This window comes from Aquila chrysaetos, chromosome 1 (assembly GCF_900496995.4).
Source record: "Aquila chrysaetos chrysaetos chromosome 1, bAquChr1.4, whole genome shotgun sequence".
Classification (NCBI taxonomy): Eukaryota; Metazoa; Chordata; class Aves; order Accipitriformes; family Accipitridae; genus Aquila; species Aquila chrysaetos.
In genome coordinates this window covers 73,981,041-74,269,398 of record NC_044004.1, presented here as the reverse complement: position 1 = coordinate 74,269,398, position 288,358 = coordinate 73,981,041, and the positions used below count along the sequence as shown (strand labels likewise).

At 39.0% G+C, this 288,358-nt stretch overlaps 2 protein-coding genes across 5 annotated transcripts; one reads left to right on the top strand and one right to left on the bottom strand.

Moving 5' to 3' along the window:
* Nucleotides 1-84,435: 84,435 nt before the first annotated feature.
* LOC115342807 lies at nucleotides 84,436-231,677 on the bottom strand. Of its 4 annotated transcripts, XM_030017835.2 has the most exons (8): nucleotides 231,489-231,677; nucleotides 219,173-219,311; nucleotides 180,648-180,762; nucleotides 174,849-174,963; nucleotides 173,662-173,713; nucleotides 106,426-106,787; nucleotides 97,808-97,890; nucleotides 94,521-95,310 (listed from the first exon to the last, which is right to left on the bottom strand). In XM_030017835.2, exons 3-7 carry the CDS (start codon nucleotides 180,678-180,680, stop codon nucleotides 97,844-97,846), a joined length of 609 nt encoding a protein of 202 aa, XP_029873695.1. In that variant the 5' UTR covers nucleotides 180,681-180,762; nucleotides 219,173-219,311; nucleotides 231,489-231,677; the 3' UTR covers nucleotides 94,521-95,310; nucleotides 97,808-97,843. The 4 variants fall into 4 exon arrangements, 1 of the variants encoding a protein (XP_029873695.1); XR_003923913.2 differs by lacking the exons at nucleotides 94,521-95,310; nucleotides 97,808-97,890; nucleotides 106,426-106,787; ... (3 more) ...; nucleotides 219,173-219,311; nucleotides 231,489-231,677 and adding exons at nucleotides 84,436-85,057; nucleotides 86,032-86,184; nucleotides 86,719-86,819; nucleotides 87,663-87,754; nucleotides 88,877-89,212; XR_003923914.2 differs by lacking the exons at nucleotides 94,521-95,310; nucleotides 97,808-97,890; nucleotides 106,426-106,787; ... (3 more) ...; nucleotides 219,173-219,311; nucleotides 231,489-231,677 and adding exons at nucleotides 84,436-85,032; nucleotides 86,032-86,184; nucleotides 86,719-86,819; nucleotides 87,663-87,754; nucleotides 88,877-89,212.
* A 1,929-nt stretch (nucleotides 231,678-233,606) lies between these two features.
* On the top strand, nucleotides 233,607-272,097 carry LOC115344010 (collagen alpha-1(I) chain-like). Its single transcript, XM_030020726.2, has 6 exons — nucleotides 233,607-233,829; nucleotides 235,415-238,168; nucleotides 239,872-239,930; nucleotides 240,506-240,612; nucleotides 249,109-249,414; nucleotides 267,111-272,097. Exons 1-3 carry the CDS (start codon nucleotides 233,607-233,609, stop codon nucleotides 239,889-239,891), a joined length of 2,997 nt encoding a protein of 998 aa, XP_029876586.1. The 3' UTR covers nucleotides 239,892-239,930; nucleotides 240,506-240,612; nucleotides 249,109-249,414; nucleotides 267,111-272,097.
* The last annotated feature ends 16,261 nt before the right edge of the window (nucleotides 272,098-288,358 follow it).

Sequence of the window (288,358 nt, the reverse complement as noted above, 5' to 3'; positions counted from 1 at the left end):
TACAGAGCCCAGACCCACAGAGCAGCCCTCACCAGGAGAGGTGCTCAGCTCTTGCAAGGCTTCTCCAAAAGTTAGGGGGAACGTGTGATAGAAAACCACCAGAGAGGAGCAACGTGTTCAAGTGTAAAGACTGCAATCTGAAACCTCATTTTGACCTGAAGCGGCCTTCCAATCTGGTAGGTACATTGCAATACAGCCCCAAATCACATGTGCCCCCTCTGATACATGTTATATTTTGCATAATGCAGAAATACCCTGTGAATCTGCTGAGTAATAGGAGGCTCAGTAGGAAAACTGTATTTATGAAACCACTGAAATGAACGTCTGTTTGTTCTTGTGTTACAAAGGGCTCATCTCCTTTTCAAATATTGCAGAGAGAAACGTCAAATTCCACAATGTAAAATCAGCAGTTTTGTATCACACGCAGCTGGATAACAAAGTTAAAATGAAACGAGTGGATTCTCACTTTGGATGCATATTTATTTTACTGTCTTTTCTCTCATTGTCTTTTACCTGTGTTCCATCAGGTCTTTTATACGACTCTGAAAAATCATCATCAAAAACACAGGTGGATATATACAAACAAAATTATGCTCAGGTATATTTTTCCTTTTTTATCTTTCTGCATAACTACTTCTTGAAACTTTCTATCTAACTATGAAAAAGATCATTTTTTCTCAATCTGTTGTATCTGCTTTTATTTGCTACCATTAAAGTTATTACATATCCATGTGTCATTTTACTCTGGGAAACACTATTGAAAAAAGCAAACTGTTCCATGTTCATGATTATCGGAGCAGACGGTATGTGTTGCAGTAGGTTAGTATTGAATGTAAAAATAGTAGCACCACCTATTGGCAAAATGCATAAACTGATCCATCAAATTTCATAGTAGCATTCCTGCTGCTACTAGATGTTAAGGTTGCAAGTTATTATTTGCAGTTTGATTTAGTTATTCAAAATGAACATGTTTGTTAATATGGCCTTTGTTATTTCTTTTAGAGTACATTTAAAACAGAATGGAAAGGGACCTGGTTTTAAACTGGGAAAGCAACCCAAACGTAATCCAGAAATTCTTAATGCCAGGATCAAATTTGTTTTGAATATATCTAAAAGGTCTGAAACCTTTCTAACATTGTGGATTTTGTATATTGACTAATGCCCTGATCCAGGAATTTTAAGGTCTCAAATTCCCCTGACAGAATCTTGACAAGTCCCTTTGATTTAAGTGGACTATAAATGGGAGCAAAAATTAGTGTGGAGGGGAAGTATTCTAGCATTGGGGTGAAAAGACAAGATTTTCAAATATTTGTCCATATCAACAGCTATATATATATATATAATGTGACCTATGAACTGCCCTTGGCTTAGTTACCAAGACGCTGCTTAATAGAAACAAAGACAAATTGCTGCAGGCAAGAGATATAAATAAAAAAAATCTTTAGTTTATCTGAACATGAGATGCTAGAAGTTGGGTGTGCAACTTCCATTTTTATCCAGATGGCATTTAAACAAACTGTTAAAGTTAATCCATAAATTCTTTCATCGTGCCTCTTTTTTGTTTTGGTTACTCAGGTTGGGTTGCTCAGAACAGTCCTAACTTAATTTAAACTTTTTAAGACAACTTATTTCTGAATATTTATTTTTTTATTTCTTCTGTAGGATTGATTCTTATGGAATCTCTATTATATTTCTTTTTGCAAAGTGATATTATTTTGCTTTTTAAACATCAATAATATTTATCAAGAAAATTGGTTTCATCCATGCATTGCCATTGACACTGCTATTTTCTTCAGCTTTCTCTTTCTCTGCTGCTCCTGTTCATTGCTCCATCACTTCTTCTGAGAAAGAAAATGATGCTAATCATGGCAGGTCAGATTCCCACAGGAAAAAAACTCTCTCTGCATGCTGAGTCTGACTATTCACCTTCAGTTCTGCATTCCTGGTGGTTTCACTGTTTTCTCCTACAGTGCTCAAAATTTTTTAAAAACTGCTGTTTTTTCCCTAAGAGAAAAGCTTCCATGTGCTCAGGAGTATATTAATTTTCATTTTGTTTCAAAGGAACCTGGTGATTTTGAAGTGTGCTAACCGTCGTTGTATCTGCATTCCATCACCAACAGGATGTGTTTTGTACAAAAAATCATGCCAAACCCTGTACCACCCATCAGAGCTCTGGGGTGATGGCCTCTGGCTGGAAAGGGGATACTTATTCTCCATGTTTGCAAGCTCCTGCATCCCAGGATTCATGCTTTCATGGTGTCCTGGTTTCAGCTGGGACAGTTAATTTTCTTCCTAGTAGCAGGTACAGTGCAGTGTTTTGGATTTAGTATGAGAACAATGTTGATAACACACTGATGGTTTAGTTGTTCCTAAGGAGTGCTTATCCTAAGCCAAGGATTTTTCAGTTTCCCATGGTCTACCAGTGAGGAGGTACACAAGAAGCTGGGAGGGAGAATGGCCAGGACAGCCGACCCGAACTAGCCAAAGGGATATTCCATACCATAGGATGGTGTGCTCAGGATATAAACTGGGGAGAGTTGGCCGGGGGGGGGCAATCACTGATCGGGGGCTGGCTGGGCATCAGTCAGCGGGTGAGGAGCAATTGCATTGTGCATCACTTGTCTTTTCTTGGGTTTTAATTCTCTCTCTTTTAGTTATTTTCCTTTTCGTTACAATAATTTTGTTTTGTTGTTTTTGGTTTTTTTTTTTTTTTTTTTATTTCAACTAAACTCTTCTTATCTCAATCTACAAGTTCTACTTTTTTTTCCCACTTCTCCCCATCCCACCAGGGAGGAGTGAGCGAGTGGCTGTGTGTTTAATTGCTGGCTGGGGTTAAACCATGACACAAGGCCTCATTTTGATGCAAAGTGGTTGCGTCTGCCACCAACACAAGCACCTCCAGTCTTTGCCTGTGATGATTTTACTAGAAACAATGCCAGCAAGAGCAATACCTTGTTGGTCTCCTCTGTGAAGTCTCTTGTCTAATCTGGACCGGACTTAGCACAGTGATTAAGGTTGCATTTACCACCTACTTATGTCTAAGGTTTAATTTTTTTTAGCAGCCCACATTTCTTCATAGTATTTTCTATATGAAAGACTGTTTTTATTCAGTGGAAGGAACAATCCAATTTATTTTTTAATCTACAAGAATGCGTTGGCCAAAGTAATTTACGTAAACTTCCTTGGCTTCATTACACTCTTTCAGTAATGCAAACAGAGTCAGCCACAACTGCAGCTGCAGGCTTGTAAATACTTGCCTAGCAAAACAGTCCTACTACAGCTAATGAATCTTGGTGAGGCTGACACCTCTTTCCTAGCCAGAGCTACAACTGTGCTACTTTCCTTAGATAAAATGAAAACCAGCCAAACAGACTGACAACGCTGCATCATTTTCTAGGGGCCCCTGAAGACATGTCACATGCTATATATCATCCTGGATCGAGTCAAAGTATTGTGTTGTTCTGTCATGTTATATATGTGTTTGATGGTATTTCACCACAGATAGCTCCATGCAACATGAAAACAGTATGTTGGAAATCTGTTAAGGATTTAGAGATTTCTGAGGGGCAGACATAACCCCGACGTCCTGTGGCACAGGGCTGCAGTTAGGTGGCTGCCACCACGTCGTGGGACAGAGGAGGATGGCCTCACCTGCAGGACTCCTCTCACCAGCACATCCAAACCTCCCAGCAGCTACCCTGCCGTGGGTGGAAGATATTGTGGCTGGATAAACAGAATAGAAAAAGAAAAGCGTCTTGCTCGAGTTCACAGAAATGACTTGGTGCTAGAGCCAAGAACAGAGTCAAGCAGTCTTGACTCCTCATCATTTGTTGTAATCACTAACCACAATATTTCATGTATGTGTGATTATTATGCCTGTATCCATAGCTCCTGAGCACTTGGTGTCTCTAAAATACATCACAGGCTTAATTCCTCCCACAATTACGTCAGTTTTAAATGTGTCACAACTGTCATCACTGGAATTACTCTTAACTTGCCCCTTTGTAACTAAGAAGAAAAACTAAGATTTATATCACTTCTAGGGAGCTATATATTTTTGGTACTACAAGTTTATTTAACTTCTGACTAATAAGCAAAAGCAGGTTGTGGATCCAAAAGAATTATAGCAGGAGACAAATGATTTATCAGTAGAGAGAAAATTTATCATGACATGGTGTCTCATATAGATTATTCCTGTGTGAGTTTCAGGTAGCCACACGTTTTTTAAATCATTACCAAGTCATTCAAAATAACTAAACCTAACATAAAAGTCATCACACTGCATTTCTATGGGGAACGGGGAAACTATTTGTAGGGTATGCCCTTGGTGTGCACTTCAAACCATGCACTGATATAGTAGATTATGTACATTTCTGGAACTCAAGTAGCGTATGACTTATTAGAATACATATTGTAGTGGATGAAATACTCCAAAATGTGAAAGCATCTGGGTACCAATAGATTACATCCTCTACGCTCACATTATTGAGTAATTATTGATTATTGAAAGCAATGGAAATCTTTCACTAAAAAAATTTGAAGCAGCCCTTCCTGAAATATGAAGGAGGAAGCCCTTGACCTGTGAATCTTAGGAGCCATACAGGTTTCATATTTAAATGATAGCTAGAGAGATAAATTACCATAATCATCCTACCTTTATCATTTCATTGTTTCACTTGGCAGCTTAAAGAACTGGCTGGATAATTTTTTTCCAATAATGGTTGCAGTGACTTTTACTCACATTTTTTCATTATTTTATCAGCGTTAAGGCTATGTAATTCTCTTCATTCTGCATAGTATTATTATTCACATACCTGTTTTCCCATTAAACAGTAGTAGTACCTACTTCAAAAACTCTTTCCAAGTAAACATAAACTACCCTTAACAAAGCATTTAGTGTGCACACAAAGAACAAAACGATGACTAATATATATAATATATATATAATTTTTTTTTTCCATGTGTAAACCATCACTGTGATTGAGAAAGAAATAAACCAGAAGATAACTTGCAACACATAAATCTAGCACATCTCTCCTTAGGACAAATAACGTTTGGAGCAAAGACAGCATTTTAAAACACTAGGAAGCTTGCTCTGTCTGAGGAAGACACTGATAACCTTGATAGCCACTTTTTACTCATTTGCATTCTTCAAGCCAAGCAGGGCATGGAACCAGAGCACAGAAATGGGCAAAAAGTGTAACTTAAGCAATTAAATAATAAGAATTTTTTAAACCACATTAAACTAAAGACCGCACCACTGCTCCTCTGCGCCCTGGTCCTGCCTCAGCTGCTAGCCTAAGGCACGGTCAGCTTGTGTGGCCTTTCTACCTCCAGGTCCCTCTCTAGGAGCTACTGAGGTGATGATTACGTCCAAGCTACCGTTTCCCACAGCCATTCGTGGGCTTCTCCTCCATAAACTTATCTCAAGGAAACCTTTCTGGCCTCCACGGCACCCAGAAGCAAGGGATCCCGCAATTTAAGCCCTGTGTTCTCTAAAGATCTCTAATTCCCCAATCAACGTCAACAGTTGAACGTCTAAGAGAGACAGGCCATCGGCTTTGTTCTGCCATCACGAATGCTGACAGCTCTCCCTGATGGTCACACCAGCCTTTTTCACAAATGACAAACAATCTTCACAGAATTGCAGGGACCCGGGTTAACTCTAAAATGAGACAGCCGGAGATCCAGACCTCCTACGGAGATGAATCTGCTGCCCAATGTGTCATGGATGCTTTGGAAAGTGCTTACGAATTGCAAACACTTACTTATTATAAATGCTGTGCCAGTTTCCTCTGCATCGTATTGATGCGTGCGATGAAGAAAATGAATATCATCCCAACGTTTTAATAGAAGACTGCTAAATTCCCTCTGATCGGCTGTAATGATTCTGCTCACTAGGCCATGGAATATCAAGTTAGATTTTTCTTCGTTTCAGATTATTAAACATGAAAAATAAAGATTTTAGAAATAAATTCCTGTAAGAAAATAGATTGGATGGCTGAGAGACCAGGATGCAGAGGTGAAAGATGATGTAAAATACAGGTTAGGAAGGGTTCTTTTTCTTCCTTGGAGCAAACTGTATTCAATTAAAATTAAAATAATCAAAGCCTTGTATCAAAATAACTTGACTTTTAGTCAAAGGAAGATTTTAGGAATGCCATTGTTTCTAATACAATTCTGTCCCAGTGCCTGTGCTCTCTGCTGAAAGCGGTTTGGATTTTTGAGCTCTGTTCCTTTGTGGCCAGAGTGGTGCTTTAGGTTTTTTCCGGACTTTCTCTCTCCCTTCATTTTCATCTCCCCCGTTCTGTCTCTTACATTTCATTGTAGGGGATGCCCTGTGTTCTACTCTCATTTCTCAGGAATTCTGCACAAATTGATACAACTGGCAGCCATTACACTTATATTCCCCTTAATTGACAATCATACAGAGCTCACAGGAAAGTAATAATATCCAGTTTTCTCTTGTCTAGTTAAGGTCTTTGCTTCCGAACTTGAAAAGCAGCTCCACAAGGCAGGTAAGGTCAAGAAGAAAACTGATATAATTGTCCCATAATTCTTCAAATACCAAGTACTATCAGGCTCTGTATATATAATATAGAACTGACCAAAAGACTTTAACAGTATGGGATCTTGTATGGTATATGACTTCAAGAGACTATGGTTGGCATTAATTTATTTAGGGCAAGGGAAAGAATCACAAAATATATCCAATGCTTTCTTATATAAGCTTCCATACTGTGAAAAATCTAGCACATAGGCCCTACTTCTCTTAGCTGTCTTTTAGCTCCCATTGCATTTATTTTAACTAGTCGGACAAACTTTCAGGCTGAAACTTTCTAGTAATTGAGGGTTTTTCGAGGTGAGGGTGGGGAGAAACAAGTTAAATTAAAGCAATGCAGGAAGCTCATTCTGAAAATGAGACTGGGGTGATCATACTGAAATCAGCACAGTATGGATAATACTAAGCAGGTTGATTTCATTTAGATATGTCACAAATTTAAGGTTTTAAAGAAAATTTGGATGATACATTCAGAGTGAGGGGATTTCACAGCGAGGAATGCCTTCTGCTGTTTCAAATATGGGCAAATCGTAAAATTTGCTTCTTAAAATCTCTGTTCAGCTACAACAAGCTGAAGTACAACAGCTAAATTCTCTGAAGTATCTGTCTACAAGGAACACGTACACAAGCTCCTCCACACAAACAGAGAAGGACTTCTACCACCACTGGGACACCACACACCGCTGTCCACTGGCAAAGAAACTTCCAGTTCTCTGAATTCGCCCCAAGTCTGAGGAGGGGAAGGAAAAGGGCTCCAGGAAAAAGGGCTATGAACAAGTAGGGAGAAGAGATGTGGGGTGGTAGATTAGGGCAGAGAGAAGAAAGGAAATCTATTCAAGATGGTAGAGAAGGGCAGGAGGTGCATGCTCCCTTGCAGGGCTCAGGCACTCACACAAGCCTCATGGATACCAGGATTGTTCATTACAGCCCTGAAATTAGTGACCCAAACTTTCCAAGCAAAGAGTCATTAACCCAGAAAAACTTTCCCAGTTAAAATGCACTACAGGCTACAGATCTTCAGGAGAGAAACCAGGGAAGGTTTTGAATAAGACAATTTTTTCTCAAGACACTTTTCTTTCCCTGGCTCTAAGGCTTATGGTGATCAGGGTCCACAGTTACTGCCTTTGGAAAAAAAAAATAAAATCTGACGCACTCCCTTCTTTAAAAATTGTTTCCGTTAAGTTGCTAGTTGCTCTCATGTTTCAGCTGAAGTGCACATTTAGGGAATTTTTTTCTAGCTGTGTTCCTTCAGCACCAACCCAAGAAACCATTCACATCAATGAACCTGCTAATACAAAAGAAGTAGCCCCGCAGGGGAGAGTGCCTTAACATTTATGGCTCTTCAGTACTTTATCTTGCATTCTCAGACATGTTTTTCACTAAGCATCAAGTCCCTGTTACTAAATAGAATATAATTTAATCTACAAAAGATATTATAATATGATATCAAGGCAACACTTAAACTCGAGGTGGGGATACAGAATAGACAACCCGAAACAAAACAGGATTCACCAGGCAGCATGGAGTTCACAATTTGTTCACAGCCATATCTTCAATCTGCCACTTCATGTATCACAACTCCCACCACGCTCTATTTTGAGAACTGAGGTGGGATTAAATGAACACACAGATCATGAATCAGTTCTTTGCATATGGGTGGATTTCACCTGCAGTGCCTCATATTTTGTTGTATATTTTCACATAAATAGACAGTGACCATGCTTCTTAATTCTTTTGCCTCCTTTCTCTATGTTGAAAGTTTAACGTAAATCTTAACATAAAAGAAATACAAATAACACAGCTACTTTAGAGAAAATGAAGATCAACTAGAAATAAAATATGTTGCCTGTATTGGAAGTTAGCAAGAATGTGTCAAAATTAAGTTTGACTGCAAAGATCCTGCATGTTTTAAACGATAATCTCTCTTTTCTATGGCTTAGACAATAGTAATGATAGCAATTTGTGTGAACGATATTTGTTTAGCTATGTAAAATGAAACCACGCTAATTAGGTATATTTGAAAGCATAGGACTGCACTATGAGAAAATTATCCATTGCTCTCCATTGCTTCAACTGCACATGAAACCAGTTCGGAGACTTAAAATGTATGAGAATAAAAAACCCCAAACACTTGCAGTGTGCTACATATCACACACTGTGACAGTGATAAATTCCCTCAGTGATTCTCAGGTGCCCTGTTGTTATCTTTAACTGCTTTCTACCTTGTCAATCTTCTGCTTCCAGATGGTATCGGTCATTCACACAGGCAAAACCTTGCTTAGAGGGACTTACACTTTGTGCTAGTAATAGGTGTTTTATCTTCCAGTGGATTATTTGCCCACTGTTCTCGTGGAATTTCACAAAAGAAGCATCTCTGATTATCTGACAATTTATCTTTTGTACGGATCTTGTTGGAGATTGAGTTACTAGAAGGAGGTGGTTCTTTCAAAATGGAATCTCTCCCTGAGGCTTTTAGTGCAGGATAATAAGACTTCAGCTTCTGCATCGCAGAAAGTAGGGGACAGAAAAATACCTACACCTCCAAAGCGTTTGATGAGGAACACCAATAATTCTGTGCACTGCACACCCTTTTGAGGTATCTAATACTGCAGGTGGCCCATACAGAAAAGACAAGCATATACTCAAAAATCTCTACTGAAGCTCAACTATATTATATATTACTATACAGTTATCATTTATTGTGTAGAACACTTGAGGTAGAATTTTTTTCTCTTTTACTGAAAATTAAAACCATACTAATTTATCCTTGACTAGCTGCTGCATTGTGCACCCGTTATTGAGAACCCATTACCATGCATAGAGGCACCACTAATTCCTCTTTATGCTGCTGACATGTGATTATCTCCCCGACTTGAAGCTATATCAGAGCTATGTATAGGTAGGAGCGTATTAATACATCAAAAACGGTAAGCATTCCATCACCTTCATTTTATTTGAGGGATTTCACAATATCCTGATGTTTTATCTGAAAATACTTTTGAAAACAATATATTAGAAAGGAAATGGACTTTTTTTTATCTAGAACATCAGATGTCAGATAAATTTTGCATAAATACTGTGCTGCATCATAACGTAACATACGGTCTTCCTTAATAAAGTTCAGTTTTCTGTAGAGAGGTTAAAGTATTTAATCAGTAGGAGACCTAATAGCTGACTCATTGAAAAGCAAATTACACATGCTTCACAGGCCATCGTGAGCCATGGAGAAGCACTAGCCATAGTCACTCTATAGTGAACGAAGAGACTTTTTTTTATTTTTAATAGTAGCTAAATAAAACATTTGCCAGAATTCCTAGACAAAAGTATGAAAGATGTGGTGGGTTGACCCTGGCTGGATGCCAGGTGCCCACCAAAGCTGCTCTGTCACTCCCCTCTTCAGCTAGACAGGGGAGAGAAAATATAATGAAGGCTCATGGGTCAAGATGAGGACAGGGAGGGATCACTTGCCAATTACCATCACAGGCAAAACAGATTCAACTTGGTGAAAATTAACTTAATTTATTGCCAATCAAACCAGACTAGGGTAATGAGAAATAAAACCAAATCTTAAAACATCTTCCCCCCACCCCTCCCTTTTTCCCGGGCACAGCTTCACTCCTGAATTCTCTACCTAACCCCCCTCGAGTGGCACGGGGGGATGGGGAATGGGGGTTGGGGTCAGTTCATCACACGCTGTCTCTGCCACTCCTTCCTCCTCAGGGGCAGGACTCCTCACTCGTCCCCTGCTCCAGCGTGGGGTCTCTCCCACAGGAGACAGTCCTCCACGAACTTCTCCAGTATGGGTCCTTCCCGCGGGCTGCAGTCCTTCAGGCACAGACTGCTCCAGCGTGGGTTCCCCGCAGGGTCACAAGACCTGCCAGAAAACCTGCTCCAGTGTGGGCTCCTCTCTCCATAGATCCGCAGGTCCTGCCAGGAGCCTGCTCCAGAGTGGGCTTCCCATGGGATCACAGCTTCCTTCAAGGGCATCCACCTGCTCCGGCGTGGGGTCCTCCCCAGGCTGCAGGTGGAGATCTGCTCCACTGAGGACCTCCATGGGCTGCAGGGGGACAGCCTGCCTCACCGTGGTCTTCATCAGGGGCTGCAGGGAAGTCTCTGATCTCGTGCCTGGAGCACCTCCTCCCCCTCCTTCTCCACTGACCTGGGGGTCTGCAGAGCTGTTGCTTTCATATATCCTCACTCCTCTCTCCAGCTGCAGTTTCTGTGCTCCAGCAACTTTTTTCCCCCCTTCTTAAATCTGTTATCCCAGAGGCACTACCACCATTGCTGAAGGGCTCAGCCTTGGCCAGCGGCGGGTCCGTCTTGGAGCTGGTGGCACTGGCTCCATCGGACATGGGGGAAGCTTCTCGCAGCTTCTCACAGAAGCCACCCCTGTAACCTCCCTGCTACCAAAACCTTGCTACGCAAACCCAATAAAAAGGAAAAAAAAAAATTTTCCTTGAGAAGGTTAGAACTGTAGTATTCTTTAATTCCTACAATGCATCCTATGACCTTTGGTTTCTTTGGATTGATTTGTTAATTTTTTTAGCGGCTTAAATCATCTAAAGCAGGGACAAATAGATCAATGGCATAAAAATGGAACAGGTTTGCAGCTGCTCATCTGAAGCCAGAGGGAGAAGAAGAGAAAGCTTTGTTTTAAGAAAAAAGAACAAAGGACAAAAACATTGATGCTGCTGAGGGTACAGTGCCAAAGAACTCTGAAATCCAGGTGACATATTTAAACTCAACCCATTTACAAGTCCTCTTTCTATAAGTGACTGATTTTTTTTTTTTTTTTTTGTGTAATGTGTGTTGCATAAGAGCTGTATCCCAAGGCCCTAATAAGATACTTTTCAATAAAGGTAGTAGTCAGCACCTGGACAACTCTTCTGAGAAATTATGTAGGATTTCAGAGCTTGGTAGAGTGAAAGAACAAACAGCATTTCCAGAAAAAAGCCACCACATTTCTTTTTTCTGCTGGCCAGAATCCGTTCTTTTACTAGAACTAAATGAATTGCAGGAATGTGATAGCTCTCACTAAACCAAGTATAATGCACGTCTCCTCTACTCAGCACTTTTCAGTATAGAATTAAAAGAAAAAAAAGAATTAAAAATGGGGATACAGTAAGTTCTAACTACAATAACTTCTAGAGGAGGCAAAACAAGTTGTCTAACATACATATGATTTAAGGTGGTCTTCTCAGGTCAAATCAGTAAAAAAGTCACAGTTGCTCTAGATCTCTGTCAACCCAAGGCTGACCTGAAGTGCTCACTGAGGGATATGGGGCAGTAGCCTAGCCACGATGTCTTTGAAACTTTCTAATTTTCAGTCTCATACATAACAAGAAAATCTATTTTCATTTTTCTCCTTTGTCTGAAGAAGTACACCTATCCCCCCAAATAGATATGTTCTCAGTAATAAGGTCCTGTTATCAGAATACTCATTTTTCTCTTTCTGCAAGGGGAAAACACGTATATACTGTTTTTGTAAGAAAAAAATATATAAAACCAGAAAGAAACAAGGAAGATATTGCTAAAAGTAATCAGTTACACTGGCAGCAATATTGGAAATTAGTACTAGAAGGTTACTTTCACTTCCCATCTTTTTTGTTTTATTCCAATAAAAACCGTATTATAAAAATTAGTTCTGAAGATAAGGTTGTACCCTTCCAACAGGGGGAATACATTATATTCACAATAAATAATGATATTACTTATGATCACTCAATCTGAAGATGTCAAAACATCTTGGAGATATTAATGAGTTTGTTAATTGAAACTCACAACTTCCTATGAGGTATACTAATATATTTGTTAAAAAAAAAATGAGACATTTGAGGTACACATAGTAGTGTACTTCAGCGGTCTCAGTGTCATCATTGCTCAAGATTAAAAAATAATAATTCAGATCAAGTTTTACGTGCCTGTAAACCCAGTGGTCACCTGGCCAAAACCCAACCAAAAACTAACATTCATCATCTGTAGTGTGACTACAAGGCTTTCAATTCAAAGAAAGAAGCTAAACTATCTGTTAGCTTGTTTTTCTTTCCTTTCTTGTTAGTAGAAATGTGAGTGTATGCTTTTACCTTATAGGATGTTTAATTTTAAGTTTTTTAAATTTTAAGCCTGATGTCTTACATGGGCTGAGAAATGGTGACCCTGGTGATCCAGCTTCCTGACTCCTCTTTGCTGATAACAATTTCATTATGCATATTGAACCCAATAGCTTGATGTTCAAAAGTGTAAATCTTTTTACCTAGACAGAGTTATTTTAAGTTTATTAAAACACTGCCAAGTGTAGAACACAACCTTTCCTGTTCCTACCCTTCTTGGCTGAGGAACCGGTCACTAAAGATTTTTTATTGAACAACCCTCCCACAGATCATCACTTAGAGACGTTTTTTCACTAGTTGATACCATCAGATATATAGCAGAAACAAGAAGAAAAGGAAAAAGAAACAAAAAAGGAAAAAACTGCAAAAAGTGTAAACAAAAACTACTAGAAAACCTGAACATACAGTCTAGAAAAAAAAAAATCCTCAGATGTCACACAAGATCCCTCTAACTTGCACAGTGAACAGAGATTGCTAGCTACTACTCTAAGAGGTTTGAATGACTCGAGATATATCTAAATAGTGGGTGAAAAAAAGCAATAATAAAGAACTGTAAGGCAGGATTCAGATTAACTTTTGAGTTACTTCTGTAAATACAACAAAAATACCATGTTTTATGAAAATAAAATGAACCTTTCTTCCATTAGCAAGGTTTCAACTAGAATAAGACTAAAATCAGATCATAAATATTGATCATTTCGAGCACAGCTATTGCACCATCTTTTGTAAACTTTTTTCTTTTTAAAATTTTCAATACTTTTTAAATCCCCAAACTCTCCAGTATAAGATGCCTGCCATTTTTTTCAGAATATGAATAAAGCCCAAGCAGAAACATGCTATAATTGATGCCAGCTTTCCTGAATGCTAAAATGCCTTTACCTGGCAGTCTTAAATTTGGCTAACCATTGATGTCAGGTTTTCTTACAAGCAGCAGCTGAAATGGAAAATCAGAACGGGTATGAGTGATTACAGGAATACTCATCAGTGTTGCAAAGGCGATAGAGAAAATGAAGAAAAAAAAAAAATTCTCTTTGAATGTCAGCACTTGCACCCTGTATATGTATTTGCATGATTTGGCTTCATCAGAGACACTTCTGGAGCCAAGCAGACAAAACTTTTCAGGTTTTGGGTTACGGCAAACCATGTGTGCATTTACACTAACATTAGGCTTTTTAAACTATTTTTTTTAGCAAGAAATACTCATACAGAAATACCTCTCTGTCATAGCTTAAAATATGATAATTTGTCACTCATTCTGTCATTATTCTAAAGTTTTGTGGTTGGGGTTTTTTCGCCTTGCTCTTTATCATTCCATGTATTTTACTAAAACTCTTAGGAGAGGTTGCAGAAGTAATTTGTAGCTGCATAACAGCTGGTTTAGATTTTGTCAGGATTTCTGTTGCATTTTAGTGTGCTTTTGGATTATGTTGTCTTGTGCTTAGCGTGTGTAATCCATGTCTGTATTAAAAGGATACTTGACCGCATTTGGTGTAAATAGTGGTGCCATCTAGTTGCATGAAGACAACCAGTAAATCAGCTTACAATTACTGTGCTTCATTTTATCCGAGAGACTAGTACTAATCCATAGTGCTAAGGATCATGATAGCAATGCCTTTAATTAAATATAACATCATGGTTATGCCAAATGTAGTCCTTGAATTCTGACACAGTTATTTAAATTGAAAAATGCATAATCCCAGCATTCTTTCAATTGGTATTGTTGTAACCAGTAATAGATTGGAAAAGCTTTTTTTTTTTTTTTTTTTTTTTTTTTTAAATATCTGAAGTGGTACATTTTAGGGGTTGGTACCTACAATGCAGCTTCCTTAATCCCTTCCAGATGGTTACCAATACATTAGCAGCTACTATGAGAAAAAAAATAAAAATAGAAATTCTTACAATTTTTGTCACTAGCAGGGCTTTCGTCAGAAAAGCAGCTACGAAACGATGCGTACTACACAGTCCCGTTTCTAAGTGTCTCCTGCCTCTTCCTGGCACAAAGAATAGGAAGGAGGGGGTGGACAAAGGTGACGTTAGTTACCTTGGCGTTTCCAGTACTCCCCAGAAATTTAGTCATCCACAGATTGGCCCTGATGCTGTTCTAAGCGCTGAAGGCACACAGCACACAACAGCTGAGATGAAATGCACTCAGCCAAACCGCCTCCCTCCCTCCCTGATGCGCTCTCCCCCCAGCTGTGATACGACTGCGTACTGGCGGATGCAAAAAGGCCGACACGCTACAGCCCTTCACCTCTTATGGGTATATATCGGGAATTTAAGACAAGACCCATGTACAAATACTCCTACCTTCTCTTCCCTATTGCTGGTTTACTAACGCTGTTTATTGACCATAGCCATTCAACAGCAATGTGAACCAAATGGTCGCTTTTCTATCTCACAGAGAATTTATTCTTTTAGTTTTCTTCAGAGAGCCTCTGTAAATCGTGGGCGCAGCAGTTCTCAGAGCACTCCTTCAGGAGCTCTGGGAATGCTCCACAGGAACGGTGCCATGGCTGAAGGGAAGTACATCGAGGTGTTTTGAATGAAATACGTCAAGCACGGTGACGTGGTATCTTCACACTAAATGCATTTTAGATAGCTTCTAACCATCTCTGCTCTGGGAAGCTGCCTTGCGCCATCATGTCAAATTATTTTGGCTATTCCTTCAAATTATTATCAAGTGAAGGATCATGAAGGAACTGCACAGACGTTGCTGTCACCAGCATTACACGGAAGGCGTGAGTTACCTCCAGCGAAAAATCAAGAGTTTTGCAAATGCGGTCAAGTTCTTAATTTTGATTTCCATTTTCCACAGCATGGAAGAGAGCGCTCTGTTTTCTCGGGTACTTGTGAGAAAGCACCAAGCGGAGAGGCCGGAGGACGCCCACCGCCTGGCCCTGGGCGTTCAGAGGAGCGCTCGGTGCTCGCCCACCCCTTCTGCCCGGAGCCGCGGAGCGCACAGGCACGTGCGCGCGTGGCTGCTCACGGCTCCCTCGGCCGCTGTAACCGCCCCAGACACCCGCTGACGTCACCCGCCGACGTCACCCGCCAGCACCGCACGCGTCAGAAGCGGCACTGAGAAACTCTGAGGTGAGCAGTTTTGGAGTGACCCGAGACAAGGGAAGTTCGGCGGCCCTGTTTGTGCCTGACGTGTGAGACTACCCCTAGGCTCTATATTGTGAAGTTGTAAAACCCGGAGTAATCGTATTACAAATCTGGAAACCTCATTTATCAAGAAAAGGTGATTATTACTGTTTTTATTATACTCTTCCAGTCCATAATATAAAATAATTTTCTTCTCGCTTTTTTCCTAGATAGGACTCATTATATTTAAATGACTACCCTCTAACTTGCCAAACTTTAACGACTGTGAAGATGAATACTATATTTTAGCTCGTGGTGAATAAGCTCCTTGTGTCATTTGCTACCAGTTATTAAAAGTTTAGCTTCTTTCCTAAAGTTTATTGTGATGATTGTAAAATTGGTTTTTCACCTAATAGTAAAATCACAGAGCAGTAAACAACTCTCGACTGTTACTTTACATAATGTCAAAAAAGCTACCATTAGGTGTCATTTATTTGTGCTTTGTTTCAGATGCTTGTGTTTGTAAATATGTTATTTACTACTTTTAATATGAATCCCTGACATTTCAGTAGAACATGCTGACAGACTAGTCATGTCTCTGGAAAATTAAACACTACACAAATCAAGTAAGTTTTACAGGAATATCATTTTATAAGTGTAAGCAATTTCTATAAATGTCAAAATAACTCATTTCATCATTCTGGGAACCAAATGTTTTCCATTTTAATTTTCTTTTTAAATTTATATTTTCAAGTTTTAAAGTATTATGTATGTTTTCCAGTAAAAGATGTTAAACTTTAAGAATTAAGATGTTTCAGTCAATAATAATCTATTATTTTGTCTTAGGTAGACTATATACTGTTAGTTTTTTGCTTCCTTTCAGAAAGAAACCAAACTCCCAGAGTTTGTCATGCTTTCACAGTCGCAATTATTGTATTTGCTTTAAAATTAGCCACAGTAATATGGGAGATATCTGAGGGGAAACAGGCTAGGAAGGAGTGGTTGAATGTTACAAACAGTCGGATAATCTTTAACACATGGCAGATTCTCATGCTGGCTTTACGCCTAATACTCCTGAGCATCTTACAGCTAAAATACAAAGTAGTCTGTGGTGTTGTTAGGCCTTAATACTTTTAAAGACACATTGAGTGTTAATGGGGTCCTCTGGATTTAAGGCTTTGTTGTTTATTATACCCAGACTGCCTGGGTTTTCTCTAATGACATTCTCCAGCAAGTCACCTAATTCCTGACCTGATGTTAAAGTCAGAAACCCCTGGATTATCTCCGTCCACCTCGCTGCCTGGAGCAGCCTCAGTTCAGCAGCGCAGCCTGATTCATTTCACCCCCAGACTAGTTCTCACCCTGTGCTTTTTCAATTTGCGGAACAACGTTTGGCATCCAAAAGTGCCATGTTTTGTTGGGTTTGGCTTTTTTTTTTTTTTTTGTAATACAAACAGTAATAACTTCTTACATATCTAGAGCTGACTAATCTCACAGGTATCAAAGGGAGTTCATCTCAGAGCTGCACAGGGACAACGAGAGGGAAGATCCTGGGGTTACAGCAGCAGCCCCAAGAGAAGTCAGTTTAATTTCCTGCTGTACAGATGACTTTCTGTATCGTGTTGATGGGAGTCATTTAGGCTCAGATCTTCAAAGGTACTTCAGTACCTAACTCTTATTGAAACAGTAGGATTCAGATGCCTAAATACCTTTGAGAAATTGGACTATACTCTCTCAGATTCCCATACGAATTAAGGTCTCTAACAAGGAGTTTGGGTAGAATTGGGGAAACTAACTGCAGGAGCCCAGTTCTCAAAACCTGCAAAAACTGTTTAAGTTGGTATCTATGGATGCCTATACTCTTTCACTTAAGAATTTTTTCTTGAGCAGCAAATGTTTGTTTCCATCTGTGTTGAGAATTGTCTCCCTGTATTTAACGAAGGAAAACACTTGTGCTTATTTTCCAAAATGAGAAACATTTCTGCCATCTCAAAGTTCCTTAACAGACAGGAGTGAATTACATCAGAAACAGCAGTCATGGGCTACTTACATTTAATAATATATGTGAAGGAGGAAGCTGTAGAAATGCCTTAGTTTTTAAATGGTAACTCAGGTGCCAAATCCCTATGCCAGCATGTTGAAGATATATTCAATGGCTTCTTCAGCCTGAAAGAGTTCAAATCTACATCTCAGGAGAATACTACAGCTCCCCTGCAGTATGTGAAAGACAGGGTGAAGGGTATTTCTTTAGTTTCTAAATTTTAATTAAAAAAAAAAAAATCACATATTTTGCCACAGAGACAGAGCAAGATTCTGTATTGCATTGACTAGGGCATGTGGCATAAGAGACCCTTTTGCATCTAATCTTGGCTGCAAAGACAACTTATATATTTTACATCCAATATTTATTTAATAAAATGTTTAAGTAGTCCTTCAAGGGTTTGTTTCTTGCAAAGGAGCAACTCCCAGCTTTTTTTTCCCACAAACAAATTTCTGAACTAATCATAGATGCTGATTAATGGAGCTTCCTCTCCCAGACACCTGCCATTCTTCTCCCTACTGGGGGTACGGCTTCTAATGAGTCAGGTTTATTTGTCCAGAAGATTAATATGCAGCTCTCTCTGATTAACACTCTTATAAAATTCTCCAGATATTCTTTCTGGAACCTAACTCCTGATATGCTAACAAGACATGACATATGCCCACACGTTACATGTGACACAGTGTATAGTGATATGTTTCTATCAGGTTCTTATTGTACTGATACTCCTAAAATCCTGCCCAGGTTAAAAGTAACTAGCACCTCAAGCAAACTGAAGAGCATTTTTTTGTTTGATTTGAACTTCTGATTTTTTTTTTTTAACCTATACCAAACATCTGTGGTATCAAAAGTTATTCTTATTTAGAACATTTCCTTTAAGTACAAAAAATGGGTATGTGATTCACTTAAATCCTTCAGCCAACTAAGAATTTCTCTCAAGAATTAATTACAACCAATAGAGATGGAAGATGTTCTTTACTCATTACTTATTTAATTTATTCAAGAATTTATATTGCAGTAGTTCCCATTTCCCTCTTTAGCCTGAATCATTTCACATTTTTCCTTAGTATTTCTATTTTAAGTACAGAAATGTCCCATTTCAAGTGAACGAACCTCGTTGGTCTGTAAGCTTTGATAAATGAGAACATTAGATACACCCAACAGCCTAATGAAATTCCACACCTTGGTTTGGATGCTATCAAATGTGCTGCAGATTGTTTATTTCCCAGAGTGTGATTACTTGGAGAAAAATCTCATCTTTGATAATGGTGCTAAACAATGTGTGGCTTCATTGATATTTAATAGATAACATACTTAAAACAACACTGTTGGAGTATATCTTTTGTACCCAACAGCTGTTCAGTTTAAAAAGACAGAAGTACAATACTGTATTGTATACTTGAATTACACATTTAGTTTAAGGGATAAGAATCCCAGTAGCAGATGGCATTCCAGGCTGTCTAACATAGCAGGGGAAAGAAAAAAAAAAAAACCACAGGCCAATAGTCTGCCTTGATATTATAAATCAACAGACTGGTTACTGCCGAACACATGAAGATTAATACATCAAAATCTGTGGGTTATTTCTGACAAATGAAAGTAGAAAACAATCTCACCGTGTGGACAATGTCATGACAAAACTGTGCTTGAGACTCTGAAATAAGTAAACAGAGAAGCCCTTGCTAATTGAAGATTCTCTAGTACTTCTTATTAAGTGCAATTAGTGATCTTGAACTGAATTCTGGGGGGAGAAACCGGGGGACAGATTCTCCGCTCCCAGGAAAGTCCAGGTGTTACAGTATGACAAGGTATGGGAATGATGATTCCCAGGCACATCATCCCACAGCTGAACTGAACTTCACAGCTCGACACGACACAGCTACAAAGGGGATCAGGGAACCATGAAAGTTGATATATCTAGTGTAATCGTATTTTATTCCAGAAGAGAGCCCCTCCCAGCCTGTGTTCAACCATACGACAGCCTCAGATTAGCTGAGGGATTTAAATCCCTAGTGGACAAATAAAGGCATATGGTATGAGAAATCTTCCTCAGAGCTGGAGGGATTAAACCAGTTTCCTCAGCTGAAACAAGTATACTCAAGAATTCAGGACTGGCAGTTACGCCTTTGTTTACTGTGAAAGAATTACTGTACTGCAAACTAGGACAGTGACTTCTAAACTGCTATACATAAGCCACTTGAAAAGCAAAGGTATCTCCAGCATACTAACCACCAATGTGACCGATAGTTTGCACACACAAAATAAGAATTCACGCAAGAAGGGTACAAATGCACAATGCACAAATTAAACAAATTATTTAGTGGAAAAGTCTGTCCAAAAGCTGAGCAAGTTACTCCATCCACAGCACTCCCTCAGTCCTCCCTAAGGAGGAAGTTCACGGGTAAGCTTTGCGGTTCCCTGTACATTATTTTTTCCCTATGCATGACTCTGCAGCCTTCATGCATGGGATTTTGATAAATAGGTCTCGATAAACCCTGCCTTAGCAACCAGGACATAGCTGTCAAGAATACAGCTCTCCAAGATTAAGAATTAGCCTTTCGTCATCAATTGTATAATAAGGCTGAAGAGTTCACAGTTAATTTGGACACGGCAACAGCAAACATTGCTATCAACATATCAGAATGTGTAATAATCTCTTAGAGAGAATAGGTGACCAAAAAAAGATAGTAGAAACCCACATAAGAATAGGCGGAAGAAACAAACATTCATAGATTGCCAGAATCCCAGCCTCGCGCCTCACACAGCAGTCTGTTATTTTAAAGAGCATCTGTTTAAGTATCTATTAGCTTTCAGGACCATCCCCAGTCACTTTTTTGGAGATTTTGTTTATTTCTATAGGCTGTTCAACACTGAAAAATTCCTTTGTTAGCTTGAAAATGCAGTGTATTACTACAGTTTCACTAGTGGCATAAAATTATCCTCTTTTCCTGTTTTGTTTGTTTTCAGTTGCATTTACTGAGTTGTCCTAAACCAATTCTTCACTGCCATTGCTGATTTCATTACAGTAATTGCAACATAATTACATCTATAATTCACAAGTTGTAATTACAATATCATGGTATAAAATGACTATAAAATATAAAGGAATTTATACACTTTTCAAATAAATAATAATAAAAAAAGTTTACCTACTGGTATAAAGAGATGTGAAAGCCTAACTCTTCTTATTGAAAGCCAATGTGATCAGTGGATGATTTTTAAGTACTCAGTATTTAGATTTCATACCATTTCTATCTGCCCTATGAAATATTTCTTGTCCTGGGTTTCTTTTTCCCTTTAAATAACCTTTTTTTTGAGGGGAAAAAAGTGAGAAAGTAAAGTGAAACAAAGGGTTTGTTTGATTTAACTATCAAGATGGGTTTTTCTTCTCGGTTTAAAAAAAAAAAAAAAAAAAAAAATCAGACGAATAGGGAACAGAAGGTAGAGTGTACTGTATAACACCCCTACTATATAACACACCTCTATCTCTTGGGCTGCCCTCCGGAAAACATCTGCTTTGAATTAATTTGTCAAGGGAATAATGATCCAGTGAGGATTTTCTTTTGGTTTCCAAACTACAGATCACCTACAATCAAAAGTTAAATGATATTTTAACATTTTCAGTTGTTTCATCATTGTGTCTTTGTTTAAGGAAAGCAAATTTATCCTACTTTCATCTTTTCCAGAATTTGGGGTCTGCGACTAGAAAATCTGTGGTGAGGAAAATAATTTTGACATTGAAAAGCGGGAAGTTTTCACAGATCATGAAAATTATGAGTTCATATAGCTATTAGGTCTCACCCAGCAAAACACTTGTGTGTGATTTTTGAGTGTGTGACCAAGCTCCCCCACCTTAGCAATGGGACAGTTTATGTAGTGCTATGCTGTTATTTCAGGAGGCTATTTCAGCTAATGCCTAACCTAAAATCAAAGCTTTGTTACTAAAGACTGCCAAAATATATGACATACAGTTACATTTGGTAGACACATGTTACATGCCAGTCAGGGTGACGCTGGAGCTGAGTGTCACGTGCTGACCAAACCCACCACACCGCGTAGGACATGGCAGTGCAGAGGGGTCCAGGGCAGAGACCACGTCCATTTAGATAGCAAGTGTAATCTCTTCCAAGCTGCAGGTGGGCCAAGAGTTTACCAGTTCCCTGCCCTGCAATGCACAGTATAGGACATCCAGCGTCCACTTTGCAAGACAAGGTGGAACTCGTACTACCAGAAGTGGTCCACACCATTTATCATAGCTATCAATATCATATCTATCAATATTTCTGCATAGATTTTTCAAGAAAATAATAAAAACAATATACAAAAGTGGCCTGGAAGAATTAAATAGACAGGATTTTCTTTTTGATTATATATATATATATGTATATGTTCGCCTGATTCAACTTTAAGCATACTGGGTTTTTATAATTTGATTTAGAAGCACTCCCATAGTGTTAAAGGCTCAAATAATTCACACAAGTGAAAATATATTTTTCATGAGTCTGTAGTGTATTTGCTGCCTAGGAAAACAGTTGTCCTTTTGTTTGGAGAAAGGCAGTTTTGATCAAGGAAATGATAGATAAATAACCTTCATGAATGTAGTAGAAGGGTGTGTTTTTAAAAGAGTAATTAATTTATTTAGAACCCTGGAGACTTTTGCATCATATGTAGGTCTTCCTACACATTTCTGAAATAATTTTAGTCAATTTGCTGTTCAAGGTTAAGCCGTGCAATGCTCACTTACAAAATTATTTACACAGTAAACTGCAGCCCTGACAGCATCTGTGATAACTCAGTGACATGTAAAAAACCTATTTCCCAGGGGAGAGTTAGACATACATTTATCCTCACTATTATTAATGTATATTATTTGTACCATTCACAGGTATTCAGCAGAGATCTGTTAACTACCTACGTTAATTTTCAATATTCTTAAACTGTACTGTTCAGTCCAGTATTATCGATGTCAGCATAACTTTCCATAATTTTTCAAGAGGATATCTCCTGTGAAATGTAGATTTAAACCTTTTTCGTTATCTTTATTATGATCTATCTAGCTGAATGGCTACCTATCCATTCTGTCATTCAGAAAAGAACAAAACCAGAATCAAATAAGATGGGAAGGTACAATAGGTTCTTAATTGGAAAAAAGAAAAACATATATGCTGTTCTCCAGTTTGTAATATCATAATTTTTAAAGGCCAGCTAAGCACTGGTCTGCTGCAGCTTTGGAACCTCACAGAATTTGATATTTTTCAATACCTTTTTCAGGTTTTTACGATAGCTGAAAGATTAACAGAAAAGGCTATCTCCACGCCTACTGATATATTGTATATATGCAATTTGTAGTGAAATACAGTTCAGAGCATCTAATATTTTTGTTTCTTCATTTCATAAGCACAAGCCAGAATATGTAAGAATTCCTTGCAACTACTGCATTCCTGTGACCATTATAACAACATGTGTGGTGCACAGATGTGGCTGATTCCTCAAATGCGTGTGAGCCGGGGCAGGTCCTTTGGGGAGATCACGTCTCACTCCACAATGGGGGTGAAATAAAAACTCTGCAGTTCGAGGAGTTGGTTGAACGAGGGATCCTCTGCTTTAACAGAGAAACAACTGCTGGAAAAGTAGGTAAGACTGTTCTTCATGGAGATAGAGAAATTACTCTGTCATTAGACATGAGCACACACAGAAGCTATTTTAAGAGGAATCAAGGTTGAAAGCTTCCATCTGGAGTTTAATGGTGTACACATATTAGTGTACAGGAACCTTGTGAACATCCACAATTCAAGTGTCCCCAAGCCCACAAAATTCAGAGATAGTGGTACATAAAAAATTAGAGTAAGAAGTACACAACTAAGACTTCTGAACTTCAGCTTTTGATAAATAATATCAAAAAGCATCGGAGTAAATACGTAACTGAAATTTATTGTACTGGGCTATGTAAATTTCCTTCTCTGTTTTTCTATATTATTTATAAGACATCATATTAAAGATAAGTCATATGAAGTAATCTTTTATCTTAAATAATTGCTCTAGACTATCAAAATATATTAACTATACACCTTAAAACCCCAATGCTTTGATTAACAGTTGGAGAATATTGGATAAGAGCATACATTGACAAAGCTCTTTTTTATCTTAATGATGTCATCATTATAATATCCAGTATTCATGTTTCAAAGTAATGTATACATTTTAAAGGACTGAAAAACTAACAGTTATGGTTTGTCTAGGAAATTTGTTTTACAGTGAGAAACTCAAGAAAAACTAATCTACTTCATTTATTAAAAAAGTGATTCTAAATATATATGAGAAAATATGTTTTTAATAAAGGAACTTCGATGCAGACACTGGTGCAATGTGACACTGCAGTGTCTAGCTACTGACAGTAGATATATTCAGACAAGAAATCAGGTGCAAATATTTAATAATAATGACACTGGAGCAACTTATCTATTGAAGCAGTCAATTCTCTGTTACATGAAGTCTTTAAAAAAAGATTAGATATCTTATTAAACAATATCCTCTAGCTCAACCAGAAGTTGTGGACTTAATTTGAAATCAGCTAATAAAGTTATATGTTTATCAGTTGTGCCGTGAGCCATGAAAATTATTGTATTGGTTTCTTTTGGTCTTAAAAGTTTAAGGAAAAAATCATGGATATGATACTGCTGAAACTTTTACAAAAAATAGGGAATTCATTTCCACTAGTCCCTGGCCACTTCTATTATGGCAGCTTTCAGTGTAAAAGTTTTACCTTTCCTCATGTTTGCTTTAGGAGGAGTCATCCTTTACAATAGTCATTGAGTGCACATACAGATTTCTGTTGATTTCAGGGAATTACGGGCTGAAATCTGCTACATTGTTCATCCTGAGTGCTGTCTAACTATGTAAATCATTACAGCTGATCAATGGGATGAATTTCAAGGTAAGATACCAATCAACAGGAGCTGGAGTGGAAGAATAAAACCCCCTATGATAGCTTTTCTCAGCTTTCCCTTCAATGACTTTATTCCTCCTAAATATGCAGGCATTTACTAAAAGTGAAAAAGAACATGCTTTGAAATTTAAATTTTTCTACCAGTATCAAAATGCCTACATCCTGAAGTTTGAGAGGCACATTAAAGTTTATATTTGCAATGTTGTTTGTAACCACTTTGTTACTAAAGAGACAATTTATTTGTATAATTAATCAGTTGAAATATCCCCAAGGATTTTTTTTTTTTTTTCCCCAGAAAGACACCTTTTGTTGTTTAGAAGTAATGAAAACATTTCATCAAGGCTTTCTGGTGTGATTGATAGTCTTTGCTGAATTTTGTTGAAGGCTTTTTGTCTGAGTGGTGCCTTGAGCTCTTTATTCACTTTCATGGGATCTGGAACATTGCTTTAATTCTCTACTAGTAACAGGTGTTTCCTCTATAGGAAACCATTAGCTCCACATTTTTAAACAATGCAAATCTGATTTTGATTTCAGGCTTGAAAGTTTTTGGTTTTCTTTTTTAAGATAGATCAAACCTTTAATAATTCACAAATAAACTTCATATCCTCAGACAGATGACTAATGGAACAGTGAAGGCTTCATTCACTAAACAGGCATCTAAGGATATTCCTAAACCAATGAGCTTTCTCAGAGTAATCTGCATATTTTTGATGGTTTAGCTGTTCTCTGAAAGTGCAGGTGGAAAGAGGTAATTTTTTTTCTTTTGTGCATTCATTCCAAAAGCAGCGCTAGAACTGAAGGGGAACACAGACGAGCAGCTACTCTGGTTTCAGTAATCAATCTGAAAACATGGGAAGGAACTGAATAAAATAAGTTGTTTTTTTTTTTTTTTACTACCTGGCTACCCTTTGAAGGTACTCACTTACAGGCTAATCTTAACCTAGAGGATACAGAACAAAAAAAAAAAAAAAAAAAAAAAAAAGAAGGAATTGCTATGACTATGTGATGTTAAATCCAGCGCTGACTAGTTAGCAGTGATTCTAATACCCCTCTGAAGGGGTAGCTTTACCCTTTTGATAACTCGAAGAACATGTGGCTAGCAATCAAATCTATGGAGAGGAGGATTTAGCAAAAAAGCCACTTTTTGAAGGCAAAAAACCACATTGAATAGGCATTAGCAAAACTCAGTAAGGAAAGACTAACTGAAACACATATGGGAGCAAGAAATTTATAATAGGCATATATTATATGTATGTATGTAAATACATGTGTGTATACACACATATATGTATAGGTTACTGAAAACTAACAGAAAAAAGACTAGGATTAGTTATGTGAAAGTATGATTATTGTCATAACTATTGCACATGCTACTATTGATTGCATTATGCAGAACACAGTTAATAAAGAAATTTGTTAGCTGTTGGTATTGCTAAGCATTTTGGATTAGCTTTGATTTTTTACAACATGCCGTCAAAGTACATCAAAGACTGATTTGGCCAGTGTAGCTTCCTCATTGACTCTGTGCTGGTGATGAGTATGCACTACCCAAATGCAGCTATTTAACTAATAGAGGAATTGAAATTCCCCATGGTAGTCATGGAGTCACGTGCAGATATTGCCATCAATTAGGACCAAAAGCTGGTTAAAAGGGACAAATACCATTTTAGATTGAAAATGCTTGCTGGATGAAGCACAAATAGCCATTTGAGCTGAGTATGTACAAATATATTTATTATAGAACTGACTGACTTGATTTCTTGAGACAAATGCTTTCTTTACTACATCAGAAGTAAGAAAATTTTGTAAAAAAATAAATAAATAGAGAGGAACAGGTCTTTAATCAATCTTTAATATCTATTGCTTTGTAAAGCAATGAAAAGAAGGACCAAAAAGGTAAGAACAGAATTCTGAACACTCAATTAATACAAATGACACTTTTAAATCTAAACAGGTTTAAACAAACTAATTATTCCCAGAAGAGTGGATACTCTCTCATGCAATGTTGATGTTAGATAAAAGCCTAATACCTTTCTTTCTACTTGTTAATTTGCCCATTTAAGACTGCTTGTTAAAATCATGTACTGTTTTCTGTATGATCTATGAACTTAATTATCAATTGTAACAGTAAGAATAGGTACCTACATGGAAAAGGATAGTTCTTATAGGCAAAGCTTCAGAGCATTGAAGTTTGGGTTTTGTAGAGTGATAATTGGTTCTGGCAGCAGTGGCATCATTAGCTGATTTTTTTCTTCAGGTTTCATCAAAGATGCAAAATATGGTCAAATAATTATTCAGTTGCTATATAAGTGATGTTTATCTGAGATCTTACTCATACAATTAGAAAGAATGTAAACAGGTTGTCACTAAAACTGCACTAGCAGGCAGCTGTGGGGAAAACAAATTATACCCATAACCAATTTACCAAGACTTTGTATACAAACAAGTGTTATCTAAGCCCTTTATTGATTACATTCTTTAACTAGAAATCATTTTATTTAGCTTTATACAAACTACTAATCTACTTTCTTGGTTAAAAAAAATTTTGTAAAAATGTGAATCATCTTGAAAATTCCAATCAACTTTGTTCCAGCTATTTTGGCAAATTTGGCAAAGACATTATATTGTGTATGTTTTTCTATGTAAGTAACTGCTTATCAAAACTTTTGCTCTGAAATTTGTTTTCACTTTCACCTCTCTTTCTGAAAAATTCTCTATCCCTTCTTGTTAAAAGGAACAGACATAGGGACAAGGAGAAGAGGGTTTGCTGAAGTAGGGAAAATGTCAATGATATCAAAGCAGGCATTTAAATCTACTTTCCCCTATTTTCTGTTTTTAGAGAGACTCATTCCTATCACTTTTAATAATGCATTTTTCTGTCAGATCTAAGAGTACAGCAGCTTTTAGAGTGACCCTTGGACCTGAAACAGAACATGGTATTTTGCTGAAACTTCTCCCTAAAATCAGGCATATTGGAAAAAGAACCAGGACTAGCTCCAGAGGTGGGTGTCTAAGTTCTCCAAGTTGCAGGCAGAAACCCTCTGCTGACACCTTCTTCACCTCGTAGCCATGGCTGGGGTCTCCTGGACCCCTGACTGACTCCTGCCATTGGACATAAGCAGAGACACATCATCCTTAGCAGGTCTAAGCCCAGCAGCTCAGTGCTTCTCCTATCGCGGCTGCAACACGCTTCCTGTCCTTCCCAAAAACATGCCACCCCAGGGGCAACCCCAGGACATACCTGGGCAGGGATGGCTTCTGCAGCCTTCCAAAACAGGAGGAAGCTCTCACGCCAGAACAAGGCCCACCTCCCTGCATGGCCCAGTGGGCTCCAGCCTGTGTCCCATTTTCCAGGAGGGTATCTTGCACACCACACTGGGTGTTAGGCACCTTCACGAAAAATAATTCATGTCTGAGCATGAGTAATGAAGTGCAAGCCTTGTGCCCACAGTTCTAAAATTTTTCCTTCGTCATTCTTCACCGGAAGCAGTCTAGAATCTAGGTGGCCCTTTCATAAGTGAGCATCATGACTGTATAATACAGAGATTTTATCTTTCTGTGAGCCAGATAATCCTGAGGCTGTATTTTAACCACTGAACAACTAGAGAAGAGGGGATCTTCTCCTCCCTTTCCCAGTACAGAAGCTGTATTTAGTTTCTTTTCAAATTTTGTGTGATAACCAACTCTGAAAACGGCTAATGACTGAATCAAGCCTTTTGGCAAGGCTGGTTTACTTTAACAAATCTTATCAGGCTTAACCATGAGCTGAGTGCCAAGATACTTATCCGTGTTAAGAAGGAGGCACTTTGTCATATATATCAACAGAAATGAAGAGAACTTGGGGGGAATCCCTTAAGATGTTTACAGGGTTATGACACCTACAAAGTCGCTAGGGGCTGAATCAAGATTTTCATGGTCACTGTTTTGGACACAAGTATTTACATTCTGACCTTTGCTTTCCACTAAGTCTCATCATTGTTGCAAATGAGGCTATGAAGCTCTTTGGATGACATGTTACCTGTGTGGACTTTCAGCAGTTGAAGGGTAGCTGTATCCAACCAACCCAACATCAGCTGGTTTTAATCTTCCTGTTTGCAGGGGGTTTAAGGATTTATTTTCTAAAGAACAAACACAGCAGGACTTCACTGATGAAAGGGGAGCTTAAGGGCGGTTAGGTATCACCAAGAACATTTGATACTATTATTGGAACTATTCCAAAATCCATGGGACCTTCATCTTTGAACGAAGATTGAGGAGACTTTCAGGCCACAGGAAGTGGCCACATGAAAGATCAACTCTTCAGTCAAACAAAGAAAACTTTATATAAAGAACTTTGTGGAAGACAAATTTAAACACACCTTTTAAATTATTTTCTCCATTATTTGAATTGTTTTTTCTCTATTTGCCTCTGCAATAGAAGATGCAAAGAAAATCTTACTTAAATTATTCTTGTTGTCAAGGAATAAAAATAACTGGGTAGCTTAAGAATGATTACCTACATGCCTGACCAAGCTATTCAGACTCTATTAATGTCTATGTTGCAAAGTAATGTAATTACCTCCTTTACCCTTGTTCTGCAACCCGTTATTTCAGCCAAGTCTATTTGATTGGTTCTTGTTGCTGTTAAGATGGATAGGTTTAAGGTAAGCCTACACTGGAAGCCAGAGCACACTTGTGGCGGCGTAGGTAGAGTTAAGTCTTGCTTTAACATAGATACCAATACCAGGAAAGTCAGGGTGTTGCAGTCTATCCCAATATTTAGATACCAGGAGATAAGACAGGTTTGTTTGTGATGCATGGCACAGTTCAGCGCCTTAACTGGCTGGTTTAAAAGCCAGGTGGTGGACAGACAGTCCTCTGTCCACATGAATTCCACATGAAAATCCACTAGCTTGCATTTTGTAAAATAAATCTCATTAACTATTTAAACTGTTTACACTATCAATTATTTTGGCTTGATTAGATTAAGGAGTGCTCTTCCATTGGCAGGGCTGTTTACAGAGTCTGTTCAAGGCTAACGGCTTCTGTTTGCAGTACAAACCCACCCTGCTAAAAAAAGCTTCTGGTCTCAACAAAACTTAAACCTTGAGTAAAAAAAAATTCATTTCCATGAGGGAATAATCTCAAAATACATCCTCATTTTCTATATATAAAACCGATCTTCTTAAACTTTAATGCTATGTCAACACACATACATCCCTCAGTATGCGGCACTAATATAATTTTAATAAAAGTAATTGTTCCCCACTGCAATCTCATGGAAGTCAATGGAGCTACATAAGGGACAGAATTGGCTTCTTACGTCTTATCAAGCCAATGAGCTAGGCAAATTCTGATATGGCTAAAGGAACTTAATGCCCAATTAAGGGCTCAGAAAAAATTAGAAGAGTGAGTCATAATATAGCAGGTCTCTTCTGGCTGGTAACGTCATCAGCCCTTTCACATCAGAGCTACCTGTGGGCAAATCTCATAAAGACATATGGTTGCATCGTATTCTCATTTTTCCATTCATATTATAGCCACTGCAAAACATGACCTTTGGACAATATTTAAATAGAGTTTCCTTCTGTCTCTCTCTTTCACCTATTTCCTCTCCCTTCCGAACCCAACGCATTTGAGGGTAGTTACATACACCAGCAGAAAAGTTAAATCTTATTACTCTTTCTGTGCATTTTATTTCTTTATAATAGTGGAAAGGTGACAACAACCTAAAATATTTCTCAGACTACTTTAAAGAGAGTGAAGACTTCCTGAAGAACATCTAGCAGCAATTATGCAAATTTGTGCATATTTTTATAGCATTCATTCAATACAGAGTCACAGGATACTCCTTTTAAAGAGAAACCATAACAAGCAAAAGAAGGAAAAATATTTAGAAGATGCATGATCATGAAAGTGAGAATGCTTCCGGGTGAAGGTTTCTACAGATGTACAAAAACTCCAATGGGAAAGGATTCATAAAAAGTCAAGGAGAAAGAAGCACAAGATCAAACTTTCATCAGAAACATAGTTATGAAGTAATGCCACAGACATCTTTGAAAACAAAGAGGGCAGCATTAAATTGGATTAAAAAAATGAGTAACAAGTTTTGGATTATTAAGATGACCAGACATGAGGTAGGTGACTGGCTAGCTGATATGTCTGGTGGAAGCACTGCAAACCACCAAAGCTCAGAGAGAAAACATTTGGTTAGATCATGAAAATGGGAATTATGTTAGTCAAGATGAAAAATTATTAATTCTTTAATAGATATTTTTAAAATAATCAGACTCTGGCAATGATAAGTGGCTGGCACATGATGACTATACCATGATTCATACCTCAAAATCTTAGTGAACTCTCAGGTAGACATTAAGTCTTTATAGTTCCAGCAGATTTAGCAAATTCCTAATCTATTAACACTGTATGTAGACCGCTGTCAGAATCGTTAGAAGTCATTTTATTTTTAAAAATAATTAAGCCTAATAACCATACTTCTGCTATAACGTACTTCTTCCATGCTTTCTAATACACATTTGCTAAAACTGACTGCTATATTTCATTCATAATGTTATATTTCAGATATTTTATCCAAGAATGCTATGCAATATAAAACATACATAATTTTAATACACCCTTTAAGTCACCATCATTTTAATTTACATTTTCTACATTTCAAAAGCTAAAGTTCTATTGCACTGCAAGTAGCTACCTGCTACTGAGTTGAATAATGTGAACAAGTGCTATTTCACCTTTGTTTCCATTTGCACTCTAAACAAGACTTTCATCTTCTAGGTGAGTTTAAAAATGATGACTAGTACTTACTAGGAAACAGGATTTCTTCAAAGTTTCAGTGCTGCTGAGCATTTCTTTTTGGTTTGACATGCTGCACTTCAAGTGATGCTCAATACAAAGTTCTGAATTAGTCCTTGATAAATCATATAAATCCGAAAGTAAACCAACAACTCATCCTAGGAAAACAACCCTACAGAATGTCAATTTGAAAAAAACAAAAGGTGGGGGGAAACACACTCACAGACTACCACACACACACACACACGCTTTTCTTCAATGTAGTAAAATGACCAAAAATGACCATGAACTGGGATCCACGTCTTTGCTTGAAGGCACCTAAGAATTAGTTAGTACTGCTAGTCATCTTCTATCTGTACCACCACAGGACAATCCATCTTACCAAAGACAGTTTCCTATCATTTAAGACAAGTGAAACAAAACACTCACTGAAAATATCAAAGGTACCTGTCTTTGTGAAGTTCAGCTTTCCACATAACGACCAAGGAAAAAAAAGAGAAAATGCTAATCAGCTAGCAAAGAAGAGTAAATACTCTTGAAATGAGACACACCCACCCCAAAAGACAGACCCCTGTTGGATTTTTATGTGTCTGTTGGAGGAGATTGTACCAGCAAATGCAGGTACTCTACTCCAGGAGCCAATTGCTAGGCATGGCATGCTGCAGTTTCTCCACCACAGCTTGGCAAAGGTAGGATTCATAACAACACCCCAAAATGAGTAGTCTTACATGGAATGATAAGTTCCCATGGAAAAAAATAATAAATAAAACAAGAAACAGATAATAATCACAAAGTAATGTTAAAGCTCAAGCTTTGAAAATCAGAGCTACCTGTCATCTTTGGAAAAATGTGGGTAATTAATTAGATAATATAACTTTTGGTCAATAATTTGGGGCCGCTACCTTGGCCATCTAACAGAGCTCAAAACACTTAAGCATGCTAGCACCGTCATTAACCAGCGATGTTAGATGGCTAAGCAGAACATGAGAGCACTCGCTACTACCATTATAAACAGCAATGTATAGTTAGGCTCTATTGGTTCTAACAACCTTGCTATATGTGGGGTTTGGGGGGCGGTGGTGATTGTTTGGGTGGTGGTTTTGTTTTAATTTTTTTCGAGAAAGCAAGCAGCAATGTAACAGTTGTTATTACTATGTAAGCCATTCTCCCAAATTGATTATAGCATTCCTGGGCAATGCTTTTAGTCCATCTGCTCACTTAAATACCATAGGCTACATTTTTAGAAAGTGTAAAAAAAAAAAAACCGTTTCAGAAAAGAAAATGCCCGCTTTTGTAATGCAGCCCTATCAACACATCATATGATTTACTCTGTTGTTGTTGGAGGGAGAGAGGAGACTATTCACTGTAAAATGTTTAAAAACAGTAGCTTGAAGAATTCAAGTGGTCTAAAGACACTTACTTGGGTACAGGGAGCCAAATTAAAACAGCATTGCAGATATTTGTCAAGATGCTTACTGAGGAGTTTAAAATACAATAGAGAAGAAAAGGAGGAGTAACATTTCAGTTTAGAGAATGAAACAACTACTCAAGACTGCTGCATGTGGAAATGGGAAATCAGAACAGTGACTCGGAAGATCTGTCTCCTTCAGCTTTTGATTTTCTTGTGCTAACTTCTTCTGACAGTGTTTTTAAATGGTTTTAAGTCTTTAATTTCCACAGACTTAGGAAGGATTGCTAAAGCAGCGACAATCTGAAGAAATTTAGAAGATGGAACAAAGTGAACTACTGTCTATGACATGGAACTACTATTATAATAAGAAAAACATATAGTATCAGTTTTAAGAATATCAGATCTTTACAATTGCTCACATATGCAAACTCTCAAATGAAAGTGAAAATGTATCCTCACAAAAACTTATGCCCACATGTATTGGGGAATTTTTTATAATAGTAAAAATAATTTTAAAATTAATAAATTGAAAATTACTAGAATTAGCACAAGTTGGAAGAGTGACGGTGATATTTTACACAAGCATAACTGTCTGACAAATAATTTTGTTACTATACGAGCACTTTGTTTACTCCCAGTTTTGCAGACATGCAAACAATAACAAGGTGAAAGGCAACATCAGAGAGAATTTCTGGACATTCTGGATATTAACAGAAGTATTCTAAATATTTTGACCACAGATCCTGTATTACATCTGTGTCACTACATTATTTAAAAGTCCTGCCTACACACACATACATACTTACATAAAAACATACACACACACACAAAGCTATGAATCAGAGGGACACCGACGTAACTGTAAACTGAAGTACTGAAGACTGGTTTTGGACCTAGTTTATTTGCAGGTCTGTCTCTGCTAGCTGTTTGAAAGTGTTTTTCTCGTATTTGTTTTGCTTTTATAAGTGCCTCAGTAAGAACAGCTTTAAAAAGTGCTTTTAAAGTATCAGAAAGTAAAATGACTCTCTTGACAGTATTGCCTCCCAGAACAGCATGATTTGTTGTTATATTTCACCATCAGTTTGGTAGGGAATAAGATTACTGTCTCTCCTCCCTTCAGAAATATGTTTCATATGAATTAGGGTTCCCCTTCACTTTTTAAAGGCAGAAAAATAATAATAATAAAGTAACAAAAACATAAAGGAAAATGTAGCTGTTGGTACTCTTAACAGCAACCAAAAAAAAAAAAAAAAAGAAAAAGGCTGTCAGTATTTCTTGATGTCATATATATTGTAAGAGCCCACTGGGCTAGAGCAAAAGCCTAATGCCATATCCACCGAGCACCACTCAGCTGCTCCTTTACGCCTTTGCCAAATAACCCTTCTCTGACCACCGAGGACATTCCGGGGCTTGGGCCCAGATGAATCAGCATTATTTATGTTAGCTGCAAATTTTCACATGTGCTCGGGTTTTTTCCTATAGTATGCAGCAGTCCTCAGAGATACTAATTTTCAAGTACAGAAGCATGCTGGACTTCAACCTAAGACAGCTCTGAACCTGCGTTTGGCGCGCCAGCCAAAGAGAATAGAGGTGTTTTGTTTACGCCTTTTGCACTGAGCAGGTAACTCAAACAGCACCCCAACGTTACTTGCCATGGAGCATGACTTGAAGCATTACTTGCTCACAATGTTCTCTGCTGTGGCAGAAAAGCTACTTTTTCATGACTCCTTGAGTTACTAAATACTGGAAATGCCAGGAAAACTAATTAATACGTTCTTACTGGAAACAAAAGAAAACATAAAATGTTTCTCAAAAAAGCAGAGCTTCTGTTTCATGAAACATGGTACAAACCTTGTTAACAAGTAAAACCAAGGAAAGTAAGATTTCTCAGTCTCAGTTCCTCTCTCTCCCTTTCTCTCTCTCTCTCTCACACATACTTTCTTTTATCATCACATCCACACATGCCCAAGTCTGATTTTAAGAAAATTCATTTTAGTGATAATATAAGCAACATCACTCATCCAACCCAAGACGACTGTGTTCCCCTCTAAAGTTCAACTTCAGCTGCAGTATTTGCACCTGCTGATTCACAAGAAATTATTCTGAGTTCCTTTTGTATGCAAAACTAATTAGCTCAATGTATTATTTTTGTAACAAGAAAGATATTTTGAGTGTTTACTAAATCTTCACACCAAATTCACTGTAAACATGCACCTATGTATGAGTTCACAAACTATATTTATTTCTAGAAGCAACCAAAGACCTACTGGAACTGTTTCACTGTGTGTTTCACTTCAGGTCTGTATATTAAAAAAAAACAAAAACAAAAACAACAAAAAAAACCCCTCACAAAACAAAAACAAACCACCAAAAAAAATCTATGATCATTATTTCATTAAAAATACTCACACAAAAAAAACCCAAACCACCAAAAACTTGCTGTGCATCTTATTGTAAACTTGACAACCAAACTAATCTATTCAGAATCCACGTTAGAAAGGAGGATTCTTCCATGATTTCCATAAGCCATACAAGCAGCATTTCCAGAGTAGTGTTTTACACTGCTCTATCATCTTACTTCCTGTACTATAATTCATAAAACAAAAGATGAAGCCTTTGAGTTGCAGAGAATATTAATGGCTTTTTTTCTTTGCATTATTGCTGACATCAAGCATATTAGTAGCAAGCAAATTGCAAAGAAAGAAAAAAAATCATTTTTTGAATGGAAACGACGAGAAGTACAGCTTCTTTTCCTGTTTGGAGCTCTAAAAATAACTTACAGTGGAGCAACAGGTCTTTGCATGTCAACAGTTCAGTTGACTGATAAACAATTTGGGGCAAAACCTATTTTTCAAAGCAGATTACAGATATGAGGAATAACTAGCCAGTAGAGATCCTGCGGCTGAGTGAGGAAATCATAAGTCTAGAAAGCTGCAAAAAACACTATTTCATTTTTCCTTACAATAGGACCGTATGATTTATAAGTTTCCACAAGTAAGATTTATAATGTCTTGGAAGTCAGGCCATAAATAACAAGAACGAACGGAGCTCGGCCAGGAGTAGCAGGCGTGAAGGAGAGCACAGAGGTGGGCCTGGCCACAGGGACTCTGCATGGATGGCTAACGGCGGCTTTATCGGAAGGGTTCAAGGGAACATGAAGGCTAGAAGAGGAAGGCAGATTGAAGTTGTGAAGAGCCTGGCAAAGGAACCGAATGAAAGGCTCAGAACAGATGGGGGACACCGTTACAACAAGGTAACTGAGGCATTTCAGTGGCACAGCAGCCCTCCATGCAGACAGACCTCCGCGGGGAACGTCCCATCTCCCCTCTCCTTGGAGGGCGAGGTTTCTGAGGGAAATAGGGACCCTTCTCGCAGGAGGGAAGGCATACTGGGTTCAGTTCTCCATGACAGAAACTAAGGAGTGGTGGGCGACGGCAACCCATGGTGCAAGTGATGGCTTTCAAGCAAGACAAACTTGCCCTGAGGAAGCAGTGGTCCCGACACCTATTCTGCCTAAGTCCTCTCCTTCAGTCAAAACCAGGCTCCCTTCTAGTACCCTCCGCTTCTGAGGAAATCTTCTAGTGCTCATCTACCCTACCACGAAGAAGATCTCCCATCTAGGAAATCTTAGCTCCTTCCATACAAAGTAAAGCAAAAAACCCAACCCCCCCCCAGACATCTGTTTCTTACAGAGGACACCTAATCGGAGAACAGAGCAATGCCCAGGGATGGGCACTCACCTGTGCCCTCACAGGAGAACCCAGCCCTTGCTGCTTTGCAATTATTTTGGTAGGAGAACACAATGCAACTACATTTTAAAGTGCAAGAAGTTGTTCCAGACTGCTTGAAAATGGGGCTTGCAGCATAAGTAGTGTATGTTTTAAATATAAGATCTCAGGACAAATTGCATAACCTGAAACTTACTGCTAATTAAATGAGCTGGGTTCTGCTGTAATTGCTGTAACTACTTTTGTCATAACAAATGGCTTATGTAGCTTCCAATACATATCTGTTTACTGAGTTAACAACTTAATATAGTTTTATAACAGGTTTTATCTTCCACTGATTCTGTACAAAAGCCTTGCTATACAGCAATAGTGACATGAAGTAAGAGTTATAATCCTCTCTACAATATGGTGACTTACATAGGCAAAAGAAGCCTTAAGCTGCTTACACAATACCAGTTATAAAGATCACAACAAAAGACTTGATCTCTAAGACTATCTGTGTCATTCAAACAAATGACGCAACTGCGTATTTTGCACACTAGCTTATCTTAAGGGCAGAGTTTAAGGGCAAGGAAATCTTTAGATAGGATGCCCATCTTTAAATATCAGTGTTTCATTGGCTCCCCCAAAGTGTCAACTACTCATGTCTGGGAAACTACCTATTACTCCTCAGCAAACAGACTGCTCACTCGAAAATATGGTATTCACCAATGGGACATAAACTGACAGCATTTTTTGTTAAGCTAAGAAGCTTGATTGTTCTAGTTCTCCTTACTCAATTCACCTAGTTCGATTCCATTTACTACTTCAGGAAATTAAAATATCCTCTAACACCAGTCTCTGAAGCTAGTGTTTCTTAATGGTCAGTTATCTGAATGCTTAAAATCAATAAGAAATACTTAGAGGAAGGATTTAGCTGGAATTAGCTCAGTGCAATTGAAGTTTGATTCATTTCTTCTGAATATCTTAAAATCATCCCAGATGTGAATCATCACTGCAGATTGAAATGACATCATTTAAGCATTATATAAATGTATATATTCAAGCTGGAATGAAAAGCTCATAAAATAAAACTGGAGCGGTCAACTTTTATTTCCTGATAGATAGTGAATATTACAGTGTTTTCCTTTGTCCTTAATGGATACTTCTGTCTATATGGTTACTAAGCTTGTCACTTCAGGTGTTTATACCCACAAGATGATCTGTAGGGCTTAAAGTATCTTTCTTTGAGTGGATGTTCACTGCACAGGGTGATGTTGTGTCACAACACAGAGAAGTGCTACTTCTCTTTCAACATTTTTGCCATGGAAACCCTTCCTACAAATACCTGCCCTTCCTCCATACCTATATCTGAACATTGATATTACAGATCTCTTCCACAATTTTCAGGATTTTGTCTTTGAATTTCAAGGCTCGGACATTTCACTTACTAACACATCACAGCAGTAAGTACAATAGTGTTTCCACAAATTACGTTCACAAGATGCTGCCGGTCTGCCGTGTAACCTGCGCTTAGCTGACTATTCAGTCCTCCCATCGGGTGCCTGTTTTCCAGCTACAGCAGCAAACGGTATTTGTGAACAGAGCTCCCTTCCATGTGCTGCGTGGACCGTGCTTACTGCTGCTAGGTATTTCACAGCGAAATCACAGATGAGATTATTCAGCTTTCTGTGCTCTCCCGGTCGGCACAGCTGATGTGTCACGTTAAGCCAGTTCTAACCTTTACAGCACCAGGTGACCTCCGTTTTCAGTTTCGCATGGCAGAGAAATGCTGAGGGAAAGTATAAGAAACTAGGAATTTATTCCATAAAAATGTGAGGTCTTAACTAAGTATTTTTAGGTCTCTGCTGCAGCAGCAAAGGAAACCAGCATTGCATAGGAGAAATGAAATCTTTCTTCTCTCCTACTTCAGCAGCTCTCCACTGACATATAGGATTTCATTTTCTGCCCTGTTTACCCAAAACGTTTAGTGGTTTTGGAGATGATATACAAATTAAATGTATCCCACTGCTAGGCCAAAAGAGAGAAACATAATATCATATGCAAATGAGAAACTGGACTCGCATCTGAAGCCTCAGTCCACAAGAGACAGGAAAATTATGAGCCCCTTATTTAACGCAACAAAAGCCTATCTCAACTTGCAATTATTCTTGATCCAGAATTATTCCTAGCTTGCCTATTCATACAATGCCTGTTCACAACATAGGATTGCACAGACAAAACAGTGACATATTTCCTGCACTGTTTTCTTCTCCTATGGCAAATAACTAATTCTCAGTGTTCAGGCTTGACATGTTTCAGACCAGTTACTCTAGAAAAAAATCATTTTAGGCCTGGATATACATGAAATATACTTAAACAATAAACTGAACTTAAACAACCACCTGAACTTAAATGTAAAAGGTGTATCTACCTCCTGTAGGAGCCATGAGGCTTAAACTATGCGCTATATTTGTGTTAAGGAAAAATCATTGTCAGATATAATAAAAATAAGCTGGACTACCAGGTCCCTTACAAATATATAATTAATTGGAGTCTTAAAAGGGACGAGGAGACCTGTTTAGTGAAATGAAGAGGTTATAAATTATTTGAAAGTTGGGAGGCAAAAGCAGGATGAGCCAACAGAGATTTGTAAAGAACAAACCATGTTAAAATTGGTTCATTTCCTTCAGCAACAGGGTAGCCAGCTATGCGGTTAGGGAGAAGCAGTAGGCATCATGTATCTTGTCTTTAAAACATGACATTATTTCACATTACAATCTTCTAAGCTAGGGAAACATGGTCTAGATTAAATTGCTATAAACTGGGTGCAATAGTGGTTGGATAGTACCTCCCAGAAGACTTGCCAACTGTTCTCTGTCAAAATGGAAGCAAATATCAAATGACTCCCCACAGGGCCTTGTCTTTCATACAGCTCCGTTCAATGTTTAATTAATGAAAGAAGAGAGAGTAGGCTTCTGTGTAAAATTAGGGAAAACACGAAGACAGGAAGGACTACGCTGGAAGTTGGAACTAGCAATCAAACGAAGTAGAGAAACGGTCCGGGAGCGATTCAGGCGGGAGAGGTACAAGTTGCTATACTTAGGAACAATCAGCTGCAGATGTACCGAGCAGGGAACAACCGAGCAGACAGCATTCCTTCAGGAAAGGGCCTGGAGGAGACGAGGTATTACATGCTCAAGCGGAATCGGCAATGTCATGCTTTTGCGAGACAGGCAGACGTCACCGTGGGATGTATAAATAGAAGTCCGTCCTGAAAAATAGATGAAGCAATCCTCCTGCTCCGCTAAGTGCTGGTGAGACCTCGGCAGGATGCTGTGCCTGGCCTCCCGCGCTTCGCTTCGGTAACGGGACGAGGCGCCGGAGCAAACGCCGAAGGAGAGCGCACGGGAGCATCAGGGGTGTCAAGAGGGAGACCTGCAAGGCACTTCTGAAACAACCAGGGTTTCTTCCTCTAGAGAAAGGTGGGAAGAAAGGAGTACCAGGGGAAACGATGCAATCTTCCACGGCAGGTGTGTGAGGTGCTCTACTGAAAGGCAAGGGAATAATCTGTGCCAGATATGGGAAAAATTAACAGGTCACCTCATTTGCTTATCTGCAGTCACTTTTTAAATGGTTAGGATAATAAGCAATCAGATTGGTCAAACTTCTGTTAAAAAATATAGCACTAATATAGTTGATCCCACTTTGAGGAAGAAAGACGGATTGACTTCTGGAGGTCCCTCTCAGCTAGATGTTTTTGTAACGATATATAGGCACGTACTGACTAAGGTTTGTCTGTATCAACATATATAATTCATTATTGAAGAATTCCTTTTCAAAGGATTGGAGGACACCAGCCAACACCTGCAGTCAGACAGAACTGATTCTTATATAAACATTCCTTATAACACAGATACTAAAGGATATGAAAAATCTCTATATTATGAGTAGGTATTTATGCAAAATTACATTCATTAGTCTTTTCATTTATTTGCTAATTGTTAAAATAGTCTAGTAAAAAGACACTAAGAGTAGGCATAAGTATTTAGCTGGGTATTTAACCTCAAAGTGATACTGTGTAAATAGGTGTATTGTAAATATTTAAAACTCTATGACTAAGCCTCACATTAATCCTTATTAACAGACTTTGAGTGTGCAGACAAGAATATTACCCATGCTCTTTCCCTAAGCAATGTCCTGTGAGAAATTATGTTGATAAGCCCAACCTCTCAAAAAACAAGTGTGTTATCTTTTTCTGTTTGCTTCCATGGTGTGGGTCACTGGGTTACATGCTTGAAGCTGAAGTGGAATTAGTTATTTTATTTATAAATACTATTTACATATAATTTCATAGCTATGGTAAAGTGAAATGTGCAAGGTATTAAAGAATATTGTGTGTTCCAGATTTACAGTAAGTATCTGAGGTGGCTGAGGGGGACATCCCATAGCAATCACCATAGAGGTGTACAGATCCAGTTTTCGCATGCTTTTTTTTTTTAAACAATATGCAAATGGCAACACTAATATTTTAAGTTTGTTCAACTTTCTTCTGCCTCAGCATGAGAGATTTAGCTGTTTGTAAAATTCTTACATTTTACAGGATTCACTTTCCTGAAGGAATTCTGAATTTTATAGCTTAATGCATGGATTTAGAGCTGCATTCTTTTATTTTGTCTCTAAATAAAGTGTCTACATTTAGTTTTCTGTGTAAACCTTTTTTTTTTGACAAAGACAAATGCGGTGGTTAGCTGAGGTTCTCTTAAGTAAATATGCCTCTAACATTCATATGAGCTTTTTCCAGATATTGAAAAACAGTGTAATGCTTCATGCTTATATTACTGTTGAGACATCAAAGTAGCTTTTCATCTTTTTTTCCCCCCTCTCCTAGTAAGTGCTAAAGGAAAACCCCATATAAAAACAGGCAAATAGATTAGCTTAAGGAATAACTCCTACAAAGGTGAGTCACAGCAACGGCACAGCATGAGCTGATAATGCACAATTCCCGTTTATAATGCATATAAACTCTATTTAGTCAGTTGACTTTTATTTAACATAATAGATACGCCATTAGTGAAAATTTTTAAAAGGTAGCTTTAAGAAACCAGAATACGGACAGGTAAATTATTTTTCAATACAATCTAACAGCTTGCAAGTGAGCAGGTGATCACGAACCCTCTGTTGTGATCTGCTTCTGATCTTGGATTAACAAAAGCACAGGTTATTTAGCAGGCTCAACTTCCCTGCCTCCTCCCGCGTAGCATTCAAACTCGTAATAAAGGCATCTGACAAGCACATGCCCTTTGTGCATCATGCATTATGCACAGTCCTCTTAAGTCTCCTTTACTGCATGGTTTTCTCTGAATTGCCTTTTGTCTCTCAAGTGCCTGCAGGACGGCCCCTCTTCTTTCCTGCTCATCGCTCCCAGTGACTGATGCCTCTGCCTGGGCAAACCCAAGAGTCATCCACTGAATAACACGCTAAGGGGGTCTCAACTACTGAAAGAAGGGAAAGTTGAGAGGTCTCTGCCAAAGAGGAAAGAATATATTTTACGGAGCAGCATTTCAATGCTGTAAAACTATTACCGTGCTTCTATTAGCAATATTTGCCACTGGATAACTATCTGATCCACACTGACAAAAAATGTGCCAAGGCCAGCAAGTAAAAAACTGTGAAGGTCAGTCATGTTAACTGTTCGACCCATTAGGTCAATCCATTACCATGCACAAGAGAAAGGTGATAGTATTTGTGGATAAAGTGAAAAATCCAGACAGTTTGCTGGGATATATGACAACAGAGATGCTCTGTTGTCATTTCACGGGCAAAATGACTGCTCAATATTTGCTCAAAAATATTTAATCAAAACAATCTGATGTATGAATCATGAGGGTTTCCAATAGGAAAAGGCCTGTAATACACTTAAAATCAGCATATTTAAAAACCAGCCTTTTCTGGAGTTTTAAAAAAATGGTATGCCTACAAATACATATTTTTTTGAGAGTTCAGTGCTTTCTAATTATAAAAGTGGGTTTTTTTCCAAAATTTATTAAGGCGTTTTTGCTGTATGAGTCCCAGTGTATGCCTGCCAAAAAAGACAGGTTGTCAATTATTTTTTTCATTTTCACGTTAGCATCTAAAATATGTTTTCATGAACTCTGTATGAAAGACAAGGCACTTTGTGCTCTCAGTCATGCTATGTATTTCCACCATTTCTTCGTGCAGCTTGGTTGACATCACATAAAATTCCTGATACCAAAATAACTCTTTCATTCAAATCACAGTGAAGGCATCAGGAGTCTTTCTGTTATCTTCAATGAACCTTGGATCTGGCAGGGTTGAGTCAACTGAGTGATATTAATTGATGCAAACAGGAAGAATGAAGGGAAGAACAAGTGCTGACTTGTGTACTATACATCATTTATGCTGAGAATAAGATTACTGAGGCAACAAGGGAAACAGAGAGAGGAAAAAAATATTAGAAATCTGGATATTAAAGTAAGTAGAATATACTCTGTACCAAGCCACAGTCCATATGAAAGAATGTCATAGCAAGTTATTTGTTACATTTTATGTCTCACAGAAAAGGAAAGCTTTATTATCAGGAGTGATTTCAGTATGACCTACTCATGACAGAGGCATCATTCTTCCAATAATAAAAAATAATCTGAGAGTTTCTAAAACAATTGTTAACTGTAGGTGACAACTTCCTAAAGTGAGTGATCCGGCGTGCTGGACTCTATGTCAGATCTCATCCTGGCAACAGAGAGAAATTGATATCACAACCTTAAAGCCTGCTTGCTCAAATCCCATCAGTGTAGCTCAAATGCATTTATATGCAAAAACTATAGGTTTAAGCTGTTAAATTAAAAATCTCATGGCTGAAGCCATTCTCACAAGGAGGTAATCATGATTGGATAAATCATGAGAGAAATAAGGCAAGTAGGAAAACATAGCCATGATATTCATGTGAACTTTTGGTCCCTGTCTTAAAATTCTGCTGAACAAAAGAGACCAGGCTAATACAAGTAAAATGAAATCCCGGCATTCTTAAATGAAAACAGGCATTAAAAAGGAAAGGGGAAAGCGGACAACAACAAAAATATATTAGAAACAAGGAATTTAGAAAAATACTAAGGGAAACAAAAAGAAGGAGAGATCTTATTGTCAGCAGAGCAAAAGACAATTCAAAACAGATTTTATAGTGTATGTTATGGTTAGAAAAGATTTTCATGTTTTACTCAATCCCTGGTACGTAGGGTTGCCTTTAGGACAGCTAATGAAATCATCAGCCAGACATGAATTTCTAGTGTCAGATTGTGGCACAAAGAGCAAATAAAGCGCTGCATATACAGGGGACACCAGGTAGGAATAACAAAAATGTTTTGCTTGCCATTGGAATAACAAATACTGACATAATCTGTCTAGGTCTGCTATATTTGATTTCAAAAGATTCTGTAAAATTGAAAAAGTAAAGAAACATGAGGATAAGATTAGAAGTCACATTTTGTTGTCAAAAACCTCTGGCAAATCAGAGTCTATTTATTCCATCTGTTCAAAGAGGAAGCTAAAAACTGACTTGATCTCTAAATAACTTGCCTGTGGAATATTAATTTGATAACAGAGGGTTGTACAGTCTCAGACAAAGATTCACATGCCGGAAATCAGTCATGACAAATTCAGAGGTGGTGGCAATTTGTTAGGCAAAATTTAATCTAGACAAATATAGTCAGTTCATAAAATGCAAATTTCTAAGTGAGGCTAATTAACAATAGAATCTGCACCTTGTGCAGTTTACGTGGGCTAGAAAAAAACTTCTTATATTTGCAGCCAAGAATTCATTGCTAGTTTGAACTCTTACATGTCTATTCAAAGACTTACTATCCCAGTTACAATACTAATGCTTATTGTCCAAATTATATTATTACAGAAAAAGCCTCATTAATAGCACATTTAAACTGTTATCCACACACCCTGAGTATCTACCCTGTTTCACTGGTGTTGTGCTCCCCCTTCCCCAGCTCCTCCAGATCCTAAAGTCAGCAGAGACAACTGCTCACAAGAGGAAAAGGTGGGGGAGCTGGGACAGAGGTCAGCGTCCTGCCTTCTTCACCACGAGTAGTATGATGCTGGTGGTGGGTTCCTTCTCTTCCCTGTTCTAAGGTCTGCATGAAATTGGTTCTGATCATTTTTAACACATGCTATACCTTAATCTTCATTAGTCTACAACTCCACGTTATATCCTCATATACTATGGTATACACAGTATGTATTCCATATTCTAGATATTTGCTGTTCCATTTGTTTTGCCCTGAAACTGGTTTTATCTGATTTCCAAGGCTACGTTCCTTGGCAACATTGGCAATTTGTTTATAGGACTGTTTATAGCCTCTGTTGTCATCCCCAGGCTGTGCGTTCAAGGCCTTTGCTACCATCCTTTGCCTGTTCTCCTCCACTCCATATTATTATTTTGGGGTCAGAGATAGTTCTCTCTACACAGAATAACAGATTATTATTACTATCTATTACTTACAGAGATGCAACAAAACTATTATAACACTGCACCACACGATTGCACAGAGCTAAGCTAAAACTAAACAAGTTCAGTAACATTCAACTGCTTGTTAGACAAACAAACAAGCTAAAACACATCTCCAGGCAAGCTCAAAGAAAGGCAGCCAAAGCCAGCCTGGCAGGGCTCAGCTCTGGGGCTTTGCAGGGCTAATATAATGTCCGTAGCTTCTTGCTAGCAATGGCAATACCGAATTTACTGCACCACAGACCTACAAATCAACTGACCGACAATAAAGTAATCCTTCAAAACTTAATTTTAGAGATCAAATTATATATAAACTTGTTTAAATGAGAATTAATTCAGGAAGATAAAAGCCATTGCTATATAGGTAGTAAGTGCAGATGACTGTTATGGTCCCTTTCTGGATTTACAATCTCCAGCTGAAAGATTAGAATGTTCTGTGTCTTGAAGGACTGACTAATTCCTCCTCAAGATTCATGTTTGCATGTAAAACACAGAGCTGGTAGAACAAAATAGACTTAATTGTTTCTTTTTCAATGTTTTGCCTTTGGATTGTAGGCACTGCTTGAGACACCCCAAGTTGGCAGCAGTATAATTCTCTCTCAGATGAACTTTGCATGCAAAGTTCTAGCTTTGTACAGGAAAAAAGAACAAAGGTTTTAAACATCATAACATAGCTGTCTTTGTAAGCAGAAAAGTAACTTTTTGTGTTTTCCTGTGGTCAGTGATCTTTAAAGACCTGGAACAAAAGATGATGGGATATTCAGATCATCTGATCACACCTGAAGTTCAAACTAAGACCAGCCAGATGGCAAAAGCAGGTTTTGGGTCACTAACTTTCAGCAGAAGGACAACTGTTCTTGCATGTATGGGTTCTTTTTACTACATTTTATTTCTCTACTTATTCTACACCTGTTCCCCTACATATAGGCTACTACTTTGCAGCCTGCCCTTTTAGCTGATAGGTGATATCTTCTGGGGTTTTATAAAGTAGTTCTGGACCAGGTGGCCTTGCAGAAGTAATTCCACACCAGGGACAGAGTCCCCTTCCTGGTGTGTTCATCTCGTATTTGCTGCTGGATGACCTGCCAACCTCTTCTAAACATAGGCATGCTATGCGCTACACTCGGCCTTTTCACCAGCCAGAAAAGTTTGGTTTTCCTTACTAACAGGAGAGTCAAGGCTGTGTTTAAAGTTAGCTTTATGCATTAGGTAAGCAAAGGTGTTCCCTTTTGGCACTGAACTTCAGGGAGGAGGCAGTGCAATATTTGGTTGGTTTGGAACATTAGGTCTATGCAAATAAGCGCGTTACAATGCTATTATATTTACAAGAGCTGAATTAATGTGTAATCATCTGGGTTTGTGTTTGAGCTTCTTAAAAGGGTGTATTCTTCTGATAAATATATCACTTCTTCACGATTGTCAAAAGGTAAGTAGCAAACACCTTAAGAACCAACTACGGAAATGGCTACTACAAAGTAGCTAGAGTTTTCAGTTAATGTGGACAACATTCTGCTTTCCTAGGCTCCGAGTCTCACCAGTTCACTGCTGAAGCAAAAATCCAGTGAAAGAAATTTATTCTAACACTGTTAAAGAGGGCTAGAACTTCAGTAGTGTGACCCTGTCCTGATGTACGCTAATTACCAGTACACCAGTGACTACTTATAGACCACGAAAGGCTTGAGACTTATTTCTTAAGAAACAACAAAGGTAAACTAATGAAATATTACTTTGTTAATGAACACTTTGTGCTATTCACACTGCTCCAAAAGCATCTTTAGCAACATTCCTTAATAATATTCCATCAATTATTAGAGCTACTGCTGCATCCCACGGGGGGACGAGTTTCCCCGATATCTTTATCTAATACAGTTTTCTGCATGGCAGCAGCTTTCCCACCAGGAGTCCTCTTTAGTATTTCTCTTGTCAGGGTTCTTTCTTTCCCTTTGATGAGATGTCCCAGCCATGTCACATACTGTTACTTCAGGGCCCTCCTAGCTCCAGAGTTACCAAGCACGGTGTCTTCACCCTATGACTACCAAAGTTACGCCAGCTCCTCAGTGTGTCAAACAAGTTTATTATTTTACCTATCAGTGACTTTTAGTTCCAGCGGAGTGCTTTCCTTGGTCTACCAACTGCTCCTGCTGTTATATATATTAGCCTTAATAAAATCCATTAGTTATGCACAGTGCTTTCTTCATTAATGAAATATAATAGTGTTGATGTTTCTGTTCTAATGTGTGGTTAAGCAATTGTCAGGATTCTATTCAGTTTGCTATAAAATTGAATGTACATAAAAGGAGTTAATTATTACTATCTAGAAATTGTGAAATTAAATTCAAAAAAGAATTGCATTCACAATCATTTTTAGCAGATTTAACCATTGATGTGATATGCCCTTCATGTTATTGCTCCTTAAAATACTGTGGAAAAAAATGTATTATAAGTTTTTGGCTTCTGTTATGTCAATGATTTAAGGTGAAATCTTTCTTAGCTTTGCTTGAACCAGATGCATTGAATACTGTAAACAAAAAAGTAAATATTGTGGCAGGTTGAAAAATAAACAAGTCTTAACTCTTCCTGTGCTTTGCCCTGGGGAAGCAATTTACACCAGAGCACAAAAGATTCAAAACATTGTTGCTAGAGTAACTGAGTGAAGAATTCTTATTCACTGGTGTTTTATTCCTGTGCACAGATATATATACACACACACACACATGCACAAAATTCTGGACACTAAAAAAGCAAACCAACAATGCTGTGAAGACAACATGCATTGCTGATGTGCTGGAATCCGGTAATCTCTCTTCTTCAAACCCCACCTAGCCATGAGCTCACACACACATTTAAAAGATTTCCCATGTCCAGAGTGGTTTATTCTAAGAAATCATAGAGGCAGAGGCTCGAAATCTTCAGTTACTCTCAGTAATTCCTCAGTAATCTCTCTTCCCTCCTCCAAGAGTCCTGACTTTTTCAAAAAGGCAGAGTACTGGAGTTTCATAGGAGAAATGGGCAACAGTTAGGAGCCAATTGCAAGAAGTTATGGTCATTGGTGAGGTGAAGGTGACCTTACCTTCCAAAGGACAGCGGATTACAAGAAGGAAAGAATAGATTTTATGTGGAAGGTTTACTGAATGCTTTGTAATAAGTATGATGCTATTTAAGACAAATTACTGAGAATGTACCTTTATGTTCTGCTAAAAGGATTGTTGGGGTCATCTCATTCACCCTCCATTTCACGGTAAAGAAAACTGTGGGGTCAAAGACTCAGCTGCATAAATTCATGAAGATATGTATCCTTTGGAGGCCATGTGGTCCATTTTCACATTTTGAAGACCCTTACTAAATAGCAGAGACAATACTGCTCAAAATCAGTCGCAGTGTGCTCAGCAATCATGTGAATATCCATTTACCCAACTTGCCTTCAATTTTTAGTTTTCACTATAAATTACTACATCAGCAATTATTGGTAGCATTCATGATTCCTTCCTTGTACCTCACATGGCATCCAAGTGTATACTTTCAAATACTGTTTTTCTTTGCAACATCCTCTGAAATCTATGTAAATGCTACCTAAAACCATTGCACAATATGAGCAGAAGTAGATAATGTGCTATTCTAAGTACATTTCTTTAACTGCCTTTGCAGCCTGTAGATGAAAGCTACTTTTCCCTTATCCACTTTAAAATATTTTGTGCTTTACCTTTCACCTCTCAGAATGATTCAATTTTTCCATTTAGTCTCATTTACAATACCAAACTCCAATCAAATATTAAGCTAAACATTGCCAGTGCTTTAGTTGGTGGGGACAGTCCTAACTCTGGTCTGCATAAAGTACTCCTGCATGTACCCTGACAGTATAAATCATGCAAATAAATACTAAGTTTGGAACTTCTGAGGGACAGAGCTTGTTGCCAAAGCTTTCATACCGATGTTACGAACTTCTTACTTCTAGCTGGTGCCAAAGATGAGACCAGACTTCCCTTTTCATACAAGATACCCTCACAGAAATGCCACACTCCTTATCAAAGTGACTCTTTAGTGCCACAGAACACTAACAATTCTACAGAAGTGATTACGGTTTTGGCTTAGTGGAAGCCTAGGTGCAATGCTGATTCCAGTTCCATTTAACAGTGTTTGACAGCAACTGAGCCCAAGGATGAATCAAAGTTGACATATTTAGAACAAAGTAGTGGAGCACTTGACTAAGCCAATAAATGGTTCCAGCTGGGACTTGTCCTGTGGTTGGTGATGAGGACATTGGGGGCAGTTTCTGTGGCAGATAACTCTAGCTAAGGATATTTGGCATTTACAAGAAAGAGAAAATACTTTTTATCAAATATTTTTTTAAATCCAGATTTTTTTCTTTTTTGCATCATTTTTATTTTATCTCATCCCTAACCCCCAACTGTGCATTAAGTAGGACCAGCTTGTATTTATTACTATGCTCAGCCCCAGCATGGATCTGATTGAGAGTTTCAATCATTAAATGCAAAATAAACTATGATACAAGGTTCAACTGAAAGAATTTGTATAATGTATTTGGGAGAGATGGATGGAGAAGACAGAACGTATTCGTCACTCTTTCAGTCTACACACAACATTGAGAGTAGTTCCCTAGACACTAGGAAAAAAATAACCAAGCATCCTACTGGAATTTTAAATAGTCTTTTAACACTTAACCACCTGCAGAATGGTAACTGACTTTTTGATATTAATATGAAAATTCTATGATAAGTATAACCTGTAAATATTTAATCAGAGTTCTAGCATATCCAGTTCTGCTTGTACTCTGTCTCCTCACCAGAACCTGACCACCTTTAATCACTAGCAGAGTATGACAGAATTAATATTTAGAACCCACATTCTGTTTTGAAAATTGGACATTAGCCCCTCTCCTGTATTATACACACAGAAGTATAATTTAAGGCCTTCTAATAATTTTTTTTTTTTTTTTTTACATATATGGTATAGAACAGACAGAATAGGAACACGTAGTTTCAACCAGTAGCCCAGACAGACTAGGGGGGTGGGGAAGTTAATCAAAATTTTCGACATGCCACAGTTATAACCATGGGCATCTCATCACTACCAAATGCCGATAAAATATCACTCCTCTGCCTTTGTTCTCTTTCTAGGTTTAGCAGTGTACCAGCTTTTGAAAAGCAGACATTTTAGGTGTTTTGGGCTTATTGGCTTGATTTTCTCATCTAGATCCTGTGCTGCATAATATGATGCATAAAATACAGTATAACTTTTGAAAACAATAACATTTTGTAAAACATAAAAATATCATTCTCCATTTTCAACGTCTTCTTGTGTTGATTATGAAATCTGTATTCAGACAGGCAGTGTTTTGCACAAACATTTTCTTTCACCTAATTCATACTAATCTGCATTCCACATGCAGTCTCACTACATATATCACCTAAATTCCCTATTTTTTCTCTGGCCCCACAAGAGATTATTATTACTTTTATTATTATTGCCATTGTTTTGTCCCTTCTCCCCAGGTTCCAAATGAAATATAGAGAGCAGAAAAATCATATTTTCTAGATTTTGGTCTGCAGTAAGGAATAATGCAGCTTATCAAACATCACGTAGTGCATATACCAACCAGTTTTCAGCCAGATTCTCCTCACTATTGTTTTGTCTTCCTCCACCTTCATACTTCCCTGTGTGTATCCCACCCTAAATTTATCAGCTTTCCAGCTTTGACTTAAACAATAGCACTAAACCAAGTATAACAGTCAAACAAGAAGTGCCTTTATTCCCCTTGAAATACCTATTAAGCTTTATCTCTTACATTTATAAAATTTGGTTACTTATATAGAAAGCCTTGTGTTCTTCAGATGTGGACCAAGAACAAACTGGTTTTCAATTTGCAGTTAGGTGGTAGGATTTCAGATGACAATATCGATGCGGTTACTAGCAGTGGGAAAAGAGAGGAGCTCACTGTCACACCAAAGTACTAATTGCTCAGCGAGGTGGAGGAGGATGAAGGCACCTGTTGATAGGCTCTGCCTCCCAGCCATCCTCAGTCTGAATCGTGGGATTTCGGAAGCGCTCCCTGCTGCCATAAAGCACAGCAGGGAGAAGAGGTACAAACCTACACCCGGAGAGGTACAAACCTATGTGGTACGTGCCCCATGCTGCTGCCGGTGCAACAGCAAGTGTTGAAGGCCACTGTCCTGCAGTTGTAGCTCTCCAAAAAATCTGCATAAGTGGCATTACAACACTGCATCACCCACTACAGGAGGACTGACTTGGTCCTATGTCTTCACTGCTCAGACTTTTCCAACAGTAAAATTGCAGAGCTGCTAGATGAAATATAACTGCAGACACCTCTCCACCCATTAGACTCCAGTCTAGCCAGGCCATTTAAGCTAGTACTGGGTCTTAGCAGTGAGACAATAAGCTCTGTTACTAACCATGCTTATGTGCCAGCCGTTGCAGAATGCAGACTGACCAAAAACACAGTTTACAGGAGCACTATATAAAGACATCTTGCTCTAAGCCTCTGTGCTCCATGAATTTATGACTATACGGACACCGAGAGAAAAGAGACTTAAGAGATCCTTCTACTACGTCACCAAAAGAGCCTTGAAAACTACTGAATTGGATCTCTCTAAAATACTAATTGCTATTGATTCAAATGAAAGGACTGAGTAGAAAGTACACATTAGGAAGGGCTCCTTCCTAACCCTATTTCTTGTTTCTTCTCTACTACTACATCTATAGTTACAACAGAGGCAGTATCTTGGTCACACTGTAACTACAAAATTTTCCAATTTGTGAACACCAGGAAGGATAACAGCAGAAATATCATATCATTTTCTACCAACAGGTGATTACTCCTGAGAGCATAGTCTTTGTTCAATCTAGCTGAATCTGTTACTACTTCAGGGAAGGAATGATAAAGCAAGGCTGCTGAAGGAAAAATAATTAGCCATCGTGTTTTACAGTTTTATGTTAAAAACTCTCTTTCAATTTGACAGGCTTCACGTAGGTTTATTCTTTAACCAGCCATTTCCTTACACTTGCTAAGCACACGCAATATGGCGCAGATCCCGAGGTTCCCACAGCTGTGGGGATTTCAGGCAGTAGAGAAGTCTGAAGAAAGTTGTCTTTCCAAGACCAGAGCCAAATAAACTTTGATGGTAATAGCTTTAGTAAGATTTTGTTTGGGCTTGACCTGTTAAGGACTTGATGGATTTTCTATAAGGCCCCATCTGACATATTTTCAATATACTTTTACCTACTCAGAAGCATGCATTGGTAATTATAAATCTGAAGACGTCTCAGATTCAAATGAATCCAACTTTCCCTACCAAGCTGAAATATTATCTCCATTAAACAAGTGTTCAGCATCACAATACAACGTTTCTCCAATTAAATTGAAATGTGTTATATAGTGCATAATAATTTGGGGGCTAAAAGTGTGAATACTTTTAAATGTGGCACATAATTTTCTAATGCAGGATACTTTTCAAATACGATCTCCTGCTGAAAGAGTTCATTGTATCTAAAAAGTAGAAATCTGTCAATAATACCCATGTGTCCTATAAAATGTTTTCATTTCTTTCATGGTATGTTATGCTTCATCAGTTTCCTTAATCCTAGCTGCAGTTCACGTTGCCATGCTGAAACAGCTCACTGAGCAGTAATTTATCTCTTGACTGTGGCATAACAACCACAAATACAGGTTATTCTGGGAGAGAGGATTTGCATTGCATAAACTGTATTTTTAAAATCATTTTCAAATGAGATTAATTCATGATAGGGAAATTATTCCTCTATTTTTGGATCTGGTTTCCAAGACACTTGAGGCTGAGTCTTGAGTGTTTTGTTGGGTATCGGGCAGAATCTTCATTTGAGGATTCGGGATTTCTGGAAAAACGAAATGATACCGCAAGAGAAATGAGAAGATGTTTCCCCCATTTACTTTAATACCTATTTAAAATTGGCATTGGAAAGATAATGACAGATTGCATTTTAGCTGAATTTTTCAGCTGTGCACTAGATGACTTGTATTTCTTTTCAATTAGGCTGACTGCTTTAGCGTGGTAGGAGATTACCTCTCCCGCATGCTGAAAAGATATTAACAATTAAAATGGAGGGGGGAGCAAGTAGCAGAGGATTATTGCAGTTTTCTTTGCCAAATGACAAGAGTTTCTCTTTGTAAGTATCTTGTTTTAATGTCTGCTATTAAGCGAGGATGGTATGCATTGAACAGATATAATTATTACGAGAAAGTATTTTTTTTTACAAATGTAAATATTTACATAACAGTGGTACTTAAATAGCTTGGCCTCATGCATCAGAAGGGAGTGAAGTTTTCTTCAGGCATAACACTGTGTGAAACGCGTTTCTCAAGCTTTCAAGGGCCAGATATAGTAAACAACACTTTTCCTCCTGCTTCTTTCCCCAAAGAAGGGAAGAAAACCGAGGGATGCGCGAGTGCCTCCCCTCCAGCGTGGGAGAGGCTGGGGGGTGCAGGTGCCCCTACAGCCTCGGCCGCCAGCCGGCAGCACCTTCCTCCTCCTCTCCTTGGGGCAAACCTCACCCAAGTTCCCTTTACCATGTTACCTCTCCGCTTTACTGAGGTACTCCTGATGGCTTTCTTACAAATTGTTATTGATTTTGTCAATGGGAATAAAACTCAGTAATAATAATAGCAAAACCCCACTTTAGGTACTATGCAATTAACAAAACTCTCTTCTCTACACTGCCCTCCTGAGAGAGAAGGCAGAGCTATTGCAGAGATCAGTGGGATCCTGTAACTTTTATATTCTCCCAAAACAACTCCCTGCTTTTTTTTTTTTTTTCTTTTGATAACTAAAGTGGTTTTGAATGTAGATTGCAGAGGTATTCTACATTGCCAATGCCTTTTAAGAATCTCTGTATATCTGTGAAACACTGGCTTACCTTGATCTACTCTGTTTCCATCCTGCTGATTTTTTCCATACAGGCTTATATTAATCCAAACCAACATTCATTTACCAAACATCTCAGCAACCAAATGAACATGTAGCAATCATAATTCCATTTCCATCACAACAGGTAGTGGCGCAGTTGGCTCCAAATGATGTCCCCTTTTATCCCAACTCCACACACCCAAATCCCATTGTTATGATTTATATCGATTCATGTCTAGATTATGTCTATATGAGTTTTTGTGGGTTAAAAAAAAAAAAAAAACCCAGAAAGAAAGAAAAAGGAAGAAATAGGAGTGTGTGGAGAGATGCCTACACACAGCATATAACTGTGTTAAGCCCATAAAATTCACTTTGGTTTTGTGTAAAATTACCAAGTCCCACATAAAACTATTTTTTTTTCAGCCTTATCAGAACCACTCAAAATCTTGGTGAAGTAAATCGACATGGTGGCATTTTCTTCCAGAGTTAGTCCAAGCCAGCACTATTAACTTGCTACGGCACAGTTATTTCCAGAGAATCTTCTGAAGTATTATCTAGTAACAACAGTCACAGCTTTTTTGATTAATGCATATTTGAAAACAATCTCTAGGATCCATTGCATAGTGCACAGTTGGTCTTAGATATACACCAATTAACGCTATTTGAAAATGTGATTCTAGACTGAATTAACTCTGGTAATAGCTCTGGCAAATTTTTCATTCGTGTGGTCTCAGGATAGGCAAGTATAACTAGATTCAAAGTCTAAGTGCTGAAGTCCAAATGACAGTGGAAGCAAAAAAGACGACTTGTGGCATTTCACCTTGTACACCTTCAAAAAATTCAGGAACGAACATTTTATGTTCTACACCTACTTTCTTTTTTGAGCAAGAAAGTCTACTAGTAGCAAAAAGAATTCTGAAATTAAAGATGTCTTGATATCTATGCATACACACGCACACACATATACACACATATAATTTCATATTTATATTAGTCATGTATCTGTAGCCTGATCTTCCCATATCCTTTTTAGACTAGTACAACTCTGCTAACTTCAGAGCAGCTATTCCTGATTTATATCAGAGCTAACATTAATCAGAATTATGCCTGTCCTCATCTTTCACATGGAAAGGTTCTGGATCAAAATCCTTATGCCAGGGAAAGATCTCAATCTTCTTTTACACTTGTCTTGGTCAATTTGAGGAGTCCCTATGTTATGTGGGCTTTTATTTCACAAAACACAACTGAATTTTTGGAAGTCAAAGAGAAGGGATACACAAAGTGCATAGGCAGAATGGATTTGAGACAAAACTACTCAATTCTCATTTGAAGCCAAAATGGACCAAATAAAATGTTCTCTGAAAGTACCTGGGAACAGTATTTATGAAATAGGCTTAGAAACAAACTGCCCTGGGTGGTGGTTATGACAGCAATTACTATTAACCATCTGAACAGACACATGTTGTGATAAAAGCTGCAGTTCAAAAAGCAAGGTGAGGGTCAGGACATGCGAATCACGTTTCTGTGTTAGGTTTGTCACTGAATTAGATGTTTTGAACCTGCTAATGGCAATTAATAGCTATTAATTATTGTCCATAACAGTCATGTGTCTATACACAGATACAACACGTGCTTTAACAATAATTCTCTTGGCCATGGAAAGAGTTTTGTCCTTCTCCCAGCTCTTCCTCAATGTGCGTGAATCCAGGACCTAAGGGATCAGCATCTTGGAGGAGTCCATTATTGACTTCTCTGCTGAGATGACCAGAGTTGCAAAGAAACATTGAACTAGGAGTGCCAGCTGCACTTATTTTTTTACATACCGCAACCGTGCAGAGATCTCTATGGATTTCTGCAAGAAGATTCCTGTGTATCCTTCTTGGACAAACTGTTTAATTCATTTTCTGATTCTTTTTAGTATCTTTTTAACAGGTAGGATTGCTTCTGTAATAATAAAGAATTCTGCATTTATGCCAATTAAATTGATTGAATATTATTTTTCTTTAAGACCTAGAAAAAAGAATAATCAGTTATTCATAATAAAGGTTATTCATAATAATGTGACCTTGCACTCAATTCTATTTAAAGAATAAAAGTTATAATGGTGTGAATTCAGGAACTATATTAGGATCTGAGACACTAACAAATAGACCATTGCTGTGCAGAAAGTCAGTAATCATCCACAGTAATCATCCTATTATCCAGTAATCGTAAGTAAATTACCAAGGACAGAAATTAATGGTGGACACATCTAAAGTGTGTTCGGGTTTAGTTACATTTAGTTACTCATTAACAGCTCTTTACCAGTCCTTAGTCCATCTTTCTTAGAAGTTTTTAATAAAAAGATTATTGTAAAGATATTTACAGTAAGGATCGATGCAGAAGGATTTTAAATGTCAAGTTCCCACTGACAGTCAATATTTTTGCTGTGTTATGGCACTGGGCTGTAACAACAGACACCTAGAAAAATGCAAGCCACTAACTTGGATGCTAAACTTGGAACCAATCTTAGGTCAGCCTTACAAATAATTCAATGTCTGCAATAAGGAAGAAAAGAAAAGGGGGGGGGGTTATATATATGTATATTTACTTATGTATATACGTGTGCATGCATTTTTTTCTTCAGATGAGAACAGATTTGAGATTGTTCTGGTCCTGGATGGGTTTTTATTTTCTAGGAAAAATAAAAATACATTTGGACCATAATTACAAGCAACATCTATGTGCAACCCTTCCATTTATACACAGGACCTCATGGAGAGAATGTGTTTGTCCCCTTGCTCTACTGCTAGAAAGAGGACATTTTATTCAGGTCACCCCTTAGTTTGCATTTACATTGCTTGCTATATGGTCATGACAAAATATTTTCCAGTTTACTCTTGAATGAGAGTTGAGAAAGAATAAGTATACTTTGTTAGAGAAGAAAATCACATGCAGGCTTATTTTAGTTAATGTAGAGTGAATGTACATTTTTACATTTTCAGTAAACTGGCAGAGTCACTATCAGATAAGTATAGGAGGTATCCACAGAACTACCAGAGATGTAAGACACTACAAAAATATCTGGACTAAATAGTTGTCTGTGCACCTAAACAAGTTGAATGTATGTACACACACACACACACAGAGATAATAACTGAGGTTGGGAGGAACCCCTGGAGGTCACCTGGCCCAATGCACTGCTCAGATCTCCCAACTGACCAGCACCTGAACTGACTGTGAAACAAAGCAAGAGGAACGACAGAAGGATCTTCTGTGTGGAAAGTCTCTAGGATTGTATGAAAGAAAAAAGAAAAAATTCTCCCAGATGGGGATAGCAGCACTGCTGCTCTCCATTTGTTGGCGTGGCCTTTCAAAATCATTCAGGGAAAGCACATGGTAGAAGTTCGTTCTTGGAGAGTTTCCAGGAGAGGCCTCTCAGTATTACAGTGACATACCCTCTTTCTTTCTTCGGAAGTTCCACTATTGAGTTCTTGCAGAGTTATACATCTGCAGTGGTCACTGAAAATTCTAAATAAGCATTTCTGCAGACAAAATAACTTTATAGATATTGCCTAAAAGCTGGGAGGAAAGAATCATTTAGCTCCATGACCAAGCAATTTATTTATTGAATACTGAGAAATTATGTAAATTACAAGACATCAGAGGAAAAGAGAAGCATTACTCACCCACTTTTAGGACATGGAAATAAATTTAAAAACAAAAAAACCCAACACTTTTTTTGCCTTTATAGGATTTCTTTGGTTTTGGATTGATCTTACTTTGGGCATCAGCTATTCAGTGGTGAAAAATGTCCAACTGTTATCACCTACTTATCATCCAGCAACAGTAAGCGGTAGGATTCTGGTAACAACCTATGTATGCAGTTTACGTTACACAGCTCTCTAACTGGGAACCTGATGCACCATAAATGCACATTTATGCTTAAATAGACAAATACAGAAATAAAAGGAAGAGAGGTAACATTATATTGAGGAAAATGTGAATTAACGAACCACCAAGCAATACTCCCTCCAACAGTACTTTCTAGACCTCATAAATGTCTTTTTAATTCCTTATATTTCCAACCTTTAAGGCTTTACAAAATGGCTTAACATTTTAAATAGTATATATTACAGCTCGTACTGCTTCACTTTTCCATGCTTAATGTTTGTAATGACACTCACTTTCAGTGAAAAAGTAATACTCAAAAGTAGAAAATCACAAGAAAAGGACAAGAACGTCTTCTAAAAAAAAGAGTTCCGGTAATAAGAAATTCCAGATGTAGTTTTAAGTTCTTCACCTACAGATCTAATAGCACCATCTTGGCCAGTACTAAATGCTGTTTGTTCCAAACTAAAAATACTGCTGCAGGTGACAAACACCTGGTCTCCTCTCCTCTGCCAAAGTCAACACTGCTGTGGCTCTGAAAATAAAGCTCTGTATATTACTTTACAGGTAGACCAAAATGTTCTGATATCTTATTGGGGAAAAAAAAAACAAACACACAGAGGCATTTGATAAACCTTTGCATATCATCACTCTACACTATCCTGAGCACTTCAGAATTAGAATATATGCATATCTATATGATTTTTATATAGGTATACACACACTCACACACATATATATATACACACACGCAAACAGGCACACACACACTTTTCAAAAAAGTGAGACAAAATAAATTCCAAAGCATAATAGTCACCCCTAAAGATGGGTCTATTGCAACACCCAAGAAAAAGAAATTACAAGACCATTGCAAACCTGCTCAAGATATTCGGTTTTACTCTGCAAGAAATTTCAACAGAATATGCATTTTACAAAACATGCTCTCTAAGCTGCCCCCAAAAACTAGTGTTGCAGTTTTCCTGAGTACAGCTAAATTGAAAAGCACATTATGTAATTTTTACTGCAGAAACCCAGTGATACCGTTTGATCACTCAGTTTCTGTAGACCACACAGTTTCTACTACATACAGATCAGAGAAGAAGCAATGGGGGATCCTGTCAGCTGCTTCTGAAGTGCTGCGGGCTCATGCTGAAGTCCTTGCAACTTCATTTTATTGAGGTGCCTTAATTGCACCGAGTCCTACCAGTGACAAACATGTAGGCCTGAGGCCACGCGCAGCTCATGCATTCATTTTCTGGGTGAAGCCTTCAAGATTAGGCCCTTATTCAGAATAAGCTGCATGTCAAATCAGATAGGAGCAAAATTTTGTTGAGAATAAAACCAAGGCAGTCTTGCAAAACTCTTATCTTGATCCAATCTTATTTTCCATTTATGCTAACAATATAGAACAGGTAGCTTGGAGCTCTTTATCTTTTCAGTGATTATACCATTCTGTATTCTGTAAGTACGTACTTCATTGTCCTCGGTTATAAATGAGCTATAACAGAATTTTAATAAAATTCAGGAAACATTTTCTGATTCATGTTTGCTATTAAACACAAGTAAAATGAAATTTATTATTTCAGTTGGGATAATACATTTAATGCTGATAATGATAGATTGCCTAAGATATTAACTTCTAATCAGATGTTACTGAAATATGTTTCAGCTTATAAACACTTAAGTATTTTGTTAGGCTGTGCTCTGTTTCTTTACTGTTCAACAGAAAACATAATTGAATAACTAAATTTTCTGTACTGTAACATGTTTTGTTAAATTCATTCAACCAAGCAGTTGCAAGTTCAAAAAATTAGTTATTTCCTATCAGAGAGTACATCAGTGTACTACGTTGAGTAGCTTCTGCATGACACTGAAGAAAACAGAGATTTCACTTTTGCAAGCTGTATTTGTTGCAAGAACTTCCTTCTGTTTTCTTTGTATCTTACACAGGCTACTGAATCAGACTGCCTTGGACAGAAGATACCTGGAAATATTGGGCACATGCTCATTTACAGAGCATTACTTGTATGAAATATATAGACATATTACATGCATATATAACTTGTTCTGGTTTGATAATTACATAATACAGACTGCATTTAATTAATCCTGATCTGGTAGTCCAGGTAGATAATTAATAAAATCATTAATTAAATTTTTATTAGTCAAGTTTCAATCCCATAAACCTTTATTTTAATCCTTTTCTCTGAATTTTGGCCACAGTGCTGCAACTTTACTCTTGATTTATGAACATACTGTCATTGTCTACCTTGTCCCTTGGGGGGATAATGTGCAGATCAGTTATTTGACAAGTACTGGGAGAAAGCCACTTACTCTCTCTTCGCCCAGCTGTTCCTGGCAGTGAGAATAGAGGGACACTATAAACCATTTTACCTTCCTTAAAATCCACAGAGAACAATAGATACTGCTCCTTTGTGCAAACCTCAATTCCTCAGTCCCATATCTAGGTGGTAGTTTTACACTAAAGTTCAAAGGTTTCAAACAGAACTTAAAAATATCATGGCTTTTTCAGCACCAAAACTTAGCCACCTTCTTGTTTCCCTAAGACTATATGTAAAAAGAGAAGACCAATATCCAGAGCTTGAACCAAATTCAGTGTGGGTAAAGTTGCCAGGGAAAATGGACACATTCAGAAATCTGCTTTACAGCAAACAGAAAGAAGTTTTTCTTAGTGACTATCCATAAAGCTCAGCTGGGGACAATAAGATGCAATATTTTAGATTTGCTCTTGAGAATCCTGAGAATTTGCTAAGTCTCTGTGTTCAAATGTTTTCCTCTTTGTAAATGTCATAGCTGACTTATTAAATGTTTATCTATTGTAAAGTTACACTGAAACAAAAACCATATTTAAAAATTTGTCCTTTTATTTGTGGAGGAGAATCTGGCGCAACCACCCAGCACAGAAGCTGGAGCCTTTTCTCAACACTTGTCCTTGCTAAATACTGACTTTATGCTACTATTATTGCTAAGGGTGAAAGATGCATGCTAGCAACATCATGCAAGCTATTCAAGCGTTGAGGTGGTTTTCTTTTTTTGCCAGAGTTTTAAGATAAAGAAAAAAGAAAGTTAACATTGATCAGAATGAGATGGACAGCCTATCATGTAAAGCCTGAACCAGGACAATGGGTAATTTGCTTCAAGCCAGTTATAACCCTTGAAACAAGCTAGCTGGAAGAAAATGCTAGCATTTTAAACATAACTGTCTCTCTAAGCACTTCAGTTTCACACTGTTCTACAATAGGAAGTGATCCCTTCACATATGGTCAGAGTCCATTTAAAGTCACTTAAAGAATTTTAAAATATATCTCTATCTGATGTGATGAAAAGCCTGGAAACTTCTGCAATAGGCTTAGATAGAATGCAATGCTTCCAATACTATCTCCTCTGTAAGGTAGCGGGAACTCTGGGCACTGAAAATCAAAGAGCAAGTCACAACATCAGTTCTTTGGCCCACATTATCCCTGTGTGTTTCCAGTGCACCGCTTTACTGATCCAATGCTTTCATCACCAATGAGTATTACCAAAGTATTTGCTGGGCTGGAACTATAAAAACCCAAATGTGTTAAAGAACAGTGATTCTTAAATTAGGTCAATGGTAATATTTAATCTTTAAGAGGAGAACTGATCCTTCCCAGACTGTAACCAGTCCATTCCCAAGTTAACAAGCAGAGAATATAGGACGTGTCTTTTCCCATTTAAACTGCATGGTGACTATCACCGTACCATCTCATGGAACTCAAAGGTAAATAAGTATTTCAAGCTGTCACCTTGTACAGCCCTAGGAGAGACTCACAGGTTTATTTGGTTGCACGGGGAATACTGGAGAAATAAAGCATCCACTTAGTTTCATTTAGATTTAAATCCTGGGCAACTGAGTTTTAAGGGAAAAAAAACCAGACAACTTGCTTTTACAGGCCACTACCTCTTGCAAAAACAGTGGGGATGGCAGGACTGGGCAACTGCATTGTTAGCAGTTCCCAGTCCTGTGACAGGACAAGGCTTGACCACGAAAATAAAGGTTCTTTGTCTCGGTGACCGAAGTCCTTTCTTTGCAGAGGCAGCGTCTAAGGACCCAAAAATCTCAAACCTCTGACCTTCCAGGACTCATTACGATATGCTCCTTTTTATATTTCCCCCTCCTCAGTACCAAACCCCCTACTCAACTAACAGACAGCCCCTCTGCCAGCAAGGGATCGGTGAGGAAGACCCAGGCGTGACCACCGGGCAGCAAACTCGGGCGCTACGATGAAGAGGAGGATGGGAACATCCTTACGGAGCAGGGATTACGGGGAAGCAGCGTGGGGCCATGCCTACAGGGTTCCCCTTGTCCACGGTGGAGCAGCTGGGGGTGTAAGCCACAAAACTGCTTTGGGGAGGGTTTCTCTGAGAAAGCAATGCTGTGGATTAACCCACCTTCTCCCAAGAGAACGCACCTTTTTCCAGCCAAAATCTTTCTTGAGGGGTCACTGAAGAACTGGGGATATTACCTAATGGAGTTATTTTCACTGTTGTTGACCTTTAGTATGTGAATTTGTATAAATATAAGCCCTGTCTGGCTGAAAGGGCAATAGTAATGAAGTCTCCTAACCCAAGAGTAGAGAAGGAAGATTGCAGCAGAAAGGTTCAATATACCTTAGTTCGAGAATGCTTTTATCTACCTGAAAGTGAGCATGTTTTAACATGACCGCCTTCAAAACTAACTGGTATTACACTTATCTCCCCACCTTTTCTGTTGAAAATGAGAAATCGCTATACAGTTAGTCAACAAGAAGTACCTTAAAAGGGTTTTCTGTATGAAGTTGATTGTGTCTAGAATGCTTAGCTAAAATTGTTCATGTAAATTATGAACTAGTCGTTTCAAACAGGCTTTGTTTAATGTGTTTTAATAGAAAATAATCAGTGCAGTATATACAGTACTTTTCCATTAAAGAGTGCTGCAGCATAAAAATATTTTATAGTACATCGTAAACAGTTTGTGTTTACAATACATTTCCATTAAAGAGATCTGTGTTATAGAAGCTGTTTTTAAAATCAAACAGTAAACAGTTTTCAGTATAGAATGTGTTTCCATTAACAGTCTCTGCATAAAGAAAGCATACTTAGGAAAAAAAATAATCTAGTGATGGTGGGTTTTCGGAGGCGATATGCTTTATTTAAGATCATATCCACATCCTTACCACAACAGGGAAGAGAAACCAGATCTCCACAGTTCCAATGAAGGTCCAGTAGAGCCCCACAGGATATTTGGCATATAAGGTTTTGACTGAGGGACTAATTTCTTTTTTCTGCATGAGATGACAACTGCCTTATTCTCTGCTTGGTTTGTTTTTCGCCATTACTGGCAATAGCCATATCATACTCTTCTGCCCTTCTAGGGATCTGAGCACAAAGATTATAGAGTCACACCCAGCCAACAGGGAATGCCTTCAAATGGACTTTAAGTTCGTTTATGCTTATACAGATCACTCAAATGCAATAATTTTTGTAAATATCTAATTGTGTTAGAACTGCACTTATTTTTCCACCATATAAACAAAGGTTAGGGTTTGCGGCTTTTTTATTCTAGCTCACAAGACCACAACAATCTTTTCTGAAATATTCATGATTTCAAATCAAATACATTGCCAGAGGTAGCTATTTTGTGGGTGGCTTTATAAGGGTTCCCTCACCCCACTTGAAAAAGGCATAGGACAGAGACGTACTGTAACACTACAAGATCCAGGAATTGATTCAGAGCTCATTTAGACTTTTATAAATCAAAGAATTTCTTTCAAGTCATCTTGCTATAATGATTATAAGCCATCAGGAATTAATGCAAAAAGCTAATACTTGTACCAAGAATGTGAAAAATATTTTCCAATTTCCATTTTGTTACTGCATTATGATATTTACGTGCTAAGGAGTGTATATTGTATATAGTATTAATACCTTTAAATCAATTTAATATTCAGTGTAACTACATTAATGTAATATTATGGTTAAGAATTTAAATACATAGATGCCAAAAAATTCTAAAGCTGTTTCCCATAGCAGACATAACTCAGTCACATATAAATCTTAATGTAACTGGAGTATTAAAAATATGAAAATTAATTCATTAAAATAGGCTTTTTGGAAGATACAGCATCTCTTCACTGATTGTTCCAATGACTTATAAGCATTTTGCTGTTCAGTAGCCACTCAGAGCCAAGCAATCTCAAACGAGTCCTCCTTCATCCAGGACTTCTACAACTCCTACAGCAGCACAACTTCACCTGCTCAGAATGCCTTCTGACTGTTCATTTGTGAGCAAAAGCAAAGTTATTCTGGGTAATGCAAAGGAGGAGTATACAAGTGGTTTCAATTAATACGTAATCCTCACAAAAGGCCAGGCTGGATGAGGCTTTGAGCAACCTGGTCTAGTGGAAGGTGTCCCTGCCCATGGCAGGGGAGGTTGGAACTAGATGATCCTTAAGGTTCCTTCCAACCCAAACCATCCTATGATTCCTTTTGTTTAATTTTCTTGTTCTCCTCCTCAATCATTCCCTACCCCTGCCCAGAGGAATAAATTTCTGCAATCAAGGGAATTGTTGAGCTATTTCAGCAGCCGGCGACTGGATGGTATCAGCAGTTCTGCTGCTCCCACCACCACTGTTAGAGCTGATCAGTTTGGGGTGACAAAGTCATAACTGCTCTCAGAAGCAGACATGGGACAAATAGTAATGCTGAAGACTACAGATTATTCAACCACTTCCTTTGGCTGTCACTACTTTTCATTAAGATTTGCCTGCCGATTACTTTTGCCCAGTATTTGTTTTAGCTAGGGCAGGCATAAATTATTCTGTGGTGTCCTTTATTTCTATTCAGCTTGCAGGATGAAAGAGCTTCTTCCCGCCAAGCAAAACAAGCCATGATTAGTAATGTGAAAGTGAAACCTGCCAACCCTAAAGGTCCATTCATACTCCAAAATGTTTTATCCTCCTTCAGTTCTTCATTTATAGATGATGCTGAAAGTCAGACCAAAGAGAATGTCACACAGAGAAAGATAATTTTACTAAGGGGTCATGGATGCCTGTCGATGTTCATATATACGTGTATATATTCACATATCAAAAATATGTATTCATTCTGTAAGCTTTAACATTCACACTTGTCAGATCAAAATGTGGTCACTATCCCAAATAATTAATAAGGTAATAAATAATAATGAAGCACATGCTCCATGTTTTGTCCTTATTTCTGGGTAAGTACATGATCTAAAAAATGATCAGTGGCCACCCCTCATCCTTTGCAGTGAAGTAGCATGTAGTAGCTTTTTATTGATCAATTGCCCTCCCAGGAATAATGATATCAAAAGAGTTGTGAGAAAAAGAGGACTTTACAAGACCTATAAATATAACATATGTGGAAGTACACACTACACCTATTAAATTCTGTTTTGCTGTTGCTCTTGAGCGCTCATGGGAAACATTTAGAGTAGGTTACGAGGGCATTCGTACTTCTGCACTGGTAAGGAAAACGATCTCCAGTTATTAAAGACTCCTTCCAGCTTTAACTATGAATCTGACAGCTGTGTCAAGAGGAAGCAGAACAGTAAGAACCTGTTATAATGAAATATTTGATGGATTCACTGGAGCTATGCAAGAGAAGATAAGTTTAAAAACAAGTGGAGGTTCTTATTAATATCTAACTAAAATATAAGCCAGAAGACACAGTAACACATACCAGACTTTCATGGTGATAAAAAAACCTAACTGTTTGGAAGCAAGCTGTAGACTGTGAAGTAAAGATAAAGAAGGACCAGTTAAATACCTATTATTTAATTAGGTTTATCTTCATAAGCAGTTATGCATAAACTGTTATAGGAAATACTGTATGCTTGCAAAACAGGAAAACAACCTACACGTATAAAATTCTATGACACATAATACAGCTTGTCGCCATACTCACAATCCTGTAGAGTTAGTACCAGTAAGACAACTAAGAGTAAGATAGGAGACATTTCTTCCATAGGGAATGATCACCTCTAACTGAAACCTCAGACATATTGCTAATGGCTCTATATTATCTAATTAGCATGTGCATTTGCAAATAGCATGATTTTTTGCATAACCTGTATCATTGGTAGCATGCCTCTTTCTACTTAAGTAATCCTTAAAAGTATAATAAACACCCAACATACAGTTTTAAACCAGCTTCATGGGCCAGTTTGAAATAACTCGGAAGCACATTTAACACACCCAAAACCTAAAGTTCATTACTCATCCTATTAGCAGCAAATGTTGCCTTGAATTAAAAATAAGCCATTTATATATACTTATTCACTATGCAGCTAAGGCCAAATTATTTGTGTCTGCACAGGAACTCACCAAAAGACCTTCCCTCCCTCCCATTTGCTAAAAACTCTAGCTCAAGGAACAAATATTTTGCAGTCATAAGCAAGGTCAGCTGTGCGAAACAGGCATCAGCTCATACATGAAAGCACGTGATGTGGCAAGTGAGGGACATAACAGGAAATCTTGACTTTCAAGCTGATGGGGTCAACCCATCACATCGTGTGCACCTTTTCGGATCGCAGCACACTCACCCAGCATCTTCCACATTCAGGGGAAGTCAGAAACCCTCTGTATCCTAATTCTAGACTAGTGCCCATGACTAGCCTAAAAACCCCTAGGAATTAGCCACATACTGCTTGGATGTACTCTGAAAGAGCAAATCCTGACTGTAGCTGAGGAGTCTGTGTGTCCAAACCAACAAGGTGAAAAAAAAAAAATCAACGTTTCAAACCCAGAAGCATTGCTCAGAGGTAAAGAGCTCTGTCATGCATTTTAATAGTAGGATTTCTACAAGCGTTATTTATGTACGCTCTCACACCCCACAGAGCCCTTCTCTACTCGGATCGGAATGGTTTATCGCACTTGTCACAGACATAAGGGTGTATATATATTGAAGCAAACCTCTTAAAGATTAAAGGACAGAGCAAAATTGAGGCAATAGCTACTAATTAAAAGGAATAAGTAGTATAAGTGGTTATTGCAGTTCTTCCTAGGCACATCGCATGGAGAGCACCTCTTCCTCAAACGGCTTCTGTTTCCCCTTGCATAAGTTGACCATTGATGCAAGAAAACTGCGCTGCTAAAAGAACGCTTAATTGTTTCTTTATAGGTGTGATCCAGACCCCAGGGAAGACTGTACCCATGCTTATCCTACTCAAGGGAAGACACAGGTTGACTCAGAGAATGTAAAATTTGTAGCATAAGCATTTCCAATATTTTATGTTGATTCTAAATTTTATGAGTAATATCCCTTGAGTGGGATAAGTGAACACACAACCAGCTTTAATGTTCATACAAGCACTTAGCTTGTGGGATCGTTCTCCAGGTCAGCCACACTCTGAAAGCCAATTGATTGTATATATTTTAGTGCGCACCTGAAAATATCTTTAGAGCTACTGCAGCTTCAGAGGGTTATTAGTATACTTTTAAAAGACACTTCCTTTACCTTGGAAAGGTTTTGGGCAAGGGGGATTTCCTTTTGGGTGGGTCAGGAATTAATTAGAATTACTCTATGAATAGGAATTTTATACAACAAAACCCAGCAGGATTGAAACTTAATGCCCCAGAAGCAGAAGGCACATGCTTGAACTATTATAGGAGTCTTTGTTGGCATAATTTCTAGGCAAAATCTCAGCCACTAAAAGGGCCCTTTTTATAATAATCATTTTAGAAACATATGGCAAGTGCTTATATTAATGTTTGAATATACATACTTAAAATTATGCTTTTTTTAGACAAGGTAGTTATAAATCAATTAGTAAAACCTTTGGATAAAACTAAAAAATAAAATGTTGATTTGCTATTTCTTCATCTTATGAATGTATGCAAATAAGCTTTTTAATCTTGTCTTTTCATACTATTTTATGCATTGTTATCATATTTCTTTTCATTTTTAGGGATCTATCTTGTTCTGTGTGCAGATTCAGTGGTCTGTTGCAATTCTTTCTCTTTTTAAGGAGTCATAGGCATATGACAGTTGTTTTTCTTTTGCTACATATGTTTGTGTCTGCTGAGGATATGTGCGATGAAAGGCAAAAGTCATCATGAATGTTATAATATGGCCTTCAGCCATCGTCAGAGTTGAGAAGGTCTATTTTCTTCACTTCCATTGGCATAAACAAACATCCAGAGGTGTTTATTCTCCACCATGTAGGAACCAGTTAAGGCACACTAATCATTATTACTTCTTTAAAGTGTCTTAACATACCAGTGGTCTTGTAAGGAGAAGTCAACAGGACCAAAAATGGCCAGGGCTGGGAATCACAGACACCAAAGAGCCTTGGCAGCAGGCACCTATTGAGGATCCACATCCTACCAAAACACTCCAACCAGGACCCTGGCTGGCCAATTTTTGTTTGTTTGTTTTTTAAAAAAAACAATCAGTGGCTGTCCAGCACTTTATTACCTTGCAATACTCGCCCCACATGCACACCTAAGGACTCCTGCTCATCCAGACTGCAGCTGTAAGAATAACTTTACACCAAAAAAAATACCCAGTTTTCCTAGGAAAAAGATTGAAAATTCAAGCTGCTTGCTTGACAAAACCTCTTATTTCTACGTTCAGACCCAGCCATGTGCAGAGTCATTTGCTGCTGCAGAAAGCAGGAAAAAACAGAGCTGGTACAGAAGCGGGGGGCTTACAATCAACCTAAACCAACACACTACCCCAAGCGTGAATATTTTCTGGAGGCTCCATTCTGCACTGCACTGCAGGAGGGACAGACAGCGTCTCCTACATGGCCCAGTGTCCCTTGCCTAATCACTAGACCATTTGCTTTCTCATGTATGTAAATTAGTGAATTAATATGATTAAACTGGCTTTGTAGAAACTGGGTATTTGTGTGACTAATGAACACTTCCGTGGCTTTTTTTGTCCAAAAGAGGGACCACAGACAGTAAATTGTTTTGCTCAGGTTATGGTGCAGGTAGACAAGCACGGTAGCACTTTTGACCATAGAGAAGATTACAGGCTAATGTATCATTTACCACAAAGTGCTGAAAAGAAAAGGCACTATAAAACAAAAGGGACTATCAAATTTTTCATTTTTTCCTGAAAGAGCCAGATTAGTTGTCAAAGGCCATCTTATCATTTGTACCCCACAAAACCTTGTTACGTTTATGTACTTGGGATGTAATTCCACACCACATTGATGAGGGCTGGCCATTGAGATACCTGCATGAACAGTCAGATACACATGTACAACTCTATCATTACTGCTTACCCTGTTTTCAGCTCACACAGACTTCTGCCAGTGATTCCTGCACATGAAGAAACTTTTATTATAAATAATGCTTTTGTTCCATGATAGAGATGGATATTCTGAGTAGACAAAGACGCCCATAAAATCAGCTACCAGAGGATAAGCCCCCCATCTCACAGGCTGTATTTCATGCTGCTTATCAAAATACTTGTATTATCTGGTGTCTCTGGTTTTGACACATTTAGTGCATAGATATTACAGAAAAAATGAACCTCTTAAGGCTTACAGTAGTGCAGTTCTAGCAATTGAACCACAAACCCACTTCTGAAAATGGAAGGAAGAAGAAAGCCTACTCCCCCTCCCCAGCACTCACGCAAGTGCCAATACTAAAATGATGCTACAGCTACTGGGCTGAAATAAATTTTCTTTCTTCTTTGTATGGTCTTATTAACAGTAATGTGGTTTCTAGCAGATGATCTTACTGTCACTCCAGAGAATATGTGTTTTATTGATGAAAAGAAGAGAAAGTCATTAGCAGTAATGTTGGTGAAGGTGCATATATTGGTAACAGCGGAATGAAAAACACAAATAGAATATTAAATGCAACAACTAGCAGGAATGCAAAATTAGTCAAGTACAAAGATGCAAGAAAAATCACTCAAAAAAAAAAAAAAAAAAAAAAGAGTCAGACAGTTCAAGTATTTACAAGTTGCCCGGCCCTGTTAGCTACAGTCAAGTCCCTGTTACCCGACACAACAGGGGACTGGAATACACTGGTTAAGGAAAAATCCAAGATTATAGACATATTGTGGGGATCTAAATGGCTCTGTAGACTCAGCTGGAATCAAGCAGGGCTTGTAAACCACGGTTCAGATCTGTCCCCGACTGACCCCGGCCGGTTCCTCCTCTCTGCTCCGTGCTCCTCGGCACTTTGCTCCGGTAGGATCTTATTAGCCCAAGTGCAGCCACGGTCCCAAGCCGATGGCTCTGAACTCCCGTGGTACGGTGCGGGAGCTAATAAGCCTTCCCAGGAACCGAGCGTTGAGCTGCGTAGAGTGGAAACCGCGGGACGAAACCAGCTCTGGCTCGCGGAGGCTGTCGCCGAGCTTCTGCTGGCTGGATGCCGACTGTCTGCGAAGCCATCTGGTGCCGCCGCGCCTGGCTCCCCGGCCCCGGCGAGGGGCTCCCCAGCTGCGGCATAGGCCTGCCACCGTCCAGAAAGCACCCGTAGCTAACTGGGGATTAACCGTTCGCTGTGCTTTCTTTATATTGCCATGCATTTGTTATGTAGCAGACGTTAATAACAAAGGAGAGGCGAGTAAGGGACTAGTTCTGAAATTACGCATTTTAGTATAGGTAGAGCACCAGCACTTGATTCCTGGAATTTCTCACACGTGTCCGACAAGCATGGTATTTAAGGGCAGGTGTAATTTTAGGCATGTAAGTAATCTCCTGATGTTTTGCGTGTTTAAATAAATATTTGTCGGCATACACAACAACCTACAGGACTCAGAAGTCATTTTGCTAAAAAAAAATACGTTTTCCATTGTTTAAAAAAAAAAAAAAAGCCACTTGACAAATAAGCTAATAAAGAGACATATGAATACTTTTCTATTGAAATCTTATACAGTCTTCAGAAAAAACCAAAACTTCTGAATACCCCTTTTGCCCACAGAGTATAGCTTAAAGGACACATTTTCCTTAGATACTTAATACCATCTTCCAAATTAAAGTGAAACCTGAATGGAGACCCGAGATCTCAGTGGACTGCCTTGCTGGTAAGCACTGGCTGGAGCTAATTAGTGTGTCCTGAAGCCACTGCGGCTGCCTCCCAGCCAGGAAAAGCTGAGGGCACTGGAAGCTGCCTGCCTCTGCGCCCGGGCTCAGCCGAGACTTCACACCTGATGGCTGTGCCTACCAGGAAACTCCTGTGCGTAGCGTTCAATGACAGCTAGAGCTGGACAGAAATTTTCCACTGAAATCTATTCTTCAGCGAAAAAAAAAAACCCGAAACCCACAGCTGCTGTAAGAGCTACTGCCTCTCTTCCCGACCCAAAGCAAAAGCCAGACTTTTCATCTTCGCAATCTCTTTGGCCTGGCAGGACGTGGTATTAACTGATGTTGAAACCAGTGTATCAGGGAAAGAACTGAAGAACACATTTTAAAGCCTGCCATTTCATAACCAAATCCATGTATTTCATATATTCATTTAAAGCTATAAAGCCTTTGTTTTACAGTGCATTTTATTCTATTTATTAGACTATAATTCACTTCTGTGTACATCATACCTACAATAATAACATCATTAGGGTTGCAGTGATCTTATAAATATCTTATTAAACTTGCTGAGGTCAGAAAAATCCAACCTCATAGCTGCTCAGTCAAAACACCCATATCATCTAGTATAAGCATATTCCAAACTGATACGTCAACATATCATAGCGACCAGAAGAATTACAAATAGGAGCCAAAGACAAACCACTGCAATGCCATCATTCTGCTCTACTCTGCTGTCACACCTGCTCCTAATCTGGATGCTGTGGCCACCCCACATTCCTGTGTCAGGGCACACAGTCTCCACTGCCATCTCTCTTGATGGTGGGAGGGAAGCCCACGTGCAAACCAGAAGTCCTAGGTGCAATGCAGGCATAGCCTCTGGGATTCGATTCCTTTCTGCATGCACAGCTAAAAATCTTAATATAGTCAGCACAGTTTCCACTAGCCAATTGATCTATTGCCTTCCAATACTCTGCCTTTATTTTTAAGTTGTATCACTTGCAGAAATGAGTTGGTTTTTTTTTTTTTTTTCCCAGCAAAATCTGCTGCTTGATATTGGAATGATGTTTACTTCCTTCACTGTTATTTCATTAAACGGCAAATCACTCCAAGTTGTTCTCCCACCCATGTCCTGAAGAAAACTCCTTTCCTCTCTTATTGCATTCTGTCCCCCATGACCTTGTCGATCAAAGTTTCCCTTTAAAGAATTCTCTACACTAGTCCACACAGGTTGCACCTAGGGAGATGCAGTCCCTTCAGGAAACCAAGGAAGGAGAATGAGTCCATGAGATTTTTTTAAGTACAACTCAGTGGAGCAAATCAGTACTACAGAAAGTGCAATTTAGTATTGAAATCACTCAGAAAATACATTTCATTGATTATTTTTTCCTGAGCTCTTGTTAACAAAATTGTGTAAAATTTCAGTATTTCAAGTTCGACTAGATTTCAGAAAAAAAACAAATATTGGAATACTGGAGTTTCCCAATAGATGGAAATTGTGATTTTTAATCTCAGCTCTAATCAAGATCATTTTGTTTAAACAAACAAACAAAAAAACCCAAATCCCTTATCAATCTCAGGTTTTTCAAAACAACTAATTCTTGCTTAAGGAAAACATTTGGGAATCATTAATCAATACAACACAGACATTCAACCATATTGAATAAAGTTGCTATGTTTTCATATTTATCCTTGGGTTTTTTTTTAAATAAGTGAATTTTAGGACTTCATTTGGTCCTAATTTGAATATGTATAAGTTCCATTGGCTAAACATATTTTTGCTGTGATAACTCAAGATTTTCAGAAACAGAATGCATTACTTTTTAGTTACTATGCAAAATCACTGAAAACAGAAACCAGTAACCAGATAAATGGTGAAGTACTAATTTAATCAGAAGTTACCTGTAGTTAGGCATAAACTAACAACTACAATTATTTTTTAATTACAACCTGTGTCTAGCACTGTAGATGTAAAGATCTTTGAATGCTGTTAATTCCCCTGGAGTATTACAGACACAGGAAAACTTTTGCTAAATAACTCTGAGATTCAAAAAAACCCAACAAACCAGCAGTTTTCAGTCCCACCTCAGAAAATATTTTCAGGAGCCTAAGATTCCGGAAATTATTTTGGTTTCTTGCCACATAGTTTGTGGCTTTTTTCTTCCAAATTAAAAGTCTCAAGCTTGTTATAGTATCCTGGTCAGTGTTTTGGAGTAGATGTGCACAGTGAATTATAGTGAATTTATGGTCAGATTTACCATTCTAACATTGGTAGAGAGCTGACTTTAGGTGTTTTTGAAAGAGAGAGACACCCTACTTTCACCCAAATTTAGGCACCTGTAGGCACCTATGCTTAGGCAACTTAAGTGTCCTCCTACCTGCTCATGGGTAACCAAGTTTGTTATTAAGAGACAACTCACACGGGTTTCTGTTTAGATTTAAAAAAAAAAAAAAACCCAAAAAAAAACCAACACCCAAACCAAAAAAAACCCCAACAAACCAGAAAAAGATATTTCAGTGCTGCGGGGTCTGGGTGCAGGGGTGGTTGTTATATTTTCTGGCACTTTCTGAGGGAGAGACAGATCTGAAGCAGGAAAACAGGGGAAATTTAAATCCTTTACTGGGAAACTTTGAGAGGCTCTTTTGGTCTGGTACCAACTTCAGGGTGACAGCAGATACCTATATTGGATCAAGCCCTGCCGCGGTGCCTGCGACCACAGCGCCCACCAGGATCACATCCCATATTGTAGTGGCTGCGGGGGGGGGCAGGTAGCGTGGCCAACGTCTACCAAAAAAGGTGCCCAACGATGTCAGAATACATGCTGGCCTTTAAAAAGTACTGAAATATAAACTCACTGTTTATATTCATTGTTCATAAGACACGCAGTTACTGGTGTTGCTTTCTAACTGCTGGCAGAAAGGGTTATGTATGTATTTGGGACTGCTCTGGCTGAGGGTGATGGGGCTGGTGAGATAACAGCATCACTAAGCCCTTTCCCTGATTTTAGGGATATCTAGGATGTCCATGGTTATAGCTGAGGGCATGAGGGTTGCTCAAGAGAGATTGTAGTATAAAGGGGAGGGAGGCAGGATCGGGGACGAGGAAATGGAGAAAAGAAATTCGTTTCTTGAAAAACAGGACTGCAGCTGGACACAACAGATGTAAAACGAGAAGCTCGTTAAAGATGGGACAACTGCTGCCAGCTTTACCCATTTGCTAGCAGAAGATATTGGTACATTGCCTGGGCATGCGGAATTGCTCATAAGAGGCATACATGTAAATCTGAAGGTGCTTAATTCCTTCAGGATGAATTTAGGCCTTAAATATTCATTGTATAGGTGTACCTGAGGACTGCATTTTATGACTCAAATTGTTCTGTCCTGTTCTTAACACATGATGATATACTTTTCTCCCTAAGATGGAATTTGTTATGAAAATTAGTATTCTCTAATAATTCGTCATTGTACACTTAAAAGTTTTTTCACGTGAGTTATATATTAAATGAACGGGTACTAAATATCTACAGTACAAAAATAGTAACAGATAATGTGAGATACTATGTGATTAAGAGAGACCCAGACAATGCTTGTTAAGATTACATTCTGCAGAGAGCCCACTCGTCCTCTGACAGCGCATTACTGCCCGTCTTCTTCCCCACACTGCCCAAAGAGCTATTAAGAACAAATACCTGGAAATCAGCACTTTAATTTGCTATGCAGGGTAAGACCATGAGTATTTTGTTTTGTAGTTGTCGGTATATATGGAATACAGCTATATGTTTTACAGGTCTGACTGTCTCCACAGGATTCATTACAGCCATTGCACACCTCTCTACACAAACAGTAATGAGAGGGGGTTTTTGTTGTTTTTTTTCAACTTACTTTTAAAATTTTGCTTTGTTTCTTTTCTATTTTGGGGGCATAGGGGTGCACAGTATATGCTACTTCATACCTAATATTAGCTCTGGTAGTTTTCCTAATTAAAAAAAAAAAAGTCCATAACCCTTTGGTGACCATATGGCATTACATATGTTTAGTACGAACTGCAGATGTAACACTCAGAAAATGTCGTCCTTTAGCTGATCTAGATGTTAATCCACAAATTGAACAAGTGGAGAACCTCTCAACCCGTTATGCCTGTGAGCTACAGAACAAATGCTCTGTCATGTACATCCTTATTAGCACTTGCCAGGATCCCAAAACCAGTATCTCAGGCAGATTCTTCTTTTTAAATCCAGATATTTTGACATTAAAAAAACCTGTAAATTTCAGACATGCATTAGAAATATTCTGCCATAACCTATAATTTCAATGAAATGAGCAGAACTACCTCTCAAAGACTGCTTTGAAAACCCTGGTATGAAAAATATAATTGAACACAAAGCAGTCCTCCAACACTTTCGATGCACAACTCTTCTCAGGTGCAGGAGAACACTTCTGGTCAGTGACTATGAGAACCAACCCAGCCTGGGCAACAGCCTTCCCAGCAAGGCATTTATTAAGAATCAAGAGATCCCAGTTCATACCCTTATGCTCAACTAGCCTACAGCAAATACCCTTAGTTTTGCTAGTAAAATGTTATTTGCATCGCTTTTACTTTTCAAATAATTTTTTAAATTATTTTGAAATGTCTGATGAGAAACAAGAACATACCAAAAACTTAAGAAGAAGAGAGAAGGTCTGGTCTTTAACAGAGCCCTTGTCAGAAGACAGCCCTTCCTTCTCTGGAAGGCTTACTGACAATCGAGGAAAAAGAACTAATAATTCAAGTAACAAATATAGATGGGAAGAACCCACAAAAGTTATAAAGATAGCGTTTTACACTAGGCATATTTGTCCTTTTCCTTTGCCATCATCAGGGTTTTCCCCCCCTAAGTCTGAAAGATAGGAATGGGGTTTTAGGTAATACTGTAAAGGTAATAACTCAGAGTCGTACAAAACAGAGGAGTCTGAAATGATGTGAAGGCCACAAACAGGAGATCAACATGCGGCAAGCGATGAAACGGTGCCTAAGTTTCACTCCCCACCATGCTACCACTGGCCACAAGGCAATCTCTTTGCTAGAGATAGATAAAGAAAGGGGAAAAGAAGAAGCAAGACCCACATCCCTGCCTACCAATTGATAGTTCAGCTGTTCAAGCAGATTGACGCACAAGAATAGCCTCACTACTACTATGGAGAATGAGAAATGAGATGAACATTTTATTTTGATTCATGTCATAATATTGTAGATTGTCAGCATTTTTCATTATGTTCTAGTGTACAAAGACACCTCCTCCTCCCACTTAGTTCCTAAACAGCTGTTTAACTCCTCCTTTCTCTTTCCATCATATTGGCTTTGACTTTAATACCGTCCTGGGCAAATGGAAGCTATTAGGTACTACGTAATGTGGATTACAGAAAAAAAAATAAATACAAAATTAGATGAGAGACTGTCATGTGGGAAACAAAAATATTAAAAAACCCACAAAACCCCAAAGAAACCCACAGCCCACACTCATTGAAATGTGAGACAAGCTATAAGGAGGTATCTCAGCAACAGGGAGTTTTATAATCTGTGAAACTTATTTTATCTTGGTCATAAATGGGAGTCTCACAGCAGAATTTGAATGCTTCAAAGCATTTACCAGTCTTAGATAACTGGTGTGCTACTTTACAGTTAAAAAGTTAAAAAATGCTGATGGGAAAATGCTGGTTTTGTTTAAATTACAGATATTATTAGATGCCAATTACAAAACTATTGCCTTTGCAAAGATTAGGATCAGTAACATTTTTTTGCACATAGTCATTCTGCAGCTCTTCTTACTTACAGTAAGTTATGACTAGTTTTGTCTTTTCTACATGATGTAACAGTACGTTAAAGTGGGAAGAGGTTGAGAAAGTTTTATTTGAATTTTAAGCATTTTAAGCATTCCCCCCCCCCCAAATTAGTTTTCCACTAGAGCTCAGATTATTTCTTCCTCATTGAATCAAGGCGGTGGGGGCAAGGAGGGAACAAAGATACACTTCTTTCCAATGGGCTTTATATTGCATGAAGTTTGACGTATTGTTAATCTTTAGGGGTTTTAAACTCTAATAATGAAAAGACCACTGCAGCATTTAGACTTCTTTTGGAATACTCTTTGTATTGTGTAATTAAAGTTATTTTACAGTTAGTTAACATTTTCATTCTAAATGTATTATTTATTTTGTCAGATCAAAATGATGCTCATTTTTACTATTTAAAATTCTCTATTTCTTACATTTTGCTGTAAATACGAGTTAATTACCCACAATTTGTTTCCTTTCCTTTACTTATATGAAGAAATGAGTGATAAATTTACAAAATACAGAAAACTAATAAACTCCATGTTAATGGAGGGAGGGGGAGGAATTAAGATGCATTTTTTTCATTACTACAAATTAGATGATTTTTATTTCAGCCATTACTCTACTTGTAAGCATTCAGTGTGGGTCAGTTGCTTACCTAGTACAAATAATTATTCTAGAGAAATCAGTAATTACTATACTAGTTTATACTAGTTGATGAAATGGCTTTGTGGATAAAGGTGTTTTACCTTGATAAAGGTGCTATCATAACTTGCTTTTATTAAATCGCTTGACTGGTCATCTAAACTTCAGAATTTTGTCTTTTTTTCCCCCGAGCTGGTGACTTCAATTCAAAGCAGTATTGAAACAGCAGAATAAGCATTTTAAATTAAACTATTTTTCCTTACAGTAACACTCAGAACACTGATCCCCTGGAGACATTTTTTGAGAATAAGAAGTTCTTAATCATGCATAAAAGGTAAATTTAAAAAGACTGTAAGTGCTAAAAATACACTGACTACTTGGTTAGTGGGTTTTTTTAATTATTCATAAAACTCCATGGTATTTCCTATTTACACATATGTTCATATAAATGTAAAAATTAAGGGAGATGGTGCAAGCATATTACATTGTACATCACTCAGAAAAACCCACTGTCTCAAGATTAAACAAATTCTGATCAGTGTGTCTGAAGGAGCAGACTGAAGCTTAAGCAACCACAGACAAATACGGCCAGTCCAGCAAAGGGAGCACAACTGTAGTTCAGGCACCATAAAAGTGCTGTGCTATGCTCCTGCACCCAGCTTCTTAGATCACAGTACCCTGTAGTATCTTCTACAATGGTACAGTTTGCCACTGCATCCTTTCTTGTCACAAAATTCATACTAGAGTCTCCTTTTATTTTAAATCATTGTTGGAATATTTGGTCCAATTATACGTTTGAATTACAGAGGCAAAGAAAAGCAAGAAAATTCAAATTATTTGAAGTACAACCACATGTCTAGTTTTAAGACAGATTCACATAACATACAGTGTACTAAGTTTGAAACCCAACCAGGGATGGTTCAAGTGTCTACACTGATAACTATTTCATTTTAGCAGAGACGTAGCTCAAATGCATTAATACCACAGCTGTATCACCACTCCATGTCCAGTGCATCCCTAGAAGCATCAATTCCTCTCCAGCTACATTCCTAGATGTTTATCTTTTTTTCCGAGAGGCCAGAACAATAGAACAGAAACCTTTACAAAGGCTGTCCCCTGCTGTAGTCAAGGACTGACGTTAAATCACTTGATGGAGGAATACCCACCTTCCAAGCAACCCTCCTGTGGTTATCAGATGGATATGAATAGACAATGTCTCCCAGGTATGGCTGTAGCTATGGCTCTTACACAATAATTTTAGCAGGAATTCAGTAACAGAACGCATTTATTAAATTAAGAGTTTAAAGAAAGTATAAGTCAAACTGTAGGAACTAATTCCCCACAATCACATCATTATCTTCCTTTCCTCTGAAAACTGCATCTTGGCAATGTTAGAAAAACCTTTATTCTTCACCAGAAATATCTTCCATTATTGTTTCTTTACCCATTTTTCACAGGTTTTTTCTGTATACCTTTAAAGTAGATCTTTGAGAATTCATATTGTGGTTTTGATATATTTGGCTTAGCGTTCTAAGTTATATTGACTTTAATCATGGGGTCACTTGAACCAGGTAGCTCTGCTGTTTCTAATCTACCAACTGCACATTTTTGCTGAGATTGGAGAGGACAAGTCCTATTAGGATTCTGACACCGCAGGTCAATAACTCTTTATTTCTTCTATAATTTTATTTTTCATTGTGCCATGCTTTTCAGTTTCCCCAGTTCATACTGGGAAATTGAAATCACCCATCACTACAGCCTGATTGTTTTCCTATTTTCCTCATGTTGTGCTGAGGGCTGTTACTCTCTTCCCTCTACTGTCTCTGCTTGTTCCAGGAGCAACCAGTGTCCTTTTACTTTACCGAGTCTACTGCTAGGATGTGTGTGTGCCTAACACAAAGAGCTGCTTTAGACGAAAATATAGCTTTGCAGGTACAAAAGTAATTCAGCAGATTCCTCACATATTTCTCATCTAATTCTTTACATTTAATTGAGTTTAAGCTCCTCTACAAACTCTTCAAGGACATAAACCAGGAACAGTTGTAAGGACAGCATCTGCACACTGTGACTGAATTTTCTCCATCAGAAACAACATCTAATTAAACGGTAGAAATGAAATTCTTTAGTACTGTCACTCACTATTATAAAAAGCCATCATGGCTGGGTTTATGCTATCCAAACCTCTCACCAAAGAATGAAAAGCCTCTCTTATGGTTTTAAAGTTGCAGTCCCAAGATGATTTTAAGTAAACGCATTGCACCACCACTAGAAGAGCAAGTCTTGTCCCTCCTACCCCAAGGTCACCCCGTCACCACTCATGCAGCCCCACAGGGACCCAGACCATGAAACACAGCAGGTGGAAAACAGGAGAAGCGATCCCAAACCGCAGGGAGAGCCTTGCAGACTGTACCCTGCTTATGCACTGTATCGCAGGGAGTTGATGGCCATGGGCTCAGTCCTTGTTTTATGTGGTCATACAGGCTTGTGAGCCCACACTCACCTGTTTATATGCACATGCACTTACTGCAGGTATATATAAACAGCAAAGCTCTTGATTGTGCAAAGATATGATTATGTTAACTGTTACACCTTAACTGTACACAACATAAGCAAAACATTCCAAAAAAACTCTGCATTTGACTTCATTCAACAATAGAAAGAGAAATCAAGAGCAGAGGGTGAAGTTGTACTTGATCAGACCTTGTTTTGTCCTTAACTTGTTTTGCTGTGTCTGTAGATATTGCAAGTTCATGTACAGCCTCACATACAATTTTGCTGGTACTCTGATTAAACGCTATACAGCAACCAGTCTTTGTGGCTAAATGTCCATAAGGCTCTATACTCACTTTGAGAACTACAACTCTTGATAACACACAGAGAAAGAAAAAGCTTTTTTCTATATAAACCAGTATTAAGTAAATAACAGGATATCACTATTAGAAGTAAAGCTGCAATACCATCTTTTTCTTACAAATGCATCCATCAGCCTAATGAAACATTTGCCCTCTTACAGTAACAATGGTTTCTGACAGAGATGACCAAATAATAAAACCTTTGTCTATAAGTTCATTGGAAAAAACATCAAAATGCACAATCTATACCGGGCAATGAAGTTTTCTGTTTCTTCCTTTGTATAGCCTGTTTTGGTATGGCATACTCATACCCTGCAGCTTACGTTCAAAGTCACTATCCCCCTATTTAGCAAGAAAGTAATGATCATTTAATGACTACCTCTTTAGACAGATTTTTGTCTTTATGGTTCCTGTACTATTATGTTCTAACAATGATACCAGAAGTGATGATTCTTATTCTGGAGGGGTGGGAGAACACTAAAAATGACAAAAACTCAGATAAGTCTTCCAGAGAAAAAAGCAAATAAAAAGTTGGTCACTGTAAGCTGAAAAAATTATAAGAAAAATAATTTTTAAGAAATCCTATCCTTTATATCTTCTTCTCCTTTTCAGACCACACTTCTGATAATGGCCAGGGTCTGAAAATTTAGAATGTCCATTAAAATCATTACAATTCCTTTCTTTCCTAATCACAGGGAATAGATTATCCTCACTCCTCCCATATCACATCCAGACAATGTTCACCATAACAGGGCTTTGAAATTTAAGACAAAACAAAACACGCTTTAGCTTCTGTCATAACACAAGTAATAATACATAAGTTACTCAAATGGAGAGCATATCAATGCATATCGTATGACTATCCGAGTCAGAATGCATAACTGTTTTGGTTTACTCCTTAAGTATGCTAAAACAGTTTGGTAGAAAGTTAGAGGTGTTACCAAACACACAACATCCAAAAGAAAGAAATCCACAAGTCTAATTGACATTTATTTTTGTTCCCTCCTCCCAATCAATATGTATATTTAAATATTTTACTGTATTTTAGTATTACAGCTGATGGTTTAATCTATATAAATATTTCTGTATACATAAATGTACAATATATATGCACTGCTCTCCCTATATATATATTTATAAAGAGGGAAAGTAAGTTATCTTGGTTTTATATAAATGCATTGAGTTAAAAAGGGAAAAGGGAGAATAAAATTAGCTTGGCATGACTGTGTGAGATTAGACACTAAAATTATCCTCCCGCAGTCATATTTAGTTCTCTAAACAGCTTTAACTAATTTGCTTAGACACAGTACTTTCTAGTGAAACTAATGAAAAAAAAATGCAACCCCTGTGTTCATTTTTGGTTAATATTCAAACTTCTAAATGTAATAACACTTTTTTTTTTTTTCTTTTTTAATCAGTTCATCTCTATAACACTCTCTTTGCTTGCTCAAGCTGCCATTTTGGGCAACAGCTTGAGGTAGAGGTGCTCATATTCCCTAAATTTATTCATTTAAGGAACTTAAGTGATATTACATGACTAGTATTGTCACAAAAAAAAAAAAAAACAACCCAAAAGCCCAGAAGTTTCAAAACTGAACATGACTATTTATAGCCACCCATAGAATTAACCAAAAATTCCCAATATCAGTGAATATTCCGCTCCCCCCGCCAAAAAAAAACCAAAACAAAACAAACAAAAAACCCCTAGGTAGCATTTCTTCACATGAATTTGACCACAGAAAGAAAGAACAATAGCCAGGTACATCATTTATCACAGGGGGTGGGATGTTCCAGCTTTGTTTTCACTCTGTTCCAGGCATTAAACAAGTTCAAAAGACTATTAGTATTGATGTGAATGTGTACCTTACCTCATGTTACATGTTTCTGAAAATTCAGTGAGGGACTAGCTCCGGGCAAACTGAAAACATCCTATCTCACATTGTGACTAACAAAAAGAGTGCCTTTTTTTGTTTGTTTTTTGTTTCCTCTATCAATGTATTTTACCACATGCAAATCAGCAGAAATCAGCTATTATTCAGTCAGTCAAAGAAGAACTTACAATTTCTGATGGCCTTTACTTGTACATCTTTTTTTTTTTTTCCTGTCTCTTCCCATCAGCTTCTATGTCTCGTGCAAATCAAACAGTACTCAGCAAAAAGGGCTAATAACAATTAGGTGGGCTTGGCTTTCAGGCAGCCCAGGTGTTTTAAATCATCATCTATTTCCTAAAGAGTCATCTACAATGTTTGAAACTAATGACTTTCCTCTCTGGTTATTGCTTGGTAGGAATCCAACCCAATCCCACCCTGAACAATTGAAGACGTTCTGGCTAAGCAAAAGACTGCTAAATGTCTTAGCTTTTAGGTTTGAATGGACGGGCAAGTACAGCAATCAACTCCCCAAAACAGTTAGTGTGTTGGATCTTTGTGTGTAACACTTTCACTTAGCAAGAGTATAATTTTCTGGTTTGTGGTGGAATTCGTCTTCCAACGTGGTTACTACATAGTAAATCTTAGGCACTTGTTATTTGCCCCTGAACAGACTGATCTCCTGCTGCTTTTGTTCACAACAACTTGGTCAACAGTGGTTTATTTTTATTTTTTTAATGTCAAATGAAAAGCTAGAGCGTGCCTCAAGAAATGGTTTAGATGAGCAGTCTAGAGATGCCTAGCAGGTAAACCTTTCAGGCAAATCAAGGCTTTTTTGTCATTAACAATACTACCTTTCTGGTGTTTCAGGGCCTCTTTTGTAAGGTAATAGCTTTTCCTCCATCCCTACTCATCCTATAATTCTTAATCTGTGATGTACGTATGACAGGCATAAATCATAAGTAACATAATCTTTGTTTTGATAAAATCAATGTTAGAAAAGAATTATTTCCCGCATCCAACTAGAAGAAGTCATTTTCCCGTTTTACTCTCTAATTGTAACTGTGTGTAAACTGAATACAGATTGCTTACAGAGGATGCTTAGCAACAGTGCTGCAATTATCTTTGTCAAAATTCTGGCAAGTTTAGATATTTTATCTAAAAATTATGTGTGCAAAAAGCAAGTGCAGCCTGAGGAACATTTGTAGTACATTGACATAGATTTTTGGTTTAGTTTCCAGTAGCCCAGTAGTTCAAGGATTTCAAAAGTATAGCGTAATTTAGCATTGTAAAAGCTCTATGTTATCCTCTGCTGTCATTAGTAAAATCAATCCCAATTTAGGTAGCAAAATATGTTTAAACAGGTTTAATTCCATCCTGATTGCAAAAATCTAGGCCATATATTTCATGCTGTTGCTAAACATGGCTGGCACCTGAACACTAATAAGGTGCTAATTAAGAACTGCCATTTTAAGTCTATCATGCTTTTGCACGTGAACTCACCATATGCTCTAGATCAGATTTCCTACTGTGGAGAAATTGAGATGGCTCAAGCTGATGATGTGCTATAAACCATTGCCTCTCAGTATCTTTTCCTCTAAAAATGCCTTTCCTCCTGTAACCGTAAGCGTAGGCATTTGATAAGATTACCATATGTTTCTGCATCTTTTTTCGGTGTAACTGCTCAAGAAACCTGCTTTGGAAAATTATGGTACGGTGCTAGAGGACCGTCCAGGATTAATACCATGAGCTGGGGACCTGTCAGCTTGCTGGAGCACAAGTATTTATGTTCTTCCTAGTAATCCCTAGTAATGACACAGATCAGACCAGACAGTGTTGTAGAAGAAAAAATATGTTTGGTCCCAGGCTAAACCTGAAGTAAATAACAGAAGTCAGCCTCCTCCATTGGCACTGCCCCCATCTAGTTGCTGTTGTTTGATAACACCAGTGCAGTCAGTGACTGTGAAAAAGATACGTTAATTTCTAATGCTATAGAGGAGAGATGCACAAGGGTGTAAAATATTCAGTTAAAACACCAGTCAAAAATCACGTCTGTTTCTGATGTCTGTTTTTTAAATATCCTCCTGAAGCAATGGACATAAAAGTCATACCTTATTTGATACACTGCTGTCGACTAAAATTTTAAAGAGTGTTCTTATAGCCCTTATTGATAAGGGGCTATCGATCAAGCTATATTTGAATGAAACATAATTATATATAAATGATATGTAATGCAAACCAAATTAAGTCTCATGTCAGGCAGGAAGAATGACATTTTATTCGGTGATTGCTCCTCAAAACAAGTGAAACTTCCATTTCTGTCAGTGACCTTTCATATACGTATGAGTATTTTTATCATTAGCTTTCTAATTATTTCTATAAATAAAAGCTCAACTACATGATGCAATATCAGCTTTGTATTTACTTTTTGAGACTCATGTATTATATCACAACTGATGTTCCAGGAGTTGCAATGGAAGAATAGCACTTGTACCTTGTTTCCAAGAGCTGCTCATGCGACTGCATTCCTGAGACATTTAAAGGGGTCTATTTGTTAATATTAGAGTTTTGCAGCAAAATTAATTACATATTCAAACAATGCTGTTGTCTGTGGTAACACATTTAGATTGTTTTAAAATTATACTTCAGTGCCACTTTCTTTTCATGTCCAGACATCAAAGGTAGAAGAAATGCCTTATATTGCAGATAAGCCACGCTGTCCCACGTGGCTTGCACCTGTGGCTTTGTAGTCCTACATTTAATCACAGTATCTAGGAGCAGTCTTTTTCATGTTGCAGTACACAGACAGTTTTCACACTGTGTTTCTCAGTGCGCAGGTATTGTATGCAGAGCTGAAAATGAGAAGACAGTTTTAATCTGTAAACAAAACAAAACCCACAAAGTTCAGTTTGACAGTCAATTCCGTGACAGTCAATATTTCAGCCTGTTGTTACAAAACTAAGCCATTATGCTATACCGAAGCCTAAAGTTGTTGAAAACTGAATTCCTTTCAGATGTTTGCAAGGCAATAAAATGCATGTTCTGAATAACATCAACAAGACTGCATCTTGTGCGGGTAATTGAGATCTGACTTTACTTAGATTTGTTGATTTACTGTGAAAATTCAATGCTCAATATACATCAGGATTTTCCATTTCTTATATGTGTTGATGTGGCCTACTGGCAACATTACATTGTGTCACAAAAAATATAGTCTTGGTCCTGCAACTCTTAGCCATGTGCATTTTCCCTAGGCATAGTTCCACATGGGTCCATTAGGAGAAAAAAAAAAATAAAAATTTACAGGGGTAAGGAACGTAAGGTCAGACCCCTAGGGAACATTTAAGATCTTCTAAGAGTATCTGAAATTCAGCCTGCCCTTCTTACTTGTCAACAGCTTGATGTTCAGTATCTAGACAAGTTTTTCGTCTGCCGCGTTTGGAAAGTGCAGACTAGATCTGCATATTTGTGATACCGAGGGAAAATCTAGATTTACGCCTTGTAGGAGGTACTAGGTATTTGATGCCTGCATCCCAGCAATTTGAGAAAGGTAGCATTAGCCACAGGGGCTCACAGGCTGCACTCCAGCAGAGGTGAAGCTGATACAGCACCGCGGGACAGACAAGACACAGGACTAACTTAACTGTTTATGCAACACTGTCATCCTCAACCGATCGCTCCTCTAGCTGAGGGCGGGAGTGTCAGTTTGCTATCAAGCCCACAGGCGGAAGAGCATGTAATTGCATTGGCCCCAAAGCAACCTGGCTGAGAGACAGTGACTTAAAAAGTCATAATATCCCTCACGGACTCTCCATTGTGCTGGACAGGAATGAGATGACATATATCTGCACCTGGGGTGATATATGAGCCAAGAAACATCAATGTCATTATGCCATCAGGTATGCTGGTGAATTATGCTTCTGCTCATTCTTCATCTTCATCCATCTCTTACCACTTGTCTGCACAAAATGGGTTCTTATTCGTTCCCCGGAGCTCACTCATCCCTGTGTACAGAAAGCTATAATAACTCCTGAGCTTGAAAGAAGAACAGAGTGACCTAATCCTCCCCACACTTTTAACCTGAAATGCAGAAAAGGTCTTTATTTTGCACATAGCAAGGCACAGCCATTTGTTAATGAAGAGCAATGCACATTTCTCTCCTATCCCTTCCTCAAAAGCAGCTTATGTGTTTTTCCACGTTCTTAACTAAGAAATAATTGCCACACAAGAGAAAATGTTGAAAAATACAGTCTCAGAAGAGCTTTCAGAAATGCTGATCTACAAGAGGTAGTAAGTTTAACTTTCACTATGTTGTACAGAAATGATGAGAAAGATTTTAACTTAGAGTTGTGAAAATTAATATTAAGTTCCTTCAATATAAACTAACAGGAAAAATGGTAGTATGGAACTTAAAGATTAATAGGGGTCTAATTTCTGAATCAATATTGCAAATTCTGATAGCAGAGCTAGCTCCTTCTTTCTCCAAAAAAACCAATAATCAGCAAACCAATAGCACCATTAGATGCAACAAAGCATACCCAAGATTTGTCTGGCTGGTTTACTTAGATCTCTTCTTGTTTGCCAGGAGACACACAACTTCACCACAGCATGAAACACCATCACCTTTTAAGAGAAAAACCTGAAATACGAAACAGATATTACTAATGGAGACCTAACAAGATGTCCAAGCCAATAGTATTTTAAACGATGTTTGAAAGTTAAAGAGCACAATAAGAGCACATGGCATAGAAGAAAAGTGGAAGACAATCCTAAGAGCATTCGTTAAGTGTTTATAGGTCCCTGAAAAGGCATAGGCACTCTGTCTGGGGAAGCGAGCGTAGTATAAAAACTCAAAAATTCAGGGTAGCTCCACTGATCTTTTAATCTCTTCATCCCTCTGTGAAAACAAAACTAAACCAGAAAATAAAATACCGATCTTTGGCCTGCTGTGCTTCTCTCGGGGCCGCACTGCTGGTGTTTGCTGATCAGCAGCCCAAAATGCAGACCTGAGAGAGCAGCCCTGATGATGCTGGGAGGTCGCCTGTCCCTAAAAGCCCCCAAAGTGGGAAGCCCACTGGTCTGCGCTTGTGTCGCTCCGGCCCAGAAAAGCATCCTCCTCTCAGCTCACAGAAATATCTCTCAGCAGCTGACAAATTTGTGCTAGCAGACCAAAATAACTCTGCAGGGGAAGTTTACAAGCACTTGCTGGTATGTATAAATAAAAGTTGCTCTTTCCAAATTTACCCAGGGTATGCACCTTTCACATATCCTTGGGCCCACCCGTAACTGCAGTTTTCCAAAACACTGCAGTGTAGAGCAGAGATTAAATTTAACTGTGTTAGAAAAACGCCCGGAGTTGGCATAAGAAAAGAGTGGTGATTTTATGCATAAGACACGGGACAAGGTCTGGGAAGGGCAAGGGCTGGCTCAGCAGCAGACAGTTTGCAACCTCGTGCAAAGTGTTTGCACCTCAAGTCCTCACCTTTGTAAAGCAGTTCTGTCAGGTCTGTCTGCCTGTCTGTCTCTCCCTCTTGCTGTTCAGATTGCAGCTTCCTCAGACCAATTTCTCGCATGCTATATGTAAAAAGACGCAATCTGCAGTTAATATGCATTATCTGATGGAACTAGATATTTATTGTAGAGATTTAAAATGAGACTATGATTTTCTTCTATGTAAACAGGATCACAAGAGTACCTCCTGATTTGGGTCTACTCATTTAATTCCTGTGAACCAGACTCACTTTGACCCATCTGTGTCATGAACATTCCTGTCTGGATGAACTTAAACTTTATTTGGAGAAACCTAAATCTGTATTTTACTTTTTCAAGACAATAACCTAATTGGAGGTCTTACGTAGCTTGCATTGGCCATGGAAACAAAACATCAGGAAATTAGTATTTTGGATGATGGAAAAACTCTCAGAGAGAATTTAATGTGATAGGGGAATGAGAAAAGCAGAAAAACTATCAAAGTTCTATTATGCTGGAGATGCAATTCAGGTAGCATATTGAGGGAAGTGAGGGCAAAAAGGTAGTAGAAACATTACACTTTGAAAACCTCATAGCCTGAAACGCAAAGCGCTTGCTTTCATTTGGGGTTAAAATTCACCCAAGTGTCTAAAGCAAACATGGGCAAAAATTGCCTTCATCCCCACCCACCAAAGTATTTTGTATTGCAGAACAATCCCTGAGCAGGTCTGCAGGGGGGGAAAGGGGAAGACGTAGGAGCGGCCAGGTCTGACCTTTCATTCCTTTTGCCCAAGAACCCCGTGGCTCTTTCCTCTCTTGTTACCGCTATGCATTTCTGCTGCTGCCAGGAGGAGCGGCATTGTTGTTCTCCGCAGTTAGTCAGTTATTTATGGAACACGACTTTCTTCCTAATTTATAGCAGTTTCTCACAGAATACCTGGCTAGCAACCTGCTTATTCTTGCTCATAGCCTTTTTTTTTATATAGTCTCTTGCAATAAACGTAAACAGACAAACACTATAATTTTTAATATCAATTTAGAGATTTAATTCCAAGAAAAGTAAAAGATAAGGAGTGACAGCTTGGTGTTACTGAACTCAGGAGAAAACCTGCTTTCTTTTTCTTGAAGTTCACACAACCCAGGTCAGAAGAGATCAACTAGTCCGCAGGCATGTGGCTCATGGGACATTTAGTGTAGCTCATGAAAGCACAGTAAAAATGACCTTACCTAAGTATCTCCAAGTGTTAACACAGTCCCCCCTTGTGTCCTCCAGGCCCTTTCTGTCCTCCAGAAGCACAGTAGATGTGGTTTTAGTTTTAGTTGCATCTCTGTGAAATATAAAAATGTCTGAAGTTTGAGAAGAGGCTTTACCCTTTGCACCAAGGGGTTTTTGTTAGATGGGGTGGTGTTTCAGCACGGACTTGGCCTTAGAACTCTTGCAGTCATCGGTAAAATCTTCCCTGAGTAGGTCCATTCATTTCTGTAGGGCCATTTATAAAACAAATTACTATGCATGCAACATAATAAGGTAGCGTTAATGACAACTGCTCCCTGCAGATAAATAGTGCCTGAAGGCTAAGAAACCTGGTGGAAGCATTGCTCACTTGAATAAAGAACAAAGTTTGTATTTAAAGTGTGAACATTTTGGTTGTTTATTCAAGTAGTATTTGATCTAACCATGACAACAATAAAACATTTTAATTCTATTTTTCCAGCACTCCAGAGCCACGGTTTGCAAAAAGAAAAATGACTTACTGTTTTAGCAGTCATCCCTATTTCCCTTTTCTTGTGATGTCTGGTTAGTACCCATGGATCACTGCTGAGTGAATCTTACAAGAGGTGCAAGTGAATAATCCTTCATTCATTATCAGTTTCTAGGAAAATAGTTTCTTTACCTGTTGCTTTTTTTAAACAGTCAACAAAATTGTCATGGAGTCTTGGAGAATAATGACTTAGCACCAGCAAAGCATGTTCTGTGTTACAATACAATAAGCCGTTCATATTACTGCTTCAAATCCAATTTTTAAAAAGAAACAAAACTTTGCATGCCACAGAATCAACGGGAAAATGGTAAGTGTTCAGTCATTAAAACTTCATTTGGTATTCATTGTAACAGCGTTAATCATAATATATTCATTTGGCATTCATGTGGCTGTCACATGTAAGAGTTCAATTATAATGTACACTAGCTAATGAGCATATAAAGTGTTACTGAATCAACATTACTGTGCAACGTTTTTTTATTTGCATTATTCATATGCTTCAGGTTTGAAAATCTACCACCAGCAAGCTGTTAAAAAGCAGCAATGTATTATAAAAGACACATTTTGGAGGCCTTGCTTTTGAAATCTGTTCAACTGTCTGTCTAAGCAAGGGCTTATGTAGCCTCTGTCACTGTAGTATCCAAGTACCTGGAGAGTTGCCCGTGGTGTTCACACATGCCTAAAACCATACTGTTAAAATGCGGTCCTATTATTTTCAACATGGGCAGTACTGCACAACATATGAGTCCAGATGGATTAAGGCAATTAACTTCCCATCATTTCAGTGGGAACATCTAAACGCTTTTGAGGAGCTGAGCGCTGGTCTTCAGAGGAGGGAGTGCCTCCTTGTGATCAACACACCGAGTATCACAGAGGCTTAATGAGACTGTTGCAAAGGTAAAGCATCCACAACGGGTAAGGGCTCTGTCAAGTTGTGAAGCATACTGGCAACTTCCACTTTTAGGAAAAAGTTTAGCAGGGTCTTGGACCCTGAGGGATAAAGGAGAGGAAAAGGCTGAGAAAGAGATAAGAAATCCCTTTGCAAAACTGTTGTCTTTGGGAACTCCTGTCTTCCTACCCAGCCCAAGCTGGAGTTGTACTGCACCACCTCCCATCACCACAGGCAAGCAACAGACCCCCCAGAAATAAAAAATTAATTGTTCTCAGGAAACCACAGAGTAAGCAGGCAATCAAGATCATTTAAAAAGATTGAACAAACGTGGCAGGGAAAGTTTGCTTGTTTACCCAAGACTGATTTTCACGTCAAGGGCCCCTGACCTGCAAATGCTCGTGCTCAGGAGCAGCGTTTGTGTCCGCGCGGTGCCAGGAGCTCAAGTACCTGACTCGAACTTTAAGTGAGGCAGAGACTTTAATTTATGAATGCAAATTGTTTCAAGATACCTTTCTAGTTTCGAAGAAGCCCAGGCTGCGCAGAAATCACTGTAATTTTGGAGATCTGCAAATACAAACCAGAGAATGGATGGAACAGCACCTTTGAAAGGAAAAAAGAATGAAGTGCACATGTGCTTTTCCACTATCCTTCAAAATATCACTGCTTTCTGGGCACCTGCCGCTTTCCACCCACTTTGTGTGCATTGCTTTATACAAGAACTCCAACTCATAATTTTTTACTTTGTTTGCTTTTTTCAAGGTACATTCAGTTACCCTCATTCTTTTTACCTGCATCCTACATACCTTCTTCCTACAGTGTTCCTGTGTCACTTTTAATTCCTACATTTTGAAAAGAAGAAAACTGGATTCACACTCATCTTTGCTTGGTGAGACGAGAAGGGGAGTAGCCTTAGTTTACAGAATAATTCCTTTTTCAGGTAACTTTCCAACTCTGTTGTTCACAGTGAGCTTTTAATGTGGATCCACTGAAAGTCCCCGTTTCAGAATTTGTGCAGAAATTCTGAAAAGTCAGCAAATTCTCAGCAACGATATCAAGTATTTCAAAGCATATTGTGCATTTCCTTAAATCCTTTTAATACATCCACCCTTTCCACTAAACTCTGCAGCACTAAATTGTTTGAAGTTAGCAGAACAAGATTTTGCTCCAGGTATTTAAACAGCCTAAATAGTCTAGAATTAAGTCTACATAAGCAACTACTCTATGTAATTAGATCATTTTCTTGTTGTCTGAGCTGAAAACTGTTAAAACAATGTAAAATTAATAAAAGCTTGTAATTGACTACAAGTGTGATTTTGTAACTGGCTCAAATGTAGTAACTTAAAATGGATGCAAGAAACATTACTTCATTTATATCTGACGGGGTTTTTTTCTCCATCACAGTTACCATGCTCCCAGCTGTGTTTGCTTAAGCATTGAAACTTATTTGGGCCTAGTAACTAGCTAAATGACAGTATTTCTTGTTTGTTAGACCTTAGAAGAAGCATAATGAGAAGAGGAAATCTTTATCAGGCAGAATTATCGAAGCCTTGCCTTCTTCAAGGTAATACAAATATTTGCATGCAATTGAAGAGAATGAAAACAAAGAAAAGCATGCAAACATAGATTAAAAAATGAGACTATAAATACAATACAGTAGTAAGAGAGAGAGATACAGAAAGTTAGAGGGCTAAGATATCTTGTTTTCAAAATGAGAGTCCCACATCAAGGGAGAGTCAAAACTACATCTACGATATCTCTTTTCAATCTCCAGTATATACAGCACATCTATTGCAATTTTTAAATAAGGATCAGATATAAAAATTGCCAATATAAGAGGCTGCTTTGGGTGTATTTTAAAGTAATTTGAGGCTAGTTTTTTTATCACTTAACCTCCCCTGCAAAATTATCAGCATACAAAACCTGAGATCTCTCTGAATTCCTGCTGTCTGGCGAGGTGATGAGACTAGAGAGAGCTCAAACTGCCAAAGCAGAAGTACTGCTGCTTTTTCTTGAGGACCCCAAAGCTGTTTCCATACGGCAGCTGAAATATTGATCACAAATTAGATATACCAGGTGAATATCACCCATACTGTGCAAATGTAGGTGGTGGGCTTTAAATGAAAGAATCCTTACTGCGTCTACTAAATTTCTTGCTTTTTTCTAAATATACTGCTTTCTTGAAAAACATTTCCCTTTTCACATCAGTGATTCTACTGCCAGGTTCTATCTGCTAATCAGCTGTAATTCAATTTTTGGGAAAATACTCAGCTTCTTAAATTCTCTGCTCAGCAGACATGCATTTGTTTCTGGGTTTTTCTAAAAATTAGAAAAGTGTTTTAAGGTACTGAACAAGAATGTAAATATAGCTGTTAGCATTTTTAAATGTTTTCTTCTCATCACATAACTGCAAGTCTGTCCATATAACCAAATGCTACTCCCAAGTCAGCAGTCACACCTGTGATCTGCGTGACTAGTCTATCACTTACAGATTGTTATTTATTTGCTCTAAATGCAACTCTTTTCTTATGATGTTATCAATTACTGCTTTTTGTACCTTCAGTGCTTTTAGTACCTTCAGTGCTTCTAGTATAGGATAAATGACTCATTTGGTAAGCGTTAAATACAGGAAAGTAAAGCTGGGTCATAATATCCTGTGCTGATGGTTCATGCTAGAAAAGCGTATGCAGCATGTGATATAAGCTTCAGCGCAGCAGGGCTTTAGGCTTTATCGACAAGCCTGAAAACATTATCTCATAAATTCTTTGCACAGAATTCCCTAGTAATCAAGGAGTTTGAGCATCCTATGTATTTTTTTAAATGAAATATGCATATTGCCAATTGAAAATAATGAATGTTATGATTGGGAGAAATGTATCACTTGTATGTACTTCAAGCCTCTAGCCAAACCCTTTCATTAAAGAAGATTCATTTCAGGCTAAATATAAAAGAAGTTGGAGTCTCTTTTAGGTAGAATTCTCCATTTTGTGCTTTCTGATAGCAATAAAAACTACATTGCCATTTGCTTGAATATAAAATATGTTTAAACAGAACATAAATGCACAGTGAAGTCCACCTCAGATCACAGCAACTCTGTTTAAGGATGTAGAACGATAGAAGCAGGGCTTTAAAGTATTATGTCCATGCTGACCGTTTGATTATATGATTTTACAGAGTCCAAGTTTGCAAAGAGTCAGAGGCCTAGCACCTGGCCCAGCTCTCATCTGACTCCCCAGTGGATCCAAGGCAAGGTGACACACCAATGCTCCTAGAACAGCCCTGGCTAACCCACCCTGAGTCCCCTGAAACCCCATAGCTCGTGCAACACCAAACCTCTTTAAGAACAAATGCCTTTTCCGTGTCTGCCCATCGCTGACATCACTACAAGATCTGCCAGCATAAGGACAGTCGGATGCTGAGCATTCACAGCTACACCCAGGACCTGTCCGTCCACCCTGCAGATAAGAGTAGCCTGAGTCCTTTGCTAAGCAGCAGCAGAAGCTCACCTTTTGTTCTTTTCTGTATTTCTGAGCTCTCCCAAAACTGATGATTGATCTTGGGTCTGTGTTCTATTAGTTTGGATTATAAGAGATAATTTCATCTGCCAAGTATTGACCTGTGCAATATAGGCATGTACATTCAAACTAGTTGGCCGGATGCCCTTTACAGTCAATGGAAATAAGTAAGCTTAATTCATCTTACACTAAATTAGGACATCTAAATCACTGCCGCCAAATCACCAAACAGCTCAGAGGATAGTGATGCAAACACGTTTCATTTTCTAATAAGCTTTGCTATTTACCTGTTCTCTACATAAATTGCTATGTCTTTTTCCTTGTAACATTATTCTTCATTCACTAATACATTATCCCCTTATGTCTTTATTCTCTGTCCATTATAGGAGTCTTTCAATAACAATAAGATTCTTCGGATGATATAGTAAAAAATGAACACTGCCAATGTCCACTCTCATTTTCATTAAATGATCTATGTCTTTTTATAGATCTTATTCTTCATATGTCCTTTGTGTAATGGTGAGCAACAGCTTTCTTAACTTCTCATGCAATACAGCTTTCATTTATATTGTATTCATTCAAATTTTCCTTGTCTATAGGGAACACGCTACATCCATATAATACATTTCAGGGGTCTATTGCTTCTGCATAGAGAATCAGGATAAAGGACTGGAAAAGATAGTTATAATCAGGATAAAGGACTAGAAAAGAAGAACTTACTGTACACACTTAGACAGTTCTTTGAGAGTCTGTTTGCCTCCATAGACTGGAATCACTCTTGGAGAGACCTGGGTTTATCTGACAGCTAAGTACATTTAATTTCCTATAAAATTGGGATAATTGTACTACCTTCCTTCTTTAGGTGAGGATAATAATGTTTTACTTAATATTAAATAATTTCAAATGTGCTCTACCAGCTGAAAAACATAAGCTTAAAACTCCAACTGTCTGGTTCCAAGGAGAGGGCGAAATTGTATTTCAAAAGGCAATAATATTGCAAATCTCAAAACATTTGAAAGGTGTGTGAAGAAGGTACAAATGCAAGTCAAATTCTGCCGTGTTGTCTTTGTCCCAAGGAAAACAGATCTAAATTGCCGAGATTAACTGATGTAGAATAATTCTCTAATGATAAAAGTGTCCAAGACTGTCAGGAAGAACCTCCAAACAGGTGCTGCTGAGCGTGAATTCACTACAAAAACAAGTGAACATACAGCACAACTCTGTCAGACTGCAACTCTAAGGGACGTAATGCCTGAAGCCAGTGTATTCAACCCATTTATTCACTGCTCTCTACTACGAAATGAACTAATCAAGACTGGATGCGGTCAGTACCACGCAGTGGCAGAACCGTTGCATTCAACTAAAACAGTCTTTTGGACCTTTTCTGCATTCATATGTTATGTGGCACAGTCTTCATATTCTTCCGTACTGAAAGCAGCTACTTCTGCTTGCTTTCTTTGTCTACTGGAGTAACATGTAATGACCCACACAATTCTGGAAAATATCATAGATGTCAGTGGTTAAAATTTGAGCAAATATTAATATTTAAAATGCAATCTACAAAATATCAATTTTAATTAGTACATTTGACATATTAAAAATCAATACTTAAGTAGTGAAAGATTCTGCTGTTTAGGCTGCACTCCACATGGATGATCATTTCTAAATTAAGAGATGCAAATTTAATCAATAGATTTAAAACTTTACATCACTTGAGGCACTTGAATTGCTTCTAATCAGCCTAGTAAAGTGAAAGCATCATTTAATTGTTGTTTTTTCCCCCCTCTTTGAAAGACAAACCTACCTTCAGGCTGGATTTTGCTCAGAATAAGCTATATTAACTACAAATTTTGCTCTTCTTTGTTATTCTTAGCAATTAAAAGTGTATTTAAAATGTCGAGAAAACAAACAGTTTAAAATCCCAGATGTCATTTCATCATTTAAGAAACTTTAGCAGAATCAAATTCTAAACTTGGATTTTAAAAAATAAAATTGGTAGAAGGTAATTTTCACATTGTAATTCTTTTAACAAAACAGAAGTATTTTGTTGCTGATGTGAAATCAGCCCTTATGTTGTTTACCGTGCTTACTTTCCAGAATTATTAAAAAAATTGCTCATTTTGTGAAATGGGTTGTATATAATTCTCATGCTTTGGTAACTGATACTATGAACCGCAAATTATTGAAAGTTACGATTCCTTCTTTTTTTTCCCCATTTTTAATTTTATAGTCTACATGTTAACAAAGTTGTCGTGGCCATCTGTCAAAATATCTGCAAGATACCTTGACATACAGTTCATGCTAAATTTTAGCCTTGAAATAAATTTTATTTTTTCAGAATGTTCATCAACAACTTGCTGAATTTACTTCTGCGAAAAGGGCAAGAAAGGCTGAAGACCTAGTTTTACATTTTTACATGAAAAGCCACAGTGACATTGATGGAACTACTCACGTACTTGATGATTCTTTACATCTGGAATCAGTATGAATTTTTCCATTGTATTTTCTAGGACTATATCTGCACAGTAATTATTACATATGCAGTTGAAAATATCAAAAGCATTTCAGATAGATATATCCTGAAGATTTTCAGGCTAAATCTTTTGATAGCATGCATGAAGCCTGTATTTCCTTTAAAATGGACAGGTGCCAGTTATAATGGAGAGGAATATGGCCATTTTATCCTTTTTTCTTAAAGCTATCTGTTGATAGTGCTGCATGGAAAACACCATACTTACAAATGGAGCAGAGTAACTTCTTCATAAAATTTGGTATGCCAGTACCTGGTTATTTGGCATGGAAAAGTATTGCAATTACATAAAGAAATTGGTTGACAACGTGCTTAGTTATTCATCCAGTTTTCCTGTAAGCCACCAGAACTACATAAATAATTATAACCTGAAGTTACTAGTAGCGTGACTTCAGTAAAAAGTGTGCTTCTGAATCATAGGCAACACAATATTTAGACATTTGCATTATCTGAACTGGGCCAGCAATCTTTTCTTTCCACAAATTTCAAGGAGAAAAATCCTATGACACACACTTAAAAAAAACCCCTGGGCATCACAACCGAATCACTCTTGCATTCTATGATACAGATGAGTCACTCCAGCAGGAGTTTCCAGGGCAAAATATTTTTGGACACAGGAGGGAAGCAGAGGTAATATTTCATCTCTGAATTGTGCACAGACTGTGCACTGCAGTTGCATGGTTTCAGCATTGCAAGCACTGTGGTTTCCTAGAAGATCTGAGATAAAAACAGCCACAGATTTCCGACACTGAAGTCTTCACGAAGCAAACAGCATTAGTTACTTTGTGGTGTTGTGGGGACATTCAGTAACATATTCAGTATTACCAATGTCTCAGTGTAAGGTAAACTGTGAGTATAAACTCACAGGTTGGTGTGAAGATAATGTCCTTTCTGTACATGCAAACCCAGTTTGGATTCTGACTGAAAAATTGAGTTCTGTCCTATTTTCCTATTCAATACAGCATGCCAAGGACAGTTAGGCTTTAGGGAGTCCAACGCTGTACTTTTAATGAAATGTTCTACCAAGCTGAGTACCTACAAGTCCCACTAGACTATGGAAATTTTGGCTGAACAACTCATAGGTGTACTGGAATCTGGCAAATTTATTCCCTCAAACCCAGATCTCTTGGCTGTCAGAAGTTAGGTGGGAAAAAAAAAAAATCCATACCAACATATTTCTGCTTTCCCGTGCAAGAAACTGTATCAACCAACCCTCATTTAACGAAAGTTGCTAGCATTACTAGAGATCTAGCAGGCAGCTTTGGAAGGAAAGGCTAGGGCTGCAACTAAAAAGTGTGCAGCAGCTATTTTTATATGCAGCAAACTCTCAGACCTTTTCTTCTTATGCTACCAAATGGCATCTTCTTCCTGTACCATCTTCCAACATCCTTTGACGAGGGTGACAAAACACTGCCCAAGTGCTGGTGTGAAACCCACCCCCTTCCCTTCTCCTCTACTTACAGACATTATGTAGAGTGCTTGCACATACAGGTCTTGTCACCCACGTTCAGAGAGCGACACAGGAGGAGAAAATCCAAACAAAACTGAAAAGGAAAGCACAGAAAGATCTGAACTTTCAATTTGATTCAATTATTTTCTGTCAAGATATTATTCTTCACCTATGACCGTCAACTGTTCTTGGAAACCCTAAGTCACAGCCCAGCTCTTGCAATGTGGAGTATGACTTGCAGCGTGTTTAGGTTTTTCCGTAGTGTCCATAATGCTGCAGAGATTACTTTTAATGTAATGGCTTTTAATAGTTTTTAAGGTCTGAAACGGTCATCTGGCTTGCAAATGTCTTCTTTCATTATCCATTTGACTAAAGTGCTTCCCCGTGAAACATTCATTGTTCTCTTTTTTTGCCTAGGTTTCATAGGCATTCTGTAAGAACTAGGAAATTTCCAAATTGTCATGTAATTCAAAAGGATCATCATTCTTTCCAGAAAGGTGATGTATTACGGTGTAAAAATCCATACTGCTTTTATTTTCTTATAATTTGCAACTTGTATGCAATAGTTAAAATTAGGCAGCATCCGATATCGTATTTGTTAATAGAAGGATCATTCAATACTATCTCTAAAATCTTAACAGCTGTGTTCAGGAATCTATATATTGTCCAAAACTGGCAACCTATGTGCTTTTCACTGATTTTGTGGAGACTAAAATGTCAATTATTTATTTATTTTACTAGATAATGTATGAGCAATCAGTTATCCTTTGACCTCAGATCCCCCGGGCACTTCCCATCTGTCAGACATTTCTGTAACTACACATGTTCTTTCCCTACATCGGTCTAATGCACTAGGCTTGTACACATCCCTTACAACCAAAAAGCTGAAATAAAAACAGAAAAGTGCCACATCCAAAAAACTCACCTCTGTTTTCCCTGTTTCTCTCTAAACTCCAGGGAGTCATTGCTTTGACTCTCCATTTGAGCTTCATAATATTATATATATTTGAGACCATCATTCGTTCTTTCTTCAGTGTGAGTGAAAGCTTGAACTCTGTTCACTAAGGCAAAAACATCTTTATGTTGAGGCAGGACCTCAGAGTATCTCCTGTGACTCTCTGTGGCAGACCCATCACAAACATGAGCCCAAAGGGTTGTTTATTTTCCTCTCCTTAATTCTTTGAGTAGGTAATTTTAATGAAATACAGAGTAACTGGACCTCGTTAAAAGGCTAAATGGGGAGCTTCCTGGAAATGTTTTCCTTGTGTATTTACACAGGATTGTCTAAAGTATAAATATAGTTCCTGGATAGTTAGCTCACATTGTAATGAATTTAATACAGTGGTTCAGATTCACAGTTGACATAAATGTTTTGCAAATATAGGGCCATTAAAGTCAATGACGCTAAGTCAATTTACACCAGTTAAGGGTATGACGGTGTGTACAGAAGATTTTGTTCGCTGGCATAATCATCCTGGCTTTTACAGCTTCATGGGGTGAAGGAGCTTTTAATACGATAGTGGGCCTTCCCATGAGAAGGATGTCTTCTCAGATACAGAGGAAACGTATGGGAGAAAGGAGAGGAACTCATTAGAAAGTCTGATTATAATAACAGTAGTGTTGAAAACATCCGTGTTATAATAACTTATTGGTGGATGCCTCCATTTTCTAGGTATGTGGGTGGCTGACTTGGACTGCATCACCTATTAGAGATGCACAGTGGTAGCCTTGATTTGTTTCATATTTCTATTTTGCCACAACTCATAGCCATTAAAATAATTGTGCATCTCGTTCAAGCGCACACACTTTTTAAAAAGTTCTCTGCCACCTGTTTCAAAGCAATAGCACACCACCCTGGGAAGAAATCACAATCATAGCTACCTGAGGGCAGGCTATGAAAAGAGAGGAAATTTGGGTCTCATGTACAAGTGTGGCTTTGACTGAGTCAAACCAAGAAAAACCTCTAGGAATTATGTCTTTATTTGTATTTGGGGGGGGGGGGGGGGGGGTGTTGTTTTCCCCCAGATCACTTGCCTTTCATTTTTGTGATTCCTTGGTGAGGAGCTAACAGTGTCCGAGGCATGGGCCTGAAAGGAGACGTGACATTCTTCCTTTGCTGGGCAGTTGAGATCACTTGTAAGTTTGCTGCTCATTTGTGCAATAAATCCTTTCAGTTTGGAAAGTAGTTCTCTGTAAGCAGAGAGCATTAACAGGCAAGTAAAATTGCCCTTTTCCTGTTATTCTAAACAGTTTAAACTATTCATTATTATTATTATTTGGTTTTTGCTACTGAACTCCTTCCTCTAATCCCCATCTATGCAGAACACATGCCTTAATAGCAAGGGTCTGACACCTGACAGACACTTCTTAAATATATAAAGTTTAGATATACAGCCTCTTTTTCTGATTTATTTCCTCATGATGCTCACTTCACCTAGTCTGGTTGTAGTGGCCTCTACTTATTTCACAGATTCCAGGTGAGTTTTCAGACTACAAAATAACAAAAGTTACCTGACAGACTTCCCCCCTTATTTTTAATATAAAAATATTGAAATAATACAACAACTGAAAAATAAAAGTTGACTGCTTATTAAGAACTTTTATCCCATTACCAAAACAAACACTTATTTTATTCATTAAAGGCTTTCCTGATACTTTAAAAATTAGAAAAGAATGTTTTAGGAAGCTAAGGTTACTTTGTTTTGTTATTTATTATAAAAGAAAAAGGTCTAGAAACTATTTCTATATGGTTTTAAACCTATTTGCTCAATCTGTGCTGGGAAAGGTGGTGGCACAGTTTTGGTATAAATGATAGCAGTAAGTACTCGTTCCTTCAGAATCACTGTCATACCTTTTCTGAATTTTATGGGAGCCTAATAAGACTTCATAGGTGCATTTACATTTTCCTGTTGGGAGAACACGAAATATTTTTAGTGTTGAACATGAAGGGAAGGAAAGCAAAAACCTACTCACAACACTGATTAAAAAAGAGAATCCTCTAAGATTTGTTCATTTTCCTTAGAAGACTCAAATTAAAAGTAATTTTTTTAAAATGTGTTACAAATAGATTTTGAAAGTGTTAGGGGTTTGACTTAAAAAAAATAATCACACATAATAGCCTTATCTGACACGAGGAAGAGTGGTAAACCAAATCAGAGGGAGTACTGTAACGAGTCTAAAATACCAGAAAAGGAGTTCTGATGTAGTTATTTTGTGAGAAATAATGGTCCTTCTTGCAGAGAGAATATTCCACTTAATATACAGACTTTTTAAGTTTATCAGTGAGAAAGTTATGTAATGCTACAAGGCACATGCACCAGTTTCAGTATGCATTTTTCAACCTGCCATTTAAAGCACAGATTTGTACATAGCTACTCAGTTTTTACTCATTGCTCCAGGATGCAACTACATTTCCCTTGATATACTTGGATAATAAAACAGTTGGTGGTAATTATCTTAATGATTTCAGTATGAAGATTAGTAACCCTTGTAATTTTTATCCTTGCTAGTATAAATCAGTTTACAAGGGCTCAAAGTACCTGTTAAGCTGCCAAAGCAGTGTACACATTTTCAGTACTCAAATTAACCTCTGACTTTAGAACAGGAATACTTTTGTATAAAAAGTGAAGCCTCTCTACTTTTTGAATAGGAGGCATTAGTAATTGAAGTACTAGTTGGGAACAGACTCTGGATTTAATGCCCGTGTTCCAGAAGGGCAGAAAGAACGAGGAAAAAAAAATTCTACCTTTCAAAAGGAAATTCAGATACAAATGATCTGGAAAAAAAATCATTTTCCTTTGTTTTAAAGAATATTCATACTTTGGAATTATCATAATTATTGTAGGATTACATCATGTATATTTTATATATGCTATATATAACACAGTAATACTATGTATATAATATGTAATGATTTATTAATCTGAGTCAATGAAGACCCTCAATTTAAAACAGTTCAAAGGCACTTACTTAACCTGAAATGCATGTTGCAGCCCATCTTTATTCTGTAAATCGGTAAAATACATTCTGCTGCAGTGCGAGGTTAAGTAACCCTGTAACCTGAACACACAAACACATTCTGCAGTGACACTAAGAGTCACTCGTGTAGTCCTAATCTGTTTATAAAAAATTCCATTAAGGAATTACTCTCTCATGTATGAGCATTGAAATACAATATATACACATTTGCACAGATGAAGATTGCAAAGCAGTCAAACGCTACTTTAAAAAGACTGGTAGATACATATTTTCCATTAGCTCAATTTTCTATTTAACTTGTATACTTTCCACTTACATAGCAAATAATTAGTCCGGGTCTCTTATCTAGAAACTCCTTTAAATACGAAAAGACAGTTCCAATCTATGATTTTCCAGCACAAATCAAGAATCAGGGTGTAGACTGTCTAACAAGAAGTCTCCAATTGGAAAGAAAAGTTTGAGTTAACATTTAGATTTTCATCCACTACTAGATGTAAAACTGGTAACAGCTTATGTCTCACAAGTTTCCTTAGCTTGTCCTTGCATCCAAGTGACACACTTGATTTGTTGGTAACCAAGGAACAGCCTGAAAGACATTATTTTATTCTTGTCAAAATTAATTTTCCTTGTAATATCTCAAAGATGAGATTACCAATGCATAAATATAATTTTTATTGTTTTCATTGTTTTTATTGGTTTTCGTCCTGTCAACATTCATTGGCTATTAAAGGTCTAAGAGTAACCACACAAATTTGTCTACAAAATAATTTTCAGCAACGTTGCCTTTGTTCTTTTTCATTTTCTGCTTTACTTAGTTTTTACTATTTTTCATTTGTCTGTAATGTATCTTTTATTCACTATTCATGACATAAAAACAAAATGGGGGAAACTCTCTTCTTATTTCTTGCTATATTCACAGTTTCTGTGTGCAGTTTTTGAGAACCATCTGCTTAGATAAGACTTCACCACCTTCTCCCATCCATCCCTGTCATAATAAAATATTGACAGAAACAATTTCTTCTGGGAAAATAGAAAGTTAATAGATAAGTGAAAGCTCTGCTTGGTTTTTCATTAAAGTCCTGATGTACTCTCACAACCTGGGTTGTATTTATTTATATGATCATCTGAAGTTGTAAAAAATTAAAAGGTAAAGCTCCAACCCTAACACTGGATTTCGCAATGGGATTCAGACTATATCTAATATTCACAAATTACTGTGGAGCTTTTGCAAATAGCAAGTAGCATGTCAGATGAAAATCTCTACATGCAATAAATGTAGTGTAAGAGGAGGCTCTTTAGTGGCAATTAAAGGGGACAAATAACAGCGTTGCCCACACCCAGGTTTACGTAAATGAGAAAAAATTCATAAGGCAGCCAGGTCTTACATAACCTCAGTATTTCTAAAATAGTGTCATTTTTGACCTGTTAGGGCTGCAGGCAGAGGAGCAGGCCAGTGACTCTCCCTGGCCTGAAGTTTAACGAACAGGGCGGACACGGAAAATTGCGGGACGTGACGTGAGAAATGGCTGCACAGGAGAAAGACAGAGCGAGAAGCAAAACACCTATGGGGACGGCACCGTGAGGGGTGAGGGATTTTGCAGGTGATTAAGGGCAAAGTAGGGCAGAAACACCCAAACATCACAGGCACTCAGAGGGGAGCACTGGGGTTTTCTGGGGAGTCGAGCTTTGCAAAGCCAATACCACTGAGGTACCTGGGTCAGCAATACCAAATATTGCCAAGATTACCTAGTTAACTATCAGAAACACCAAATTTGGGTATGGGTGTAGCAAGCTAGGACCAGCGGGGAAAAGAGCATGGTATGTAAACCCCATAGCAGGGATGACCGGGGGGGTGCACCTTCCCTGGCCCTGGGGTCCCCTGGCAGCGCTTGTCCTGGGCCAGACAACATCAGCAGCTACTCACCGCCGATAACCTTCTCCCTTCTTCCTCAGCGTTCAAGGAAGAATACCCACAAGAGGAAACAAGTAGCTGGAGAGACCTTGTTTTGTAAAAGTCTTCCTTTGCGCGACCAATTAGAAATTCTCGGGGATCTGATTTGTCTCTGTTTTGCTGGGTGGCTTTGACATCTGCATGCCATGATCCAACTTTTGATGTTCCAATGACTTTGGCTGGAATGATCCTCAACAGTTTTGTAGTAGCTATACCAACCCTTAGTTGATATTCTCTACTCAAGGATCATATATCTTCCCATAGCTATAAGACGATTCTGGCAACTCACACACCATTGACTATTATCTTGGCCATGACCCCAGGTCCTTCTCCGAGTGGTGTGGTTCCAGGATATCATCTCACACCTTGCAAGCGTACCTTACTTTCTTTGCCCTCAACCTTGCAATCTTGCATTTGGCCATTTTAAAAAATGAACATTTTTTCCAAAAGAAACACCTTAGAAAGCAAATTAGACCAGTCTATATATATATAAGCTATCTTCATAATTACTTACTGTTCAATCAGCTCTAGTGTCATTTGTACATTTTCTCAGTAATAAGTCCATATATTTTCTTCCAGATTTTTTGCTGATGTATCTAATAGCACTGGAACAAGTTGGTAAGGATTCTCATTAGAAACATCCCCAGCGGATGATGATATAATATTAGATAAAGTACATTTTGCCACCTACTACTTTAGCGGTGTCACTGAGCACCTTAGTCTTTTAAGGTTGTTTCTATTAACCCTGTCTCCAACTTCTAAGAGGTGTTGAATTTAAGAGAAAAAACTCAGGTATAAGAATCTACCTAATAATTAGGATACTTAAATGGCTAATAGAAAACCTAAGAGACTTTACAAATTATTTTTAAACTTGGAAGCTGATGTTAATCAGAGGAACTTAGTGAAAAAAAATTGATGAAATTGATTAGCAAGAATCAGATGGGGATGATGCTAACAGACTTAACTTGTAAGGCACATAGCTGCATACCAGTTTCATAAAATCAGAGATAGAATTAAATTGGCTTCTCTTGTAGCCCTTGTTCCCGAGAAAGAGGAGAAGAGGCGGCAGAGAAATAAAGGAAGTATCAAGAAAGACAGACAAATTGACTGTAGCTGTTTTACAAGATTTGATAAGAAAGCTGGATCAACTCTCAATTTCCCCTGTGTCCTTTGTCCTTCTCGTTTAAGAAGGTACCACTAAAGCACTGAGATGGCCTAATTTGTAATTAATGGCTATTGGTGGCATAAACTAAATAGATATTTCCATTTTACTGGACATTCCAGGGTAGAAATGTAACCAAATATGGGTGCTACTAATTGACTAATTAAGATCTTAATTCCTATGTGGTGCTATTGAATATGATTTTTAATTGGATGCTAGTTACTTTAAAAACCTTTCAGTTATGCTCCACCAATAAGTTCACAATACAAATAGATGTTAAGGTCAAAATTATTATTTGATCACATCCTCAAATATTAATATGCAAAAAAACCTGTTCTGCTATTATTCTAGGAAAATAAAACGTTGGTATAGTGTTTATAGAAATGACAAAGTTTTAAAATTTTCCCATGCAACATAAGTAATGCATCTTCAGGGAAGTGTTTAACAATTCTTGAGGTCTATTCCAAAGATTAACTCACAAGCTCTGAAACAGTAGTGTTCAAGAGCATAGATAAAAGTATATAATAAAATGCTTAATCACTGTTTTGAGTGCAAACCTGAAGGCAGCTTTTATTGTGGATATCCTCGTGCCTTTCCATTAAATTTTCCGTCTTCTGAGCGGGTGGGGGAAGGGAGGAGGAATGATTATTACTGATTTAATTAAGCTACTAAGATTACTGGTCCAGTCCATCGGGAAATGACAACTTTGAGATTGCGAATTGGATGTAATCATCTCACCTCATTACTATTTTTGTCATGAAAATAAATTAATTTTGTATATTTTCTGTTCTCATTACTCTACTTGCCATAAGAGGGAACTATCAAAATTCTAATAATACCTGATGTACTTTGGTAATTATGGTACTATGCTGCACAAGTTTGACATTTTCAACCCTGCGCTTGATTTGCTGGCTATTCCACTCCTCCCTGTCAGGTTAATAAAGGCTGTAAATATGGAATCAGCTAGGTAATTTTCTACAAAATGCAATTGCCCCACTTTATCCCTTTCCAGTTTTCAACTATAGTTGGGGGGAGGGAGCGACCAGAAAATTAAGCTGAACTGCACTTTAAGGTATCAGAATTTTTTCTGTGCACTGAAGTAAATTATATAATAAATGTGAAATAATATTGCTGGATATCAAGTTTACATTCAAATCCAAAGATTAAGCTCTTTTTCTGGAAGTAAGCAGGTTCTGCTAATGAAATCTAACCACAATTGCATGGGTTACAATCAAACAAATGTTTTTGTGTGTTTCCATATAGAAACATCATTTCGGTTGATTAGAGACAACATCTTGGATAGCAAAATTTCGATCAAAAGCAAAAAAGAAAATCGGAAGCTTCAAAATAGAAAGTTCTATACTGCTCTGACATTATGCTCCAGTCTCCTGTTCCTGGGCAAAATAACTAAAAAGTGGGAATATCAATTTTTAAAAAAGCTCCCTGAGTGTCTTGGAGTACAGCCCAAACCAGAGAACGGCAGCAACTTAGGCACACTTAGAAGAAAAACCTTGTGTCCATGGACAAGGGAAACCCACCTTCCTTACTCCTAGCCCGACACGTCTGCGGTACCGCTGTTTCGCTGCTGCGGTGTGGCTGGTATGGCTGCTCTCTGGCCAGCTGCCTGTACGCTTCCTCTTCTTGCCCATCCTCGTAGGTGGAAGCCAGTTGCTGCCAGTATGAGGGTGACAACGGGACTGGTCGTGCCTGTGCGTCCCGCAGAGTAATCTCTAGCAAACCACTAATGCTCACAGTTGTGTGGCGGGAGCACTGGAACCGGTCATATGCACTTTGCATCACTTTCTCCAAAACCCACAGGAGACCCATGGTATGTATCTCTTTGTCTTTTCTAAAGGCTTTTGTTCCATGGGCCACATTATTCACCCTCTTCTTTGTGGACCTGTGGCAGAGAAAAGGACACAAGACAGACTGGTTTAGCTGTCAGCAGTGTTCCAGTAACACACTGCTGTATACTACTCATTTTCAGATGAGGCAATCATTAAACCTTCTTGAAATCAGGAGACCTCTTAGCTTGTGTTTGAAGGAAAGAACAACTAACACAGAACTGAGAAAGGACCAAAATTATTCTAGATAGAAGAAATTCTTCAAAAAGATAGCCACCTTTTACTCCAACAATGGCAAAATCTGTCACTTCAGTAAGTGATGCAAAGTTATACTTGAATGGTAAACTTTTCCAAAAATATCCTTCATCATCCGTACCTTTTTAGAAATGTGTTTCTCCTGGATGAAGGCATAGCTACACTGATTCATGCATTTGTACTTCTATGCTCTATTTTTGTAATTCATAGGTAAATCTGAAAGTCAAAATTACAGCCCCTGATGGTGCCTATGTGACTGCCCTCCTTCCAGGGCTCTGTTTTTAGTAGGAACATGAAGCTTATACTGAAAACCTTCCACTGGCATCCATTCACGTTCTTGTATCAGCTGAAAGCCTTGGTTCAAGTTTTCAAAGCAGTTAAGGGATCAAGCTCCAGCTACATCAGAGAATGCATTTTGATCTATAAATCACAGAAACAGTGATATTTTTCAGGGAACACAGAGAGTGAAGATCACAAAAGCCAGAACAAAGCATGCAAGAGCCAGGGAGAATGCATTTTCTCTCTAAAGAGATGCAGCTCTGAAGGGATCCTCTGTCTTTCAGAGGACACCAGATAGAGCAGGTCTGATTGCCTTTCAGAAGCATCATATGGCCCCATTTTAAGTGACAGGATACATTTTTGATCTCTAGCTCAATAATCCTCCCAGAAGACCTCACCAACTGCACTCATAAACTAAAAATTAAGATCCGTAGTCCTCATAAAGTTTTGGAATCAAAAAGCATCAAAGCCTTCAAAAATTCTATGATTTGTTATTATAATGTTATGAGGGTATATGAAGCCGGGTGCTACTTCTCTACCACCATCCTCTTGATCAACACCAATGAGAAGAAGTTTCTTCCTAGACCCTCATAACAAAATGGGTAGTCTTGGAGATCAAAAATCTGAAGTTATTTGGTAAAAATAACACTAGTGAGCAGAAGAATTGGACAATACCCATTAACTGTAGAAAGACCAGATGCCGAGATGCTATTTCTAAAATCTACTTGGCACTTAAACAAAAGTATTATTACAGAATTTGACATTACGCTGCAAGCAACTTTTATAAGTGGCCCGTATGAAGTTGCCTAAGCATTAGTGCACATCTTGCCATAGCACTGGGATTTCAAATTATGTGACAGTTTGACGCTCATATATTCTTTCTTCTTTAAGGATTAAATCTATCCCATATCCCAAAATTAACAGAGGTGTCCCATCAGTCTAGAGCTTTCTAGCACATATTGTCTAATTATAAAATTTACACCTTTGAGCAAATGCCTGTAATGAAAGAGCAAATTCTTGTGGAGAAGGGTTATAGAAACAGCATCAGATAAAAATGATGAACATGATTACTTGCAACCACTGAAACAACTTCTATGGAAAGGACTCCAAGTGGCTAGAAAATCTGATAGTAGAAAGAAAAAATATGGCAAATTATTTTTAGTAGATATATTAATCATTTAGAGCTTTTAAATCAAATGCAACAAGTCCGTAGAGAAAAGACCTAGTTCCACTGAAATTTAAAGCAATATTGCCACTGACCTTAATAAAGTCAGTGGGTGTCTAACATGATTCTGCTGTGTTGGGCTTATTATTTTGTCTAGACAAAAGGCAAGATCATATCTGTAAGTCACATCACAGTTTTGTATCTGTTAGGGAACAATGGTACTAAGCAAAAAGATTAGAGATAGATTGCAGCAAAGATTTGGTTTCTTCTGAGGGCATGTGAAGTATGCAAGAAAGATACTCATCTATCACCTTGTAGAAGAGTTTTCCTGTGACTCCATTACCAGAAATAATTCTTGTGAGTTATACTTTAGCTTGCTTTAATGAACAACAAAGTTTCATTTTAAGCAGCTGGGAATTCAGAATTTGCAGGCTGGATTGTACTGCTTTTTTAAACATTCTAAACAATCAGAAATTCTTTAGCAACTTCCATTTTCTCTGGGACCCAAAAGCTCTGAGGCAGGTATTAAATACTCCCATTTTCAAGTATTCAAAACAAATTCACAATGTGTTCCATATTTACTAATTCACTAAAGTTTGATGGTCACTGGAAAGCAGATGTTAGGGCTTTCCTGGTAATGTAAACGTCTGTGTTAGCTATGAATAAGTAGAGGTTTTCTAATACAAAAATCATTATGAAGGAACAAATAAAAAAAACCTTCAAAGAACTTAATAAAAATTAACCTGTTCTAAGTAATGTATTTTTACAGAGGTGATCTGAATGCTAATTCTTTCCAGGAGATCTAAGGAAGCCTCAGGCTATATTTCCAGACAGTATATGCCAGAAGAAAAATAACAGTTACATAAATATGTGTAGATTATTAGTGGTTGCCAAATCGATTCATTTGATATTTTCATGATCCAACTGTTTTCCATTTAGCCAGCAGACACTGATATTTTTGTTCTGCAGAGAAAACCATAACAGACCAAATAAAATATTTTATATAGTAAAGCTGTTCTGCCCTTAAGGTACAGAGTTTTTCCATATTGTTTCCATTTGAAAGTTTATTCGGATTATGAACCTCCTGCTGACACTGATACCTCTACTCTCTCTCTCCCTTCCCAACTCTTAAGTCAAATAGTTGGGTCAACACTTGTACTTTTACTTTGATTATGCGAAGTCCCTGTGGAAAGATACAGCACATTCTAAAAAATCTTTATTTTATGGTCTGCTGTGAGCTTACATATTTGAATGCTTAATTTACAGACATGCTCAGGGAAGTGTTGATGCAAAGAAACCAGCTATTCATACATAACCCAGATCAAAGCAGTACTTCTCAGTAACATGTGCTCTATAGCATCAGTTAAATAATTGAGAAAAAATCTTCCCCACAACATCTGTAAGTAATTTAAATGAAATTTTAAAAGTCATGGCTGACTCTTGCATTACTTTGCCTTTCTGCCTCTTCTGTAGTCTGACTGTTGTTACCCAATGACCCCATGCCCTACCCACCGTGCTGATGACCTGAATGACAGTGTTGATGCACTCAGAGCATGGCAAGTCCTAGACAAACTTTCAACTGACCAGAAGCTACATACGGCACCAAATTAAGGCCTCTGTGCCCTGCCTCTCAGCTGTGCTCATTAGCATGGGCTTGCCAAGCCGTTGGCTGCGCTCACACGACGTCAGTCAGCTTTTAGCAAAGGCAAGTCAGCTTGCACCTGCCTGCGATATACTGCCTGAAGTCTAACCCATTACTGACACGTCCATAACAGAAAATAAATGTGGAGACTCGAGTTAGGTCCCTTTATGCAGACGCGACTCACCAGCTGAAACACCCTTTTGGACTTGGAGATCAACACTGTCGCAAAGAGGCTTCAGCCTCCTCTTTGCAGGAGGAAGAACAAGGGTGATGGAGCTCAGCGTGAGCAGCCTCGCTGCAGACAGAGCCACAGGGTTGCAGAAACAGAAGATGTCGTTTCTACTTACATTACCTGGGCATTCAAATGTTATGCTGTACAGTTCTTGCTCCAGCATGTGAGAAACGACCACCTCTGTGGGCAGCCCTGAACCAGAGCAGAGAACAGATCCAGCTATCAAATAACACACTCGCCATTTTTTTCTTACAGAGGGCAATATTTTAGCTTGATCCCAGTTCAGTTCACTTCATAGTATTGCTTTGGGCAAGAAGAAACCATGGGGATGAAATATTTTAACCTAATATTGCTACCAAACACTTCTTAATGTTGAAAGACACCTTGAGTTATGGTCCTGATTAAGTTAATGTTCATATATTGTTAAAAGATGTGCTCAGCACTTTAGGATTGCTCAGCATGCCAGATTAAGAAATTACCAAAAAACCCAAAGATTTTAGTGAGGCCATTGTTTAGCAAGCCAACAGTAATCCCAGTAATGATACCTTAGGGGAGTGAAGGACCTACTCTCTGTGAATCAGGACTCTAAGTCATTACAGGACATGATACAGTCTGCTAAGCACAAGCAAGGGCTAGGTAGGAAATCACAGCAAATGCAGTAGAATTTATGAACAAATTTTGAAATGTCAAGACATTCTTTCACAGGCTCTTTGATGGACTGATAAAATGGTTGAAATTTGCTGTGGTTTTAAATGTTCTAATAACTGCAGTATGTCAGGTGGATTTTCACATTTGCCTTGAAGTAGACATTGGTTATATGACTTTCCTCAAAATAAGGAAGAGTAAAATAAAAGCAAAGAGATACGGTTGACATATTACTGATGGAAGCAGAGTATACCTGAAGCTAATATTGATTTAAGTAGTTCAGTTTCCAGATACTCTATTTCACTGTACTTTTAAAAACAGAATAAATCCAAATTATCTTAAATACATATATTTAACCCATACTTTTAATTCTATATATCTCAAATTTTGATTGAAGCTGAAAAGTAGAAATGCAAGATACCATAAAAAGTATGAAACCATCTTGCAAGCTCCCTTCCTAATGAACTCCCACTGACTTCAGTGAAATTATTATTGCTATTGATTACTAGAAATTACTATTGCCATCTTCTGGTGCAATTGAAAATTGGAAGTTGTTCTCATTAAAACATGTGTTGAGACTGCTGATGCTATCTAATGCTGGGAATGGTACTGTTCCTTTTGGAATTGAATATGAGGGGTGTATAATAGGTGTGTTTCTCCCCAAAGCTTTTTTGTAAAGTTGGTATGTATAGAAATCAAGATGGGTCTTGGAAAGCAGAAAGAGGGAAACAGTGATGACAGATCAAGCTGGCTAAACTTCTGCACTTTTAATAAAATTCTTTTGGGATAATTTAATGGTTTGGTGTACTGTGTTTGGCTAAATTTCTAAGAACAATAAAACTTTCTGTATACTATTATTGAGAAAAATTACTATCAACCTTGTCTAGGCTTTCAAGGATCTGAACTCCGTAACAAAACAAACATAAACTAGCTTGCACCTTAGATGGGTAACAGTCAATTGTCTGATGCCGAGAGCAAATATTCATGGTTCTAGATTGAAAAGTAGAGAAAAGGGAAATCTTCAGGCACATTCAAAATACCCTTGCATAATTTTTACCCTCAGTGTGAAAAAAAAATAGGCCACCCCACTTAAGAACAATCCACTTGTCAAAATGACTCATAATAAAAACCACCAATTCAGGAGTTAAATCTTTTCATATAAAAGGCTGCTAGAAGTGTCATACATATTCCAGGGTAAAGGATATTGACACATTTTTAAGTATTTTATAAATATTGCAACACTTCCTGGCTGCAAAGTAAAATGAACAAGTTTCAGCCTTGAAATAGGTCAATGAATATCTAGTCAGTAAGGATCAAGTCATCAGGGAATTTTACATTATTTGGTGGCTTTATATCACTATGTATATGCTTCCACGTAAGTACAACTTTCATGCACCAATAACTTCGTGAAATTTTATGGCCTGCGTTATATACCCAAGGTGTTTTCAGGTTTTCAAATCTGCACATCTGTAAACTAATTATACAGAAGGGAATGAAATGCACTTGCTTACCTGCTTAGGTTCAGTAGACTGATTTCAGAGTTTTCAGAGACTTAATTTCATGACAAAAAATAAACACAGAACTTGTTCAAGAACCCACTGGGAGCTTTTCCACTGACTGCAGTGGCACTAAGTGCATTATATATGCTCCTTTGTTAATAGGCGGTGCTACTTAAAGTCAATTCTTAAATTACTGGAAATGATTCAGCAATAAAAGAGGTTTCTGTTGGCTCTAAGATTAAATACATAATACCCTCAAAGAAGTGGTGGGGGAATAAAAGGGGAAATGAAGAGAAAAATCACATAGGATGATAAACGGGTCCTTTTTTTTTTCTTTCCAGACCTAATACCAGACCAGAAGATAATACAAAAACCAGATTCATTATTATGCTTACCTAACTACAGTACATAATACCTTAATGTTGCAGGTGCTCTATTGACCCAGAACAAAGATGCAATCTTTCTGAATTATAGGCAGGGACTGATCCAAAACAGTTTCTCAGTAGGAGGAAATCATGAGATATGCAAGGAGTCATCCAACTCCAGCTCGTTCGAGTGAGACCTGCTCAGCCCAGGTCCTTCAGTTCTCCTCGGGACATGACCATGAGCTTTGAATGGGAACTGACTTCCCTTTGTCCCACTGGCAAACCTAAAGAAGGGGTTGGCTGAGCCAGTCTAAAAGCCTTCCAGGTCCCCAAAGCGTGGCCTTTAACATGTCTTTCTTTTTTCTTCAGCTGAGAATATTGTATTACCAAAAGACAGTGGGCCAAGCTAGCACATTAGGTTGTGTTCCAAAAAAACAGTCTTAGGTGGTCCTGATCCTATCATTCTCCTTCCCTTCTTTTTCTCCTTCCTTGGTGTACCCTTGAGAAGTGCCTCCTTCCCTTACCCCCTCGGCTTGTGCACCCTGAAATGCGGAGGGGCCAACCCGTACGGCTGAAACACGTGCCTTGGGGAACTCCAGCCTTTCTCTGAGCCAGAGAGGAAGCAGTAAATTTCTAGAGAAGAAAGCTGAAGTGGCTTTATGCAGAATTAGTGGTTGTATGGCAAGAGCCTTGCACCTGAGTTCGATTAACTACGAGAGAGAGAGATCTTTTACCCTCCATAAATTATGCATTATCAGGCAGCCACTTAACTGATACTCTTGAGTTTTAACCAAACCCCATTAGAACTGAAAAACAGAGCAAATTTTTTCCGGCCTTCCTTTCTTGAACACTTTTGCTCTAAGGTTGCTTCCAAATTTGATCTGCTAACTGGCTGCATACACTGTGCACTTGCTATTAGGTCTAGTCAAACTAACGGTTAACTCTGATTCTGTTTTGCTTATAATTTATAATTGTAATTTAAAGACAATATAGACGAGTTATATTTTTATAAGGCCATTTTAACCTATTCTTCATTTATTTTCCATTTCAGAAATCAATTTCATTGCCTGAAGTGACAAAAAAAGTGCAATTTTTATGTTGCTGATGTATTAATATTTATCTTTTCTTTCTTAATTCATGTACCTTTGTCATGGCAGATGCTGTACTGGTCCTCTATACCATAGATAGAGGAGTTCTTAAATGTCATCCCCCAATTCTCTGACATCTTTCCTTTCCTAGTTTAAACCTCTAATCAGCCTATCTGCCTTCTGCATTGACAGCCCCGGTCACACAATACTTTGGGGAGCATTCATCCACCAGGAAACAGGGGACATCCTGAGTACTTAAGACTTTTTTAAAAAGGCATTCATTTTTTATTATTATTGAAGCAAATCAATTACTTTAATTTTAAAGTTTTGCTGGATCTGAGTCAACCATTACTATTGCCTATCATCTGCCAAAGAGACATCAAACAAAAATTTAAAACTCTCATGGATGCCAAATATTTTGGCAGCCATCCACCAGTCTCTAAAAAACCTACTTAATTTTTCATAGCAGTCAGGGTTTTCTGAAGTTAATCTATTAAATACACAATTACTTTCAAATAACAGTAAGCCAATGACTTGAACCCTTCAAAGCAGCACAACTGAAGTTGAAGACAGCGTTGCTGGAAGGGGTCTCCGAATGTCCCCACTGCAGCAAGGGCTCCTGGGGGTGGAGCAAGACTTCATTGAGCTGGAGGCTTTACAAATTCAGAATGAAAAGATGGTTCCTGTCCAGACCTTAAAAAAGTATTTGATTTTCTGTGTTGTGGCCACTTCATTTTCTATGAAAGACTGATAAAAACTGGCTACCTTCCAATACCATTTCCCCATGGTTTTTCAACAGAAGTATGTTTCCCAGATGACGTGGATTGATTGTCTTCTTGATTCCAGCACTGACACTGCAGGTCATTTTAGGAGAGTATTGTTACTTCCCTGCTTTGCAGGTTGCCCATATGTAGAAAGGAAAAAATAATGCCTATTTTAAGTACCTTGAGTTCTATGGCTGGAAGGTGTTCCTTGTAAGCAGCTATTATTTAGAAACAACAATGGAAAATGTTTAAAAATAATAAAACAAAATTTGAGCACTTCTGAGGAGGATTTTTTGTTACTCTTCACTCCCATGCACAACAAGGTATGACAGCAGCAATGGGGAGGGTTGCCCGGGGTTTTTTTGCCCACACATGGTACACTTACCACGTCTTTCTCTCTCCTCACTTTCCACTACATTTTCTACTTAATTTTTAAGAGATTTGCTCTTCTTATATTTTATTTATCATTTTTATTTCTTCCATTTAAATTACTTTTCCTTTGCCATTAACCTTTTCATTGATGTAAAAGAGCACAGACTAAAGTTCTGCATAAAATAAGATTAAAGAAAAGCTGTAAGTACAGTAGAGAAAATTGTCTTTGTTACTAACATACAGCATTCTCAAACCAAATTTGCCAGAATCCCACTCCTTTGTCAAGGTCTGGTCTAAACATCATTTTCCTCTGCCCCTCACCAGCACCATCCTTTACTAGAAAGCATGGGCAGAAACACAGGTTTCATAGATATGCCCCTAAGGTCTGTGAAGAGGATGCACATTTTCCTCACACATCTTAGAAACCTCAGGTCTCGCATCCATTCATAAAAACAGCGATTAAAAGGAAGGAGAGGAACTTACCAAGGCTTTAGTCATTTGGAGAGTCCAGGTAGGACCTACCTTTTCATTTTACTTCACTGATTCCTTGCATTAAGCAGGCAAAGACAACTAAGGTGAGCAGAGGAAGAAGAGCAAAAGAGTTAACTTTGTGCTGTTTTCCTGTTAAGAAAGGCTCTATCTAGCATTTCGATAGCCTTATGAAGAAAGGTCTTTAGGATGCTTAGGGCATAAGACTGAAAAGAGAGAGCAGACTGATGGGGATTTAGTCGAAATTTGCTAGCACACGTACACTGCCCCCTCAACGTCTTCCCCAGTCTCCTCTGGTGGCCACATGTGGTTGTCTCCTGGCTTTTCTTTTCACTTACTTGAGGAGACAACAACTGGAGGACAAAAAAACCCATAGTGCCATCGGTACTCAAACAAAGGCAGATTTCCATGTGGAAAATGAGGGAAAAATGGAGGCGTTTGGGACCTGAAAGACAAGAAATAATTTACATACATGCTGCTGCATGTTTCTGCATGTTCCTCCTTTCTGTGAATGTGTTGTAGTGGTTTCTCACACTACTGAGTATTTTTAGATAGCAGCTACCTCTTAAACTGCCCATTTAAAGGCTTTGCTTATTAGTGAAAAATAATTTTTGTGAAGGCATGAAAACATTTTGCTAAATAGGCTGGCTCTAGAGTTTGCAAATTGATTGGAGAATATTTCATCATTCTTGCCAATGCAAGTACTATTTTGTACATGACAATAATAAATGAAAACAAATCCTCTGAAGTAGCTTACATTACAAAATAAATAATAGCCAAGTATTACATAAATATAGCCTGGTGGTCTTTACTTTATAAAGAAGATTCACCCCAGTAAATTTAAATGAAGATTTGTTTGTAAAACATCTGGAGGAATGTGGATTTTTGCTGTGCATTCAACAGCTGTTTCTATCACTTTAAAAATAACTTTTTTTCACAAGCTTTTCTGGATTTGTTTTCCTGAAAATCCTATATTCTTTATCAAAAGTAATGTTGCATTCAAACAAACCGTTAGCAAGAGAACGATAAATACTTTCTGTATTATTATATTGCTAAAAAGAAGATACAATGTTTATCAAAGAAACATTTTCAATAATTGCAGTTGCTGTTTTGCACATAGAAGCCTTGTGAGTTTCGTCAGTTGGTGGGGCGGTGTGTGTGTGCAGGGGTTTTTTCTGTGAACAAATGTAATATGGATTCATGAGAAGTCTCATACTAAATTTTGTGAAAGGAGGGATGCTTTCCTTTGAGTTTTGGTGGTACAGTTATACTTGTATTTGGAATGTGTCGTGGTTTAACCCCAGCCAGCAACTAAGCACCACGCAGCCGCTCACTCACTCCCCCCCAAACCAGCGGGATGGGGGAGAAAATCAGGAAAAAAGAAGCAAAACCCACGGGTTGAGATAAGAACAGTTTAATAGAAACAGAAAAGAAGAAACGAATAATGATAATGATAACACTAATAAAATGACAACAGTAATAATGAAAGGATTGGAATGTACAAATGATGCGCAGTGCAATTGCTCACCACCCGCCGACCGGCACCCAGCTAGTCCCCGAGCGGCGATTCCCCGCCCCCACTTCCCAGTTCCTATACTAGATGGGACGTCCATGGTATGGAATACCCCCTTGGCCAGTTTGGGTCAGCTGCCCTGGCTGTGTCCTGTGCCAACTTCTTGTGCCCCCCCCAGCTCTCTCGCTGGTTGGGCATGAGAAGCTGAAAAATCCTTGACTTTAGTCTAAACACTACGAGCAACAACTGAAAACATCAGTGTGTTATCAACATTCTTCTCATACTGAACTCAAAACATAGCACCGTACCAGCTACTAGGAAGACAGTTAACTCTATCCCAGCTGAAACTAGGACAGAATGTTACGCAGCTTGTGGTACTGGAAGATGATATTATTATGTAGAGTAGGCTTATCAACAGACATGAATCCTTTCTATAAGTAGGCTTTGCACAACAGAAAAAAATATGGGGTTTAGTGCAGGAAAAAAAAAAAAGAACATTTCCTAGCCATGTTGTCACTGTTGATGTTATCTCCCATAAAGAAACATATTTTTATTAAGCACTATTTATTCAGTAAGGTAAAACTTGTAAATAAAATACACTGACAGTTTCACTTTAGAAATAAATATTGACAGCTAATAAGTACCTGGCATCATGGGAAGCAGAACTGAAGCAGCAATAATCAGATTAAATTGCAGTAAGGAAAAATAAACCACAAGAGAGGACAATGTACACATAAAGTTAATATTCACTATAATAATTAACAAACACATTGCAAAAATGAGAGAGGAAAAGAGCTTGTTTCAATATAAAACAAGCACAGATGTTTCAAGACTGACAATATCAAGAGCATCTTCAATGGCAATAAGATTTATGTGTGCTTCCTGGCAAATTTCTTATCCCTTTGGGTCCAAATTATTCTCTTGTGGGCCTATTTCCACAATCATAAGCCTAAGAGTTTTAGGTATTTTTCATTGAAAAAAATTATTTCTTATGATATAATTCCCCAATCAAAGAAATTCTGTGTTTACAGTTGCGCTGCTATGCCTTTCCACCACAGCTTCAGAAATAGGGACAATCTGTTTGCTGGCTGGGGAGGAAAAGAAAAAAAACAGACTAAAAATCAAGAAAAAAGTCCAAACTTTTTGTTCCTGTCACAGTTTCCTCATCCTCTGTTTTTTATTGTTTTTTCTATACTCACTGAACCTTCACAGATTTGGATTCTCCTTGGCTGGTTGCCCAAACAGCCAGTGATGCTACAAGCTCATTGATGTTCTCTGCAGAAAGTTTTTTGCATCTTCTGCAAATAACGCAAGCACTGATTCACCCTTCCCTCCCTTTTTCTATCTGAATTCCCCCTTACTCGCTCTGACAGTTTTCATTTTGGAAGTACAGTGGGTGTGCATTTGGGATGCTATCATGTGCCTTGCATTGATCAAACTTGGGGGTGGGGATGGAATTTTTGGCTGAGGCTTATTTTTTCTTATTGACTGTTCAGAAAAGGTGGCTGGTTTGGGAGTGGTTTTTTGCCTTCCCCTCACAAGGAATCCAAAAGATCAGCTTGGACAAAAATTTTCTGCTGCAATGTGGGAGCACTGCAGACACCAATTCTATGGCAAGCCCAGTTTCTTGATATTCTGAAACTGGGAGTCAGAAAGAGAAGTCTTTCACTTTCCAGTTTTACATGCAAAGGAAGCAGAGTAATAGGAACAACATAAGTGAAATATAAAAGTAGGAGAGCAGGAGTTGCCCTCTGTCAAGGGATTAATACTGTACAAGTTATCTGCTTGTTGCTAGATGTGGCATTAGATAAAGCGCTGGGGTTTTCGGTTTGGGGTTTTGTTTTGGGGGGCTTTTTGTCCTCATCTGCCCAAAATGACAGCATATTGCAGGTAAAACCACACATACACCTTTTTTTTACACAAACCAGTATTTTTTTCCCCCACATTGCTCCTGTAGAACAAACCCTGCTGCATTGAGTGAACTAGTTGCTTTCCCTTCTTATGCATAATATTCTCTGAGCTGCATGCAAATCTCCATTACCTATGATTACTATCAGCAAAGGATAAACACACAGCCATCAGATCCCAGGCTTTGTAGCCTACCATCACCACCTACTTCTATGGTATTTAAAACCTACCACCCCTAAAGCACAATTGGAAGTCAGGTTTAATTAATCCTTTTCAAAAAGAAGCCATTGTTTTGCTCCAACTTGTTTCATACACTACAAAGAATAAAGCTGAGGCCATACTCTCCTGGTTACCACAACATGATAGCATGCACTTACACCAGGCCATCTGGCTATCTAATTGTATCTTGTAAGCATGAATCTAAATGAAATGTTTCTGTTTGTGGATAGCACACTTTGAACAATGAAAGTACCAGATGATCATTCACCAAACTGATATTACATTAAAACTTTATAATAACAAGCAAACTCATGCTGACAAGCGCAGTCTAATAACATTCTGTCATTTATCATAATTAGGAGCTTGTGATAAATTTTATGTTCTTCTCCTTGTATATATATATCCCTTTTAAATGCACTTGCTTTCCTTTTAAGATTTAGTTTTATTTAGAGATCATTAGTCATTGTGTTCAGACAAGGAAAACAGGGAACATAAACAGCAAAACACGTTAACTCTTCCACACAGTTTGCAAATGCAGTGGATCACACTAACAGAACACATTGAAGAAAACATGTAACCATTGAAGGTACGCATTTCCTTAATGTTATAAAGGGTTGATGTCCTCTTCTAGCTATAGAACCTGAATAATTTGTAGAAATATTTGTAGACTATAAGAGAGATTCCAGCCCACCAGGAGGCATGAGACATTTTGATCGACATACTCTCATACCGACCCACCTAGGACATATTCCTTGGAACCACCAGTATTAGTTATCTACGAATTATCTATGAGTTTAGGGGTTGCATAATGCAGAAACTGTATCACCAGCAGGTCTTAGGATGGCTTTTAGGAAGTACTGTTAGTCACACGTTTGGGGTAAGAATAAAGTTGTTGAAAATATTTTGAAGAGATATTCTTAAGCTATCAAATAGAAAGAAAGAAAGAAAGAGGGAAAGAAAGAGAGAGAGAGAAAGAGAGAAAGAAAGAGGGAAGGAAAGAGGGAAGGAAAGAGGGAAGGAAAGAGGGAAGGAAAGAGGGAAGGAAAGAGGGAAGGAAAGAGGGAAGGAAAGACGGAAGGAAAGACAGAAGGAAGGAAACAGAGAGAAAGAAAGAGAAAGAAAGCCTTCTCTCCCTCCCTCGCTGCCCTCCCTCTCCCCTTCCCTCTCCCCTCCCCGATCGCCCTACCTCTCTCCCGGCTCTCGCTCTCTCTCTCTCCCTCCTCACTCTCCCGCTCTTCCTCTCTCTGCCTCCCTCTGCTCCCTCCTCCCTCTCTCTCTCTCCTCCCCTCTTCTCCCTCTCTCTCCCTCCCTCTCTCCCTCCCGCTCTCCTCCCTCTCCCGCCTCCCACCGCGCCGCCCTCCCTCCTCCCTCCCTCTTTCTTCCCTCTTCCTCCTTTTCCTTCCCTTTTTCCTTCCCTTTTTCCCCTTCCCTTTTCCCCCTCTTCCTGCCCTCTGTCCTCTGCTTTCCTCCTCGGCCCTCCCGCCTTCTTCGGCCTCCCTCCTGTCCCTGCCACAAACTCCCGCCCTCGGAAAGAAAAAAGAACAGTACACAGAAAATTTAATATATACCCAATCTACAAAAGCTGAAGAATCTGGCTTGTGAGGGAGACACAAATCCCTAGTCTGCTGGGATCCAATCTTTGTAGACTCAATTTTCATGCTGGATTAACTCCTGATGATGACTTCAAAAGGACCAGGTTTTCACCTCAAGTGTTCAAAGTGAAACTGAAAAGAAAAAAGCCCACACAAGACTCCCCAACCTGTTTTTGATGTGGAATGTGCTGCACAGGATGACTGGGACTCACTGAGCAGCCCTGATCCTCTAATCTACATTGTTCAAGAAAAGGACTTTGAAATGCATTTTGTGGTGTAGAATTATTTGTTGGTGCAGATGATTATGTAACCTGATATAACCTTTTATATAATTTAGCATGTAAACATCAGATACTGTAGAAGGGAAATATAGCCAAGATGTGTGGGATAATGTCTTATTTACAGCATCATAGAGATTTGCAAAGATATGCCTGATGTGTACTCTATGTATTATTCAAGTGTACACAGTTTTAGGGATAACTTAGCTACATATGTTATACTGAAATATTATATTTTTATTCTTAAATATCTCATTCTACAGCTTTTCTGTACTTCAAGCTTTCTGTGTTTTAATTTTCTTGTCATGTTTAAAGCAATATATCAAGCTGAGCTTCATATTTAAGTCCCAACATGGAACAGGTGCATCTTTATGTTTTGACTAGGAAACATTAGGCTCTGTATCAAAAGCTGACTAAAATCTCTTCAAAACAGAGTGCTTGTTACGGGGTAGCAAATTACAACAACAACAAAGAATCACATTTCCTACCTTTCAGCAAAGCAGAGGCGGTAATGATTCTTCTAATGGTAAGATGATAATTGTCATGTAATGTTATAATATCTTTGTTGGAGGTGCTTTTTATTTTCATTTTTTATCACCTTTTCTGAAAGGCTACACAACCTATAAATTAGGTATTACACAAAGTTCGGGTGAGCAGAGTGTGAATGCTGCCCGAAACTCAGCACTGAGCCAGGCAATAGAAAGTTCATTTCATGTCAGGAGAATATCGTTGAAGATTCCAGCCAGAAATCAAATGGATACCTAAGGATGAAAGGTGATTATAACCTTGAAGATTAAATGAAGAAGTGTTTCAGAACACAATTCCACATTTTCTAATGAAATGACAAAGTTGTTTCCACTTTGGAAAGTGTTTTTGACAAGGCTTCACATTTGAGGTTAATGTCTGTGTCTAAAGGGCAAGCATTATGGAATAAGAGAAAAGTTGGTTCAGAAAATTACAGACTAAATGAGGAAAAACAAATGAGTAGTTTTAAATGGGTCCATAGAACAGTAAATAATAATGAATCATAAAAACAAATATTTTTTTCATTTAAATGCTAATATCACCTTTGTCTTCTAGAAATAAAGAAAATTAATAGGAGCAATATTAATGTACTTAGATCAAGCTCAACAACCAGAAGCTACCAGCAGGATATTTACCACTTTGTAACCAAATGGGTTATTCATAGCTATGTAATTTTGCAGCTCTTTGTGCTGAATGAAACTACATCCCGCAGTTGTTCCTGTTACTGGTTTACTCTGTTCCATTACCCTAGGGTGAAGCTGAAACACCCAGGAATATAATCAGGGAAAGAACAGTGTTCTTCCATATGGGGGTACTTCAGCTCAAACTTCAGCGTGTGATTTGGTACTGTCCTAGTTTCAGCTGGGCTAGAGTTAACTGTCTTCCTAGTAGCTGGTACGGTGCTATGTTTTGAGTTCAGTATGAGAAGAATGTTGATAACACCGATGTTTTCAGTTGTTGCTCGTAGTGTTTAGACTAATGTCAAGGATTTTTCAGCTTCTCGTGCCCACCCAGTGAGAAAGCTGGGGGGGCACAAGAAGTTGGCACAGGACACAGCCAGGGCAGCTGACCCAAACTGGCCAACGGGGTATTCCATACCATGGGACGTCCCATCTAGTATATGAACTGGGAAGTGGGGGCGGGGAATCGCCGCTCGGGGACTAGCTGGGTGCCGGTCGGCGGGTGGTGAGCAATTGCACTGCGCATCATTTGTACATTCCAATCCTTTCATTATTGCTGTTGTCATTTTTATTAGTGTTATCATTATCATTATTAGTTTCTTCTTTTCTGTTCTATTAAACCGTTCTTATCTCAACCCATGGGTTTTGCTTCTTTTTTCCTGATTTTCTCCCCCATCCTGCTGGGTGGGGGGGAGAGTGAGTGAGCAGCTGCGTGGTGCTTAGTTGCTGGCTGGGGTTAAACCACAACATGTATGGAGTCGAACAAGCAGAGCTCCAAGCCCAGCTGTGTGTCCTCTCTCACCCAACAGCCTCTGCTGTGGATATTCAGGTGCATCTTCACCAAAATGATGGCGTGGATGGAAAACACATCCTTGTTCAGAACAGATGCGATAAAATAAGTTGTTCTGAGCTGACATTCATCTTGACGTTTCTGAAATCTCTCCCAGACTTTTGCACCCAAGTTGTTTGGCATCTGCATTCAGCTTAAATGCTGGTGGCTACAGGTAGAGCAATAAGCCTCCCAACCTCCATGACTCTGGTCGACAGCATGCAGATATGCCTCTAAAAGCTGCCTTTTAAATGGTTTCTGTTCAGGTGTGAGAGAGGGGAAGAGTTTTGGAGCTGGGGGGTAGCTGTAGGAAAGGGAAAAGCAGAACACGAGAAATGGGGTTTGGGGTATCACCGTATTGCTGAAGAACTGAACTAAAATATTTGTAAAATTATTGCTATGATAAATCAGTTTTCACATATTTATCACTAACTCTCTTTTCAAGCCAGTATGAAGTTTACCAGGCATATGCCCTACAAACAAAGCAATTTCCCTCTCTTAGGCTTTACAGGAACATACTCTTTATCCGTAGGCCCTGACAGAACTAAGTAACCAGAGTCATTGCTCCCTTGTGAGGCAGGTTATCCCTCAGTAAATTAACCGCAGCAACACTCGCTTTCTCACTTACCAGGTCTGAGCCCACCACAGATACACAGAAGCAAACGCAGGGACCCCTGGCACAACCCAGCTCTCCCATGTTTGCGCGGGTGCCTGGGGCACCGGTAGGTGCTGGGGGCCATCCCCAGGCTCTTCTCAGGCACAGTGAGGAGGTGGCACCAAGAAAGAGGTGACCGTCCTCATCTGGAAGGTGCTTAGGATGGGCACAGTCATGCCACGCTGCTTGGCATGAGAGGCTGCCCGACAGGTGAAGGTAGGGAACAATAACAGAGATAAACAGCGTCCTCCACCTGAAAGCAAAACCCAACGCTACCCTGCCTCTCTCAACGCGGGACTAAGAAGGCAAAAGGCAATGTGTTTTCAACCAACGCATGCCTGCAAGAGCCCATTGCTACAAGGGTTGGCAGGGATTTAGATGACCAAGGGATATAGGAGAGGAAGAGATACGTCCATGCGGACAGGCTCACCCGTTGCTGTTGGAGGGGTTAGCTCAGGCGTAACTTCTGTCCAGGGACATCCCTGAACTGTTCTTTGCCAGCACATGGCAAGCGAGAGGGAAGAAACTAGAAAGAAACAGAAAAGGACCGCACAAGGGAAAAAGATCACTTTTTACATGGCCTCTTTTTTATTTTTACTTAATTGTTTGAGTCTATCCACTGGTAAACATGAAAATTAGGCTACGTAGGTCTTTCTTCCAACCTGGTGTGGGAGATCTTTATGTATTTCATTACAAAACACTCTCTCTGTTGTCAGTGAGAGATTAAACTGCAACCTAGAAGTACGCACACACTAAAATTTGAATGTTCTCATACAGTGTGTTTGATTAGAATAATTTTAAGTAACCATTTATCCAAGAAAACCTATCTATCAACTCAACTAGCATTCAAAGCTTGTTGGTAAAAATGTACTAATAGGAAATTAAAGCTATGGCCTAAAAAAATTTTTAAGGGTGGTCCCAAATTCATTCTAACTCTGTTTAGTGAATCTTACAGGTGGATATAGGAGCACTCAGAGTAACAGCATCACATTTCCAGCACATAAGAAATTGAGTCCCAAATTCTTGCTGTGTCTTCTCACTGCGATGCCTTGGTGTACACTTTGCATGAGAAAGAGCTCATTATGGCCCACATGATCCCAAATGCCCAGCAGAGATAACAGTCTAAATCATTTGTTCTCTTTAAAATAATTTATTCATAGGAAGGAATATGAAAATGTGCCCTTTATGAAGTTTATCTGTATCTATAGCAAACACAACTTAAATTAATTCTTCATCTTCAGGACTGGGAAAGTTTGACTAAGGCATTAGGGATTTTTTATTAACCTCCATTAATTCAGTAGTCCTAACACTTTGATAACAAATAAAAACGGATGGCTAAGAAGTTTCTTCTTATTAAAAGGTGTGAGTGAGTGCAATTAAACATGCCCTACATATCTCAAGATATATTACATATTCTAATATAACTCCAGGGTTAATAAGGATGTGAAGTTTATTAGTCTGTTGACTAGTGATCACATATAGTACATCGTTTCTGTGGTAGGAGGAACACACAATGACTGTTCTTAATTTCACTCGCAGTTTTGATTTTATTTTTTGGCATTTCTACAGAATCCTGAGATTTCCCACTGCAATTTAATTTTAATTACATCAGTAAATAGGATGATGAAAGTCTTTCTTTTTTTTCATAGTATTCAATGAATTGCCTAAAGATCTACAAATATTACATACTATTATATGAAAAAAATATTGAAATCTGTATGTTTTACAAACCTCTGCAAAACCCTTGTACTTGTGCTCATTTTCAATTCAGACAAATCTAATTTTCCTTTAATCTAACTATTTTTTGAGTGACTCAACTGATTAGAATCAGTCCTTACGTACTTTGATTTAAAACAAAAATTCTAGTCCAAACTTTTAGCAGTTTTAAGTTCAACATGTTTTCAGGACCAATCCATATGCAGCACACAAGAAATAAAATAGTCTAGCATCTGACCATATAAACTTTTAAAACTGAGAAATGATCCATAAAAGAACTGGGGAGAAAATGCCAGCCCACACTATTTAACATAACACAATGAATTAGGGACAGGGAAAAAAAACAAACATGAAAATACATCAGATGATGTAAAGAAAATGGATACAGTATGCTGCTAATATTATGACGTTGAAGAAAGCATGCACACAATGTTATACCATTTAAAAGCTAAGTCAAGATAAGTCTGCTTTATGTGTCATTTAGAATGAATAGACTATATTAATATACAGTCCATATTTTAAAATTACCTCTAAAATAAAATGAATAATGCTTTTGCTCCCTGCACAAACCAAACTCCTTTATCTGCAGAGTAAAACCAGAGTACTGAGTCAGTTAAAAAATAAAGCTCCTTAGCTTAGATAAAAATTCAATGAAGAAAAATCATCTCTCATGATGAAATACTGAAAATGAATTATTTTAGTTGCTTTTGCTTCTTGCTAGAATGCTAATTATAAAAGCATAATTTAATTTTGGGAAGAGATTTGTTAAATTTCAAAACCTAATGTGAGTTCATCAAACATGAAGACTCCCAAATGTGAGATACTAAATCTAAAGCTCAACCCCTTCTTCTGAACCAGTTTTCTGCAGACGTCCAATTTATCATAGCTTCTTACCTCACGCATATATGTGTTTGTGCATAAGTTTTAATAGGCCGTTGAGGGGAGGCTATTCCTATGATGAAACATGCAACATTATAACAATCGTTAAAGAGGAGCTAGCTGAATCTGAATGCAATAATCAGGTAATTTGCATTTTCTGACAACCTGCTGTCATTCTCTGTGTGAGCTACCCTAGGTTCACTGGTCCCACTACCTATTCAAAGGAGACAGATGGACCAGGGACCCTGGTGTTTGGTGGTGGGCAATGCCTTCCTGGTTGTGGACATTTGCTTTTGTCTGCAAGTCCAAAGTTCTTGGCCAAAGCTAGCAAGGACTTGAAGAGCTATGACAGACGTAAATAACCCCATTACTTTGTAACAAGCAAAAAGACTGGGTTATAAATTGCTGCAGTGACGCACTCATTCAAATTATCCATGTTTATATTGCAGCTTGGACTGGTCAAAAAGGTCTACTAATGTACTCATCCCCTCCAAGGCAGAAGCAACCAAGGAACTCCGTTGCTTTTACAATAACATCCAACTTACTCTGTTTTTTATAGAGAATCTAAGCTTATTACCCCATATTTTCCAAATTGAATAAACAAACAGTTCTCAAAAGAAAAATTCCACATTTTAAGGTAATTGAGGTTTTTTTCCTCTAGGGTTTGTTTGTTGGTTTTTTGTTTTTTTTTTTTCCCTTGGCAGCCTTTTTCTGCCCTTTTCTTTTTGACATTGGAAAAAGGAATGAAAAGAAAATACCTCAAACCAAAATAAGTTAAGACTGCATTTTCTTTTAAAAATATATATTTTCCCTCCAAATCTCTCTCTCAAAAAAGAATAAGAAAAGTCTCTCATTTTAGAAACTGTAATCAAAACTAGTAATAAAAAACATACATTGTTTAAATATTATTTCCATAAACAAGTTTTTTCCCTAAACATGTAAAATAAAAGGCAATCTATGAAATAATATAGTAATTTCTTCTATTGACAAGAATATAGAACTAGTTGTATGAGATTATTTCTGATTTACTGAGAGGCATTAAGGTACTACAGTGATCAGAGAACTGAGACTAATGGGCCAGCAGAAAATACTGCAACTAATGGTAGGTATGGCACCTATCACAGCTGGTATTCATGTCCCACTGGAAAGGTGAAAACAGCCTAATTATATATTTATATTCACACCTAAACATTATTCCACCACGAAGGCTTCATAGGAAGTGCTGGCCTTTGATTGCAAGTAACTCGTTAGACCCTACATGTTTTCATTAACTCCCAGCCATCAAAGGACTGCTGTTGTAAACTGAGACAGCGTTTATATTTTCCTCTTATTTTGTGATGACTGGACTGTCTAAAAACTTATTTGAAACCATCACATTTTGGACCTTCTATTTAGTCTCATTACTACACCAGTAAATTTTTAATTACATACTTTTATCCTTTCAAGAAATACAATTTTTAAGAAGCTCATTAGACCCTTTTTTTTGTTATGTGGCAAAGAACTCAAATATGTTGACTATTGAATCAGTTACACCCCAAATGTATTATAATAAAACCTTTGCTTTCTGATTTTTCTTGACACTATGAGGAACAGCTTGAAACTAAAGATTGTGAAAAAAAATTGTGTTTTATTTCTGGTTTTGATGGAACAAGTGACAGCCCTGATCCATTGCATTTGACAGTTTATATCCCCATAGCCCGAGCTGAAAATCTGGTTAGGATTGAACAGATTTATCTGGATTCCCCAGACTCGTCTTTACCTTGGTGATATCAGTCTGTGACAGTAAGTTGAGTTTCTCTTTCGAAACAGAGAGCGACCCTGGCTGACGCCTTTCCCTTCACCGCTGCTGGGAGAAAAGCTCTCGATTTTATAGCATAAAGCTATCTCCACCGGTGGATGGGGCGAAAACATGCCAAGAAGGAAAAGGGTGTCTCTCCTCGTGGCAGTTGTCGCCCACCCAAGGCACCAGCGGTCCCGGGCAGCAGAGGGGCAGCCCAAAGGGGTCTGTCTGAGTTCGCAGAGCCAGCCCAAATAGAACGACAATAGTTCTGCACCAAGCCCCTACACCCTTGTAGCACCACAGACCATCGTTTTGGACCTCTGCTCCGCTGCTCTTACAATCAAAGGACAGTGCTGTATGTCACTATGGCATCGCTATAGGTATTACTAAATCTTCCCAGTTAGGCTCTTCCAGGAAGGAGGGAGTCAGCGGTGGGCAGAAGGCAACACCGTGTCCCAAGAGCTTTGCCAGCTACGGAAATTCTCAACCCCTCCTCTGAAACCTTGCCATCAAGCATGCGTGTAGGTGTACTTACACACACATTTAATTTCCAGTTTAAGAAGCATCTGGGTAATAGTATTTTATATTTTGAATTTTGGTCCCTGAAGATGAAATAGCAAGGTGCAATGCTGGCATATAAATAAATAAATAATGAAAGAGACAGTCACGGGGTCACTAAAATGGCTGCCATCTGACCTAAGGGAATATGAAAAGGTTTGTGCACTCAAAGTATTAGGAGTCTACTTAGTCACCAAATTCAGAAGAAACAGAGTATATATAGAATCAAGTGATCAGCGGTCCCTAGAGAAGAGCAAGTATAGCTAGATATCCAAATTCAGATGTAACAAACAGGTAAATCAAGTCCCAGAATTATGTTTTGGATTGTTTCAGAAAACATGGGCAGTGGCATTTACTAATTTTTCCCCTTAATTTTTGTCACAGAATTTGTGGATAAATGTGCCTGCCTGAGTATGGCATTGCTTATAATAAATATTAAAAATTACATATCACTAATGTGTGATATTTTACGTTGAACTTCCATAGTAGTGTGCAGTCAACTATTGCATATTTCTAGATTAGTAAAACTAACACATTTTTTAAGGCCACCTTAAAGACCTCTGAAAATAAAACTGAAGATAGCTAAGCACTCAAACTTCTTGGGCAACTTTGAAAATTGCACCTGACCACTTCTCATCCCCCACTCTTCCTTATTGTCAGTGCAAGGATAGAGCTGTTGGGGAAAAAAAGAGGAAAACAAAAAAGCAGCATACTGTTGTAATAAACACCACAGCACATTATTTTGAGAGAACAGCGAAATGCAAAGTAGCAAAATGTTATTACTCAGTTTAGGACTTTATTTTGTCATTTTAATGACTGCTATTCTTGTTTAAAGATGCATAGAATCTTAAATAACACTGAACTGCCAGAACCTCAACTTTAAGTCCCATTTTAGGAGATTTCCAGCACTGCAGTGCTCCCTAGAGTTACACTGATGAAGTAGTTCAGTTCTGGCCTGAAGCTTGACCATGGCCCAAGGAAGTCCCAGGGCAAACCTCAAACCAGTTAGCCTTGCTGGATACTCAGACATCCAACGTAAAGAGAAGTATCCAAGGAAGGGTTGTCCATAGCTCAGATGTGGTGTGGGTAGCTCACTTGTTTGTTTAATATTTGCATGTTTCTAGTATTCTGCCTCCTGTGAAAACACTGATAAACTTCCTACACAGCCTATTCTCTATTTACATCTTGCTGGCTCTTTGATGTCTATCACCTTCTGTTTAGAAACAGAGATATTGACGTTTTCCTGCCTTTTCTGAAGTTATTTCAGTTTCCAGCCTATTTGCGGAGATAAACTTTATCAAGGGATTTTTTTTTCCTATGCACATGGAATATTCATGACTGATGATAGAAGTTACTATTAAACTTCCTGAATTTCAGTAGCAGACCTTTCTTTTTACATCTTTTTACCAATTTTGTATATGTTAATACAAAACAGTGAAACTTTAGTTTTGGCAGAAAAAAACCACAATTTTTGCTTTATTTTAGTATTTACATTATTTTTATGTAAAATAATGGGAGAAATACACTCTTTAAGTATAAATTATTTGTTAGATCTATACCTAATATCTCAAATAATCTTTTATGCCAATTATTTAAACTATTAGAAAATGCATCTATCTTTCCTTTCCATTCACACTGCTATAAAATTAAAGAACAAATACAGTCATTAAAATTAATATTAACAAATTGATGAAGTGCATAACAACTATAGGGCAGCACTGCTAGAGCACAATTTTAGGAAGACAATTATGAAACTTCATAGATAATAGGGATCTTGTTTAACAGCAATTATTTTCTTCAAGTCTCAGCATAGCCTTTTTTGCACATCAACGTAATGCAAGAGGAAGGAAAGTTTCATGGTTTTCAAAGAGGCCTAAGGATATTCCACTTGGAAAGATAATCCAAATTGGGCCTAAACCTCTTAATTATCTTTCAAAGTCTCACCTTTAACGTGGAATATTTCTGGAGACTTTGCATTTTCAATTTCTAAACCCAGTTTAGGATCTTTTTCCATTACAAAATGTTACTTTTTCCTTTAAAAGAAAAAAAAAAAAAGTTGTTCTAACAGCTATGTAAAACAACAACAACAAAAACTTATGAGTAATTTTCTGTTGAATCAGTTCTTGTCCCAGGTAAACTTTACTGGAAGAAGCAGCCCTGTCTAAACAATCCATAGGGAAATTCACATTTTCCTTTAGACAGTAGCTATTTATTCTGACGTTCCAGTCCTGAGGATTTTCTACCCTTTTCTCTACACCAGCCCTCCTAAAACGATTACTTCAAATGCCTTCAGCGTCTCTACCTTCCCAAGTAAAACTGAGCTCCCTTGATAATGGACTCTGATAAGACATTTGAGATATCAGATCCTGAGTGTACACCGCAAAACTCTTCAAATCTGTTCTCAGCCCTCTTTGTTCATCTTATTTGTTAGACTTTCCCCTTCTGCCCTTTCGATGTTCTAGGCAAAGACCAAAAGTGTCACATTCATTCTTTAAAGTGTTGATTTTTGACTCCAAAGCTTTTTTTTAATAACATTCATTATCTCTCACAGCAGACGCTGAGGGCGAGCAGGCAGCAGACTGACTAGAAGTATCTTAGATCAGGTACAGCACCTGTTTTTTAAGACTCAATTCAAAGTGCGTAATCACGTGTTTAAATCCTATTAAAGTCAAGTGTTTACTTCGGTTTAAGCAGGACCTGAGCAAAGCGGTTTGTTCTGAGGAAAAATAAGGGTATGTTTTGTGTGAGCAGGACACACTGTGATGGGCATCTCCTCCCCACTGTTTGCGCCAGACCCAAGCCATGAGACTCGTATTCAAACCCAAAGGAAAAGAGATTCATGGTGTTCTTTCTTCCAGCTTAACATCAATAATTGCATCCGTGGAAATACTTTGGGCTACTAAAGCTGATATTTGAAAAGCACAACAGGATTCATTAGGCAAGTCAACAACTAGAGGATCATAGAAATATCAACAAGCACCAGGACTTTGTTACTGAAGCAGAAGCTTTCTTTTAGAATGTTGAACGCTGCAGTCAAATTAAGAAAAATACTACAACTTGTTTATCATACACCTTGCATTTGAGGTATAAATTTCAGAGATACAGAAAGGGCACCGGACCGACCACAGAGGATTGTTGGTAAATTATAATAGTAAATGCCACATGCACTTAAGTTGTATTATTATCTCAATTATACTATGTACACATAAAAACTGCCATTGTCAAATACTCCTTGACTCACTTTGTAACTAACTTTGAAAGACTTCAGTGAACTCTGCCTTGTTGAATCCTTGCTTTTTATTCACTTGGTGGATAGCTGTTCAAATGCTCCAGCGAGTGGAATGCAAGTAGGCCAAATGTTGCTTAATTTGGTTGGCTATGTATATCACAGGGTGTTTTTTGCCCTCAGTGCCATCAACCATAGAGACATTTCAAGCATGCATAATTAATTAGTGGTTTACAAAAGACAATTAAATATAACAAAACACCTCACTTGCTCCAAGATTTAAACAAATTGAACTTGAAAAGGGCACAAGAACAGTAAGAACAAACTCAAGCAAAAAATAAAAATAAATAATTGCAGATAGTTTTTTAATGGTTGTTGAGGTCTTGGCGTTTGGGTTTGGTTTTTTTCCTGAATGCATATTCTGTTAATATATATTTTCTCTTCACTTATACAACATGTATTGTCCGTTTGAATGACAATTACAATTATTTATTAATTTCTCTCAAGGGTTCAAGGCACATTACAGTGCTCAAATAAAACAAAATACAGGTTTGCATGCTATGGAAGACATAAGTAGATACACTGTCACAGAGAACAAATTATGTTTTCCTTAACTCTGACATTTATTAAACCTCCCGCCCTTCCTTTTCTGTATTCTGAAGAGCCATCTTTACACTATCTTATTTTGGTAAATAACTGTTCAGAATTGTGCAATCTTAGTCAAAATGTTCTAATCAAATTATATCCATGGACAGGGCCTTCATGTATGGGTCTTCATGACAGATCAGTTTCTCCTACTCTTCCCTTTTACTTTTTTTTTTTTTTTAATCCCCTATCTGTGCTTTACATCCTCTCTTTAGTAAAAATTATGCTGTTGCCATCCGTTGGGAGTTTGCTCAATTTTTACACTTCCCTACAACACTAAATGTTTCATAATAGTTAAGTTTTCCCTATCATGCATTGATCGGTTATTCTCACTAGTCCCCTGTATAAAACCAGAATCAATATCCCTTTCTGACTGTTCTTTAACACATTCATAAATAAAGGGTTATGCCTTCCTCTGACATGCATGTACTTACTTGATTTATAGCAGCTTAAGTGTCTGGGAAAAATCATATACCATTACCTAGGCAAGTACAGGATTTTTGTGCAGAGTTTCTACAGGAGAAGATGGGGGGGAAAATCCTATTTGTCAGTTCTCCCTGTAGTAGAAGAGTTGCATGGTGAATGCAGTGCAGAGATTTGGTAGCCTCCATAAGGCCTTCAGGCTAATGCATGGGATTAAAAGAAAAAAAAAACCCAGCCTTTTGATCCAAATAACTAGTGATGCACACCCAGGCCTCTTCTGCATTACTGTCAAAAGCATCTGAGATTAACACAGGGCAAAGGAGGATAGGCCTGAGTGGATTCTTCAAATTCTGCTCTGTTACCTAAAAAGTCTGTCTCACTCACTCTTGTCTCCAGCCCACGAAGCCACACATACTGCTTGTGAACACCCTGTGCCAAGTGCAGTAATAGACCAAAAGCATCTCCAAACGACAAAATCACCCAACTTTCCAGTTCAGTGAACTATGGCGTGCAATAAGCACAATAATTTGCATGATGACTCTAACAAAAATTTGAAAATAAATATTTCATACATATAAACGGTCACCCTTTCCATCCACAGTGTGTTTTTGTTTCTCTGTAGAGTTGGAAGAAACGGCACAAAAAAAACCAAACCAAAAAACCAGGACCATGCCTCAACATAATAATGACCAACTGCTTTTCAAGAAGCAGTTGTAAGAGAAGCAGCAATGTAGAAGAATATGAAAGCTGAGAAGTATTTACTCCAGAATATAAATCTTCCTTAAGAACCTGCATTGACAGATTCCCTTTGCCATTAGGTTTTTGAGTTAAACTGTTTCTGTGTAGCGCTGGAGAATAAGCATTAAGCAAATGCCATCCACGAACAGGACTTAAAACTCACTTCCACAGAAGAGCTGAAGTAGAAAAATTACTGTGTAAGCGTTCAATTTTTCCTGATTCTGGATTGCAGGCAGTATCTTGAAACTTTTTTTAAAAAAATATTTAGAAGTTCCATGGATTTTTTTGAACACATCTGTCCCTCCCTTTTCCCTGCTCATTCACCAAACCAATGGCCTTACACACGCTCATTTCTGAAGTTGAGACTTCTTCAAAAAACAGCAATGAGTCATACAGAGTACACTTTGTTGGTGATATGATGGCATCATTACTACTGTCTCAGTGTCACTCCTGCAAGGCCATTGCTATTGAATGTCTAGGGATGATCTCACCGGTCATCAATTTATTTAAAGTTGGAGCATTTTAAAACACATAAAACATTGCTGTTCACAGTAAAAGATTTTATTCAAGTGTAGTTAACTGTAAAATCACAATATAACTTCCTCGAGAAGTCATTTTAGCAACATTTTAAATTTTAATTAAGAACTTTACCTCTAATACTGGCACAGGATTTTACAGTTTCAAAACCTTGGGTTTATGTGTATGCATCAGGTTTTTATTTTCATATATCTGTGGGTCTGAGAACACCAGAAAGCATTTTATTATCAATATTAATGTAGGTAATTAATATAATAATATTTAAAGAAAATTACCCTGACAACTAAAGCAAAATGATCTATAGGTGGTCAAGAATATATATTTTTTATTATATTTTTGCACTGGACGATGTTAAGCCCTCCCTAGTTTAAGTAAATATAAATGTCATTTGTATAAATAAGTGGATTGTTTTTCAAACATTAATAAATATTAGGAAAGGAGGAGCAGAGCAAGAAGCTTCAGCTTAATTTATAGTGGAATATTACACAATAGGAATAAAATGCAGCTCTTTTACGAAGACTAGCTGAATTTAGTTGACTAGACTATCTGAAGAACACTTTTTAAAAAGTTCTCAGCCAATTGTTCCATATTAACAAAACGCAACAGACCCCATTATTCCAGTCAAGAATGAACTGAAGCACAGCTGGGTATTAAAAAAAAGACTCTGTATATTTGACATAATAAATAAGGTCACAGTAGAAATAAAAAGTGTTTGACTACTAATAAAACAATCTAAACCTCAAATATTGTTGTTTAAAATAACTGTAAGTCCTGGTAAGAACCACTGTCTTCCAGAGGCTGGTCATAGACCAAAATTGAAAAGGCTCTGTACTTCATGGGAACTTTGATGATGTCTGCTGATAAAAGATATTACTTAAAAGTATTCTAAATCTCTATTAAATTAATAAAAGTTGCGGGGGTGGGGACACTTTCATTCATTTTATACCACATTAATCATGGGCTTGGCGCTGTACAAGACACAAAGGAATAGTTCTGACACATCCAGCAACGGAATAGATTTTGGGCACAAAACCAGGTCTCCAACTTTGGAAATGCACCTCAACCAGCAGGTTTGCTTAAAAATAACTCCCTATTGTATCCATCAACTCCCCCTTATGTAACTTGCACATGAGTACAGGTAATTTACAAAATATAAAGTGCCTTTTTTTTTTTCTCCTTTTCTTTTTCCTAAATCTTGTCGAAGCTGGTGAACGCAAATGCTGATGCTGAAACTTTGGCAATCTCCTGACATTAAGTAAAACCGTAAATAAGAACAAAGAAATGTAAATGGGTATCTTATTTTCACTTCATTTATTATAACATTTTAGAAGTGTTACAGAGGGGTTTTTTTTCCACCTGCTTTGAAGTTTCAGCTTTTGTTCTGAAGGTGGTTCCCACCCAGGGATTGTCCTCCCCTCTCCACTTCCCTTCAGACCGATCCACCCCTGCTGTGTCAGCAGCACATGAGCAGTACACTTCTGAAGCCTCCTGTAATTAAGTTCACCTTGTTGTATTATAGGTAAACATGTTCAGACTTATTTTGTATACATTTGGGAAATAATAGCTTTTTAGAGTCAACGGTGAGAAGCAACTTGTGCTACTAAAATAAACTGTGGTGAGGACGGTGTCTTGTAGCATTTTTAGAAGCAGCAAATTCCCTCGGTGTTCTGGTATTTTCATCAGAAAATAATGAACATTAATTTCTGTTGTTTTGCCTCAGAACTAACATAAGTTTACAATAATGTTTGCATTTATACTGTATTGCTTGTGCGTGCACGTAAGATGGGATTCAGTTGACAAAAGCCAAGTACATCGTTTCATTTCAGACATCCTTGGGCACCCTGCCTGGACTCCACTGCCTTTCCACGCGGTTTCTGGTCCCTCCTCAGGTCCTCTGTCATATTTCCCATCCCCATGAAAACATTTCCGACATCCTAGGGCAACTTAAAGTTGCACCAGGCACATATGTTTTGACAAGTGGTTCCTACTCGCTCGGAATTACATAAACTATTACAAAGTAATTTTCTGGCACTGTTTTATATGTGGAAAGAAATACTAGCCCAAGATCCTTCCAGGGACAGAAACCCTGATGTTTCACACCATAACAGAATAACTAATTGACCAAGGAAAAACTATGCATGTGTTTCAGTCGCTGGGGTTTTTTTCACCGCTAGTGAGACGCTAATACATAATTCCTTGCCAGGTAATAACAGGCTGACTTTGCCTCTTGCCAGCCGGGGGACAGAGCTCAGCAGCCAGACATTTCGGTGTAAGAATTTCATCCTCAACAAAGAAACAGCGAAATACCCGTAACAAAACACGGAGCCACCCAGCCCGACCGTCCGGTTATCCCACGGCTGGCGCCAGGCCGGCGCGCTCAGGGAGCCGGCGCTGGGGTCCGGCGAGAAGGCCGCGGCAGCGGCCCTGTCCCCCGCGAGGCCGACACCATCGCCACTGTGGGAAACACCGATTTTTCAGAGAGCAGGAGGGACTCTGCGGCTCAGCACCACGCGGCACAAGCACGTACGTCAGATTGCTTCCACCGATGTCTTCACCCCGTGCTGGTCGGAGCTCCGGGCTGCGCCCCTGGCCAGCAACAGGGAGCTGCTGGCCGCCTTCTGGCACCAAAACCAGGACTGAAATCTGCTTTTGGCCCCTCTGCAGGGGTTTGGAAGGCATGTTCTTTCTCTGTCTCAGGAAGGGGAAAAGAAATTAGCCACAACTGAAATGAACCCTTTGTAGCCATCTCCCCTTTCCATGACGGTACGATTACGTTTGCCTGATTTAGCAAAACCTTTCTCAAAATACTGCTATTTCACCTCCATCACCCTGACTTCTTGTTTTGGCAATGTAAATCAGAACTAACATGGTTTGCCACATCCTCAGACACCACGTTAAGAGATGGTATTTCTGCTTTGTTAAAAGGACTATCCCACTTCAGGCTGAAAAGAGCCCAAACACATCTCTTTCTGGAAAACATTATTACCTCGGCTGTTTCGACTGATCATTAGGACTAGCTGAAACTATTACTGTAAATGGGCTTACAACTACAAAGTTTCACAGGGAATGACTGCATTTCTTGGAGGGGGAAAAAAGAAAAATGCAGTTGAAGTCTTTCAGTTCATGGCTACTTTCTTGATTTTTTGAAATATTAGAAGAAAGCTTTCATATTTCTGTGGAACTTTCTTTTAAAACCGCCGTGAAAGGAACATCTTCATCTTCATTAAAGCTGGCCTTGAAACAGCAACTAATGGGAATGCTCAATATTAAGATACTCCTTTGAGGGACAGATTTACACTCCAAGGCAAACCACATAGGCATTTAAAAGATTTTCAAAACCAGGGCACGGAAAGCTGAGGAATCTCGGCATCTGTGAAAATCTGACTCCAATTTGTAATGCAGAGATCACTTAAAACCGTGGTCTTTATTAAGGAAATAAAAATGGATTCTGACTCTTTGATGTTAAACTGGCATTAAAGGAATCTGGAAATCACACAACAGCACTGAAGAGGAAGGAGAGAGATACAAAGAAAATATGTAAGAAGAGAGAAGGGTAATAGGTTTAAAGGAAAGAAAACTGACAGGTTTAAATATAAATGTACTATGCAATGTTATTCCTGCTTGTTCTGTTACTTTGTTGGTCTTATTCTGATACATGTTTTTGTAGAAAAGGAATGCGTTGAACCTTGTCGATCCATTCAGTTTTAATAGTAAAAGTAATTTTCTCAGGTGGGCACTGAACAGTTGCAATTACAGTTTATTGTGCCGGAGAAATTCTTTTAAGACACTAATGGTGAGAGGCATAGGGTAAGGAATAACAGCACAGCATGTCTCCTAAGCTTGATACCAGCAGCTTTGTGGAAGACCCAGAGACACCAAACGGTATTTGTCTGTTGAAATCTCAGGGTGTTTTATTTCAAATGCGCTTTAGCAGAGGGTGATGAAAAATAATGAAAATATTCTAACTGTAGTCATGCAGCTACCGCTATTCTCGTTCACAAGATCCAGTTAAGCTCTAGCACATTTGTCGTCTGGGCTAGTGTATTGGGTTTGCGTGGCAAGGTTTTGGCAGTGGGAGAGCTATAGGGGTGGCTTCTGAGAGAAGCTGCTAGAAGCTTCCCCCATGTCCGACAGAGCCAATGCCATCTGGCTCCAAGACGGACAGACCCGCCGCTGGCCAAGGCCGAGCCCATCAGTGATGGTGGTAGTGCCTCTGGGGTAACAGATTTAAGAAGGGAAAAAACCCGTGCACAACTGCAGCCAGAGAGAGGAGTGAGAACATGTGAGAGAAACCCCTCCGCAGACAGAAAGGTCAGTGCAGAAGGAGGGGAGGAGGAGCGGGGGAGGAGGGGATGTCCCCGCAGCCCGCGGTGAGACGGCAGGCTGTCCCCCCCCAGCCCACAGAGGGGAGCGGGGGAGCAGATGCCCACCTGCAGCCCGGGGAGAGAGGAGCCCACGCCGGAGCAGGGGGATGTCCCCCCAGGATGGCCGTGACTCCATGGGAAAACCTGCGCTGGAGCAGTCTGTTCCTGAAGGACTGCAGCCCATGGGAAGGACCCACGCTGGAGCAGTTCGTGAAGGACTGTCTCCCGTGGGAAGGACCCCACGCTGGAGCATGGGACAAGTGAGCAGTTCTGCCCCTGAGGAGGAAGGAGCAGCAGAGACAACGTGTGATGAACTGACCCCAACCCCCATTCCCTGTCCCTCTGTGCCGCTCAAGGGGGGAGTAGGTAGAGAATCCGGGAGTAAAGCTGTGCCCAGGAAGAAGGGAGGGGTGGGGGGGAAGGTGTTTTAAGATTTGGTTTTATTTCTCATTACCCTAGTCTGGTTTGATTGGCAATAAATTAAGTAAATTTTCCCCAAGTTGAGTCTGTTTTGCCCGTGACAGTAATTGATGAGTGATCCCTCCCTGTCCTTGTCTCGACCCACAAGCGTTTCACTATATTTTCTCTCCCCTGTCCAGTGGAGGAGGGGAGTGATAGAACGGCTTTGGTGGGCACCTGGTGTCCAGCCAGGGTCAACCCACCACAGCTAGCAAAAAATATAAGAATTACCTTCTGTGAAAGACTAAAGCTTTCATAATCTAGTTTTCATTCCCATTCACTCCATGGCTGCTTTAAAAAAACCAACAATAATAAAAACAAATCAAAACACGTCATACCTAGTCATTCGGCTATTACTTGTAAAAGACCACTCTAGAAGTCCCTCTCTCTTGTTTGACAGAAAGACTGCTTAAACATCATATCATACATGACAGGTGAGTGCTACAGACAGGAAGCAGTAGCAAAAAATGAACTTTTTTTTTTTTTTTAAAAACAGTTTTGTTTTTTTTTTTTTTAGCCCACTGATGGCAATACATCTCTTCAGAAAGTTCTGGTGGGGTTTGGGTTTTTTTTTTTTTGTTTGTTTGGTTTTTTTGTGTGTGTGGGGGGGGTGTTTATTTATCAACTTATTTCAACAAGCAAAATAAACATTTGAAACTCCTGGCAGATGTTGAAGCAGCTCTTCATAAATTTCTGTGCATATTTAGAAGTGGACTTGTATTTTTTTAAACAATTTCTTTCCACACATCTGCTAAAAGGATACTAGAAACTAGCATCACAATATAAGTGAACAACATGGAAGACAGGATAATGTTTTGGTTTGGTTTGTTTTTTTGTTTTTGTTTTTGTTTTTTTTAAGTGAGGAGACCTGAACAAAGGGAGAGTTTAATACCTGCTATATAGGCAGTTCATAGGAGGTCACCTTATCTCTGCAATATTATTTGGCTTTGGTTTGGTTGAACTTTCCAAGCATCTTTATGATAAAGAAAATAATTTTGCCACAACTAAAAGCCACTGACCTGACAGCTCAGGGTCTCAGGACTTTTCTGGGTTGACTTAGCTTGAGCTGATTTTAGCCTTTAAAAAAATTAAAAAATAAAAAACCATTGTCTAAATTTGTTTCAGATTTCCTTTGGTTTATAGTGATAACGAGGAGTTATTCAGGGTGTACTGAGTTGTCTACATTTCTAGAATAAAATGAGGTATGGAAGAGAGCATGTGCACAGGACAGTACCAGAGGCGCAGGGGTTCTGACAGAAAGCACAGCTGTAATTCACAGGTCACTACAGGAGTGCAGCCTGTCGTTGTTCAGGTAAAACCAGTTTTAGAACAAAAAGTGAATGGTTGGGAACCAATGACAAAGGCGAGCATGTAAGCTGTGTTAAGAAAAATTAAAAAATAAACCCCAAAAGCCCATGGAGGAAAGAACCATCAGCATCTTTCTTCTCCCAGCAAAAAGAAGGAAAAATTCCCTGCGAGAGGACCACACGCCTCCCAGTGACAACCTCAGGATGCTGATGGCCCATCCTGAGCCCCTCTCCCTTTCTCTTTCAGGAAGGCTGAAGCTTCCAGTCTTTGGACCCAGGGGGGCTGAACACACCACCAGAGCAAAAGGGGATTCTAGGAAGGGTTTTATTTCCCCTGAAAAGCAATTTGACTGTACAAGTTAAAGCTGTACAAGTTAAAGCTTTTCTATGTTAATTTGAATTATGAATGTATACTATCATAACTAATAAATCAGACAATTATATTGTTAAACCATGAACTGGAGTAACAATGATTTCCTAGTTCCACTTACGACTGTGCTCCTCTTTTGCCCATATAAGATTTTGAGTATAACAAGCATGATGACTATATACATAAAAACAACAAACACCAGAATAAATAGAGCTCAGAACCATCTATTTAAAAGATGTGCATCATCCTAATTGACAGGAAATATTAGAAAATTAAAAGAAATGTGTGATCACCTACAGTTCTTAAATCACAAGTGTATTTACCCTGCCAAAACTTTGCAGAAATATTTTTGCTTGTTTCAGTTGCAACATGGAGCAGTTTTTATCTGTAAACAAAAAAAATGACATAAAACACTAGCAATATCATAAAGTCACTGCAGTATGTCCTAGAAGCATTGAATGTGTTTTCATCATCAAACCTTTTAAACCAGAAAGTGATTTGGGTTTTGTACAAATTATTTAACCAAATACAGTAAAACTGTGATGAATTTTCAAAGATATGAAATACTAATTTATAAAAGTGTACTTTAACAGCTAATTTTGTTTGAACACATATATTCCATCTATGCTTCAGAGAAAGAGAATCTTTGTCAGGACTTTTTCTTTCCTTTTTTTGTTAGACTTACTGAGTGATAGTTATGCAAAGAGACTACAGAGACAAGCTTTTGGGGCATACAAGTCCTTCTTTAGATCTAAAATAAAAGCAGTAAACTCAAGGTTGAGAATAATTATGTTAATTATTGAGCCAATTTGAAAGAAAATGATGGTTGTTACCAGCAGAGCAGAGGGTAATGTCAGTAAGCGAAGCAGTAATAAGTTCAGTAGGTCTGGTGGGACAGAGAGGTCAGGCAGAGGTGCCACCTGGAGAAAAAGACTAGATACCAGGAGGCCAGTATCTCAATGATTTTTAATGTCAAGTACAGCTGTGAATGTTAGTTATGAATATACTTATTTTTTGTAGTTATTCCTTAAGGATCAGGGCTGAAAGATCAGAAATGCAGTCTTCCTTTCTGACATACTGTTCTTCTGCTGGTAAGTGGACACATTTTACCTTCATAAATTATTTATAGAAGCTCACGCTAGTGGCTATCTGATTTTGTCCACACAGTCTCCATAGGGGCTTTTGGTGCGGTATAGGAAACTGCATTTCTGATAGCTTTGTTGTGAGAGACATCTAATGCTTGGAAATGTATGCTAGAAGTTTTGCATATTTTCAGCTGGCTCAGGCTGGTATCACTTGGTGTGCATTCACCTCTGAAGGTGAGCTTAAACAAGGTTAGTAAGTCACTTCAAGGCCAGGAGAAGGGCTCCCAGGAATAACTGAGATGCAACCTGTCACAAAACTTGCAATAGTTTCACGGTTTTCTGTAAAGGTTCCAGCACAGAGAGATGTATGGAGTTTTCTTGGTGTACAGCTACCTTGTCAAATCAAGCGATCTATTTGCCAATAGGAGGATCCTTGTTGCAGAGGGTAAGGTGGATGTCACAAGTACTTTCGGGGGGGGGTGTTAGAAAAAGAAAAAAAAAAGCACCTTTTAATAAACATTTGTCCCCACACCAAGGATTCTTGGTGCACTTCAAATAATTGCCAGTTTTGTTATGGTAAATATATCGGTCTTACATAAAGTAGGTGGTGTTCTTTCTGTTTTATGAGACACACAGATACCAGTTTAGAAACTTTCCAGAGACAGTTGAAGGTGGTACAGTTACTGAATTGATGTGCTTAAGATAATTGTTCTAAAATTATAATCACAAATCTATTTCAGAATCTGACGACTTGGTAAATGATTTTTAAAATAAAATAGATCAAAAAAACCCCCACACCCCACCCTGCCTTACGCTGTTTTAAAGATAGACAAAATGAAAAACATTTTGAACAGAGGAGACTTTCTCCTTGAAAAGTGCTAAAAAAAATCCTATGTTGACAGAGGTTTTCTTTTTTAAATCAGAAGATTGAAAGCTTACACTTTTTCATTAGCATCTCCAGCAAAAGCTTTGCCAGAAATTCTCCTAACAACCTTATCAGTAACATATATGCAATCATCATCACACTACACTTAATTGGGACAGATACAAGCATCATAGCTGTTTCCATGAGAGTTTCAAGCTAAATTACATTTTTGATTGAGTTACTTCAGTGGCAAATCTCCATTAGTCAGTTATATGTTACATGCTGTGTTATCACTTTCAGAAAAGCAAAAACTGCATTCAGTATTATTATAGCTCTCTATCAAACAGGTTTTTGTATGAATTCACTACATAGTTTCTATTTGAATCTTCCCCCACCACAAAAAAAAAAAACAACAACACAACCATCACACTATAACTCAGTAGTATCCACTATTTCAAGTATTACGGTAACTGTGACTCTTTTTAATAAATAGTTTGCTCAAGTATACTTCTCTAAATACTGCACAAATAAATACATATATATATTTTTAATCCTTACAACAGGGCTATCTATCTATGTTAGTTTAGAAGTAAGAATTCTGCTGAAATGGGAAGAAAGAAGATTGGATGACAAGTCCCCTTCCAAAAGAGCCAAATGTGTATATATGGAAAAAGTGTTAAAAAGCTGAACTTTATATTAAAGTAAGCAGTATCAGTACATTTACCATATAAATATACTCCTAAACCCATTCTTTGGTGAATGGTTACAGACTGAAAAAGATCCATATCAAGTTAATGAACTCTACTCTGCTGACTTACAGAAAAGAATATAAAATAGAAGAATCTACATATATTATTTCAAACTGCTTATTAGATAGACTTATCTATAATATATATATATTAGGCACAAATTACATTAAAATAACATTTACAGAATTGCAAAGAAAAAGTTTCACAAGTTAGAAAATGGAGGTGGGGGGGGGCTGGGGGAATCAAGGTTGCCTGCATAACCTCAGCTCACCCCTTCTGCTTAGACAGTATTTTATGATCTTTAGTTAAATCATCTTATGACACAGCAGATGTGGGAAGTCAATGCAGAAAACAACGCTAAGAAGCTAGGAGAAATGAAGCAAGGATAGACTGCTGACACTCACCCGTAAGCTGGCACAAGCATGATGCCATAGTACAGTCCTGAAGCAAGCAGAAAATACTGCTGCTTCATTAAATCCCAGACCTAGAAATCTGCAAGAGGAATTTGTGGCTTGTAATTCCTAAAGTACAATGTAATTAGGTTCAATCTAACCTGCTTAATGTCATATATGATTCATTGCCACAGCCTAGGTTGAATAAAAACCAAAACGCCCAGAATTGTGGTGATAGATCAGTGCCTAAAAGGTAGAGGGCTTAGAAACACAAAGCAGAGGCTTCAAAGAGTTGATAAATTATTTTTGAGGAGCATGGCCACCAATTTGCTGAGAGGGAAAGCTAATGGGACTGGGCAAAGGGGCTTTAAATTAGCAAGAAAGAATAAGGTGTTCAGCAAGGAGACAGGAAGAAACAGAAAGAAAAGCAGCTAGTACATAGGAAAATCAGCAAGAAAGATGTATCAATAGAAAGGAGAATAGAGGGCACCAAACTGGGATTTAGCAGGCAGGTAATTTAGGGTGTTACTAGAGAATGGCAAGGGAGATAAAAGCAAAACTGAGCGAAATGAAATAAAAAGAAGTACACACGAGGCCATACAATATCTCTGTTCCAGTGAATTGAGATGTTCAGTTTGGGAAAGTAACAAAAAAAACCCAGAAAATCTTACTGTGGGATAAAAATAAGTAATTGAAATGTCAGTGAAGGAAAGCATGGCCCATGAGACAGACAAAGAGGAGCGACTGCTACATGTGTACACTCTGGAAACATCCCCTACTCCAAGGTAGCCACGGAAGTAGGAAGGGAAATGATTTTTTAAAATCTCTGGGTGAAAATAAAAGTAGACAGAGAAAGAAAGGCAGTTTTCTATGAAGTTTACGAGCAAAACTTATATGAGATGAAGTCCTTTAGTAGACAACACATACTGAAATTAGTTGAAGAATCATTAAAAGCCATACTAATCTTAATAGAGAAATTATCTTAGAAATACACTGAGTAGAACCAATTATTCTCACATTCATTCACATGGTACAGGGAAAGTCAGGATCCTAGAAAGGAGATTCATAAAGCAAACTGTACTAAAGAAGGATCTAGTCAGAAGATGCAATAGGAAAACTCCAAGAAAAACACTTTTAGATGGTCTCTCCCTCCATTTACAGATAGCTCTCACCAGCAACCAGGACAATGTCAGCCTAGTCATGCTTTACAGCTAGAACTAAAAACTAAGATGCTTCTTTTTTTCTTTTTATTTTTAAATTATTTTTAAGCACCAGATTTACAAGAAAAAAGGAGGAAGTCTCCTTTCACTGGTATCATTCTTACCTCATGTTTGCTGAGGAGGTAGCTAGTGCCCGTCTTCCATGAGTGCCCTGTACTGAGGGTGAAGTTCATCAGAGAACCAACAGGAATCCTAAATCACCTTCTTCTGGGGGAGTTTCCCCTCTGTGAGACAGGTGAAACAGTGTTTCTGACTAAGTTAATAATGAATTTTAATCTGTAGAAGATAAAACTGCTTTAAAAAAAAAAAAGCTTTCCGAGGATCCAATATAGTGATTAAAAACCAAAAGTAAGAACAAAAGCCCTGAGCTGAGGGAATCTTTAGCTTTTTCTTGACTTGGAGGTGTAAGGAATTCAAACAAGGCAGTATCTCCAATTAACTCAATCACATCCCTTCCTGGGATTTGAATTTCCACTCTGATTCCCTACATAGGAAGTGTAGACACATAGCTCAGGTTTGGATTCCTTTCTGGAGACTAGATACCTGAAAATCATCCATTCTGCTGCTTACTTCTTAAATACCAAAATTCTGCAGTTTGCTAAGTCTATCCCAGCTGTGTCTTCAGCTGCAGGTGATTTCAATGGGACAGGCATGCATTCACTGAAAGTCTCAAGGTATTGCAGAAGCTTCAGAGGACAAGAACCAAAACCTAAAAATCTTTCTTAAAAGACATAGAATATGTAAATCCACCAAACTTCCCACTAAAGTTACTAGAATTAAGGGAGGCAGCATCTACATGAAATGTAACAAATAGAGTAGAATAGAATAGAATAGAACAGAACAGAATATTTCAGTTGGAAGGGACCTACAATGATCATCCAGTCCAACTGCTCGAGCAATTCAGGGCTGACCAAAAGTTAAAGCGTGTTATTAAGGGCATCGTCCAAATGCCTCTCAAACACTGACAGGCTTGGGGCATCGACCACCTCTCTAGGAAGCCTGTTCCAGTGTTTGACCACCCTCTCGGTAAAGAAATGCTTCCTCATGTCCAGTCTGAACCTCCCCTGGTGCAGCTTTGAACCATTCCCATGCGTCTTATCACTGGATGCCAGGGAGAAGAGATCAGTGCCTCCCTCTCCGCTTCCCCTCCTCAGGAAGCTGTAGAGAGCAAGGAGGTTGCCCCCCAGCCTCTTTCTCTCCAAACTAGATAAGCCCAATTGGGGCTGGGATGGATCTGATCCTCTGGATGCATTCAAGGACCTTCACATCCTTCTTATATTGTGGGGGCCAGAACTGCACACAGTATTCAAGATGAGGCTGCACCAATGCTGAATACAGCGGGATAATCCCTTCTTTTGACCGGCTGGTTATGCTGCGTTTGATGTCCCCCAGGATGGGGTTTGCCCTCTTGGCTGCCAGGGCACACACCGCTGACTCGTATTGAGCCTGCTGTCAGCCAGCACCCCCAGATCCCTTTCTGCAGGGCTGCTCGCCAGCCACTCCTGTCCTAATTTATACTGGTGCCCAGCGTTACTCCGTCCTAGGTGCGGAATCCAGCATTTCGACTTGTTAAATTTCATCCTATTTTTGATAGCCCAATGCTCCAATCTATCTAGATGCCTCTGCAAAACCTCCAGTCCTTCAAGAGAGTTAACAGCACCTCCCAGAGTGGTATCTTCAGCAAACTTGCTAATGGTGTACTCAACTCCTGCATTCCAATCACTGATAAATACATTGAACAAAACTGGCCCTAGAATTGCACCCTGAGGAACACTGCTGGAAACCAGTTGCCAGCCAGATGTAGCCCCATTCACTACAACCCTCTGAGCTCTGCCCTTCAGCCAGTTCTTCACCCAGTGCACCGTAAACCTGCTCATCCCATAGTTGGACAACTTGTCCAGAAGGATGCTGTGAGGGACAGTATCAAAAGCCTTAGTAAAATTCAGAAAAACTACATCCACTGCCTTCCCTTCAGCCACTAGGCAGGAACTGTTGCACAGCACCATCAGTAAGGAGCTGTTGGGGTGATCAGGATGGAAGCACAACTACAACACACATTGCTGAGAAACGGCAAGTGATTTGATGACATTTTTTGATGTCTTTTAATGTGTTCCTCAGCCAACAAATTCTTTATCTTATATATAACTACAGAGATTTCATGAAGACCATCTTATGAAAAACACATTCTAAGAAAAAGAAGAATCTTTAAATAGAGAGCGGTTGTATCAAAAATACCCCCAATATCACATCAAAACACTGCTGACATAGATCAGCAGATCAAATAACATCTACTGGCACAGCAAACTGAACGCCTGCTTCCAAACCAGAAAGGCGCTTTGACCAATGCAATACAGTGATTGTAAGTTTACCATACGTTTCCAGGAAGATTTTTATTTCAAGAGAAAGCATTGCAAAAAAAGAGGGGGATAAGCATATCGGAGACTATTTTTGGAAGCACATGTTGTCTTAAAGGCTAAATTTTTACATTGCCTCTATAAGATATCAGTGTTAATCAGCTTAAAAAAACAAGTGTTTGATATTTCCAAGTTCTAACAAGTATGTGTCATTGCAACATTTTCATGTTTGAATAAAGAGATATCCAGAAAGAAGGGTCTTTTCATGGAAATAAGAAGGGAATTTTGGTTTTCTTTCCCTCTCACTGGCTAAATTTTTGAAGATTTACTTAGTTTAGAAGCCAAGGGTCACATATACTGAATCCACAACATATTTTTAATGATGCTTTAACATAGAGGTAGGCAATTGCTTTTTCATATCCTTAAATGGTATAAGCAGATCCATTTCACAGAATTTATGGTTCAAATATGTTCTGGAGTAGAAAGAAATTCTTCAGATTGCTTTATACCATACTGCCACCTGCAAGATCTGTAAGTGAAATTCTAGTTACATAGGCCCACAAATACCTCCTGATCTCATAAAATCTGCCCTTCTTCTGCCCTTCTTGCCCAAGGCAAGATTCTCTTGAAGGATCAAATTTTTATTTTGTTTTGTTCTCAAATCTACACAACTTCTTCATATAGCTAGAATACTTTCCATCTACAAGCATTTCCCAACAGAAATTCTTCTTTCTTCCTCGGAAAATACATATTTATTGCAGGCTATGAAGCCTTTCTAAAAACATCTTGCAGTCTGAGGTTTCCTTGGCCCTGTTTGCATTGTGCTCACTTTTCTCTTCTCTGCAATCAGACACAATCTTCATTTTCAAGTTAATACAGCATCAATTAATAGTTTTGAATTGTATCTCATTTTTGTGACAGAATTCCCCTTTAAAATGCCCCTGCACAGTGACCTGGTCATAGCAGTATGTGAACTCAGGAAAGGCTATGCCCTCTTGCAGTTCTCCCTTATCGTGACCTCCTTAATTGCATGTATTAGGAGACACCAGTGAGTCAACAGCCATCAATCTCTTTATTCCGTTCAACTTTCAAGGCCTTATTTCAGAGTGGGCAAGACACCAGTTCAGAGTTCATTTTTACTCCCAGATCAATGACACTTAAACATATTAAATATTTTCAAAAACACACAGCAGTCTGACATCCCATCAAACTGACCATGAAAAATATTATTGTGTGTTACCTCTTGTATGTAATGTCTGTGTAGAACAACTGACAGACTATAGATATTTTTGATATATGAACCTCAGCAAACTGAGCCCATTAATAAAAGAAGATCAATAAAGTTCTCACTGTTTGGGGGTGACACTCTGATAATGTTTCTGATAAAATAAGAAAAAGAAAAATAGATGAGCTGCAGGTTCTTCCACTGGATACATGGCTCTATCTCAACTAGCATTTTGACCAAAATCCAAGCACTGGCAGACTGCATTTCATCTGTTCCTGCTCTCCTATCAGTTCTCCTTATTGCTGTCTATTTCCTTGCATATTTATTAGGCTGAGTTTTCTCAAGAACAGACTGTAGTAGAGCAGAATATTTACCAAGCGTACTGTTTTTAAAATCCCTCCTACGTGGAGAACCACACACCAGAAGACTAAAAACTGGTGAAAATTACCTTACACAAATCAGTCTAAGGTTTAGCTAACTGTTCTGGAGCAGCAATGCTGCCAGAAGTTCAGCAACTTACCTGGCTATCTCTTTTTTTTTTTTTTTAGGGAAGGGAGGTGCTGCATCTATAGAGAGATTCACTAATTATTTCTTCTTATCAGGCCTGAAGTTCTGTTACTTAGTACATCATGTCTTCCTGAAATTTTTTATGTAACTGCTGAATTCATACTGTTCCTTGAGTTGCAAAATCGAGAAGAAAAAAAAAAAGAAAAACTCATAGGAATTTCTGTTTTGTTTTGGTGGATTTTTTTTGCACAGGGCTTGCCTGTTTAAATTGGGATGTATTTCCTGGCTTGTGGAGCTCCAGTATTGACGTGTGCCTTTATAAAAATGGTAGTGTCTCAGTTTCCAGATCCCCACACTGTGAGTATTATGTCATATATGTTTTCTTAAGCTACTAATAACCTATCACCATTTCTTATATACAAAAATATACTGAAAGCATGTGTAAACATTGAACTCAATGAGACTTTCTTGCTATGTATTGTTTCAGCAAGATCTCTTATCTAATCTGTTGCACTTCCTTGATCTGGACTGAGGACATGACTAGTTACAGCGAAGAATATTTTGGTTTACACTGCCTTTTTTTATTAGGAAAATGTACAAGAAACAAGTATTCTAACCTTTTCAGTAACTTTTATTTCATTTTTTTGAGTCTTTCTACTCCTTTTTGACCATGGCACTATTAATCTAAAGGCTAAGTATACTTGTTAGCATTAATCAAAGTCCAAAGTCCAAATTTATGCTTGATAAATGGATAGTAATAAGAATTATTTGGTGCCTACCACAGACTCTAACAGAAGCTGTCAACTATAAAAACACGTGTTACCATAAAGAGCCCAACCCTTATTCTGTAGCTTCTATAAACTCCAGCTGCAGCACAGACTCAAGGAACGCAATGAAATCCTAAAAACACCGAAAACCTTATGGAAGCTCCCCTTACAAGTTATGCTCAGAGTCACAGTAAGGACACGATTATTTCAGTGTCCCTTTTGAAGAAAAATTCTCATTAATTTTGCCAGGACTTCAGTCCTGGTATCCCATTTGTTACTAGTGAAGGGGAGCATAATTGTTTCAAAAAAAGACATGTACCATAAGACACCATGTCCGATTCTAATGATTTCACTGCAGCTTGCCAGCAAAATAATCTCAGATTCAATGGTAAAGAAATAATTGCTAGAAAAGCCAAATTCATGACCAAGATGAAGGTGAGCTTACTGGTGACTCTAGCCCTCCAAAATACTGTGCTTATCTTCTGGAGTAAAGGCATTTAGTTTGCAAGTAAAAGAAGAGGAGACCTTGGCTGTTTTGATAAATTTCATTCATGGATACTTGAACTCTTTAGTAACATTTATGTTTTTAAAGAGCATCATTTCAAGGATGTCAACAATAAAAGCTTTAAAAATTAGGAAAAAATCTTAGAATCCTGGAATGCTGCAGATCCTGAAATACTAGTTTTTAAATAACATCCCTTTGCAGCAAAACCTTGGAGTCTAAAGCAGTCCTACTAGGCTTTTTGTGGTTTTGATGGTGCCCAGGCTGCAAAGAGAAATTTTAAAGCCAAGCAGTAGAAAACAAAGATATAAGCTTTTTCTACTCACATACTTCACATGTTGGCCTTTATTTTCAAGCCTAGAGCTTTTATTTAACCCTAAATCTTATAGTAGATTTTTAACATATCTGGCTGTGTGCCTTAAGAAATTCCTTTGGATGAACAATGTAAGTTACAGCTTAGCAATATTGGAGTAAAAGTCATAGACGATGTATTATAGTAACACCGAGTCGACATAAGAAGAGCAAAAAATACCAGCTCTTACAAGATTCAAAGCAAAGAGATGAGCCATGAGCTTTCCATAAGCAAAACTCAAAACCCAATTTTAATCTTGCAGAGCCAAGATTAATTTCTCTAATACAGAGTTGAATAACTTCATATTAATAATAGCCACAATTCTTTGCCTTACAGAGCTTAATATGTAACTATAAATAATATGCAGTTGGTTGATGCTTGTTAAGAAAAAGTTATATTAGTAGTAGTAAGAAAATTACTTTCTTCTGGGACATAACCTTTGTTCCTCCTGCTATTTCTACCTGCAGATTTAGTTTCAATCTCTTCTTCTAGGAAACCAGAAAAATTTGGATTTTTGATCTCAGATTAGCAGAATTTAGCTCAATATATATGGGGTTTTGCATATATTTTCAATCTTTCAAGGAAAGCCATGAAACCAACTCTTTAGAAGGGTTGGTCTTAGAGACAACTGTAAAGAAAAACTGTCCTGCACTTCACATTGCTTGGATACCATCAGCTTTCACCTCTCTTCTCTCTTCCAAGTATGTGTTGGGAGTAGCATGGTATATTACTCACTAAATTATTTCATGACATAATAATAGTAATTTAATTATTTTTTTTAATCTAGTGATAAAAATGCTCCTTTTAAATTCTTACTTTTCCCCAAAATATTTCAAAAACTAAATATTTTATTTCAATTTCCTCTGCAGGAAAATTTCATAAGCAGCTGTTGGGTGAGCTTTTTGGCACAAAACAATTATTATAGTCTTTTTTAAGATATAGTTCACTCGTGTATTGAGTCCACCGCAAATTAATTTATCCTTAGAGACTTTGAGTCTCTATGTTTTATAAATAGGAAATGGGCAGTAAAGTGCCTCGATGCAACAATTTAGAACAAGTGCAGACTGAGTCAAATCCTTCTCTATCCCAGAGTGGAGAGCTAGCAACTCTTCCTCCTTATATTTTCCTATGTGCACTCTCTGTGAAGATAGCAGAGGAGCACGGAGATCTTATCTCACCCGGTAAAACCACAGTATTTTTGCCCAAAGGCAGATTTCAGACATGCTTTCTATCTATCTACCTGTAAAACTACTTCACAGGCTCAAATTCCATTTTCAGGTGGGCCAAGGGACCTGTGACCCTAAAAATATTAACATAGGTTGAAAAGCATTTCGGTGCTAATGAGCAAGTCACACACAAACTCAATTCATGGTGAATATAGATGTTTGCAAAAGTGATAACAAAGGGGCTGTTGTAATTCAGCTGTTCATCCCTGCCCCACGGTTCTGCTATTGACCTCTGAGATGAAACTCAGTGACTGACCATGGTCCTATTAAGATTTCATACAAAACAAACAGGCTCAGACAAGTGATTTTTTTGCATCACCTGACTACTATCGCATCGCTCTGGACATGGCTTGGCTATACTGCAGTAACTGAAGTAGAAGAACTGTGGATCTCTAGCGGAGAAAGTTTTATTATAATTGTGTAATAGGTGGCAACGTGGACCACGGGATAGATGACTCTCTTATCTCTTAACAAAAGATTTGCGTCTCAACCACAACCATGAGCAATGTATTTCGAGTTATTTGTTAGAAGTGTGAAAAATGACAGTAACTGACTAATTAAAATAAGAAGTACAACCCTGAAAGTGCTCCAATAGTTGCCATTAACATATATCCAGCATACAATTGCAGGTAGCCACAGCGGACATGTGTGGCCAGTAGAGTGAGCATATAAAGACGTAGCCATGTGTAGAAAAATGAAAACATTTCTCACCTCTGCACAGGCATTGGAGTGGAAGCACCTTTGTGAGTCAAGCGTAAACTATGCCTCTGGTCAAGGGGTACAGTACAGAAAACCTCCCCAAATAGGACTATTAGTGTCGTGTTGCTCAGTTCTTCTCCCGACAGAGGACAAAGTAACATGAGGTGATAACAGCTTGTATTGTTTATCTACCTGTTGTCAAGTTTGGTTTCATTTCATAACAAACGTGTTCATAAATCACATTATCACAATGTACCAATACAATGTATTACTACAAAGGTATTATCTCAGTGATATGACTTAAAGTGCTTAAGTAGATAATAGTTTCTTCATGACAGAGCCTGACCTACACTAATGTGGAGGTTATCTCCATGAACTATAGCATACCAAATCCTGTCGTTAACTGCAATAATTACAAGCCACAGATCAAGCCACACTCTGAAAGGAACTGCAAACACCTTTACAGTCACTTACGGTTCAGTCAAAGGATGGAGAAACAGTAACTACCAGATGAAAACATGTGGAACAGCTATGTCAGTCTCTATGTCGCAAAGTTCAAATCACACAGAACGATTAATGTTTTACCAAAAATTGCTTTAAATTCTGTCACTAAAGATTTGTTTTTTCGCAGGCTTAGCTGCATAAGAAATGACTGGTTTCAGGATGTTCCTTGAGTTGCATGGACCTGCAACCCACCTTTAAATATTCAGCATAGGTGTATCAATAGAGGTTCATAAAACTCAGGCCTAAAATAGCAATGCTGATAAAACTTAAAAAATATAATAATTTTTTTAAATCATGTTTACCATTTCAAACAAAGTCTGTGAAGGCATATATTTGTTCTTTATACATAATTTAGGAGGCTGAAGCACCAGGAGAAAGAAATACTTTTGAAATCAGAAAAATCACCTTGGGGGAAAAAAAAAAAAAAAAAAAAGATGGGGACAATTGACCGTAAGAGGAATGTCTCTAACTTCTGCAGCAGTGAAGTTTCTAGACAGGACTGAATAATATTCAGAGGATCTTTGATCTATTTATGAAAAGGTCGGGGTGATATTGCTGTCTGAACAGAATAGAGAGCTTGATGACCCCTTGCAGTTCTGTGCAGCTGGTGTTAAAATAAACCAACATAAAAAACGTTATAGAGATTACTCTTTTAAAAGTACCACAAGCAAAATATCACGTAAAGCAAATTGTTAATGAGTTTACACAATAAAATATCGTGCAGAGATGTAGTTTAAGTACTGTATAATTCACGATGAGCTGGCACTTTCATTATGAAATCTCTGTGCTCAGCTTTAGAACAAAAACCTTCAGCACATTTTGTGTCAGACATGCAAAACTTTTCTTTTTTTCCCCTCCACTGCTTGAAACAGTGGCCTTCACTCTTTTGGGGATATACAGGTACCGTATTTTCCACAGTTTGGTTTACTTTATGTTCACATCATCAAACAACTGTCCTTCAGATAAAATTTTGTCACTGGTTATGTAGTTCATGAAGAAGTATCTTCATCTGCTAGGAAACACCAAATTCATGCACCTGATAATCCAGTAAGGATGCTTGATGAGGCTGCCATGTTGATACCTCTCTTTACACTGACTAAATTATTTCAGTGTTCTACGTAATAGTTGCAAGCAGCAGGTTCCTTCAAAACTAGTTGAAAGAAATGTTAATTTATTTAGTTGGGTCTTTTCACAGTGCATTACTCACGGGTGTTTTAGAGGGTGTGATGCTTAAAAGTATAAGTATCTGTATGTATGTATCAAGTGCTGACTAATCTTTAACACATTTTCAGCCCAAAGTTTATGCCAACAGTTAACTGGGATCATAATCATGTGCTCAAACACATCTTCATAAATATATTACATTTGTCAGCAGAACCTAAGGAAGTAATAAAGTACCTAAAAGTGGTCATGTTCCCTTTCATTTGCTCCTACATACTATCTACTATTGAATTTTCTGCTATGTGTTTCCTTCTCTCCTGCTTCTCAGTCTCCAGAAAAAAAATAAGGAAAACCTAGTTTCTGGACTGCAAATTCCTTTCTTTTTTGAACTTCTCCAATTTGTCCGTGAGCCACATGAGTTCTCAATTGGATGCTAAATATCAGCCTACATACAGAGAACTCTTCACATTGAATAAAAGGTTGCTTAAAGCCAGCAAGGCTTGGTTCAGATACATTCGCATACCTTTCAGTATAACAAAGGTTCAGCCTATTTAAGCGAAAAGTGGACTTTTTTGGATGGCTAAAAATGGTGATCAGCATCGCAGCATTAGTCACCGACGCCTAGCCTGAAAAGTGCAATTCTTGTTCCTTCAGAGAATTCGCAGCTTGTTGTGAATGAAAGTCTAAGTCTCGTTGAAGAGTGGTCTTGGTTTTTAGGTATTTTTGAAAATAGTGCTCACAATAGTCACATTATTCTTCAGAAAAGTTCCTACTTGAGTTGTCTCATATTTGGGTCCTCCAGCCTCCATTCGGTAATATTTTAAAGCAAATATGTATTGAAGAAAAGGTTCACTACATCATTTCCTTGGAAACATAATTCCTAATGAATCCTTTCATATAATCATGCATATCTTTATAAATATATTCTGAGCAATAAACCATGATTGAAATTAAGTAAAATACACTCTTAAGGTTGATTTAATCTCTTTTACCAAATAACCATTAAAATAAAAATTCTCTCACAGGATGCTCAAGTCAAAATGAGGAACATGATAATAAACATTGGGTAATAAAAATAAATTAAAAATCAAAGCTTTAATGATATATTTTCCTATCAAAATGAAAGTGGCAAATTGAAAACAATGATGATGCTCATCCACAGTCACAGTTCCAACAGAACATCTCAGAATTTGATTTACAATTAGTGGCATCTCGAAAGTGAGCCATCATTTTACATGTAAAACCACTACGACTCAATCCATCAAGCATTAAAATCTTGATGTTGATTAATGGCATTCTCTCACACTGTTCCTTTCAATGAGGTTTCACAGAAACCAAAGCAATATTATTCAGTATAAAACTAGCATGTTATAGGGTAACACACCTCCTCCATAGCCAGTTCAGTCGCTACCACTGTGTTCATAAGCAGCAGGGTTTTGGTGGTTTGAGAAATTTTAGTATCTTCACCAAGATATGAGTATAGGACATACACTTCAGTGGCTTTCAATGTTATATTGGCACAGGCTTCAAGCACCTGGAGCAAGTGGGCTGAATGCAAACACTGACTGCAGAAGCAGATTTCCCTCCGCGATGCTCTTGCCTAACAAGCTGCAGCAACCAAGCGGTACTACTCAGTTTTCCTATGGAAGCATCGTTAGCCAAAAAAGGTTCAGGGACTACTAAGATCCATTGGAGTTTGTATCCCTTGTGCAAGATGAAGGTGTAAGGCCTGGCTAGTCTAAGCAATTTCCCTCGAAGCATTTCAGCTTTATTCCTACTGCTCAGTTTGTCTTAGGTTCTAGAGCTATGAGGTTTCGTATCCCCTCCAGACTGCTATTACAATGGCTGATACTAATCCTGCAATATTTTTTATTCACACTGGTGTTCGGTCCCACTTGCTGTAAGTATCATCCCCTTTTTATGGACAGACTAAAAGGAATGGAAGAGCCCAATTTACTTTTCCTTCCTCTTTCACTTAATCTATAGCAGAGCCTTCATCTGGATTTGGAGAACAGCAAGGAGAAACTAGAAAGTAGAGAGAACAGAATATGGATATCCTGAAAATTGTACTTGTTACATCAGTTCAGACTAATTAATGGAGTTTCCTTTAATTTGCAGAAAGATAGTTAACACTAAACACCGTTTTTGACTGCTGTTTCTTTTTAAAGTGGATATGACTGAGAAAATTTGCAGGTTGTCCATTTCAAAGAAAATCCAGTGTAGTTAATAAACTTCTGACTTGTGTGGTGACTGAGACTGAAAACTTTCTTCTGTTAATATCTTCGGGAACCTTCAGTGCGTAAGGGCAGCTAGGCACAGACACTCCCATTTAAATAGTAAAGATTAGAAAAAAAAAAAGAGAGAGAAAAAGGCATTTAGAAACACCACCATAGTTGCAGGCTATTTCATATCTTTATTCTTTAACGCTTAACAACATCTAGGTGCAAGTCTCTCCTTAGAAATACAGTTATTTATATTGGACAAAATGCATTATTTTTGCCATATGCAATATTATGTAAAAATAAGCTTGAAATGGAAAATTTAGATGCAAGACTTTTTTTTAATAAAATTTTTTAAATGCATTTAATGATAGGTAAAAATGCCATTCCATCCTAAGTATTATTTACTCATTTGAAGTAGCCTTCCCAGACTATAAAAAATAATTAAAGTATAAAACCAAATTAGTAAATATTAGCCAAGCTCTTACACGGTCTGACAAATTGATTTTGTGCATTATATTGTGACTGGATCGATTAGTATAAAATAAACAATGAAACAGTCTATTAATGGCTCTGTAAAGAAGCTCTGATTTTTTTGTTGGGTTTTGGGGGTTTTTTTGAGCCTGTTCCTATTCCTCAAGGAGTTTGGACATTGACTTCAGTGGACAGATGATGAGATCTTTAGTGCTTTGAAAATGGCTCTTGTAAAAATTTTTTCAAAAGAATGATCCAGTTTTTAAAATGGTAATATGGAATAGCTGTGACTAAACAAGCAAGAAAACATCTTCAGAGTTTAAATCAGCTACACCCTTTTGTTTGAAGTGACAAGGCCTATCATTAAACAGAAAAATTTTGCTTCTCCAGCACAATAGACACACCAGCAATATGTTCTTACATTTTCTTTCTTGCTGTTATTACCTTTTCACATATAATTGGTTTCACACATTTTTGAGGAGTCTAAGCTGAAAGCCATTTGTTTTCTCCATACCACGCCCAACCCTGCACCATCACAAAAACTTTTAGAGAAATTCCAATACTTTAAGCATCCATCTTATGAATATATTCCACATCCCCAACTACTACCACGCTGCCTTACCTCTGTAGCAATTTTTCCTTTCAATATCACGCTTCCTAACATAAACCTTCCTTTACGCTGTTTCAGAACACAAGACCAGCCTCCAGCATTGTCATATATTGTTTCCCTCCTTTAATTTAACCACTATTTCTTAATCTTTTTAAAAGAAACAAAACCAAAACCAACCATTAATTGTTGAAAGAAAATATTTGCAATATGCACACATAAATTACACAGAGAGCACATTAGTCTTTGGCCTAATTCCTTTCAGAAAACAAGAAACTTCACAGTAAGAGTGGTGGAGAGAGAGAAGGGATAAGAGGAAAAGCAGAGGAGGAATCAAAGAGAAAAAGAGTCTTTATTTTTTATTTCTACTAATCCATAAAGTGTAGTACAATAATTCAATAAGGGGGAGGGGATATTGGAAAGTAGTTTCAGAAATTAGATAAAAATGGAAATAAAACATAGGAAACTAAAAATCCTCCAAACAGAACAAATATGCAATCAGAGCTGCACGTGAGGAGAGATGATCCCCTGGAAGACCATGGCAGTAGTAGGGGGGATGGTACAACACAAGGCAGCGTGTTCACCTGAGTAAGGAACCAAAACGCTCTGAGGAGGTGTTGGTCATGGCCTCAAACCCAAGTGGGAATGCTCCAACAGTATCTAATACTAAACTTTCCCTTTATTCGTAGCATGTATGGATGTATGATTAGGGTTAAAGCCATAAATAGAATAATATCTAATATAGGCAGTAACAACTACATGCAGTATCAGGTATCGCGCATATTTAGACTATACATAATGTATGTGGTCAAAAATTTCTAATGTTCATAATATAGCATATACTCATTACTTACATATATTATTAATGTATATACAGTCCTCAGGTGATCAGTTGACATCAGATTTTTAATGCTTGCCTGGTGCCTTATTTGGAGTCTAATTAAACAGAAAAAATCTTCAGTGTAATTTAGTAAACTTCAGATGGGGATAGTACTACTATTTGGTATTTAATAATAGATGGACATGCCAAGTGCTCCACCTGAAGGGGGAGGACACAAACACTACTAAAGACTCTGGCCAATATAGCTGGGAGAGACACGGAGCAGGTAAGCAAGTCTGGGACCAGAGACAGCTACGTTCCTGCAATTCCTCATCCCTGCAACCAACATGACTCTCCTCCACTCAAAATACAATAACCGAATGAATTTTGGTACCCCCTAAATGCCTAAATATATGTCTCCACATGCGTATAGAAACTCATTACTCCGGGCTGTGGATGGAGGATGATGCTGTTGCACTGTGAGTCCCAGACTAAGCCAGATACCTGCCAGTCACCAAACAAGGGAGAAATGAGACTCTGTCATCAAGAAAGAAGGACCCCCGTTCATTCTCACTCACTATCGATAGAAACAAGAGTGAGACAGCTGGATAGCCCCCAGCAGAGCAGAAAGAAGAAAGAGATGTGGCAAAACCACATGAGATAAGAAAGAAAAGCCAAGGCTCTCAAGGATATGACAGAGCCTGCAATTGGACAGCAATTACGAGCCTTAAAAGAAAAATAATCTGAATTATAGCAATAGGAGGGCACAGAAGAAATCAGAGGGAAGGTCCTGGCCAAAGAACATCAAGACAAGACACAAGTATCCAGATCCCACTGCAGAAATGCATACAATTTAGTCAGTCTTGCTTAACTGTATTTTATTTATTGACTTGCTTATTCAATAAGTTATCTGTCAGTGTTTAAGAGGAATTTGGACAATGCCCTTAATAACATGCTTTAACTTTTGGTCAGCCCTGAATTGCTCAAGCAGTGGGAGTCAATGATCATTGTAGGTTCCTTCCAACTGAAATAGTCTAGTCCATCTTAAAATCTTAAACTTTGATAAGAAAGTCACACTACCAGTGACTAACTACACTGTGTATCTCTTCATTTCCATTTTAGTGTCTGATGATATGCTAAAATAGTTTTTTTGCCTTTGTGAGGATGATTCCCCTAACATCTTCCTTTATAGAAAAGGGTAAATGAACCTAAAGTTAGCTGTAGTGGGGGGCAAACAGTGGTGGTGCTCCCCTGGTGTGCAGCTCCCCCAGCCACCACTCTTACGTAACGTTGGTTAGAAAATTCTCCTGCAGGAGCAAGTGGAAAATCACCTCTGTCATGTCCTCTAGCTGCCATATGGAACACCAGCTTGAAGAGATAAGGGTTGCTATTGGAATAGCCTCACTAGAGGACAAAATCAGGATACGAGCAACGGAGAAGACATAGAATTGAATTCCCTGCCTGCAAAAGGTGTAAATCTCAGGATTTTCACTTGCAGGTCGATATCCCAACATATGCAAGTGCTTAGTGAATGATTATCCCAGAAGTCCAAATTCATAGCAGGGGTTATTATCTCAGCAACAGCATCCTATTCATGTGGTAACATGGTTTCTGAGAACCTCAGAGAAGCCTTATGGTTTCTAAGAGCACTCATTTGTATAGAGATACTCTAAAATTACATGGAAAACAGAGCAAAGAAAGGGTTGTCAAATGCCTCCAAAATGCAGATGAGACCAAAAAATCCCCAAGCAGCAGCAGGTGCTTTTACATATAAGCATTACAAAAAAAAAAAAAAAAAAAAAATCTGAATTACTACAGTCAGTATAGCTGATGAGAGAAAAATATGGCATTGATGTGAAGCATTATGACTTTAAATTTGTGAAACTAGCACTCCTTCCCCACCCACACATCCCTCTAAGTCAAAAAAATATTCTCTAAATTGTATACTGATGACATCGGGAACCAAAGCCACCTAATCATCCTTATGTTTCCCTGTCATGAGATGAAAAAGTTCCTACATGAGGAACCTATATACAGCCATATACACAGGATATCGATCAAAAACTTCAATAAAGTAGAAAATTAAAAATAAATTAAATCCCATTTTTAAATCACAAAATTAGTGTTTCTGCTTTTCTACCCATTTCTCAATGTGCAGTTCCATTTAATCTCTTTTCCTCTCTAGCATCTCTTTTGTTTCATTCCCCTTGATAGCTGCTTAATTTCACTGAAAATAAACATTTTTCCCTTCTTAAAAAAAAAAGGCAAGCAACCATTAAACCTCATCATTCTTTTCCCTGTATCAACTGTTGTGCCACCACAATTACTTCCTCTTATACTTTTCCTTTACAAGTAATAGTCCAAATTTGATGAGCTTGTGGAAAACATTACCTCTCATAACAGCATGTATGAGTTCATTACTTATCTTTCCCAGTTATATTATCCCATCACAAGAAACACAGTGACTTTTGAACTTCAAAACTTTTTCAGCCCTACAGGAGCTGATGAGCAGGGGATTTTTGCTTTGTCTTTCTTTGCACTGAATCAGAATGGATTTAGCATCAGCTTGACCTGGAGATTGAACTGAACCATTAGGTAAAATTGAATATTTTTAAAAAATATGTAAAGGTGATATATAATGTAATGGACTCCCTCAAACACTCTTCCACACAACTCTGCAGATGTTAAGGAGGTTATTTTGCCTCAGACTTATGTTCTGTTTGTTCTTTATGAAAGCTTGCAGATAAATTCATACAAATTCTAGGGACATTTTTTTTTTTTAAAACAAAACTGTTTGTAGCATTGCCAATGATAGCTCAGCATACTTAAGAAAAAAAGGCTCATTTTCTTTCTTTGTGAAATCTATTGATTTCCAAGAATTATTCTTTACCTCAATTAATATCTATAAAAGTATACCTTCACCATAAATATGTATGTACTTTTATAGATTTCTGAAATAGAGCTTTAAAATATTACTAAGAAAAAGCAAAAAGTATGTTGTATTCTGTATAAGATACCAATTTACCTGTCTGACCTTTGATTAAGTATTTCATTAGTCTCTCACACCTAGCAGGAAGCGTTCTTTGGATATAACATGTATGATTTATTTCAGGACAAGAAATCCAAGTTAAAACAATTTTCACATCTCCTAATGACTTGGCATAGTGGAGAATCTTCCATGGATCACCTGATGGTAGACACAGTTCTCTGATTATTCAGTGGTGGGATTTTAGTTGTTATTCACTGGAGGTTTTTTATTGATTTATTTATTTTTAAATTGTGCTGCTAGCTGTGATAGGGTGATGTACTTTTCCAAGTTCTTAATCAATATGTGTTTTGGAAAAGGTGGGGAGGGGTGGCTTATGCAACTTCTTTTCCCACCTAAGTCACTAACTCCAATTTTGGATGTCTTCAATGACTTCTTGGAGTTGAGTGAGAGGAAACCACAACACATTTGCTGCTGTGTTCAGTCCTTCCTCAGTTTTGTTTTCAGGGAACATGTGGGATTCTTCAAGCAGTATTTCTTCTGTCTATACTCAGAACAGCAGCCTTGCAAAATATCTCTGCATATTTTAGAATAAGGGTAAGACTACATTAATTCTATTAAACACTATTGCCATAATTCTGGGTTTAAATTTTTAAGTTTCCTTTCTACCCAGCTTCTTTATTACACTTCATTACAACACCTTCTGTCTTGTTTACTTTGGTTTCTGATGTCTTCTTCATAAAGTCTTTACAACACATCCTTCGACAGAAGTCTTTTGAAAGCTTTCCTGCCTGAGAAATTGCTTTTTCTTTCCCAGATTTCTTTTCTGGGTGCTGCTTTGATGAACAGTCAGCCTACCTTCAAGCAAACAAATTATGTTCAGGTTCTTCCAAGCAAGTACCATCTTACCTGTTGCGGTACGTGTCACATACTGTGGGAAGGCTAACTTTCTCCAGATTTAGGCTGAGCATTGTAGTCTGAAATAAGTAATGCAGCATGAAGAAAGACTATAATTTCCACGCTCTAAAGAATAACATACTGCTTTTTAGAAGACTATTAATTTATCCAGCCATCAGCAGTTGTCCTAAACATATAGGAAGATAGACAAGGAAGATTGTTTACTTAGTTTCATTATATTAGTCTACTTAAAGTTATTAATCCTTCCCTAAAGAAGGGCTTCTGTCAGGGTCTGCTCCTTGGTAACAGTTCACACAGTCTTCTTAAACAAAGAGGGCTAGAAAACGCTTCTTGTGTGAATCAAACATCACCAACCTAAACTGCCAGTTCTTCAGAAAATCTGTACAAAGTTTGTTTCTGTTCAAATTTTATCAATGAAACTGAAACATAAGGGACTAGACTACCTGTTTCTGGTTATGAGGACACATCATTTTAACTAAAGTCTCTTGCTTTTAGTTAAATTATTTTCACCTGTGATTGTCTTCTTCAAAGCCAATTGGGTTTTCTGGGAGGCATGAAGAGTTTTTTCCCTCTGAAGTAGCTTATAGGTAACTAAAATAAGGGACAGTTCCTTTGGCTTGAAAAAGAGATCATTAGCTCCCCATGTCCTGATATGTCAGAATAAACTGTGCAATTAATGCATTTTTTGAGCTAGAGAAGCTACCCAGATAGAGTATTAAAGTCCTTCTACTGGAGTTTGAGACTTGCATCCCATTTCCCATCTCCTCCTCTCAGTGAAGAACAACTTGGCTCTACGCCTTAGTGTATCTGAGATTCCCCCTTCCACCGGGATCTCTTTTTTTCCCCACGTCTCCTCACATGAAAAGTTAGGCAAATACACCAATACAAGCAAAAATATCTGGAAAAAACAATCCTAAAATAATGTTTGCAAAAAAGACAAGTAAATTCTGTATAACAAAGCAAGTCTATTGTACTTACCAGATGCTAAATAACTGGAGATACCTACAAAATAGCCACCTTCCAGGTTACATTTTTCTGTACCCTATAGGAAATTGCTTAACTGAGGGTGGTATTTTTTACAAAGCTTACTGCCATTTTTAATGGCAGCCACTTTTTCACATCTATTTGCATGTTCTAAATCAAACCAAGAGCTGAAGGTGTATGCAAGAGATCTTTCTCCAGCTGTTTGAAATTACTACTCTGAGCTAAAAATCAATGTTCTATCAACAACCTGGCTTTTTAAAAGTAATTTTAAAATATAATTTCAGCTGTTAATTTCAGGCTGCCCTAATATTATTTCTCTGTGCCCTCTTCTTTCCTTAAATCTGCCACCCTATATATACTATCTCAAAAACTGAAAATCAACTGAGACATTATTGCTTAAATGCACTGATAATTGTATTGTTTAGGTTTAGCAGTGATTACACTTATTGCCTTCTCACAGTCAAATAGGACTGGAGTTTGTTTCTTGTCAATGCTTGCTGTCTCTCTGAAAACCTGTATTTCCAGCTGTGAAATAACAAATAACCAGTCTTCACCCCTTCTCTACCTCCTGAATTTCCCGGAACCTTCAGATGTGAAAATTAAATATCTAAAGTGTGTCTGCAGGCTCTCATCTTATTAAGACTTTTTTTTTTTTTTTGGTATATAATTGTGGAGAGCTGTAATGTCAAATATAAATATGGAGGGGAAAGGAAGGGAGTAAAAGCGTGGAAAGAGATAAGTTGAGAAAGACTCTAATACTCAATAATCTTCTACCTTTGCAGGTAAAATTCAAATCTTCAATACCTACATTAACACAGAACACCTCTGCCTAGCTTGGAAAAATATATTGATCTCTTTTTTTCCACATCCTTACCCTGTTTCTCATATTGGTTCAGAGTTGGTGGTCAAAGATGTCTGCTACGACTGCTGGAGGAATTTCATTGCATCACCTGTAAGGACTCCAGCTACTCCATATTCTCCCATGTACTGTCCTCACACCCATCTCTTCCAACAAACACAGGTTCTCCTACATCCACGAGTGGAAAAATCAACTGCTTTTTCTGTATGTGCTGCATAAGCAGACCTCCGGTAAGTTGAAGCAGCTGCATATGTGCTGTCTACCCCTACAGAGCTAGTTGCAGAACTGAAATGTGTATCAGTTGAGTATAAAGACACTTTTCATGCCCTTTAAGATTGCAGTTTATAAACACTTTTTTTAAAAAAGTCCATGTGAAAGTATTTAGCTGTGAAAGTCACTTCATTTTAACATGTGAAAATCAGAGTGAGATACCGTGTCTAAAGCCAGAAAATGATGTATCTATACCTATCTTTATAAAAACAAGTCTTCTAGCACACAGCTTGGAAATGTAACAAGATTTGTGATACTTCAGCTTTAAAACTGCCCAATGCTTTTTTGCTGCATTTCCAAAGTGTACAACAGCTAACTGGCAAACTACTTGATTGAGAAAAGTGCGTTCATGAGAAGATCCTCAAATAATTAAAATCCTTAGCCAAGGGCCTTGTCCTGTCCCTGCATTTATAAAAGAAAGATGCCCACATATTTTTTAGTTGCATTTTAGGTACTATTTTTAGCAAGTAAAACTGCCTACAAAGTAAGCAAGCTCCCTGTAAATTTTCATCATCCCTCATTTTAGCTGTTGCTTGAAGTGTCTTTGAAGAATTAACAGCAACTGCTGTCAGTTGGAGAAACCAGTGGATTGCATAAATAAACTTCAATTTTACTTCCAGGGGTTGAAAATGAGAATAAAACCTGTTTCTTTCTAACAAATGATTTTTTTTACTCTGCTAAGATGCGACCTCTGGCTGAGTCACCACTGTGAGTCCTGTGATATCCAAAAAGGAATTAATCAGCTTTCAGTAGTGCTAGAAGCATCATGTTGCAGCCCTGACACTATCAGCAAGTGACAGTATAGTCTGATGATGTAATCCTTCTAACTTTGTCATACATTATTACATCAGAGCACCCTGCCTACACAGGTACAGGGGTAGGCCAACTGCATTTCCAACTCTGTCATCAGTTGTTGGTACATAAACATCCTCCAAACCCCGTAGCTCCAATGCAACATTAATTTTGCAACATTAATTACAGCTGATAAATACACTGGGATAAAAATATTTGAATGAAATAGTTATTAGCACATGTTAACTTTTATCTGAAATCAGTACATATTTTCGTATTTATAGAGATCAAGATACAATATTTGATCATATTTTTAATGGTGTTTTGGAGAAAAATGTGTCAATTTTCTTTACCATTTTACTTATTTTGCATCTTATTTCACACATAAAATTAAATTTAAAATGAAGTCTCAAGAAACACCAACTTAAAAATACCAAGCATGCAAAAAAATCTTTTATGGAGAAGAAGAAATTCGGAATTGTGACTTGAGTGGGAAGGGCCTGTTATTTTGATAACTACAGAACATCCATAAGGCTCTAAAGAAGATAATAAGGATTACAACAATTCTCACTTTTTCTTCACACCACTTCAAAAACCTGCAAATAAAAATGAAGATAAGATATTTGCTGTTAGGAACCTGGAATTCAAATAAAGCAGAAAAAGCAATGGTACTATGTCATTTACATTATTACTTGCACAGGAGCTACAATCTTGTTTTTTAAATGGGAGAAGCCTCCAGGCAGATATTACAAAGAATTCTGAAACCAGAAGTACAATTAGGCCCAGGGCCAACAGCCTGAAGCATGACTCAGTCAAGGGACATCAGATCATAGATCAATATCTCTGATAAAAAGAACAAAAGCAGAATTAAGCAGGCTGCGTACAGGCAAAGTAGTAATGAGTAACAATATTTTCCTAGCCTGAGTTTGAAGAGGAAAATAAATTGAGAAGTATGATACAACAGTCACATGTTGATATTATTGCTATATTCTTCTGGGGAAAAAAAAACTTTGAAAATCAAGCTAGGACTGTGCCGTTTAATGCCTCTCTGTTAACCATGAACCTTAGTGATGAAATGTCGTCTTCAGACCCTATAACTACAGACCCATGTACATAACTTTACCCACGTGAATAGTCTCAAAGATTTCATCAGGATAATACATATACCGAATGCACAGCCAATATTTATCTGAAAGGAATAAGTACACTGTAACATGAATAAATAATGCTTAATGAAAGGTTGGTTTTGAAGCAACCTCATTTTAAAAAGAGTTATTGGGTCATTTGTAAGACAAGCATGTTCAAATGCGAACAGGCGCAATCTGCTGGGGTAATTTCTTTTTGCCTTCGCCGCCACCTCTGAGGGAAGGGAACCTGCTGAACCTCCCCTCCCCAGGACTCAGTTATTGAGTATGAAGGACCACCTGTCGTGCAGACAGCGTGCTTCACCCACTGCAAGTCCTCTGCTAGGCTAAGAGACCATGGGAGCAGTAGGCATTGCGAAGCCAAGAGAATTTTTGAAGGAGGCAAGTTTCTTTTTTACTCTATAGAAACATGACAGTATTCCACATTAAATAAGTGTTGTGGTTACAAATCTCCTTTGTTTTTGAACTTGCCTTAAGCTGCTATTAGAGTATTATTTCCTTTTTTGACCATTTGCTGGCATCCTGCTAGCATGGGTGAAGTCATAACTAAATTCCCTTCTCAGGACTCACTCTAAACCCGATGGGAAAGTAAACACCTTTGCACAATATTTTTTTGCTTGTGTGTTCCTCTAGTTGCTTTTGCAACACAAGCAGCTTTGCTCAGCAGCAAATCCTATTCAAGCAGTTATTGTGATTGCCTGCACTAACATGAGACACTCATTTAAGAAGATTACAAAATAATGATGAAATTGCAGCATTACAGCATTGTAAATCTCATTGGTGAGGACAGAGAGGAGCTCTCAGAAAGTAACAGATTGCTATTTCAAGTTTCTCTGTTTCCATTATCTGACTTCTCTGAACATAAGGAAACCAAAAAATTTGATATTTTCAACTTAATTAAATACTTTAGATGTAGCTGCGTATAATGCCTATATTGTAGAAGTTCAGTTTCACCCCAGAGTTAACAAATGAATAGCAGGTGATTAAAATGCTATTTATTGTACCGGTAACTTGTTTCATAAACCTGTACGTTGACACTTTAAATTACCTTGCGAAAGCTAGGCCACATCAGCCTGTGCATTAGGCATTTTTGTACTATATCAAGTATTTGGATTGGAAGTGCTTAAAACTATGAAGTGTCAATCTGTTGAAAGACCCAGTAACATAGCCAGTACTTTAAAATTATATATTGTTAGCAAGTATTCAGCAAAACAAAGTCATGAACTTGGATTAATGACTATAACCGGATTGAGAAGGCACCAAAACCATGGGATTTAAATGTTGGATTGCTCTTACTGCTCAGCTGGGAGGCTCAGGTTCAGGCAAAACTGAAGACTGCTGAAATTATCTAAAACTTCAACCCCATCGTGAAAGCAAACCTGCTGATCTTGCTGCAGGACACCTCACTCACTGCAGATACTCTCAGCAAAATATCTCCTTTTTTTCCCCCCCTAACTCCACACCCTTGAGGGGTTTGTGCCTTTCTGTGCTGTACTGCGGTCTCATGCTCTGCAATGAAAATGGGTAAGCTGGCTTCCTGCAATACAGCGAAGTGAACAATTAAAAAAAATACGAGTAGCTGTTCTCAGCTTGTATATACTGGCACTATTTACATTTCTATCATCCTAACAGTGCTGTGAGCTACTCAGAGTATTCAGTGCTCTCACTTGCCCCGGACACCTTTTCTGAAGCAGTTTATATAATCAACTGAGCAATTTATGCCCATATTCACAAGTGGTTCATCCAGCCAGGCTCTCACTCAAAGTATTATAAAACACATTATCATATGCATAAGGCTTTATGTACTGATATTATACATTCATTCATACATAGATACGTTTTAATTTAACATACTTTCTGAAAAGGACAAATCTGAGCAAGTTAAATCCTCCTCCTATTGAAGTTAATAGTAAATAACCTCAAAAGTAAGCCAAGATTGGGCCATAATGAGAAAGATTTCTGGACTTTTTTCACAATTAAACCTAGGTGAGGTGCTTTTGGGGATGACATTTCTGCTGAAGCTAGTGGAAATAAAATGGTAGTCGATGACAGAAAGCTATAATCCGCTACCTTTGCCTCTGCATTGGCCCTCGGAGCAAGGCAGGTACTCCAAGGACAGGAGTCTGCTAGAAAAAGTGCATATTTTACATGCAGACAGAAAAAAAAAAAAAAAAAAAAAAAAAAATCTAGTGGTCCTTTCTCATTTATCAGGAATACTCTAGCACCATGAATAGAGTTCCATCTGAGTTATCCATTTACGTAAATTATCTTGAAAGGATTTTTATATTATACAATTAGTTGAGAGCTGGGTTGTCTCTCTCTTGTGGGTAAGGCAGCCAGCAGGAGCACGTCGTCTCTGCGCTCCCAGTAGGTTGCAGGTCTCTGCTGCCCGAAGACCCTCCACTCTGGGCCTGCAAAATATGCAGCTATTATTAACAAACTATTGACTCAATTTGTTAAGTATTTCAGGAAGGTGGTGGCAGAGTGTGAATTTCCATAGCCCTCACAGCAGCTCTCGTGGACAGTGCTTGCCCATTTAGAATTCTATCTTATTTCCATCCAGAAAGGCAAGAATGTTTTTTTGATATAATGAGATATTTGCAGGGCTTAGGTGGTACGGAAACCTCCCTAAGCACTTATTTTTATTGTAAGGCACAAACACTTCTAAAATTCTTGGTCTAGTGTTCCTATTCTTGTCAGTTTAGTTTTCAAGTAATTTGAGAAAACACATCTTTATAGCTTAAAAATATGCCTTTAAAAATAGCCTCTATAGCCAAATTTTAAAACACCTGAACTTATTTGGAAAACACTTAGTGATGTACAGTTACAGTATTGTGTAGTTACAAGGAGCATTTCACCCTAAATGTAAATGTTTTACATTTGAAAAACAAAGTTAAGCAAAACATTATTCTGCTTTCAGATTTCAGATGAGTTTTGGCAGACAACATATGTTCCGCAAAAGTGTACTGTAGGGACTTGGGCCTTGACAGAATGGAAGCACTAAAAGGATGAGCAACCAAGTGATATATTCCATCTTTGTTTTCAGTAATGCTATTGTTTGTAGCATTTACAACAACAACAAAAAATGATTATTCACAAAGCAACAGCTGTCCTTCTCTTCAAACTACTCTTAAAACCCATCTCTGTCATGATGTTTACAAAAATTTGACAATGGCTAGGCAGATGATATTCTGCAATTGCCATTTATTCCAAAGATGAGAATCATTTCATCCCTAACTAGTTTCTTCTACCTCCTTTTTATGTGCCTTTGTGAATAGGGGCTATATTTTGCTTTATGTTCCAAACATGTAGGTAATAATGATAGATACTCTAGATATTAGAAATATTAAAGAAACAAGGAATAAAATCATGTTTATTTTTACACTAAAGTGCAAGTTCTCAGTTAGAGAACTGAGCAAGTGACAGCAAATGGCTCCTGTACTTATGCTAGGTATTAATTTATTCCAATAAATTAGGAAATTACATCTAATTGTTTCTCTTAGGTAACTATATCATATTAAATAATCTGATGCGTGAAATCAGATTTAAGTGTCAAGTTGAAAGAAATCCACTGACCAGGTCTCTCCAGGTATCATAGGAATGCTAACATTAAACTGCAGATAGGAACATAATTAACAAAAAAAAAAAAAAGAGAGGAAAAAAAAAAAAAAAAGAAAGAAGCATTTCCAGCATAACCCCAGCAATCATTTTGGGGATAGATCACAAGAGAATTTCAAGCAAATAAAGAACTCTTTAGGTGTATCACTGAGATTCAACAATATCAAAGCAGCTAGTTTTCATCAGCTGCCTTAAAACCCCTTAGCTATCACTGTTTCCACCACAAGTCATATAAAAACACACTTGATTTCAAGACTAGTATGTTTACAGCTCCAGGGGTAGAGGCAGCAAGACTCATCTGTCACCTTGTCTCCACCTAGTACAGATCTATCTGATAGGTGCTCTCAGAATATCTTATCATGCTGGATTTCTTAACACACAAACAGTGAGGAAATGTGGAGGTGAAAAAAGCTGTCCTAAAATGCCAGTGCTTCAATAACCCCTTTGAATACCAGTGAATCAGCTTCTAAATTTCGCTGAAGTTTGAAATACCTCTCTCTGGGACAGGGATTTCTAACTCCCAAGACCACAGCCCAGTCATCAGGCCATGGGCATGCTCTGACAAAACTGGATTTCTCCAATTCTTAAAGTTTGGGGACAGGGAAGGAGGGAAATGAAATGGAAATGGAAATACGTTCTCCATCCATCTAAAAAACAACCCAATGATCAGATTTTTTTTTTATTCATATCAGTGAAGTGTTAGAGAGCTATATAGAATATTCTAAAGATAAAAATCTCCGCTGAATATGTATATAAAAGCTTGAATGATTTTTTTGAGTACTTCAACAACTTCAGTAGTAACCCATGAAGCACTGGGCTGAAATTGTTCAGATGGTAGCTAATATTCAAATAACCCCTCAAAACTGTATTTGCAACAGACTGGCATCATGAAAAGAATTTTGGATAAAGGGGAACAGATGAAGAGAAATAGCAAAGAGAACTCAGAGGAGCTGTCAAAGTCCCCCAGGACAGTTTTAGACAGAATTAGGACACCATTTGCAGGGAAAGTTGTTGTTATGGACACTGAAGGCTCAGCCCCAGCTCCACATGAAGGAAGCAGTCAGCGAGGAACCCGGCTGTTCAGCTCCAACAGGCATTAAATTTACATTTAATTTTCCCATAATCTGTTGGTTCCAAATTTTAAATTAGAGGTTCAGTCTCAGACTGGACTTTAATCTTGGATACATGTCCAGGTGAACGAGAAAAACCTTGGGGTCTCCCTAGCAAATCTGGACAAAATTGGGATATGGAGGCACATACCGGACACAGATCTATGCTTCAGAGACACGAGAGTTAAAAAAACAACACTTTAAGTTAAATAGTGACAAATAGCATTGGGTAGGTGCCAGGGCAGGTAGAAAGACATCATCTAGGAGGCATAAGCGATACTTTGGCAAAGTACCTCCCCTCTACAAAGAGATGATGGCACACGGCAGGTTCACAAACTTAGCATGGTGTTTCAGAGCTTATGTGCTGCTGAATCCCAACTATAAATCGCAACACTGACTTGTACCTGATTTTCCTTTGTCTTTGGTGAGTGCTGTAGGCACTTTCTCTTCCTTTTCTGTCCTCCACAGTCTTCGTGGCCCAAAGCTTGGCATAATTCATCTTTGATTAGAGATTAAAAATAGCTTTAGAAGAAGTAATTGAGGCAAGTGGTTCCCAGAATACCACAGACTGCAGTGTTGGGATAGTCTTAGTGAAAGCAAAAAAACTTTTAAATTCTGCACCAAACAAGACTGAAACTTTCATAGATTCCAGTGGGACATTAGACCACAGATGCAGATGATTTTTTTTTGCAATGAAAAGGGGGCTAATCTGGCACGAAGTCCAAGGGGCACCTTCTTGTGAGGAACCTCCAGCAAGGCTGGACACAGTATGCTAAGAAGTTGGACCCAGCATTTCCTAACGGTTAGCTTCAGACATTTTCCCACCCAGCCTGCTATTGCCTCTGTATCACACTTATGCACCTTCCAGCGCACAGTGTGAGGTTACTCAGCAACCTGAGTATCCAAATTTCAATAGACGATGCAGTGTCCAAGAGTTGGGGGACAGAGTGACTTTTGTAGCTTGAGCTCTTTGCCAGTACTCAGTCACCAGTTCATTCTGTAGTGATACAACAAATATTTTGGACCATCTGCAGAGTAGGTATTATTGGCTAAACAGTCAATTTATCAAATCACTATATGTCAAGATTGTGGAGTCAATATACCCTGGCTTTCTGACAGAGAGTGGGAGTAGGAGGAGGGGAGTAAATATTCCCCTTAGTAAGTACTAAGAGACCAAAGAGACATCATTATAAATACGGAAATACAGAACACTAGAAACTAGCAACCAATTAAAGCCCTTATATCTCTCTGCTTCTTATCTCAGTCTCAATTCTTATCTTATAAAACCTTTGAATAGGAAAGGAAAGACCATTCTAAAGGCAGTAAGTGGAGTTCAAGGTAGATAACTGATTATAAAATCTCCAAAGGCACCCAGGGCTCTCAGAAGTAAGGATATAATTTAGAAGTTGATAATCTACCTCTGAGTGCTTCAGTCACAAAACTCCCCACATTGCTCTAGGTGATCTAGAGATACTGGCAGCAAGATAGTCACCTCAGTTCAGACCTCCACAAAATTGCCTTCTTCCTTCCAGAGAAGGGATTCTTGCAACAGCAACATATTGCGCAGTATGGAGCTGTACAGAGGCACTTGGCCTTTCAGGAGTAGCCAACATGTTAGGGCGGTCAGCCTAGAGTACTCAAGTGAATTTGATAAAATGAAATCATAGTGCAAATCCTACTTTCATCAAAAGAACGAACTTCAGTGGTTTAGGCCTGTGCTTACTATGTTAATTTTCAACAGAGGCTTGCTGGCTAAAGGCCAGGTAGAACCTATAGCAACCACAGGCACAAAACTTATTGGTACCAAAATGCCTCACTTCTTTAAATCGGCTCTAAAATTACAGTACAATAAAACAAGGCACAGTGATGTGTCAAACTGCAACAATAATTTCCCTAGAACCAGAGCTGGCAACACACTCTACATTACTGGCTTGCATAAACACCTCTTCTTCAGATGGTTTAATGCACCATTCAACAAGTCATTGCAGGCCGCTATGAATTTGTGTGTATTTCAGGCAGCGGCTGTTAGGAAGCCACACAAGGTCTACATGTAAATCACACAGCTGCAGACTTCCTGGGAGAGAATAACACAGGTCAGACCAAGATAAGCCTTGTATTAAAGGAAGGAAAGGAAATGTAAAGCTAGGAACTACACTTTGTTAAAGTAGTGCTCTAGACTTGGTACATTTTCTTTAACTGAGTAGTTAAAGTTCACAGACCAGCTTCAGTTAAAGAGAGTGAGTGGAAATAGTGGTGCCTCAGTTTATTTTTTTTTTAACATGCAGCCTCAGGATGGGGCAAAAATGTTTTATTCAAGACTACATTTTAATAAAAACAAGACAAAAGGGAAGAGAGTTTTATGTATAAATAAAAATGTTAAAGACAGCAACACACCTGTCTGATCCAATTTCCAATTAGATTGGGCTAAGTTTGAATTTGAGAGCTGGATTTAGGTTAAAGGGCGAAGGTTTAAAAAACTCTTTCAAACTCATGCACATTTAGTCACCACAAAGAACAAGTTTTACCTGTTCTCCAAAGCCTTCTGGCTTTCTGGATGAAAATCTGAACCTGGCCACTCTGGAAAAAAAAGTGTGTTATAGAATTGAGACAAAAATCTTAATTCTAAGTTCAAGCATTTAAAAGCTGAAATGCTATTCAAAGCTTGTCATGAAATTCCAGCAACCTTAGACTATCTGCTAGTTCACAGCAATAAAAAAAATTACAGATATGAGTATTCCAAAATAAACAGTTTAAGTATTAAGAAAACTAATGAGCCAGAATGCTCTTGAAAAAGAAGGATGTGTATTTCAGAGAATTTGTGTATGCAAAAACTTCTAAACTGGCATCTACAAACTTCAAATGCATTTTTATGAAACTAAAATTTTTATGGAGAGATCTCTACTGTCCTGTTGCCTCTCTCCCTGTAATATTGCCTGTATCTTCTTAGCACACCTAGACCTTGTCTTAGTTTAGCTTTAATGAGCATTAAAATAAACCAATTCTTCTGTGTAGAGCCAAAATACAGCATGTCAGATTGAAACTGGAACTCGCTGAAACTGCTGAATTCAGCTGTTTAATTAAGATTGCTGCAAGTGTAGGTATTCCCAAACCGTCCAAAACATGACCTGCTGAGGAAATCGAGTAACCAGGGTCAGAGACTCTAATTGGAAATTATTTTGTTCATTAGGAAGATAGGAGAGAAGATAAATGTGTCAGAGAGATGGCTCAGAGAGAGAAAAGCAGTACCCAGGCATACTCCGGTGGGACGGTGTACAGGGCATCCCCCCTTGGGAGAGGTGGGGCAGCGAGAGCCAGAGCTGTGACCAAGCACCTCCTTTCCTCCTGTGTTCGGGGAGACACCATTTTGTACATTTCTGAGAACGAACGGGAGAGCACCCAAGGTTAACCCGGTGTCACAACACAATATACAGTGCCTTGACTGCTGTCCACCTCTGCAGGCCAGGGGACTAATGAGGAAGAGGCTGTCAAAAGCCTGGGCACTTTCAGTTATTCATATCCCCTTCTCTGAAGTATGTAAGTGTACTGAAAAAAATTCAAATACACTTTTAGTCATCTTCACACTGCATGCACGTACATATATAAAAATACACACACAGACACAGACACGATGTCTCTTTGGAAGCCATAAAAACAGATAAGCCATTCTTAGCACCGCTCCAGAGCCTTCTGGAATTATATTGATCCTACACACGTGCACTCGGAGAGGATGCTGTCGCGGCAGAGAGCAGTCTACTTGCAGCACGCCACCAGCCAAGCAGGGGGCAAGCAGGAAACAGAACTGGGTCCTCGCTCCAGAGTGCCTGTAACTAAAATACAGGACACAAAGAGCTAAAGGAAAATTAAAGCCTCACAGATACTGAAAAAAAAATAAACAGGTGTCCTGTTCCAAAGCTTCTACTTTTAATCTATAAAATGGAAACTTTTGATGGACACCAGGTTGTGTGTCCCTGGAATGAAATATGGATCTATAGCTTTTATGAAAGTAAAGTATTTCAAAGAGGGCATGAAGGAGAAAAGACATTTTAAATATAATACCTCTCTAAGGAGGAATCTCTCAGTGTCAGTTCATGACACTGCAGACTTTGATGCTGCTTTGACAAATATTTTCTCTAAGGTGAACTATAAGTTGCTTTAGTTCTACTTTTTTTTTCCCCCCACTTCTAGTTTATGTAGGAATTACACTGAAATGACAACCTCTACTCCCTCCAATCATTCAGAGATTGGAGAATAGAGACCATTTATTTTTATTAAACTGCTACCACTTCTTAAGTTTATCCAGGCCATTAGCTCATGACAAAATATCTTGTTCAATGTAATTTTAATTTTGACCTGCAAGAAAGAACGGAAGTAAATAAGATACACTTGAAAGAGCAGTGTAAGTTGTATTTCTTAATTTCCTTTAAAAAAAAAAAAGAAAAGAAAAGAAAAGAAAAGAAAAAAACCAGTTATTTGTCATTCTGACAAACTAATGAAAGATGTCCTGATATTTTCTCTTTATTCTTCCAATTTTGGTGTGGCCTGCAATTTTCAAGATGTTGTTTTAAATTTTGTCTCAAGTTCTTGGCTTAAATTTTTTTGTGAAAGGCAAGCTATCTCTTCATTCCACATTGCTTTGCAGTCTCAAAATAGTCATCTAACATGAAAACAGTCAGAGCTGTAACAAGCAGAGCTGCCAAGATAACAGCAAGAAAATCCATCCTCTACTTTTACCTTGGTACTAAGATATATAGCCCACCATTTCAAAATGTTTTGTTTTAAACTGGATATTTAACATCTAGATTGATAAAAGGATAAACCAGGTGATAGTAGCTGTGTCACCTGAAAGGCCTTATGGCCCACAGCCACAGTTCAGATTTTTCTTCTCCTTTAATGCATTAGGTTAGGAGGAGAAATTATTTCCCTGTTCAGCCAACTCAATCACTCAATTTTCACTTCATGCACAATTCTTAAGGTCTGCCATCTCTACCTCCTCCAATTTTCTCCTTCCATTCAACTGCTGTCATTCCTTGGAGCATAATGTAATGGCAACTTACACAGTGGTATCAGAGCGCGCTTTATTTCTTTGCTCTTGCCCTGCTTTACAAGGAATACTTCTTGTCTTTTTCTATGCATATGTTGGGCGTTTTCTGTAAAAGGATTGCAACTCTTCGAGTCTCCATCTGAGCTGTGACATTTTCTCCAAAAGTCCCCTAAAAACCTGTATGTGTAGTTGTACCTTCCACTATTTTAATATTTTCCAAGACCTGAAAGCACATGCTTTCAGTTTTAATGGAAAACTTTAATGGAAAACTTTTTTTCCTAATTATGCAAGACTATGGTTTCTGGTCACTTTATTTCAGGAATTTATAGTCATGAAGTTTTACCTACAGGAAAAGTTGTCAGTGGTCAAGGCTGAAATTTACTAATTTACTCATTTACACCTCAAACAGCAGCTGATACATAAAAAGGAAAAATCCCCCAGTTCTGAACTCAAAATGCTTTTAGCATTCCTAGAGAACTGGTGTAGAGCAGAAACAAGATTAAATAGTTCCAGTAAAACAAATAAAAAAAAGCCTTTGAGACATTTTTCCAAACTAGTCTATTAGATATGTTCTGATTTATCATAACCTGGTATAAGTGAAGATTAGTATCTTTTCCTTTAAGTTCACAAAGAAAGGTAAAAGAATGCAAGCACATCTAAGAGGGTCAAAAAGTAAAAGCAAACTACACTGTTTCCAGCACCATAAAATAAAGTATTTCATTCAGAACAGCAGTATTTCACAAAAAGGCTTTTGTAGATTAATTTCTTTGCCAAACCTCTGTTTGGCACAAGACTGCAGGGAAGCATTTTCAGCTCCAACCTCGTTTTCTCAGACTTGCAATTTGTGTAGTCAATTTGAGGGCCAAGAATTTGGTATCCACAAATTCTCCAATACTGTAAAGAAACTATGAATACAACAATACTAACAAAAATTTCTAAAGCAAACCCTACCTCTGTTCTCCCCAACACAGCATCAGTCTTTACAGAAGGAAGTCAAAAAGCTGTTGAAATAAAGGCCACCAAACCAGTGACAGTTTCTCCAAGTGTTATTCATTCTGTAGTGTTTGTCAAAGACCATTACGCAGCTTTGCATTCCACACGTAGACAGAAAACTTGACTGCGTAGGTATCACTGTGCATCAAACCAGGTGGTATTAATGAGACAGTAACTGATGATAATCTGTGTTGTGATGTTTAAATAATAAGAACCAATTAGACAGCCATATAATTAAGGATGCTGAGGACAAAATTGATATCCAGACCACTTGCAGAGCCCGTTATCACAGTAATATGGCTTAAAATAAATGATCAAATTTTAGTTTTAGACTTTTTTCTGTTATAGAAGATGGATGAAGCTTGACAGTCACAAATAATAGATCTTCTTAAACATGATTAAATGCTTAAGAGCAAACAAGTAAAACTAGCTCGTTTCACGAAATGGCACATTTTGATGCAATTATGATCAAATTGTCTTCGTATGTAAAGCTTATCAGTTGCTTCATCTGAGGAAAAAAATAGAGAGATATAGGGATCCAACAGTGGAGCTGGTTTGCAAGTCTTAGATGGCTTCTTCAGGAAAATATCTATTCATCAAAAAACTCCTAAAATGAGAGAATAATAAACTGGTTTCAATGCTATTGTCAGTGTAACTGGGGCAGGGAGGAGAAAGGAAGCTTAAAAGTCAACGAGAACATTTGAACATTTTCAAAATAAAACTGCAAATCCTGTATTTCATACAAGAAAGGACTTCTTAGCTAGTATTAAGACAGTCAAAATTAAAGACTGTGAAGAAGAAAAACATTTTTGTTTCCTACACAGGAGTATGTTTGACTGCAGGTCTCAGATCAGAGTGGATTTTTTTCTTACTCCTCCTTCCCTAAATCAGGAAAAATACTGTGCTGGGAAAGTAACGATTATCCTTCATGGGTCCATTGAAGCGAACAGTATTGTATTCATATAATAAACAGTGTTGACAAAATGAAAGCCAAGTCTTTTATTCGCTCAACAGTTCAGCTGGGAGATGGATTTCCTAGTAGAACTTGTTTAGACTGCCTATCTCCACACAATTAAACAGGAGGCTGCAGGTGGTAAATTTAAATATTCAAGTATATTTAAAGGAAGGGGAGACTAGAAGGAGAGAGGCAGCATCCACTAGAAGATGGTGGTTCACAGTATTAAATGATGCTGTAATTCTAATACCTGGACATCACCAGGGATCCCGATTAGTTGCCATACATGCTGTTAAGCGTAGACCATAACTCAAATCTTCTCCCTTGGTTGTGAGCTCTTCTTAGCCAGTTCCCTGCCCTCCTCACGCACCCCAGTTCAGTAAATAGCATTGTATGACATGCTATAGGTTTCCCTTCCTATTGCCTTAGTAAAAGCAAGGAACAAGGGATCAGTGATTCACATTTTAGGAGGAGATATCAAGAAGTGTGGCAAGAATTGATCTTTCAATCAGTACTGTAAAGGACTGATTTTTTAATGAGCATATAAATGGCCATGTTTATTTACTGTGATGTTTATGACATTATCCCAAGTATTTCTGATACCTTTCTTATACTCTGTTCCCATTCTGCCCCAAAGAGTTGGTTTCAAATGGGAAAACATGGAGAGTAAACTTTAGACTTTACTCTTGTCAGTGCTTTTGGGCTCTGCTCAGTTTGAGGCACCAAGAAACTTCCACACACGTTACTCCTGTGTGCTATACACCATACTTCAATACAGAAGTAAAAGTTAAGTTTTAACCCTACTATGTTTAGGCTTTTCCATGAGCCACGTTAAAACATAAAAATCTTTTTTAGATATATTACTGAAGTGAATAACGTTCTCATTTTCAAATCTAACTCTTATCCCTTCTTGAATTTTGAATGCCTTTTGAATGACTCCTGGCCTCAAGTTACTGTCTGTGTTCCTCTTGAATCACAAGTTTTAAGTATTGTATTCCCCAAAACTTGCCCTTTCTGTTCTGAGCAATATTTTATCATTGGGTTGCTTTAAAGTCAAATTCATAACATCTATGAAACAGGAAAGACATTGAAAATATATTGAAACAGAAGAATATTTTTGAACTAAATACAACTATTTTTAAAATTTCAAATAATGGTAGCATGTTTTCTTTATATGTTGCTTAAAAGTAATTTTATTTGGGACAGATAAGCATTCAGATCATCAAAACCTAGAATGAATTATTTACCCACAGTCCTAAAGTAGTCTATCACAGGTAGTTATGAACTTTTATGCACATCTTATATCTGTGGTGAAACTAGGTCCAAATCACCATCCTAAGCCAATACCCCACCCAGCAAGAATGGGTGATAGGCTTAGTTACATCAAAAACATGCCAGACCTTCCTTACATTGGTACAATTTTTTATGAGCGGGATTCAAAAGGCAGGACCCTAAATCTGCTTTAAAATAATTGTAACAATATTAATGCAATCATAAGGTAACTAGTAATCAAAACATATCCCAGAATGCTGACAAAGCATTTTTTCATTCTAATGGACAGCTAGAGGATTTTTCTTTAAAATACTCAGAACTTTAGACAAAAGCAAAAGAAGTTTTCACCTCAGGAAGATTAGTTAAGGGCACATCAAGCCTTTATATGCTGTGAAAGATAAAAATAATTGCTACCAGAGAACAACTGCTGTTAGTCATTGGTATGAAAAATGCTGGCCTGACATCTTTGAAAACTGAAACTATCAGCTTATCCATAAGAAACTCACAACAGGGGCAGGAGCAATATAAAAATTCAGATCTCTTCACAATCATTATGACTAATTCTGATGAAGAAGGATTATCTTATGCTTACATTTGTAGAAGTCTGTGATGTGCAGATTTTCACCAAAAAAACTAAAATATAAATATTGCACTTACAGCTGTTCCTGTTAAATATGTCTAACTATCAATTTATTTAGGATTGGGAACATGATATAAATACACCCACTTCCGTGCATATAAGCAATGATACATAATGACTAACACCAGCTCCATTTGTTCTTTGAAGAACTCATTGAACCTTTACATACCAGTTTCTTCATTTGCAATTGCATGTTTTCGCAGTTATTGGCATAGAGAAAAGTCTATTACTCTTCAAGTGCATGAGCTTTTAAAGAATTTGAGTGCACACGATATAGCCATTTGGGAAAGGAGGGGTAAAAGAGAAGGAAAAAGAGGGTTACGATGGTGCTTCTCCCTAAGGACTTCCACAGTTTAAATTTTTTATTATGCATTTTTTCTATGTAAATTTAAGTTTTTACTAATTTTATTTTAATTTAAATCAAATTAAATTTAATAAGATTTCACTAATGTTATCATTTAAATTTTAAATTACATTTATTTTTTATAGGGAGGGCAAGATGGTAAAGAGGGGCACTTAGAAGCATCAATATGCAGCTTCCTCTTTCTCCCTAGACTCAAGATCATAACCAGCTACATTTTCATGAAAGGAGGGATATGTTCGGAGTTACCCAGGAAGACTCCGGAAATAAACAGTTGTTCATGTGCCTTCTGTCAACGTACAAGTCAAATCACTGCCAAGTCCTCCTCTTTCCCGTCATGGATTAATGGCCTCTGGGCAGCTGCCTGGGGAAGAACAAAGGAGATGTCCATGTCACTGTTTGAAGCATTTGGTAGTAATTCCACATCACTGCACTGGTATCTACTGGTGACAACAGAGGAAACCAATAGCTGCTGGCTCTGTTGCTGAAGCAGACCCAGCGTTGCAGCCAAAAAACCAATATTGTCAAGATCCAAGATGAGTATATTAAGTAGATGCATTAGCTTAGCCTCTGGAGTTGCTTTTGCTCAGTCTGCATAAAAACTGGCCTGAGAACAGTAGACCACCTCTGAAAAGTCTCTTGTCATATGAACTGTAAGTACACTGAGCTATTAAAAATCCCCTTTTAAAGGTTGCAGTGACCCTTTGATACTAAAATTTCCCTGCATACAAATGGAAACTTTAACTGCCTTCCCCCACCAGCCGTATTACCCCATCCCTTTCTCTAATGAAACTTCCTCTATTTCATCTCTTCTCAGTTCAGTGGCAGTTGACATCATAAAAGATAGATGTAGAAACCTGCAGAAGAACACACTAACCTTTCATGCTGATAGAGGAGACCTTTTAAAGGTTTGGCTGCAGCCTGTAGACTCTACCGATAGAGACTTGTGCCATCATCTTTACAGATGGATAATGAATTTCAAGTATCCAAACATCTGCACTGAACAAATCTTGTTTTGTTGTTGAAAGGGACACCAGGGGACCTCCTTTAACTCCCATTATACAGATCCTCCATCTGAAGAATTTACAAGGTTCTCAGAAACCATATTCAATTACAGGGACCGAAACTTTTTTTAAATTATTGCAGCAGTGTCAAAGGCAAACTGGAAGTTCTTTAAAACACAAAACTCCCCTTCTGACACACCAAGTAGCTTCAAGAAAATCATGTCTCAGACCTCATTTAATGCATTTTACATTACTTTCACCACCTTAGTGTCATGCACTCAGGTCATTGAAGTACTTCTGATTTCTTTCCTGTTCTACTTCATTTTGTAGCATCTCCTCAGCTGTACGGGCTTTTGTGGCACGTAACTCAAACACATCTTTTAAGTTGGTCAGTAGGCCTTTGTGTTGAAATGGGCAAGGAAGCGGCAGGGTTTATTATTTTTATGTTACTGCTATACAAACACGTTTCTGCATCATGGGCTATCGAATTGAATTTCAATGTTGATCCAAGCAGCATCACTCCATCAAAGTTAATATGATTGCTTATGAAAGTAGAAAATTATTCAGAGTTTGATAGGTCACAGAACGAAACTGGTGAGAAAATCATGGGGCATCACAACTTGCAAGGCAGCCAATGTGTTTAAGTTTCACTTTTGCATAGAAAAAGGAGCAAATGCCAGTTGTGAAGTTCAAAGGATTGGCACTTTAGACAGGAACAGTTGAAGAGTTCATCATCATTGCTTTTCAAATATTACGTATGCACAGGAGGAGAGAGATGATTTCTCTATTAAAAAAATGGGATAGTGTAACACACATGCAATTGGAGAAGGGAATTTTTAGAGATTAGATCAAAGACACTGATCTACATCTTGTTTATGACAGCACAAAAAAAAAAATCCATTCATGCTCCCATCAGTTACATACTACCAGTTTAAGTTTCTTACAAAAATAAGGTCTATATTCATCTGATGTTGAGCATTTCAGTATCAATACTAGAATTCTACATTTCTAGTGTTTTATATAACTGAAAGATACAACCATCTCCTATCAAGTATCTTTCAAGGGGGAAAAAAAACATCTATAACATAACAGCCTGAATAGGTTTTACAGTAACATCTTTTCTTGTTGTCTCTTAATTTTGTGCAAGAATTTAATAATTTCTCACCATCCCTCCCCAATAACAAAAAAAATTCTCTTTGCTATAATTACAGGTTTATCATGTCCTTAAACAGTGAAACAACCTAGGCAGAATTTGACATTGCATAATGATTTTCAGCCTTATTTCAAACAAAACCCAAGTAGGCAATAAATCCTATGTTTATGAAATGTAGGATGTGTCAGAGAAATATGTGCCATTAAATGAGACTGTTCGGTATCACTTTATCTTGGTATTGCTTAGGAATATCCCATGTGAAGCATAAAGTTGAGCTCCATCCCTGATTGGGGTGGGAAAGAAATGGAAGTAGCAGCATCTACAAGAAATGTGCCTCTGCCACTTATCTCTGAATCACTGCTTCCTTCTTTTCAGTTCAACTACCCAAGTTATAGCAGAATAATTTTGTACAGTTTGTGCAATACTGAAAAGCTTTTCTCTCATTTGCATCTCTCTTGGCCACTTTTTTCAGCTCCTAAGTCAGAACATTATCATAGTTTTGAGCTTCTCAGCAGTAAGGGGGAAAAAAAACCATGATATGATCTTCTCTGTTGGGAGAGCAAGGATGTAGAGGGAACAGATGCAGCAGCAAAATGTAAAATAGTTGCTTTAGGGCTATATCTTTCTGGCTTTGCTACGAAAAGACCTCATACAAATAAAGTGATTAGCTCATGCTATAGATCATTCATAAAAAACAGAACTTCTTTAGCAACAGCTGACTTGAGGAAGGGCTGCTTTTGGAGACGCTCACTGTTCATACATCAGAGTTCTCCGTAAGTAGGAAAAGCAAAAACAAAGTACACGCAACTGCTGCTTGGCCTTTCTCAGATGCACACGAAAAGCTGAACCGAGTTGCACTGAGGCCTAAGTAAGCCAGCTAGAGGACACCCACAGCTGCAGCAACACCACAGAGACATGCTGCAAGTCGGTAACCACTGTGGGAAAATCCATCTAGGAGAGGCTGAAATTTCATTCTTGCACAGCAAAGGAAGGAGAAGAAAAACCCCAATCAATTGTCACTAAGGAAATATAGAAGGCACCATATTTCCTTACAAGATGTGTATTTAGAACAGATGTTGTTCAATCCAAAGCTCATATATCAGCATGGGTAACAGGTCAATTTTACCTTCAATTTTAAAACATCTAGAGTTTGCTTTAATGTAATAGTGATGAGTGATGCAGTACCACCAGCTGTAGAGCAGAAAAGGCTGAAATATTTCTCTTAAAAACATCAAACAAATAGGAATTGTTCAAATCACATTTGAACTGCGTTTTATTAGCACAATGAAACTACAGGTTACTTGCAGCACTAATTGCCATGTAAAAACAAATGCTCTTTTATGGCTAGCTGGTATGTTCCTTTATCCCATTTCTACATGGCTATGTAGTTACCTCCCGAGGTTCAAATTTATATGTTCCTTAAATCAAGTTTTTGCAGCTCAGATTTTTTCAAAGTAGGAATATATTGCTTTTTAATATAAGAAGGGCTAGTGTGTTCTGCCAAGTCTTTCTAAGATTATCATCAGTGCATTTTCTGGAGAGACTGATCTGTTAAGAGTGTTCTCTGCTATTGGATCAGCATAGTCTTCTGACCCTTAAGACTATGACTTGCATCCAAGGGCAGTGATCACATTGCCTCCAAAACTCCTATATTCCATTGTGCATGAAGTAAACAAACCCTGAAGAAATAGTTATGTTAACACTTGGTTACAATGCAAAATTTAATTTCGTCTCATTTAAATATGACTAAAGAAATGAAATACCTTCCAGAGCTGGTTCATCACAAGTTTCTTCTTTATTTGGTGGCTTAGAAACTCTGAGGCATAAAAGTGCCCTCTGTGAATCCGTGAGAAACATCTTTCCACCACCACCTCCTCACAACAAAACAGCAGAAACCAAAAAGACACAAAACCAGCCAGATGAAATCCTTACTTGGAACCACTTCCTTTTCAAATAGTTTTTGTTGTGGGTTATTGGTAATTTTCTAGACCTATGTAACAGAACACGATGTGTTTAGTAAATAAATCCTGCATACTTTGAAGCAAGTACACTCCCCTTATTGTGAATAGTATTTTGTAACCACATGGTAATGAAATATTTTAAAAGGATACATTGCAAAGTTTTAGAACACATTTTAATATAGACTATTTATAAGCTTTAGCAATTACAAAAGAAATGTAAACTATTCTGCATATGTTACAACCAGGGAGAAGTTATTTTGCTCACAGAGAGGAATGAAGAAGAAATACTCATGCCTCTTTCATTTTAAACTTTGTTTCCCTGATACAACAAATAGTACCATAATAAAATCATTTAATGGCACTATTAACTTAACCACCTAAAACCAGAATCTATATTAATTACATTCATTATACTTAATTGAACATAATCATCTAACCTAACAATTCCTTGTACGCTAATTAATAAAACAGCATGTCTTCTGGATCAGAAACGTATTAATTAATTTATTTTGAAAGTAAGGTATTTAGGGGACAGATAAAATTCATAACTTCCGTCATTACTATATTTGGACAGACTGTTAACTTTTCTAATCATAGTGACTGTTCAGGGCAATGGATCTCAAGTGAAATTGAAATTTCATGCAAATTTTGCATATCTAATGTGTTGGGAGGGGGTGTCTCCTTGGTGACATTAGAAGAGAAAGACACGAATCAGCAAGGTCATTTCCATAAAAACACTGCAAGTAGTCACAAAAAAAGTCTAAAAAGAGTCACCTATATTATGAGCAATCTTCAGTAACTCTATATTTTTATACAGTGGTGTTCAAGTATACTCTTTACCTGCTTAAGGAGATGACATTGTAACGCATTTATTTAATAGGTCAGAAGCCTGGACGGATCAGAGGCACCATCCCCAAAAATGCGTAAACTACTTTCTCTTCCAGCAGCGAGCTCATGGTATCTCATGAATTGATTGCTTGGGCTGGATCACTTGAATAGTCACCAATTTGCCTTTGTTTCAGGGTGCAAAATGGCCAGAGGAAAAAAAAAAAAAAGCTTCAGGCTTAAATTAATATCCACACTGAATAAAGCAGTCTACAGCTCTGCACCTAAAAATCACAACTTGATTATTGCTTACTTTGAAAAAAACTGTAACTGTGTCTTAGCCTTTGATAGCTAGAAGTCTTAGGCAGCTGCAGGTTTTTTTCCATACAGCCTGAAGTGTCTCCATCTTTCCAGATCTGAGCTGCCTCTCATCTGTTGCTCTGTTAGGCATGAGCCAGGCCTAATTTCTCCACCCTGCTCTTGAGAAACCTGATTTGATAGATATTTAGTCCCACGATTTCCTTTAAGGAAGGACACGGCTGAACAAAAGCAAGGAACGCTTTCATCCTGATATTGTAGAGTCACAATTATCCTCTGCTAGAGGAGACTAAAATAAAGATGACCCTCAGCCTGGGAAGCCATCCTAAAAACTGAACAATGGACGTCTGAGATAGAATTATTCTCTAACCCTCTTATTAAAGCTATTAAAATGTCTAATAATAATTAAAGAAGCAATAGGCTAGAGGGAGAAAGCTCTAACCACTTTGTCATTTGGTAGCTATGTAGGTCTGCATCCCAAAACATGCTTTTCATTTCATATTGAATAAATAATTTCAATAATATTAATAAGTAATCTTTGAAGAAGGAAATGGAGGAACCAGGCCTATACTTAATAATCAGGTCACTTCCCTGGGAAGGTAGAGTAATGTGCATTTGGCCCAATTAATCTTTGATGTTGCTCCACTGTTCATAACAAAACTAAATTCAAAAGCTAGAAAATACCACAGACTAGCTCAGCAAAATAGTTTAGAAGGCAAAACCAAAAAATAGCAAACTCCCATCTTGAAGAAATTTGCACCTTGATTTCACATCCTACATAAGTGTACTAACAAGTGAGCTATGTTTGGTGAACAAAGCAGGGGAAAGGGTGGAAAAGTGTGGAAGGTGTCCCTGCCCATGGCAGGGGGGTTGCAACTAGATGATCTTTAAGGTCCCTTCCAACCCAAACCATTCTATGAAAAGAAGAAGGGGAGCACATGCTTGCATTCCTAAATCTCTCGATCCATTAAAGAAACAAAACACCATGAGAAAAAAACGACTAGTCATCAATATTCAGAAAATAACTCTGTTTTGTCAACCACAAAGTGAAAGTGCATCCCCCAGAAGAACCAAGAAAGGGGTCTAAATTTTAGCCTTACAGGAGTTAAAAGACCCATTCCTACTCTCAGCATTTCCCTCAGGGAAGTTCAGCAATACATTGTCTATACAACACGTACTGATCCAGTATTGCAACCAGAGATGTCCGACTCTCCACATACACCATATAAGAAGTTTAGATGCTTAACACAGTTCCAGATCTCACATTGGAAATGGACTGCCTAAACTGGTAGCATTTCAGAAGTCTATCAGAATATAACCTTTCCACAACTCCTACCATCCCTTGAAATTATTCAGCACACTTTCTGAACTTGATTTGGCATAAGCGGCTTGTTTGAGGGATACTATTTCTGCACATAATGATCAAATGCACTTTTCTTTGTTTCAGTATATTCACTACGTGACTCAAGTTCTCTCACTGGAAGGTTAGACAAGCTACACATTTGAAAGAATAAATAAGTCCACATGGTTTCATAAAAACATATTAGTACAAAACAGTAGGGTCAGCCATGGCAGGAACAAAGTTCAGTCGGTGTGTTTCCCCAGCTCTGAATTAATTTAGCCAAATTACACATCCTTTGAAGAATTATTTTTTTTTTAAAGCTCTCTTCCTTAATGAGAATGACTGAGCAAAAGTTGTATTTTATTCACATCCAGATAATGAAAAGATTTGGTATTAGCATCATTTCAAAAAAAAAAACTCATCTGTTCCAACTTGCTTTTAAGTTCCAACAATACATTTTAACTGAACAAACTTCTGTATTGTGCAAGTCATCCAATACACTACAGTATACTATGTCCTACTTAAAGTTGTTCTTATGAATCTCCCTCCATCCTTCTCCTCCTTTTCTCCCTCAAGTCTTTTCATTAGCAGATCTTTTCAGGCCTCTCTTCACAGCCTTTGCCTCTTTGAACAAGTAAATGGTGGGAATCATCTTACCAAACTTCACCTAGGCTGTCCACGAGAATCTTTGAACTATGTACTCAATACCTGCTATTACATACAGTAGAAATGGATAAAACATTAAGCAACTTTGATTCCCTCACCTAAATTTACAGAGAGTATACACACGTGTATGTGTAAACAGCTATATTCACCTCTTGTGACTATCTACATAAATTTGATTTCAGACCAGCCACATATGAGCCTCCTTCTTTCCCCTCCTGCTCCTTCTCAATACACAGAGTTTGCGAGTTTCTGACTAAGATAAAATTTGAATCTCCTACTGTTTGAGCTAAAAATCTTGCAGAGACAGCATATCAATTTTCAGGATATACCAGATCCAAGTTATAGCCTATTCTGAACTGTGATCCCTGTTTTGGATCCTAATGTCATTTTCTTAGTCTGTAATTAGTAATATTATTTTAGTGCCTTATTAATAACTAGTGCCACAAAATAAATTACCATAGTTTCAATCAAATCATCTTTCAGATCCAGTAAAACAAACAGCGTAGAACACATGCATTTCCTAGCTACAGACAGGTATGTCATAGCATGCAATTTTTAATTTCATAGGCGTAAACACATCAAGTTTGACTACCCAGTTATTAAGTGATTATACTTATTAATGAATTAAGCAACTTTAAAAAAAAAATCATTTAGAAGTAGTATACATGAATCACTGGTTCAGGAGCTCCTACCCTTTCCCAGGAAGCATGCTGCAAGTCACACCCGGCCCCGTGTCTGTTCTGTCTTGCCTCTGCAGCACAAGCCTTTGGGGGAAGACTCCTGTTATCTTTTGACACTCGTAACTGCACAACATTGCACGATCTGTAGCCTTACACAGTATGACTATTACAAATCTTTTTCTGCAAGTGATTTCAATGTAATTTTGGTTTTATTAAAAACATTGTCCTGTTAACAAACCTCACTTGATGCGCTGGGTCTCAGTAGTGCAACAGGATTTCTTTATAAGGACTTTTAACAGGAATCCAAGGCTGGAGATCTATTCCTGTCCCAAAAAATTTTAATATCTCTGTGATTCCAACAGTTCCATGTCAACAGGAATTATTACTACCCAGTCTTGATTCTGTCATTTGCTTATTTTCAAGCAAAGCACTGTCTTCCTTCAAAAGCAGTTAGAGTGGAGAAAAAAAAAAATGCATCTAAGTTCTAATTTCTTTAGAAATGTTTGTGGAAATCAAAGTTACCAGGTAGATTTGAGGATGGCGTGGGCTGGTTTTGCTGTGAAGAACAGAACTGGGATATGTTGAAACTAGCTTAGCTGGTTACAAATGTAAATACAAGACATGGTTATTGTATGCACTCTGAAACCAAAGAAAAAGTTTAATTTAGTGCTGAGGAGCCGAGAGTGGAAAAACTAGTTTCCCAGCATTGCTCCTCAGAAGCCCAGAGGAAAATTTTAAGATGTAACCCAAATCAGTTTTGCTTCCTGCCCCCCGCCCTTAAACAAACAAAATGCTCTCAAGGCTGACTTGTCTTATTTAATAGCACTCTTTAAAAGACATTCGCCATTAGAGTTTGGCATCATTAATTTTTCTGGAGCGCACTGTCAGCATGTGAGCAAGCACAAATGCAGAACTCATGCATGTGTGTTACATGGTACAGAGCTTGCCTTTAGCATTTCTCCATTTCTGACAAGCAGGAAAGTAATTATCAAACTAGTTGATGCAGAAGCCTCAGGCTATAGTAACTAGTTAACCCAATTTAAATTTTGCTGGTTTTGCCAATATGTAGTTGGTTTATTTTTTAATCATTAAACTGCCTGGTTTTTTTAAACTGACTGTCAGCCTGCAAGTGTTACATCAGAATTCTCTTTATGTACCAAAATGCCACCAAAAAAGAAAAAAAAAAACCCCGAGAGTTCCAGTTTTCCTTTGCTCTGAAAAAAAAGTAATTACATGTGAAAAAAGTATTCTTAAATGGAGCTCAATTAAAGGAAAAATTGATTGTGGATTCAAAAACATGCTCTGAACCCATAACGAATTTTTGTATGCCCTCCTTTTCCTCTTCCTGTTTTTTTCACGTAGCCAGAAGGGAAGAGCCAGGGCCCGCTAAGATCTGCGGTCAGGCTGCAGCACTACCAGGAGTTTCTGCCCCGGGACAGCATCCCAACCAGCCCCGGTTTCCCTGCAGGAGGAGAAGGCATGGACAACCCCCAGGGCCAGGCACTGGAGCCGCAGCTCTGCCCCAGCACAGGAGGCTGCTGCTTTCATGCCGGACTCTGCAGTCCGATACCCGCCCCAAAAGGCATAGGCAGGGAAGGACATCATGGGGGTCCTCTCCCGGTGCTTGGCATTTCCCCACTTGAGGCTTCTCCTTCCCTCCCTCCCCTCAGGGCAGTAGGTTAAGCAGGTGCTTTTTTTTTCCTCTAATTCAACTCCTTTCATTTCTCTTTTCCCTTTTGAAATATCTTTATTTTGCAGGCTTGTATCACATTACCCCCATCTATCATCTCCTTCCAGCTGAGAAACTCTGCTTTTCCATATTTGGTTTTTCCTTAAACAGAAACTAGCCCATAGCTTTACAGTTTATTGCTGTCCTTCTCTGAACCTATTCCAGATGTACTATATCCTCAAAATGACAGGAACCAGCACTACATACAGTATTCAATGAGATGCAGGCAAAACAGGGATTAATACATGATGTTCTGTTTTGTTCTCTATTCCTTTCCCAACAACCCCTAACACTCTGCTTTCTTTTTTGATTATTACTGAGCTGAGGTTTTCACAGGACTATTTATCATAAACTCTGAAATTCACTCCTTAGTGATAATGAGGCTTCAACCTCAGCAACAGAATGAGCATGCAGAGGAAGGACAGCAGCAGGGCAGTGGAAGAGAAATCTTTAAAGACATACTTTGAGAGCTATATCCCAGGGCTGGCTTCTCAGTTTACAAAGGTTTACATTAAGAATTCATAATTTGTTTTCATTCTCCATAAGCACAAAAGCAGGACTTAAGTAACTGTTAGGAGGGGAAAAAAAAAAAAAAAAAAAAAAAAAAAAAGGAAGAGTAATGAAGCAAGTCAACAAAGAAAAATAAGAATACAACATCAGGAATGACTAGCGCAGTGCAGAATGGTTCAGAAATCACCAAAACCTAAAGGCTCCTGTCTCCCACATCCCAGGTGAGCACCGCTCCTCATCCCCACAAATGGCATCTGATACTGAGGAGCTACTGCTGATCCAGAGCTGCTGCCAAACAATCCCTGCAACAGCTCTCTTAGGCAAACAAAGCCAACACCACGCCTCTATAGTGCTTTGTGGGCTAATCCACTCGCTCTGTCCATACGCTGGGCTTGGATGCAAACCAGCAGGACTCCCAAAATCTGGATAGCTATAGCTAGTGAATTGCTTCGCTTGAGCTTTAAAGGCTTCCTCTCACTAGGATTTATGATCTCAGCTCACCAACAAGCTAACTGCAGTGACATAGCTGCCTATTCATAGTTCCCCAGAGGGCAAGAAATGTGCTGAAGTCTGCTAGCAGAAGACCATAAAGCAGACCATGAGGACATGTACATCTTTTTTAAATGAGGACCGCTTGTTAGTGGACTGAGCAACTCTGGATGCTAGCCCCTACTTGCTCTTTGCCTTTGGGCAAATCAGCTAGCATCTTTCCTGGATTAAATTAACTATAAGCACAGGGATGAGATAAAGAGAAAGAGTGACTCATCTATTCTCCTTCAGTGGTGGGTTAGCTACCAAAAAACTGCCATAAGTCCCTTGAGGTACATAAGCATAGCAGTGCACAGACCAGACCAAGCTACTTGTTATGAGATGCTGTTAACACTCCAGAAAATCTTATGCAAGAATAAAGCACTTTGAGAAAGATTATTACATTCACAGGAGCAGGCATCTTGCAGTCTGTGTTGACTAGCCAAATAACATCACCGAGAGACGACCACAGATTTGACGCTTCTGATGCTTTCTGCTGTGAAAGGCAGATAATCTTCCTCCAATCCTTTCCAGGGGCACCGAGTGAATAACAAGAGTACTTTTGAAGAAGTTATGTAGCTAAAAGCGTAAGAGATTACACTTCTTGCTCTTTTGGTCACCAAGAAAGTTGTCGCATAATGCAAGACTGTTCGGATCGAAGTGGAAGAGGCGTCCATTCTGGTGTGACAACATTTGTTGTTACGGCAGATACTGCTGAGTCAGGAGAATGATGTAGGAAGAGAGACTTCATAAATTCACTGAGCAACAAAGAAAACTGATAAAGCTTTTGGTAGAATGCTGCACTAGAAGATTATTAGATTTTTTCCTATAAACAAAGACATGCTGTGTTTACCATCAGATCAACTACTTGAATCTAAATCTGATGGATCCCAGTTGACAACAGTGAATAAATACCCTGTTCAAGTGTTATCTGTGTTATCACTAGCTTGCTTTGTCACTTTCTAAAGTTTTGTAGCCATTGAAGCTGGTTGATAAACGACAGCCCATCAATAAAGATCATCCCTTAACTTCTAGGTTTGTCTCAGCAAATGCCAACTTTTTCTAAATCACTGAAACACTTGATCAAAATTTAAAGCATGCTCATTAATTCAGGACTTCCCAAATTACCAGCTTATCTTAATTCACTACGTAAGATACTTGTCAGGTGTTTAGAAGAAAAATTGCCACCAACAAATCCTGAGGCAGGTAGAGGGGTGGGCAGCATGGGCAGGGGGAGAGTTCAAGATGACTTGAAGACTGTCTTACCAATGAATCCTCAGCTGAATATCCACCCACCCACCCTGTGCCAGAAAATAGCATAGGTGTGTCCAGAATCTGACACAAAAACAAACATGTAAGACATAAGCATTATCTGATGCATTCATTTTTCTTGGATTTTCAAGAGAAGATGACAGACAAGATTATCTTCCTTTCAGGTCATTGACAGACTTTAGGATGAACAATACAGGAAGCTAGAAACCATTATTTGAAAAGAAACCAGTATTATTAAACAGAAGAATCTAAAGCAACGTGAAGGTCTTGATACTGTACTTCATGACCATTTAGCCAGGAGGAAATCTATACCCAATTAATGGAACTACAAAGATTTTCTACTTGTTAGGGAAGCACAAAACATGAGGCAGTTTCATGTTTTCTAGCACATGGGGTGATTTATCTCACATACTTTGCTATTGCTTTGTCACCAAACCAGCACCAAAACTTGTTATTTCCACTGTGACAAACGATCAAGCATAGATACTAATTCAGTTCCACATCACATTTGATAAGGTTGACAGCTTCAGAAGGGGGGAAAAAATCTGTAACTGCTTATTTGGCCAGATTGTTACAAAATGATGTGGGCATTTGCTGCACAGCGGGGGATGGCTTTTATTGGACAGGAGCTCAGCGGACAGGAAAGCTGTGTTTTGAAACTGCAGATCTTGAGTTTCAATCCTGTTTTCTAGCACAGGTCATATTGAGACAGACCTCTCTTTGTAACTTGTTCCACACTGTTGGAACTGCTACTGCAAGTCTATTTGCTCACATACATTATTAATATCAGCCTCATGTGTCATCCCCCTTCTAACCTTCAGTCCGGCTATTTGAATTTCATTAGGCTAGAACTAGAGTCAGTTGAAACTCGGCAAGACAGACAAATTGCAACAATTCTCTTACCTCATTACTGAAGATTTATATTACAGCATAAGATATAAAGTTTACAAACTTAGTGTTTTTAAATGGGGAAAAAACCAAAATGTTCTTCCCTGGTGAGGACAAAGTGTAGCACTCCTCAAATACTATTTTCTTCTTATACTATTTTAGAATACCTTGCAAAAATCGGTCTACTCCTTCAGAAGGTTGCAGCTGCAAAGAAACATAGTTTTCCCAATACAAAAAGCATTCTTTTGGGACACATTCCAACAGCAAGAATCCACAGTAACATAAGGGGTTTTGAGAAACACAGGGAATGAAGGCATTCCTCAGGGGTCGGTATTGGGACTTGTGCTGTTTAACATCTTTGTCGGCGACATGGACCGTGGGATTGAGTGCACCCTCAGCAACTTTGCCGACAACACCAAGCCGTGCGGTGCGGTCGACACGCTGGAGGGAAGGGATGCCATCCAGAGGGACCTTGACAGGCTTGAGAGGTGGGCCCATGCGAACCTCATGAAGTTCAACAAGGCCAAGTGCAAGGTCCTGCACATGGGTCAGGGAAATCCCAAGCACAAATACAGGCTGGGTGGAGAATGGATTGAGAGCAGCCCTGCAGAGAAGGACTTGGGGGTGTTGGTTGACAAGAATCTCAACATGACCCGGCAATGTGCACTCGCAGCCTGGAAAGCCAACTGTATCCTGGGCTGCATCAAGAGAAGTGTTACCAGCAGGTCAAGGTGATTCTCCCCCTCTACTCCACTCTGGTGAGACCCCACCTGGAATACTGTGTTCAGGTCTGGGGCCCCCAACATAAGAAGGACATGGACCTGTTGGAGCAAGACCAGAGGAGGGCCACAAAGATGATCAGGGGGCTGGAGCACCTCTCCTGTGAAGACAGGCTGAGAGAGTTGGGGGTGTTCAGCCTGGAGCAGAGAAGGCTCCAGGGAGACCTTAGAGCAGCCTTCCAGTACCTAAAGGGGGCCTACAAGCAGGAGAAGGACTTTTACAAGGGCACGTAGTGATAGGACCAAGGGGTAATGACTTTAAACTGAAAGAGGGTAGATTTAGATTAGATGTAAGGAAGAAGTTCTTCACTGTGAGGGTGGTGAGGCACTGGCACAGGTTGCCCAGAGAGGTTGTGGATGCTCCATCCCTGGAAGTGTTCAAAGCCAGGTTGGATGGGGCTTTGAACAACCTGGTCTAGTGGAAGGTATCCATGCCCATGGCAGGGGGGTTGGAACCAGATGATCTTTGGTCCCTTCCAACCCAAACTATTCTATGATTCTACATAGGATGTCCAGCCTAGGTGAACACTTCTTATTCTTTTCTTCTTCCAAAAAGCTTGAGATGCTAGATCAGAAACACTCTACAATGTGCAGTAGCAGAATGTACAGCATTTCCTCCAAAGGAAAAAAGCCATGCCAATTTTTTTAAATTTTTTTTTTTTTTTTTTTTTTTAAGTTTCAAAACAATGTCTCAGCCATTACTCAAAAGTCTTCAAAAACTAGGCTCAGCTTAAGGTTAGCATTTTGTAAATGTTTTTTCATGTTAAAAAAAACCCCCTTTGTGCACAGGTAGGGTGGTTCCATACTCATAGCCACACAAGCAACCAAGCTTCACAAAAGATTTTTGTTGTTGTTGTTCAGAACCTGCTTTTCTCTTTCCATACTTTCACCCTCTAAAAGGTCCTTATTTGACAGTAGAGAATTACATCATTAAAGTTTTTGACAAACATCCCTGGATATTAGGAAAAACAGAGTGGTTAGTCTTTCTGTTAATCATAAGCCCTCTTTATATTTGGTTTTAATAACACAGTACTTCTCCTGTAGTTTTCTCAGTGGCTGTTTGCTTTCCCTTTTAACATTCACATTCATGTACTGTCTGGTGCACTAGCTGTCCTTGACATTCCCTTATTAGGTTTACAAATAATCATTAATTTGTTTTGTGTTCTGCCTCCTGTTTCAGTGATGTATAGGCATGTCATTACCTTTCTAAAGTGTATTCATTATTTTTCTTCTTCAAAAAAAGCCCACTACTTTTCACACAGGGTTCAAGGCAATTTGCATGGTACACATGTAATAGTGTATACCATTCAGTGCATCTTCAAAGTTTATGCTATCTATTCTTTAGATTTCATAATTAATGGACTTGTGATCTGAAGTCTCTTTCACCACTTGATTGCTCTTTCTCTTGATCCATTTGAAAGGCATTGCACTACAGTGAATAGAATACTAAACTCAGACTCAGGCTTGATTGTTATTCCTCATTTTGTCCCAGGCCTTTGTATTGCACCATCTCCATTTTTCTCCCACCACAGAGGAAGCAAGGCATTTATAAAATATGGGTTTGTGTGAGGCTTTTTTTGTTGGGATGGGGGTGGTGGTTGTTTGGGGATTTTTTTTTTTTTTTTTTTAGGAGGCACAATCTCTTATTCTGGTTTTGTAGAGTACCTGACAGAGCTAGGGAATTAGTTGAGACCTATAGGCACAAAAGCCTTCTTTTTTCTGTTTCCACTTTCTTCCATAGGCTATTTCTGTTACATTAGCTCAAGTTTTGAGGAAAAGTTCTTTGATATAAAAAGATTACACTGCTTCATGGTTTGAGCTCAGCGTTTATACCAGTGAGTGCAGTATTAGCAACAACAGTAATTTTATCGAAGCTTTGCAACATACTCGGAAATGCTAATACAAATTCAATATATCAGATGTCCTTAAAATTATCAGTTAAGTTTAAAGTCATCCTCAGACTTGTGTCTCTTCTATCCTGGGAAGCTAGCTCAGGATGGCTTGCTTAGAATCTCAGCACTCTGCTGTCTCCACTGTGGCTGCCTTTATCGAGGGAGCATTTACTGGCAAGTCATCTGAATTTTAAAGCCTTAAAAGACAAAACGTGAATCTTTTTATGATACTTCCCTCCCCCCCCCCCCCCCCCCCCCCCCCCAAACAGCAGTTTTGGTAACCTAGTTTGTTAGTACTGTTGTTCTTACTGCTTAAAAAAAAAATAAAAAAAAAAATGTACAGACATTCTAGATAATAAATTTATTCAAAAGATACTCTTAATTAAAAGTTAAAACCCCACCAAACCAGTTCAAAATTTCACACATTTCTGATATTTAGGTGCTATGTCTCCAAAATTAAACAAAAGTTTAATAGCCAAATAAAGAGATAGCTATGACATGATTGTCATCTTAAATTGCCAAGCAGGTCTTTAAGTAGTGTGGGAAGAAGAACAAAGTAATGAGCCTGTAGCCATTCTCAGCAGAGTTTGAATATTTAAGAAAATCTCAAATCAAAGACCCATTTGTTCATAGTATCACTTGGATTTGTAATTATAAGAGAACTGAAAAGGCACAAATGTGATTTGTGGGACTGGTGGAGCCCATCCCCTTCTGAAAGAAGAATACCACCATATGTTTTCTGTGGCTGACAAAATTGAAATGTTATGGAATTACTCAGTAGTTTAAAAGGACCCATGGAAAAAAACATGAGAATTTTTAATAGAAAGTTCTCTAGGGGACAGCTTGTCCAAAGTTGGGTCCCACAAAAGCCTGCAAATATCAGCCTCATGAAATAATCCCATTGAAGTTTGTACAAGATTAGAGGCCACGTCACAGACAGTTATCCACAGATATTAGAAAAGCCATCCTGAAGAACAAAGGACACCAACCAGAACTAAATAATTTTGGCTGCACTCTCAGACACAGTCAGGCATATTATTTACACATGGTACAGCCCAGGTGATGCTGGTTTATCAGCTTGATGCTGGAATTGAACATGTAATTATCCAGTTCACCTTTTATGATAGGTATGTTCACAATAGATACTGTCGCTACCCTGGAAGTAAGAGCAGCACTAAGACTTTTTTTTTTTTTTTTTTTTTTTTTTTTTTGAGTTTCTATCATGAAGAGAAACTGGGAAACCAAGTTACAAGACAGATCACCCTCTCAGTGACTTTAAAACAGCAGAAGTCAGACGACTTCAAGAAAGGCATGTTAAAGAGAAAACAATTAGAGCAAGATTAATCTGATTTATACTGAAGAACCAGTATGAATCCAGATTTCTTTTCTGCCTTAAAGAAAACAGTAACAAAAATCAGCTGTGTCATGAGTGTTGCATTCTCTCATGCACACTAAGCTAGTAATAAAAAAAGTGCATTGTTAGTAGAACCCCATCATCAGTGATTTATTCAAAGAAATCATTAGACTTTATATTCAACAAAAAGAATTATCTGTTCTATACTCATAGCACTGTGCATTTACCTGATCTGTGCTGAATACCTTATTTCTCTTTATATTACTTTGTAAGGAGACACCCTTTATTTTGCTGTGAACCTTGCGTCAACATCTGCACATGTGTAAACCAAGTGTAAAATGCAATCATGTCAAAAGTCATAGTGTTTCCCACCCACTCTGTGAGAAGGATTATGGCATGTTTAAGGCTGTTAGGGAATCTGGTCCTGAGTGTCTTGTGGTAGCCTTTTCCAACACAATCCAATTAAATGAGTCCTGTGCTGTACTCCATGTGATGTTCTAAGACTGTAATGTGAAAATTAGGGACCTCAGAGTTGAATGGGATTTATTTTTAATGTGTGTTCCAATCACTAACACAGTAGAGCTGAATAAACTGCAACTTTCATTTCTTCCCAGAAATAAATTGTTGAAAAGTGTTAGTTATTGCAGTTTCTTGGAAGTAATGTCTTACAGCGACAGATTTCTTTTCCCCCTTGCATACTGCTTTTGTACAAATGACAACAAGAACATGCAGCAGCATGTGGGATATTCACAACATTTTACTAGGGAATTATATTTGCAATATGTTTTTCAGCATTTTCCTAATAGGTCTCTGTATTTAGGGGTTCATAACTCCAGTGAAATTTCAATCTCAACTGGAAGAGATCTCACTAGAGATCTTTTTCATGTGAGCCTTGAAAAAAAAAGCCATTAAAAACAGCAAGGCATATGCATAGCTTATTGCAGAAATTACATGAAAACTGTAAAGAAACTACAGTCATTGTACCAGTTTATATACTAATGGGGATTCTATAAGCTTTAGAACTGGAAAGCTTTTCTTAAGAAGAAATAAAAGCTATACGAAAGAATACTTCATCCTTCCTGAAAAAGGAAATTATTAGTGTAAACTTTAAGAGAAGAATGGAAGACACTTTTGAAAGGTGAATTATCACATATCCATTCCTTTCCTTCAGTTAGCGAGGTCATAACTATCTGTACCTATGTTAATATTGGGAATGTCTGAAATAAGTTGCATGCAAGTAAGATAAAATCAAGAATTATATAGGTATATTCGATGAAAATTTGAAGTGAGGTCTAAAAGGTAGAATCAATCCACAAAAGGTTCATGAGCAGAAAAAAAATTCTCACTCATTAAATAGGTTTTTCCTATAGATTCCAAGAAATTGATTTACAAAACAAAATACAGTAGCACTGTGCATTAGCAGAATTAAAACCTGTTGTTCAGTAGGACTAACACAAAAAAAAGAAAATAGAAGTCAACACAAAACACATTTCAGCTGCTTTAAAAAAATTATTTTTGTTTATCCAGTAAAACTTGACTGTCTCAATGCAGTCAGTGTCAAAAAGCAAATGACTGAGCTTCCCCACAGCGTTTCAATGGAATCAAAATCTATTAACTGCCTGCACATCAATATTCTTTTGCAACAACCACTTTAAATCTCAAGGCTAAAGACACACTCTCAAATGAAGTACATCATCAAGTACCAAATAATTTAAAAGGTCATGAAGGAAGTTATGCTTGAGTAGTGTTGTAACAAATAAGCAAACCAAACAAGCAATAGCTCACCCACTTCCCCTTTCTGCCTCACTTAGCACCATCCCTCCTTCCACACACTAGGTTTGAAACCTCAGATAATAAAAGCTGTCATGTGTTTATTAAGGTCATGAACATACAACACTTGAATGATCTTAATATCCTTGCTACAACTCCTGAAGTATATAAACCGGCCACACTTGTCTCTTTAAGAGCATCAATGGTACAGATTTTATAACACACATATAACTTTGACAGTGGCAATATTTGCACCCTTCCTAAACATTTTAGAGGGGAAAAAAGTGGAATTTAAACTTCTTCCATATTCATGTACTTGCATCACATCTTACTGAAGACGACCTCAAACATCATACATAAGTAATCTAGGGCATCAGAATTCTCTGAGTATAACCTATAGCAGCTTTGAGAATCTAATTCGGACAGGCTTTCATGCATGACTAACATTAATCAACTTCTAAATCTTGATGTAGAAGTTTAGCTTAAGAAAAACACAGTAATTTAATCAGTGTCGTACACTGCAGTTATATTTTGTTCATCACTACCCATAATACTGTATCATTAAGCATGTTTAATTCCGCATAAAGCAGTCAAGCAGTGAACGCTAAAGCCTTCCTCAGACATCATTTAACCCAGCAAGCCTCCGGCACCACTGGAAAAAAAACATGCAATTTGAGAACACGGATAAATCCAAAGATAGCATGAGTTTGGAAATATTTCATGTCTCAATGACCAAACGCAACAAGCTTGTATTAATAACAAAATTCTGTTATTGATAATACTAATTACTCATAGCAAGACATGCTCCATAAAGGGACAGTGATCTCTGGAGGTATATATTACTGTGTTAAGTACCTAAATCCAGTATAAATACAGGCTAATTTACTCCTCCATTACCACCCTTTAAGTTCCAGTGGAATTGCTATAGAGAATGTGGATCCAAGACAGTGAATGACTTCACCCCAAGATAGGAAAGTCTCTCTCCTCCATTCTTTTCTTCCAAAGGGGTCACACAGGCATCCTTCAACCTCAGCAGAAGGTGTGAACAATGTTTACTGCTCTGTCCCTCACAGGTCACTTAATCTTATCTGTTCTCAATCAAAAAGAGTGCAATGGGGAGGTCAAAAAATGATACATCCCACACATGCTCTTAATCTGCAGCTTGTTGTTATTTTAGATTTCCATGAACCCTGAGGGTTCATCTTTCAAAATGTGAAATGAGAACAATGCAGCGTCTATCCTATGTAGTAAGAGAATTACCAAGGAAATCCTTATTTTCTTATTACGCTAAGTTACAGACCATCATTCTCACATAGCAACAGAAACCCATTGAAACAGAACCCTCCATCGTCCAGCAATGATACAGGAAAGCGCAATTCATCTCTGAAGCAGCCTATCAATTGTCACTGAGCAGTGACAGCAGAGAAAATGCTTTCCTGTGGAGTCCTGAGTCATTGGCCTGAACTTCTGCCACGTTCTTGCATTAGGCATTTGCCTGCTGAGCAGTTATTTGCCAACGCGGCGAGAGATAAACATATTAGCCATGGGGAGAACAGAAGGGGGGAAAAAAACCCCAATAAAACAAACACAAAAACATGGGGAAATAGCATAAAATCTTGTAAATATCAGAGACGAGAAGCGGAAATAATCCTTGCCCCAGCACGTATAAAACACACAAGAGGTTCTGTAACATGCTCATTCTAGGGACTCCTCTGAGGATTCAGAAGTACTTGCTTACATCTGGTACTTCAGTGTTTACACCTCTATAGTCACATTCTTTTTGACCAGGCAATTTTTGTTTGTTTGCTGTTTTCTTACAACTTCAAGTATCAGGTGATAAAACCTTGAATTAGCTGTTCAGATCACCAACTAAACTGAACCATTTCATGTCAACTGAACTCAAGTATTCTGTTTTAATTAACCACAAAAAGATCTAACCCATTAGAAATAAAGATTTCTCTTTCATCTCCCAACCATGTAACAGAGTATAAACATCAATCAATTCTGAAATGCTAGTTAAAAATGAAACTTCCCAGATGTTCTATCATTTCAATATGTGTAGATACCTATTGGAATAACCAGCATTCCTGCAATAATTCCTCCCCCGCCACTTCATTAATAGTGAAGTCATTAATGCAGTAGACAAAATGGACCACAATGACAAAACAAACACTTCTAAAAGTCTGTTAAGTGATATCAAAGCAGCAGTGTTGTCAGGGGGAAAGGTAAAAGATCACATGGGACGAAGAGATTGGGGGTAAAATAAGTGGATAATTTCTAACTTAGGAAAAGTTTAACAAGGAAGATACCGCAAAAGCCCAAGCATTGGTTTGTCAAACCCTTTTTTCCCTTTTTTTTTTTTTTTTTTCATTGTCTCTACCCCTTCAGTGCTATCTCAGGTGTGACTACATGGTCTATGCAGTCATCCCAGAGCTCAGCTTGATCTAGCTAGCAGAGGCTGTGGGCATGTTGGCATTACCTGACAGCCTACAGGTTTTAGACTAAATTATATGTACAATTATGTAATGGTCTGATTTATAGTCCATTATGGAATTTACAACACAGTCCCACAGAGAACCTACAGACAGGAAGAACAATGGACTTTTTCTTTTGTGAGCAAAATCTAATTATATGTTCAAATCTCCAAACATTTGAACTGCAATTTAAAAGAGAAGAAGGTGAATTAGAAAGCAAAGATAATAAGAATTAAACAGTTGCGAATGTCTGTAGTATGGCTTGGCAATGACTCTTACTTGTACATATTCAAAACAACTCTCTTCACATGTTAACATTTTCCTTGCTCACCAACAAGTAATAGCCCAGTTCACTATGGCAATATCTACTGTTCCTTAAATGGAAGCTTTCAAAATATTCCAACAGCCTCCAACTTAATTGAAACTTGCACAGTCTGTCAAAGGTAGAGGGAGGAGATAGACACAATACTGAAGATGTAATTTTATTCAGTTTAATGCAATCAATGTGAGCCATCATTCAAACTCAGAAAGAGTCTTCATGGATTCAAAAGACAAATATTGAACAGTTCCCTCCCTTTGGGGAGATTAATACCATTCACAAAACTATATTCTTATCAGATACTAAAAGTGTCATCAAATTCATTCTCCTCTGGAAAAAAAAAAAAAAAAAAGGATATTGCTATCTGCCATTGATAGAAAAAGAACAGAATTTCAGTTTTACTCCTAGGAGAAGTTAATCTCTATTTCATGACTATATTTATTTGAAATAGAGATGAACAAACACACCCATGGCAAACCACTGGAAAATGTAGATTCAAACTCTAAATCCACTGTCAAAACTAGAAGCCTTCCAAATGAACATGCCCTATATTGTGGTATTTGCAGATATCTGCACTCTGTCATCATGGCCTCTGTGTCAACTTTAGCTTTCATAAGCTCTGTAAATTAATTCTGAATTATTATTGAAACAACTCCACCACAATTTAGAGCTTAGCAAGTCTTTTAAACACTTTTCAAACATGCATAACTAATCTATAATTTTATATTCTGGATCTGTGATCTTGTCATGAGGATATGCAACTGCACTGCACAGAAATCACGATTCAGATGATCACAACTCCTCCCACGTTTCTCCCATTATGTGAAGGATAGAAAATTATTTCACCTGCAAACCTTTCTTAAGCTGGTTTTGTAAAATCTGTTATTTTTAAAAACTCAGCCTTTCAAGGCATGTTATCTGAAAAAAATGTTCTTTTTAAATTTCAAGTGAGTTTCCAGTCTTCTTTGTATGGAAGTATACTTGATGATATCAGCTGTGGATTAAAAATAATCCAGAAATTATGAAAACTTAAAAATCTTGAACTTCCAAGCCTCTTCCCCCTTTACGACTTTTCATAGAGCAGTTTCATCTCATTACATGCCTAATAAGGAAGGACTAGTATCACATCTTTAACCAATTCCTGCTCTTTTTTTTTTTTTTTTTTTTTAAGATATTTTCAGAGTACAAGTTCCTTTCTTCTGTGACTTAATGACAGACTAGTTTTATGAAGAGGGAATGAAAGTCCTGTCCTTTTTGCCGAGACCAAACTCAAAGCCTTGTGTGAAAAGAACTGTTCATGCGATGCTTCCTTGGTGAGCAAGTAGGGACAGAAAGATTTTAGGCCCAAAGAGCCATCCATGGAACATGCTTATTGCTAATTAATTCTGATTACTTTATAGCTCTGAAGGACTGAAATACAGGGAAAGTAATTTGAATTTTACTCCTGAAAAAAATACGGCTTCTAAAGAAGACAACACATTACACATCTAATTTGGGGTCATAACTGGTCATCACCCAGCCATGAAATCAGTTCTGAGCATTAAGATCTGTTTCAAAGGACAACTTTTTTTGTTGGAAGATACTAACAAATTGCTTGCACCAAAGGCATTACTGGGCATGCCACTGACCTTGAGAGAATGTATACAGAAGTGCAGGTATCTCTAGAAGAAAAAAATCTTAAACGGTTAAAGATTTCAGTAGTATGAAGGGTTTTGTCAATGTTTGTGTCATCTTGCACATATTACTGGAAATAGTCATGCCATTTGGAGAAGCATCAATTTAGGATTTCCTTATGATATATTTGCAAGATTTATTTTGGCATATGGGACCTGGTCGATCTTTCCACCAGGGAATTAGTTCAGATTAGCATTTGTAGTGCTCTAGATATCTTTAAGTGACATACCATCCCCTCTTGACACAAGCAAAAAAGGAGCATGCTAGGCCTTGCTATCTTATCCTTTTCTTCTCTCCCAGGCATGTTGGGAGATGCAATGCTTATCCTGTAGATATCACATACAGAGTATGGGGAGCTGCTTAGAGACACATGTGCAATCTGCTGTAGGGCAGTCTAAGTTTTATACAGAAAGTCCAGATAATGTTTTTGTTAAATCTGCCTCCACAACCTCCAAGGTAAGCAGTATTCAGCCTTCCTATCCATCGTACCTCCAGTGACTCCCTAGCCTATACCCTCACAGCTATTTCTCTAGAAAGCTGTACCTCCAAATTAGGCTTTGCCTGAATTAAAGCAGTAGCTATAATGAATATTCATGGTAAAATGTGTATCTATCTGAACAAGTTTGGGCATGCTTTCCAGCTAATAATGCTTATGCATCAAGGGCAGAGTCCATTATCACATTACTCTGTTTTTAGGTTTCCTTTCTTTTAGGCTTCCACTATAACATGTTGATGAATCACATACACAGTACCTACATCTTAGTCAGTGTCATTCTAGGTTAGTCTTCCCAATTAGAAACTGCATCTCTCTTCTTTCTAAACTTAGTACAAAAACCAGACAATATAACCTTCTAAAGACTTGATTAATAACTTGCTAATCTTTCAAGTGCAAAGAATTTTAGTTATAGACAGTGGCAAAAAGCAGAACACTATTAGTAAAAAAAATTTTTTTTTTAAGCAAATCTGCTGACAACTATGGTACTTCTATTTGACTTGTATTGTTATCCTAGAGACAAAAAGCATAGATGTTTTTGTCTTGTTATAAACCTAGACTCTGTATATAGATATTATATATTTATTAGATATATAATAGAATAGGTACTTAAAGAGTAACAATGAAAGAATAAATTTAACAAGCCCCACCAATTAGGTACCCACCCAGAGATAACCCTCTTGCATTTCCAGTTGGGTATGTCCAAAATTTTGCCTCTCCCACAAAGGAGACTTAGACACTTGACCGGGGGTGAAGAAAAGCCTCCATCCTCTCAAGATCCAGACTACAGAATTATACCTTGAGGGCAGATGGTTGGAAATATACTTTTTCCTATTTCAAAAGCAATCAGAAGTTTTATTCTAAGTGTCACACGTAATGCTCTTTGACCAAGGGACTCAAACCCTCAGTTTAAAGGTATGCACTGGAAAGCTATGACAGGACTCAAAAAAAACCTGAAAAAAAAAAATACTTCTGTTAACATTAAGGCATTAATTAGTGAAAGACACAAGCAAAATACAGTACAAATATACCCAGCAAGGTTATCTGGACCAGAAAGATAAAAGGTAATGGGTATAGCGGTAGCTCAGCAATAGAAATTACTCAGCGTGAAGTGTTGATACTGAGTGTCTTCACCACATTAAACTGAGCACATCAGACAGGTCACATATTTGGATAATAGAAAAAAAAAAACACACAGCTGTGAAACTCCTTAAGCTAAAATCCACATTTTCTACTTCTTGGATATCTTACATAGAATGTAACATAGTAAGTATCCTCCTCCTTCAGTGAGGTTTCACAGAACGTTTTCTGTATCTAGTTCATGAATAGTAACTACATCAGTGCATGCAAAGAACATGAACTGCTTACTGCATCATTCAAACCATTTTCATATCACAGTAAAATGTGTGAGGGAGCTAGACGCTCAAATAGTTAGGCCAAACAAGTTTAAGATGTAGAAGTTGAGCTTCAAAGCACTCAAGTTGGCGGGGGGACGGGGGGGGGGGGAGGATGAAGTGCTCAACAAAGGTTAACATATCAGGTTTAGGGACTGCAGTAGAGTGTTTTAAAATTGCAATTATTTCCAAGTCAAAATCACCTTCATCTGCATCTATTTTAGAAAAAGGGAAGTGTGTTTTGATTAGTTGTTTTAACTCCAGCTGTAATCCTAAGCAGTACATTTTCTTAGCTCTTGAGAGGGCAGCTATTTACAGGATAGCAGGGGATTTTGTTTCTGTAATACATGTTTTCAGTTTGTTTAGATTCATGAGCTGCTTTTTATGCCTATTTGAAATAGTATTAAGTGCTTCAAAAATATTACACATTTATGTACAAAACCAAGCCTTGATCCAAGCTGATTTCTCCAAAGAAAACTCTGTAAAAGAAGGCCATTCACTTAAAAACAAAAATGGTAAATTGTATATCTGTTTACACCTTTCTGATGACATTAATATAGTATGGATAGAGAGAAAGCAAAGCACACGTACAGTTTAACATAAAAAGAAATACATTTTTTTAAATGAAAATTTTTAGTAGCTCCTCATTTCAGGTACATGCACATTCCACTTACTCATCTAATCCTGCAGTGATTATTTTCTAGGATACATTTTACAGTCTTTGAAGAAGCTGAATAATTTCAAAAACTGGGAAGCGACTATTATAGCATAACTTGCCATGAAGTTTGAAGTTTGTCAACAAATCAGTTCTACATCTACAGTAATATTGTATCACGGATTATAGAGGGTAGGTTCATTAGATTTTTATCATTTGAAGACCTAATATGGAACCAGTAAGTACCTAGTTGGGAAATAAAAACATACAGTAATTAATGTACTATAGTATGCATGTATTGATTTTTACATGGACTATATTTTAGCAGTAATAATATCTGGCACCAGACTACAAATCAATAGGAGACACTATTGTGCTGTTGGTTTAAAAAAAAAATTAAGGAAAACCATCTTTTGTTTAACTGGCACCAGAGTTCCACATCCCAATTTTGCTATTGTAATGCTTGCTGTTATTTTAAATAAGATTCTCATGCCATACTTATTTAGCCAAATAAACACCCAGTCTTGGTACTAGTTCTGTTGTACTCAGAAGAAACACACTGTCAAATTTAGAAGAAAGAAAAACACTAACATCAGATGGCAATGGGACTAAGTCTTCTGCAAGTAAATATTCTTGAGGATTTGCATTTGCCATCACAGTTCAAACACTATAATATTATGCTTTACTTTCCTTCGTTATTTTCTCTTAGAATCGTTAAGCAAGTTTCAGTCTAATATGTGAACAGAACATGAGCAACAGGCACTGGATGAGTTTCCTGAAAAGGTGTTACTGAATATGAAGAACAGAAAAGGGAGGAGTGAGCATGTCTGTACTCCACCAAAATCACTAGAAGAGTAAGCAACACTTCCATTAGATCCAAAAGTGTTTCTTTTCATTATGGCTGGGAAAATTCAGAGTTTCAAGCCCCATTGTAATCTAAAAGTTATTAATCTTCAACAAAAAAGTTAATTCTGAAGGTTCAAGATCTTGTTTAACTGTTGGAAGGCCCCCAGGCTGAAGGCAACATGGTGGGTAGCATCAGGGAACAACTTCTGTCTTCACTAGCTGCGCAGGTGTAGACCCATAACCTTGCACAAGCGAGTTTCCAATCGCCCCATAATATGAGAGGATAAGTTAAGGGCCAACTCCAAAAAAGCTGTACTGGAGCAAGTGGCAGGCAAGTGACCAGCATGGAGGTTATGGGGGCCAAACAAGAAAGGCCTGTGTGTCCAGACCTGTGCAGTCATTCCATGAGCTTGCTTTCATAGACTTAAAATTAAAAAAAAATAGAATAAAAACCCCACAGTTTGTAGGCTGTAACTTCACAGCATCCATGAAAATGGCAGAAGGAAAGAAAATACTATACTAGCAAGAGCTGTAAGGTATATAGAAATCCAAGGACAACTAAGGTACATATGAAGGATATTTTGCCTTATATAAGAAATTTTACTTAACACTTCAGGTCAGAGCAGCCTCCAGAACAGTATAGCCAATATTATAGCATGCTAAAAATTATCCAGGCAGAAAAAAGAATACTCAATTAAGATTTCCTTTACTGATAACACAGCCCATTTTAAAAAGGAAGGCCTGAAAAAAAAAAAGGAAAATAGCCTCAATTTAAGGAAGAAAGATCAGTCTAAGCAATCTCTCTTTCTCCCAAGCACCTACAGTTCTTTTACTTCCAAGGCAATACCACGCCTGCTTCCACTGTCTTTTCCTATTAGTAGTACACAGCCAAGAAAAGCTGGCACAGGGAACTTAAAATCCATTATTATTACCATTTGACTTAGCACAAAGGATGAAGCCGATTGAAGTAATATATTTTCCACTTTTTATACTGTGGTTAGTATTTCAGTATTTTTAGAATAAACAAATGGGATTATGTATGTTTATAGTACGAGGAAAATAATCTAAAAATTAAATTAGCACAATAACCTTTAAGTAAAAGTACGCATGCAAACTCTATAAAGGTTGCTGCTAATACACAGGGAAAAATCATTATTTGTTCTAGAATGTCTTTAGATTAGCCAGCTGGTTCTCTTACATACCAAAAGATTAGAGTTTAAAGACTATTAGGGACCTACAGATCCCATTTCTCTCAGCAGGTGTTACAAACACACAGCTGGGGGCAGGGGAAGGAAAAGAGCTCCTGTGATCTTACAATTCGTTTCTAAAATACATTGCCTATTTCAGAAATATTAAGCCAATATTTCCACAGAGGGCTACGATTTAACTGTTGTACCATATAACAATAGACTTAAGCCCAGAAAGATACACTTAAGAAGTTTGTTAAATCAGGGACCTAGTGTTAGGAAATACTCCTAATTTGAAATTCTACCTTAGAGTGAGGATTGAAAGCATGCAGCAACTCCCAGCATTTAACTTGCTATTTTTAGCCATGAAACTGTGTGATCTAGTGCAGCACCATTTGCTTTTTTAAATTGATTGCACTGTCTTTTCACTGGTAGTAAATATACTATCCTAACACCATTTACATAAAAATCTGGAACCAACACAGCATCAAGCTCAAATGCAAACCAGCAAATCTGCATTTGAGTGACCTTTATGTATAATGTGCCCACAAAATCCTACTAACAAATAAAAGCTTTTTCAGCTGACAAGTTTAGAAAGGATAAATCAAGATACAGCAGAAAAAGGAGTAGTATATGGTGGAGAAAGAAAACAGAACAGCACTCTTCAGAAGACAAGTTAAAGAGAATCCAGCATTACACTTGCTCTGATCTGCTGGGTTTAGTATTCAAGTGGTTGAGACACTGATCATTTGCATTTCAAAGAAAAAAACTGAAGCTAGCTGATGATCTTCCACAGAGTGTGGGTGAGACTGTCTAATTCTGCATGACCCGTATCCATGGAAGCAGAGGAAGCACCTCCAGAGCCCACCCTTCCCAGCATCGTTCATGCAACTCGAGCCTCGTCTCTCTCACCCGAAGCAATCACATTTCACAATACAAAATCTGACTCTAGCATAAAGGTAAACTGTTTCAAGATGACACGGTCCTCGGTATACCAATTCCTAAAATATCAATAGATCTAGTGGAACTAAGTCTAGGAAATACGTATAAACAGTGGCAGGTTGTCCACCTGCAGATGAAGTGATTCAGCCAGCATGGGTCTTGACTTCACAGATTTATTTTTTTTCCTGCAGGTGCTATTAATGCAATGAAACCAACCATCTAACTGTTGATGTTTGTCCATGTTCTTTTGAATTTAACTATATCTACAGCAGATGTCAACATACCCCCTAACACTGCGTAGCACTAAATTTCTCAGAGGAAGATCTGAGTGCCTAACTGCCAAATTTCACTATCTTAACACCTATGGCGGGGGTGGGGGGGGAAACATGCTTAAGTACAGAAAACTTGTTTAATGTGCCTAAATTGTTGTTGCCAGAAGAAAAAGGAGTGATATATACAAGAACAGGATTTGGTAATTCTCTTCTTCCTGAACTTTAAATTGGGATGCAGTTTAGTGCACATTTGAGGAAAAAAAATTGCTTTGGTTTAGTTTCCTGGCAGGTTTCTCCCTTGCTCACTGCTTAAAAACAGATCATATGAAACTAGGTCTCAAAGGTTTTCTAGGAGAATAAACATGTGTGAGATGTTCTCTTTAGAACCATGGTTCCTTCTGACAGATAATACACCATCACACCTCTGTATCAGGATAAAGGAGGGCACTCATTTGTTTTCCCTCCTTTTACTCCAAAGGTACCAATTCATAATCTACAATTCTTAGCTGGAGAACTTCTTGTCCTGCACCCTTAGAAATAATGTATAAATAGATATGAACAGAAAAGTAAATAAAAAGGAGAACACAACCTTTACTTCCTCCTTGGCAACTTAATATTTTCAAAAGAATGTCTTTGAGACTTTTCCTGCCACTGACAGCATAAGACCGGACTTTTGCAACTTCAGAGTCCTATTAAAGTAAATTGGGCACAACAGTTATACCTGTTTTCTCCACTGCAATTTTAAGTTCCAGTCCTAAAACAGAGTGCAAGTGGGGTGTCTTATCATCCCCAATTCAAAAAGTCCCTCACAGTCAAAAATAGCCTTAGTGAACTCCGTTATCAACTTGATAGATAAAACAAGAGTATTTACATTTATCCCGCCTCTTTCTCCAACATCATTGCATCTAAAAAAACCAACTTATGTCTGTCTGAAGGATCATTTGAACATAGTATTTAGTCATTATAGGTTTAAAAAAAATAAAATAAACGATTTAAAAAGTGAACATCTAAACATTTTGATCCTTTGTGGGAGTAACAGAAACAATGTTCATTTCTCCCCCGTTAGCATCTCCCCTCTTTCACGAGAATATCCTATTTAGTTCTACAGTCTGAAAATGACCTTTTATTTCAACAGCTCTGTGGGCTCCACTACTTGCAGAAACAAACATTTTCTTCCAGGCACTATAGTGACTATTTTAATATTCTCTTCAGACTCTCTTCATTGCAATCCTAATAAACACATTCAGGTTTACGATGAAGAGAGATCCTACCAGACAAATGGCAGCAAGGTTACAAGCTCGAGCTGGTGACCTTCTGAAAGCTTGTTTTCCAGAGCTGCCTGATGGGGTGAACATTCCAGTGATGTTATTCATTGAAACGGGAACTCCAAATATTCCCCTTTTCTAAACAATGTCATTTTACCTTGACAACATATCATCACTGGCTTTCTTCTGTTCATCTCCTAGGTCAGGAAAGAAAGGTGAACAATTTATCACTCATGAATCCCTGATTTTAATGCAGATATTAACTGAAATTCAATTTCCATTGAATACATATTTTGAATATTATATACACATACATATGCAGTAGCATTAAGGCACAAAGGCTAAACACATCTGTCAGATCTGATCCGAACTGGGATGGAGATACAGCACTTTTCAACTACAGTATAAAACACTAGTGACTTACACTTTGCAAATTCCTGATTTTTCTAAAGCCTTTAAGCCATTTAACCATTAGAAAGCAAACAGCTTAACAGGATTTCCAGTTTTAGAATTCATTTGACTTCAGCTTGCAAGAGTTAAAAAAGGGTTAGGTCATACAGGTTCATTTATTCTGAATACCAAACCTGTAATGATTTGTCTGCTTTCTTTTCAGAAGGATTTACAGTTTGGATTATACCCCACAGAGCTATACACAAAGGTGTCCTTCCATGTGCTAATCTCCCTCTTTTGGCACAGAGGTTTGACCTCTAAGACACTCCCTGGATGACAGAGAGGGGCAACTGTTGTTTTGTCCCACACCGAGAAAGCTGATGCCATCACTTCAGATGTCTATGGGTTTCTTATGTGGGTACTACTGCAATCCAAGCTTAAAAGCTTCAAGTATTTCTCTTTTCTGCCTGAAAAGCAGACAGATTTAGTCCTTACCTTACATCCTGAAAGGGCACCTTCGATTTGCCAGGAAAGATTCAGAAATTCAGCTTGCTTCAGCAGAGAGAATTACAGGGTACAACCCCAAGCAAATTAATAACACACCAAGACTAGGAAAATAAGGTCACAGTGTCTTTGGCATGGTTTTGAATAGGACGTTCACAGTTGGTCTAGATTCTTGTGTTAATACCTTCTTTGAAGGCATACTTTTAATTAACTGTAGTAGAAAAAGTGGATATGCCAGGTATGGAGAGCAAGCCTCATGTTCCTCTACCCACTGCAAGTTAGAAAAGTGAAAAGAGTTCAGTTTTACAGCGTCATTTCCATATAGTTCCTTCCAGACCACTGAAAGAAGCTGAACCTGGGATGCAGACTTGATTATAGAAGCAGTATCTCCATCTATGTAGATGTCCATGGTTTTCTATAGCTCTCCACTAAGCCCACCAGCTATCACCAAGGAGCGTTGCCAACCTTACCCTGCAACACAGGGGACTATAAAAGTAACAGAAGAACAAAGGAACACTTATCTACCTTGTCTTTCTCCAGATTATCCCAGAGATTTTACAATACAACTCCATGTAATTTAGGCCTGTATTTGTATATCTCCTAGTAGGCAGGCATGTATTTTCTGTTATGTTAAGTAACTGTAAGTATTCTAAATGGTGCTCTACAATACCATGTATTCGTGTTAGTATATTTCTCAAAAAAAGGATTTTTTTTTCCCCTTTCAATGTTAAAATAATCTTTTTTGTCATCTTCTAAAGTAACCAGCTGCTTCCTGACAGGATCTACACCTCAGCTGGTACCACTATAAAGGTATTTCTTCAAAATATTAAAATTCAGTGCAGCTTTATTTGTTGACACTGCTGTAATCTTAGAACTACTTTTGTCAGTCTACACAGACCCTACACACATGTTGTCTTGAACTGATGCGGTGAGGACAACACGGTACCTTTGCTTGCAGTTACATTTTGTATAAAGGAGTCTGTAACTGGGAAATGGGAATAAATTATATCCAGGACATTCCAACAACAGAGAGACTCTACAGATGAAGAGGTAATAGATATCAGAAAGTTCAGCGTCAGTGTCTCAGAGGGTGAAACAGAACAGAAAGTAAAAAAAATCCTACAGAGTAAGCAACAGGGCATACATGCAGAGATGTTCCTCAACCAAACAGGGTTAGGCGAGCTGCCTTAAGATCCAAGTTCTTCCATTCCAGATACTGTGTTCTCCAAATCAAAGTCACTTAAAGACAACTGGAATTATAAATCCACTAATATCTTTAAAAGTTAGTTTTCTTCTTCTGTCAAAGAGAAGAGGATTCAGTTGTCCAAAACTACAGTTTAGAGCCTGATCTGCATATGGCAAACAACCCTTCATAAAACAATCCTTTAACTTCAAAATGAAACTAGAAGTATTTAGTATAGTTCCAAGCAAGCAACTCTTGCCAAGTGGCTGTCAGATCAGAATGGCGTGCGGTATACTTGACAGAAAAGCTACTGTAGTAACAAGAAACCAACCCGAGATTCAATACTGGAATTACTCAAACCCTGCCAAAAGAATCACTCAATAACTGCACCCTGTAACAGAGCTTTGGGGATTCTTATTCATGCATACCTAGATTCTCACAGTTATGATCAGGCACCCTATCATTTCAAGTGCTCCTCAAATTTAGCTTTAAGAATTATACTCAGGCTACCCTTAATAAAAAGCAAATACGTATTTTAAGAGTGGGAAAATAACAAAAATATGGAAGGAAAAAATCCATTACCCCCAAATACTTGGAACAATAGGACGGTAGAAGTATGATAGTCATACACAACTACTCTAATCTGCAGAGTTAGGACATTTTTACAGATCCAAGTAGTTTTTCCATCTATAGTTCAAGGGCTATCTACACTAAATGCACTTCCCTTTCCAGCTTGGCTCTCTCCCCCCCACCCCGGCCGAAGTTGGGAACTAAAATACAGGCATACCATATTGGTGTGAAACCAGTTGATTTACCAGGATTAGTCATTCTGATGCATATTCTGTTTTGCAGTGCATCTGTATTAGGCAAATGCATTTATATTAATGCAAATTCTTAGTTGAGACATACTATAAACTGAAAGGAAAATATAAACATTTCAGTGATTAGAACAACAAAACATCTAAAGGTGAGGCATTAAATATAAGAGGACCAGAGCCGGAAGTCAAATTAGCTTAAGGGCTTAACTACACCCCTGGAATGAAGTGTATTCACTGTTGAAAATACAAAGCAGACTCCGACAAGTCTAATTAATGAATAGAATTCTTGTGTCTTTTACAATAGACCTTTAAACCGTTCCTACTCAGCAGGCTCAAAATGATTTCACTGGGGGGTACAGGGGCTATTGAGCTGAAATAGCAGCTGTTTTGCTCAGCTCGCCTCACGTCATACCAGAATCCCAGGGAGTTTTGTACTGCGTGCTAGCATCCCCCTCACCCCTCCCCACCAAAAAGTAAACTTAATCATAACATCAAAGTGGAAAAACTCAGGAAACAGCTCACATCTCTATGTGCAAACTTTCAAAGGTACTAAAACAGGTTTCAGGGTCTACTTTCCCCTCCCTAATCTTGCCCAGGTACGCATCAGCAAAGTACAACCTTCACACATTCACAAATTCCCATATTCATAACTACCAAAATGGAGGTCTATGAGGAAGTCTGTTTCATGTTATGTTTCCATACGCCTATCAAACATTTTCTGAACCCTGTAAAAAGCACTAAACCAAGACAGGTCATCTAAAGTTTATTAAAGCATCTGTGCGTTCCAGCATGGAGTTCACGAATCCTGAATGCAACATTATTCAGCCAATTTAACAAGATTAGCCAGCCCGCTTTTTTCCACTTTCTGTCATTTCTTCTTCCATAACAAGCTAGCTTGTAGCTAAGGGAAGCCAAGCTCTTTTAAAGCTTTATTCTTTCACAGCTAGTAAAGTACAGCATTTACAATTGGGAGCTATCATGTCAGAAGCACAGTAGTTTCTCACGGGTCATTCAAAGTGCGCTACACAAACCAAAAACAAGAAAATAGAAAGGAGACCAGGAAGAAAGGAGACTAATTAACAGTTCTAAATTTTAGTTAAACTCTGTTCAACCTTCTGCTTCTCAGATCCAGCTAGACAGCTAATAAGCCTCATGGAATTCTGGCTCTTAATTAACACACAATTATTCCTCCAGAAGGATTAGAAGTTTCACCAAATGCTCAAGAAGTCAGTTTCCACAGCTCAAATTAGATTACTGCCTACATTTAGGAGCAAGGGTTACTGCTCCGTATTCTATTTGTAACACTTTTTTTTTTTTTTTTTTAAATGCAATCACATCTTTAAAGCAGATAAAGGACGGCTGCATTTTCATTGCACAAAGCTTCCCTCTATGTGAGCATGTAACATTCCCTGCCAATAATTCAGTCACTTGACATGAAAAGATAACAGCCATTAATGTAAGCATCTCAGTTATACATTAACTGTTTGAAGGCAGAACAATCTGTGAGCAACCACCTTTCTGAAGTCTAATCCAACATTTTACAGGTCAAGGCCTGAGACTCTCTAGCTCCCTAGCAAGGAGCTGATCATCACAAGCAAAATGCTAAGCAAAGCAAAACCAGTTGCACCAGCAGCTCACACCACTAACTTCCACTGACATGAACGATTCACTGTAAATGGAAGTGAATGTAGTCCACCCTCTTTGTTGGCAATTAGTCCTTCCTTGACTTCTGGCTAAACACATACAGTCTGTCTTAAAGCCCTACCTCTTAAAAGCTCTTAAAGCCCCTGAAGTTTTGCAAAGGCAGCAGCAGGTGTAAGTTTTAAATCATAATACTGAAGCACTTGCCCTTAATGGGACAGTCAATCCTCAGACCTTTATCTTACTTTTAGCCATCTACAGCTGTCTTCAAGCCAAAGTCAACTATCATAGTCTTATGGTCATACGGATTTCTTCCTCAGAATAAAAGAGCTCAACCATCTCCTCTCCTCTAAACACACTAGCTTTCTTCTGCTCCTTCTGGCTGCAACTTCGCTTTGTCAAGAAAAGCAGCTCTATGCTGCAAATTAATACATATTATCTCAATATAGCGCTTAGGGAATTAAAGTGCACTATGCTGGAAAGGCTTGGAAGACTGACAAATCAGGACAGCTTTAAACTTTAAATCACAACTGTACTAAGCTCACTCATTGGCAGCAACATGCTAATAGTTAGCCCTTACACCTTGTTAATCATTTTCACTGCATGCAGAACTGTCAGCCTTTCACACCTCTATCCTAAACCAGCTGCGAGTAGCACACAGCACCACAGAGCTGATGGCAGTTCTTCATTGCAGAGGTGAATGTGATCAGGCTTGACTGACAGCTCCTCAGCTAGGAAAGCTGGGGCTGAGGAAGACTTGCCTTCTCCTCTCTGCCTTTCTTCCTCCTTGAGGTTTCTGTGCAACTTGCTCCTCTCCACCCCTCCAGAGGGGGGCTCACCTGCTACCAACAATGCTTATCTTGGTTTTGCCGCTCACCCCTGAGCATTTGGTAGGACACTCTGCACATTTATCTTGCAACTTTTTGTTATGGGTGTTTCCGATGTGCGAATACACTCATCTTATCCCTTTGGTGGTCACATTGGTTATATGTTATATCTAGTTACACCATCAGTGCTACAAAATACTCACATACAGGTTTTTGTTAACCATCTTAGCAAGTTCTTATTTGGGTTCAAGGCAAACTAACATTAATTACATACCAATTAACGCACTTACAATTTGTAGGTGTCATAAGACTTTGCTTTAGCTACTCTTAGATACACAACTGCCAGGCTAAACAGTTGGTCTTCTACCTGTGGTAGTGAAGAATTTCTTCTACAACCTGTGCTATACATAGCTTACCTTCATACTGGCAGAGAAAGTTTAATGCAATATGGGTAAAAGCGATAATAGGACCAGAGTACAAAGTGGGGGGGGGAAAGCTGGCTATAGACCAGCTGCTGTGGGTATACTTCCAGCCAGCTGAAGAGTCATGAAATTACAGTTTGGGAGTGCTGGGCACCTGGAGAGGCAGCTAAAAAGGTTTTCTGGCTGGTCAGTGCCTGGAGAAGTCCTGTAACAAAGTCCATAGACTGAAGATCTACCTCCAAAACTGTCAGCCTGGTTCCTGATCCCGAGACTGACCTCTCCAGGCAGCACACTCACCCTCAGCCTCCTGGTGGTTGAGCCCCAAATCCTCATCACCCACCACAAGTAACTGTACGCCAATTCTGCCGCCGTTTCTGATGCTCGATCATCCACCAACACCAAAGAACACATGGATCAAGCCAAACCATCAACTAGAAGAAATATATAGATCCAGTCGCTCATTTCCGAGCTCTCTGAACCCTGTTGAATACAAGACCTCCCCAAAGCACCGCGGTGGAGACGGGGCCTGCCGTCCCGCACCCCACGGCCTCCTGCTCGCAGGGAGCCGGGCCTGCTGCAGCGGCTGCGCACCCACGGAGCTCCTGCCCGCGGCCCCGCTGGAGCAGGGCCACGAGGGACCCGCGCCAAGAAGGGACCTCACCTCACCCCAGCCTGCACGAGACGTTGCCAGGGCAGGGGAAAAGAAAGAGTCGGCGTCACAAAATTCGCTTTTTTTTACGTGACGGCTCTGTAGGTTTAGCGAGTACCCGAAGCCAGCCCTGGGGCTCATGCTGGGAAAGGGCCCGTTTTCCTCCTCAACTCACGTGGCCGGCGGCAAGGACCATTTTGGCCGAGAGCAAGCAACCTCTGAGCCAGCTGGTAGGCCTGGGCTCAAAGAGCCCGTGCATCTAACAGGGGCTGGTCATCCTCCAGCTGAGAGAGGGCCCAGGACACCCCCAGGCAGGGCAGGACACCCCCAGGCGACGGGCACTGCCACAGCACCGGGTCTCACTACAGCTCTGTCCGGGACGCCATTAACCCCTATCACCCCAGGGCGCCCTTGCCTCCCAACCAGACAGCCAGAAACAAAAACGCCAACAGAGAGAGATATACAATCCCCCCAAAAAATACAAAACAACAACAACAACAACAAAATCACACACAAATCAAACGTACCAGGAAATCCAGCCAGGCCAACAAGATTCACCAGATGAATGACTGCAACGTTACTGATGAAAGACAGCGACATCAAGGACCTGCTTCAGAGAGCCACAGAGACAAAACCCTCCCCTCCCAGCTGATGCCTACATGGACAACAAAACCTCCCCAGCTGCCTTATCAGGGCTGGCCCCTAGAAGCTCGTTAAATCCTAGCTATGTTTCATGTGCGTTGATCAATAAATAATTGCTTTATACTTTCAAGCTGTGTATGTCCCACCTGGAGAACGTCGTGGCACCTGGCACCCAAATAAACTAGCCCAGAAGGGGAGTGATAATCACTTACCTGCAGTCAGGTGGTTAAATTGTGTTTGACCACGAGCTTGTCATCGTCTCCATTAGGTATCGCTACACCGTTCATGTACGCAAGGCATAGCTGAGACCTTGGTGGGCCACGACAGCATTTTCACTTAGTTGTAAGACAGGCCCCATCAGTGTTTGTCCTAACATCGCTTCCCACGTGAAAGCAGGGTGCCAGGCTCCTCTGCGGCTCAGGTGCCTGCCCAACCACTGATGCTACTGCAATGCTGGCCAGCCACAAAAATCAAGGAAAAACCTATGCGGAGGCATGTGTAACTCAGCCACTGATTTTGATGTGTCAGGTGTGAAGGAACACGGACATAGCAGCTGTGGTTGTCATGTAGAATAGAAATAACTACTGTGAGCTGACAGCTGCTCCAGATTTTATTTTTTTTTTAAATATATATAGGCAAACTGAGCTCAACTTCTGGTTCTTCTTTATTTTTAAACATTGACCAGTACCTTTATTTAATTAGATATGCCTTTAAAATACCGTTCATGAAAACCTAGTAAGTTTCCATAGTACCTTGTGGGTGCCTTCCCATTAACATTTCTTAGACTTTCCATAAAGGTGTGATTTATGGCCTTATTCTACAACCACCCATCGGAGGGATTTTGAATTCACCGAGACAATCTGCGTGAGTAAATGTTACTCATGTACATTAGTGGTTTCCAAGTCAGGCAATTAACTTAGAAATGTTTGCAGGCTCTTTCTTCATTTTTTTCATACCATAGTCAGGCACAGTATTAATATCCAGTACTGAGTCTAATAAAATTTCCATTACCTTCTGGGGTTAATAATGAAGACAGCAGGGACAAAATCAGTATCACTGTATTAACTATCATTAAATAGGGTATCTAAGCATCAGCAACATAGCGAGTGAAAAACTTAGTGTATATAAAAAATTTGTATTTGTCTACTTATCTCATTCAAATTCTAACTTTAACAATAAGCCTTGGATTTTAAAATTAGTAACGTGCAAACACATTGTGCATGGTCAATTAAACTGAACTCTACTATTTCATGTAATTGCAGAAACTGTGAACACCAGAAGTAAACTTCATTTCAGCCAATTGCAAACAAGTATTTTAGATTTTTTTTAATTAATGAAAAAAATTGTCTGAATCAACTTTAAATATGGAATTCGCTGAAGAATTTGACCCTATGTATGACCATTTCAACTTAAAAACTGAATCCATACTAAATACTGTAATAGTAAAATTAAATTTTACTACATTCCTTCATTAGCAACACGCATCTGTGTAATTAAAATACTTACGGTTATCAAATCTGAGGCACGTATTATGTCTGGTCTAGCACGTGGAAGTCTGTGGTAGAGGGTTCAAGGCACATTCCCCACTGGCTAACCTCAGGCACTTAATTTAGGTGTTTGTGTGGACAAGTAGGCTCCATACAACCTGTCAAGCCAGCAAAGAGAGACAAACCCAAACCATGTAAGTCTGAAGTCACCTCCACACATGATAAAATGATGGCAGAATCACATTTGGGGGGAAGGAAGGAAAAAGAGAGAATGCCTCTTTGTTTAGGAGGAATTCAATAAAACAGAAGGGGGAGAGGACACACAAGCTCCCCACGTGCTCAGGGCAATGAACTCACCCGAGCACTCCGATAATCTCATCCAAATTACACTGTGTGAAAGGGAGAAGGGCAGAGCTAACGTCTCCTGCAGTCTTCTCCCGCTACGGATTCAGGATACAGATAAAAGCATGAGCCCGCAGGTTGCACAGGGTAGACACAACCCAAACTTAGATGATGGCTATGCATGGCTCTTCCCTGCACTCTTCTCTGTTAAAAGCTTGATGATGGCAGGAGAGGCACCATGACGTGAGCACTGATTAACCTCAAAATGCACAAGTCTGCACAGTTCTGGTCTGAGAAAGTTTATTTATGGCTGACCCCTACTTGGGAAGGTCCGCTACCTGCTCACACTGTTGCAACACACTGCAGCCACTTCAGTTTTAAAAGTAATCCTGCTGTTCTTAATGTGAACCACACACCAACACCGTAATTAATACTAGTTGGCATTTATTAGCAGTCTGAGATACAAAACAGTCTACGGGCTTAGAAAGTGTGGCCTCTTAAGGCAGGCCTCTTCAGAAAAAAACAGAGGTAACACAGCAGAGAAATACAATGAGACTTCGCTTGCAGCTTTGTAATCTGCCTTTTTTGAGATTGGATCCACAGGTGAAATACACAGAGCAATAAGATACACTTTCTAGGACTAAATCTAAACCATCCTTGAATACTAAGCATCTTTTAAAATACACAATTAAAATGAAATAGTTTCATAAGTATCACAATTTATCGTCCCACATAAATGAGAACAGAATTAGTTTTAAATATCTCAGAAGCAAATTTTTTCCTCCTTTGGAATCAAATGGGGCTGAGGACTTTCTGAACAAACAAAGGGATTGATAGTGAACACCTGCAAGCATCTGCAGCCACATGCATTTCTCATTTACATCTTTATTTTTCTCCTGCTTCCTCAAAGTAATTAAAATCTTCCTTTTGCTGGAAGGCCTGTGGGGAGTCATTGCAGGGGAGTTGTTCTGAGAGACGATGAGGTCCTGAGGTGAACCAGCTTCCTCCGGGTCCTCGGTCAGCATCATCTCCACTGTATTACTGACAATGCAGCACTCCCCATAAACCTTTTTTGGTGCGCCCCAGCAGGCACTGGTGGCACATGGAAATGCCGTTTCCGTTGCTCAATGGACTGAATCTAGGTTTGTGCCTCTGCCCAAGGCCTGACTCACACAACTGACTTCCACCCTGACCGACCTAGCCCCATTTCGTCTGTAAGAGTCAAGCTGTACTTTAGGTAAGTGCAGCTAAATCTGGGAGATGATAACTTTATTTCTGCACATCCACTCAATTAATCTGTTCCTGGACTGTCAGTGATAATAATTCTCCAAGAATTACTGATTAAGTCGTACACTTTAAATTGTTTTCTAAAACCTCTTATTGTCATCCGAGAACTTTGACAGTGATTCTTGTCATTACAGCTCGTTACCCTTCAGCATCATCACATCAGAAATAAGGATTATGGTTTTGCTTGTTCATTCACAGGACTATAAATGTAGTGGAGGGATTACCACTTCATATTCTACTTATTTGCTAGAACTTTCCTTACCTAGTTTTCCCTCTGGGACCTTTGCAAACATATATTTCCTTATTCTCTTATGGTATTTTCTGCAATTCTTCCTCGTCTCCATTATTACTACTGAAACTATTCACTGTCTTTCCCTTTCCATTTTGTAAAAACCTTAAATTCCCTCCCCGCCCCAAATTGTTTGAGGGCTTTCACTTCTGGCTTATATCAGATAGGCTAAAGCCCTAGTTTGCTGTTTTGCTTAATCCTAATTAAACTTCTGGCCCACGTACAAATGATGTCTATTACTTCTGTGGCAGCTTTTCCTTTTGACTAATCTAGAAATACTCGTTTTCCTATGTATTTTGTACTGAAGGAAGTTGTCTTTAAAGATGTGCAACTTTGCTCTTCAAACACTTAATCAGTGAATACCATGCAGAGATGTAATCTGCTTTCATACAGCCCTTCCTGCATCAATCCAGGATGAGGCGTTTTGTACTACCTATGAACCAGAAGACTATTTAAGACTGTTTAACCATGATAGGACATAAATATTCAGATTACAAAATAAATAAGTGAATTGAGAAGATTAAAAAAAAAAAAAAAACCAAAGGGGAAAATTAATCCTGATGTAAAGCCAGCTAGTTAAACCCTATTCTTGCTATATAGCCACCATTAGCCAACCCCTGCAGTTTCCAGATGTTTATTATAGGATATGCCTGGACAAATCTTCTTTCATAAAAGCTCTTTGACACAAAGACATTAAACTTTAAGTACCTTAACACAAAAGCAGACCTTTTAAAGGGGATTTACTTGAACTTTTTATATACAAAAACAGCTGGAAAGGGAATAGAATGACAATGAAGTAAAACAATACTTACAGACAACCAGTTAGTAAATCTCCATCTTCTCCTTTAGGCACAAAAGCGAACTCCATACACCTTCAGCACCGTGTACACAATAGTCCTATTAAGCTCACCATTTTCTAGAAAATTAGGGGCCTGATCAAAAGAACACTGAAATCATTGGAAATCTCGCTATTTGCTTGAACATCTTTGGATCTGGTCCACACTGACTCCATAAGAATAACTGCTCATACCAACTCAGCTTAAAGCTGTAAGAAAACAACTCTGGTTATAACCTCCATAAAAATACAATAAAAAGGAACACATGCTTTCTTTCTATTTACTTTACTTTCCATAATTTTTAAAATGGAAACTTCCAGCATTTTGCTCCACAATATAACCCAATTCATTGGGTCTGAGGAAGCAAAAGGAAAATGCAAGGCATAGAAGTTTGGTTCCCTGTTCTAAGATGTATCGTTATTCACAGTGAAAACAGCTACTATTTCATCCCTCAGTTTGATGCTGAATTATTTGTCAAAAATCTGTATTGCTGGTTCCAGGGTCCTGGTTCTGCGTTTCTTCCATGTCTCAACTACCTACGGGCTTTTCACCAGAATTTCACATGTTCATTAAATGCAAGGTCAGACTTCTGTAACCAAGAGTTTTACTTCCACTTGTATGTATGTGTGTGTGTGCGCATATATATATTGTAAAGCAAGGCCAAAAAATGAATATAGCTTCGAATGATAAAAACAAGGAACATGATTCCAAAACATTTTAACTAAAACGTATGCTGGTTGGATACCGACCATTCCTCATTTCAGGCAAGGCTTCTACTGTTTGCAGTGAGTGCCAGAGAAAATACATTTCTATTGTTAAAAACCAAACCAAAAACATGATCAAAGAATGGTTGTCCACTGGCTGACAAACACACACAGATTTGTAGGACAAGTGAAGCTGTGTCTACAAGCAGGATCTCATCTCACTCCAAGTAAAAAAATCAGTGTCAAAAACTCCAGTGATTTAAGTGGGACTAGAACAGATGCCAAAGTTACAATGCTCTTATAGCCAGAAAGGTTAAACCGTTCTGTAAATTTTTTTCTACCACTCTCAAAGACTGAAAGCTATTACTGCCTAATGCCACATTTGGCAACCAGATGGTACTGAGGAAACCTCTATTCTGATTTTACAGGTATTTTAATAAATTTATGCTAGGCTTTTTAGATCACTAATATATGATTAGCATCTTCTATACGTGAGTAGATGGATCATATATATGCTATCTGATCACCCAGCAATAACAAGCTCGATCAGGTTCAAGTTAATCATACCATCGCAATCCTAGTAAATTAGACAAACCAAGCAATATGGAACATCTACTGACTTCTTCCAAGTCAAGACAGATGTCACCTATGATCCAGCATACAGGGGAAAAGCAGCAGACCTTGCCACTACAAAATTAACTTATCTATATATTCTGAAGACATTTGAATAAGCCAAACCTGTTTATATCAGGCTGTATTTTGGCGATGGCCACAGCATTTTTGATGCAGCACTGGAAGCTCTAACACTGCATTTTTCATGCTGCCAAACCACACCAAGTTCCTACAAAAAGTTCCCAAACTTCTGCTGTTAGGTTGCCCAAAGCAGACATTTCTACTTCTGTCTCATTTCAGTAGAGAGGCTTACAGAAAACCCTTCTCGGATTAGACTCATACAGGGTACTGAAATCCAATTCCTGTATAGGACCTTCTTACTGATGGACCAAATTCAGTTTTTTCATAGGGGAGAAACAATATTATGCCCATTATACATATATAAAGACTGAGGCATGGAAAACTAAAGCAGTTCTTCCAAATCACCACCGCTAGCAAAGCAAGAGCACAATCCGGTCTTCTAACTTTGGTACTACATCAAATGGCAATTTTTGCCATTCCCTAAAAGCACATAAGCTCTGGAAACTGTTTTATTACAGCAATCGCCTCTAGAAATTTTCAGAACCAAATTATCACCCAGAAAGCTCATTTTGGCAGGAAAAAAATACGGTTAGATACATATATTTTTTCTAGCCCCATTTTTTGTGATTTCTCAGATTAGAATACCAATCAGGTATTATCCTCCCTCTTCCCACAGAGACCACAACACAAGGTGGTTATTTATTACCTACTGAAAATTCTAAAAAGGGGCAATAAAATTTACAGTTTTATATATACAGTTCTGTAGGTAAAGGACTTCTGATGATGCTATAATTTTCTGAATTCTGGTCAAGGATTTTCAGTTAATATTCTTCAATACTGCCCTGTAAGCCTATAGGTACATTGCAAAATCAATGTATACAACTATTATTTGGTTTTTCTATCTTTGCTTGCAATAAGAACCGCATTTCTGAAGCTATTTATTGGCACTTTGGTAATGCCGTAAAGGCTATTTCTTCCTTCCTAACTGTGCTTTTGTTCCTTTCTGTGCTGAGCAAAATATGGTAAAAGGTCAAAAGCATATATCCTTTCTTTCCAGCAAATTGAATGTTATAAACTAGTTTCCTGGTCCCCTCCAGATTCTTAGAAACTAGAGAATGGTGGAAACTGGGGTACACAGGTGCACCCCAGATCCCTATTGCCCAACATTACAGCAGCATGGGAGAGCGGCAGACAACTTTCTAACACATTCTTCCCGAAGAGGCTTTCCTAATTAAAGCCAATAGTAGGCCACAACCAGTAATAGCGATAAGTTGTTCCAAAATATTCCCACTCTGCTCTTGACGCTGCCTTTTACAGGAAGCAACAACCCCCTTTCACCAAGTTTCCCCGAATTACCGGGCAATCTATGAGAATCACTGAAAGCCAGCAAACTCTCGAATGCTTTTCAAAGCTAAGAAAATCCAAGCCTTCCTACAAGATTTCTATCATCTTCCCACTCTACCCTAAATCACATTTATGTGACTCATTCTGCCATTTTACACTTCCCACAACTTGAGTCCTTCCTGTCTTGTCTTCCTTTTCCCTCCTTCTCCTGCAAATCTCTTTACTTTCATGCTTTGCTCACGCAGAGTTTTATCACAGCACCTGTGTTATATTTTTCCCCACTAAAGTGATTACTTCTTCAAGTCAGCTCCCTGCCTTCTGGAGACAGACACTCCTCTTGTGACCGCGCAGCAGTGCAGATTACGACGCAACGGTACACTGCATCCCTACTTTTATTTCTAATCAGCATAGCTCCTCTTTTTGCACGGGCATTACGCTGCTTTTTTTGCAATCCAGCTGCTGCCTCCCACAGCTGCAGGATTTGCCGGACCAGCCTTCTGAAGCAGCAGCTGCTGCAGCTCGCAGCTCTCTGGGAGCGCCGAGCGCAGCAGGGGTGCAGGAAGGCTGCTGCTGGGGAAAGGATGCTCTCCCTCCCCGCGGCAGCCGTGCCCTGCACTGGTACTTGGCAGCCTGGAAGAGCAGCCACCGAGGCCAGCCGGCTGCTGCGCTGAGCTCCGCCACGGCGGGGTGACCCTGCCAGTCATGGGGGTAACGTTTTGCTGTCTTGAGTGGCGGAGTTGATCAGCCTCTCCCGGGAGCTTGGAAGTGCGTTGAATTGAAAGACGTTGCCTCTCGCTAGAGGCAGGATCGGTTTTGTATCGGCCGTTGCTCCTGCCGGACTCGATCGCAGCTGCATTCCCCTCTCCCCCCACACACACTTCGTGCCGTACTGTCATTTCTTTCCAAGCTCAACATCAAGGTTCATGTAATTGCATATAAGCATATGTATGTGATTGTATATGCATGCGTTACTTCAAAAAGATTTGCATAGTAAAGCCTGCAAAATGAGAAAACACCAGTATTAAAGGAAGCAGGTGTGATTCAGCAGCTTGTTGTGGGCATTTTAGGAGACAGTCACATGTGGCTGCAGACTTCTTTAGTACATACTGCGCCAACCCTCCACTTCCTATAAAATTGTAATCACCTCCGGAGCTCTTCTCCTGATACCCAAGTGCTTCCATTCATGTCAAAATACATTCAGCAGTACTGGTACAGCTCTTGTTAAAACCAAGGAACGGGGGCATATGTTACATATGTTAACACACAATAGCATATGGTATTCAACATATTTGACTACAAGATCTTTCTTTTCCTTCCTTATGCATTGTATACTATAATAGAAGCTGAAGTCCAGCTCTGATTCAATATCAGCAGCACTGCTCATTGTGCACGCTGATCAGACAACAAAAGCTTGCTTGGAAAAGATCTTGTCCCGGAATAAAAATCTGGTACTGTTTGAGTCCCTCGTTCCAACGAACAAACTGCAGGACTGCTGGGCTGCCGAGAAGGATCTTTTAGTAACAGATCACCACAACGTACAGGCTCAGTAGAAGCACCATCATTAAGTAACTTTGAAATCAAACATTTCTTAAGTCTGATTATGCAACTTGTATACTTTGTTAATAATTTTTCCAAAGTTTTGCTGGGCGAGGCCTATCATCGCTGTCCCCCATAGCTGCAAGATCCTGCTGATCAGAGCAACCTTGCAGCTGCGTGAGGCAGGGGCTGCCAGGCCGGCACAGCCCCCAGGGATCCCGAGTTTAGCACAGACTTCTGTTGAGAGAGACAATCTTTCGGTTTGATTTCTTAATTGAAAAACTGTAATTGTAGCAACACCAGGCCCCAACTTGCATAATGAATAGAGTGGGGACCACTGAGATCTATAGCACAGACTACTCCTACTCCACCTAATTAAGTAACAGCTAGCAGTTGTGAGCTTTTCCACATGCATATGTAAAGCCTGCTGACAAAAGGGGAGAGGGAACTCTAACAGCCTTTTTATTGTTGTTAGGCTGCAGGAACTTAGGAAGCTGCTGAAAAGTTTGGTAGGATATTTAGCTTTGTGGTTACGGTCTGGTTGCTTTTAAGTCTAAATGCTTTTTTAATTTTTCTCCCTTACCATTTGTTTTGCTGCACTCACACTTTTATAGTAACTTCAGTACTTGTGACCTCCTTTTTCTGCTATTCTATGTGTTGTTCTACATGTATGCTTTTCTTCTACTTTCTCCTGCTTCCCCACCACCAGTGGGAGTAGTAAGTGTATGGATGGTAAGTGTACGCATGCTTCAAATCTATATCTAGCTCTACAGAGGAGCCTGCAGAACCATGGAAATAATTATTCTAAGAAAAATGGTGTTCATCCTCCACAGCAATTGTGTGGAACATATGAACTTGCACAGTTTCTGTCATGCAGTCCAGCCACTAAGCAGGAGTTGTGAGAGGAGATGTCTAGTACAGATTTTTCAAGCACCAGTTTATAAATTTCTAACAGTGTGTAAGCTGAGGCTTTTCAAGGACTTATCACTTTGGTGTGTCTTCCTGAGAATGGCAAAAAGCACTCTTGAGACCTCCATCTGCTAAAGTCAGTCTTCCAAAATGTGGAGGTGGTAAAATTTCTGAATTGAATGTTGCAAATTTTTTAGCATGGACAAAATAATGTGTTTTCCTTGATTACTGCCTCATAAATGACTAAACTGCTTTCCAACTGGAACTTCCTCAATACTCAGATTGAAGTGGGTAACACTATGGAAAAGCTGACACTGGCCAGATGCAATCTGAGGAGAAAAAGCAAGCACCCGAGTACGGGGTCTTATAATGTGAAGACTCAAATAGAAAATTGCAGTCTTAACTATCGGTAGTGGAAGTAGCTCTGCCTAGAATAGGTATAAAAATACAGATGTGTGCTCTCTTCCTAAGTGACTACATAATTATAACATTGTTTTTCCCATCTTTCTCCTTTCCCTTCCTAGTCGGTGCTATTGTTATCTGCTGTGTAGTTGGTGTGATGACTCAGATGATAGAATTATGACGGAGATTACATATACATGGAACACTGAGGCCCAAGAATGCAAATTCTTCTAGGCAAACAATCTAGGGTTTTTGTATTTATTCTGCCGAGCACTACACATACAGTATTATAAGGCTAAGAATAAAAGTTTTATATTTTTAACTACTGCTTTCAAGCTGAACCTCAAAATAAGCTATGCTTTAGTTCAAGGCTTGAACTTGCTGTTGAAAAGAAAATCAACAGAGCAATTTTCTTTATCATGAGTAACTACATCTACCTATGGCTTTGAGTGTATAATAAGAAGCTTAACAGAGTCTCAAGCAACTGGAGTCTTCCACTGCAGTTTTGTCCTCATTTGCTCTAGTAATCATTCAAGCTTAGCAGCGTTTGTTAAATTCGGATACAGGTCAACTGTATTTCGATGAAGTTCAAAGAAATGGGTGCAGCTGATTGAGCCATATCATAAAAAAAAGAAATTTATACAGAAAATAGTGGCTTGATGATGCCTGCCTTGATAAATATGGTGTTTTGCTTCCCAGCTGATGGAATACCAGGTTTCTATCTATGGAGTAAACTATCTTTCTGAAAATTCTAGTCGGATGATAAGTAATTTGCCTTATTGAAAAGTATTTTGTCAGGAAATACCTTCTGTGAGGTAAGTTAGATACAGATGTCCTCTCTCGTCTGCAAGTAAAGAGATCAATTAAAAGGAATATGTATTTTTGACAGATCACCTTGTGCAAAGTCATTTTTATTGGTTTATAATGTATCTGCAGCACTACAATGAGCATTGAGTTCAAGATTATCAGATTTGCATCTAACTAATAGATTAAAAATAATGGGACATGAGGCAAGCCTACAGGAATCAGGCCCAACGTATGTTGGCTAGCGTAAAGCCATGCATGCAGAAATGACTGTTTTGAAGTGACCGAGACCTTGGCTGGTCTGATCTGGACGTTTTAAAAAGGCCTGGTTGCTAGAAAATGTTGAGAGCTTAACTGTGAAAAAATAGAATTTTCTTATATTTATTTCAATGCAGACTTGGATCAACTAAAAACACAAGGAATTAAAACAGGCTGGGATTTTTTTTTTTTTTTAATAAACATTTTGATAGATTTGGAAAGCTGAAGAAGGTGGGATAATAGCAATGGACTGCATCAATCTACTGTTTCACACTGAACAGCCTCTTGCAGCTTGAGTGGTCTCCCTGGAATCTGTATGAATGTTTGGGGGTAAGGAAAAGGAGGCAGAAGCTGGCCGTCAGAAACTCCTATAGGATGCGTACACTGTAATTCTGTTCTGGACTGTGGTGCAGCCACTGCAATTCTTACTCAGACTCACAGCACCTTCTGAAGGGCTCCATCATATCTGATCACTAGTGCAGTACAGAGCACGTAATGAAGTAATACTTTATCTTCATTTATTAAAACAGCTGTCTAAGGTCATAAATACGATGAGTTGTTTTTATCACCAGGAGTCCTCCCATAAGCATGAGAATGATGATTAACATCGTATCTCCAGTTCTGCTTACATTTGCAACCTCGCGGCAGATGCTTGGCTCCAGTGTTGTTTAAAAGCCATCAGAAATTGTCTTGATCACTGGTGACCTCTGCAAGAACTTTGGTGGCTGCTACATCGATCTGACCCAAGGAGCGCTCCTCAGGCAAACATGAAGGCAGGCTTTTTTTATTGATTAGCCAAATGGTCTAGCCTTCCTGTTTTGTCTCCTCATTGGCAATTAAGAGAGAAATCCATTGAGGGAGTGGTGGCAGTGAACCTTTCCCTCTGACACAAATAACCTTAATCAGGCCTCTTAGTTAATTTCTGAAATTGTTCTGTATCGACCTCTGTTTGAAGCAGGATTTTCATCCTACGGCCCTATCAGTAAAACATACACATCTTCCTGTTAGCAAAGCAGGCTTTTTCTAATGGTGACATCTTTTACTTCTTATTTACAATCCTAATCACATCATTGATTCCAGTAATCTTTCCTGCACTAAGCGCTGTTATTAATTGTCTCGAAGGAGAACCTGGGTGGGTTTTGTTGGGGTTTTTTTTAAACCTAGATAATTAAAATTAAACCAAGTAATGACAATCTAGGAGACTGGGGGGTGGGGAGGGGGAAGTCCAATTCTCAATGTGTTTTTAACATCTAGACAGTAAAGAGGCCACAATGTTCCTCAGCCTAAAACTAAGGCTGAAACCTAAAATAGAACCAGAAGATCATTTTGGTGACTCAACTAAACAATGGGGATTAGCTTTCTACACCCAAAGCTGTGATCGTCCAGGTTAGGAAGGTGATAGTTCGATCCAAAACACAGCATTTGGGCATTTCCTTACTTGTGTGACTCCTTTTGTGTCTGAACAATGGAAATACTACACTTGGGTAATGAGAAATGAAACATTTCCTCACCTCTTCCCTGATAATCACTGACTTAACCCCCCTAAATGAATGCATTAATGCTTTACCTCCATCTTCCCCATCTCTGTTTTACACTGTTTCATGAAAGGCCGGGACTTGTTTGTCCTCCGTAATGTCGAGTGGTATTTTAGACCAGGAACCTTTGAAATAATTGGGAATGTTCATAGCTTATGTCACTATGACTTCATTGCTACTCTGTGATGAAGGGCAAAAGAACTTGCGGGAGAGGGGAAGCCCTGGCCTCGGGGCACTCACGCAGGCTGAATCTGGGGCTAAGCCCCCTCCCTGTCTGACAGCTCTTAGGCACACGCACTCCATTTTTCATGTTGATTCACTCTCCCGGCATGTGTGAGTTAAATGCAAAGGGTTTTTACCTTTAAAATAATCTGTGAGATTTGCTAAGTGGAGATGCTAGGGAAGTTCTGGCTGAGCAGAAGGAGTATTTATCGTATGTTCCCCTTGCTAGAAAATGCCCCTTTGTACTTGGGGTGCCGAAGAGGCACGGGACGATTTTGGCAGGGAGGAAAGGTTTGACTTACCCAGGTGCTATCCCTGTCAGCGTGGTAGATTTACAAACCTGATGTCATCTATTTACATTTCTAAATTGCAGCATGGAGCGAAATGCAGCGATACGAAAGATTAGTCTTCATTTGGCGAAGTAACTGCCAAATTAAATGATGACAGATGGAAAAACTAAACGCCACGGTGTCAGGGATCCGGTGATAGCCCTCTGCTTTAGCAAGAGGTAAATATGTAAACCTCAGCTGGTGCCTGCAGAAGGTATGCGTCCAGTTTAAAGACCGTCCTCGGACTTTTTATTTAATCAATACCCCCTATCGAAGAGAGCAGCGTACAGCATTAGAACTAAAACAGCGTTATTAGAAAATGATATACTGCACATTAGGGTGTATAATTCATGTCGCCTTCATTTGCTCAGACCGTCGCGAAAATCCATAAATCATTTTCTCGTTCGTGTATTGCCTAAGTGCAATTTGTCATTTCGCATTAGAGGGCTGCCTCAGATCATCGGCGCTTTTAATTCACTGCTCGGGCTTTAACACAACGCGGAGCCTGCGGAGGAGCCCACCGCTGCCTCCGGCCGAAATCTCACAAAATGGAGACCCGGGGGCGCTTGGAAACGCGGGGGCGGGAGGGGGGGGGGAAGGATCGCACCGCTGAGCTGCGGCCCCCGCCGGGCCGCCCCCCCCCCCCCCCCCCCGCGCCGGTACACGTATATAAATATAGAGATAGATAGAGATGTATGTATATTCCCGCGTGGTTATTGCCCCCCCCGCCCCCGCATCAGGCCGCCTATACTAAAGGGCTGCGTGGGTGGGTGGGTGTCGCGCCTCCAGCGCGCGTGGGGCGCGCCCCGACGCCGCCTTCGTGGACCCCCGCCTCCCCCCCTTACCTCCGGCCCCCGGGGGCGAGTTCGGTCACGGTCACGGTCACGGTCACGGTCACGGCCCCGGGAGGGCGGGCGGGCGGCGGCCCCTCCGCCTCCGAGGTCCCCCCCCCCCCGCCGGGTTTCGCCTGTCGCGCCCCCGGGCTGCCCGCTTCCCTCAAAGGTGTCGCCGTTCCCGGGGCTCCGGCGGCGGGGAGGGTTTAGAGACGGGCCGCTTCGGGTCACGTTAAATCGCGGGGAGCGGCCGTTTCCCTAACGGCGGGTGAACGCACCGGCCCCTTGCGGGCACAAACTCTAGCGTTTGAAGTTGGTGGCGGCGCACGGCAAGAGTGAACGGCCGCCCTCCCGCATGCGAGGGAAAGGCAGCGAGCTCCCCAGTCCCCATCCGCAGCCGGCGGCAGCCAGGGATTTTCTGACGAAATCCGTTTTATTGGAAAACACCCGCCGAAATCGACCCGCCGGCTCTACTTAGAGCTGCTCGGAGCGCGGAGAGGCGGGCGGGGAGGACAAGACGCTGTTTGGGTGGGGGGCATTTCCCTGCCCGCCGGCTCCCCCCCACACACACACGGTAGCTGCTTTCCCGCCTCTCCCCCCTCCCGCGGCGAGCGCTGCTCGACCGGACTTCATAGCCGCCACAGCCGCTTGCGGAGGCGAGCGCGGTAACGGGAGAGCCGCGGCCGGCGCACTGGACCCGCCGGCGGGGCGGCGAAAGGGGTGTATGTGTGTGTGTGGGGGGGTGTGCGTGTGTGTGTGAGGGGAGGCGGGCGAAGGGGGCTCGGGGCGGGGAGCCCGGGGGTGCCACCGCGGGGCCGACAGCCCCGCTCTCCCCCGCCGAGCGGAGGCGGGGCCGCCGCCGGGGCGCGGTGCGCCGCTGCCGCCGCTGGGGGGCGCCCGCCGCCCGCGATTGCGGCCGCTGCCGAGGGGGCGGGGAGCGGCGGGGCGGGGCGGGGGCCGCCGCGGGCTCCCGGGGGGCTCCGCCGCCTGCGCGGAATCGGGGCGGCGGGGAGGGGGCGGCGGACCGGCAGCCCCGGGCGCGGAGCGGCCGCCGCCACGCCGGACGCCGAGTCCGCCGCCCGGAGGCGTCACCGCCGGCGGCGCGGGGCAGCGCGGTTGTGCCCCGCGGGAGCCCGGGGCCGGGAGCGGGGGGGGAGGCGGCGCGCATCGACCCGCCGGCGGCGGCCGCGGCCGGGTGCGCCGTCACCCGCTTCGCGCGGGCCGGAGCGGGGGCTCTTTGAGGAAGTGCGGCCCCCGGCGTGACGCCGAGATCGGCTTGGCCGCGGCGGCGTGAGCTCGGCTGTGACCCCCCCCCCGCCTCGGCTCACCGCGGCCGGTGCCTCCGGGACCCGCGTCCGTCCCCGGGGAGGGGGGGAGGGCAGGGGCGAAGGTGGTTTTGGTACAGGCGCAAGTTTGGAAATGTGAAGTCCTGCGTTTCCGCAGGGCGAGACGCATCTGGGCATACGGCGGACTGAAATGTACGGAAGGGAGCCGCTGCTTCACTGACGGATTACGGACGGGGTCAGAGCAGAAGCTGCTCGTTCCTGCTTTGTGTTGCTCTTTAGAAACAATAAAATAACATTTTGGGGAAAAAAAGCAAGAACTGCAAATACTTCATCCTCTTTACTCTTACTTTCTTCGTTTTGTAAAGTTACGGACGTGGGTCTTCAGCTGTAGAAAGCCCCCGGGTAGCCCGGGACGCTCAGGCAGCCGGGGCTTAGCCCTGCGAACCCCCGACTCGAAATTCACCCCTGGGTGCCCAAGCCCCCTCCTCAAGTGCCGGCGTAGCCTCACAGCCAAAGGCATCGATCAAACCCGTGTTAATCGAGCACTTGACGTGCTATAGACACTATTGGTAGAATCGACTTGCTGTAGCACGGAGCTGCCGTCTCACTGTCTGAGGGAAAAGGGGAAGGAAAATGCCCCGTTGCTGCGGGAGGCAGAAGGATCCCCGGCGCGGGTTCCTCCAGCCTGCGAGGAGTCGCAAGCCCCGAGTCCCGGCGGCGGCTGCGAGCCCTCGGTGCAGCCTCTGAGCCTCCCCCGCCGTTATCCGGCGACGGCAGGGTGGGAAGCGCGGGTACGGCGAGCACCGACGCCCGGTACCGGAGCGTTTCGCTTGAAAATAAACAAATGGGTGGCTGTGAGCCTCTGCCGACTCCTCTGCCTGTCCCCCACCCCAGCGATGCCCCTCCGCCACCCCCGGTAGCCGGTGACAGAAAACGTGGGCCCCCCCCCCCGCCTCGTACCCGACGGTCCCCTGTTCCGTTAGTGGAAATTCCGAAGTGTAAACGGGGAAAACTGGCCCAGGCTCGTGATACTTTGAATTGGCTGGAGCTGGAAACACTGTATCTGCGTACGATGGAAAGTTGCGCTTTCTCCACCGTCAAACAAACTAATTAGCTAAGGCAGCCCATGGGGGGGGGGGGGGGAATACTAATGTCAAGTTTCCCCTTGTTTATGCTTTTTCTAAAAACGTTCCTGCGCCCGGCCTAGGGTAGGAAAGTCAGTAGCTGGTGGAAACTCCCTCTCCAAGGAGAGGGTTGTTTACGATTACCCGTGTGTGCGCGGCTGATGACGAGCGGTGATCTCCCTACACAGCGACGGCGGAACAGCCGCTCGCGGAGTTAGGCAGGCAGGGAGTTAGGCAGGCAGGGAGTTAGGCAGGCAGGGAGTTAGGCAGCGCCTCGGGAGCTGCAGGGTTAGCCTCGCTCTGCCTGCCTGCCTGCCTGCCTGCCTGCCTGCCTGCCTGCCTGCCTGCCTGCCTGCCTGCCTGCCTGCCTGCCTGCCTGCCTGCCTGCCCGCTCGCCCGCTCCCCCATCTCTGACGCAGAATACTTGACGTGCGCCGCGGCCAATGGGGTGCCGCCCCCGGGGGCGTTGCTGCCGGCTGATTGGTTGGCAGGAGCCGAGCGCTGCGCAAAAACAGAAAAGCCGAGCGCTGCCGGCTCAGAAACTGCCGGCAGAGATCTGAGGAGCCGGGGCCGGGGCCGGGACCGGAGCCGGAGCCGGGACGGGAGGCGAGCGGCGGCGGCGGCGGCGGCGGCGGCAGCAGCAGCAGCAAGCAGAGACAGAGAGAAAGAAAGAGAGAGAGAGAGGCAGGGACTAGACGCGAAAGCAGCAAGAGAGGAAAAAAAACTGATCAGCACATCCATAAAAAGCAGAGTGATGATGATGAACATAATAATAGCAATAAAAGAAGAAAATGAAAGACTATTAATAGAAGAGAGAAAAATCTAAAACCTTTAAATAAAAAAGAGGAAATCCCAGAGAAATCAGGGAATGAAAGTTTTGGGTAGCAAAGCTGTTCTCTGCCTTTTTTGAGATGAAATCTTTTTGAGGGTTATAATTTTTTTTTTTTTTTTTTTTTAATTTCGCGGTTTTCTGCCTTTTTTCTTGCATCTAAAGAGGGCATGTCCACCGGCTTTTCCAGCAGCATCTACCCCTCCAGCTCCCACCAGGAAGACAAACCGAGGACAATCTTGAAATATAAAAATTTCCTCCTTGGGATTTGCTGCTGCTGCTGCTGCTGCCTCCGCCGCCACTGCTGCTGCCGCGGTGCAGTGCCAAGACTCTCGGAATAAATAAAAGCGGGCTACTGTGTATCTCTAGCTACATCCAGCTAATAGCTATTATTAGTTGGCCATTTATTTCGAAGATCACAGATGAAGTGGGGACGCCTGTCTTCTTCATTTGGGCAGCGTGTGAAACAATAATACTCGTAACAAAAAGGAGGGAGATGGGGGAGAAAAGAATCCTAACATGAATCAGAAGAAATAATATCTAGCACCCCCCCCCTAAATCAACCTCCCCCCCCCTTTCCTTCCTCCTCCTCCTCCTCCCCCGATCCCTCTCTCTCCACACGCTCGCAGGCGCGGACACACACAGGCGCGCGCACACACACACACACACACACACACACACAGAGATAGACACGCACAGGCACACACACACACTGTACTGTGTATTTTCGGAGGAGGAGGAGGTGGTGGTGGTGGTGGTGGTGGTGGCTTTTGGAAGAGGAGGAAGAGGTGGTGGTGGTGGGGAGGGGGGGATCTCTTTCCCCATTTGGAGATGATTGTGCTCTTCCTCTTTGCCTTGCTCTGGATGGTGGAGGGGGCCCTTTGCCAGCTCCATTACACGGTGCAGGAAGAGCAGGAGCATGGCACGTTCGTGGGGAATATCGCCGAGGACCTGGGCTTGGACATTACAAAACTTTCGGCTCGCCGCTTCCAGACGGCGCCCAACTCCCGCAGCCCTTACCTGGAGCTCAACCTGGAAACCGGGGTGCTCTACGTGAACGAGAAGATCGACCGGGAGCAGATCTGCAAGCAGAGCCCCTCCTGCCTGCTGCACCTGGAGGTCTTCCTGGAGAACCCCCTGGAGCTGTTCCGGGTGGAGATCGAGGTGCTGGACATCAACGACAACCCGCCCTCCTTCCCGGAGCCCGACCTCACCGTGTAGATCTCGGAGAGCGCCACGCCGGGCACCCGCTTCCCCCTGGAGAGCGCCTTCGACCCCGACGTGGGCACCAACTCGCTGCGCACCTACGAGATCACCCCCAACAGCTACTTCTCCCTCGACGTGCAGACGCAGGGGGACGGCAACCGCTTCGCCGAGCTGGTGCTGGACAAGCCCCTGGACCGGGAGCAGCAAGCGGTGCACCGCTACGTGCTGACCGCGGTGGACGGCGGGCAGCCCCAGCAGCGCACCGGCACCGCCCTGCTCACCATCAGGGTGCTGGACTCCAACGACAACGTGCCCGCCTTCGAGCAGCCCGTCTACACCGTGTCGCTGCCGGAGAACTCGCCGCCGGGCACCCTGGTGCTGCAGCTCAACGCCACCGACCCCGACGAGGGCCAGAACGGCGAGGTGATCTACTCCTTCAGCAGCCACATCTCGGCCCGCGCCCGGGAGCTCTTCGGCATCGCGCCGCGCACCGGGCGGCTGGAGGTGAGCGGCGAGCTCGACTACGAGGAGAGCAGCGTGTACCAGGTGTACGTGCAAGCCAAGGACCTGGGGCCCAACGCCGTGCCGGCGCACTGCAAGGTGCTGGTGCGGGTGCTGGACGCCAACGACAACGCGCCCGAGATCAGCTTCTCCACCGTCAAGGAGGCGGTGAGCGAGGCGGCGGCGCCGGGCACCGTGGTGGCCCTCTTCAGCGTCTCGGACCGCGACTCGGAGGAGAACGGGCAGGTGCAGTGCGAGCTGCTGCAGGGCGACGCGCCCTTCCGCCTCAAGAGCTCCTTCAAGAACTACTACACCATCGTCACCGAGGGGCCGCTGGACCGCGAGCAGCCGGGCGGCGACGCCTACACCCTCACCGTGGTGGCCCGGGACCGCGGCGAGCCGCCGCTCAGCACCAGCAAGTCCATCCAGGTGCGGGTGAGCGACGTGAACGACAACGCGCCGCGCTTCAGCCAGCCCGTCTACCAGGTCTACGTGAGCGAGAACAACGTGCCCGGCGCCTACATCTACGCCGTCAGCGCCACCGACCGGGACCAGGGCGCCAACGCCCAGCTCGCCTACTCCATCCTGGAGAGCCAGATCCAGGGCATGTCCGTCTTCACCTACGTCTCCATCAACTCCGAGAACGGCTTCCTCTACGCCCTCCGCTCCTTCGACTACGAGCAGCTCAAGGAGTTCAGCTTCCAGGTGGAGGCCCGCGACGCCGGCGAGGAGCCGCAGCCGCTGGCCGGCAACGCCACCGTCAACATCGTCGTGGTGGACCAGAACGACAACGCCCCCGCCATCGTCAGCCCCCTGCCCGGCCGCAACGGCACCCCGGCGCGGGAGGCGCTGCCCCGCGGCGCCGAGCCGGGCTACCTGGTGAGCCGGGTGGCGGCGGTGGACGCCGACGACGGGGAGAACGCCCGCCTCACCTACAGCATCGTGCGGGGCAACGAGGCCAGCCTCTTCCGCATGGACTGGCGCACCGGGGAGCTGCGGACGGCGCGCCGGGTGCCGGCCAAGCGCGACCCCCAGCGCCCCTACGAGCTGGTCATCGAGGTGCGCGACCACGGGCAGCCGCCGCTCTCCTCCACCGCCGCCATCCAGGTGGTGCTGGTGGACGGCGCGGCCGAGCGTCCCGGCGGCGGCGGCGGCGGCCTGGGCGCGGGGGCGGGCGCGGGGGGCGGCGGCGGCGGCGGCGCCGGCGGCTCCGGCGGCTCCGGCGAGCATCGCCCCAGCCGCTCCGGGGGGGACACCTCGCTCGACCTCACCCTCATCCTCATCATCGCCCTGGGCTCCGTCTCCTTCATCTTCCTGCTGGCCATGATCGTCCTGGCCGTGCGCTGCCAGAAGGAGAAGAAGCTCAACATCTACACCTGCCTGGCCAGCGACTGCTGCCTGGGCTGCTGCTGCTGCTGCCCCTGCTGCAGCCGCCAGGCGCGGGCCCGCAAGAAGAAGCTCAGCAAGTCGGACATCATGCTGGTGCAGAGCTCCAACGTGCCCAGCAACCCGGCGCAGGTGCCGGTGGAGGAGTCGGGCACCTTCGGCTCCCACCACCACAACCAGAACTACTGCTACCAGGTCTGCCTCACCCCGGAGTCCGCCAAGACCGACCTGATGTTCCTCAAGCCCTGCAGCCCCTCCCGCAGCACCGACGCCGAGCACAACCCCTGCGGGGCCATCGTCACCGGCTACGCCGACCAGCAGCCCGACATCATCTCCAACGGCAGCATTTTGTCCAGCGAGGTAAGGCCGGCCCGCCCGCCCGCGGCACCCACACACCCCCCCACACACCCCCACACACACACCGGCCGCCCCAGCTCCGCGCGCCCGGCCGTTGGGCGGCCGCGTCCCGCCGCTGCCCCGCTTTGGCTTATCCCGTCGTGTCCCGGAGCTCCCCCGCCCCTCCTCTCCCGGCGGGGAAGGTACTTTGCTTTCCCCATCGCCCCTCATTTTCCCCTTTAATTCATCCGTCCGCCGCCTCTCCCCCACTCCTCGCCCTCTAACGCCTGGGGGAGGCTTCAGCGGCAGGCGAGGGAGAGGTGAGCGCGGGGCGGCCCGCCCTCCCGCCTCGGCCCAGCCGCTGGCTCCCTCTCACCCACCCGGGCTCGGAAACTTGCAGCCAAGCGTGGGACGTGTGTGTGTGTGTGTGTGTGTCCCCTCGCTTCCCCCCCCTCCCGGTGCCTGCGAACCAAGCTGGCCCCGGCCGGGCAGCATCGGGGCGCAGAGATCCTCCTCAGCCGCCGGCCCATCGCCTGGGGAGGTTTGGGGCTGGGGGGGGGGGGGGGGGGGGGCTGAGGGAACGGCCTGTGGGGGTGAGGGGAGGGGGGTGCTGCTTTTCGCAGAGTCGCTGCAGCTGACAGGAATGAAATGACGTGAGGCGTCATCACAGGGTTTTCTGAAGAAACGTTTGAAAACGGGGCCTTTTTTTTGTCTTCCCGAAACATTTGCATGTGCAAGTAAGGCTTTGGGGGACACCTCCCCCCCCCCCTCCCCGGGAGGGTGACGATCTCTACAGTTAGCAGGAACTTTAATTAATTGGCGAATTAGGGTTTATTAATTGACTTCTCTTTATTCTGTCTGAACAGCTCTTTATAACCCAAAGCTGAGTTCGCAAAGGAAAGCACCGAGAAGGAGTTTCCATGAAATTATATGCAGACACTTAACGTCCCCTCCTGTTAAACATGTCGCCTATATTGTGTTATCTAGTGTGTAGAGAATTTCTCTCAAAGCGTATGCCATGCTCTAATACTCCCCTGTTAATCATTTCCTACTGGGTTAGCTCATACATGCTCTCAGCACCTCACTGCCTGTGCACTAATGAAAACAACACGTTCTCTCTTAACTTCAATACTGAAACCTGAATACTGTCCAGTCTGGCAAAAGTGGTTTGAATGATATTTTCTAAAGCGTTAAGTTTTGCAGTAGAATTTCTGATACTGGCTTGTGAGATCGACCTTTCCTCAAAATATCTATAGAACTCTGTCTTCTGTTGCCTCTTTAAGGACTCGAGGCTATCTCCAAGTATTTGCTTCCTTAGGGTGCAGTAACTGTACTGTTTCCCCCTATTTTTATACACTGGAATTAAAAACGGGCTGAAAACTAAATTACAATAAGTTTTTTCTCAGACTAAGTAGTACACAACTCTAAAAATAGTTCTGTTGGTTTTTGTGGGAGTCCTTGTGATGCTTGACAGTGTGCACTGTGAGAAAACGTGTCAGAATCTCATCCCAAAAAACTCAGGAAAAAATCCCTCATGCCTTCCCATCTGTGCGAATAAGAGCTGTGGGTTTTTTTCCCTTACATCCTAGAAACAGATTGTGTAGGCCTGCTTGCAGCTAAACATTACCATTTATAGTGAATATGGTGAGCTGCTCTGGTATGTTTTCTGATGCTGGTTACAAAAATACCAAGAGTTAAAATATTTCCCAATATTTTCTTTTTCCTAGACAAAACATCAGCGTGCTGAGCTCAGTTATCTAGTTGACAGACCCCGACGAGTAAACAGGTATGAGCTCCTTAGCCTTGTTTTTCCTAATGAATGCTTTAGCAAGTCTGAATGGGGTACAGAAATGGGTTTACTGCAGATGTAAAACAGTAGTAAAGCAATGGAAAATTGAATGTATATAGGTGTATTAAATAAAACACTGTCGACTAATGGAGTTTGAATCACGGCTTTTCTGAACTGGTTTCAAAACCAACTGAAAAGAGAACAAAATCTCGTTTTGTATTAGTCTAAAACGTGCTTTCAATACTTATGAATGCTTCTGTAGGGTCTTCCAGAAAACGTTGGTCTCTCTGAGTCAAAATTTAGCTATCCAGCTTAAGTAAATGCTACCAAATTATTTATACCAATTACATGAAAACCAGGTGGAGTAATAATGCTTACTGTCCATTTCAGCTAGACTGCCAAGGTCTGAAAATGCCAGTTTTGTTTATGGGGGACAGAGCACCTCTGCAGAAGCAGTGCAGCAGGCAGGAGTGGGTGAATGCAGCACCGCGTTTGGCCATGTGATGGCAGAAGAATGTTTTATGAGTTCCTCTTTCATGTTTATTCTAATGTAAAGATGTTTCTGTGTCTAGTTCTGCATTCCAGGAAGCAGACATAGTAAGCTCTAAGGACAGTGGTCATGGAGACAGTGAGCAAGGAGACAGTGATCATGATGCCACTAATCGAGGTCAATCCTCTGGTAAGTCTGATAAGAGAATGGAAATAGTAGATCTTTAAGTAGGGAGACTAGAAATAACAGTTACTTATAGGAATATAATACAAGAGTGGCATAAATAATGTGAGCATGTTGCATGGGAGGCTGGGTTTAAGTCAGTTTGCTACCACAGTTACCTGGGCAAGGAGACAATTTTGAACCCCTTCCAGTCACGAGGCAGAGTTTGTTTTATTCATTTGGTTGAGGGGGGTTGGTATGTTATTCTGCATCGTTTGCTGTAGCAAACTTCCTGCACATTAGCACAAAGTTGTTGGTACATTTTATAGTGCATTTTTTTCAATGGCAGATTTGCAGAATTTCAAAGCATTAGGCAATTTTGTTTAGTAGGCACTTCAGCTGGCATGGCAGTGTGAAGTGCAGGGGGAGTTCCCAAGGGAAAGAATGAACCCAGTGATTGAATGACAGCCAGACTGTGAGGATTTTTGCTGGGGATCAGTGGAGACACATTGGGTGCTCTGAATGTGTAATACCTTTGCATTTTTTGAGGATTGTTCTTTAATTCAAATTGAGGCACCATATAGTATAAGTGATCTCCATGTTAATAAGGCTAAGGTATTCTTAAGTACATTTCTTTCAGTCCCGACAAAGGAAAGAAATGCTTTAAAAGGCTATGATTTGAATCACCTAGAAAATACATACATTGCAGTGTTATTCGCATGCGTATGGCTTGCTGTCTTTGCTCTCATACTGTCAGTTTTCTTCTGAAAGGGACATTTGTTTAGAGCCTGTGCATTAGAATTCATTCTCACCCTCGCACTGCATTTTAGCCACAAATGCTCGTGCTTTCTTCCCTACCACAGTCTCCAAAGGTCTGGTATGTCTTGATTCAATACAGTGATTTCTTTCCCCTTGTTTCCTCTGCGCTCTATCATGTATAAGGATTTGCTACAAGTGTGTCACACAAAATACTGCCAGAGTCTCTCCAGTCGACCATTTTTTTCCCCCCTGACCCCCGTCTTAGAAGATACCAGGGCAAGGGACTCAGTACTGTCATAGCACTGCTGCCTCACCCGCGTGCTCTGTTAACATCCTCTATTTTCTTGCTGCTATAGTCACTGTGCCCTTAACGATGGGAAACCCAGGCACCAGGGGAAGAGGAGGCTGCTACAGGGCCCCTTTATATTGCTGCAAGTCATTAATATGCAGACCTAATGAGATTCGAGAAGAGCCAAGAGTCTCCGGAGCTCCCTGCTTCTTGCAGGGCTTCATGCTAAGTGAACAGAGTGTCTATTTTGTGTCTGGGAACCTGACAACAAACCAGGTCTTGCCAGAAGTTTACATCTGAACACAGAGCCTCTTTCATTTTTGGCCTATATATGGCGTATGATTTATTGTTGTTTTAAAAAGCCATGTATTTAGCCTCCCCCCACCCTTTCTTTCGCACTGTTTCTGATGCAGCGATCAGTGCTCCAGAGTTATAAAAAGCTCCATCTCCTCCTGCCCTCCCTGCATTCCATTTTTTTTTCTTTTACGCATTTTACTGCAGCAGTCATCTCAATGAACATTTCAATCAGCTTAGTCCCTCAACATAATGAACCATAATAACCAAACAGGAGAGAAAAGAATAAACATCTGCAGAAGGGGCTGGATTTGACTGATGGTGGGAATATAATCATATAGTTGCACATCAACTGAAAGCTATTTTCTTTTAGATGCATTCAGCGCTGTTATTGTTGTGCCTCTGCTCTTTATTCTTTCTCTCCATTTTAAAAGTAGTCTATCTCAGATACGAACACTGGAACTACTGTCAAACTTGGCATTAGTCCTTAGCTGGGTAAATTCTTCATTTTCAACATTTCTATTTTATCAAACTAGGGGGAAAAAATCTATTCTATACTTTCAAAATAATTTCAAATCGTCTAAGAATCTGATGTGGTTTATGAACTTCTGTATCTTCAATGGTGATTACATATGAAGTAATGAAAGCTGACAGTTAGGTTTGGTCTACTCACAATTAACAGTTTGAACTGAAACCTCAAATACACACAGCTTCCAATTTAATATATTGGTGCTGTGATTGGAGAACAATCTGCATGCACAATTTTTTAAATGCTAGTTCCAAATAGATATTTCAATACAAGTCTCTGTAGGAACTGCTTTAATCTTCTACATATGGATAATATAGTTTTCCTGTAAGTTTTGGGCTGAATCCTGCTGTCGTGATGCAAAGAACGTGCCCCTTGACCTCAGCGATGACAAGATATTTTGATATAAAAACTTCACTCTTGCTATTAGCTTTTGGTGATGAATTTTATGGGAACAACAAATAAAGGAGCATAAATCTTGTTTGCTCTTGAATGGCTAGAGGAAATACCTGAGGGAATGCCTTCTCAGTTTTTCAGTCGTTCTGGTGCTCTATAATCAATTCTTTCTAAATTATTGAAGGAGAACACACCGGTTGATAACATGGCAGAAAGTTTGGGGTGGTTTATTTTCAAGATGTTACCTGATACTATGCAGCATCATATTTGTTTTCAAAAGCATTTTATTTGCATCCAAAAATATTTAGGAGATAATTCACATTGTCAACTAAAACTCGCTCCCTAACAGTTTTAGTCAGCAGCATGTTGTGCTCGCAAAACATCTTTTTACTGTTCTGTACATGACTTCCATTACTGTCACCAGTGCGCAGTCCTGTGGCACACAAGTAGCTATGCTGTAGTAGTCCATTGCTAGCCAAGCTGACTGTCAAAAGTCACGGTCAATTATTAACTGGGAAGGAAAACATGCAGGATGAAAATCTGTCACTGTGTCATAGATTTATCCTGCACAATTATTTGGTGAAAATTCTGAACTAAGCTGTTCTATATATCATAAAATGTTTTATTATGTTTTGAAATAAGGTTCTAGTTCACCTCACAAAATGTATTTTCTTAATAGTGATTTAATCATGGTTTCAAATGTGCCAGAATATATGTAAGGGATTCATACTGTTCCCGTTAAAATACCACCTGAATGCCTCGTAATTATCCACATTCTTACCTACCTTAACATCCATGAAGTACAGAAGTACTGTCACCTGCATTTAGCAGGGAATGGCAAGTAGTGGGATACTCAAGAGCCTAATTTTCACGGACTGAGTAGTCATTTCATTGACTGGGATAGGAATCTGGGCTTTTTGGAAAATGACTTTCCAATGGTGAAGAAGCGCGAGCAGTTTTTGGCAAACAGGGGAGGGGTTTCTCAAACCCCAATGCGTGTTCTAATTACTTGTGCTCTTCTTTGTCTGAAAATTGTTGAGACAAAAGCTACTATTTGTTGTAGAACAAACGCAACTAATGCAACACTACTACCTATTATTAACACACTGTATTTCAATCATGTTCTGTAGGAGTAATTTCTAAGCATGAGGTTAGTTTATTTCCCATGGTTGATTAAATTCTTGGCCTCCCTTGTGAAATTGCCGACTTGGGTGCCAATTAATACTCTGCGTGTGTGTATGTTTAAATTGTATGATTAGACACCTGTCCTGTAAGATTTGGACTCATGCCATCAACTTACTTGATATGGTTGCTCACTAGCTACTCAGCTTTCTCAAGCTGAACACGCAGAGTTCTTCACAATATTACCTTTGTTACACCTTTTTCACTGAATTGGCATGATCTCTCAGATGCACTTCAGGAAGGAATATCCAAGATGTGAAGCTAAGTAAATGTACTGTCATGTATATACTATAAAATGCATCAGCTTTTTTGATAATCTCCTCTGTGCAGTGCTGGACAGTATGCATTGGTGACCGGCTGAGATCTAAAATTAGGCTTCCACTACTGGACTTTATGAAAGGAATTGATAGGGGTCTAATACAAAGGCACAGGGTGAACCATTGCCTCACACCTTTTCAGTACAGATTAGGTAAACCCTGAGAGGGTTAGTATGCATTATTGCAGAAGAGCTATGATATTTCAGTGTTCATAAGGAGAAAAAATTGAGAAGTCAGAAGAAGAATTTTAGTGATAAAGGGACAGAGAAAACCAGTATTCCTTCTGAGCCTATGCAGAGTGACAGCTAAATCCTGTTTTGAAGATCACTTGGGCTAAGAGTCTATCTCGGATAAAGTGAGAGTGAACATGAAAATGGCTTAGAAAAGTGCTTTGACTCAAGCTGAGGGCAGTTTCTTTTTCTTTTTTGCTCTTCTTTCCTTGGGCTGCATGCTTAATAATGTTCACATCTCAGTGGTCCAGATAGGGCTTTGAAGTTGAGATTTGGAAGAGCTGAATATTGAAGATGTTTGAGTCTTTATTCATGTTCTCATGCAGATGAAGTCGGTTTTATCCAAGGCAGCACACCAATTACTTAGCAAGAAAGAATGATAGTAACTCTGTTTCATAAAGGCCAATTCTTCAGTAGATAAAGTCTTCTACAAAAGAGGTTAACATCATTATTCTTATTTACCGACACAAAACATGAATCATAGGGAAATGAGTAACTTGCTCAAGGATAATCTAACCAGAAGGATAGTTGTTCTGGTAACGGAGCTCTGAAAAGGAGGCCTGGTTCCCTACGTCACGCCTATCTCGTATCTAACTGGCTTTTTTTAAGAAAAACTACCACTAAAAAAATGGAAAATGCCATTTAATTCCAAGTAAAAGCTAAAGTTATGAAAAAATTACACGTGTTGGTGAAAAAAACCCTCTCAGTAGCAATATTACAAAAATACTTTGTCAACATTTAATTTGTATTTTTGCTTTTTATTACATCATTTAGTCAGTAATACATATGAATGTGTTCACTCATTGCTCTAAAGGCTTGGTGTATGGCTCTTCTCCCTTAATTAAATTAAGAAAGAATACATTCTTTAAAAATGGTTTTAGGCCTAATTTTTGCTTTGATCTAAACTGTCTTTCAAACCAATTAGAATTCATGCACATAGAAATTTTGGTTTTCTCCTTTTGAAATATGAAAAGGAAGCAAATTGGGAATATGCTTCAGAAATGTAACACTACCAAGTATCTGATTCAAAGCACCAGAGTTCAGAAAATGCAGATGCAGATACCAAACTTGATATTTATCTCCTTTCCTAGTTTTTGGTTTCCTTTGAGGGAGGGCACAGGCTTGTTTTCCTTCAAAATCTGCAAAGTTAAGGTTGTGTGAGAGCTCATGTTGCCCACTAGCCTATCTAGTAATATGACTTGAACAAATAGGAATGAACTAGTGGCCTTTGCCATGAGCTTTTATATGTACGCTGTATTTGGAATAGTGCAATGCTTATCATTTTTCAGCACTTTCAGTGCACTATACTATCTATTTGTATCCACGAAGGACAGTTGAAATTCATAATTTGGAGTCACCTTTAAAATCTCAGTTTACCTGCATGCAAGGTCTAATACGATAACTAAATGAAAAATATAAAGCATTTTTCTTTAATGTGGATTTGCAATTATGATGGATAGTTTAGTTCTGAAGGACCATATATATAACCAGATTTATGAGGGAGATGAGATGGAAGTGTTATACTGCTGAACGTTTCTTTTTGTTATAAATCAAGAACATGATTCTTGATGTATGAAGGAGTTCTGTGGTGAATGTCTTACTTCGTTTGCCACGATATATCCTTCCTTCCTGGAAAATAGCAAATAGCCTCGCTGCCCCCCCCCCCCCCCCGCTCCATGCCATTTTTAGTGTTTTTCAATTAGAAACAGAGAATTCTATACCATGACTCACAGGAAAAAGTTGGAAGAAGAATAGCCAGCATTCATATCATAGTCAGTGTAAATATACATAGGTGCCCAGGGATTTCAAAATCAGACTGCTAATTTGAATTTATTTTCTGTCAAAATACTGAAACCAAGGTCTTGGTTCTGTACCCATTAAACTCTTAGGGAATGTTGTGACTGATTCAAGTAGGAACAATACCCAACCCAGGCCTCTCTGAACATTTTGTTCCCATCCTAAACAAGCATTTACATTCCAGCAGTGTATATTAAAATTCAGATGTATATGTATATAAAATTATTATTTTTTTTTCTTTTACAAGTTCTCATCTTCACGGGGGGGAAGTTTGTCATACAAGCTTACATTTTTACACCCCCTACATTCATTACTTTGTTTATTCAAAATCCTGATTTATAGTGTCTATAACATCTCTTTTATAATAAGCTGTTATATAATACTATTCAGTGCACTGCAGTAGACAAGCAGTATTCAAAAGGGAACTAAAAAAATAATATTTGGATAGAGACATTTTGCAGTTTAGTAGCTGATGTGAAAACAAAATAGTAAAATGGAGGGTAATTTTCCAGGGGAAATAAAAATCCATGAAGGGAAAAAAAAGGGTCTATCTTTGAAAATATATCTTAAAACCGATATTATCATAATATCTCCCTCCCCACTGACTAAAGAATATAATTGAATATTTATCCATAAGTTTTTCTTTCTCCTGCTGTCTTTCAGGAAATGTTGAATGAATATGGTCACTGATACACTGTTAGCAAAATGTAACTGTAATAATTTTCCTATTACAAGTAGGGCTATTTGTTGTTTACATGTAACTTCGCTAGGAAGTCTGAAAATTGAAATAACCATTTTGTGTTAATTGCCACTTAAATCTTCTGAATGGCAAAAAGTTAGGTTCATAAAATATGTCTTTTCTTGCATAAGAGAGATTTTTGTGCAGACATTTCAATACATAAGATACACACACGCGCACAGTTTTATAGACATGGTTATATATTAATTTCTTTCTGGGAAGCCTGCATCTAAATCTTTCTTTTCAGTCTTTGATAGCTACTACCACTATGGAATTTAGAACTATGCAATTTGTACGCCTTGCCTGATGATCTTCGTCTGATTCCTTAATCATATCTGCAGTTCACATTTGCATTCTTTAACAGTTCACTGATCAGTAATTTATTTTCAGACTTCTGCATGCCAATTATCAATGCAAGGTTCTAATCGAAACTGGACCTAGCTTTGTATATTACTCAATTTAAAATTAAAAAGTCATTATAAAGTGAGATTAATCTGAGATAAAAAGCTTTTTTTCTTTCTTCACATTTTTGTCTAAGTGACTGCCTTTAGTACTCAAGCACTTGTTGATAGCTCAGAAAGATTCTTGCTTGCTGAAGAGATTGTTTTTTGTAGTGTAAGATATTGCATAAATATTACTAATGTAAGTCAAATTATGGTTCAAAACAGTGGTAGAATTCTTAATACTAATCCTCACATTGGAGATCAAGCTAATCCAGTGCTTTACAATGTTGGCTGGTGAATGAGCTATATTACATGAATCTTATTACAGCTGTTCAAAATTTTTTTCCTATTTCTCTTGCAAGTAGTGTCATTTTTTGTAATTCTAATGCAATGCTTGTAAATGCAATGTTTATAACAGATTTAGTTCAGTTTTGACATACACCTATTCTAAGACACTCAGTTCTCCTTATAAATACAAGAGAAAGATATTTCTTTACTGTTTTGCTTTTCTGTACAAAGTTGAACATCAACTTGGAGACGCTGGTATTTATTTTACTCTATGCCTATGATTTCATACACCATTCCTCTCAAAACAAGTATAATCCAACAACTTAGTGACTCACAGTCAGGAGATATTCTTTTGGAAGGCCGATCTGAAGGTAGTCAATAAAAGCATAGCTTGTCATTTGAAATCTTAATAGCATTAAAGGATTTGTAAGCAAACAGTTCCGTGTTGGCAGGGACAAGTGTCTGCTTATATAGGGAAAGCATTAACAATTTTGTCAATAGTATCCAGAGCTATGTCACATTGGACTACGGCTACCTTTGTACTGCTAATTACAGTTATTTATTATAGGATTCTGGCCCATTACTTGGATAACTTGATGAAAGTGAGGACTGCTGCAGTAGCAATGAAAACTATCTCTGAAGGAATGATGTAACAATTGATTAATAAGCCATCCTGATCACTTGAAAGCTGGTTTCCTACTTTGTAAGATCTGCTTTTAATATCAATAGGCTCTATCGGTATACTGATGTATGCGCAGATAGTTCCTTTATAGGACTCATTAATATTTCATTTTCATAAATGAAATCTGTGATTCCTCAATCAGGACATTTCATTTCTTTGGTCAGAGATAGATATATGTAGAAACAATTCCTTCATGTTCCTAAACAAGCATTTTCAACTGGTGAACCACAGACATCAACCTACAAGTGGAATTGAACCTTATTTGAATGGGTTCTAAACAGTGAGATCTGCAAGTGATTTTCTGAGATAGAACAACCAATACCCTTCTTCTTGTGATATTTGTGTGTGTGTGTGTGCCATTCCGGCATTTAGTTGCCCTTATTAAATGGTGTCTTTGACTTCTGAAGACTGGACAATCAGATATTTTGTTGTTGTTGAGGAGATGAAGGTGGTGGAAGAAGTTCTTACGACATTTCTATTTCCACTTCTCTCTTTTCTCGGCATAATCTTTCTTATCTGTCAGCAGCTGTTCATGATGCTGAAGCTTATATCTGTAGTTTCTTTTTCTCTCATGCTTGCAGGCATGGATCTCTTCTCCAATTGCACAGAGGAATGTAAAGCACTGGGCCACTCAGATCGGTGCTGGATGCCTTCCTTTGTTCCATCTGATGGACGCCAAGCTGCAGATTACCGCAGCAATCTGCATGTACCTGGCATGGACTCCGTTCCAGACACTGAAGTGTTTGAAACACCAGAAGCCCAGCCGGGGGCAGAACGGTCCTTCTCCACCTTCGGCAAAGAGAAGGCCCTTCACAACACTCTGGAGAGGAAGGAGTTGGATGGACTGCTGTCTAATACACGAGCGCCTTACAAACCACCATATTTGAGTAAGTACTATTCAAAAAGCTGTATGAAAGTGTTCCCTTTGTGGGAATAAAAATTAGCTCTTTCTGCTATTCATAGTAGGAATAATACAGACACAATTTGAGGAGCAGTGGGGAAAAATGGCTTCTCTTGGATTCAGGCACCACTGAAGAAGGCATTGTTCAATGCTTTTAAAAAAAGACAAAACCTTGATTGTTTTTAGTGTGACATGATTGTCAACAACAAAAGTAACAGCTGATATTGGTGGGGCAGTTGCTCAATTTTGTTTTCTGATGCTGGATTATTTTCAAAGTTTTCTTGGATAGATGGTTTAAACATTGACATTGCCAGGCTAACATTTTTTAAGACGAAAATTAAGTCGAGAGAACTGTCCTAGGAGCTTCTTTTTATGGTTGAGCAGTATCTTGTGAATAAACAGTACGTGTATTATTTCGAAGTAACTATTTACATAGTTAACATTAAGGGTTTGGAAGGAAGAAGACAAAACTTTTTGCCTTCGGTCTGATCATCTTTCAGCCTACACAGTATTGACTTTAGTCAGTGCTCCTCTGTGCCTTCTGTCTTGTTCCAAAATCTTGCCTCTTTCTTTAGTCACCTTTTGACTATGGTTGGGTGGCATGGAAGAGTGTGATAGATCTCAAAAAGACCTTCATAATTCCTTCTGGAATCTGAGCCAGTTGTACAGCCCTTGAGTAATACTTTGATCTAATATGTCTTTTTATTCTATTTAGCAGCCTTCTGTATTTTATTAGAGACTGTAATCTCCTTGACTTCAAGAGTTTATGATGTTTATCTCATCCAAATAAGCCAAAGACATTAACATTGCAACACTGACTCTTTTTAAAGCAACAAAAGTCTTTTAGGACAGCAGATCAGGGGTAAAAAAAAGAATCTCCCTGAATGGTATTTATTTTTATAAAGCATTTAGTCGTTCTGAAAGGTGCTACACTGGCAGTCCTGGCATGCGAAGATCTTTGCTACAGATCATTCTCAGCCCAGACAGCTCAGTTCTCCCTTCTTAATTAGCTGTCCAGGTATTTCAGTCCTTCACAGAGGTCTTGTTACCACTTCACTCTTTAGATTTGCTTTACTGAAAGCTTCTAAATTTGGATACCAATTCTGGTATGTGACAGCCATTCCTAAAAAACCTGTCCTGAGACAATCAGCTTAGTTTGTGTAGGCTAAAATGTCAGATATCAATCATCTGGTCATACTCTAAAGACCAATGTGAAATTTCACTTAGCTATGACCCAACAACTCGTCTTTCCCTAACTGGTCTTCCATCATTTACCTCTGAGAAACATTCTTTAGTACTAAACTGTAATCTAGCGGTACTAATTTTATCTCTATCACTTCAGTTAAAAATTTGAGTTTTGTAGCACTGATGGTCTAATCAGAACAGAGTTCTGATGCAGTATGTGCATTACAATGATGATTGTATCTGGTGACACCACAATGATAGTTCTGTTCTGTTTTGTTCTAGGCCTGGAAGTTTTATTTCAAATAACAATGACATTTATTTTATTGATAGTTTAGGGATTTAAAATTTTGTTCAGCTAACATGAGTGGTATTGTTGAACAATGTGTTTATGTATAGACATTGGTCTACATTTTACACTTTTCTGGTATAACAGCATAAAAAATTGGAGGTAAAATGCCAGAAGTAAAGAATATAAATGAGTGGTATTATGTAATCCATGCTTGAGAATTCAGGTTATTTTTGCTTTTTTTCTTTGAACCTCAAAGCTAAAACTGCTACAGAACAAAAGTAATATTTCTCTGTTTTATTTTCCCTTATTTAATATTTTCTTTAGTAAAATTCTGGGTTATAATTGTATAGCAAACAACAGGAGCAAAGAAAAGAAAGTGAGCACAATAGTTGTAGCAATGAGTAAATGGTTCATTATTAATAATATATTCAATAAGGCAAGAGGAGTGCATAAGAGGAAGTTGATTCAGGAAGGAACTTTAGTTGAGCCACTGGCTAATTGCAATTGTAATAAAATTAAATTCGACTTAACAAAGAAGATCATATCAAAATCAGTTTGTCAGTAGAACTATTTTTTTAAAAGAAGTGGTTAAAATGTATGAAACAGAACCCTCATATTCACCAAAAATACTGTATAAAAAGTTGCAGCATGTATGAAAATGGCCATATGAAAAATCAGTAACAAAGAAGAAAAAGCATATTGCAGAATACAAAAAGTATTTGAACTAAAAAGGTCTCTTAAAAAGAGTGATTCTTAGAGCAAAATGATCAGAAAAGAGCGTAAGTTCTAGCAGGTAAACTTTAGGATAGTAATCAGTGGAGATAAGAGAGACTTCTTAGAGCAAATAGCCAAAGGCATGCAAGTAAGTATAGACAATTTTTAAGATGTCAAATATAGTAAGCTAGGAGAGAATTGGTGGGTCTCTTGAGCTGCAGTTAGTGAAGACAGGGACATTGCAGAGATTCTAAACTGTTTCATTGCATTTGCATTTACCAGAGGCGGGATGGAGAAAGAAAGACAGGCATATATAGGAAGCCACCCATCCCGGGTAACTGTTTCAAATAAATGTGCAAGACTGAGTCATGGAAGAGGATGTTGCTGAAAAATTGACTAAAACAAATTGGAAGAAGTCAGTGCATTATGCATTTCTTTAATTTTTTGTTTCTAACAAAAGCTAGTAACCAAAGAATGTCAGAAGTTGTGTTTATTGTTAAAAAAGGTACTAGAAAACCTTGTTAATTAGAGACCAGTGAGAAACCTTAGCATACGACATAAAATTGTAACTCGGAGGTTTTAGGAACAAGGTAGCTGGCATCTGCCCAGGAAAATTGCACAGAAAGATTGTCAATCTATTAGAATTTTGATAGAGTTGGTGAGAATTAATCAATATAGTGTATTTGAACTGTCAAAGAAATCCTTTAGCATAGCTTCTGTGTAGTAGAAGAAGGTACTAAAGTAAGCAAGTGTTGTCACAGGGCAAAGCATTACCAGACTCTCTGTGCCTAAGAGAAAAAAATCGTAAGGATAAATGGAACATTTTCGCAGAAGCAGAGTTCCCCAAGTGTCCACGTGGAGATCCATGGAATTAAAAAAAAAAAAAAAAAAAAGTATCTAGAAATGGAGATGAGAAAAAGGAGGCAATATTTGCAGATGACATAAAATGGTTTAGGTCAATCAAGCCTCTAATAGACTACGTATGCCCACACTGTGCAGTGAAGCATGGTCCAGAAAACCCAGTCTGCTTCTGACCTAGCTCACTCTGGAATTGAAAGCTGCAGAGCAGTGTCAGCACAGTGGAAGAGCTGAGCAAAGTTACTCGCTTAAGCTGTGCCATTAGCGCAATAGCTACAAATGTAAACTGGTAGCTCTACATGGAGCTTTCACTGTGCTGTATGAGTGTATCTATCTGCTCAAGTTTGTGTCTGCTTGGTGATTCCTGCACTGTGTTCCAATGGGTACGTTCAGTGCAGAACCTTAGAAAAGATAAATGAGGAAGGTGATGTATATTATCATGAGGAATTTGAACTCTTCTTGAGAAAAAAGACCATGGAATAATTCCCTGAAAAGCCTCCCCCAATGTGGAAAGCCAGCAAGAAGGAAATAAAATGCCAGGTTGTAAAAAGGAATTGAATTGAAAATAGACTAAGAAATAATTACAAAACCCTTACACAAAACATATCACTATGTTGCTCTAGCCAGTCTATTCATTCCATAGAAATACATAGCGTAACAGCAAAAATACTGAAAATATTTATATGCAAAGTCATATCAAAAGCTTAGTACTAATTAATTTAGACAAGCTGTGGTAGGGACATGAAGTAAAGAGGAGAGTGCATGAAAATAGAGAAGGTAAGCTGGGCGCTTTCGTTTGCTGTTCTCAATAACATGAGAGCAGCAAGGCAGCAAAACAATTGAAGGGCAACCAGGTCATGAACTGATAAGATCATACACATTTGACACAAATAATACAGTAATCTGTCAAACTTATGATTATGGGTATGATTGAAACCAAAGGCTTAATAGTGGGGTTTTGGGTGTTTGCTTCTTTGTTTTTTGAGGTTTAGGTCATTGCATGGATAAATGAAAACAGCAGCAGCTATATTACAAATTATAATGTAGAAAAAGATATAAATCCTCATACTTGAAAGGGTTTCTTTATGTCCCATTATCAAATTTTCACCTTACTGGTGAAGCCATTGGACTTATTCATATAGCAATTTCCACATAAACATACATATTCTGTATATTATTCTGAGCAGAATACACCAAAAGTAGATCTCTTCGTACTCAAATAGTATATCTTGAAGCATATACTTTTTACATATGTTTTAAGTATTTGTTATGAATACAGGTTATAAAATTGTGATGGGATCAATAAATTGTAGGGGTTTTGAAAACAGTTTTCTCATAGAGAGACTCCAGGATTCTTCTCAACTTGCATATTCTTCTTACTGTGTAATTTACACTTATTTCTTCTTATTCATCCATGTGATTTGAACACAGCCTTTCTGCAAACAGTTAAGAAATTTTCATAATGTATTTTATGTTCATAAAACATGAGATTCTGAACTTGACTGGAGAAAATAAAATAAGTGAATTAACACTGGTGATGAAAATAAAATGTAGCTTTTGAACAATTCCTGTATTTTTAAAATAGATTCTAACCATTTCTAGATGATTTTTCATTCAGTGGTGGTTATATTAGCCATTATTTTTCTAAGTGTTTTTACTGTAGTGACCAAAAATCCTAATCCAAGATTCAAACTCTTGTACCAGATTCTGTAGGATATTTGACAGAGACTATCTTCACAATGAATACCCGATCAGTCTGATTATGATCTATTTCTAATGCTTTGGACCAGGTCCTGGGATGGTAACAGTGGGAATAACACCATTACATCCATGTCAGTAACGTTTTGGTCTATAACTGATGATAAGAAGTAGCTTAATTTTTTATTTTTTTTTTCTGTAACTGTGAAACATTCTAGATGTGCATTTCTTATTATACTTTAAGTAACTTTAGGAAAGCTCTACTGACATTACTGATAGAATACTTTTTTCTACCTATTCAGAGGTTAGGATTTTTTTAATATATGAAAACAGGGTAATATTGCTATATTACCTTAACTTTCTATGTAGAAATGCTTATTTTGCTCTAAAAAAATGTCTTTGGCATAGCTTAATCTACTTTGGAAGCAGGTTAAAATAAACTACATAAAGGCACAATTTACTACACAGAAAAACAGTGTTTATACAAGGAGACATTCTGGAATAATAATTGTGTTCTAAAGTAGCCCCCTAATTAGCTCTGCAATATTTTCTACATAGATGCAAGCATCTTCATCTTCACTGATGAAACGATTTCATTATCATGGTAATTATTGCCAACACCATCAACATATTTTATGTGTGAATCAGGATTTTATCATGTTAGGTATGACATATACATAGAGAGAGGATAAAAAAGCTGGTCTCTTCCTCAAAGAGCTGGCTGCCTAAGCAAGGTGAATTGGAAGGGAAAAAAAAATTCCTTTCTTTGGCTAACTTTTGATTTGTGTGGCATGGTTACTGAACATCAACACTACCTTTGATAGATGCACATAAGTCTAGGCTTGCAGAGTCAAACGATTTGCGTGAGACTTGTTTGTATCGTCCAAAAAATTTAACGGTCCTCATTCTCATTCTGTGCCTCTGTTTCTCAGCCTGGATAGCCATTGACTCACTCTGCAGTAGAGGTACAATGAAGGTCTCTACGCAATCAGGGAGACTGGGCTTGGGTCTGAGCCAAGCCCCTATGTTTGTGTGAAAGTATAGATGTAGTCTGAGGTTCTCGTTCTACAAAGTATTTGTCACCTGCTCAACTTGACCTATCCAAGTCAGGTTGGTTTACAAATAAAATTAAAAAGCTTTCAAAAGTCTTTGCACAGTTGAATGTTTAGGAATTGGACTGTCAATTTATTTCAAAGAATCTACCACAGAACTAGCACAAAGAATGGTTTAACTTACAATCATTATCCATCTTCCTGAATTAGATTAGAACAAATGACCTAGAGGAGAAAAATGTTCTTATCTTTATACCAGGACAAGAAGTGTCTCACAATCCTTTGATTATTTTTCAAAGGAATAAAAAAAGTGCGTGTAAATATTTTTGGGGTATTTTGATCTAGTTAGGATCATAAAAGGCCTATTTCTGTATGGCAGGATATGTAACACATTTTCTGCTGATGTTTAACATAAATATATGAAAAGATATTTTAAGCAAGAAGTCTTTACTGTTTTGGAAAAGTTTCCAAAAAAAAAGGAGGAGGAAATTACAATTTTGTACATTTAATATGATGGAAGAAGAATTTTCTTCAGTTTTTTGTTTAGTTGCATCTCATTTCTGGAAATTAGTTGTGTGGTTTTATCACAGCTGTGATAGACATTATAGCATTACATTTGCATAAACATAAATAACAGCTATTTTGAATGGGACACTTGATCAATTTTTAAAAATGAGGCCTGTCTACATTTTTGCTTTTAAAATTAGCCCACTTGATTTCTAATACAAATCAGGTAAACTTATGAGCTGTCTGATCCCTTCATTAATAATTTTTAACTCAGTTTGTGATTTTCACACATACTTGAAGTAAAAATGCACAGAAGTAAAAGAAACAAATTAGCACCAATAAGTTGCATGTACATATTACAGTTCTTGGGGTAAGAAGAAAGAAAACATTGTAACGCTGGATTAAAAAAAAAAAAAGTTGCATTGAAATGCAATTTTTATTGGTATGAATAAACAAATTATATGAGCATAGTAAGAGTTGTTCCTTTGTGAGTAGTACAGTTTTGTGCTCAAAAAGAATGTTAAAATTGAATCCTTCAACTTTAAATCTGATCTGCATAGCTGAATATCCTGCATATCCTGTCACAGACAGTGGAACTCTTCACTTATATTCAGGAATTTACCTCTGGGACAGGATACAGCTCTCATTTCTGCACAAATGAGAATGACTTTGTACATGCAAAATTGCTCAGCAAACATGGAGGCTGAGTTGAAAAGCCAACATCTGTTAATGCTAAGAAACCTAACTGAATACTTTTCCTTTTCTAAAAAGTCTGATAGAGCATTCCCATTTTTGCTGTATTTGAAATGCTAAGAGATTTATTCACTTGTATCTGAAGTGGCAAACTTGAGGTATATCATCTCTACTAGGTAAATAAAGCTTACACAAAAAGCCCCAAACCTGAAATAAACAGGTAATACTAGTTAAAATATAGTAAGGGGAGAGCAAGACTATCATGTATTTTAACTCATTATTGTAGGTACTCTATGATCTTGAATAAACTGCTTACGATGATTCACAGTTCAATGATTATTGCATAACTTCTGAAAGGTATTTTTTTCTCGCATTCATGACTGGTTTGCATTCTTCATCTGAATGTATTCCTCTTGCAACTATCACTCAAAGGGAAGAACACTTACAGAGTATTACTGCAATAATAGAAAGGAAATGGATAATTCAGAAAGCAAAATTAGAAAGGAATATATAAATATGCAAAGATAACCTAGCCCAATAAAACCTATAAATTACATTATTTTTATGAACTTTTATGAAAATAATGAATATAAGAAATAAGCATTCTTTTAATTTTAAAGCACAGGTGTTAGCTGCTATATTTAAATACTATTTGCTTGAATCTCTTTCTGTAACTGTGATCTTGGACAGAATTAACAGTACCCTGTACTGTACAAAATACTGATAAAAGAATGTACCCATTATTGGGTTTACATAGTATCTTTTATCTTAGATGACTCTACAGCTCTTTGCAACTACAATGCAGGAAAATAATTGAAAAAGTTAAAAAAACTTAAGCAACTTTTATTTGAAAGAAAATTATATTTTTAGTTTGTCTTAAAAATATATAATTTTAACTATTTCTTTTCCTCTAATAGCTGTAGAAGTCTGTATTTGCCAGTTCTGACTGGAAGACATAGGAGTCTTGTAAATCTAACTATCTCAGACTGGTGCTATATTTATTCATTTATGTCAGTTTTGAGAGTGCTTGTGTCTGCTGTGAATATACCATCTGTGGAGATTTTTTTTTTAAATAATGAAATACCATTTTCTGGACTCCTACCAGTGGAATATGAAAAAAACCAGCAGAAAGATTGCTTGAAACTTTAGGAGTAATTTTTGAGATTACTGTGTTATGCTGGTTTAAAATTCCAAAATGCCTCTTGTCCTATAAATTTAAATCCTATGACAAAAGTAATTTAGCCACTTACGGACATGAGTCTCTTTGGAAAGCAATGAGATGTTTGCAGTTAAAATTTTCAAAGGCACTAAAGTTATTTATTTTTGATAGGCAAAATCTATTAATTATGAATAAATGCTATTCTTAAACGTACGAACCTCCTTATTGTGACAGTCAGGAGCTGGCGAATTGAATGTGTGGCTGATCTTGGGTCTATGCGCAGCAAAGTCTTCTCTCTGCTTGCCTCTCTCTGAGGAACTCCTTGGCCTGCAGTGCAGAGGAAATTATTCTTGTTTCTGGCTCTTTTGCTGCACACTGTAACTCTGATTTTCCACTGTCATTTCCACTGCTTTAATTTTTGAGGGCTTCCCTTCCTTTTCTTTTTTTTTTTTTTTCCTTGACCAAAGGCAGAAAAATAGGGAAGCCATTTAAAGAATGCAACAAATAGCCAGTAAGAGAAGGAACTGCATCTATTTATCGTGTTTGGACAAGCACACTATAGGGATCGGTGTTGCTATTTATTTGGCAAGCCTGTAAACAGCTCTATTTGTACACTAGCCACCGAGAATCCACAGTTTCATGCTAGCAGTAGAATGACTGCTGCTGGGAAGTAGCTGTCAATATATTTAATTTGTTTTAGAAACATAGTATGGTGAAGTCATATGATGTATTTTGGTACCTTCTTCTAAGACAGGAAGTAGGAGACAGACAATTCGAATGTAATTTTTAACTTCAATACCTAATAAATTGTTGGAAGAACTAAATACGATGATAGTAATCAACATGGATTCACTGAAGATCCAAACTCTCCTAAAGTAATTTAATTTCTTTCTTTGATAGGATAATGGTCTTTATTGGTTGAAGAAAATATTGTGGACATGGGGAAGCAAATCTTCAGAACTTGCTTCCTAAATTCTGCCTGAAAATTGTGTTCATGTATGAGTTGCAAGAGTAAATCTGCATTTCTTGCATACACATGAATCTATTTCATATGTGTAAATGATGTTATTTTACATGACATTTTCACAGGTTATCAGGAGTAATGTGGATTAGAAAGAAAAAAAAATGGATGCAGAGTAGATTCACCAAAGAAGTTACGGGGATGACAGACTCCTGTTTTAGCAAGTGACCTGAGTCCTCTGACTTTATCTTTTCACCTCCAGCATCATGGCTGCATTCAGCACTGGAAAAGGATTCATTATGAAACTGCTTGAATGCAACCTTTCTTTATTCATAAGGAATTTTACAGATGCTGATATTGCGGATTCATCTTATGTCAGAGTAAAATTCTGTCACTTCGTGACTTTTTTAGTTGCCTATTTGTGCTTTAATTTGACATCCATCTCTTCTCAATTGGACTTCAGATGACAATTGGAAGTACCTGCACACAGCTGTGGGTATTGATAGGAATTGAGATCTAAAAAAGTTCTTGCTTACAAATGAGATGCAGTAATAACTTTTTTTCTGCTCTACTTGAGATAAAGTGCTGTGTGCTTTGTACTTGCAATATTCTTTATGTCCAATATGGCTACACTGCTTCTAATTAATTAAACAGGATCCTTCCCAGCACTGGAATGTTATGGTCTGTACTCTTACACTCTCTGGCATGCCATTAGCCTGTGTCAACTAGCTTTCTTCCCTAACAAGTCCTGGATGTGGTGTGGGCATCAGAACATGGGCCAGGGACCATGCCTGAAGCAGATTGAATATGATCACACTATATGGCCCCCATATATTGCTCGGTAAGGCTGAGAAATTTTAATAATGTGCATATAAGTCATTCCATTCTGGTAGTCTTAAGTGACAAAGAATGGTCATGGGCAAATTTCATTTACGGACAGAAACCGAGCCAATATGTCTTCTTGACTAAGAGAAGTTTTGAAAGGATTGTGAGAAGTTTATATGATACACTTAAGTACGTTATCTTGCTGAACTGGGAAGGACTCTCTGAAATCTGAGTGTATGCTGCTCATGAAAAACAATGTTAAGTACTGTGCTTTAGAAATGGAAAATAAAATGTTCACAAAAAGAGAGGGGACATACCTGCCAGATCCTAATGCCACCTAATCCCTGCTAGGAGAGAGGGGTGGTGGAAAAAACATGGCAAAGATAAATTGGATAGGAATACACAGTGTGATGCTGATGTAATACTGTAACGCATGTTACCTCGGGTAAGAACAAGTAAATTTAATTATTTCAGGCCAACTCCAGCATGATTAATTTAGGCACCTCTGAAGGCCACCAAACGGTGGCTTATACATGTCTCCTTCTCCCTTGAATCTATAGGGAACTTGGGCACTTTAGGAGGAATGATTCATATCCCTCCTCTTCTCCCCAGGGCACTGAAAATTTTAAGTCAAATTGTAGCCAGCCTTTAGTGTACTCTGCATTGGTTAACTCTCAAACTGACATGTTCATTTTCAGGCTTGTCAGCTTAAAGAGATGTGTAGTGTAGATTTCAGACAAGTGCAATAAAATGGTGAATTTTGAAAGGAAAAAAAAACCTGCATGGAGGAAGAAGGAAAGAAGATTGAGGAGAAGAAATTATGGTTGCATACAAATACATAAGCAATTTTTATAAAAAAAGAATCAAATACTGGTATTACTAAGGAAAGTACCAAATTTATTAGCTTACAGTGAATCGGGAAGAATGTGAATTTGCTACTAGAACATGTATGCAATTAGAATAAGTTGTTGATGGAGAATTTGGAAACATTCTTACGGTATATGCTCTCTGCTAAGTTTGACAAACATCAGGGATAATTTAGGAGTCATTTAATTGGTCTTAATATAGTACATAATTATAAGAACCCTTGCAAAATTAAATATTCCATGATTGTCTGAATATAATGGTGATGTCATGTATTATCTTTAGTGTTTTCAGGTAGATAATAAGGTTATAATAGTACAGAAAGAGGAAAATGCTTTCTTCTGCTCACTGTATCTTGTGGGAAAACTGTCTTTGGTATTTTTATAGTACATTATAGAATATAGCGTAGCACTTTCTGTGCTGAATTGTAGTAACTAAAAAGCATTGTTTCTGTAGTAAGTAAAGGCAACCAGAGATAAATCAAATCTGACACATACTATGCCACTGGGCTGTTGTGGGCAGTGAAAAAAAAATTCTCAGCATTTAGAACAGAAAATCAAATGCACATAAAAGTATCTTATGTGCCACAGAACATTGATGACAAAATCCAGGACTTGATTCAAAAGAAAATCCTTCTTAATCATATGTTTAATGTAAAGCACATGTTGATTAAGGTCAGTGCTTAAACTTAAGCCTATGCTTGAGGATAGTCCTAAAGGGGAGAAATTTTATCTGGTGCTTACATGAACTGGGACTTGGATACTTATTCCTTATTCTTAAGAACTGAAATGGTTTGGGTTTTTTTCGGAGGATCAGCTAAGTCCAGGCAGGATATAAATCTCAGAGCACTCGATAGCACCAGAGAAACATTATTTCAGTGACTGTCATGATGTGTCAACATTTGTATCAGGTATCCCACTTGCCATATGAAAATATTTACCAAGACATGTTCCAAACATCAAAAATATCTTTTAAGTATGTATTTTCCAATTTTGAAATGAAGCTAATAGAAATGGCAATATGTGTCAGTCAGAAATTTGGTCAATAAACTTCTTTCAAAAAAGAGTGATGATCTGTTCAAGTTGTTGATACAGAATTCAACACTAATTTCAAATTTGGAAAGTGTCAGTTTTGTACTTAAGTGCAAAGGACAAACCTCTTTCCCCCTTTTCGTGGAGTAGGTAACACTACTTGTCATGTTCACTAGATTATGGTCAGTGCAGCGTCCACCACTGTCAAATTTTGGCTTGGCCGGGAATCACTGTTTCTTGAACTGATTTAAATGAATATAGACATGGAAATGTATGCACTTAATGCAAGACAACAGGAAAGGACAATATATGTGGTTACATTGTTCACTTTATGCAAAAGAGAGCTTTTTGGCATAATCATCTTTTTCCAGAAGTAAAGATGTATTCTCAAAGGAAGGAGAGATTTTAATGGTCTGTGAGGATTATTTATTAGCTAAAAGCAAGTCTGTTTCCAGAAAAGATTCAATGCAACAAGTACAAACTTTTGCATTGTGGCCTACTTTATTTATTCACAGCCTGAAGACCTAATGCTCACAATCTTTTTTCGTTTCACATGAAATCTGAGTAATTGTACCCATCAGTCCAAATGCTGTTGGTTTATTTTAGAAACAATATTTACATTTTGAGTTTTGCAGATCCCGGAAAGAACATTTCATTCATACTGAATTCCATATCTTTATTAGGGACAAATGCTGCCTTGGTGCAAATTACATGTTCACATGCAGGAGCTTCTCCTGCCTTCCCTATCTTGTCACATGCCAGAAATGGCCAGACAGAATGTGGTCTCATTCTTACCTAACTCCCTTGGTGGCCTTCAGGAGTCTTCAGACACACACATAAGCACATAAACAGTGGCCACCAGAGCCAACTGACTCACTCACATTAGGGGAGAGTTGGCCTTTTTTTTTTTTTTTTTTAAAGTACAAAAGTAAGTATGTTCCATCTTCATTTTTTCAACTATTTGATATAATACAGAGTTAACAAAACCACATTGTGTAAAATGTAACATGGTCATGTGGAATGCAAGCTATTTTGTCCAAGTGTGCTCTACAGAGTACATAGATTTGAAGCACAAAATCTCTCTAACTAAAGCCTTGAAAGAAAAGAAAAAATGTTCCTGTTAAACTAATTAATGAGGAAAAGATATATGAGAAAAATATTATTTTCATATTTGTGTACCAAAGTTTATTGGACTGGATAAGACAATCTCTTTTTATAATGCCATTAGTGGAATTCTCATAAAATATTATTAGCAATGCTTTAAAAAACTTCTTTAAGTAATAGCTCATTAAAAAAAAAAAAAAAGACTTTATGGATTGCATAAGATACTGAATTGACACCTGCAATGACTGGAATACTTTTTTATCCACAGAACATGGGTGGCAGCAGAGTAATCCCCATCCTACATCCCCCAGCCCCAGCCCCAGCCGTGTGTCTCACCCTTTACCTGGATGCACCACTACAAAGGGTGAGGGAGCTATGGTAGTTTACTCTGCATTCCCATTCACCTGTTGATCTCTTTCCAAAAATATAGTTGCCGATAACTGAACTAGAGCTCCAGGTTAGCTGAAGCAGCCAGGTTATTTCATATAGAATACTTTCTACCACTGCTTAAATCCTGGTCTCTATTCAGTTGGGACGAGTTAAACCAAGAATGCTGAATTTGCGGTCTGTTGGTTGTCACTAGAATTATCCATTCCTGGCTCTGTCAAAGCTGATGGGACTTAGTCAAGGGCAATATTTCATCTGCTACAGTTAACGTATAGACTGTAAAGCAAACCATAAAAATATAAAGAGAGTTAAAATTAGTAATGCAAATTTAAAACCAACATTGCCGTAATGTATATGAGGTAATTAACTCCTTTTAAAATTATTGTTCACTACAAGTGAAAGGTGTTCACTGCAAAGCCTGAATAGCCAGGCTATTTCTGAGTGGAATGCAGGAGATTACAGCCTCCCGCAAACTCTGTATCAGTTGCCATGTTGCATGGGGACCACCTGATCTGCATAAATGTGGCATGGTGAGGCACACGTTTTTTACAGGGGACCCACATGGAAAAACATAATGCGTTGAGTGCTTGCATAGAAGCCCATATCTGAAAGCCCATATGAAGACAAATATTACTTGGATATTGTGCTAACTTACAGAATTTTGATCTGAAGTAGCAAGGTGACAGTTTACATACCAGCTTTTTCCCCTGTTCTGTTGCATTTCTTGCTTTGATTTAAAAGATAGGTTTTTCGGTTCAAGTGTCTTCTTTCTCCTAAGTGCAGGGGGATCAGCAATATTTCTGTAACAGCAGCATGCCTGGCATTTGATATTCTTTGGAGATTTTATTATCTAGGGGTTGATTTGGATCTTTAGACTGTTGGCACTTGGGGGAACTCAGCAGTCATTCTGTTATAGCAGATATAATGCTGTGGGAGTTTATGGAGCTCTTAAATATAGTATAGAATGAAAGTGACAATCATTATAAAAGGTATAGGATGTGTTTTCTTTTGCTGCTTTGCTTGCCATCTGTGGAGGGAAGCAGTGGACCTTGTCTCCATCCTAGTTAGATTAGCTAGCAACACTAAGCGGGAGAAAATTTTGATTCAGAGAGTTAGAAGGTCTTCCAAGTACAGGCAATCCCTTCTAGGGTTTGCCAAAAGAGGAAATGTATATGACTATATTCATGGCTGTAAAGTAGTAGTCTGGTATCAAGTTTGGATGCAATAGGATGCCTCACAACAGGGTGAGAGGAAGATTTATTAAGGAGACTAGGGCTTTGCAGTATTTTCTGTTCATTTCTGATTCATAAGCTAGGAATAATCATTGCATGCTTTCTCTTTTTCATTTCTTATGTTAATGTTTTTCATTTCTTTTTCTGTTCATCTACCACTGGTGTCTTTACACATCTTCTCTCATCAGTGTACACAGAACTAGCTCACTGTGAACAGGAGGCTTACTAATGTGTACTGAGGAACAAATGAATCTTAATATATTTTTGCTGGGTTCTATTTCCAGTTTTTATTACAAATCTATATAAATTTTATGCATTAAGCACTCTTACTGTAACACTCAAAATCTTTGTTAAGGTCTGTGGGGAAGGATCAATAGTCAGTACAGCACAAATTGTGTAACCTAAGAGCTTTAATTGGAATATTTGTGATTCTTTAATCATCTTGTTCACCTGAAACACTATTAGAATATGTGTACAAATAGTATAATTACATTAACAGAATTATGAAACTGCTTATTATTAAAACCCTCTTTCTAACTAGTACCCGTACTCACACAGACTTGAAGCTTCCCTATGCACTAGTTTGAGAGTTTGGAACAGGAGATAAAATAGGGATGAAAGAGAGAGCTGTGATCTCAGAGAAGATATTAGGCACCAGAAATTATGGTGTTCTTGTTCCAGCTCTTACACTGACTCTGATACTTCCATTTCTATAGCACTTGCCATCTCTGGATCTCAAAGTGGATTATAAAGAATAGTGATTTAAACCTTCCTGCACCTCTAGGAGATAGGTAAGCAATATTATTCCCATTTTACAGATGGAGAAATTGTGATACAGAGAGGCTTCATGTTTCTTATTAAAGTTTATTTATGAACACACATGCATGCACACACACAGAGCCAGAAACAGATATCAGAACTTTCATTGCCCTCTGTTTTAAGCTAAGTCCATCCTCCTTTCCATTTAACCTCTCTGATTTATATTCCCCATCTGTAAAAAGACGGAAACTGGTATAGACATGGAGAGATTTTCTTGCACATAAAATTCTGTGCAAATACCGGAAAAAAAACCCATGAAGGTCAAAAGTTGCCTTTGAAATCCAATGCACTTTCTGTGTTGGCAGAGGATATTGTAGGATTTGGGACAAGGATTTTTGTAGGTGGGGAGAGTTGCAGGTGTTCTGCACCCTAATGTGTAATATTTAGTTATTTCTATAAAACGGCCTGATTGTTTTGTAATATAAGCATATTAACTGAAGTTTAAAAATCAAAAAAAATGCACTAATTTACATGGAAAAAGACTAGACACAGCTGGTAACTCAATCTCTGTATTATCTGAAAGAATATTGTAAACAGATTTTTCTGTGCACCTCAAGTGCCACATCAACACCACCAATGCACTGTGTCAGACAGGAGTAGAAGGACAGTAGTGCTGCATGAAAGCAGCAATTGCCCCGGTTACTTATCTGTATAGTTTTCTCCCATGAAAGTCCTACTGTGACTGTACTGCAGCATCAGTTCCTCAATGGCAGACAGCAATCTAGACCACCCTACCTACGTATTCACAAAAGAACTGAAATTATTAGTGAACTTCTGGAAAAAAGTTATGAAGATCAAATATAAGTCTTGTTATTGTTATTACTATTATTGGAATGATTGTTTCTTGTAATATTTAAAAACATATTTTAAAAGATGTCTAGAAACTTGATCGGTCTGATCATACACTGCATCAAAACATTGTGAAGATTCTGATCTCATTAATCTTAACTACAATGTTAAAAAAATAACTTGCGGAAGCTTTTAAAAATCCTTTCTAATTCTGCTACTGATTTGCTACAGAACTGAAACATCCAAAACGTAATATATTAGATGTTTTAATTTTAATGTTACTAACGTGTCTGGCCATTGTCTGTATGTTGAACAGATAGCTTATACGTAAATGTTTTTCACATTTTTCTGCGTGCATCCTATGGCATAGGCAGACTAGATTAGATGAACATACAACATCCATGTTAACCTTTTCCTGTAAGTAATCTAACTTCCCTGTGATACAGTAGATACGTTTCATATGTTTCCTAGTGAATATATATAGTGAATAAGTATGGCTAATGTATATATTTATGTTAAATGGAACGGAGACTGGATGTGTTTGTGTGTCAGCATGCAAGCATCAACATGTATATACGGATGGCTTGATTCAAAGACCCATTTGAAAGTTAAGATTCCTTTTTGGTTTACTTGTAACACTTCAGGCACAGAAATATCACTGAATTTCAGGTAGGGATTTAGTTGATTTGGAGCTAAGGTAAAACTTGATTTTATCATTACAAGCTTTACTAAACAATAATGATGATGATGATGATAATACTTCAGCAAGTGAGTTAGTTCCTTGTCTCAACTTCATATGTGACGGAGATCAGAATTTAACCCAGGGTCTTCCTGAATGCCAGTACAAATCATTTGTTACCTTTGCTCCCAATTACAGTTAAAATAGCCAGTGTCTTGAGGTAATATAGCTACCACAGCTGGTGGATTAGGATATGGGTTTGTTAATGCATTGACCTTCTTCATCTGTGTAACACGAGTTAATTTCCAGCCTGACAGTAAATGCTGAAATTTGAATTGTAGCACTAATGCACCATTTTTTCATCTCTGTCAAACCAGACTAAAAGGTCATTTGGTGATGAGGATAATGGTTCACTTTGAAAGAGAAGGAAAACCGGCTTCTGAGTCTTTGGGGGATTCTAGATCTTGCTTCAAATAACAAGCTGAACTAGGAAAAACTAGGCTTGGAAATTCCAGTAATATTGAACCTGCAAGTCTGACTATTTGCCTTGTTCTTATACCGATTCTGTATAGGCACATTGGAATACTTGCCATGACATGTTAGACAGAATAATAAAGCAGCATGTGAAGTTTGGTTTTCGGGCTATCAAGCCTCAAAAAGACTTTTCTCTGAAAAGTGAATCAACATTAAACTGTTTGCTACAATGGGAATCTTAAGCGACAGTTTGTGACAAGTTTTGATTGTTTCTCTACACTCTAAGAAATACTAAACCTAAGAACTCTTGGAGACTGATTTTTTTTTTTTCTCTCAGAAGTGTCTTTCTTTCTTTCCTGCAGCACGGAAAAGGATATGCTAGTCACTTCTACAGGACTTACCTGAAGCAGCATGATTTGCACAAAAGTCGACCAACAAAAAGCATCAACTTTCAACTTCATTATCTTGGCCATCCAGTTCTGTGTAACTGAAGGATTTGTGTGCTGTTGGAGACATCATGGCCAACAATAGGACCTAATTGCTCTCAGCAGGCCTGAGAAATGAGTTGAAATGTGTAGAACTGTAGAAACTTCAGAGGCAACTGCTCTTGCCTCTCTGATCAGTGTGTGCCTGTTTACAGCACTATATATCTTTCTCTCTCCAAAATGTCACTGAGCCCTTTAGATGTTTATATTCACCACAAGAAGCCAATCGTACAGATAAAAGAAATGTGCATTATAAATGCAATATCACTGTTTTAAACTTGACTGTTTTATATTATTTTTGTGTGATCAAGTGTTCCCCAAACTATTCCAACTTTACAAGAGAGATTGTGATCATGTTCTTTTCACCTGTGGGTCATAAAAATGTTGTTAATCTGAAGACCCACAAAATTATCAAAGACATTCTGTAGTTTATACACCGTGTTGCAAAGTGTTTACTGTACTATTTCAAAGCTTCTAAATAAATATAAAATATATATATATTATATTATATATAATTTTCCGAAAAACGTGGTACAACTTAGTTGATTTTTAAATGGATTCATACAGTCTACACCATACACTAAAGTGAGAAGGTAATTCAGGGTTCCTAAGCTATCCTTGCTAAAAACAAAAATAAAAGAAACCTTTAATAGTACTTCCCCAATATCCGTATTTTGGTCAATCCTGTTTTTCTTGTTTAAAAAAAAAAAAAAAGCTGTAAGCAACAACATTTTGTCTAAAAGTTGTAATGAATTTTCAATGCCAAAGATGCAGCTGTCAATATTACCAGAATGAGCGCTATGTACTATCAGAGGTATAAATCACTCTCCATTATTTTGATTATATTTCTATGGTTTTTAATTTGGAATCACAAAATCTTTTATAAGCCTCTATAAACTCACCTGTATATGTTGTTAAAAAGAACACTGGGTGTCTGTACATTTTGCAATGTAAAATATAATGTAAGTGAAGTTAAGTATTTTAAGAAAATCATCCCAAACTCATAAGTATGCATACATACATACGTACATACACACACACACACAAACACCCACACATCTCTCTTCGACATAGTTTTGTGAAACTATACAAATATATTGCCTAAAAATATTTCTCTTGTGGCTAGGAATAGTTGTTGATAGAATTCAAATTACAAAGGCAAAGTATATGCCAAACTATTGACTCTTTTATCACAAAGGAGATTTGAAATTAGGAACATGGCACATTCTCAGCTGACCCCTCTCCCATTGGAGTTAAAAGGGGTTGGCTACCATCTTTGTTGGGAAAAGGATTAAGCCCTTGCATATAATCTTTATGGTCTGTAATAATTCTGTGGTCTGAAACGGTATCTTAGAGCATTTCTTTTCTATGAAATATTGAAAAAGGTAAAATTTCAAAGGTAAAGTTTAAAATTACTTTCATGTCCATGGAGTTTAAGTACCATTTACTAAATGTAAAAATCTAGTAAAATGTTTTTTTCTTTTTTTTTCTTTTCGTATTGTGTTTTTTTCTCTACTGTACCTTAATATGTCAAATATTGAAAACCAATGAGAGAACACTGTGTTATCAACCAAGGTCTAGCCAAATTCGAACAAATTCCTAGTGATGATTCAATATCGAAGTAAGACAAGAGAAAACCTCTCATTGATTGCAGTGGAATTTGGATCATGCCGTTATATAGAAAATCTGATATCCCCACCAGTGCTGCCACAGGATGAATGTGTGAGAAGCTGAATTTAGCCACTGCTATGTCGTAATAGAGTTTGGGTTTCTTCCTTTTGTTGTTTTTGTTTGTTTGTTTATAATGACAGTTTCTGTTAGATAGAAGTATATAAATCATCTGTATGGAAACCATCCTGCTATGGATCCAAACAAGACTCCTGATCAATTTGCGAGAGCTCTTTGTACAAACAGCTACTGGACCGAGCCCTGAAGTTGTTAATTTAATACTCCGAACAAAAAAATATGCTTGTTAAAAACTTCTAATGTGTATGTCTAGCACATTTATATAACTACAAAATATTTTCTGGGATCCTTTTTGAAATGTATATATTATACAAAACACAATCAAACAAAAGCACCAACAATAGCTATTGATTTAAGCAAACAACAGTGAAATGTTTCTCTAGCTGTAGGTAGCGGGACTTTTAGTCACCTACAGGCTTTGTTAATTTTATAAAGAAAAGCGATGAAATTTGTGACAATTATTTCATTTAAAGGAGTTTGTTAAATTCTTGTTTCTGCTTTTAAAGAAAGAAGGTCCTTGCCCTTCTTAGAACTGTTTTTTCTTTATTTCCAAGTATCTCTTGAATATTAGACATATACTGTACATTAAGGTTGTTTTCAGTCTTTGGGAGGAGAAGGAAATGTTTTTCCTTTCTATTTCATGGGCAGTTGGAAGTGTTTTTATTTAATGAAACTGCCTTCACATTTTGCATGCCATTTTTTCTGAAAAACTTAACCATACCATACCCTGTCATTTGTTTCCGTAACTGAACTCTTTCCATGAACTGTGTATATGATATACATACCCTTTTTTTTTTTTTTGGTTAATGTTAAATAATGTAGACATTGGTCCATGTATGCACAGAAATCTTTCTGAGTTCATTGGGAGAGTCCCAGAGGGAATCATGATAGGATGCAGAACTGTTGAGGAAAAGGAAGTTTTTAAGTACTACAGCCTGGGCTCCCAAGATATTTAAAGACGTAGCTTTTGCCGATTTCCCTAGCTCACTGTGAATTTCAGTATGATAACATGTGAAGACACAAGCTTTAGGACACATAAAAACCCAGTACATAGCTGCTGTGTCCCAAGAGAAGTGCTGAGAAGCGTATCAGGCAGTACAGAGGCTCAACCGCTCCCCTTTCCTTGTTTTAGTGGGGGAGATACCTGTTGCATCCAGCCAACTCCCATTGAAATTGACTGTTCAGCATCTCCCATATATTTCTTCATGCTAGTAGGTGCCTATCGGCAGCGATAGGTATGTAAATGCCTTTAAACAGTAGCTTTTGTATTTGCCTCTTCCTTTAAGCATATGTGATGCAAGTGTCTAAGGACTCTGATTTGCATATTGGACACAAAAGTAAACTGAACTAATCAGAAAATGCTTAGATTGGATATTAAGGGGAAATCTCTATACCCAAAAGCTGGGGTAAGAAAGGTTCTGAAATCTCCTTCATTAAAGGTTTTCAAAAATAGTTCAGAAAATACTTGTCAGGGATGATATAAGTGTACTTAAACTTGCCTCAGATTAAAAGCGTGGACTAGCCTCTCAGTCCTGTTGTTCTGTAATGTTCCTAGTAGGGCATGCTAAGCTTTGGAGGATGCGATCTGTACGCAGCTGTAAGGATAAGAATATTCTATCCTTCAGTTAGGTATCAGAAACAATATTTTATGTTTAAATTTACAATTTACAAGCATAATAGAACAAGCTGTCTGTGTGAAGAACTGTCTTTGGAGTAAATTAGAGTTCCAGCACAGAAGACAGGATCTTATAAAGGATAACAAAATGGAATCAGATCTGTAAATCTTTTTTTTTTTTTTTTTTTCCCCCCAATTCCTGCTTTAGATATGTAGCAATGGATTTCTAAGCAGCTTGCCTATTCAGTTTCTTCAAAACCAGACTTTGGTTTCTTCCACACAGGTTCTTCCAAAACTTAGAAATATTAAAACACTTCACTACTTGAAATAAAAGTCCAATTATTTAATGCAAGTTTTTGCTGAGCTGCCTATTGAGAGAAAGAAAAAAAGAAAAGAGGTATTTCCGTTAATATATTCTCAGCTGATTCGAACAAGGTGTAGTAGTTTTTCGTCAGTATTGTTGCAAAATTAAGTGGAATGACAATGCACAGATAAATACAATTTGTAAAGATTATGCTTCCTGCATTATAGTCACTATATATGTGTGTGGGGAGATATGTGTGTGTGTATATAATTATAGTTCAAAATCTGGTAAATTGCCACTGGATTTTTTCTTACAGGAGCATGCTCCTATCAGTAAATGCAAACAGAAGGGTAGAAACACATTTATGATACTACAAAGTTAGACTTGTTCCTTAGTGTAGAATGGAGTTTTGTATTCAAGATTTGAATTCAGCCCCTTCTTCATGCATTATACCCACAACCAAGCACGCATTTCAGTTTTTGACTCTCAAAATTTTACCTGCTCATAGTAGGCTTTTTTTTTTTTTTTCTTTATTTAAGTACTATCATTCCTCAGGGTAAAGGGTGGATAAATAGATAGTCTTCCTAGGCTGATAAATTGTCATTCCAATTTTGCAAGGCTGTTAAATATTTGTACGTCTTATATATGGAGAAAGCTGATCATATCCTGCCATTGTTCCATGTTCAAGTCTCGAGTTTTATGGCACTGGGACTTCTGAATTAAAACCTACACAAAGGCTTAGGAGCCAAAGTAACCATCTTTGATATACATTTAGTTATTGCAATTTGATTGCAAAACATTGGCATCAGATATCTATAAAGAATAGAAAGTTGTTTATTCTATTTGCAGTAACGTAAAAGACAGCCAGTAAGACTTTATTATAATATTATGCTACGAGAAATTCTGAAACTGTGAGTTAAATCCATTGCACTGATCCCTACAATCAGAGCTCAAATTCTTCTTAAAGAGCTCCTTCGTTTTATTTTGTCTCTAATCTGCTAATCTGTCTTGGTATGAAATGGATACATATATATAAACAAATACACACATCCATTAAAATCCATTGTTGAGCATCTGTGTTTTTGTAGATATCCTCATATGTAAGAAATGAGCAAGAACTAACTTGGACAGCTTTCTTGAATTGAAGTTGTTTTGAATTTGAATTTGAATTTGTTAATAAAGTTCATGATATTGACAGACATCAGGAAAAATGAAATCTATGTGGGTGTAGTTCTCCAGAAGGCAAATGCTTCATTTAGGAAGCATCCTGTCAAAAACGCGTAAATGTGAGTGCTGGAAATCTTGCTGAGTCAAGATGAAACATACTGTGCTAAAGCTTTCCTGTTTGCTGTGTCAGCACTGATTAAAGCGTCCCCTGGATTTTAACCACTTGAGTAAATCAGAAGATATCCAAAATGGCAAACAGGGTTCAGATAACTTTTACCGTTCTTACTGAAGAGAGCCAAAGGCAATAGGTGAATATATACTAAAATATTTGTGTCTATTCTACAATATGGAAAATTCCATTAAGCCAAACAATTAATGAAACAGAATGCTTCCAAATACATGCACTTCAAAGATTAAAGTTCATCTGATGCTCAACTTAAAAGCATATTTGGGGTAACTCATCTTTGAGGTTCACTAAAAGTGAAGAGTAATGTATAACAAAGCCTTACAACAACATGATAAAGGGAATGTAACCAAACCAACCTTAAGTTTTAGAAGATCCAAACATTCAGGTTGCAAAACTGAACTGTATTTTATATGCATCAGAGCCTAATTCCATTAAAGGCAATGGCCCAAGCCACAGTGATTTGAAGGAGAGCAAAAGGAAGTTTTCATTTCTTTCTTTATGCACATGCATTTTTAAGCAAGAGCAGCCTACAATGAAATTATTTGACACCAGACAAAGGGAAACTTCACTAGCTCTGCTTTTAACAAGCTGCGCAATCAAGTTTGGAAATTTGGACATGGCTATATGTCAGTGTAAAGCGGACGTGTTTCTAATAATTTTGTCTCAAAGCAAAATAATATCACTGTTCAGATTTTCTAAGAAGACAAAGACAGAAATGCAGTCTGAAAGAAATGAAAGATAGATTTATGTTTTTACTATGCAGAAGGGCAGAGAATTAAAAATTCATTGGAGCAGAGTATTCTTACACTGCCATAGCTGTTGGCTGAAAATGTGAGCAAAGCAAGCAAAGAAAATACCAACCTCAACAATGAATGTTTCAGCAAGTTTTGCTTTGGAAGGTAACAAACACATCCTAAGCACATTATCTCCTTTCAGACCTAGACTGAAAGAGGTTTTCTGTCATCTTTTCTGGTCTAACTTTTACTTGGAGTATAAAAGCAGTCCTCTGAAGGGTTTGTATGTTCACCTCAATGCCGGGGGCGGGGGGGGGGGTATTCCCATTTCATGAGAATAAAACAGAAAAAAGACCTAGATGAAGTCTGATGTCAAAATTACCTAGTAATTCCAATCCCATCACTACAGCTTTTCTAGACAGGTATCAGAATAATTTAGGGCAGCAACTTTATGGGATGGTGACAGAAGAGCAGTGGTGTGGCACTCTTCCTCTGTGAAGAAGAAAAAGAGAGAGGAGAGAGAAAGAGAGAGAACATTCTCTGCTTTTCCTAGTCTCACAGATGACATTAATTGGTACTTAAATAGTGCTTTGTTCAGGAACATAAATATCACGAAAGAGAAAGATTTCACCAGGAGAGCAATATATTTGTTGTGGCTTATGCTATCTGCAAAAAAAATGATGAATGCAAGCAAACATTCTCCTGCCTAACCCCCTGAAGATGAGGCTAAATGATGCCCTTGGAGCTCACGGCCACTCAGTTTTTGTAAGAGGCTTGGTTTGATTTATATTCTGACCGTCAACAAAGAAAGAGAAGGGAGACAGAGCGCTGGAAGTAAAAGATAGTTAATTAATATAATCTGGGGAGAAAATGCAATATACCTTGTAATGACATCATTAAACCTCACTGAGCTTCTGGAAATGATCTGTTAAAAATTAAACAAACAAACAAACAAACAAACAAATCCCCCCAAATAAAAAATAAATCTGCTGCTCAATACTCCAAGTACACGTTTAAATTAGATCAATCGCAGCTGAGTTGGAAAATAACGGCACGTGAAGTATCCTATTCCTTCTTACCCCTATTTCCAGGGGACACTGGGGGACAGCCCCTGGCATCCAGCACCTCCCTGGGGACAGGGATGGGCTGAGGCTAAGACGGGCTGTCGGCCCACGGGTGGGGGTCAGGATCAGGCCCGGTGCCGGGAACCAGGGTCAGACACGGTCCCAGGACAACGGGGCTGGGGGGGCCCTGGCCATGGTCACCCCACGGCATGTCGGGGGGCTTCTCCCCACAGCCCCTCGTAGGACGGGGCCACCCTTGGCCGCTCCGGTGCCCAAAATCAAACCCCCAGGAGCGTTTCTCACCCTATTGTGAAAACAATTTACAAACTTCCTTCCCAGATATATTATTATATTCTGCTTCAAATACTGCTTTTTAATGGATGTTACTTCATTGTGCTTTTCAGCATTTATGTCAGCTGGGTTTGGGGGGTTCCTGGCATTATGTATAGTTAAGTAATAGACATGCCAGTGTAACTCTGAAATTATACCTTTATAATTAGAGGTGGATTTCACTTAGCCCTTATCATATAGAAACAAATATTAAGGTTTCTGGGTTTAATTTTGCTACTTTAATTCCTGTTGTCACTTCCTGTGTGACAGCAGAGGAATTAATTCCATTTTAATATTAATGAAATATGATTTTGTTGTATTTAGTAAACCTGATCCAAGAAGTACCACTTATCCAGAAAAAATTCCAGGCAAAAACAGGTAGTTTACCTTTTTTCTTTTTTTCTATAAATAATTTCCAGACCTCCCACTGTTCAGGGATAAAGACATGAAATGCAGTAACAGAAAATATTTGAAGTCTGCACGGTGCTTTACTGGACTAGGAAAATTTCTTTCCTGTTTCCATTCTATCTGGAGTAAACTGGAAACCACTGTTTGCATGCAAACTTGTCAGGTGTTTAATTCTTCATTTGCAGAGTGAAATCTACAACTTCACTGAACACGTTGCTAATATTCACAGATCTAAAGCTTCAGGAAAAAACCAAACCCAAAAATCTTACTGTTCTCATCCAAAAAATAACCTTGAGCACTGGAAAATCCATGCATAGCTGGAAATTGAAAAAACTTTATTTTAAGGTTAGATTTCTAATGACTGCTGTTCTGTGTGCTTTATATCCTTTATTAGTAAGCAAAATATACTCCAGTGTTATGACAGATGCCTGTATCACTATCCTTATTTTACTGAAGCATAATTGAGAAATTTCATAATGCCGTTTATTGCAGAGGTGGGAATAGAACCTAGTTCCTAAATCAAAATAATAAGAAAAAAACAACAACAGTTATTATAATATAAAATAATGTAAAACCACATGGGTGCTACAATACTGAGATCTCCCCACATACAGGTTAATGAGCTAACTAGTAGTCTAGAGAGCAATATGTAATTTGGTGCCCTTGGTCTCTCTGTCAAAAGAATATATAATTATTCTTTGCAAAATGGGACAGCTTCAAAGAGAAAAATGAAGAGCTCTTCATCTTTCCACTCAGAGCCTAAATCCTTTTGGCCTTGATGATTAGGGAAGGTTGGGAAAAGAAAATTGGGTCTAGATCCCATCGTATAAAAGCAGCATTTGTCCTCAGCGGCCAACATCATGCGCAAAGACTATGATCAGTATGGTAGTATGGTATAAAAAGGGCCTTTATCAGCATTTCTTTCCCTGCTAGTTTTCTGTTCAATACATGTCTTCCCAGAACACCTCAAAATAGGATCCTATTTTGTTAAGATGTTTGTTAAGAAGTTAAAAACTAAGTACCCAAGATTTCCAGAGCAGATGGTATGACTTTTGGAAAAATTTTTCAGGGTGTGAGAAATCTGTATTCAGTTCTCTCCATCTCAGATAATTTCTGCATCCATATCCAGCTTAGAAGAGTTTCTAAACAGCAAGTTGGAGGATTATCTCCTCTTTTGGTGTTCCAGTCTACAAAAGCATTTAAACTTCTCTTGGTGCAGGAACTAGGCACATGTGCCACCTTCTACAGCTAATCACTGATTAAATATAGGCTCATTTGCTTGCTTTTGAGAGAGTATTTAGTATTGTATAGAAAATTTTGCTCAGTAGGTATTTGTAGATGACACACAGAGTGACACTAGGCAAATAACAGAACCATTGGAGAGCTTGCCCTCTTGCCAAAGGGAGAGATCAAGAGAGCAAACCACACCTGACATGTTAGACATATAGATGAATGTATGATCAGAAAATACTCAGACATAATGGTGGTAAGGGCAGTCTAAAAATCTTACACTAATTGAATGCATGACTGGGAAGGGCTGACCTGGTATTTACCTGGCAGATGTTGAAAAGTTCAGAGATTCTGGACAATTGGATAAATTTCCAGAAGGTAAGTCTTTCCTAAGTCATCCTATTGATGGCAACAGAATTACTGTACCAGTTAAGTTGGGAAACAATGCTTCTTCACCGTTTCCCTGGAATAAGTACCTGCACGCTAGCATTATAAACTGGAAAGACTCAGAGAAAAAATAAAATAAGAATGTGGCTTATGGAATTGCTGGCATAAAAAGAGGATTTGCCCACCCCTCTGACTCCCTGGGACTACTTCGATGGCCTCAGACACCCTGGGGCTGCGTCTCGCCCTGGTTCCCCTCACCAGGCTCGACACTGACCTCCACCCGTGGGCCAAAGTTCCAGCCCTTCCTTGGCCCAGCTCTGTCCCCAGGGAGGTGCTCGATGCCCAGGGCTGGGGCTGTCCCCGGCTGCTCTCTGCCTGCCCTTGCTCCTGGCTGGGCCGGTGGGATGAGCCCTGCCCTGGTGTCCCTGGGGAGCCCCCAGTCCCGAGGGAGCCCCCAGCCCCTCAGCACCCCGGCACTGGGAGGTCATCCTTCCCAATTCTCCCGCCTTGCTGCAGATCAGCACTTTGAATGCCATTACCAATACACGTTTACCTAACCTGTTCTTGCAGACTGTACTTATGCCAGGCACAACATGCCGCCGTTGTAAAAGAGAGTTTCCAAAGAGGATGGAAAAAGGAATATTTCATTTTGAGATGGAGTTTTGTTTTGATAATTTTATTTCCTTTATGTCATGCTATTGTAAAATACTAGGGTACCTAGATTGCAGAATAGTAGCTGTTTCCAATAAATCAAACAAGAACATTTCCTGTGCATATGTTGTCACTAATGTTATTCAAGGTCCTTGTTTTATCTTCTTGGTCTTGGTTTGCTCTTACAAAAAAAAACCTTGCACCTATAACAGTTCTGTCTCTCCCTCTTTCCCCAATCTCCTCCCCCTCCAAGACATTTAAATTGGCCTGACAGTACCTTGAAAAAGTAAGATAATGAGAGAAACTGCAGGAGACATATGAAAATAAATTCATTTGAAGAATTTTGTACACTTGTTGGTGTGCAGGTAAAATCCTACCTCAGTTCCAGTGTAGTCTAAATAAACCAAGGAGAATAAAGGTAGGTTCTTAGCCTAGCATGTATTTGTGTCATTCCAGTCTACTACAGGTGAACAACTTGCCCTGCCAAGTCCATTGTAAAGAAGGTAAACTGACCCATTAATCAAAATACCAAATATCTACGTAAAACTACAATTTTATAGTTGAGTGAATATATATAAATAATCAAAGATTGCAAACTGCATTAAAAAGTGAGATACGGGGTTGTCCTTCTCAAAGTCATAGCACAGAACTCACAACTTACAGAAGAAGAAATGAGATAACATAAGAGGGTATCTGAATTAATCACTCCGCACTCCTGATATAAGCTGATTATACCAGAAATTTGTCAATTTTTCAGCAGCCATCCAGACTATATTGCTTCCAGACTGTATTGCTAGAAGTGAAGATCTTTCCCTGCTCCCATCCTACTCCCAGGATTTGTGTTCCCTTAGGGCTTTTGAAGAAGAAACAAGAGAACAACAGAGACTGTTCTGTGTTGCTGCTGGTGAGAATACTTCTCTGGATTGACCTTGTATTTTAACACCCTGTCGTATTCCCCCTGCACTTACTCAACATAGAGAAGCTAAATTGGGAGAAAATGGCTTTCTTAAAAGATCAAAATCTCAGAAAGCTTTGAACCCTTAAATAATATGGAAGATCACAAGAAGGCCATTCAAGTTAGAAGAATCTGCTCATCACCTTGAATTATATCAGTACCATCCTTCTCTTTATTGCCCTTAGAGTGTGCAGAGTCAAAGACAAAACGGCATAACAAATGACACTCTGTGGCCTGCTGATTTCTGGCTGCCATTTGTACGTTAAATCACCAGCAGCTGTCATGATCAGAAAGAGTGGTAGTCAGTGTTGGAGGGGATAAACATACACAGACAAAAATGAGGGCTTGATTCCTTAGGGGGAGAAAGCAAAACAAAATAGAAATGGAGTGCTATGGACAATACAGGTGGTGAAGGAGTAACTCACAATGTTGTAAAAGGAACATGGGGCAAGTGCTTTACAAGGATCATTTACATATCTCAGTACTTCTGTCTGAATTTGTCTGGTGTATTGCCTCTCAAAAAGTGAATGGAAAATGCTTTTAAATGTCAGGCATTTTTATTAGGATTGTTTATGTGTGCTTATCTTGTACAACAGTTACTACAACAAGCAAAAGTTTGGAGTTTCAGAAGGTTACAGCTAACTCTCATATTTGGAGGATAACACCATCTGCTTCTTAGCACAGTGAGCTCACTTCACCGGGTCTTCACCGTGGAGCCACTTTTTGGTTACCTTTCTTTGAATGAACTGGGGAGCAGGCCGTACCTATGGAACTGTTACTTGGTCCATACTCAGGCTGAAGAGTGGTTCCTTCACAACTCACAACCAAAAGGAAATTAGTTGTTGAATGTATTTTTTACCTAAAAGTACTTCATGTCTCCAAAGACTGATTTTAAAAATTCCTGAGCAACCAGAGGTCAAAGAGTGGCAGGTATACTCAATGTTTTTCAAATGTAAGTTAGTACATTAAAAAAGATTCCGACTTCCTTTCTCCTACAATTATGGATGCAGTATTTCCTAAGCTTTCTTTGTTCAACAAACACAGGACACATTTACAAACGTCTGCTGGGAAGGTACCGTGAATTTTTCTTCCTCCCTCAGCTGCATATTTATGCAATCCATGCTGAGCACTGTTTTGCAGGTAGGAACTTATGCATGAAACAGTGTTGAATTCCTCTTGTTAGTAGATTGGGTACCTTTCAACTGATTGAGTCTCACCTGCTACATCTGTTAGCACTTCACTGGAAAGTGTCTTTCCTTGATGGCCTGTCACTCTTCAAGAAGGATCCTTGCCTTTTGTTCCTAATCTCTGCACAGCATTGCTTTCTCTTTGTTAGATGGATCACTTCTCCAGAATTCACAATCTTTAATAAACACATCATCGACAAAATGCTTTCATCTATTCTTTAGATTTTGTAACATCTCTAGAAATTATTTTGCTCCTTCTACGTGTTTTGCATACACTTGTCAGCAAATCTGTTTACCTCACTCTCAGAGAACTAAAGTTTTTACTTTTTAAAAAGTCTTTGTTCTTCTCCCAGCTCAGTAACTATTCATCAGATGGCTTGCACTCTTTGGCGGTGGTTTTTTAACCACTCACCGTGACAACTGAATTGATCATGCACAAGCCCAGGGCTCAGATATCCCACCGGTATCAGTGTAAAAGAAAAATCTAAGATCCGGATTTTTATTATATGTAAAATACTGCAGCAAAGTCTTGAATTTTTAAGTTCTAGTTTTAGCATGTGTTACACATTAACACCATCCAATGTCCCCATGCAAATATACTTGACATTCTGTATTACATGTAAAAAAGTTACTTGCATCTATCATAAAAAATCTGCTTCATATTGTATGTGCTTTGCTGATTAATGAAATAGATGCAATGTATCAGTACGAGGACAAAATACCTTTTCTTACGCATACTGTGTGGACACACAGATTTTTATTTATCAATATTGGTAAAACAATAGTACATAGGAGACCCATTCATAGGCAGACCTGCTTGTACTAATGAAAGAAGCCCTCGCCATACTGATCTTACAGTTTAATTATTGAAGTCAACAGCAGGATTTAGACAGAGGACCACAAAGGAAAATACCCAACAATGGGAAGTGGGAACCTAAGCTATACAGTACCAAAATTCAGTGGTACTGCATAAAAGATGTGTAAAAAAGATGGCCTGCTGGCAGAGGATGAGCAGGGGTGAAAAAAGTTGAAGATTAGAGCTTTTCTCCACAGAAGTATTAAGCCTGGAATTTCAGTACTCGTGTAAGACTAGAGATCTGTCTGGGCACTCACAGCCTTCAGAACTAATGGAGAAAAAATGCTGAAGTTAAGGCGTGGCTGACCTTTTGGAAATTCACAAGTTTTAATTGTGGTTGCATGACATAGCCCAGATCCATCCCATCCAAGTTTAGAGATCGACATTAGATGACCTCATTAGGATATAGCAGTAAGGTGCTAACTAACACAGGGAAAGAGAGAGGAGTATCGGGGGAAGCTGAAATTGAAGCAGCACTGAAAGAACTGCTGGGGCTTGTTTACATGGCCAAGAGTGAGCTAAAGATAACTATGCTCCAAATTTTGACACTTCCTTTAAGTGCCAAAACTTCAATACAATAAATTCAATCTTAGGAGCCCCATCTTCTAAAGTGCCAAGACAGAAAGTCCTCTTCAGAAGCTGTACACTGACCAGAGAAAGCTGCATTTTTTAAATCTTGGCTAAATCGAGTAATTGTGTCTGTACGCATCATTCAGAAGTTGGTGCCAAAGTTAGAGCCCTTACCTGGGAAGTGGCATGCCCATCATCTCGCCCCATCCACAGCTGGTTTCCTTCACGTCACTGTCATGTGCACAGGGCACATGAGGTGAGGGGGACTGCACACTGGCCCGTTTTGGAGATCAGTGAAGTACATACCATCATCCTTTTCTCTTGGAACACACCATCTAATACAGGTCTCTCAGATACTAACTAGGCAGCCAGTAGTACTTGAAACTATAATCTGTTGTGGGGCTATTAACAATGAAGATGGAACTTTTTTTACTAGTATTAAATTTGTTGTGGTTTAACCCCAGCCAGAAACTAAGCCCCACACAGCCGCTTGCTCACTCACTCCCTCCCAGTGGGATGGGGGAGAAAATCAGAAGAGTAAAAGTGAGAAAACTCATGGGTTGGCATAAAGACAGTTGAGTAGGTAAAGCAAAAGTCATGCACGCAAGCAAAGCAAAACAAGGAATTCATTCACCACTTCCCATGGGCAGGCAGGTGTTCAGCCATCTCCAGGAAAGCCGGGCTCCATCACGTGTAACGGTTACTTGGGAAGACAAACGCCATCACTCCGAAGGTGTCCCCCCTTCCTTCTTCTTCCATAGCATTTACATCATGTTTGGGTCCCACACTATCCAAATGGAGCCTTGTCTATGCGCCACAGTCTCTCCAGGGGTATAACTGCTGCAGCATAGACTTACCCACAGCCACGGTCACTTTGAGGTGCATCTGTTCCAGCGTGGCCTTATCCATGGGCCACAATGCCTTCAGAGACATGCCTGCTCCAGCGTGGCCCTACCCACAGCCATAGTCCCTTCAGAAGTAAAGCTGCTCCAACATGGCGTTACCCATGGCTGCAGTCCCTTAGGGGTGTACCTGCACTGTCATGGGCTTCTCCACGGCCACACGCTTTGAGGTGCTCCAGCATGACCTCATGAACAGCCGCTGATGCCTCGAGGTGTACCTGCTGCAGCGTGGACTGACCCACAGCCACGGATGCTTCAAGGTGTACCTTCTCCAGCGTGGACTTCTCCTTGGGCCACAATCCCTTCAGAGGTATACCTGCTGCGCCACAGACATAACCATGGCCGCAGACACTTTGAGATGTACCTGCTCTGGCGAGGACTCATCCACGGCCACAGACGCTTCGGGGTGTCCCGCTCCCACGTGGACTCATCCACAGCTCACGGTCCCTTTGACTTGAGTTCACACCAGGGTTCCAGCCTGTCCAGTACAGCAGCACAGAAACAGCAGCGATGCCCTGGCTGTCTGCCAGCCCATGCACACGGCCGTTGCTGTTAGCAAAATGTTCCTGGGCACAGCAGGGTAAGATGATAAGCAGGACAGCAGGACAGCAAGCAGCGAAAGCAAAAAGCAGCCACTAACGAGCACTGGACTCCAATATACGGTGAGGCAAGCAAGTCCCATGGCAAGCACAGGAGCCTGCCGATTAATAGCTAAACAGCAATAACAGCAATAAATTCCATCTAGCACATTCCAATCAAATCTGTCGTTATCTTGAACTGTTCAAGACCTACTTTAGGCACCAAAAAGTGCTGTGGTTTAACCCCAGCCGGAAACTAAGCCCCACACAGCTGCTCGCTCACTTCCCCCAGTGGGATGGGGGAGAGAATCAGAAGGGTAAAAGTGAAAAAACTCATGGGTTGACATAAAGACAGTTTAATGGGTAAAGCAAAAGCCACGCACGCAAGCAAAGCAAAACAAGGAATTCATTCACCGCTTCCCACCAGCAGGCAGGTGTTCAGCCATCTCCAGGAAAGCAGGGCTCCATCACGCCTAACGGTGACTTGGGAAGACAAACACCATCACTCCAAATGTCCCCCCCTTCCTCCTTCTTCCCCCAGTTTCTATGCTGAGCATGACGTCATACGGTCTGGAACATCGCTCTGGCCAGTTGGGGTCAGCTGTCCCAGCTGTGTCCCCTCCCAACTCCTTGTGCCCCCGCAGCCACTGGCTGGTGGGGTGGGGTGAGGAGCAGAAAAGCCCTTGGCTCTGTGTGAGCACTGCTCAGCAGTAACCAAAACATCCCTGGGTTATCAACACTGTTTCCAGCACAAATCCAAAACACAGACCCATACCAGCTACTATGAAGAAAATTAACTCTATCCCAGTGAAAACCAGCACAAAATTTTATTTTATTTTACATTTTAATTGCTTCTAACCATTATTTTAAAATAGAAGATAGCAGCTGAAGTTTTAAATCAACAACAGAAGCTCAAATAGTTACTGCAGTTCATTATTAGCTTGGAAGAAAACAGAGCAGCGATTATTTCCCTAATTGTCCTTAAAGTCATTATTACATATGCAAGTACAATTTGGTACTCTCCAGAGTCCTTCCCTCATTACACTGTGTGATTCACTAAATTACACGATTGTGATTAGTGCGGCAATCGGTGTCCAAGTGGTATCAGGCAACTACTGGGCTCCTTTTGCGGAGGTCAATTTAATTACATTGTGCATGACAGAAACCAGGCCAGCTGAGTATTGCCTTTGCCACCAGCAATTGACACCTGAGTGTTAATGAGCTGGTAATTAAGAGTTGGCACAGACAGGCACATTTTAGTGTTTGGGACTGGGATTACCATATGCTTCAATGCCTCCCTGCTAAAAGCCTGAAGTTATCCGTTTTCTAAAATATACAGGATTTTAAAGTAAAGGCAAATTACGGCATTTGCAAATAACAAGCAAGAAAACACTTTTAATCAGGACTGAATACTGCCTCTCATGAACTTCTGAGAAATCCTCTCTTTCTACTTGTAATCTTTTTGCCAGCATTTTATTTTTTGCAATACATATTTACCAATACATGCTCACACTGGAATTGCCTATAATCAAAGGCATGTTTTAAAGTTTGTTTAAAAGCAAACAATCGTTGTTATTAATTTTACTACTGTAGTTTGGCCCAGAAAATTTAATCAGAGGTGAAGCCGTATTGAAAGATCTTCCTTACAATTTAGAAATCAATGCAGTATCTTTTTCAAAGAAGAGAAAAACCAAAGTTGGTAAACTTTAACAAGCATGCATTTTATTAGTAAGAGGCTATAAATACAGAAATGTTAGTTGTACATTTCCTGTTTTTTTACTGATTTCCCTAAGTTGTTCCAGCATCTTTGAGGGTCTGGTCTACTGTCATCTGCCATTATTAAAATGCAATCTTGTGTTCCAGCCTCTTCACAATATAGCTTTATAGAAAAGTCGTCTATCTCTGCATTTCTAAATATCCAGGATGCAAATTCTCTAATCTTGGCTATCATTGATAATATTGGTTTTAACTTTCTGTGAGGCTCTTCTCAGCCAAACAGTGATTACCAGGCTCGTCCTAGAAAAACAGAAAGGTGCGGGTTTGTCTGCGGCATGTCACCTAGGGAGGGTGAAACGGCTGGCTGCTTTTGCAGAGGGTAGTGGGAGAGGCAAAAGGCAGCTCCGCTGGAGTTGCTTTCCCAGTGCCTTTACGCTCCTTTGAAAACAACCTCTACATACTGTCTAAATTTATGAAGAAGAAAGAAGCTGATGAAGGAGACTGAGCTTAAGGAGAACAGAAAAGTGACTGGCATGAAGGAGAGTGGGATGACAAGTCGGGGGAGGGAGGCGGGGAAGGAGACTGGAAAATTAGAGAGGAGGAAAAGCTGTATGGTAGGGAAGCCACCTCTGAAACATAATCCTAGAAACATAAACGCCAGAAACGTAATTCCCAGGAAACATAATCCCAGGAAAATTAGAAAGAGGGAGAAGGAAAAGCTGTATGGTAGGGAAGCCACCTCTGAAACACAATCCCAGAAAATCAGTATTACCAGCACTCACGATTATGTTGCAGATATTCTGATTTTAATTTATTGCAATGTTCCTCACGTCCTGTGACTATATGCAGCTCAACTTTAAATTTAAAAAAAATGCGTATTTCTGTCAGAGAGATTTTAAGCCAAGTGCATAAAGCGAGTAAGGTAAATTAAAAACACTCCAACGATTTTTAGCATTTTTATGAGTTTCATGAGGTTAACTCTCCATGTTCAGTGTAAGGAATATTACGAATTAACTGATTTCTGTGATGCAGCATGTATAGCACTTGTGGCTATAATTCCCGTATCTCAATTTTGTTATATAACAGGGTGATATGATACAGTTAAACCCCAACAATTTTATACAATTCATTATCACAGCAAAAAAAAATTTTTTTTTTTGTGAAGACCTCTTGATGGATGCACCTATTTAAAAGCCCTCTTCTGTATCTCTTTCACGATGTCTTGAGCAAGTGGTGTTGCTACGATCCACTCCTTCCTCAACAGCCCCCAGCAAGAAAGGTGCTTAAGCTCTGCGAGGGTCCTTCAGAGCTCACTTCAACAAACCCACCTTGCAGGGTGCCTTGAGGTCAACACGGGACCCGCCGCGCACCCCGGCCCGCAGCAAGCTTTGAAGCCGTGGGCCGCTTGCAGCAGCAACATTTTATTTTTATGTACGCAGACTGGCTTGGTGCAGTGGCTCAGACATTTTTCCGGTGGCTTTACGAATCCACAGGCTGTTCACATCAGATGAAAAATGTATTAACTTTACTGAATCTCAGTTGTGGGATTTACTCCTAATTTTCTTCTTTTGAGGAGTGTGCCTTTTTCCGCTGAACCCTCCGCAGGACATATAGCCTTTTATATGCAGATTGCTATAATTATGCTTTGAAATAACTTTGAATTCCCAGTGGCTTAAACGAGAACATGAAAGGGCAAATGTTACGCTGAGCTGAAGGATATGAAAGTGGCACGTACATCCATCTAAAATGAGATACAGGGACGAACAGCTCTTTACACAGCGACGTCAGCTCTTGACAGGTTATTGAAGGATCTTTTCAGCCACAGAGGCTGTCTTGGTCAGCACAGAAACACTGCCTAGGGATAGCTTATCAGCTTACATTTTTCTTTTTTATACCGAAAGGTGAGTAGGTGCTAAGCGAGGCAGGAGAAGCAGACCGCCACGAAAGCTACAATCCTCCCCACCACAGGCTGGCCCCAGGCCCCAGGCAGGCACCGGGCTCCTGGGTGGTCCTGGTGGTCACGGCTATTATATTATTTTGTATAATATAAAAATATTATATTTTTAATACCCCTGCGGCCCAGCGGGGAGGCCGCGGCCTGGGACACCCCTTACCCCAGGCCTTGGGGCCACCCTCACTGTGGCTGGAGAGGCCTGGGGCTGAGGGCCAAGGGCTTCTCCTGTGGGAAGGGGAGGCACGAAGCCACGAGGCCGCCCACCGCTTTCTGGCTTTATTTACTTATTACTTTATCTTTTTGTTTACACGGAAAGACTACTCCTGGCCCTAATAAAGCCAGCCCACGGCATGCCGGGCCGGGCAGGCACCAGTGGGGCTCTGCCTTTCCCCCCACAGAGGAGCCCACCGCTGCCTCCCCGACATGGCGGGCGCTGGGGCGGCAGCGCCGAAGAAACGGGAAACGTGTACGCCCTGTTCCACACGATGCTATTTTAGCAGCTTAAAAATGTTATGTCAGGGAAGTAGTTACCTGCTCTGTTACTGAAAAGCCACGCAATGTCTTCCTGTGAATGGAAATACGCCAGGTCCCTTTATAGGTAAGTGTTTTCTCACGTGTACATTTTAATGCAGCCTGCTAGATTATGTGCATATATATTCCTTTTTTTGTTTAAAATGTGTTGTCTATGGAATTGTTAAGGTGGTTTTGGTTTGGTTTTTTTTTTTTCATTCATGTTTGCACAGCCAGGATTAGCATTCAGGTCCTCTGAAACACTTGCACACTTTTTTAAAAAAACTTTTGAGTCGCACAAAAGCGTGACGTTTTTTGGCTCGGGGCTTTTTAAACACTTCTTTTTAAGTTACTCTCTTTCGATTAGCACCTAAAGGCTTCAGGCCGGGGCGGCCTTCCGCGGCCCCGGCCGGGCAGGGGAGGGTTCCAGGCGGCCGGGGGAGGCCCTGACCGCACACCTGCGTGTGGAGATTTTTTTTAAAGAGTAGAGGCGGGGGGGGGGAAGGCCTAAGATGGAGGTTCAGCTGCGAGGAGGTGGGTCTGACAGGGCCGAGCGCGGCTGGTGTCGGGCGGGGGAAGGTGTCGGGGGTCGCGGCCGCGGGCCGTGCCCTGGAGCCGGGGCAGGCCGCGCTGGGCTACCCGCCCCCCCCCCCCCCGCCCCTGGAGCGGTGCCTGGCCGGCTGCCGCTGTTTAAAGGCAATAAAAATAAGTTAGACGGTAGGAAATCTGGGCTAATAGGTGTCATCTGGGCTGGAGCGAGCAGCTCTGGCTGGAGAGGCTTTGCCTGCTGAGGAGGCAGTGTCGGGGGGGAGCCTTTCCCTTGCTTACAAAGACCTCTGGTCACACCCTGGCCTTAGATGAGGGTAAAAAAAACAAAAAAACAAACCCAACCAAAAAACAAACCACAAAACTCCCCACCGAAACCCCAGTGAGGTACTGTAATCAAGGGGCTGGTGTAGGCTTAGAGCTGTGTGGGATGGTGTTCTTGAGTATTGATCCAGATGCGTTTCCCTTCAAATCTGTATCAGGCGTTGGACCTCAGCGCTGGGGTTTTTTTGGTTGATAGAGAGGAGCCGACACCTGCGCTCTTCTTAGTGATATTGGTCTAAAAATAGAGGCGTAATAAATAATGAAATAGAGCTGAGTAGAAAATAAATACTCTGGAGGTAACACTTTCTGAATCTTGAAATTCTTTCTATATATTGATGAAAGATATTTTTTTAAAGGGTGGAACAATAGGAGGTTTGCTTTGACTAAGCGTGGGCTGAAATCTAAGAACTTAAAAAGTTGCTCTGTTGTGGTCAAGTGGTGGTTGGGTACAAGCTTTGGAAACATCCCCCTCCTTTTTCATTCCACCTCCATGGAAAGCATCTGCTTTGATCTAGCCAGTTTGAAGACTTTAATGGCTAGGCCAGTTGAAAACCTTCATTTTCCTTCAGTACTTGAAAATGGATTATCCATATTCAGAGGTTATAAAGGAACAAAGAGGAAACTGAATGTGCTCTAGGATTTGGTTGCGTTATAGCTAGGTGCATTTAACTGGTACTGTTATTGAATTGTCTGTTGTTTGGTATGGCTTGGAGATGGAACAGAAAATTGTGGTAGTTCTGGATGTTTGAGAAGGGTTTAAATACTTACAGATGTTAAGAATGCTACTCTTGGATGGATGCGCTATTTAGAGCAGCTCCCCAAACGTTTTTGATCACACACCCCTAACAAAAAAAATGCACACCCAATTTATGAGTATGTATTTATAAATTAGGTACATGTACTACTGTACTAACATAATATGGACATTATAAAACATACACAAAAATAGAAATTTAAAAGGGATGAGATAAAGATGAAACAAATCCTATTTTAAAAATACTTTCTTTATTAAGGGTATAAAAGTATTTTTTCCTGTACCCCAGTAGATTGTCTTGCACAATCTTTGGGGTGTGTGCACCCCACTTTGGGGACCATTGACTTAGAGCATCTTTATAGTTGACCAAGTAAAGAAATCAACTCTCAGTGTGGTAAAAACAAGTGATGATATAATTTGAAATAAGTGCTTTTATGACTGTAGAGTTTG

Bases quoted from the DNA above. Each gene is read 5' to 3' on its own strand.
- LOC115342807 (XM_030017835.2), bottom strand. From the start codon at position 180,680: ATGAACAACTGTTTATTTCCGGAGTCTTCCTGG. The intron at 173,714-174,848 runs GTGTGTAGGATC...TTTTTTTTCCAG, and splicing joins AGCATCCTCTCCGAGTGCAC to AGTGGCCAGGTTCAGATTTT. The intron at 97,891-106,425 runs GTGGGTTTCCCT...TTTCCTTTTCAG, and splicing joins TCGGGCTAGGAGTAAGGAAG to TTTTGTTTGGATTTTCTCCT.
- LOC115344010 (XM_030020726.2), top strand. From the start codon at position 233,607: ATGGGTGGCTGTGAGCCTCTGCCGACTCCTCTGCCTGTCCCCCACCCC. The intron at 233,830-235,414 runs GTACGATGGAAA...AGACACGCACAG, and splicing joins GCTGGAAACACTGTATCTGC to GCACACACACACACTGTACT. The intron at 238,169-239,871 runs GTAAGGCCGGCC...TCTTTTTCCTAG, and splicing joins GCAGCATTTTGTCCAGCGAG to ACAAAACATCAGCGTGCTGA.